The sequence below is a fragment of the Mus caroli genome, unplaced genomic scaffold, assembly GCF_978045245.1.
Source record: "Mus caroli unplaced genomic scaffold, Mus_caroli_1 scaffold_12, whole genome shotgun sequence".
NCBI classification, from domain to species: domain Eukaryota; kingdom Metazoa; phylum Chordata; class Mammalia; order Rodentia; family Muridae; genus Mus; species Mus caroli.
This window is the reverse complement of record NW_028227267.1, coordinates 57,222,696-57,511,053: the sequence shown is the minus strand read 5'-3', so window position 1 is coordinate 57,511,053 and position 288,358 is coordinate 57,222,696. Positions and strand designations below refer to the sequence as shown.

Genomic DNA, 288,358 nt, shown 5'->3' with positions numbered 1-288,358 from the left:
AAAATGAAAATGAGTTAGGTAAATTGCTTAAAAACATGAAACTAGGAAGGGGGAAACCCAGCATTTGGTCCAGCTTCCCAGCTCTCCAGACCTCCCCCCCCCCCCCCCCCCCCCCCCGTCCCTTTAGTCATCCTCCTACTCTGCCTCAGGGTTCTTGCTTGAAGAACGAGATTACTACAGGGACCATGAAAAGCAAGGATACTCTAATGAAAATCTATTCTCAGTACAGTGGACCCTTAGGGAAAGCAACTGTATAAGCTGGCCCAGGCAAGTCAATGGAGGCTTCAGAACACATATCATCAGGTGTGTCGGTTGATGCTGAGTGTTGGATGGGCCTACAAGAGGATCATAGTGCACTTAGGAAACTAAAGTAATGCAGGATTGTTTAAAGGTTTAAAGTTGTGTTTCGAAAGTTGAGTAGGATAGATAGGAGCTAGACTGTGGAAACCCTCTTTTCCTGGGTGGTAAGTAGAGACATGAAGAACTGTTCTTTTTTTTTTTTTTTTTTTTTTTTTTTTTGGTTTTTCGAGACAGGGTTTCTCTGTGTAGCCCTGGCTGTCCTGGAACTCACTTTGTAGACCAGGCTGGCCTCGAACTCAGAAATCCACCTGCCTCTGCCTCCCGAGTGCTGGGATTAAAGGTGTGCACCACCACGCAACGGAAAACATGTTGCTGAAAACAGAACAACAGGTTGGGAGTAGTATAGTTAGAAATCCCATAGATGGCCTGAAATATCATCAGCATTGGGACTTAAAAGCAGGAAAAGTTCTTAGGACCATTTGTTTGCTGTATTTTACATTGTAGAGCAGGTTGACAGGCATTTTCTGTAAAAAGCCATAATCTTTGAAGTCCAAATAATTTACATTTTGGAGAGCTATATTTCATCAGCTTGCTGTAAGCACAAAAGGAACAGTAGAAAGTTGGTAAGTAAATGGATGTGTTGCTGTGTTCTGATAAAGCTGTGCTTATGAAGTCAGGTGATTGCCAGATTTGGCTTACAAGCTGTGTGATAGTGAAACTTGAGTAAAAGCAATAAGAAAATGATGAAGATGATAATAGTGTTAGAGGCCAGAGAGAGGCCATGGTACATAGGTTTTCAACCTGTGGGTTGCGACCCATTTGGGAGTTGCATATCAGGTATCCTGCATATCAGATATTTTTATCATGATTTACAACAGTTGCAAAATTACAGTTATGAAGCAGCAATGCAGTAATTTTATGGTTAAGGGTCACCACAACACAAGGAGCTGTATTGAAGGGTTGCAACATTAGGAAGGTCAAGAACCACTGGCTTAGCAGAAAAAGGGCTTTGTTGCCAAGCCTGACAACCTGAGTTTAATTAACAGGACCTCCATGGTAAATAAATGAATGTAATTTTTTAAAAAAGATGATACTGTTGATGAGTGATAATGAAGGGTCCAGGAAAGGAAAGAGCCCCAGGATATACTATTTTAAAGACTTAAGGGAAATGTAGCTGAAGAATAGGTCTGTGGAAGCTTGGCTGCAATTTGGTGATACAGAACATTAAGGCAAGGAGTTTCCTGGAAGGGAGTAGTTGGAAGGCCGCTGCCTTGGAGGAGATGTCTGATGAGCATTGCAAGTATAAGCCATTTGTCTGGCACTTGTAGGCCAGTGAGAAATGGAAAACTGGGAGAGTAGTAGTGGCTGGATGCTGTATGATGCCAGGGAGCAAATCTAGTTTAGTTTGACTTTGATTTACATACTTGGTAGTAATGGAACGGAACAGCTACAGTAAAGAGAGAAGTAGTATTTTTCTTCTCATTTGTTTACAGTGGTAGGATTTACTACAGGCTAAACTGAAGAAATAAACAGAAAGAAGCAAGGACCTGGGCAGAAGAGCTAGGAGGAATTGTGTCTGGGCCTTACAGATCAGATTCTAAAGGGGCTTCATGTGGAAAGGACCTGAACAAATGAACATGCCCTACAACAGGGGAGTTGACAGGCTACTGAATCTGATGGCTTCTATTTTCTTTCTTTGACAAATGTATTTCTGGAGTAAGGTTTGTAAACTTTTTCCATTCTAGGTGTATATAAAATAGGTATAGAAATAAAATATTTGCTGATAGTCATAAAGAAATTTATTTTAAATCAATTCTTTGGTATACATGGAATAAACAGCATATGTTAAAGACAAAGTGATTTTGTATATTAATGAGACAGATCCTTGATGCTGAGAATAGTTCACATTAGTAAATAGCATAAAATGGTAGGAATATGTGTTTTTGGGGGAGGGGGCAGGAGTATATTTAAAGCTATTCAGAAAATGTTAGAAATTCTGTACTAATCCCAAGCCCAAAATCATTTGAAGGCTTTTTAGGAAACTCAGACCATCAGTTCTTTCAGCAATTTTTAATTTAAAGAAAAAAAATTACATTTATTTTGTATGTGTCTGTGTAGGTCAGAGAACTACTTACAGAAGTCAGTTCTGCCCTTCCATCAGAGTCCTAGGATTGGACTCTGGTCAAGCTTAGCAGTAAATGCCTTTACCTGGAGAGCTGTTTCATTGGCCTCAAACAGCAATCTTATTTTATTTTTTTTTCTTTTGGATTTTATTTTTTTCAAAACAAGGTTTCTCTTTGTAGTCTTGTCTGTCCTGTAGACCAAACTGTCCTTGAACTCAGAAATCTGCCTCCCTCTGCCTCCCGAGTACTAGGACTAAAGGTGTGTGCCACCACCACCTGACTTGGATTTACTATTTAATTCAAAGTGTTTTTATGTTTGTGAGTGTTTAACCTGCGTTTATGTTTGTGTGCCATGTGTGTGCTTGGTGCCTGTAGAGGTGAGAAGAGGCATTGGGTTCCCGGGACTGGAGGAGCAGATGTGGCGAGTTGCCATGTGGTGATGTGCTCTTAACCACCGAGCCATCTTTCTTCAGCCCCTCCCCCATTATGTTTCTTTAAAAGACATGTATAAAACTTTATAACATAAGCTATATATGTCTAGAATCTGAGCCAAATTAATTTTAAAATTAATATTTCATGGAGTGCAGTGCAAAGTGTGCATGTGTTCAGAACTAAGGCTGTAGTAAGCTTATGATTTGACATGGCTGAGCAAGCCTAGAAACACCTTGGGCTTATTAAAATGTTTTTAGTTTATTTTTTTATTGTTGGACATTTGAAAGTCTTTTATTATTGCTGTATTTCTTGTTACCTAAGAGAAATTCAGCTACAAGAACTCATATAGGGTTCCAACCCACAGTTTAAGAAGCTGGACTACATGTAAAGGACATTCTCAAAGAGGTGATGCTTAAAGATGTTTGGGCTGGAGAGATGTCTCAGCGGTTAAGAGCACTGACTGCTCTTCCAGAGGACCTGAGTTCAATTCCCAGCAACCACATGGTGGCTCACAACCATCTGTAATGGGATCCGATGCCCTCTTCTGGTGTGTCTGAAGAGAGCAACAGTGTACTCACATACATTAAATAAATAATCTTAGAAAAGAAAAAAAAGAGAAAAGATGTTTTGGAGATTGTAGCATAGGACCTTTCCAGGAATGAGAGGTTTAGCTGAACTAAATATAAAAGATGTTTCTTGACTTAGAATATTTCAGTTTTCTAACTTAGAGCTTTTCTATTTTCCCATGATTTGAAAATATAGATACTTCAAAATTTCAAGTTAATCTTCTTGAGCCGATGGTATGTGGCTGCCCTGGGCTATCTGCACTCGGCACTCCTGTTCTCCATGGAGGGTTTGCCCAGATTACTGTTACAGTTTGAGGAGCATTTGTATTATTGTGTTGCTTTGCTATGTTGTTAGCTATGGCAGTTATATTTTATTTCATTTACGTAGTTAGAATTGGTAAAACAAATTCAAAGTGTTGACCTCATCTTTATTTGAATTTTTTTAAAGGAACTAGCAGGGACATTGGTAGTTCAGTGATTCCACGTTCTTGTTTCTTTTGTCACTAAGGTGAAACTTAGGTCTTAGAGATACGCTTGTCACTGGCAGTGTTGTTCACAGTTGCAGAAAAGCAGAAGTTAATTTTGTTTTTAGAAAATTTCAAAGAAATATATAGAGAAAAACAACTTGAGTTTCTATGTACATTTAAAAACAATTATTGTTTGTAACTATATTATTTATAGCCCTCCCTATTTCATACACCTTTCCCTTATATTCTGAAACACAAACTGTTATTGAATTATATATATATAAGCAAATACATGAAATATGATTTTGTGTGTGTGTGTGCATATTCCCACATATGTATGGAGATCAAAGGTCAACTTTTGAAAGTCTGTTCTCTGGCTACCTTATGGGATCTAGGGGTTGAACTAAGGTCGTCAGACTGTGTGCTTTTATCTGCTGAGGCGTCTTTGTGTCTAGACTACATAAAAACTGCAGTACAGCAACACAGCATTAACATTAGTCAGTTAAAAAGTAACAGATTTGAATAGGATATTCCTCAAAGAAGCTATGTAAGTGGCCAATAAGTACAATCAAAGTTAATGAACATTATTACCAATTAGCAAATCAAAACAATAGTGAGGTGTACTGTTGTACACTAGGATTCCTACAGTTAAATAATAAGCCTTAGGAAGATGCACAGATTGGAACCTTCATTCACTTGTTGATAGGATTGTTACCCACTTTGGAAAAGTATTTAGTACTTCTTCAAGGTGTTAGAACGTTAGAAAGTTGATTCAAGACTTTATTCCTGTGTATGTCTAAGAGATGGAACAGCATACATAGATGCACATAAGTAGTAGCAGTATCACAATTTCAAATGTGTCTTCTACCTGAAGAATGAGTAACTAGAGTGTAGTGAATGTGTGCAGTGGAACAAGGCATGTGGAGTGCATAGATGAATTCCACAGACAGCAGGCTAGAGCTGGAGACATGGCCATGCAAGTGTGAACACCTGAGTTTGGGTCCCTAGAACTCAAGTAAAAAGCCAGGGCTATGAAGTTGTGGAGACAGGCAGATCCAAAGCTTACTGGCCAACAAGCCTAGTCAAGTTGTAAAAGATGGTTTCAGTGAGAGACCTTGTCTCATAAAACAAATATAGAGGTCGGTGAATTGACTCAATGAATACAGACACTTTCCATGCAAGTGTGGCATCCTGAAACCCATGTTCAGGTGGATTGAGAGGACCTGTTCCACCGAGTTGTCCTCTGACCTTCACATACATGTTATGGCATATCTGTCCCCTCATACACACATGCCCACACAATAAGTAACAAGTGCTAAAGTACTGAGTTTATTATATTTTATTGTATTTTAAAAGGTTGAATTTGATGTAATGAGTTACATATGAATAAAAGCCATTATTAGTAAAAGGAAAAAGATAGTTAGACCTATTTGTGCATTCTTGGCATCTCTACATTCAGATGAAAGCAAGAAGTTGGGGGCTCAAGACCAGACTGGGCAACACAGATGTACTGGCTAGTTTTATGTCAACTTGACACAAGTTACAGTCATCAGGAGAGAGCATCAAAGGAGAAAATGCCTCCATAAGACCAGGCAAGCTTATATAGAATTTTCTTAATTGATGATTGATGGAGGAAGGCCTGGCTTATTGTGGGTGGGACCATCCCTGGTCTATGGTCCTGGGTTCTATAGGCAACCAGGCTGAGCAAGCCATGGGGGACAAGCCAGTAAGCAGCAGCCCTCCATGGCCTCTGCATCAACTCCTGCCTCTAGATTCCTGACTGAGTTTCTGCCCTGACTTCTTTCAGTGATGGACTACAATGCAGAAATGTAAGACAAACCCTTACCTCTCCAACTTGTCTTTTTGGTCATGGTGTCGCAGCAATAGTAACCCTAATTTAAAATGTTCTAAAGCACTGGAGGATTAAAAAACATATTTAACTTTGGTTCCTATTCTTAAAAAACAAATGGCTATTTGGTGAAATGATAAGTTGATGGGGTTTTGTCTACAGGTTCCTTATAATCCTGTTGTTTAGGACAGAGTACACACTATTGCTGGTGTGAACTATAAAACTAGAGTTGTAGAGACAGAACAGTGGAAATCCTAGAAAAGAGGGTGATGAAAAGGGAGCAAGTCCACACATGTCTAAGATCCGTCAGATCCTGTCAATCTGTAGTGCTGGGTAAGCACCTGTGCACATACAATGCATGCCAGGGCTTCTAGTGATAGGGTATGCCAAAAAGGATTATGTTGCAGAAGGCAGTTTCTGATGAGGAAACCAAACATGAAAAGCCAGTATAGGAATTTAGTGACTACTTTAGATATTTGATTACCCTACAAGAAGACAAACACTGATACAATAGAACATAAAAAAGTGTGGCAGAATGTCTGTTTGGACTGTAATTATTTTTCATATAACTGAGGTTGTTAGACTTAAAAAACAAGTAAAGTCAGCACTTATTAGTCAGTGCTGGGGCTTGAACCCAGGGCCTCATGGATGCAAGGCAAACCACTAGCAACTGAGTTCTGTCTACAGCCAAAATCTGCATTTTTTCTTTGCTTTCTCTTTCTTTGACCCTTTTTTTTTTTTTTTTTTTTTTTTTTTTGAGACAGTTTCTCTGTATAGCCCTGGCTGGCCTCAAACTCAGAAATCCGCCTGCCTCTGCCTTCCAAGTGCTGGGATTAAAGGTGTGCGCCACCACGCCCGGCTTCTTTGACTCTTTTGAAGCACAGTCTCACTGTGGAGTCCTGGCTGACCTGGAAGTCACTATGTAGACTAAGCTAGTCTTGAACTTTTAGAGACTATACCTCATAATTGCTGGGATTAAAGGCATGCGCCACCACACTAGGTCCCCAAGCATTTTCAATAAAAGATGCAAGAGATTCGAAAGTTGAAACATTAATTTGTAGTATGTACATTGTGGACCTTCAGATTTTTGTATGTAACATATTTTATGTTGGTATTCACATTGCAATTGAGTAGAAGGATAAAGCACAAGTTGAATGGTCTGAATAGATATACCTAATATTTTTTAAAAAGATAAAAGATTAAAGAACTACTGGGCTGGAAAGATGGCAAAACATTTAAGAGTACTTACTACTCTGGGAGAGGACTGGAGTTTGGTTGACGTACATGGTGGCTCACAACTGCCTACAACTCTAGTTTCAGGGAATCCAATGCCATTTTCTGGGCTCTGTAGGCTTCTGCACCCACATGGTAAATATACATATACAATTAATACAAAGACCTACTAGGAAAAATACTTTTACTATACTGGCTCAAAGATAATGATTGTAGTATGATTGTTTCTTTGCTGAGTTCTCTGTGGTCCAAGGTTACATAGCTAGAGAATGGTAGACCTACTCATGTCTCCTTGTAGCATTGGATCACCCTTGATATTAGTACTAGAGCCATATGTGGTGAACAGTGAAAGTTGAACTAGATCTGATTATTTAAAATTGACCCCCAAAATTGTCTGAATCATAAATATAGATCTAGTCAATACCAACAAATAACAGCACTGGAAACAGATACTGAGCCAGCAAAAGTTATCAGACAAACTGGAGCAAAAGGCATTATCTTTGCTGAGCCTGGTATTGAACACCTGTCATTCATGTTTGAGAGACTGAGACAGTGAGGGTCACTGCATTTGAGGCCAGCCCAGGATTTATAATGAAACCCTGCCTCAAAAACTACCATACTGCCTCAGATTTTTTTTTTTTTTTTTTTTTAAACAAAAGACTCAAACTGACAACTACCTGGGGTCTGTAAAAGTCTGTAGGGTCAAAGAAAGCACCATGATTTCCTGAGAGCTTTTGTGTTGTAAAGGTAGAGTCGTATTAGTACATTCATTTATTACTTGAGCATGCCGCTGAACAATGATGAGTCACAGAAGATGGAGTAAGTCAGAAAGTCTTCAGAAATATACTGTGGGTTGTGGAAGGCCTCTGGGTCTGTTTTAATGAGAACATGCACTGTTTATTCTCCTCACACCAGTCCCATTAATGTCACCATCTTCCTGCTCTTCAACTCTGGCATCTGTCCATTGTCAGGACTTTAATGCCTAAGAAGACACATAGATATATAAAGCTTTCTATTGCTATGATGAAACACTGTAACCCAAAGCAAAGTTGTGGAGGAAAGAGTTTATTTGTTTGTATTTACACATTGTAGTCCATGATGAAGGAAGTCAGGGCAGTAACTCAAGCAGTGTAGTGACCAGGAGGCAGGAGCTGATGCAGAGGCCATGGAAGGGAGCTGCTTACTTGCTTGCTCCCCATGGCTTGCTCAGCCTGCCTTCTTATAGACCCCAGGACCACCAGCCCGAGGATGGCCCCACCCATAATGGCCTGGGCCCTCCCACATCAATCACTTATTAAGAAAATGCCCCACAGCAGGATCATATGGAGGGAGGCATATTTTAAAATAGAAGTTTCCTTCTTTCAAGTTGACATAAAATTAGCCTGCAAAATATGTGGGTTTTTTTTTTTTTTCAGTTTGTATCAGGTTTTATTCACTAAGCTTTATATTATTTAGCTTTACTGAAGGATAACTAACATAATGACAAACTGCATATAAGAACATACATTTTGTCATTCACGTGTATATCATGAACTGTCATCAAATCAAGATGACAGAAATAGTTATAATCCTTTAATTTTTATTTGTGTGTGTGCTGGAGGGTTTGTATTTGTTCTTTTAAAAATTTGATTAGCATTCTTCTTAAATGGAATCATTCCACAATACTGCTCTAAGATTTTAAATTCTTGAGCCATAGAGTCCTGTATGAGCCACAGAGTGCTGGTACGTGAGATGTTTAGAGGAGGGTGTTGGATCCCCTGGGACTGGAGTTGCTGATTGTTATGAAATGCCATGTTCTTAACTACTAAGTCATCCAAAGCTTACTTATTAAAGGAATTCTGTGCTCTGTCTCTCTTGGTTTTAAGTTATAGTTAGTGTTTCAGATGCAGTGAGCTATAGCAGATTGCAAGTTGACATAGTTTCAGGTTTCTTTTTTAAAAAGATTTATTTCATTTATAAGAGTACCCTGTAGCTATCTTCAGACACACCAGAAGAGGGCATCAGATCCCATTACAGATGGTTGTGAGCCACCATGTGGTTGCTGGGAATTGAACTCAGGACCTCTGGAAGAGCAAGCAGCCAGTGCTCTTAACCACTGTGCCATCTCTCCAGCCCAGTTTCAGGTTTCTGATTAGATTGCTGTTAACTGTGTTCATCACTGCTACTTTTTTTTTTTTTTTTTAATCTCTGACGAACAGATGGAAAGGACTTGATGGAAAAGGAGGTTTGACTGTTCCTATTTCTCATACTGACAGTACTTTTTAATAATTTTTTTTCTTTTTAATTGTAAAGGGATGTGTGTGTGTGTGTCTGTCTGTCTATGGGTATATTCTGCCCAAGTAGGCCAAAGACATCAGAACCCCTGGACAGTTGTGAGCTGTCCCATGTGGATGCTGAGAACTGAACCCAGGTCCTCTAGAAGAGCAGCAAGTGCTCTTGACCACTGAACCATCTCTTCAGCCCCTCTAGACAGTACTTTTTGAGTTAAAGTAAAAATGCCTATCTTCTTGACATGACACTGTAGCACCAGTTTTTTTTTTTTTAAAAAAAAGGGTATTTGGTGTTCAGGAAGCACTAAATGTAGGTGAAGAACTTACAAGACATGCAAGAAGATGGACAGCTATTTGATTATCTCATTTTAGCTCCCCCCTCCCTGAGTGTGTGTGTGCGTGCGTGCGCGTGCACTGGGGAGTAAAGGCTTACACTTCTGTATCGTAGTACTTCATTGAAGGAAATCAGGGCTGGAAGCTGGAGGCAGATGCTGATGCAGAGAGACCATGGAGGGTGCTGCTTACTGGCCTGCTCAACCTGCTTTCTTAAACATTTCAGGAGTGGCTCTACCCACAGTGGGCTGGGCCTTCTCTCCCAAGAAAATGTTCTTCAGGGTTGCCCACAGCCTGATCTTAGGGAGGCATTTTCTCAGTGAAGGTTCCCTCTTCTCTGGTGCCTCTAACTTGTGTCAGGTTGACATACATAAAGCTAGCCAGTACAGAATATTTGATGTGAGACCACTGTGAAGCTCCATGGTTTCAGACTGGCTGTTCTAGCCATGTGGAAGGTCACTGAGATGTAAAGACTGGGTGTGGTTGGTCTTGCTGTGGTTTGTTCATTTGCAAGTTCTTTACAATAAAATTTTAGTAATGAAGAAAATTTAACGTAATTAAGTTTAGTATAATGATTACTGATTATTTAGTTGGGTTGCTTAACTGCAGGAACATGTTCTGAGAAATGCATTGCTAGGTAATATTGTCATTCTAGATAGTGTGGCCAGTAAAACGGTATGACTTCTTGATAGTGTTAAGAGATAGTAGACATGAAGTATATGAGGCCATTATTGGAATGAATGGCACATCTACTACAGTAGTTTCAGTCAGGGACAGAACCAAGAAATCTTACTTACGTTAGCTTAGTGACAACCGAGAATCACATCTGAAAGGCTGAGATCCTAGTAGTTTCTCCATCCTTGAGGCGGGGGCTTCGTCAGCTGGGGTAGTCCTAAGGTAGCTAGCTGTCTCTCACTGGGAGGGAAAGGATGGGGACAGCCACTAGGTGCTCAGCCCGCAAGGCTGGGTGCCTCTGCAGTTCCAATCTGGCTTCTGAAGCTAGGAAGGTTCTTGAAGAGCCACTAATCCCTAATCCATGATGAAAGCATAGAAATATAGATGTGAAGGCAGGGACGGGAAGAGCCAGCCCTGCAGCAGCAACAGGGCAGCTCAGCTCAGCGCAAGAGGGATGGCCAGGCAAGGGGGAGGCCAGGCAAGAAGGAGGCAGATGATCTTCCTTCTGACAGATACTTTTTATCTGCTGTTACCAGAAGCTCCCATCCACTATCAGGGTGATCAGGATGGGACTTGTCACAGCAGTCGAGGCAATCTGGACAGTTCTTCAAGTGAACAGTATAAGTAAAAGGGATGGGTTAAAAAATTATAGTAAAATAAATTCATAGTCTAGTAATGTACTTGTGAGTCATCAATGAGTGCTAATGTACTTTACATAATTGAATATACTATGCTTTATCCAGCTGGTAGGATGCTAGGTTTATTTATTCTAGCTAGTATCACCACAACTGAGTATGTACTATGTTGTGTCTTAGGTTTACTGTTGCAGTAATAAAACATAGCAGCCCAAAGCAGTTTGGGGAAAGGTTTATTTCCTTCACACTTTTCATCTAACAATTAATTATTGAAAGCAGGACACGAACTCAATCAGGGCAGGAACCTGATGTAGAGGCTATGGAGGGGTGTTGCTCACTGGCTTGCTCCTCATGGCTTAAGTCTGCTTTCTTATACACCCAGGACTACTAACCCAGAGGCGGCACCAACCACAATGGTCTCGGCCCTTCACATCCATCACTAATTACGATATACCACATAGGCTTGCCTATAGCCTGATTTTAAGACATTTTCTCCCCATGAGATTTTTTTCCCCTCTCAGATGTGTTTTATCACTGCAGTAGTACCCCTAACTAAGACATAATACATACTCACTCAGTTGTGGCAAAGCTAGCTAGTGTAAATAAACTTACCACCCTGCCAGTTGGATAAAGCACAGTATATACAATTATGTAAGTACATTAATACTCACTGATTTTGAAGTAAATTTAATAATAAATAAATTTAAAATAAATATGGATTTATTTTACTAGCTTGTATCAGATTGACATTAAAAACTAGCCAGCATACATTGTGACATCAGCATTGCAGTAGCTACCTTGAGAGTAGATGATAGGAAGTTTTTGTTTCCATTATGTTATGGAGTACCAGATATGTGCTGCATTGTTGTGTATTGCATGATTATGTATTCAGACTATTGTGCATTTTGATATTTAGGTTCTACATCATTTGCTTTTGCTTTGGTCACTACTAGAAGCTAAATGTTTCAAATTTTGCATAGTCTCATTAGCACGAGCAGAGGACAGAGACTATCCCAAGCTCGTAATTCAAAATTATGAAACACAAGAAAATAAGCCTAAGTAACATGCAGACGCTGAAACTAAAATAGACCAGGCAGGTTTGCTAAAACTTAAAATAAAACTAGTAAGATTAAAAGCTTAATGAGTAGAAGAAAGGGGGTCTAAAATTGGAAATCCAAGTTGCAGACTGTGGAGAACAAAACATGGCAATAAACATTGATAAGTAGCGACTTTGTAAAGTGACAGGTGCTCATATTAATGTTTAATACTCCTCCGAAATACTTTTTAAGATAGTTGCATATCCTACTTTATTACTTACAAATAGGACAAAGTAGATGAGAGGACATGGTGAGTTCAGTTTGGAATATCATGCGATTTGTGGCCATTTCTGGGGGTGATCTGGGAGGTACTTTAATTAGCTCAGGTGAGAACTATGGGCCTAAGAATTTTAAGGTTGGTAGACTTGTGGAATACTCCCAAATCAGCTGTTTATTTAATGGAAGCTGCACTTGAAGGGATGATTCAAGTCTGGATTTCAGGAGATCTGAAACTGTCTATCCATATTTACAAATCTGTAGATCCCCAAAGTAGATTGGTGGTTCTGTGACAACAGGGACTGACTCTTAATGGACACAGGGTTTCTTTATGTGTGATGGGGATATTCTAAAATAATGATTGAGGTGGTAATTCAACTCAGTAAGGTACTGTGGGTGAATTATGTGGTATGTGAATTACATTTCAAAAGAATTAAAGTGTTTTCATATTTTAACATTGATTAAACTTTGTTAAAAAGAAAATATTTTAGTGGATCCCACAGTTAAGAGACTTTTAATTGTAAAAAGACTTTGGATTTTAAAAGATACTGGATATTTTAAAAAGATTGAACTTTTACTATGTAAAGACTGTAGGACTTTTAAAGTGGTTTAGATCTTGGGAATGAATAAGAACTAAGGGTTGAGATTTACTAGTGATGTGTTTGTGTGCCAAGTTGGCAAGTGGTCAATTGTACTGGCTGGTTTTATGTGTCAACTTGACACAGCTGGGGTTATCACAGAGAAAGGAGCTTCAGTTGGGGAAGTACCTCCATGAGATACAACTGTAAGGCATTTTCTCAATTAGTGATCAAGGGGGAAAGGCCCCTTGTGGGTGGGACCATCTTTGGGCTGGTAATCTTGGTTCTATAAGAGAGCAGGCTGAGCAAGCCAGGGGAGCAAGCCAGTGAGGAACATCCCTCCATGGCCTCTGCATCAGCTCCTGCTCCCTGACCTGCTTGAGTTTCAGTCCTGACTTCCTTTGGTGATGAACAGCAGTATGGAAGTGTAAGCCAAATAAATCCTTTCCTCCCCAACTTGTTTCTTGGTCATGATGTTTGTGCAGGAATAGAAACCCTGACTAAGACAAATTCAGTGCTGCTTCTAAGGACAGGGGCTTTCCAAAGTAAACAGTGTTCAGCAGCGTTTAGTAGAAAATTTCCCATTTCATGTCAACTGTTGCACACATCACAAATTTGTGAATGAAATTCAAAATTCATCATCATTAGAATGACACATCTGTAGGGGTGTGTGTGTGTGTGTGTGTGTGTTGTGTGTTTAAACAGTATCTCACTTGCAGCAGTCCTCCTGCCTTGGCTCTGCCTGGTATTACAGGTTGTTTAGTCTGGCTTTGAACTACTTACTGATCCTCCTGCCTCAGCTTCCCAAGTGCCAGATTCGAAGTATAAGCCACAGAGCTTTTTGTAGCTGGCTCTTTTTTTTTTTCCAGGTTGGGGTGGGTTGAGACAAGATTTTTCTACGTAACCTTGACTTGTTGCAAGAAATATTAAATAATGAACCGGCCAACTCTCAGCGGGGCCTCCACTGGCAACTCTCTTGATCTTACTCTTTCTCTCTGTCTGCCAACTCTCCACAAGGCCACATGGCTCCCACCAAGCCATCTCTGGGATGTCCCCCCCCCCCATTTCTTCTCCATTTCACACAATACCCCACTCACCCTGGCTAGCCATCTCAACACCTAATTGCCTGGTAGAATCAAGACTTTTTTTTTTTTTGGTTTTTGAGACAGGGTTTCTCTGTGTAGCCCTGGCTGTCCTGGAACTCACTCTGTAGACCAGGCTGGCCTCGAACTCAGAAATCCTCCTGCCTCTGCCTCCCAAGTGCTGGGATTAAAGGTGTGCGCCACCACGCCCGGCTTAGAATCAAGACTCTTAATGCTTAATTAGCCAATCAGATTTATATATCAATCATAACATAATTTACAAGATGCCAATGCAATAATTTCAGAGCCAAATGATAATGACAAAGCTTTAACCCAATTATTCTAACCTTTTGATAACACCACAGCAGTTTCCATTCTGGTTCATGTTCTCTCTCTCTAACTCTTCACTCCACCACCCTTCTCCTGTCCAAACACAAGCCTCCTACTGCCCTAATGTGATTGGACAGGGAAAATCCTGCAACACTGGCTGGTCTTGAACTCACATAAATCTGCCTCTGCCTCCCCAAGTGCTGGGTTAAAGGCATACCACCACCATGCTCAAACTGTAGGTGGTTTTCTTGAGGAAAAAAACATTGCCACAAAATCTTGAGTCAGTGAAATGAAAATTTCAAAGTTAAGAGTGGAAGTCTGTGTTTGGCAAGCCTCTTGAACAGGCTGTTAGAATAGTTGTTGAAGACACCAGTAATATAATCAGGATTTTGACCTGAAAGAAAAACTAAGCCAAGTCACTTGACAGTCTTTAGTGGCTATAAGAGAGACTGTCAGAAATGACACTGATCACAAGAAGATGTTGGTAAATAGTGTGGAAGTATATGAAGACAGATGAGATATTGATCATTACAGGTGGAGTGTTGGGAGTGTGAGTTGTGGCCACTATAGTGATGACTATAGTTAATATATATTGGGAGCTTTCAGCATACCACAGGCACTGCTCCTGTTAGAAGCCTTTGCTATAACCTGAATGATAGGTCTTAGGAACCTTAAAGAAAAGAGACAGACAGGAAGGGGAAGAGAGAAGGGGAGATGGAGAGGGAGACACAGAGAGAGCCAGTAGGTTTCCCCAAACAGCCGTTTGTACATGTGAGGGATCAGTAATAAAGCCCAGGCCAGCTCAGATGTGTGGTCCTCGGCAGTCTGCTAACGTGTTTGACTAGTACATGCACACGTAGTCTGCTGAATAATTCATTTGGTTTTCTTTAGGGGAAAACTGTTCGGTAGGACTTTGATGCTCTGTAATTTGGTGATGACTCTGTTGTTTATTTTGTGTGTTAACTTAGAGCAGTAGGTAAATGTGTGGTTCCATAATTAATAATATCAGTATCTTTACTTGAGATGGTTATTTTATTTTAAAATTTTTTTATTTTTAAATTTCATGAACTTAATGATTTAAAAAAAAAAACCTTTTAAATAACGTTAAGCATGGAAATTAGCCAGACGAAAGTCTATGTAACTCAATGAACAGTTATAATAGATATTTGCAATGGAAGCTGTGGAGCTTTAAATTTTATGCCTTCAGTATTGAATATATTTTATGCACTTGCCTACTTGGTTTGATTTGCTCTTGGTACTGAGATCTTTTTAAAAATATAAAGTTTTAATACTGCCCCAGACTTGGTGCTTGGGAAACACTCTGGAGTGGAGCCAGTAGTCTGTTTTAATAAACCCCAGGATTCTGGAATAGGCTAAAGTTTGAGAATTACTAACTCAAACCAAGTGTAGCATGGGAAGATGACACTAGAGAACTGTTAATACATATTATCAGTGGGATTTTGTTATTATTCATTTGTTTAGGACTACACTCTGAATTGAATTATAATGGTTATCTCTTACTATTTGTATTTTGTTGGCTGTAGCTTGTTGGCGTTTCATCAGTGAATCACAATTCTTTATGCATTTATTTTGGGAACCTTTGGGAACTGGGTGTTGAATGAACCCAGGGCAATAGCTAACTGCTGTCTCTACTGCTGAGCTTTTCTGACCCAGCCTAGAGCACAGTGTTTAACACAAGATGCATGGTAGTGTATTAGTAGTGCTGTTTTTCCCTTTAAACAAACCATGTAATATTTCATACTCAAAAATAGCATTGACCATAATTCTTGAAGCAATAATAAATCAGATTTTTATTAATCCAATACCTATTTTCAGAACTAGAACCAGTAAACTGAAAGCTAGCTATATTTTCCTCTCTGGCCCTATAGCTTCCCTCCCAGAAATAAATACCCATCACAAATTTGTTTCAGCCATTACTTTTCTGTTTTAGATTTATCATACATGCCTGTATATAGAAATTGTATATAGTAGTGACTAATTTTGCTTTTCACAAAACTAATGTGGAAAAAAATCTTTATTAACTTTCAGTGTTGAAAAATAATTGTGTTACAGTTCCTTAATTTTTTTTGGTATTACATACCAGGGATGCCCTCAGACTGTTTGTGTTTGTCTTGTGACACATATATGCAAGAATTTGAGTAGAGTTGAATGTCTTTCAGGATGATTTTTAATGTCACCAAATTTTGCCAGATTGTTTCTGGTAAGTGGTTGCACTGACATTCATCAGTTGCTCCCCGTCTTCCTGGACACTTGGGTATGTAATACTTGTTGAGCTAGAAGTCACACTGTATTTGTTTATGGAGCTTTAATGCACATACCGTTCAGTTCACCCACTGTGTGTTACTCAGCAGCTTTTGATATATTTGCAGAGTTGTGGAACTATCAAAACCAAGGTTAAAATGTTTTCACCATCACAGGCAATCCTAACATCCTTTAGCCTCACCTGCTGTTTCTGGCCCCTCCTCCTCACATTGCCCACTCCCCTGTACCTAAGAAATAGTAATCTTCCCGCCTGTAGATTGCCAATTCTGGGTATTTATAGAGGTGGGATTCTATAGTATGTGGCTTAAAGTTCTTGGGTGTTGCTTGTATGTATTTTATTCCTTTTTGTTATTACACAGTTAATGACTATATAATAAGAACATTGTTTTTGTTGATGAGTTTCAGTTTCTCCAAGACCTTCTAACACTACTTGCCCTTTTTCTAATACCACCTGCTTTTGCATGTGCTCTCCCCCTGAGCTGCAGCACTAGAACTCCTTTTCAAAAATTAGCCATCCTGTGGGCTGCATCTCAGGTGAATGTGCGTTTCTCTGCGAAGTATACTGGTCATTGTCTGCCTTCTTTGGAGAAATGACTGTTTAGCATATCTGTCATGCTTTAATGCTGTCGCTTGTCTTTTTATTACTAAAGTGGTAACTGTAAAGATCTACTGTCTTTTCTAGTTACAAGTCACTTGTTAGGTTTATATGATATGCAAACCTCCCAACAGAGGGGTGTGGGATGTAATTCGTTCATGAGGTTTATGATGTCAGATTCTGTTTGTGATGTTAGAAATCACTGATAAGCATTGTCTGGCTCCTTCAGTTTACTTAGTTGTGATGATAGTGGAATTCTGTCATTCCTTCTTTGATACAATTCTGAGTTTGAAGATAAAATGTTCTTTTAGGAGGTTGATGTCTCATTGCCCTATGTATGGCTTTCATCTCTCTTCAGAAGTAGCTTTGTAATGAATACCATGAAACATGAATGCTTGTTTTGTGGAGGTCCTTAAAGGGCACCAGCACAAAATAACACCATGCAGTTAATTCCTACCTATGGCTACTGAAGAGGGCAGTTTGTGTCCTTATACAATCCGCAAAGCCAAATTGAATTTGGAAATTCTTTTGCCTTTCACCTCCCTTTCCTCAAGTAAGATTTAAAAACTTGAGTTATAATGCTTGGGAAAAACAGTTGATCAAGGAACACGTATAATGTGACTGTTTAATTTGTTTATTGAGGTACAGTTTTTATTCCGTACTCTAGGATTGTAGTATTAGTTTGGATTTAGTTAGCTTACAGGTATGTGACTCGTGTGTGGTCTGGTACTTTTCTGAAGTGGTGGGTTTATTTTCAGTGTGGATACTTAGGCTGTGTTCATCAGAGGCTTCTGATGCCAGAACCACCTGAAAGTTTATGCTAACACTATGCTTTCAACTTTTTCTCTCTCCTTTTTTTTTTTTTCTCACCAGTTTTTGTTAAGGGCCAATAGTTTTTAAAAGATAAAATTGTTAATAGACAAGACCAATAAATATATAATAAAATTTATAAACCTCACTTACAGGCAAAAACAAAACAAAACAAAAAAAACCCAAAACAAAACAAGACAGCTTTTGGATATAGTTTGTTTCACTCCAACTCCTTTCAGGGTCCTTTTCCCTGGTACCCTGTATCCTGATGTGTGCTTGTTTTTGACTTTATACTTAGGTTGGCATCTTTCCTCTCACTCTTTTTTAAAATGCTGTATTTTGTTTGTTTGTTTTTGTTTGGTACAGGGTTTCTCTCTGCATAGCCTTGGCTGTCCTAGAACTCCCTCTGTAGACTAGGCTGGACTCCTACCTCTGCCTCCTGAGTGCTGGGTTTAAAGGTGGGTCACATCATCACACCTGGCTGTTCGTTGACTTCATAAATAAGCTTTCTCTTTTTCTTTCAGTTGTAGATAATAATTCTTAGCTGTTGTCTCTTTAAATACTGCTTCTGTTCATTGCTTTTATCTCTTTAGATCTTGAGTAAACAGGATATTAAATAATTTATTGAACCTTCTGGGTTGTTTTTTTTTTTTTTTCCTTTTTTCCTTTATTTTTATGTCTTGTATTTACTGGTCTTTGCTCCCTTCTTTTCCCTCTTCTCTTCTTTGTGTTTGTTCTTTCTCATTTCCCTTCTCTTCCCCCTCCTCTCCCTTATTCCTTCCTTCCTCCCTCCTCCCTTTCCACAGAATTTCAGTATAAAGCACATATTACACATGAAATTAGGATCCTCCTAATGCAGCCACCAGAGTGCCCGAATCCCAGGCATGTATCACTACACTGAACTCTTAATTGGTAAATTCCTTCTAACTTATCTAACTTTTTATCTGTTTGTGTGTGTGTGTTTATTGTAACCAACTTGTGAGAGTTGGTTCTCTGCTACAGTGTGGGTCTGTGGGAAGAGTCTCTCTGCAAACACCACATCCAGGAAGAAGGAAGTCTGGTTCAGTGTGACTCGGTAGCTCTTGTTGTTTCAAACTTCTAGAATCTGCTGCTAGGAAGTTTATTTTAGGCATATTTAAGTACAACTCAACTTGGAAAAGACCATTTCTTGGTGTAACATAATCTTGTGTACAGTTAAAGCTTAAGCATTAGTTAAGTTGGAACTCTTTTCAAAGTACATGTCACCTTTTCCATAAAAAACGGATTGTATAGATAGATTACATGTACCATCTTAAGGGCCCTGAGGTGAGGTGAGGACCTGGTGTAGCCTCATTCATACAGGTAGTGCACGGTTCACCAGGCTCTTAACCACATCCATTCCCAGCCTTCTGGGTGGAAAACAGTTTATGCATTTCTTCCTTTGAAGAGGCAGCCTTGTGTTTAACATTCCTAGTTTCCCTAGTGCTCCTCTGTGAACACAAAGATCTTGTGCCCTCTGCAGGTCCTAGGGATTGAACTTGGGTGGCAAATTGCTTTTACCTGCCAAGCCATCTCGTGCCCCTCCTCTGATTTATTTTAAACTTAACAAAATCTGTATTGAACCACAACAAAACTACTATAAAATTAACTATCAGTTATGTTAGTATTTTTACATTTTACAGCTTAATTCTAGTATCATAGATCCAAAAGAGATGAGGATTATTCTCTTTGTTCTTGCCATTTGTTCTGATTTTTTTTTTTTTTTTTTTTTGAGACAGGGTTTCTCTGTGTAACCCTGGCTGTCCTGAAACTCACTCTGTAGACCAGGCTGGCCTTGAACTCAGAAATCCACCTGCCTCTGCCTCTCAAGTGCTGGGATTAAAGGCTTGTGCCACCACTTCCCGGCCTGATCTTTTATTATGATTCTGTTTATTGTGGTTTATTTCCTAGCACATAGGGACATGATTGATCTTCAGAGGCTACTTCCCTTTAGTAAACGTGCAATCTGCCTGTATCAGAAACAGTCTGTTGAGACATTTTGAAGTTCTAAGTAAGCCTTAGTGTTTGTTTAGCTCTGCAGCTTTGGTCTGGGGTAGGACTTACTTTTGTTCCCAACGTGCAGTGGATAGTATCATCATAACTTCCTTCTCACATGCTCTTACAACTTATCCTCAGGCTTAACCTGATACTGCTGCTGGTCAGTATTACAGCTTTGTTTGTTTTAAACAAAATGTAGTTAAGGAAAAGCAGCCCTCTCAGAGCTTATTCCAGAAGTTACTGTTTTGTATTATTAAGAAGACGATAATTAAGAATTACTTAAGAAATTTTCTTAAAACTCTCTGCAGTAGTGTTGTCACACTTTGGTTCTTCATAATCCAAACCTCAAGCCTGCATTTTTAAGTTTGGAGAGTTTCCAAGTAAGGATTATTGTAGTGGTCTCCAGAGAAGCAGAACTGATAGATAAGGTAAGTAGGTGGTGGAGGAGATGTGCTAGTGTCAGTGGCTTCATTTTGGAAGCTGAGAAGTTCCACAATGCCCGTTTGCTGGGTAGAGAACCAGGAAAGCCAGCAGTATGCCTCAGACTGAGGCTGTAGGCCCAGGAAGGGAGGCAAGGGAGGCAAGGGTGGGCAGACTGCTGTGAGTCCAGAGGATAGGAAGTGTGCTTACAGGCAGAGAAGGAAGATGTCCCAGACTTAGGCTAAAATCTACCCATCCTTTGCCTTTCTGTTCTATGCCCACTTGTGATAGTGATAGTTTTCACTCTGCTTACCAACAGATGTTACTGTCCAGTGAAACACCCTTACAGACATACCCTAGACCATTCAGTTGATAAAAAGTGAAGCTACCTGGAGGAGAATGAATGCGGGGCCTATTGTAGCACTGAGAATAATTAGTACTTTACCAGCTATGTGGTTATACCTTCATTTAATAAATTGACAACCAGTTTTAAAATCACAAGAATTGTACATGATGTTACTTGGTAAGTATTTGAAGTCTGTTTTTAAATTCTTAATCAGTTTTTCTGTATCATCACAAAGTACCCTAGATAGTGAATTTCCAGGAGGGAAAGGTTGTTTACTTCCTTTTCTTACCTTATTTTGCCTTCTGGTACCAAGAGCTCCTGGGATTACAATGCAGAGTAATAACTGAGTGGAATCTTCTTCTTGTTCTTAATCTTAGGAGGAAAATACTCAGACTTGTGACAACTCTCAAGTATGTTAATAATAGTTTCTTTCCCCTTTTATTTGATTTGGAGTTCTTCTGCAATTTTTTTTTGAAAGATTTTATTATGAATGGGTTTAGTGTTTTGTTTGCTATGTAGCCCTGGCTGGCCTGGAACTCCACTGCAGGGAGTGGCCTGCCTCAGACTCCACTGAGTTTGGGATTGAAGGTGTGTGCCACCATGCTCAGCTGGGTATAGTTTTTTCAAATACCTTTATCGTTTTTGTTTGTTAATATGGTTCACAGTGATCAGTTTTCAAATACAGAAGCAGTCTTGGATTCTGGAATAAAGTCCATTTGCTGGTGATGTATATTTCTTTTTGTACATTTTGTCCCTCTGTACCTGCCATGATTATGTGCTGTCTTTACTGATGCCTGAAACCATGGGTAGTTGTATGCCTTGTATATAACTTACTTTCCTCCTATATAGGCATCCTGATGATTTGAGTTTAATTTAGCAATTTAGGAACAGTAAGAGATTACCAATAGTTAAAAAAACTGTTATAACAATATATTGTAATAACTTTTATGTGACATATATATCCTAACATACCTTATTATATTGTACTTCTGTGATGATTTCAGTGCCTACATGATGAGAATAGATGAAATGAGGTGAGGTTATAGAGGCCATTGGGGGTTTTAATACAGCATTGGAATACCACATAAGGCTTACCTGAACACAGAGCAGTGCCTCAGCAGTTGATGTGATAGCTAACATGGTGTTAAGTAACAGCCAGGCAGATAGTACAAAGGGATGAATTGTGTGATGGTCAAGGAGTAGCATTTAATCGTGCTGCTCAGAATGATATAGACTAGTTTATTTTTGTGATTTTGTATATTATATGCATTGTGTAAACATGTATGTGCTTCCTGGCATATGAGTAGGGACCAGAGGAGGACTTGGATTTTCTGCTCTATCACTATCTGCTTTATTTCCTTGAAGCAGAGTCTCTTATTGAACCCGAAACTTGTCATTTTAGCTAGGCTGGCTATTGAGTTGCTGGGCCAGCCTGTCTCTACCTCCTCCTAATGCTGGGTCTTCAGGCGTGTGTGTTCCTACCCAGTGTGTGTGTGTGTGTGTGTGTATAGTAAGATCTAGGGTTTTTATTTCAGGTCTTCATACTTATATGCAACCAACACTCTTAACTACTGACCTATCACCCCAGCCCCCATTTAATATTTTTAGACTGCAGTTGACAGTGGGTAACTAAAGACTTGGAAAGTAAAACTCCTGGTATGGAAGAGCTACTATATATTGAATATTATTTGGTATTTTTTTGTTAAGAGTTTTCATATCTATATGCAGAGAGGATATTGACTTGCAATACTCATCTCCTATTTTTTAGAAAGATGTGGTGTGGTGTCTTAGTCAGGGTTTGTATTCCTACACAAACATCGTGACCAAGAAGCAAGTTAGGGAGGAAAGGGTTTATTTAGCTTACACTTCCACACTGCTGTTCATCACCAAAGGAAGTCAGGACTGGAACTCAAGTAAGTCAGGAAGCAGGAGCTGATGCAGAGGCCATGGAGGGATGTTCTTTACTGGTTTGCTTCCCCTAGCTTGCTCAGCTTGCTCTCTTATAGAACCCAAGACTACCAGCCCAGAGATGGCACCACCCACAAGGGGCCTTTCCCCCTTGATCACTAATTGAGAAAATGCCTTACAGTTGGATCTCATGGAGGCATCTCCTCAACTGAAGCTCCTTTCTCTGTGATAACTCCAGCTGTGTCAAGTTGACACAAAACCAGCCAGTGCATGTGGATAACTGATGCTGTGGTTCTGCCACCCCGAACCCCCAACTTCAGAAAACTTCTCCATTTAAATCCTCTGAGCTTTGACAGGAAACAAATTTAAATTACATTTTTAGTTATAGTATTATTAACTTACTTTCTCTGTTAGGTGGTAAGATATAGTTTGTTTTTCAGAAATTCTCCCAGTTCATCTAAATTAACAAATACATGTGTGTTTCCAGTTACTCCTTATTCTTGTGATGTTATAGACTGTAGTTCTCTGTCTTGATTTGCAGTATAAGTAGTTTGTGTCCCCCTTTGTCTGTACTTTTGGTGTTTTTTCTTTCAGTATTTTGTCAGTAATGCTGATTTTACTTTCAGGGAGAAAACTTTGTTTCATTGTTCTTTTTCAGTTTTATCAATTTGTATTTTTTTTTTCCTGAAATTGGTTTTTATTTTATGTATGTTTTGTCTCTGTATCTGTCTGTGGCATACAAGCACCAACAGATGCCAGAAGAGGGCATTGGATCCCCTGGGACTGGAGTTACAGACAGTTGGGATCCCCAATATGGATGCTGGGAATCACATCTGAGTCTTTTGTAAGAGCAACCACTAGGCCATTTCTCCTGCACCTAACGGTTTCTCTTCTTTGTTACTTCCTTCTTGTTTTATTTCCCCCTTCCCTGCCAGAGTCCAGCAGCTCTAGTTTTTAAAAATAAAAAAATAAAAAAATCAAGTATTTTAACACTCATCTTTGTCTTTAAATCTGAAAGGGGTTCTTAATAGTATATAATTGAATCATTTTTAAAGTTCATTCTTCCAGTTTCCTACTTGTTTGGAAAGTAAAGAGTGGCAAACTGAATTTAGTAGTTATATGAGATTGTAGGGGACATTTCATACTCAAATTATAACATCCTGCTACTTGGCTCCTCATAGATATATGTTCAGACTCCTCATAGATGTATGTTCAGATGCATTTAGCCCACGTTTTGGAAAGCTCCATCCATAGTCTTAGAGTTCCAGCTTTGTTCAAAAGTCCAGTTGAATTTTCTGAGGCTCAAGGTAGTCTCTTAACTGTGAGTCCCTGTAAAATTAAAAAGAAATTAACTTTCAATCTACAGTGACACAGAATAAATATTCCTATTTAAAAAGGGAAGAATGGAGACAGCATGGAAAGACCAAAAGACTGAATCCCAAGGGCAAATACTACTCTCAGCAGTTCCATGTCTGCATCTGAGATGTGTGGGCCTCCCTGGACTTTGGGTGGCCCCACTCTACAGCTTTGCTCCTTGCAGCACACATGGCCTTATAGCTTCCTTTTATAGACATCCTGTATCCCTGACATTTCCAGCATGCTGGAGTCCTCATTGCAATGTAGGATTTACCTTAGCTTAATATAGTGGCCTCACAGATTCTTCTTGCAGTGAATCTGACTCTGCCACATGTTGCCTGACCTCTTCTGAAACGCTGGCGTAAGTCTGCATGACCTTGTATTTTACATGCCTGCAAAATTGGAACCATATGGATTTTGCCACCAAGTAGTACTGCTTGTCTGAGGGATAGTCAAAGACCGCTTAGACCAAGACTGCAGTGGACACGTGTCTTCATGGCTAAGCTCAGGCAGTATGTTTCTTTAGGCAGCCAGTTTCGAGCAGAGAACTCTTAACAGAGGCTTTCTTGTTTAGGCACTCTGCTTCAAATGAAAGTTTTTCAAACAGATTTTCAGTTTTACAACATGGAGCCTTTGATGGATGGGATCTTGCCATTAAGGCACCATGGGTGTGAAGGTATCTCCAGAAACCAGAAGAGAATGATGTATTTCTTGAAACTAGAGTTACAGGTAGTTGTGAGCTGTCCAGTATGTATGCTAGGAATCAAACTCTTATCCTCTTGAAAATTGGCAAACACTTGAACCATGAGCCAACTCTTAAGGACAAAAAACATTTTTACGGTTCCAATTCAATATGCAAGTTCTTCTTTATTACCCTAATCTCCTTAACATTTATAGCATCTTTGTCATATCTGTCACTTTTAAGTTCAACATTGCTTTCTTCACCAAATAACACTTTCTCCCATTATTTCTGTTCAGAATTCTTGCTGTAAGCCAGGTTAAAGGCAATAAACACCATTCATGCAATAGTCTGGAAGTTAGGGTGTCTTGAAATTTCCTTCTCCAAACAAATTAGTTCTTTACTTTTTAATTCAATTCAGCATCTGTAAAGTTTCCAGAAAATAGGCAGAATGTAGTCTTTTTTTTTTTTTTTCTTGTGCCAGAATGTAACATGAATAGCCATTTGGCCTAGCTCCTATAGAACTTTTGTTCCCCTAAGGAAATCTATGAACACAGTGTTTATTGTTGATATTTCTGCTGGCATTCTAATTTCTAATTTCCTAGGCTCCTAACAGAATAGCTGATTGCTCTATAGCACCTATTTCTAAATTCTCTTAAATTCCTCCTACAAGACCATTTCCAGCAGTCTTATCTATATCGCATGAGTTGTTAGAGTAACCGTAATCAAGTACCTCAAAGAAGTAGCTTAAGAAGGCAGAATTTATTTTGATTCATGGATTGAGGGGATAGAATCCGTCATGGTAGGGAAGGCGTGATAGCAGAAACACGAGAGGTAGCTGCTCATGCATGACAAGGCTGTAACCAGAAAGCAAATTGCATGTTACTTTAAAATATGAGTAAAGAGATAGAATTCATTGGTTATAAGCCTCATTTGGCTGACTCCAGCAAAACTATAATTTACTGGAAGAATGAGGTAGTTTATGGATGAGGATATGGGTATTGTTGATTCTGTGTCCAAATTCTCTGAGAATTTAATGGCACCTTGTTGCTTAGGTCTCGAGGTGCCACTACAGGTGACTGACTGTTCTGCTATGTATGGTATTTGCCAGGAGACAAGATAGGAGAGAGTAAGGCTATTTAGATTTCCTACATTTGATACACTACAGAGAGGGTATAACTCTACACCGGCACGTACCCACCACCACCAAAACAAAACCAAAACCGAAACCAAAACCTGGGTGCACTTTGGATAGGAGAGTGGATTACTAGTTGCCAAGCTACATCACAATTTACATGAATCAACCAATAGACATTTGATACAACACTGTCAGCTTTCTAGCTAATCACTGTTTATTGTTTAAAAAGAATTAGGTAGATGCAGTGGTGTGTGCTTGCGATCTTAGCACTTGGGAGGAAGCTGACGTAGGAAGAGTTTGATTCAAGACCAGCCTGAACTATGTAGTAAGAGCTTGTCTCAAAAACAGATTAAGTAAATGAATCAAATTTTTATTTTAAGATTAAGTTGGGGTCTGGAGAGATGGCTCAGGAGTAAGAGCACTGGCTGCTCTTCCAGAGGATCCAGATTCAATTCCTAGCACCCACATGGTGCTAGACTCTTTTGTAACTAGCTCTAGGTGATCCAGTTCCCTCTTCTGACCCTCACGGGCACTGTCTGCAGTTGTACACAGTCATATATTCAGGCAGACATAACATATAAAATAAAAAAAAAAATAGAACCTCAAAAACTGTTCAGAAAAGATTATTTTGGTTCTAAAAAGAAGACACCGGTTTACATTTTAGCAGTATTAAAATTTTGGTACTAAAGTAATCTTATTTTCCTTTTTAGACGATGCGAAGACACAGAAATGAAGTGACAGTTGAACTCCGGAAGGTAAGGGGACTATGTATTTTTAAAAAAATAAAAAACAAGACTGGCTGGGGATATATATATGTATATATAGCACTTAACTCCTGTAATCTCAGCTTTTGGGAGGTAGAGGCAGGAAGATTGAGACCGGGCCATCTAAAGTCACTAGCTGAAAAAAGACAAAGCTATTAACTCTTATGTCTGAATGTAAATGTTCAGTGAAAGTTTATGAGGATCAGCTTAAAACTTTTATTACTGGTAATAGTAATTTTCTCCACTTTGACATATTATATTAAACTTAAAATCTGTTGGCAGTGGTTGATTGATCAGGTAAGCTAAAAGTAAGGAAAAGTTAAAATCTTACTTTTAGCAACATTTCTCATTAGGCTGAGCAGATTCAGTATTTCAATTAGTTGTTTGACTTCTTAAAGTAATTCTTTAAAAAATATCCCATGTTTTGGGGCACTTAGATAGCTCAACAAGTAAGGGCACTTGCCACAAAGTTTGACAACCTGATTGTTATCCTCATGTTTATAAGGAGAAAACTAACTCCCTCAGCTTGACCTTTGACCTCCACCTGTGCACTACCACATGCACACACACCGTCTATACAAAATATTACAGGTTGAACTGGGTACGATAGCTCAAACCTGTGATCCCAATACTTAGAAGGTTGTGAGACAGAATTGCCATAAGTTTAAGGCTAGCCTGAGTTTGTGGGCTGTCTCAAAAAACCCTCCAAACAGAATAAAACAATGGTTTTAGTCAGTGTTCTATTTCTGTGAAGAAACACCATGGCCATGACACCTCTTATAAAGGAAAGCATTTAATTGCAGCTGGCTTACAGTTCAGAGGTTCAGACCATTATCATCATGGTGGGAGCATGGTTCTCTGGAAGCATACATACACAGGCAGACATGGTGCTGCAGAAGGGAAGAGTTCTACATGCAGATCTGGAGGCAGAAGAAAGAAGAGAGAACCAGTGGGCCCTCAAAACCCCCACAGTGACACCTTTCGTCTACCAAGGCCATACCTCCTAATCCTTTCAAACAGTCGCCACGCCCTAAGTGTTCAAATATATGAGCCTGTGGAAGACATTCTTATTCAAACAGCCACCACAGCCTTTCCCTGAACTTTCTTGTTAGGTATGTAAGAAAAATTGTAAGATTATATCAGTTTGGGCAGAGCATTTTACAAAAGTCTAATGCTCATTCCTGATTAAATACTGAACACATTAGGAATGAGAGGCATTATTACCACATTTTGATGAAGAATAACCACATACTTTGTATTTAATGGTGAAAGACTGAAAGCTTTCCCTAAGGTTTGGCAGCAGGTCAGGAGGATTCATTCTTTTTTTTTTTTTTTTTTTTTTTCCGAGACAGGGTCTCTCTGTATAGCCCTGGCTGTCCTGGAACTCAATCTGTAGACCAGGCTGGCCTCGAACTCCACCTGCCTCTGCCTCCCAAGTTCTGGGATTAAAGGCGTGCGCCACCACGCCTGACTTAGGGGGATTCATTCTTACTGTTGTTAATTATATTGTTGGAAGTTATAGTCAGTGCCAGAAGAATAGGAAGGAAAAGATAACTTTTGTTTATGACAAAATTGTCTATGGAAAAATCCTAAAGTATTCACTCTTAGGACTGATAATGTGGATCAGTTGGTAGTAGAATGCTTACTAACATATAAGAAGAAGCCCTTATTCTATCGCAGCACCACATAAAACAGTCATGATGCTGCATACCAGTAATCCTAGCACTTGTAGACAGGAGAATCAGGAATTCAAAGCCATCCTTAGTTATATAGTGGGTTTAAGGGCCAACCCTGGGATTATATGAGACCCATTTTTTTCCAAAAAAAAAAAAAAAGGTTAGAAGATCTAGACATCTAGCCTATAAATGAATTTTATAAGCATGAAGTTCAGTTCATAAAAATAAAAATCATAGTATACTAATAATATGCAGGAGCACAATTAAAAACAATACTATTTATAGTTGCTCTAGAGAAAAGAAGATACCTAAAATGTGGGAGATAGCAAGATGGCTTAGTGGGTAAAGGCTTTCTTTCATTGGCAAGCCTTGATGACCCAAGTTTGATTTTTCAGGATGTACAAGGTGGAAATAATCAACTCCTGTGAATTTTCCTCTGACCTCCACATATGTATTGGCACACATACAAATAAGTACATAATAACATGTATAAGATCTGTATACTGTAAGCTATGAAGTGCTAACTAGAAGGAAGATTTTATATAAACAGTTAAATATACTATATTCATAAATGGGTAACCCCAATATAGTAAAGGTGCTAGCCCATATCAATCTGTTGGTTTAATATGTTATCTATTAAATCTTAATCAAGAATTTTTGTAAACATAGAAAAGCTTATCATAAAATGTACTCTAGCCGGGCGTGGTGGCACACGCCTTTAATCCCAGCACTCGGGAGGCAGAGGCAGGCATATTTCTGAGTTCGAGGCCAGCCTGGTCTACAAAGTGAGCTCCAGGACAGCCAGGGCTATACAGAGAAACCCTGTCTCGAAAAACAAACAAATAAACAAACAAATGTACTCTAGGATAGGTAACATAGTCTTGGGGGAAAAAAAACAACCAAGAAATTGCTTTTGAGTACATAGTAAATAGTAACCAGTACTTCACTGTTATCAGACAGGTACACAGATCCATGGAACAGATACAAAACTCAGAAGTAGACCCAAATCCAGAAGCAGACCCTCAACAGATTGCTTGCTTGCTTATCTATGTATTTAATGGTTCTGTGAATTGAACCTATAGAGCACATATTAGGCCTCTACTTCCAAGCTGTAGCTTTAGCCCTCAGCTGATTTTTGGTAACAGTGCAATTTGATTTCATTGGAAGAAGCATACCCTTTTATCAAGAGGCATCAAACAATTGAACATACATACATACATATTTAAGAAGTTGGAGAGATGGCTCAATGGTTTAGAGCACTGGCTGCTCTTCTAGAGAATCTGGAGTTCCAGCCCCCACATAATGGATCACAAACCCAGTCCTTGGGTTTCTGGTGCTGCCTTCTGGCCTCTGTGGGAACCAGGCACATGCAGCATATGCAGACATGTAGGTAAGCAAAACATCTGAACACATAATAATAATAAAGTTTTAAAAACAACAAAAAGTGTACCTGAGCCCAAACCACACCATGTGCAAAAATATAGACTCAGGTGATAGGTTTAAACATGAAACACAAAAGTATAAAAGTTGTAGAAAAAAATCATGAAGAAAATGTTGAGAGTCTAGGGTAAGACATAGACTTAAGAGTAAGCCACAGAAACATAGTCTATATAATAAGACAAGCTGTGGGTGAGTCTCTCTGGCTTCCCCATACACACCTCCTCAGTCCAACATATTAGCTCATTTCCCCCATCTAGTACCAGTCGGCCTGTATCTTTTGATAGGAGAATTGAGGCCATTGATATGTAAAGTTATCATTGAAACATGTATGTTAAATATGGCTACAAGCCAAACCCAAAGAAAACACAGGGAGAATGTTTAGGGCTGAAGAGAGGAGTGAACATATCAGTCAGACTGGAAAGATACACAAAGTACTACTGAGAACAGAAACAGCACGGAAAATCAACACCACAGTGACAGGCTGGCTGAATGAATAAAGAAAAAAATTGCATCAGTATTTTATACATCTTAGCCTTAAAGACAGGCATTTCCTTAAATTAAAAGGCTAGACAAAAGTACCAGTTAGTGGACAGGTGTCTGTATCTTACTACCTGACAAAATAGACTGCAAGTGAAAACTGATTAGAAGAGATAGAGGGTACTTCAGTCTAAGCAAATAGTTAACCAAGAAGACATTGCTATCCTTACTGTATGTGTAATTTCATTTAGGGAAAAAACCAAACAAACAAACCAAAAACTACTACTGGATTTATAGGCACAGTTTCACATCAGTTTCATTAATAAATGATTTTAGTACCCCAATTTTCTCCCCATAGACAGGTCAAATGGACAAAAATAAAAAGAGAAACATCAGAATTAATTGACACCTTGCATTAGATGGATTTAATAGGTATACACAAAATAATCCATGCAGACCACAGTAGTATAATTCTATGCATCAGTCCACATATGATTCTCTAGAGTAAACCACATACTGGAACATGAAACAGGGTTTTTTTTTTTTTTGCTTTTTGTTTTTGTTTTTTTTTAAATTAAAAAAGATTGATGGGCAGTGGTGGCGCATGCCTTTAATCCCAGCACTTGGGAGGCAGAGGCAGGGGGATCTCTGAGTTCAAGGCCAGCCTGGTCTACAGAGTGAGTTCCAGGACAGCCAGGGCTACACAGAGAAACCCTGTCTTGAAAAACCAACAAAACAAAACAAAACAAAACAAATCCCCAAAAGATTGAAAATGCTCCCTGCATTCTACCTTACCACAGTGTAATAAAAATTGAAATATATACAGAGATTAAACAACTTATTATTGAATAATGAATGGGTCAAAGAAGAAATGAAGAAAGAAGAATTTCTTGGAACTAAATGAGAATGTAAACACAGCATGAACAGTCTCGGACACATCGAAAGCAGTTCTATAAAGACAAGAGCACACCAAGTCCAAGTTATTCTAAAATTCAGAGCAGAAACTAATACATGTAATAGAAACAAAGAAAACAAAACAAAGAGTCAACAAATCTAAAGAGCTGATTCTTTGAAAAGATAACAAGAGTGACAGACTCATGTCTTAATTAACCAAAGGTAATAGAGGATTACATATTAACAGATGGGAACAAGGAAACAATACAACAGACACCAAAAAAATTCAGATGTTATAGGGGAATACTTTAAAAACCCACAACATTTCCTTAAGCTGGAAAACCTCAAAGGCATGATGAAATCTCTAGATTCAGCATCAAGAGTTATAACCTAAACAGATGCATAACTAGTGAGATTGGAATAATAATAAAAATAGAAGACAACAAAACCAGATAGTCGAGGACCAGTTGGAGTCAAAGTAGAATTGGAAAAAGTATCTCTAGCCAATCCGTAAACTATTCAAGAATAGAAATGATGGTGGTTTGAATATGCTTGGCCCAGGCAGTGGCACTATTAGAAGGTGGGGCCTTGTTGGAGTAGATGTGTCAATGTGCATGTGGGCTTTAAGACCCTCATCCTAGCTATCTGGAAGCCAGTAATCTCCTAGCAGCCTTAAGATGAAGATGGAGAACTCTCAGATCCTCCTGCACCATGCCTGCCTGGATGCCACCGTGTTCCAACCTCTGAACCTGTAAGCCAGCCCCAATTAAATGTTGTCCTTAGAAGAGTTGCCTTGGTCCCAGTGCCTATTCATAGCAGTAAAACTCTTAACTAAGACAGAAATAGAAACTCCCAAACTCCTTCTCACAAGCCAGTGTCACTCTAATACCCAAACCAGGCATAACAAGAAAAGAAAACTCCAGGTCAATACTCCTGATCAACAAAGACTCAAAAATACTGAACTAAACTTTCTGTTTCCATTCTCTGGGAACTCCCCATATATTCATATCCAGCTCTTCCTTACCCCATTCCTTGTGTCAACCCCCAATACCAGAGCCATTCTCTATCTGGGAATCAGCTGACCATACTGGACTAGAATCAGGTAGGCAGTCTTTATTCTCCCTCCTATCCTCCCTTTCCAACTCCCCAGTCTCACCCTTTAGCAGACCACTTACAGAGTCCTGTACTTCCCCTCTGCCTCCATTCCTTGGGGACTCTGTAGAACTTAGCAGCAGTTTCAAACCTTGCTGCCCCACCCATCCCCTGTGCCAGCCACCAAGATCTGAAGGCACTCTCTACTATGCTCATCTGAAGATCAGTCAGGTGATTTTATTCTCCTTCCTGTCCTCCATTGAAAACTTTTCAGTCTCATCCCCAGCCCAGTAGTAGATGTCCTTCAAGGGCTAGTCATCTCTTCCTGACTCCACTCCTGGGGACCTTCACCAAACCTCGTGGCAGATCCAGCTTGCTTCCTTCCTGTGGATTCCCTTCAACTCTCTTCTCCCTTCTGTCTTGGCTTCATTTCTTCAGTTCAACCCCTGATACCTAACAGCACATTCTATCAGGATCCCAGGGACCACACCTGGTAGGGACTTCTATGTTCCTTAACAGACAACCCATAGCCACCACACGGTCCTCAGATTTAGAGAGAGAACTAGTAGTGCTGCCACACTCACCCAATAAAGACCAGACCAATGATAAATACCTAGACTCACAAGCATCCAGAACTAAGATGCCTAGACAACAGTGCAGAAACTCAAACATTAATAGTCAAGATAATATGCCTCCATCAGAACCCAGCAACCCTCTTACAGTAGGCCCTGAGAAATGCAGTCATAGCTGAAGCACAAAACAAGGGCTTCAGAATAGCATTTACGCCGGACGTGGTGGCGCACACCTTTAATCCCAGCACTTGGGAGGCAGAGGCAGGTGTATTTCTGAGTTCAGAGTCCAGCCTGGTACACAAAGTGAGTTCCAGGACAGCCAGAGCTATACAGAGAAACCCTGTCTGGAAAAACAAACAAACAAACAAACAATAGCATTTACAGATATGTTCAAGGACTTTAAAGTTGATAGTAGTAAATTCTTCAATGAAGTCTGAAAATATAAAAAGTGGAATAAATTAATGAAAATAATTGAAAACATGAAAGTAGAAATAGAAACAATAAAGAAAACAAAAACTGCAAATCAAAGTTTAGGAAATAAAAAAAACCTCAGAGGTAAGTCCCACTAACAGAATATAAGAAGTGGAAGAGATGATCTCAGGCTTTGGATAATTTAGTTGAAGAAAATGTTAAATCTAAAAACATCCAGGAAATCTCAGGCATTATAAACAGACTAAATCTACAAATAATAGGAATAGAGGAAGAAGAAACAAGCCTAGGTTAATAAAAGTAAAATATTTTCAACAAAAACATGCAGAGAATTTTCCTAATACAAAAGGTCTCTCTCTTACCTGGGTTGTATTCTGATTTTTTAAATTTTAAATTTTTATTATTATTATTAGATGCCTATTTCCTTCCCTTACCCCTCCCCTCCTCCTCCTCCTCCTCCCCTCCTCCTCCTCCCCTCCTCCTCCCCTCCTCCTCCTCCTCCCCTCCTCCTCCTCCTCCTCCCCTCTCTTCTCTTCTCTTCTCTTCTCTTCTCTTCTCTTCTCTTCTCTTCTCTTCTCTTCTCTTCTCTTCTCTTCTTTGTTTTGAGACAGTCTTTGTAAATCCCTGGGCATCCTAGAAATTATTAGAGATCTGCTTGCCTCATCCTCCAGAGTGCCAGTTACAACCTCTTAGCTACATATATAAAAAGATTACATGATTCCTTGGGAAAAATGCTTAATCAGGGGTTAGGGAGGTGGGTGTACAGAGAGAAGCCTACAGAATTAACTTGAGTGTTATATAAGGCCATTTTCTTTAATGTCAATGAAATTAAGTTAGAAATTAATGAGTAAGCTAGATTTGATGGTATATTCCTATAATCCTACTCTTTAAGGAGCAGGAAGAGCTCTACAAGTTTAAGCCTAGCCTTTTCCACTCAGTGAATTCTAGGCTAACTGGGGCAACATAGTGAGATTGTCCTAAAAGCATTATCAACAATAAAAACACAGAAAACAAAAACAACAAAAAAACCCAAACCAGTGAATAAGAAAGTAAAGCTTGATAATTGTGAAAGTCTTTTAAACTAAATCATTTGAGCATCAACATGATCTTATCTCAGTCAGAACCTATAGAATGTTGTTATATTTTAAACAGTTAAGGCAAGTTGAATTAACAAATATTAGGAATCCTAAAATTTTAATTCTCAAATTCTAAATTCTGTTAATTAAGAAAGACTTAAGAAAATGAGTGTATCAAGTGAAACTAAGTACTTCAAAACAGTAGTCATTGTATTCATTGTCTGACCTGAGAGTGGTTGCTTGTTAAGGGGTTCACTATATCTGGGGTTAGTAATTAATGATCTAGGGTCGTCTCTGTAAGTGTCTGGATGTTGGCTGAGACCTTGCTTGTTCTCCACGTTTGTTGAGGGTTTCCCTGATAGTCTGAGAAGGCGCAGTAGGAGAGGAGGACAGTCTCCGCCCTCCGAGGACTTGAAGCTCTCTAGTCGAAAGCTCCTCTGCCCAGGCAGGCAGGCACACAGCTCCACCTCTGCTCAGCACAGACTGCACTGCTGCAAGTGTGGGACAGGGAGGAGAGCTTGTGTAAGCACCTACACGTAGGGAGGTAGATGGGCAGGGTAGGTGTGGATTACCCGTGCTGAGTTCTAAAAACAAATTAATCAGGAGCTAAAAACTACTGTAATTTCTTTTTCCTTTTTTTTTTGCAAGACAAAAGTAGTATTGTAGGTGAGTACTAGCAGACATTCAAAGAAGCAAGTAATTCCAGTTTGTTAAATGATTTCAGATGTAAGAAAAGAAGACACACTTCCCAGTTCCTTATGAAACAAGAAAAAAACACCACCAGAGCATCAAATGATGCTTGTCACGCAGTTCCACTTGGGGAAAGCAAAGAACATTTAAACAAAATCTTAATAAACTGAGTCCAATAATACATAATTTAGAAAACTTTTGGAATGTTTGTCCTTGAATTAAAAGGTTAGTTTAACATTGAAAAAATGGGTTGTTTCACCCCCATTTGCAGAGGAAAGTGGGAAGTTGATAAAAGAGGAACATAATTTGGTAAAACTAAATATTCTCTCATGAATGAAAGGAAACCTAACAAGTTAGATATAGAAAGGTTCTTTCTGCTCTGTATGGTGGCACGTGCTTTTATCCTGGCACTCTGAAGGCAGAGGCAGCCACATCTCCTTGAGTTTGGGGCTAGTCTGGATGCATAGCAAGTTAAACAGGCCTATTGGGGGGTCTACTTACTCTACCTAGTGAGACACTGTCTCTCAAAATAAAATGTCAGAAATGTTCTTCCAAACTAGACAAGAGCATACTTATCTGTATACCACATGGCTGTATATAATGTCCAAGTACTGTCCTAAGAGTGGGGAATGTATGTCTATACCTGGAAGAGCAGGACAGGAGTAATGGATAAGATTCCTGAAAGGCTTTGGAAGCATAACTTTTCAGGTGCTAAGAAGCTGGACTAAACCAGCATGAAAATAGAAGGGATCAAGGTTAGAATAGTTTGGGGAAGAGGTATTCTCTTAAGGTCTCTAACCACATGACTGAAACGGCTTGAAGGAAAGAGTTTATTTCATCTCTAGCTTGCGTAGTCAATTATCTAGGGACGTCAGTAGGAACTGAAATGGAGGCCATAGAAGAGTGTTGCTTACTTACTGGTGTGTACCTTGTGGCTTGCTATCCTGCTTTCTTAGAGTACCTGAGACCACCAACCCATGGATAACATTTCTAGCAGTTACCTGGACCCTCTGAAATTAACCATTAAGCAAGACAGTGCCCCAAGGTCTTGTCTCTAGACAAATCTCATGGAGGTATTTTCTTAACTGAGAGTTCCTGTAGTTTGTATCAAGTTGACAAAAAAAAAAAAAAAAACTAGCTGGGGTTATAGTTGTACTGAAAGTTGATTTGTTTAAACTTTTAAATGGAATAAGTTGTTAGCTTTTTGGAAACAATTTCAGATTTGTAGTTTGAAAGTTAAAGTTCAAAGAATAATACAAAACCACTGTGTATATCCTTGTGGCACCTAGTTTCTTTGGATTGTTAGCATTTTCAATATTTGCTTTATTTCCTTTTTAATTTATATGTTACTCACAGTCATTTTCCTTTATGCCAGCTCTAGTAGGGTTTCCTTTAGTATATCAACTCATATTTCATAAGAAAGAGACTTATGTAATAGCACACTTACAAGATTAATGAGGATTATGTCTAATCAGTAGAGTCAACTTGGAATTTGCAAAGTCTAAGTCAAAAAGAGATAGGTCCTGCATTTTTTTATGGAGCTCTTCTCCAGTCTTTCTCATCATTAGTGACTGTATCTTTGTAGCATACAGGGTTTTTTGTTTGTTTTACCCTCGCAATGATAGATTAGGGTTAGTCTTTTTTTTTTTTTTTTTTTTTTTTTTTTGGCTTTTCGAGACAGGGTTTCTCTGTGTAGTCGTGGCTGTCCTGGAACTCACTCTGTAGCCCAGGCTGGCCTCGAACTCAGAAATCCGCCTGCCTCTGCCTCCCGAGTGCTGGGATTAAAGGCGTGCGCCACCACGCCCGGTTAGTCTGATTTTTAACGAGCAGTGCCAAAGGGATAGGGAGCACACAGAGTTAATTTGTCCTTTATTACTGGTAGTATATTTTGTCAGTTGGCCAGGAATGCCATCTGAAGGCTACATGTATGGCTTAGTAGTAGAGTGTTTGGCTAGCATTTGCAAAGCCCCAGGTTCAGTCCCTGGTAACTGTCTCATAACAAAACAAAAATCAGACAGCGCCATCTACCATTTTCTTGTCACTGTATGTTAGCATGTGAGCATTCTGTGTGAGGCCACTTGGGATTTATAACTATCAGTGGCGTTGCCATCTATGAAATATTGTAGTTTAATATATAACTAGGGTTGGTGATTTGTGTAGTTACTAAGAAAGAATGATGTTATAAAAGTGGGAATGTGCTAATGACTATATAAATATCATTCTGTTTAAATGTGCTGACTTATACACAGAACAAAAGTTGATGGTGTATGCACATGTATGTGCAGTTTTCATTTTTTTAAATCCTAGTTTTGCCATGAATATTGAAGCCTCTTTAATAACTGCTATAATCAAATACATTCACAAATATTGGGCCACAAAATTACATTCAAATTTTAAGTTGAAAGGTTACTTGCTTTTAAATAATAATTGAAACAGCATAGTTAGCATTCTGAACAATTTGAGTGTCATAAAATGGAAGATGGGATGAATTCTTGTTTGTGAAATTCATGTACCAAGAGTTTAATCTGGGCTGACAAGATGGTCAGGTAGTAAGCATACCTGCAGCTACTGGAGCACAAGCCTGACTATCTGGATCTCATAATTGGAGAAGAGAGCCAAATTCCCAAAGTTTTTCTCTGACCTCTTCCATATTTGCCTCATACCCCTAATAGTAAGGATGCTGATGATAGTAGTAGTAGTAGAAGAAGATAAATAAAAGTTTAGTCTGAAATGGTGCTAATTTAAGTGACATTTAATATATTCTTACTCCTCATACCCTCAACTTGGAGTGAGGCATTGCTATGTGTCCTTAAGCTGTTCTTATTGTCTTCTTAATAACCTCAGGCAGCTATTAGCAGTAGGTAGGTAGAAACTGCTTGATCCATGGTCCTGTACCCCAGGTAAACCCTTATAGTGTTGGTCAGAACAGGCGGTGCTTAGTGAACTGGGGGTGGGATGACACAAAAGCAGTGGGGCTAAACCAGGCCATTGTTCATTTTGGCACCAAAGGCAGCTTCATTTTAACAACAGCCTTCATGAGTTCTTAAGCTTTCATTGATTGACTTTCAGAACAAAAGAGACGAACACTTACTGAAAAAGAGAAATGTTCCCCAAGAAGAAAGCTTAGAAGATTCAGATGTTGATGCTGATTTTAAAGCAGTAAGTTGCCTGTGTGTTTATAATGTGCCTCTAAATATTTTTGTTATAAAAAGGGGAGCATTAGTTTAAATTTAAGAAAAAAAATGATAATAGTAATAACAAGGCATGTTAAATCAAGACTAATAAATAGTTTTGTTAATATTCTCTGCTGAACTATCTTTCTTTCTTTTTAAGCAAAATGTAACACTAGAAGCTATATTACAGGTATGTTATTAATTTAATACTGTCATTCTGAAATGTTTTGAAATAGTTTCTTTTTTTTTTTCTTTTAAATGTCTGAAATATACACTTGTTGTTGCAGAATGCCACAAGTGATAATCCCGTAGTCCAGTTGAGTGCTGTGCAGGCAGCAAGGTAAGAGATAGCTGCACCTCCTTGGATGGCACAGCTTGCTGCGCAGAAGTGGGGCAGTGTGCTTTGTTTACGGTCATAGTGTGGGAGACATAGCGATTAATTTTTCTTTTCTTCCTTTTTTTTTTTAAATAGGAAACTATTATCCAGTGACAGAAATCCACCAATTGATGACCTAATAAAATCTGGGATTTTACCAATTCTAGTCAAATGTCTAGAAAGAGATGATAAGTAAGTTTGAATTTGCCTACTCACTTTCTTCAGTTAACTTAAAATTTAAAATAGATAGTTTTACCAAAGGGTTTGATGATGTTTTGCATTTAGGAAGTTTGGATTTGTTTTATTTTTGAGGTGCTGTAGACCAAACTCATCCCTTGAGCATTCAAAGCAGGTTCACTGCACTGAGCTATATATCTTTAGCCCTCTGTTTTTTAAATTGTCTTATATTTCAATGCAGTTTTCTTCCCTTGTGATGGTATTTAAACATCACAAATAGTATTTGAGTCACCATTTGCCTATGAGTCTATATATAGATTAGCCTCATGGCTAGTCAGCATGAATGGTTTCCAGGACCATGTGGCTTGTCCTTACCCTGGGAATAGTCCAGCTGATCACTGACCCTTTGGCAAGTCTTGAATAGCACTCTAGCCGTGGTTAGTTGTCCCATATCAGGTGAGGGCACTCTGCTTATCCAGAAGAGAAGGGAAGTGTGGTCCTCGGCAGCTTGGAGACCTGCTGTCTATACATCCCATTGATGTATAGACATCTCTCAGGGCTGACCATTAAACTCCCTCAGTTTGAATTAACTTGGTTTGGAATCCAAAACTTTTTAAAATGAATACTATTTTTACATCTAGAACATATAGACTGAAATGAAATATTTTGTTGAATGTCCAAGGAATTTTTAGTAGAGTAAGTAAAAATAGTGGTCCATAAGGGGTTGCCAGTGAGGGCTGTGTATTTAAGAATACTTCCCTGGTAGCTGCAATCCTCCCTCTGTCTCTAGGCCTTAACTGTGTCTGTTAGTGCATTCAAGATGACCTCAGCTTTATGGGATGAAAGCAGAGACACTTCCTTTAGGTTAGTTGGACCAAGAGCGAGCCCAGTCTTGAGCTCTCTATTATTCTATCTCTGTCTTCCAGCTGTACACTATGGTCTGTACACTGGCTGGTCTGCCTGTTGTGTGTGTCTCATTTGTCCCTGCTGCCTGTCTGATCTACATGTGTCTGAATGTCTGGATCTGTCCATGTCCTTGAGTCTGTCCCTAACAAAGGGCTTTGCTCTGTATTGATTGAATAGCACAGAACACAGGCATTGGGAAGGGGATGAGGAATTGTCTACAGAAATCTTTCTGCAAAGGAAGAAGTCCCTTTACTTCACCCACCTGACCCAGGCAGACAGCACTGCAAATGCATTACCAGGCCGTAGCTGTAAGGTGTTTCCAGCATTTGTGGTGGATTTTGGTTGTATGAGGTTGTTTTCAGCCTGTGTACACACACACACACACACACACACGAGAGAGAGAGAGAGAGAGAGAGAGAGAGAGAGAGAGAGAGAGAGAGAGAGAGACAGAGACAGAGACAGAGAGAGACAGAGACAGAGAAGACAGAGGAGAGAGAGAATGGAAAGGGTATGGAAGAGTATATAACCCAAAATTAAAGCTATACTTTAGTTTTTTAGTTTAGGTTGTAAAAGCTGATTGCGTGGAAAACCAAAGACATGATAAGGTTGGTTATGTTGTTTTCTTAAAGGTAAGTTAAATTTAAATAGGTTGAGTACATAGTTAGTAGGCTAAATACATAGTCTTAAGTGATTTCAGGATATATTAACTTTGCTGTGAGAACTGGAAAATCTTAGTCTCTTTGGCATCAAGAGATATTTTCATTAAAATGCATTTAATGTTTTAAAACCTGCTATATAGTTTCCATATCAGGGAAAAGATAAATTTTATACCAGCTATTTAAAAGATTAATTCCATCTTACATCTACCACTAAGGCTCTTTTGTTTTTGGTTTCCAGTTCTGCTCCTCCCACTCCTGTCTGTTTGTTCCCATCTTTGACATAGATTTGTTGGAGTAGATTTGTCTGCGAAACAAAAAATAGGGCAAAATATAAACAACTTAACAATAATTTTAGAACCATCACCCAAGGTGTGGTATGAATAGAAAATTGCCAGTGCTTTGGGTAACAGCTTCGTGATTTCTCTTGGAAAGCTATGTTAACCGTGTAACAGATCATGTTACACTTAGAGCCGTTTAGACCCTGGTCTAATCTAGACTTGGTATTGACCAGAACACAACTATTGTTTTGAGCCTTAGGCGTTCATCTGTCAAAATTAGGTGGTTGTGAGGAAATGTACATTGTTTGTACAAAATATTCTGTGTTTATTTGCTTCTTCAGCTGTTTTTATATCTTACTTGTTCTTTTCTCACATGACTTTTGAAAGACTTACCTTGGTCCTGCAATTTTATTTTTCGTATCTTTCCATTTTCCTGTCCATGGCCCCCATTTCCAGTATTCTGTAAACACTCCTTAACTGCTTATTTACCCTTCTGACTTCCAGTTTGTGGTAGTACATATCATCTGTCACTTCCTATCTCACCATCCTTTTAATGTCCCTAGCCACCAGTCTGCCTTTCATATCTTCCATTCTCTGCCTTCTGTCAGAATTGATGGTGACAGCTCTTGTCTATTCCATTTTCTGTTTGCTCTTTCTGACGTGGAATGTGCACTTCCCATCTACACTGCTACGATGGCTGATCATTTGTTTCCCTTACTTTCTTCAGTGTTTATATGGACAGGTTTGTCTTATTCCCTGGTTTTCAGCTCACTTTACTTGTTTTGCTGGCTGTCTGCCTCCCTCCTCCAGTGCTTTTTCTGTTATTATATTCTTCCATCTCTCTGTATTACTTCTCTTTAATAGGTCTCTCCTATACCAGTCTGTAACAACCCTTTTATCCATTTTACATGACACTGACTCTTGACTGCAAACTCTACCTTCCCACCCCCCTTCTGGGTCCTCATACAGGATGGGCAGGTAGTCCACACTGGACTCTGTCGCCTGCCGTTGCTTTTGCTTTTGAGATGTGGGCTTACTCACTGACCTGGGTGGACCATTCTGAATTTGCTCTGTAGTTCAGGCCATCCTTTGCTTTCTTTGTATCAAAAAATTTTACCCTTTTTTTCCCCATTATTTTTCCTTTTTTCTGTCTGTCTTTTTCTCTTTTGTTCTACCCTACCTCCCACCCCCTCTTTTCTGGAGACAGGGTTCTTATTGTATATCCCTGGCTGACCTAGAATTCACTATTGTAGACTATACTAGCCTCCACCTCATAAAGATCCACCTGCCAAAGGCTGGGGTTAAAAGTGTGTTATTACACCTGGCTTTACTCCCCTTCTCAATAGAATAAATTCTAAGGTCTGCAGCTTAGAGTTTGAGATAGACTGTGCATCTGCCCTCCAGCACTTACGTGCACATTTCATTCTGTACACCCTTAACTTTCTTATTCTCTGTCTTACCGTACATACATCATTCCACCTCTGATAGATTTAATGTAGATTGCCATGGCCTGCCTTTTAAAATCCAATTTAGGAAAGCAAATTAAATTTGCTTTTTACTTTTTTGTGTTAGATCTTCCATGACTGACTCAAATTATGATGCTTTATCTGAGGAATTATGCAGGCCTGTAATGAAACAGTTTGTAATATATAGCCCAGATGGTGTAGTGGACTCTGGTGGGTCCCAGTTTTAAAACTAGTCTGGAGTCTGCAGCTGGGATTAAAGTGAGACTGTAAGGGCTTTGGCTCTACAGTTATAGTGGGTTACTCTGGAAGTGGAAGGAATATTCAGAACATAAGTCATCGTTTGTTCAGTAGAGGTCTATGGGCAATGACAAGTCCAGAGGTGTGTTTGTCTTATTGCTGCACCTCTCAGTGGATGTAAAGAAGGCAGTTGTAGTGACTGGCTTTGAGGAGCAGTCAGATGGGGTAGATGCGTGCAGCTGGTGGTGGGTATAGATAGCAAAGTGAAATCCAAGGACCAAGAAAGGAAGTACAGTGGTGGTTTCATGTCTGAAAAGATTCTCTTTTTTCTTTTTTTTAACAGTCCTTCATTACAGTTTGAAGCTGCTTGGGCACTAACTAATATAGCATCAGGAACTTCTGCACAGACTCAAGCTGTTGTACAGTCTAGTAAGTCAAACCTTTTTCTTAAAAATTATTACAATAGCTTTTATACTAAAAACTGAATTTTACCTTAGAATATTTTGAAGTGAGTATAAATTTTTGTGTTACTTTAATTATTTTTTAAAATCTTTTCCATATTATTAAACTGTTACAAAATAATTGTAATTTTGGATCAAAAAAGAGAATAGACTTTTTATGTTTCTGGGTAGAGACTATATCCTAGTAATAGGACTTGAAATACCTTGTTTTTAATACTTTTTAAGTATGCCGAGTAGGGTAGGCCTTTCATGTTAAAACATATAGTTGTTTTGCAGTAGGGCTTGGTGGGGGTGGAGGGGGGCGCAGGGGGAGGTCTTGCTGTGTAACCAGATCTGGTCTTAGAGCTAGCTTTCTGTGTAGTTACAACCTGACCATAAACTCAGGGTATTATACCCTTTTCAGCATCCTGAGTGCTGGCCATACAGGTGTGATTTACACCTGCCTCAGTCCTTACTTTTTAGCCTTGGCTGATCTGAAACTTTTTATATAAACCAGTCTGGCCTTAAACTCACAGAGATCAGCCTGCCTCTGCCTTCTAAGTGCTGGGATTAAAGGTGTGTGCCCCACATCTTGCTCATTTCAAGTAAGTTACTATAATTTTGTGGCTGAAGTTACTACAGCTCTTAAAAACTTTTCCAACTTGGTGTTGTAGTAGTGAACTTTTTTTTTTTTTTTTTTTTGGTTTTTCGGTTTTTTGGGGCAAGGTTTCTCTGTATAGCCCTGGCTGTCCTGGAACTCACTCTGTAGACCAGGCTGGCCTTGAACTCAGAAATCCGCCTGTCTCTGCCTCCCAAGTGGTGGGATTAAAGTTAAATATATATATATATCACTTTATTTTCATTGTTTCCATTTTAAACTGAATTTATCAGTGGTGAAAATAATGCCTTGAATATTAGTTTTTTAAAAAGTTTTGCTGGAGTTGACCCCGTGTCTCCAGTTCTATTCCTAGATGAAGTGGGAGAGAAAGCGTGTGTAAGATGTTCATAGAGTATCCAATCATAGTTTCTCAGAAGTTCACTATTAATGTGTTAATAAAATGTATGGAACTGAATTATTTAACAATCTAGAAGAATAAAGCAATAATACCTGTGAAATAGATGAACTTGAAAGTTATGAAAGTGAAGGAAGACAGATATTTAAAAAAAAAAACCCACATGCAGTGGGATTTCATTTCTCTGAAATGTCCAGACTAGACAAGTCCATGCATAGGAAAGGCAAGCTTTCTAATGATAGCCTGGGTTTGGGGAAGTGAGTAACGGAAGAGTAAATGGATGTGGATTACTAGAGGTAGGGGAGCTCTCTGCAGTTGATGACCATGGAAAGCTGGATTGTTAACAGTGACTGTCGTGACTTACAGTGATTACATTCTGGTAAAGTATGAATTACTTGTAATAAAAAGACGGAGTTAAGTATCTAGTATACAGGTAAAGCTAAATAATCAAGAGCTAACACAGAGTAGAAGTAGAAAGAGTGAACTTATGCTGAAGGGGGTATAAGGTATAACAGAGTATGAAAGTTAGAGGCTAAGGGAAATGGCTCCACAGTTAAGGCTGCTTTTCCGGGAGACACCAGTTCCATTCCCAGTATACACATGGTAGCTTGAGGCCATTTCTAACTGTAGTTTTAGGAAACTAGACACCCTCTTCTGTCTTCCACAGGCACTTGTGATGCACAGACATACACATGTAGGCAAAACATCCATACATATAAGAAAATAAAGATAGAATACTAAATACAATTGCTTTGAATTGTTTGGTAAATCTGATTTAATTGGTTCTGGTTAACCCTGTCTTAGACATTAGAATTACATTGAAAGTAAGTATTATTCTTTAAGAATACATGTTTGGGATAAGAATTTTTTAAAAATAATTACAGGGAAGATTTTATGTTCTTTTTTTTTCTTATGTTAATGGCATAGTAGCATGCTTAGGTTCTGTTTGATGCTATATTGCTCAAGTATTACCAAGTTAAAAGTACTGATACTACTTATTTTTTACATATCCATGCCAAATTTGTGCAGGGAACTGTAATTGGGCAATTGTAGTGTGTGTCTGACTCTTGGATATTTTATTAGTTTACTTGAGTTGGAATTTGTAGCTACATTAGATAACCTAGTTTTCCTTACATGCATACAGATGCAGTACCACTTTTTCTGCGACTCCTCCATTCCCCACATCAGAATGTTTGTGAACAAGCGGTGTGGGCTTTGGGAAACATTATAGGTAAGTTGAACTTAGGTTTGAAAGGCTTTAGTTGACAATCTTAACTTTTTTCCCACATTGGCATAGCCATTACACACTATGTTTCCTCTGAATTTTATGAGTTGACTGTGTTCATAAACTTCTAAGGTAGCACTTAAGTGTAAAAGGCACAAAAGGATATATCATTTGTGTCAATAGTGGTTAAATTTGTGTTCCCCAAATCAAAATCATGGGAGGCAATGCTTGATGTCTGACTGGTGAGGAAACATAGGGCATCAGTGTCCCAACATGAGCCATTGCACACATTTCAGACTTTCTCATCCTGACTGTGATTTTTTTTTTAAATACAATTTTCATTTCTGTAGGTGATGGTCCTCAATGTAGAGATTATGTCATATCACTGGGAGTTGTCAAACCTCTTCTGTCCTTCATCAATCCCTCCATTCCCATCACCTTCCTTCGGAACGTCACATGGGTCATTGTCAATCTCTGCAGGAATAAAGACCCCCCACCGCCTATGGAGACAGTTCAGGAGGTAAATGCAGAATTGTAAGGCGAGATGGTTTGTTTCCCTGTTTATGCTTTAGGTATTCTTTCTTGGGGGTGTACAGGGAGGTGGGGTGGTTCGAGACAGGGTTTCTCTGTGTAGCCCTGGCTGGCCTTGAACTCAGAAATCCACCTGCCTCTACCTCCCAAGTACTGGGACTAAAGGCTGCGCCACCACTACCCAGCTGCTTTAGGTATTCTTGTACAGGGAATATAATGAACATATTCTGATTTTGTTTAAAGTATGAAGGTACTTCTGTTTTGAAGTATAACACACCATATGTCAAAGTTGAGTGTTGTTCAGTAATAAAAGGAATGTCTGTCCATTCTAATGCTTATTTTTTAATGATGTTTCATGAAGAGAAAAAATTTCATAAAAGGGAAGAAGCCAGTTTTGTGATACTGCCTTATAGATTTCTTTTGCTAAGAAATATGCAAATAATTTGAGTAACTGCATTCAGCCCATTGATTTCTGACAAAATTGATGTTCTTGGAAATGTGGTATATGTTAAATTTTTAAAAATCCTGTAAACCCTTTCTTTACTTGTGTCTAGAGTGAGTAAATCTGTGTCCTGATCCAGTGTTTGCACCTTCTGTTACCATACTGATCATATGGGTCCCTAGGAGGCATTCTCATTTGCTGTATATTTGTGGAAGGTCTCTTAGGTCTGAGGGTCAACAAGCCTCTTACCTTGTACTGGTTGTAATTTTCTTGACTAGAGCTATTTCACTCAAGCAGCTTATTGAATACAAATTTAGATGATGATAACTCTGAATAGTAATTTCTCTGAACTATCCACAATGTGTGCTTGTCGCTGGCATCTCCATTCTCCTTACCCGACATTATGTCATAAAGGATGTTTCTGGAAGTAATTTAGTTTCTCTTAAGGAGTATTAGTCCCTGTCAGATTTATTTAGCTCTTTTAATTAGACATTTGAAATAAATATGCTTTTTGGTTTTTCAGATTGAGTTTATTAATTTTTATGCTTCTTAAAAGTATTCAGACATGTTCACATTGTGTTTTAAGTAATTCTTTCTGTGTCATAGTTTGTGTTTACAAGGACATGTCATCAACTCTAGTGTTCATCTTCTTTCCTCAGATTTTGCCAGCTCTGTGTGTGCTCATCTACCACACGGACATAAATGTGAGTAACGTGGTGTCAATGTGGGAGCTGACTCTTAAATGAGTGCTAGAGTATATTTTCTCTTTGTCTGAGTGTGTGTGTGTGTGTGTGTGTGTGTGTGTGTGTGTGTGCGCGCGCACACGTCTGTACAGGGAGGCGGGGTTGGAGAAGCAGAGTAAGTTTAAATCAGATTGGTGTAATTTCTGGTTTTAATCTTTTTGTCAGTGGAGACGCTGATTTCTTGATCCTTGGTTGATTAAGGACAGCAGTTTCTCTGTGATCTTACTTTCTCAAATTTCTATTCAAGTAATTTTTTGAGGGTTTTCTCTGCCCCACTTTTGCCCATTCTGTTCCCAAGAAAATGATAGAGCTGGACAGATTCTGAGCTATAGCAGCCCTTGCACGTTGTTCAGACCCACCCGAAAGCCCCGTTTCTTACCACATGAGTGTCAGGGCAAACTTCTCTTGGCTATGTGTTCCCTCTCTCTTTTGTTCCTTTTCCTTGTGGTCCCTACCTGACTTCCCTTACTCAATCTCAAGTCTCACCCTCCTCTCTTTTCTGTCCAGGCTCAGGCTCAAGCATATTATTAACAAATGAGCGGAGCATTCTTTTTTTTTTTTTTTTAATGTGTAAGTACACTATACCAGTGTTCAGGCACACCAGAAGAGGGCACTGGATCCCATTACAGATGGTTGTGAACCACCATGTGGTTGCTGGGAATTGAACTCAGGAAGAGTAGTCAGTGCTCTTAACTCCTGAGCCATCTCTCTAGCCTCATTGTGGGACATTCTTTACAGCACTTTGGTCAGTGCAATGCCCATGTCCAGATTACAGCCTGATCAGTATATGAATACATAGCACACAAGACCAACCCCAACAAGTTTCAGTCACCTATAGTCATCTACAGTCTTATAATATTAAATGAAAAATGTCAATAAGTTACCAATGTTTTAAATAATTTTATAGTATATGGCTCTAATTGCTCTATTTTATCAATTATTATTAATGTTTTAATCTGCCTAATTTATAAATTGAACTATCACAGATATCTGTGTATAAGAAAACACTATAGCCATGCTGGGTAGCACATGCCTTTAATCTCAGCACTTAGGAGACAGACATAGGTGGATCTCTGAGTTTGAGACCAGCTTAGTCTACAGAGGACAGCCAGGGCGACACAGAGAAACCCTGTCTTGAACCCCCCCCCCCAATACCACAAACAAACAAACACACATATATACTGTCTTAGGCATTTGTGTAGGGTCTTAGAACTTGCCCCAAGTTTGAGGGAACTGTTATAGTGTTTTTAAAAGTATTAATTTTTACAAATGATAAATTTTTATAAGCCACTATGACCAAACAATGAATAATTGCCATGATAGAATTGAAGCCAAACCCATGCCCTATGTCATGGTCTCACAAACACACAATGTGATGTGAGCATATGATAGAGAAGTAACCACAGCGCTGACCATGGAAGCACATAGAATTTTATTTGGCAAATTAAAAAAAAATTACACAGCCAGAGCTACCCAGAAAAACCCTGCCTCAAACACCACACCAAACCAATCTAACCAAACGTGCAAAATATCAACAAGGAGGTAATATTTGAAATGAATATTATAAAAGCCACGAGTGTTGGTATGCACCTGTAATCATAGCACTTGGGAGTCAGGGGAGAAAGAACAGGAGTTCAAGGCCAGCTTGAGTTATTTGAGAGTGTGTTTCAAAACAAAACGTTAATAAAACCAAACCAAACCAAAACAAAAACCAACTGTTGCATTGTAAGTAGAAGGAAAGGTGTCAGGAACAGTCAGGGTGTTGTCTGTCTTTGGTTTAAAATATGTGGGACACTCACTGTCTTATGCACATATGTCAACACTTAGTTATAAAACGTCTACAAGCCAGTATTTGTGTCTGAAGTCATAGAGCTGTTTTGAATGGTTTCCTTGCCTGTTGAGCATCATTTGAGGAACACTAGGAAGTGTATTGGAATCTTGAGTATGTGGAGGTTTTAGAGAGTACAAGTACGTAGTAACTCAAAAGCTGGATATGGACTTTATTCTGCAATCTTGTCTTCTGTGTTGAAAAACTTTGGGGTTTTGCCTGGTGATAAGTGAGGCCTATAGAAGGTTTTTGGATAGATAAGTGATTAGATACATTTATATGTGTAGCACATGAGAATTGATATTTGTAACAGACTGCTGAGAAAATGTATGACTTGTAGTGGGGAAGTTTTATATAAGCAGAGCTATTTTCTTTCTATAATAGGCTTGAAGCATGGACAGTAAGTAGTAATAAGAACAGCTAAGGAGGAGCTGGAGCAATGGCTCAGGGGTTAAGAGCACTGACTGCTCTTCCAGAGGTTCTGAGTTCAATTCCCAGCAACCACATGGTGGCTCACAACCATCTGTCATGGGATCTGATGCCCTCTTCTGGTGTGTCTGAAGACAGCTACAGTGTTCTCATATAAAACAAATAATTAAATCTTAAAAAAAAAAAAAAAAAAAGCTAAGGAAAGAGATGTGACTAGAATTTGGAACTTGTTTTGTGGCAATATTTTCCAGCATAGATTCAGGAATTACAGACTATGAGGGACTGTTGTAAACATGGACACTGTATAAGATTCCACAGGCAAAGCTGTATTTCAGAAAAAGTGCTAACATTCAGCCCTAAGGAATTTCTTGTTGCGGCTTTGGAAGCAAAGGATGCAGAATCAGCAAAGCAGTTTAAGGAGGTATAATGCAGTTAGGTCACAGACCTGCTAACTGCCAACCCCTCTCCTGAAATCTGGTCACACCCCTCTGTTGTTCTCCCTTACAACAAAGAACTAAGCGGTACCTGGTATGTCTCAAGCCTAGTCAGGGAAAGCCAGCCCTTACCTACTGCCCCAGTAGAAAGTTGATAAGAAAGCACTCTGTTGTCTTACCACCCCTTCTCTAGCAGCTGCAAGATAACTTCATGGTTCTACGTACTACCTGCCTAAGTGTAGATCCTACCACACTGACTCACATGATGGCTAATCTGCCCACCCCTCAGGCATCCTTAAAAGAATCAGAAAATCACTTTGTTCTGAGGATTTTTTTTAAGGCTCTTTGCTTTGGGACCTCTGTCATAGTTTATGTGTCCTTTAACTCTGCTCCTGAGGCTCCTATGGGAATTTAAGTGGGTGACTTCTTTGTTGAAGGTCCCACCATGCTGCTTGCCTATGCACAGTCTCTTCTAATGCTTTTCTATTTCAAGGCCAGCCCATCTCCCAGCTCCATTTGTGGTTGTGAGGCTTTCTTGCTGTCTCTTTCCTAACTAGTAAAACTTCATTCTGAAGGATATTCTTATGCCAGCTCCTCTTGAAACATAAAATTTAAATTGGATAAAATGGACATATTGTAGATCTTACAGAGCCTTGGATAAAATATTAAGAGTCACATAGCCTCTTGTTGATAGCAAAGTTAGGAATAAGTAGTTAAAATTGTATTCTGTATTCATAACTCACACTCGGTAAGGAATGTACAGATTTTAAGGGGATTGTACAGTTGAGAATGCAGGTTGATGGTAAATTTTTGGTAGGAGAAAATTAGCTAGTGTTGAGAAAATAAGAAAGTGACAAGATATGCTTAGATTGATATGTATGGTAAGAGATAATAAATCAGGACTAGCAGCTTTCTACCTTGAATTTTAGGATGCATATGGTCACACACACATCAGTAGGAAGAGGCACAAGACAGCAGTCCTAAAGATGTGTGCAATGACAACCATTGAGAATAAGGGAGGACAGACAGGGGCTTATGGGAAATAACTCCGAGGTGGTCTGTTGAGAGTCACTAAAAACCAAACTTAACCTGCTGTTGAGGATCACAGGAGAACTAGAGGGTCAGTTTGTGTGTCTTCTTTGTGGTGTTGCTGACAATTAATTTGCAAGTGTAATTTTAGAGTATCTGACTTTCTTGCCTGTTTTTAATGTGTTCATGGACTATTCAGTGTCACATAACATCTGGTACCAACCTAGCCTACTTGATCAGTTTTAGCATATAGGCTTATATGCTGAGACTTGATATTTAGTGACAAGTGACTTGGGGATGTCGAAGACCACTCACGTGATGATTAGTAGAATGACTCATGATTCAGTCTGTTTACACTTGTCTTTACTCACATCTAAGGGCACAGGTTAGAAACACCAGGGTGTACAGTTCAATTTATATTATAAGTCTATAGTTGCTGTTTCTTTTTGTTGATTTGTTCTCTTTCCTAATTGCTGAGCATTGGTTATAATACCAACACTGTAGGTAAAAGGAGGTAAAAGGAGGAGGGTCAAGAATTTACAGCCAGCCTCAGCTACATAACACCATGTCTAAAAGATAGCAATGTAACAAACTTCTTATACTGTTAGTTTTGGGGATATTTTTTTCTTGTATATTATCTATTTTATAATGGCAATTAAAGGATTGTTTGGTGAATAGATGTTTGTAACTCTTAGAGTTTTATTAATTTAATGTTATAAAGTGGCTTTTGCATCAAGTTTTAGCTAAATTCTACTGTTCTCGTAACATTTTTTTTTTAACTTACTATTTTCTACTTTCTTTGGTATAGGTAGTAGGTATACCTTTACTTTTATTTCTAGTTTTCTATTATTACTTTATTTTAGATATAGCTCATGTAAGTTGTAGGGTTTGTTTTCATTTAGAAAATTAATTGAAGACTCTGGTAGGGAAATTTTTGCACAGTGGTAAAGTGTCTGCCCTGTGTTCAACCCCTAATAAAACAAAGTGTTTTAAATTTTAACTCTGATCATTTTATATAATATTTATATGCTTTGTTCTAGTAGTCACCTGTGTGCTGATCAGTGAACTTAGTCTTTTTTGCTTGATCTCTATTTTTGCATTGGTCATTTGCACATTCAGGGGCATTTCCCACTAACTCTACTATGGTTTTTTGGTTTTTTTTGTTTTGTAGTAAATGATTAAAGTATTTTATTTGTTTGCAGCTAAGCTTGTTAATATAATGAAAATATATAAAGAATAATGTTAGGGTTTTCAGTTAGAAATAGGAATAAGGAATCTTAAAATGTGAATTCCCCAGAAATGTCTACAAGTCAACTGATCTCAACAGTTGTCTCTGAATATCACCTTGCTTTGGAAGGTATTGGCAAACATTTGAGTTAAAACTCAAGAGTTTTCCAAAATAATGCTGTAATTAATGAAAGTATTCTATATTCACACCAGAACAATTTTCATAAAACTTTTCTTTCCAAAATAATAGTAAAGGAAGCAAGGCATTTTGTTAAATGTAGTCCTGAACAAGGCACAGTAAAAATAAATGTATGCTTAACTCCCACCTCCTCAAAACAGAGGCTGCTTTCTGTTCACAGCCTTAGGACAAGGCAAAGAACAGTCAATGTGCAACTTCAGCTACAGGGTTGCCAAAACCAAGCTCTTAAAAGTTGAGCACAGACACCTTAGGGAGGCTCTAGGGAACCTGGACAGATAATCTAGGTTAAAAGTTGAGCACAGACACCTTAGGGAGGCTCTAGGGAACCTGGACAGGTAATCTAGGTTAAAAGTTGAGCACAGACACCTTAGGGAGGCTCTAGGGAACCTGGACAGATAATCTAGGTTAAAAGTTGAGCACAGACACCTTAGGGAGGCTCTAGGGAACCTGGACAGATAATCTAGGTTAAAAGTTGAGCACAGACACCTTAGGGAGGCTCTAGGGAACCTGGACAGATAATCTAGGTTCTGTTTTGGGGCTGATGAGAAGGCAGACGCTGGCAGACGCTCCTCCCAAGCCTGGGTTCTGCTCCAGGGGAGATCTTTTCCCTGTAAAAGTTCAGCGTCTAGGAAGCCCAGACTCTACTGGGTATTTTAAGTCTTGTAGTCAAAGTATTTCCTAGCACAGCTAGGCACAGTCCATGTGTTGATTGCCTGTTCCCAGTTTATTCTAATTTCTCACCATGTATTTGCAGATTCAGGACTACAGATCTTCCCTATATTATGATCACACCTAATGTCCATCCTAACTTATGGTTCAAATTCTGTGTCTGGAAACAGTCCCTATAGTTAATGACAATACCTACATGTTAAAATCCACTGTTATAACTTACATGGCCACCAAACATTAGTAATCTTCTATAGATCAAGAAAATGTTTCTAACCATAATTGTCATGCATCTAATTCACAACCAGAACGCCCAAGATTAAAAAGGTTTTCTACAATAAACTTAACAAATAACTTAACACAGACATGGGGATGCAGGCACTCACACTTCACCAAGCTATGCTTGGGGAAACTGCACATGTTGAGTGCCACTGAAGGCATTCTTTGCTAAACTGTGGTTCCTTCCAGGGTCTTGGGTGTTTTTTTAAGAAAACTTAACACAGTAGGGCATAGCTGTTTCAACTCTGCTTTTTCCTGGGACTCTTGACGACACAGATATCAGCTTTGTTGTAAGGCTGCAAGTCAGGTCCCTTGGCTCTGCTCCTTTCAGTCATTTTGTTATTGTGACTTAGTGTCTTAGTTAGTGTTCTATTGCTGTGTAGAGACACCATGACCACAGCAGTTCATACAAAGGAAACCATTTGATTGGGGCTTGGTTACAGCTTCAGAGGCCTACTTCATTGTCATCATGGCAGGGAGCATGGCAATGTGCAAACAGACATGGTGTTAGACAAATAGCTGAGAGTTCTACATCCAGATGCTCAGATAGCAAGAAGAGAGAGAGAAGAGGCCTGGTTTGGGCTTTTGAAACTCAAACCTACCCTCAATGATAACATTTCCTTTAACAAGGCCGGCCATCCCTTCTAATCCTTTGACAGTAGAGCCACTTCCTGTTGACTAAGCATCTAAATACAGGAGCTGATGGGAGCCATTCTTAGTCAGACCACCACACTTAGATTTTATTTCTAATCTTTCCTTTGATGCAGCTCTTGAGTTCCTTTGATTTTTCTCCTCTGGAATGCCCCCACTGAGAGCTTCAGTTTCAAACATGATTATAATTGTTACCCTTCCCTTCTTTCTTGTTCTTTACTCTCCACCTCATCTCACACTTGGCATAATACAGATCCAAATTAGTATTTAAGTGTTTTCTTCTTACAGATAATTTGAAATTGCTCGCATGGTTCTTAATAATGCTGAAGATGAAGATTATGTGTGTCTTGTGTCTCTGACTCACATGCTCTCCTAAGAGATACGTAATTCAGTAGCTGCTTTTACTTTTTGGCCACAAAATACAAAATTTGGACCCTTAATAGAAAGGTCTCTGGATTTCAAATAGGTTGAATGGTGCTTTTGCCTCAGAAGACACCAAGGAAGAACGCATACCAATTTTGTGTTCAGAATCAGTTTTTTAGATCCTATAAGCACTCACCCTATTGGTTTTGTTCTCATAGTTGAAAACTTCAGATGGATGAGGGTGAGGCTTAATTTGGGTTTTGGAGTCTCCTTGAGCCAGGTTGCTCATTCTCACTATGTAGCAGAGGATGGCTTTGACTCCTGCTCTCCAGGTTCCGACTCCTCAGTATTGGCGGTCACAGATGTGTGCTATCACAGGCTGCACAACGTGATGATGCTTGTTGCTTTTCATTTGAGGGTCTATGTCAAGGTCAAGGGCCAAGTCATTCCTTAATGTATTCACTTTTAGTAGTCAGAAAAATTGTACTACTGAATGAAGGAAGGGCTCTGGCAGGCCCAAGCATGGCAAACAGTACTAGCAGGCCTTCCCCTTCCCCGTCGTTTTCCCTTGTAAACCATGGATTGCACCCCTAAAGGTAGCCACCAAGGTCTATTCCTTTGGACACTTTCTTGTGCCAGACTCATTATTACAGCTGGTCACCAAAGTCCAACTGTCACAGTATTGAAGTGCAGCAATCAAAAGCCACCCTAATTAGCATGCCCAATCAAAGCAAGCCTTATTCTATCCCATTCTAACAGAGGCACCCACCATCCCTTTCTCTTAAAAGTCACGCTTGAAAGATTGTTTGCTGCCTACGTTAGAATCAGTCACTTTACTTAATAAAAGATCTCTCTGTGAAAATAGGAGTTTGCACATGATAATCCGGGCTCTGGGAGGAAGCACTCTACTGTGTGCAGATCCTTTCACTGAACATACTGAACCAGTAAAGTGGATGCGTGGATATTATTGCGATCTTCTAGACTTGAGGCAGTACAATGATTTGGCCTCACGTGAAATAGATCATAGTTATTTTAGTACCTAATTTTTGGGCCCAGGGAGAAATACTGCTTGTTTAACAATTTATTATTTACTGTTGTATAATAATAGATTATTTATTATTATTATGTCTATGTCTGAACTCTGCACCTGTGTGGAGGTCAAAAGATGACTTTGTCTGGTTGGTTCTCGCCTTCCACCTTTGTGTAGATGGAACTCAGCTTACCAGGCTAGTTTGCAAACCCGTTGCTTGTGAAGCTGTCTTGCCAGCCATTTTTTTGTTTTGTTTTGTTTTGTTTTGTTTTGTTTTGTTTTTTGTTTTTTGTTTTTTGTTTTGTTTTCTTTTGTTTTTTATCTGTCTGGTACATAAAGTCAAACTGGAAAAGAAGCATCCTAGACTTCTGTCTCATGTTTATGAAGAGTGATCTCAGGTAGACACTGAGAGAAAAATAGGGTTTTATCTACCAATACAAGGATGCCTCACCAACAAGTTAAAGTAAAAACTGTTTTTCTGTTACAAGTCCTCAAATTTCTTTTTCCTGTTTTTATATCCTGTAGATTCTTGTAGACACTGTTTGGGCGCTGTCATACTTGACAGACGGGGGAAATGAGCAAATACAGATGGTTATAGATTCGGGGGTTGTACCCTTCCTCGTACCCCTTCTGAGCCACCAGGAAGTCAAAGTTCAAGTAAGTATTGTCATTTTTTTCATATTAAATAATTCATATGATCAGCCTTCTACAACCAATATTCAGTTAAGTCCAACAGCATGAACCCAAATTTGTTTGTTTTCTTAATTCATCAGCATTTCAGTTGTGTGTATCTCAGAGTATATAGCCCTGTATGTATTCCATTGTCATTTCAACCAGACAGAAATAAAACTGCTGATGTCCACAAATTGCTTTTCTAGTATCCTGTTAGGGACAGCATGGTGCATATCTGATGCCTGCGTTCTCCTTCATCCCCTTCTGCTGGATTCCTGGGTTCCTTCTCCATCCTTGCTGCTGAATGCTTAGGCTCCTCCTTCATCTTGCTCTGTTTCAGGTCCCTTTTCTTTTCACTGAAGTCTTCAGTCTGCCTTTGGTCTAGTATCCTAACTGCATACCTTTTGCTGTGCTCTGCTTAGGGGTTGTTTTAAATTCTGCTCATCATACTTCTCTGCCAAATGTTTTACCAGCTAAAAATAAATGCTGACCCAGAATGACATTAAATATATTAAATGCAGGACTGTATATGACGTGGTAGACACAAATGCATGCTAATTCAGAACAATATTAAAGTCTATGGGACCTGTTTAGTGATGAATAAGAACTGTTTTAAAGATGGGACTTCATAATTTTTAGTTTTCGCTATTTAAAAAACTTTCCTAGGAAGTTTTCTGTGGAGTTCAATAATTTTCCACTGGGGGCTGGTGAGATGGCTCAGGGGGTAGGAGCACTGATTGTTCTTCCGAAGGAACTGAGTTCAAATCCCAGCAACCACATGGTGGCTCACAACCATCTGTAATGAGATCTGATTCCCTCTTCTGGTGTGTCTGAAGTCAGCTACAGTGCACTTATGTATAATAATAGATAAATCTTAAAAAATAATAACACAAGAAATTACTGTTTAAAAGTCATTGCTTGGTTTGCTTATGGCTTTGTTGTAGGGATGGAATAAATGTTAATTTTTTGTTCCTCACAGACTCTCAAGAATTAATGAAAAAGACGGAAACAACAATTTCATTATAAACATGTTTAAAATGTCCCTTCCTCCTTCAGACTGCAGCACTCCGAGCGGTTGGGAACATAGTGACCGGCACTGATGAGCAGACCCAGGTGGTTCTCAACTGTGACGTCCTGTCCCACTTCCCAAACCTCCTGTCACATCCAAAAGAGAAAATAAACAAGGTACAGGCATGCGCTGTTTCTTCTCCCCTCTATGACGCTTTCCTCGTTGCTATTAGGATGTTTATTCAGAATCATGACACCCCAGGGGAGAGATCTTTGTCACGGTTTTACTGTTTCATCTACTGTCTCATCACTGTCTGCTTCCTTTAGTCCCACTCTCATCATAGAATAAAAATAGTGAATATTTGGACTTTTTATGTTTAAATATGTTGAGCAATATTGGTAATTATTAAGTTATTAACCAGTATACAAAAAATACATACAAAATCTCCCACAAAAATAACTGGTATTTTTAAAAAATAAACATGAAGACCTTAGAGTATCTTGTCTTCTTTCAAAGATCATAAAATGTATTCCTTTAAAGTTTTGAATATATATATATATATATACACACACACACACACACACAAATGTATTTGTAATTGGATAGCAGACACTTAAGCAGTTTTATGTCTTGTTTTAAAGTTCATTCATTTAATAGAATGTTAGAGCTGTGTGTGTGTGTGTGTGTGTGTGTGTATGTTTATGTGTGTGAGGGGGAAGGACCAAGGTCAGCATCACTTATCTTTCTCAGTTACTCCCTACATTGTATTTTGAAAAATGACTTTTATTATTTTTAATTCTGTGTATGGGTGGGTGGGCATGTGCATATATGCAGGTGCCAGTAGAGGTCAGAAGCAGCCCCTCCCCTCCCTGAGCTGGTGGTGGTCCAGGAGGTGACTGAGCTGTCCAGGTGTTCCTAGGAGCTGGGCTCTGGTTTTGGAGAACAGACCATGTTCTCACCTTCTGTTTTGAAGCAATGTCTTTCACTGGACCTGAGCACTACATATCCTTTTGTGTCTCTGCCTCACCAGTGCTTGGGTTACAGATATGTGTCAGTGAGCCTAGGTTCTAGATGGGTGTTAGAGATCTAGTCAGGGCTCATGCTCGTATGGCAGACACTTCACCACCTCAGCCTCCTCCCAAGCAAGCCTTGACCTAATTTGCTTTTATGGCCGAATAAGTCACTCTGTTGGGTGTTATACCACATTTTTCTCATTTACCTGTTGAATGACACTGGGGTTGTTGCCACTGCTTGGCTATTGTGAATAAAGTTGCAGAAAATGCTGACATATCAGTAACTTTCAAGTCTTTGATTTAGTTTACTCTCTGATGTTGCTAGAAGTTGCTGCAGTCATGGTAATTGTGTGGTAGTTTTTTGAGGACCCTTTAAACTATTTTCCCTTATGGCTGTACTTTACAGTTTATTAGGGTTTCATTTTCTCTCAAGTGTGTGGCTATAGCTGTTGGTCACTATGTGTCTCGAGTAGGTGCTGAGTACCTGAACACAGGTCCTCATGTTCTTGTAGAAGGCACCTTATCCACTGAACCTTCTCCCCTGACCTAATGCTTTAAAATAAATATCTTGTAGTGGAAGTAGTTTTGACAAGAATTTGGAAATTCCAATCTTTGAAGGGCATGCCTTTCAAAATGAGCTAAGACAACTCTGTGGGGAAAGGTCTGGGGCTGCTTTACTTGCTGTTGTATCTACTTAGAATTATGCCTAGCTTAAAGTAGGCTTACAGATCATTAAATAAACACTGGGTTTAGTGGACATACGAGTATCACGAATGGAAGCTTCCTTCCTCTTTACTTAACTGGGAAGTCTGAATTGGCTAAATAGCAGGTAGAATGCTTGCCTTGTATAACTGACAACCTGAGTTGTATCTGTGGAACCACATGATGGAAGGAGAGAACCAAATCTCAAAAGTTAGAATTTGTCTGACCTGCACATACGCAGATGTGCACAACCTTTGCTTATATATCAAAACTAGAATTGCATACAGCAATAGTAAGTAAAATTAAAAGGGCAGTCTTGTGCAACCAATCACTTTTTAGATTTGGCCACTTTAACACTACTCAGGAGATTTTTGTTATCAAATATTTAAAATATTAAAGAGAAAAATAAAAACATTAAAAGTAGCTTTTTCAATAAAAGTGGTCCATATTTTGTTCACTACAGGAAGCAGTATGGTTCCTTTCCAATATAACAGCAGGCAATCAGCAGCAAGTTCAAGCTGTAATAGATGCTGGGTTAATCCCTATGATTATTCATCAGCTCGCTAAGGTCAGTTATATTATAAATTCATTATTTATCTTAAGTTTCTACAACCCACATGTTTTTGATAAAGAGCTTACTTTGCGAAATTGTTTTTACATTTTAGGGGGACTTCGGAACACAAAAGGAAGCTGCTTGGGCAATTAGCAACTTAACAATAAGTGGCAGAAAAGATCAAGTGAGTTTGAGAAAATTTAACTTGTCACTTTACTAATTTCAGCAAGGGCACTTCTTTCTTATTTTTATAAGTTACTAGATGTTTTCGTCTGGATACTGCAGTTGTTAGAGGAAAAAGAATTAACATATATTAAAGATATTTCTTCTCTTGTATTGTCTAGGTTGAATACCTTGTACAGCAGAATGTAATACCACCATTCTGTAACTTACTGTCAGTTAAAGATTCTCAAGTGGTGCAGGTGGTTCTAGATGGTCTTAAAAACATCCTGATAATGGCTGGTGATGAAGCAAGCACAATAGCTGAGATCATAGAAGAGTGTGGAGGTAAGGAGTCCCCCTGGAATCCAAAAACACTAGTCCTCTGAGTTCAGTTTATCTAGAGGACAACTGAGGGCACACTGTTAATAAATGGTCATTGTTGCTGGTCTTATCCATATTAGCATTACTAAAGGATTTTTTAAAAAAAGAAAACATTAGTTCATATTTTGGAAATACACAAGTTATGGAATCAACTTTCCTGGAAATTGATGGATTTTAGGAAATATTCATTAGTCATTTGTTTTCCATTGTCAAATTAAGACTGAGGTTTGAGTGCTTATGGGGAAAAATAGTTTTTTTTAGCTCAGAGTTTTGGAAAGTGACAAAGCGTCAAGGACAAAATGGTTTGAGTGTATGTGTGTGTGCCAAGCACACATGGAAGAGAATAGTGAGTCAGGGACAGATGCAGTGTTTTTCACTAACTTCCTATTGTGAGATGAAACTAAGGAAGGTCTACAAAGGTTTTACTAAGTCTTCTAAAGACCAGATCCCAGGACTGAACCATCAGAGGGCCCCACTTTTTAATGATTCTTAACGCCCTCCGAACTACTCTATACTGAAAATCAAACCACAGCCAAATCATAGTTCCACTTGATGTCACAGTGTACCAGAGTGTGTGCGTGGCCTGATGTGGACCACTAGAATAGTAAAAGCTCTGTTGAATCCAGCATTTCAACTCTGGACAAAGCAAACACATTTATTCTTGTTGCACATATTACTGTGGGACTGGGTGGACTCTGTCTACTTTGGGAGGTTGCCTGGTTGTGTTCATCTTGTTCATCTTGTTTGAATTCTGTAAGTTGAAGAGGCTTTTAGGCTTGCTACAAAAGCATGTTGAAGATAAGAGGACAGAAGTTATTAAATATTTTCATTTACCTATTCAGTATGTACTAAAGTGTCCAGACATTAAGATGTTTCTTTTACTACAATTTAGTGATTTGTGTGTTTGTATTTTTTGTTACTTATATGGATAGTTTACACCACTTATGCTTTAGAGAAAAAAATGCAATAGCCATCACAGGTCAGTAAAAGCAAAAAGGTATGTGGGAGTTTTGTCCAAATTCATATAAAGAGTGTCAGTAGAAGCAAAACTAACATGGAGGTCATCTGACTATTAATTCATATTCATACTTGTCTTAAGATAGCTATTATTTCTAAGATATTAAAAATTAGCTTCATAGTCAAGTTCATAACTTAGAAAGTTTGAATAACTTGAATTATTTCTCTTTAGTGTTTAAAACTGTATTTGTTTGTACTGCTGTAATAATCACAACATACAATCTTATTAAGCATTTTGCATTTATTATTGTTGATACCTATTTCCCTACTTTTCTGATTTGTATATTATGTTTTAAAAATGAACTATTCCAATATGTTTGAAAGAAAGATATCTCGAGGATGAATACTAAGGTTTTACGTTTACTAATGTGTGCATATCTAGTACATGAAGTACATGCTGCATTAGAAATTCAAAAGATATTCTGAAATGAGCCCGGGTGTGCACACCTATATGCAGCACTTAATAGACAAGAGGACTGCAAGTTCAAGTCCAGGCTTGACTGCCCAGGCCTTGTCTCATAAAACCAGAACAGAGATCAGTGATTAGTGTTCTCTTTATACCTGTGGATCATAATCTATTTACTTTTTTTTTTTTTTGAGTGTTTTGTGGGTTTTTTTTTTGTTTTGTTTTTTGTTTTTTTGTTTTTCAAGACAGGGTTTCTCTGTATCCCTGGCTGTCCTGGAACTCACTCTGTAGACCAGACTGGCCTCGAACTCAGAAATCTGCCTGCCTCTGCCTCCCAAGTGCTGGGATTAAAATGAAGTGTTTTTTCATGTAAAGGTTCCTTCAGTTATTAAGTTCTAAAAACTTAAATTTCACAGTCATGAAATAGCATGCAGAAAAAAATAGAAGACAAAAGATATGATATGCTATATCATGTTTAAAATGTAACATTCTGGGAGGTTTTCAGATCTTGTACTGGCACTAACTTGCCATGCAACCAAAAACAAACTCGATCAGATCTCTGTCAGATGGAATGTTTTGGTGGTTGTTTTTGTTTTTTAGTTTTGTTGTTGTTATAAAAACATTAAAGGGAAAGGACTTACTGGGCTGCTGGTTAAGTTTTTATCTGCTTTTTAAATTGTCATCTTTAAGTGGAGATAGAGCATATTCTGAGGTTCATAGAGTTTTCTATAATCAGACTGTACAGGTTAGTCTCACCTCAATTTTTATGTTCTTTGTTAGGTTTGGAGAAAATTGAAGTTTTGCAGCAACATGAAAATGAAGACATATATAAATTAGCATTTGAAATCATAGATCAATATTTCTCTGGTGATGATGTAAGTAAATATTAAAATAGAGATGTCGGGGCCTAGCAAACACAGGAGTGGATGTTCACAGTCAGCTATTGGATGTATCACAGGGCTCCCAATGGAGAAGCTAGAGAAAGTACCCAAGGAGCTAAAGGGATCTGCAACCCTATTGTTGGAACAACATGATGTACTAACCAGAATCCCGGAGCTCTTGTCTCTAGCTGCATATGTATCGAAAGATGGCCTAGTCGGCCATCAATGGAAAGAGAGGCCCATTGGACTTGCAAACTTTATATGCCCCAATATAGGGGAATGCCAGGGCCAAAAGAATGGGAATGGGTGGGTAGGGAAGGGGGGGCGCTATGGGGGACTTTTGGGATAGCATTGGAAATGTAATTGAAGAAAATATGTAATAAAAATATTAAAAATCAAAAAAAATAAAATAAAATAAAATAGAGATGTCTGGGTGTAGATTGAGGCTTTCATATATAGTGGCCATTTACCAAGAATTTCTTACTAGTGTGCATTATTTGTACCATTTTCTGTTAGATACTCCATCAATGACTTTTTAAAAAATACTTCATACTTCATCTAAAACTTCATTATCAGGTTATAAAGGAATTCTTGTTATATTTTTAACCTATTAACTGGGAAGAAATAATTCTAGAAATGTTCAGATAGGTTAAGTACTTCTGCAGATACGGGAACTTATGACAGACACTTTTTAAAAAATGCATATTCAATTGTCTATTTTTAATTTCCCAGTAAAATTGTTACTGCTTTTCCTGGGTATTTTTAGGTAGTTAAAATTCATTCAGAGTTTCTCTTTTGTTTTCATAGATTGATGAAGATCCTAGCCTCATTCCCGAAGCAACACAAGGAGGTACTTACAATTTTGACCCAACAGCCAACCTTCAAACAAAAGAATTTAATTTCTAAGGTCAATTAAGTGCAGCATCTTTGATTCAATATGAAACACCACCAGATGGCCACCAAGCGATAAGACAGCAAGCAACAGAAGGCTCCCAGCACTCTTGCCTCTTCATTTTGATGCTTCTAAAGCAAGCCATGTCTCAGTCACTTTGCAGTTGCCAAAAGTCACTCTCACATGGACTGTAAATGCATATGCATGATTTCCTAAACTGTTTTAGAATTCTCCTTAACCATCTCAACTCCCCTATATTTTCCATGTTCCCTGGTGCCACATGCTGACAACTGCAGTCTCCAGTTAGAATATTCCATAGTGGTGGTATATCAGCTGCCCACTGATACGCCTTTGGAAAAAGGTGCGCTGTGGATCAAGACACTTTGGTATGATGTATATTCATGTTGGAAGACTACAGAGGTGCAGTGTGATCTGAGCCTCCATCATTGTCCTCCACAAACATATTTTCATATTCTTATGTGGAAGAATTAAAAGTACAAGCCAAATGATTTTCATTGGTGAAACTGACACAAAAGTAACTTAAAAACAAGAAACTTGGTTGTTGATTAAAAAGATAAGTTTTTTAAAACTGTACTTCACCTACCATTAATTGATGTGTTTATTATCTGCCTCAGAAGCCAGGGTTGGAGGAAGAGCTTTAGATATCAATGGTAATGCTATCGCCATTATACCTAATTTTTGAGAACAGCAAATCCTATTTGACCACTCACTTCAGCCTGTGTGTTCCTGCTGTTTTGAATAATCAAATGCTGTGCATGGTCTCTACCTGAGCTGCAACCTGTTACAGACTTGAACTTCTGTTAAGTTGAAAGCAAGAGTCCTTGACTACAAAAATACATAAATAAATAAGTCAAAACAAGAATGGAAAAGGTCTAAATACTCATTGGTAAGGTTTGAAGACAAAGTCTTGCTTTCAGCTTCCAGGGGTTAATTTTATTTTTGTTTTAATTTGATAATTGGATATGGTTGATTTATATTGGGTTTAAACTGTGGAGCTTTCATGTTTACTGTAATTTAGTCTTAAAATATTTTTTACTTAGTAACCAGTACTTTTGATAATGTGGTGGCAACAAACCAGCAACTATCTAGAAGTGTTACAAGACTTCATTCTTGAGTATTGGAGCTCATTCAGATCTCACTCAAAGCATCTGCACACATTAAAAGATAAGCCAAGGATCTGTGTAGAGGAATGGTCTGCAGTTATTTAACTCAGCCTGATTTGCAGTGATCTTAAGCTCTGCAAAATCTGGCCTTACTATGTAAAGTCATTGCTTATGGCAAATGGTCTGACCCAGTTATTAATGAATGAATATGGATTTGAAATTTTTTAAACTAAATAATTTGTGCTGTCACAGAAATGGTTTTGTTGCTCTTGTTCACTGGGTATAATTTCCCAATGCATTGATGTGAAGGGATAGAAATCTAAACTAAGTTAGTTTTCAGATGGGGGGGTGTATTTACTGTGATGAAGAGGAGACAGATGCCATCAGAGCTTTGTGAATCAGCTGGGGTGTTTTCACTGATAAACAACACATAGCAGGTGTGCTTCATTACAAATATATGTATCTGCCAAGGTGGAGCCACTTTAAAGAGTGAGTTTTGTCTTGTATCTAAAATGGATACAAGCGTATGTTTAAACTGCAAGATTTTTACTTGCTAGAGAATCTGTTTTAATATAGTGGTTTGGCCTCTGATTATTTATAGGTTTTATAAATTTTAGAATCAATTTCTCTTTAAGGTGGCTCAGATTTTTCAACTCTTGTGCACATAAAATTGAGTTGAAGTTCATTGTGCCTTTTTTCTTTACCCAAATTTTGAGTTAAAGCTTCATATGGTAACTGCATCCTGTTCAAACACTTGTCTAAATTTTGAAACTGTGTAGTGTTCACTAAAAGTAGGAGTAACAAAGTCAGAATGAATTAAGGTCACACACTCTGGTGAAACCCTTAAAGTCAAAACCTTCTTGATAGTGTGAATTGTCCCCCTTCCAGTTACTTCCTTCTGGTCTCTCCCTACTTAACTGACAGTTACCTTTTAAATTTTGCACACATTGAGATTAAAATTGGGCTTCTACTGTGTTGATTCCTATTTCCTCTCTCGTCTTAAGTGCAAACTAACCGGTAAGTAACGTTGGCATCAAGTAGTGCAGACTCCGTGCCTCTGCTTGAGCGGTTTGCCGTGACCTGACCAGTTTTGAGTTGGAATCACACCATTTCGTAGATAAGGAAACTGAGTGTATTGCTGCACTTTTAAGTTTTCAAAACAGTGTTTTAAAATTGCATTGTTTTTTTTTTTTAAAACTCAGTTAAAAAAAGACTAAAATGTTCTTTCAAAAGAGGCATCTAAACGTGTTCCTAATTTTGTATATGGGCTTAGGTTTTGTAACCAATAAAAAAGCTGCTATCAAATATGATAAAACATTGAAAGACTTATTTCTGGAAATAATTGTTTAGCTTTGTTTTCTGTGTGGTTACATTTAAGTTTTGTTTATCTTCAAATGCCAGCCACAGTGGTGGTGAAGCATGAGTGACTGTCATTGTATTTTGATGTTTCCTTTCTACCATAACACTGACCAACCAGTAGCTACTGTAGAGAGTATGTTTTGACAAATGAGAAATACCAACATGTGTGTAATTTCCTAAGCTGCCATAACACAGAACCAGTGAACTAGGGGCTTCAAACACCAAAAACTGTGGTGCAGTTCTGGCAGCAAGAGGAGAAGTAAAGTCGAGGTGCTGGCTCTGCCGGGCTCCAGTCCCGGCTCAGCCTGGAAAGGATTCCTTCCTGGCTCCTGGTGGAGACTGGCAATCCTCAGCTCATAGTTCATCACACCGTTTTCTGCCAGTTTGTGTATTGAAATGCTGTAATTTAGAAGAAAACCCCAGTTATTTTGAAAAGATGGTGTGATTATGAAATGAACCAGACATTCAAACTTTAAAGCCTGTAATTATAACAGAAAGTAGTAATTGAAGTAACCCTGAAAGCCTTTACTCTCAAGGGAGAAGTGACTCTGAATGAAATCTTGGATTAATTAGAAGAACAAAAGAACAGCCAGAATTTTGAGTATAGAAATATTCTTCTGTATACTGCCATTTCAAAATAATTTCAAAAGAAGTCAGTGCAGTGGTGCATACCTTTAATCCCAACACTTGGGAGGCAGAGGCAGCTAAATCTCTATGGTTTCAAGGCCAGCCTGGTCTACACAGAGAAAGCCATTCTTGACAAAACAAAAAACAACAAAAAAGTCAGTGTATAAGTAAATCAATGCGATCATACAGTCTTGCTCTCATTTCCTTCAGATGTGCATCCTTTTTAGGACATTCATCGCTGCAGGTAAACCAAGAGCATCTGGCATTTGGATGGCATTGATCTTTCCATGGTAATTTTTTTTAACACTTTTTGACTATGATTAGATTTTTAACCCTCTGGAAAACTTTACTATTGGTGGGGGAATATAATTTCTATTTCTTAAACTGATTCTAAGTCAGCTGACCCAGAAAGTGCTCATGGACCCTACCTTCAAGCTTAGAAGTAAACTTCATGTAATCAAAAGCGTGGGACAGAATGATTCTCAGAAACATATGTAGAGACCAGTCATGAAGATGGCAGTTTGGGAAATCAGATGTGGGATACAGCCTGTCTCCCTGATTGATTTGCTCAGTAGATAACTTGTTTTGGCCCATTTCTTGGTGTTGGGTAACTGATTGTTCTGCAGGTGTTTTCCTGTGGACAGTGAGATGGTTAGCTCCATCTGTGAGTTCTAGTCACCAGACTAACAGCAGCTCATCCTCTTCCAGGCCAGACAGCCGGACACATGCCTATAGACATTGCTAAACATCTTCTGATGGCCTAAACTGCCATCCTTGTACACCATTGACCCGGATCCACTCTTGTAGTAAAGGCTTATTTAGCAGAGGCAGTGCACAGCTGTCTGCTGTGTGAACAGTAGGCTTTTCTCAGTGCTGTTCAGGAATTAAATTAGTGTTGGTTCCAAAAGTCGGTGTAGTTTGAAAACTTTTCATGTTCATTACTTCCTAAGGCACACAAAAGGTTTCCCTCAGAAAGCGTACAAGTTTTTTAAGCAATGCAGGAGAGAAGTAGAGAGCTTGAGCTCCAGGTCCTGAGTACAGATCCCAGAAGCATTAAATAAATAAAACAGTACCATTTGTTCTGCAGTGCCCCTCCCTCTTCACAGAAATTTCCATCTGCTACTCTCCTGAGGCTGTGTATATAAAGCTATAAGGTAAATACGGAATGTCTTTATGGGATAGCGATTTTACCAGTCTTGTGAGTGTGTTACAGAGCATACATTTACATCTATGTGGTAGCTTGAAGATTTATTATTTTTCTTTTGGGGCAGCCGTTTAAGGGACAGGATTGAGAAGTGCTGAGTCACTCACTCTAAGGGAGCATAATGGCTGCTGTTCCCTCCTGTCCTAAAAAACATTCACTTCTCTTAAATGTCCATCTTTACAGGTTTTGTGATTGGAGCTAGTTTAACTTTTCCAGAAAGCAGAAGAGACTGAACTGTTGTAGATACACACACACCCCTTCCCCCCTCAGCCTGAGCGCCTGTGCAGTGCTGCAGTCCTGGTTGTAAAGGCCTTACTGCTCCTGGTTCCTGTCCACTTAAACAGGCCACGGACCCCAATAATGAGCAAAATGACTAGTTTCTGGTTATAGTGAATGGCGGCATTCCATCCTCTACACAATTCTAGGGTGGGAAGAAAGTTCTAGTTCATTTCCAGCCTTGCCTTAGACTTAGAATTACAGCCTAAACTTTCTTTGCCCTATCTTTGCCGTCTAAAATTTAAATTTTATGCTATCTCAATCCAATTTACTCATAATATCATTTTTGTAACTCTGTGTCTTTGCTTTTTTATGAATGGTTAAGACTAAGCCTTTAGAAACACTAAAATATTTTTTGAGCATCCTGTCCCATGCCGGAACTATGCCAGGGCATAGGATAGACACATTTCAGGAGTGGCCTGGTGAGGAAGGTGATGCTGCCAGCCAGTGGTTTCTAGGGTCAGCTGCATTTGGTACAGTGTGGTCCACTTGACCTAGTGAAGAAGTTTCTATTAGGTTGGGTTTTTTTGTTTGTTTGTTTGTTTGTTTTGTTTTGTTTTGGTTTTTGGTTTTTTTGCAAACTATGAAGCTGATTGTGCTGCAAAAACAGGTTAAATGATTGGCAAGTTGGCTGGAAAACCTGGAGGTGGGAAAAGTGTGTACACAGACAGGCATTGTCAGAAGCACAGAGGCTATCAAAGGCCAGTGGAGAGAAGGATTAAGGTATGTAAATGGGTTAGATATCTGTCTGCTGCTCACAGAGGCCAGAAGAGGACACTGGATCCACCGGACATGGAGTTATGGATAGCTATGGGCTGCCACTTGAATGCTGGCAACCAAACTGGGTCTTCTGCAAAACTAGTAAATGCTCTTAACTGCTGAACTATCCATTTAATGCTTCAGCCCCAAATGCCAATCTTCTATTATCCCTCTTGTGTGCTGATTCACCATTGCTCACAGAATACTGAAATCCTACAGATGACAAGCAAGCAGTGATGTCTGCCCCTAGCTATCAGCCTCTCCCTGGCCCTGTTAGTGGAGGATAGGCTAGTTACAGGAGTGCATTGCTTTTCCTGCCACTGTGATTAAAAATAAAACACGGACAGAAGCAATCTAAGAGATTTAGCAAACTAAGAGCTTTGGCTCTTAGTCCGTGGGCAGTCAGTCATGGCAGGGGCTGAAGGCAGCTAGTGGCATGCATTCATAGTCAGGTAGAGTGAGGCTTGCTGGTGCTTACCTTGTTTCTCTTTCTAGTCAGCCCAGGACCCACCCTAAGGAACAGGTCCACAGGTAAGGCATGCCTTCCCACCTTAACTAACAACTAAACTTAATCAGAGTCTAGTCTCCCAGTTCATCTTAAGTCCTGTCAAATACACAACCATCACCAAAAGAATTGTGAGAAAATTTGATAGAGAAAATGGAGTTGAGAAATACACTGACCATATCGAAGAGTAATTGGTTTTTTTGTTACTGGACTGGCTCTGCTCTCTTAGCAGTTCTTGGATTGGACAGCTGGTATTTGTCAGATCCTGTAATAGGTGCCCAGGATCACACACCAGACACACCAGTCACAGCCTCTGCTCTGTGGAGTTTGTATTCTAGGGTAAGGCAGTCGTAATAAAGGGTAAAAAGATAATTTCTGCAGATGTTATCTGCCACCAATAAAAGAGTACAAGAAGTGGCTGGAAGAAGTTTTTTTTTTTAACTTATGCCAGCAATCTTCGACTTTGCTAAAGTACACATAACAAAGTTCACTCTCCTAGCCAGCCATTTTTAAAGGTACATAGTTCAGCAGTGCTCAGTTGGCTTCCCGCCATAGAGGCAACCTGCAGAAATGCCCTCTATTGCAAAGTTGAGATTAACTCAACTAAACAACTGCCTTCCCCTTTCCCAGAATCCACCCCACCATCCCGAATCCTAGTGGTTGCCAGGCAAGTGCTGTGCAGCTGAGGCATGGCCCCAGAGGAGGCATACAGCATTTGAGTTTTGAGGGTTAAGTATCAGAAATAGGGTCAGCCATTTGCATGGAATTTAAAAGCCTGGAGGAGTGGGAGCATGGTGATACCTGCCTGGGGTTGCTGCCCTTATGAGGTCGAGGCAGGAAGATTATAACCTTGAATTCGACCAGCCTGGGCTGCATACTGAGTAGCTAGACTGCTCAAACACAATGGTTGAAAGGCCTATAGGCCGATAATGACTTCGCTTGAGCCTCCTTGACAAGACTTGGTAAGCATCTTTAGAACCTTTTGTCTCAATATTTACCATCTCCGGACAAAAAATCCCCACCGTTTGGACTTCACTTTGTTGAGCCTCGTTAGATGTCAGACTTACTGTATCTTTTGGAGGCAGTTAATATGTAAAGCATGAACCTGGCTGGGTCCAGGAACCATCAGGACGGAATGGGCTGCACCGCCCGACGGGGCAATGGGCCGGAAGGCCGGCCCCTCGGAGGCCCGCCCACGAGAAGCTCCGCCCACGAGAGGCTAGCTCGCAGGCTCCCCGCTCGCCGTGGTGTGCTGTGGAACCATGGGGGAGCATTGGGCGCTGGGCCCGGAGGCAGGCTCCTCCTTGCTGTTGTGCTCAGTGCTGCTGGCCATAGGGTGCGCTCTGGGCCTGCGCCTGGGCCGCGGGCGGAGCGCGGTGGAGCGTTGGGTGCTCGCCTGGCTCTGCTACGACGCACTGGTTCACTTCGTGCTGGTAAGTGTCGCCCCGTCGCAGCCTGCCTCGGGGCTCCGCCCAAGAGAGGAGGGATGGGAGCCCGCAGCCCTGATGTCTCTGGCGGCCTGATGGTGCAACCTTTGGCCTAGATGGATTCCTCAGTTCAAACCGAGCGCCCTACTCCTCAGGTGTTGCCTGGTTTATCAAACGAATTGAAAATGGAGAATCAAACTGAGAATTGTTAGAGGAATTTCTCCTCCTCCCTTGAAACTTTAACTTTCGTAGGTCAGACATATCTAGAAATCCATTTCTTGTAGGTTTCCTAATTTTGCAAAATATAGGTTTTTAAAGTATGTCCATAAAATTTTCTAAATTTCTTTGATATGTTATCTTCCTTTTCATCCCTAATTTTATAAATTTGGGTCTTCTGTCTTTTGGTTAGTTAGGCAAAGGATTTGTCAAGCTTATGAATCTTTTGTAAGAATCAACTTGAGTTTTATTGATTCTTTTTTGTTATTGTTCTTATATTAATTATGCCTTGCTTTTTTTTTTTTAAAAATTATTTATTTATTATATGTAAGTACACTGTAGCTGTCTTCAGACATTCCAGAAGAGGGCATCAGATTTCATTACAGATGGTTGTGAACCACCATGTGGTTGCTGGGATTTGAACTCAGGACCTTTGGAAGAGCAGTCAGCACTCTTAACTGCTGAGCCATATCACCAGCCCCTATGCCTTGCTTTTAATTAGATCTTCCAATCTATTGTTTTGAATTTTGGATTTTTCCTGCCTTTTCAAACTCATTAAGGTGCATCATTAAGTGATTTATTCAGGGTTTCTGACTTTTTTTTTTTTTTTAAACTGTGGGCACTGAGAGCTATAACATTCCCTCATAGGAATTTTCATTTACTTCTGAGGTCTTTTTTTTTTTTTTAAGCGTCCCTTGATTTATTCAACTGCCTATTTATTCTCCAATAATCTGTTGTTCAATCTTCTTTAGTCTATGTATTTCTGGTTTAATGTTCTCAAGATACAGGCAGAATACAGTCAGATTCTGTGTTGAGTGGCCTCTAGCCCAGCTTGCAGTAGAGGTCCTCTTCTCCTCTGGAATCTCATGACGCAGGTTTCTAATGTCTTCCTATCTCTCAGTAACCTTATCTTCCAGCCTGGTACCAGACTGTCCTGTGAAGCTCTTCGTAGAACACTGTAGAGCTTTTCTAGCCCAAAGTTTCAAACTGTTCACATTCTTACAACTCAGTTCCCAAGGCCAAGAACCTCACGGTCAGGTTTACCAAGTTTAGTTACTTGTTGCTGCAACAAAATCCTGACAAAAGAAATTGAAGGAAGGAAGGCTTTGTTTTGACTGGCAAGAGCAGGCAGCAGCTGCACACTGAGGGTCCACAGTCAGGAAGCAGTAGATACTGTCTCCTGTATTTAGCCCATGCCCCAGGAATGGTACCACTCACATGTAGAGAGGGTCTTTTCACCTCAGGTAACCTAGTATAGATAACCCCTGACATGGACGGGTTTCCATGGTGATCATAGATCCCATCTAATTGATGGTTGATGGTCAAGATTAAACATAACCTGGCCATCAAATTCACCTAAAATAAGGTGACTAATTTTCTTTTTTTATTTACTTGTTGGCGGGGGTTGTAGAGGCATACAGCTGCCATACCATTGCATATGGGGAGTAGTTGACAGGGTCAGTTCTGTCTGTCTTTCCCACTGTTGGGTTTTGGGAATCAAACTCAGGTTGTTAGATTTGGCAAAGGGCCTTTATCCACTGAGCCATCTCCACGTTCCCTCACTCCACTTTAGAAATCGCCAGTGCAACTGCACATAGGCAGTTCTGGCGTCTTACTCCCTCCTGGCCTTTAAAATTATAATCTTAAATACTTTTTTATTTTTTTGGACAAAATCTGACTTACTCTCCATCTGAACAGACCTGCAGCTAATCTCCATAATCTTACAAAGAAAACACAGAGCTGGCCATCATTTAGCTCTGAGTATTACAAGCTAAATGAGTATAATGCCAAGTGTTTGCGCAAAGATGAGATTCTCTATTTCCTAAGAGTTAATGTGTACCCTTATTTTCCTCAAAGCCTGTGTGTAAAGAATTGATTTTTAAGCAACCACTTGAGTACACATAATCCCCCTGAAGAACAAAGGCAGTAAAACAGGTAGTGTGTGTGTGTGTTATCCCAGCACTCGGGAGGCAGAGGCAGGCAGATGAGAATTCCAAAGTTCTCTTTGGTTACATAGTAAATTCAAAGCCAACATGGCCTACATGAGACCCTGTGCCAAAAATAAACAAACAAAACCCAGGTCCCTCTGAACAGAAAATACATACCTAGAACAGTCCAGAAGTATAAAAGTATAAAGATTCTCAAAAAATGTATTTGTCGGGACTGAAGAGATGGCTCAGCGGTTAAGAGCACTGATTGCTCTTCCAGGACGTCCTGAGTTCAAGTCCCAGCAACCACATGGTGGCTCAACCATCTGTAATGGGATCTGATGCCCTCTTCTGGTGTGTCTGAAGACAGTGACAGTGTACTCACATATATAAAATAAATAATTAAAAAAAAAAAGTATTTGTTCACCACCCAGTTTAAGTTGACTTCTCAAGCACAGATACATGTCACATGACACAGGCCTCCTTCCATTCATAGAACCTTGAGGCCTGGCCTGATGCGTGGAATTCGTCTTCCCTGACCCTCTCAGCCCCCTTCAGATCTGGAGGAAGCCTCCTATAGAGCCTGTGGTGGTTGCCTCTGAAGGGCTCTTCTGTGATGGCCCTGCCTTAGCTTTTCCCACCTAAGTTATACCTTTCTCCACAGATGGAAGTGACCACTCACAAGCACCACAAGCTACTTGATTGACACCTTAATCTCTCTGAAACTGAGACTAATTGTTCAAAACCTAATCTAAGAACTCTACATTAATGAACATTCTTTTTTGCTGTTACTAACAATGCTTTGGGCAGTGTCTTTAGACACCAACCTCAGAGGTTCAGTGGGGAGGACCCTTGAATTAGCAGTGAGGTCTGTAAGGAACACGTACTTGGCTGGATTAGTTTTGGCTAGCAGTTTGCTGCAAGGGCAGTCAAAAATATGGGATGTGTTGGTACTATGAAGAAGAACCTTGAGCTCTGAATGCCCCCACTCTCGGCACTTGAGCTGCCTTCATTACCTCTCTAAACCTCCCAAGTTTGTTTCCTGCCACCAAACCAAGAGCTTGCCTCTGAGACAGAGGTTTTTGGTTTTCTTGGTTTTTTTTTTTGTTGTTGTTGTTGGTTTTTTTGTTTGTTTGTTTTTTGTTTTGTTTTGTTTTGGTTTGGTTTGGTTTTTCGAGACAGGGTTTCTCTGTATAGCCCTGGCTGTCCTGGAACTCACTCTGTAGACCAGGCTGGCCTCGAACTCAGAAATCCACCAGCCTCTGCCTCCCGAATGCTGGGATTAAAAATGGAGCCATCTCCCCAGCCCTGAGACAGAGGTTTAAACTGAGGGCAGTTCACCTCAAGCGTCTAACTAGAGTATGCCGAATAATTGTGAACATCAGCCTGGCTGGATTCAAAATTTCCTGGAGATGTGTAGAGCTCAACTCCGTGTGTATCTGTGAAGGCATCTCTAGAAGGGTTAACTTGGAAAGGCTGCCTTAGATAAAGTGGTACCATCCTGAAGGCTAGGGGCTGGAGTATGGGGACACAGGAGGGAGCTGGAGGCACAGTCTCTGCTGCTTGGTCACCTTGCTGTGATCTGTTCTGCTCAGCCACACCCATGGGATCTCAAAAGAGATCTTCCTAAAGTCACCTAAGATAAGTGTCACAGTTGTGAAAAGTCTTAATAGAAGTTGGTCAATATGGCCTCCAGCACTGAGCCAGCCCAGTGTGGCTAGAATGAAAGGCAGCAGGTGTCCCACGATGCACAGCTGCGTGTGAAGAAAAGAAGGTGCTTTGGTACATCGCTTTCTCCTGTCACTGAGAGCAGGTGGGTGCAGGGTTTCCTGCAGATGAGCACGGCCGCCTAGATATGGCCAGAAGCTGAGGCAGGAGGCTCATGCCTAGGTGTGGGCAAAATCCAACAGAGATCAGACAAGGAAGCTGCTAGTGGTCTGGCTGAGAAGGGAGCTGGGTTGACAGGGAATACGCATGGCTGTTATGTGGTGGGAAGGATTTGAATAAGCGCAGTGTGGCTGATGTTACAGCATTCCCTATTTTGGGGTTTTGACCATTCCTTCAGGCTTGGAATCCCCAAAGCTCTTACCGTTTCCTAATGACTGGAGCAGTCAGGTTAAAGCATTTTGGCTTTTGCCATGTTCCCAAAGCAGCTTGGGAACAACTTCAGAGCAATAAAGGTAAAGATGGTATCTTAGTTAGGGTTTTACTGCTGTGGTGACACATCATGACCAAGAATTCTTAGAAAGGCCAACATTTAATTGGGTCTGGCTTACAGGTTCTGAGGTTCAGTCCGTTATCATCAAGGCAGGAAGCTCGGCAGTGTCCAGGCAGGAGCTTGGAGTTCTACATCTTCATCCAAAGGAAGCCCAGAGCAGACTGGCTTGGAGGAGGGTCTCAAAGCCCACCCCCACAGTGACACACTCCTTCCAACAAGACCACACCTACTCCAACAAGGCCACACCTCCTAATAGTGCCACTCCCTGGACCAAGCAAATTCAAACCACCACAGATGGTAAAGAGAAGTTATAATGGTGGGGTCCCGAGGCCCCAGAAGCCAAGTCTTTCTCTGAACTTCTGCCTTCCTTGCACAGGCTCCTTTTACTCTTAAAGGCAGGCATTAGAGACTTGAAATTCTCTTCTCCAAGGTGGGTCATAGAAGCAGAGCGAACACACATACCCTTGCCCTTGCCCTGCCTCTCTTTCCTGAAGCTGACCATTATACTGGTCTGGCCTCCATCTCTGGAAGAAGCCAGGAAGAATCTGAAAACAGGCCTTGCTGGGTGTTCCCCACTGTAGCCACTGATTTTCTGTGTTTTGTTTGCACCAGGGCCAGGAAATCCCAGTGAACTAGAGACTTGGTAGAGTAATTGACTATCATGCTTGAAGTCCTGATTTCATCCCCAGCACCCCATAAAAAACAGATGTGGTAGTATATGCCTGGGATACCAGCACTGGGGAGTCAGACGCAGGATGATTGCCACAAGTTCAAAGCCAGAGTGGTCTACATAGTGAGTTCAAGGCCAGCCAAGGATAGGTAAAGACTGTTAGGATGAATGTTCACCATCACAAAGCCTAAAATCACATGGAAGATGACCTTCTGGGTATGCATGTATGGAATTGTCCTGATTGTGCGAGTTGATTCGGGAAGGTTAATGGGTGCTGGTGGACATAAAAAAGCCACATCACCCACAGTGACACACCTACTCCAACAAGGCCACACACACTCGAAGAGGGCCACACCTTCTAAGAGTGCCACTCCCTGGGCCGAACATATACAAACCCTCACAAGGGGTGAGTGTGAGAAGCAGCAAAAGGAAAAGCAGGCTGGTGGAGAAAAGCAGTGGAGTTGTGGTAGGAGGAGGGGGGGAGTGTGGGAGAGCAAGAAGCAGGTTCAGACAGGAAGGGGCTGAGCTTGGTGAAGTTGGGAAGTGTGAGCAGGAAGGGAAGGGCGGGATGAGGAAGTGTCACCTAGCAACAATAGCTGTCTGCTGGTTGAGAGTCAGAATTCGGTCCTTTTATGTGTCCCTTGCTACCCTGGCGATGGACTGGAATCTGCTATCTCATCCTTTGATCAGCCTTTGAGGGTTTTGTTCCTAGCATACATGTTCCTGCAGCGCTCTGTTTAGACTTGATCTTCGGGATAGAGGGCAGCTGTCTCAGGGAGCCTGGGTTTCGTTTGCAGCGTGCATGCTCCTTAAAGTTTGTCTGTGTGTCAGGTGTTAACCTTTTGCCAGTTACCGACACCAGCTGTCTCTCACCTGATGCTGCTAGAATGTTGATCACTGACTCTCCCGCCTAAAGTGTCTGTCTTTACTGACTGATAAACCATTGGCTTCCTAGGCTGCCTGCAGTTTCCTGGCACTGCCACCTTTGCCTCATTTGATACAAGGTCTAGTCAATGAGTAGGTATGGGGCTTTGGCTGTGAAGCCCAGTAGCTAAGTTTCCAGCCCTGGGTTGAGCACTCAGTGATTCTGTCCATTTTGATTGTCTGGATCGGCAGCCCTTTGACTGAGTAGAATTCAGTTGTCTCTAACATCATGAACTATGTCACCTATGGACAGCAATGGTTGTCTGGGGCTGAGTGTCAGAATCCTGTCCTTTTATGTGTACAGATATTTGAAAGACACTTCAGATGCCAAGAGAATCTAAGTTTCTCCTTCCAAAATAGCTTACACTTTCTCCTGACAGCAGAAACAACATGCATGTGTCTGTTTCGCCCTGGCTACCATGAAACTTAGACCCACACAGCAGAGGTTGTCTGCACGGATGGCTCCCTCCAACCCCTGAGCTAGATTTTCTTCCCCCCTTTGACTAAAAATTATAAATTCATTTAAATGTTTTTGCTGCCGTTGACATAAAATCTTTTCCGTTTTTTTTTTTTTTTTTTTTTTTAAATGTGACAGGGTTTTACTATGTAGTCCTGGCTGACCTAGAACTTGCTATGTAGAGCAGGCTGGCCTTGAACTCACAGGGATCTGCCTGCCTCTGCCCCTGAGTGCTGGAACTAAATGCTTATACCCCATATCCAGTGTTTTGTTTTTTAAAAAGGAATTTGGAGCCTTCAGAAACGCTGCTTATTCTTCTGGGCATGGTGATGTCTGTGAACTTGGGAGGTGGAAGCAGGAGAATCAGGGGTTCAAGGACATCCTCAGCTGCAGAGCAAGTTTGAGGTCACTCTAGACTGCATGAAACCCTGTCTCTGTAAAAACAAACAGGCTAGAAAGATGGCACAGCAGTTAAAAGCACTGGCTGCTTTTGCAAAAGACCCAGGTTTGATTCCAGGCACCCACACAGCAGCTCACAACCATTTTTAACTCCAGTTTTAAAGGATTTGATGCCCTCTTTTGGCCATTCTGTATACCAGGCACGTGGTATACAGACGCAGATGCAGGCAAAACACCATGCACATAAAAGATAAAATAATAATAACCATGTTTTGTTTATCATTTCTTTTGTTTTTGAAGTTCTGATTACATCATCTCCAAATTCTTTCCTCCCAGAAAGCCATCCCTTATATCCCTCCTCCCTTCCTTCCAAATTCATGATCTCTTTTTACATTAGCAGTTGTTACATGCATATCTGTATACATGTATCTGTAAATACATTTACTTGTGTGTATGGCTTTAGGGCTGAGCATTTGGTATTAGATAATCAATTGGTTTGTTCTTCCCTGAGGAAGATGATTTCGCTCCCTCTCAGCATTCTTTAGTCGCCTGTGTTTTGTGTAGGGTTGAGGTCTTGTGGCCTTTCCCTCATCCACTTCAGCATGCCCTTGTTGTCGTATTTATTCAGCTTGTGTTCAGGCAGTCGTGTTGGTGAGACTTTATAGGTGTAGCTTCAGACATTCCTAGGAAACCCAGCCTCAAACCAAAAATCAATCAACCAATAAATTAAGCCACAAAGCAAGCACAATGGAATCCCTGTGGTTTTGCTTCTAGACATGGTGTCTGCCTCTGCAGACCAGCTGTGTAGCCCAGGTTAGTTTCAGACTCACATTGCTAGCTGCTGTTCTTCTTGCCACCCTCCCGCCTCCTACCTGCTGTAGGTTCTCTTTAACCACGGGTCAGCCGGGTGTGGTGGCACACACCTTTAGATCCAGCACTTGGAAGGCAGAGAGAGGCAGGTGGATCTCTGAGAGTTCAAGACCAGCCTGGTTTACAGAGTGAGTGCAGGACAGCCAGAGCTACGTAGTAAGAACCTGTCTTGAAGGAAGGAAGGAAGGAAGGAAGGAAGGAAGGAAGGAAGGAAACCCAGGGTTAGTTACTAACCATTCCTTCACCATTTGAGTAGGCAGGCTCTGGGGCATGGGGGTGAAAAGAAGAATATGAGATGTGGGTACAACAGGTGCACACTTGAATCACTGTGTTACCCTCTGCCTACTAGGAAGCTTCAGGCAGGACCCTTCCTGTAATGAAGAGGATAAGGGAGGATAGAAACTCCTGTTCTCTGTTTCCTCATCCACGGGCTGCCTCACTTGCTTTCTGTTGCTGTTGTACTCTAACCAAAAGCCGGAGGGAAGGAAAGGGTTTATGTCACCTTCTACCCCCAGGCCACAGTCCATCCTGGAGGGAAGTCAGACAGGAACTCCAGGTGGCAACCATGTGGAAGGCTGCCCTGCTACCCCACATGCCAGCATAACACATCGTGGGCTAGCTAGCTATCTTTCTTTCTTTTTTTTCTTTCCAATTTTTTATTAGGTATTTTCTTCATTTACATTTCAAATGCTATCCCGAAATTCCCCTATACCCTTCCCCCACTTCCCCTACCCACGCACTCCCACTTCTTGGCCCTGGTGTTCCCCTGTACTGGGGCATATAAAGTTTGCAAGACCAAGGGGCCTCTCTTCCCAATGATGGCCGACTAGGCCATCTTCTGCTACATATGCAGCTAGAGACACAAGCTATGGGGGTACTTGTTAGTTCATATTGTTGTTCCACCTAGAGGGTTGCAGATCAGCTCCTTGGGTACTTTCTCTGGCTCCTCCATTGGGGGCCCTGTGGGCTAGCTTTCTTATACATATCTCCACCTGCTTGGCAGGACAGTGCTTCCTGCAGTAAGCTGGGCTCTCCCAGATCATCAGTCCAGACGATCCCTTAGAGTCATGGCTACAGGCCAATCTGATATGGGCAGTTCCTCAATTGAAACTCCTTCACTACTGGCTTTATCATGGAGACAGCTGAAGCTAACTAGCACATCCATAAAACCCTGGAACTAGCTGTTCTCCTCAGAGGGTTACTGGAAACCCAGGAGTCATGGGGCTCATGCTTAAAATCTTAGTGCATGACTGAGACTGGAGGATTTTGAGATGGAGGCTAGCTCCAGCCACAAATCGAAACCCTGTCTCTAAACAACCACAAATGGTTAAAAGGATTAAATTCCAGTGATTTCAAGGCGTGTTTTTCAAACCTGACCGTGCACATAAGTCACCCTGGGATTGGCTGAGATTCTGTACTTGTGCAAGCTCCCAGATGTTTCCCAGATCCAGGGTTCTTGCTGCAAGGACATAGGGTACCTGGCACTTCCTTAGCCGTAGACATTGCAGTCCCCTCTGTCTGCATCCCCCATCAGCTGGCCTCTGCCCTTTGCATTATGTTCCTGCATCAGACAGCCTTAAGCTCTGTGTCCTGTTCCAGCGAGCTCCCAGGCTTGCCCTCCAGTCCTTAACAGCAGAACAGCTGTCTCAGCAGAAATGAGGATTGTCTCAGACAGGACAGATGTTCTCACGTCCTAAATCCAACACTAAGCTGAGTGTCTCGGGGACAGCAGAACTGGTGTGACTGACTCCGTAGGAACCATCACTATCCACTGGTTAATGTCCGGTGACATCTGTCTGCTGGGACTGGGAAAGACTCCATCAGAGCAGAGTGGTCATGTCAGCAGAGAGTGGCAGCTTGTAGTGGGCTTACATTAAGCCATAAAGCCAGGGGGAGGGGCTGCAGCAGTTGGTCCTTCTTCCAGCAAATAGTGGTGCAGACTATAGCCATGACAGGGGAAAACCCAGTGTGATTAGGCTGAGACCCGTTGGTGGGATTGATGAAGAACTAGTGCATGTCACGTATGGTCACTTGAGGGTCCACTCTCACCCCACCTCAATCTCCAGTAAGTTTTCAGTGCTACATTGTTTGTGGTTGGGCCGAGTATGTGTACATTAGTATAGCCTCTGCAGTGAGCCTGGGTTTATCATTTGTGTTTGTCCCAAGTTCTTTCATGGTCAGAGCAGGCCAGGCTCAAGTCACAGAACCTTCCAGAGATACCATCTGGAAGAGGTAACATCTAATGGGAAGTTCTTGGGTCATCGTGGAGTATGGTATCCCTCATGACAGCTCACACAAGAGTCTTGCTGTAAAAAGACCAGGCCTGGTTTGAGATGCGATTTTCTGTCCACCATTCTCCTCCATCCACCCGTAGCCAAGCCATCCAGACTCTCAACCACTGAGATGCTGAGTTGAAGAACATCTTTTTTCCTCTGAAATTAGCCCCTCTCAGATGTTCTGCTGGGATAATGAAAAGCTGACTGACGGGTTGGGAAGCAGGTGTGTGGTTGCAGGGAAGGGTTGCCAGTCCTTAGCCTTGCTATTTGGCTTCAAGACATTCAGTGGCACGACCACTGTTTAGAAGGATCTAGTGCTCTCAGGTATAAAGTAGTCCTACCAAGAATAGTTGCTTTAAAAGAGCACCCTGGCTCCTGCCTCACCTGGCTTCCTCTCTTACCATGTGATCTCCCCACTTCATGCACACTCCCACCAGAAAGCCAACCACTGGGCTGAGCTGCAGCCAGAGGGCTGTGGTGTCTTGGACCTTCAGAGCCGATTGTGAGCTAAATAAATCTCTTCTATACAATACCCAGCTTATTTTGTTATAGGAACAGAAAGCTGAGTACCAAGCAGTGATATGTGTATTTTTAAGCTTTTACATTCTTAGCAAAAAGTTGAAAAGATTCAAGATGGGCAAAGGATAGACATCTCGGTGAAGAAGATACCCAGATGGTCAACCTGCACATGCAGAGGGGCTCAACATTACCAGTCATTAAGGAATTACAAGTCAAAATCCACAAGATACCACTTCCCACCCACAAAATGACTATTCTAAAACAGCAGCAGCAATAAACACAACAGATGTTCCCTAGCAAGTAGAGAAATTGCTGGTAGAAGCAGTCACCTCAGGTGTTTCCCTTGGTCTTGGTGGCAACTTGGAGAGATGACAGTGTGTTATCACAACTTGGGTGTAGGTGTTGATGCAGTCTGCTAATCTTGGGTTATTCAAGATAAGATCGCAGGGTATCCCAGGGTAGCCTAAAGGGTTATCTGACTTCCAAACGAGTCATGCCCCACAGGTGGAGAACCACTGCCCTAGTACATTCACTACCTCACTCAGCTAGCCCACTAATCATAGGATTCTCAGCTTTACGTGCGTACGTGTGTGTGTGTGTGTGTGTGTGTGTGTGTGTGTGTGTGTGGTGTCTGGCCTTTAATTCACAGTATAGCCCACACTGGCATTGAACTTGTGTACAAGTATTTGCGGCTACCATGCCTGGGCTAAATCTCCTGTGAAGAAAATGCATTTTGGATTGACTTGAACAAAGCACACTTACTAGTTACGTGACCCAAGAAGAATGTTGAAAAAAAACAAAAAAGCATGAAGCTTCCTTCCAAGCCCATGTTAACAGACATGAGAGTAGAAAAAGAGCTGAATGACACCAAGAGATAAGCATGAAAGTCAGAGAAAGACAGTCCCTGTGGGATGAACTGAGACGCCCCTCACTGGCAAGGCCCACATACAAAGCAAACTAATGCAGCCTGATCTAGAGGCACTCAAGAAGGGAAGGACCTTCCACCTATAACTTGAGCACTCAGTGACACACAGCTGGATCAGTAAAGAAAAACCATCTGTCATCCACCTCCTTGAACACTGCCGCTCCAAGCACAGTGGCAATGGCTTTTGAGTGGCCTTTCCGAGTTTAGAATCCAGATCCAGGATGAGAATGTAATCTGTCTGCATCGTCGTCCATGTTAGCAAGCAAAATGGGCAGAAGTTGGCCGTGGGAAGCTGGGATGAGAGTATGGGAACATGGGGACTGAGGGGCTCTTGTGCTCTTAGAAGGGCCTACACTACACAGATGAATGGGTGGGCAGACGCTTCCAGTCCATTACTGAAGTCACACATTTGGTTAATAAATGGAAAAATGCTATACCTATGTCTCATAAATGATTTTTTTTCAACAACTAGCATTAGAAAATCAGAGATGTGTTCTTATATAGAAAAAAAAAAGTGAGGTTTCTGCACAAGAAGAGCTCCATTGTTGTATGAAATAGAGTAAGCCGAGCCGGGCGTGGTGGGGCACACCTTTAATCCCAGCACTCGGGAGGCAGAGGCAGGTGGATTTCTGAGTTTGAGGCCAACCTGGTCTACAAAGTGAGTTCCAGGACAGCCAGGGCTATACAGAGAAACCCTGTCTTGAAAAAACAACAACAACAAAAAAAAAAAAAAAAAAAAAAACAAAAAAGAAATAGAGTAAGCCCGGATTTACTGCTGGGAGACCTAAGATGGGGTATGCATGAGAAACGTTACAGTGTGAACAGGGTGAAGAAGTAGGTACCTCCAGAAGTGATGAAACAGGGTACCAAAAGAAGGTAGAGGGGATGCAGAGAGCTTAAATGTCTTATGAGGAAAAGCTATCAACCTGCAGTAAAAATTGTCCAGAGAACCAACATCCCATCAGATATACCAGTGCGTTCTAGCTGTTTGGCTTCTGGAAACGTGGGCAAAGAATCCCTTCCATGATGAGGGAATACTAAGATGCCTGCAGACATGCTGATCGCTAAATGTCCAAAGAAAGCCTGTACACGTTTTAAGGCCTCCCTAAATTTGCCCTTACGTAGCATAGGAAGGGCCTCAACTCTGCCAGAGACATTTGCTGGCCACATCATGTGTTTTATTTTTAAGGTTAAAAGAATAAACTGCTAGGAGATCCTTCTCCAAGATTTAAGATTTTTAGAATAACCTAGAACTGATTTTTTTTTTCTGTACAATAGTCAAGCACTCTCTGTGTAAAATTTTGACTTGTTTTTCCTACATAAGAACATACCTCTCATTTTATAATGCTAGTCATTACAAAGTACATTTATTATAAGGTTTGGATATGTTCATTTCCCAATCTGGGTAGCCTCCAGAAATGATGTGGTCCTCCAGGATGCTGGCCAAACTATGGACGGCTTCCAGAGGGGAGGAGGGCTACTGCCATGCTTTGCTGTGTCTGCTGTGCCACCCTGTGGTGGCGAGACTAAACAGAGCCTGTCTCCCTTTTCTTCTCTCTAGGAAGGCGCTTTTGTCTACTTGTCTATAGTAGGAAATGTTGCAGATTCCCAAGGCTTGATTGCATCTTTATGTAAGTAATTAAAAACATTTGCATTTGAAATGTCTGAGGAAATTAATGGCAAGAATGGCTGTCAATTAACCGAATGTCTGCATCACATATTGTGTGATTCCATTTACACGTCCTGTCCAGAAGAGGTGAATCTTTAGAGACGGATAACAAATTAGTGGTTGCCTGGGACTGGGGATGAGGGTGGGGATGAGGGGGACAGGGGATGACTGCTGGTGGGCGTGGCTTTCTCTTTGAAATGTTCTCCCTTAGATTGTGTCTATTCAAATCTGTGAATGTTCTAAAATTGGGATTGTATGCCTTGTGAATTACATCTCGGCAAAGCTATATATTAAACAGTGTGTATACAGCTGGGTGTGGCTCAGTGGCAAAGTACTTGCCTGCCATGTGTGGACCCCTGTGCAACACTAAAACAAAGAAGATCGAAAGGCCTGCAGTGTTTAAACTAGGTGCTTCCCCTATAGATTGTCTATATAAATTTACTTTTAAGAAATTTGTTCTTGCCAGGCAGTGGTGGCTCACGCCTTTAATCCCGGCACTTGGGAAGCAGAGGCGGGCGGATTTCTGAGTTCGAGGCCAGCCTGGTCTACAGAATGAGTTCCAGGTCAGCCAGGGCTATACAGAGAAACCCTGTTTTGAAAAACAAACAAAAAACAAACAACCCCCCCCCCAAAAAAAAAGAAGAAGAAGAAAGAAATCAATTCTTATTCAGTATCCTCAGAGGCCAGACGACGGCGTCAGCTCTGCTGGAGTTGAATTACAGGTAGTGTGAGACGCCCGTGTGGAGCTGCCCGTGTCGAGATGCTGGGAGCAGAACTCAGGTCTGAGAAAAGCACATACACTCTTAACTACTGAGCCATTTCTCCGGCCCACAGTTTACTTTTGATTGTATGCTTATACCTGTCTTCTTCTAGATAATTCTCCAAAAGTCCTCCTGCCCTGTAGAGCTGTCAAGTGGTTTTCCCAGTTTCTTAACACTCAATGTAAATCAACCAACATTTACTCAACTAATTACCGATACGGTTAAGTCAGTGAGCCAGACACCAGCATCTCTGTTACTTGCCTTCGGGTCTTTCTTTTTCCTTATTTTATTATTTTACTCTGCTTTTATTTTATCTTGATTTATTTATAGAGTGTCTAGGTGTGTGGTATATGCAAGTATATGTGGGTGTGTGCTTTATGTTCTTATTTTATTTCTTTTATGACTTTAATTTTTTATTTATTTATTCTCTGTGTGTGTGTGCATGCATGCGTGTGCATGTGTGCATGCCCATGAAGGACAGGGGACATGTTTTGTGAGTTGGTTCTCTCCTTCCAACACATGGTCCCCTGGAATCAGACTCAGGTTGCCTGCCAGACTTGGTGACAGGGGCCCTTAAAGGCTGAGCCATCTCGCCAGTCCTAATTTATGATTTTATTTTATTATCTTATCCTTTAGTACTGAAGATGGAGCTTCCTGATCACTTGTGTTGTTAAGTGTGTACTGAGTTCCTGATCACTTGTGTTAAGTGCGTACTGAGTTCCTGATTGCTTGTGTTGTTAAGTGTGTTCTGAGTTCCTGACTGCTTGTGTCCTTAAGTGTGAACTGGGTTCCTGATCGCTTGGGTTGTTACTCGTGAGCTGCATTCCTTTGCCATGTCACCCAGCCCTGTTGTGTTTTCATCATGCCCTGAAATCACGTGCTCACACAAAGGTCTGGGTGGACACTCTTTTTTTTTTTTTTTAAGATTTATTTATTTATTATATATAAGTACACTGTAGCTGTCTTCAGACACTCCAGAAGAGGGTGCCAGATCTTGTTACGGATGGTTGTGAGCCACCATGTGGTTGCTGGGATTTGAACTCTGGACCTTCGGAAGAGCAGTCGGGTGCTCTTACCCACTGAGCCATCTCGCCAGCCCCTGGGTGGACACTCTTATTCACTATCAGCGTTAGAAAATGTCTAAAGAATCGAACTGTCTCAGTTCAGCCATTACTTCAGAACACAAAATGTGTCCTCTTTGGTCCCTTCAGGCCTGTGCTGCGGACAGGCAGGGATCTGAGCCCCTTTGGCCAGAGTCTTGCTCCAAAGCTTCTGGGGGAAATGTCTGTATTAAACTTCGCTTCAGGTTGGCTGAAAAGTATTGAGGCTTGAGGACCCCGCCTGAGCCACTGCCCTCCTCATGTGTGTTCAATGGTCCCCTTTCTGAGAAGCCAGGCTGCAGCTCCCTCCCTGGCTACCCTGCTTTGGGCATCACTGAAAGGGAACAGCCCAGGTGTGGCCCAAGTCCATGAAAAGATGATTGACAGGCCCTTCTTACATCACTGCCTTTAGGTGAACTGCCCTTTATTATGAAATCGAATGCTAGGCTGGCCACCTCCTGGCCTTGGCTCCGGCTGTGGGACACCTTCCTCCCTCCTGGATGGCAGACCAAGCAGGCAGCAGAGGCGGGGCTAAGGAAGCCTCCTCCTACCATGACCTTGCCTCCTTTCCCTCTGAACCTCTGCCTCCTGCAGTTGTGAGTCACAAAATAAATGGAATTGATGGGAGCCCCCATTCTTAACCCAGTCACCCCCTGTGATGAACTGAAGATTCGTTATTTTGTTTGTCAGCAATCCTGCTGGTACACACCTCTAACCCCAGCACTGGGGAGGGTAAGGCAGGAGGATTGCTAGTTGGAGATCAGGCTGGGCTACATAATAACACTATCTGAAAAAACACAAAGGGCTGGGCATATAGCTTGGCTGCCAGGCGAGTGCTTGACTAGCCTTCAGAAAACAGTAGGTTTGGTCCCCAGATCAAACCACAGCAGTGGCACTAAAAACAATAAGTAAATTTAAAACTTACTCGCCCTGACATGCAGTAAACCTGGAGGGCGCCCAGTATTTCCATAGAGAAGAGTTTCTAGCCATCAGCCTCTTGATTATGGAGATCAGACACCGTGCTTGTTCCTGTGGAGTGGGCTGTAGAGTTGTCTGATGAGTCCGAGTCCTTCGAGTTCTCTTAGGGGATCAACCTCACCCCACCCTGTTCCTACCAAGCCCACCGGTAGGTACGGTGCTGGGGTTTACTGTCTTCCCAGATGCAGTCTTCATGGGTCCCTGCTTAGTGCAGTGGCCTCCTCCCTGAGCTGGGGTAGATGTCACAGTGGCAGGTCCAGAGTCAGGCACCTTCCTGACAGCAGGGTGAGGAGGGTGAAGAATCATCAGGGCGTCTTCCTGGGTCTCATTTTTTAATCTAAGCATCACTTTTGTCCTTCCTAGTGTGAGCCTCTTTCAGACAGCCCTTATGGCCTCTGTGGCTACATTCTCAAGGCCCAGCAGAGACAGCCCCCATAAGACCAAAAAAATACTTGTTAGATAAGGGGCTGGACCCATGCTTCAGTGATTAAGGGTACTGGCTGCTCTTCCAGAGGATCTGGGTCAATTCTTAGCCCCCTTGTAGTGACTCACAACCATCTATAATCCAGTCCTGTGAGATCCGCACCATCTTCTGGCCACCACCAGGTACCAGGCATGCACAGGGTGTACACACATACATGCAGGCCCAACACCCAGACACATAAAATATATATATAATAATCAAAAAGAATGGATAGAGATGGTGGTTTGAGGTTTCTGTTTTTAATGTCTAAGCCTTCACGAATCTCTTCCCTCCTAAAGCATTGACATTTTATGAAAATGATCTTCCTAGATTTTGGATACCTCAATTGGTTTGTTTTACCTCTTATTTATACATTTATATTTAGGGATTTTTTTTTCTTTTCTTTTCAATACTGCCTTGCTTTCTACTTACTACAGTTATTTCTGAACATGGCAGATGGCTTGCCAAAATCTAATGGTGTGTGTGGCCTTACATGGTGACTCCTCACCTGTGTGGCCCTTCCCTTAAAATAGCCTTTCTTGAGAGACCTTAGTCACTAGTCCCAAGGCATCCTGTCTCTGGCCACGATTAGATGAGAGCTCCCAACTGCTCTGATCACTCAGACATCAGAGCTCATGTCTAACCAGTTATACCTTCTCAGTGTCACATGCGGGCATGCCTGAAGGGAGAGAGGTGGAGACATCCACTCTTTTACTTTCAACATTTGAGTTCCAGATCAGCTTCTACAACTTTTATCATTTAAAAATTAATCAGGCTCACTTTGGCAGCACATACACTAAAATAGGAGCCATGCAGAGATTAGCCTGGCCACTGTTCAAGGATCATGTGCAAATTCAAGAAGCATTCCATGAAAATTAACAAAATAAATAGGGGTTGAAGTGGCAACTCATGGTTAAGGGCACTTGGTCTTCTTACAGAAAACCTGAGTTCAGTTCCCAGCAGTCATACTGGGCAGTTCACAATCACCTGTAACTCAGCTCCAGTGTACCGAGCGCCTTGTATAAACTCCAAATGGAGCAAGAACCTTACCTAAGTCCTGAAATGCTAAACTGCCAGAGAGAGCTGTAGGGAAAACAAGTCAGGATAAAGACACGGGCAAGGGTTTTCTGAACAGACATCCAACAACACAGGAAATAATAGCGAGAACTGGCAAATGGGATTGTGTGAAGTTTAAATATTTCTACTGTGAGAGAGTGAGGAGAGGAGAGAAGGAAAGAAGGAAAAGGTGCTTCATGAATTTGCACCAGCCATACCTCCCATACAGATTAATAACTAGAATCTATAAAGAACTCAAAAGAGTAGGCATCAGAATCAAAGCACCCAATCAATCAATCAATGGGCAAATACCGTGTCTCTGTAAATCTAGATGACAAGCTAGATATTGCCGGAACGCAGAACGTTGCTGCTTAGAGGAGGAAAGAGAGCCACAGAAAGGGGGACCAGAGAGGGCGGTGGGGCGGTGAGCGTGGACAGAGCCACTCATGTGCTTGTCTGCAACTGTCATGATGCAGACCATTAGTCTGCACACTGCCTAAAAACCTAACAAGAAACGTTTGCCAGTTGAGAGACTAAGCGTGGGTGTCTTTCTGTCTTCAGGGAAAGAGTATGGCAAGGCTGACACAAGATGGCTGTATTCTGATCCGACCGTTGTGTCTTTGGAAATCCTGACTGTTGTCCTGGATGGGCTCCTGGCATTGGTCCTCATTTATGCCATAGTCAAGGAGAAATATTACAGGTAAGTCCGATCCCGTCCAGCAAGAAGGGGGACATTAGCTGCCCAAGTGACATTTGGATGAAGTTGCAAGCACATTTGTCCACAAGACAAAGCTTTACATAAGACTTAAGACAAGATTTATCGTGAAATCTCAGCTAGGAAAGAGTGCTCCCAGCTTCTGAGCCCTTTTCTCCACCACTTTTAAGAGGATTGGCAGTAACAGTGAACTTTTCTTGGTTCCTTTGCTGTTATTTTGGCCCCATGACTACAATTGCAGACACGTTACAAATTTACGTATGTGTTGTCTCAAACAATGGTTGACTGTGAGTCGGGCACAGGAAATGAAGCCCCTTTATCAGCAAATTTCATTTACTCTCCATGGTCCCTTTTGAGGAAGGATTGTTGTCACCTTTTGCAACAGGTGAAACTGACTGGTGACAAGAGTCATACCCAGGTCTCTTGGAAGGTCCGAGGTGACCTCACTAGGTCCTCTTGAGAACAGTGCAGGGGACAGAGCAGTGTTGCTTCCCCAAGGAAAGATAGTGCCTTCACGGTCTAGGCTGACATGGCCCATCAAAGAAGCACCACACCGGAGCCTACAAACTGCTGTGGTGAGACTTGGTGCTGCTCTAGAGAAAAGCTGCTGTAATTCCGAGTTCCAAGCTGTGCCTGTTTCATCTCATGTTTCCTCCCCGCAGGCACTTTGTACAGATTGTCCTGTGCGTGTGTGAACTCTATGGCTGCTGGATGACTTTCTTCCCCGAGTGGCTCGTCGGAAGCCCCAGCCTCAACACCAGCAGCTGGCTCTACCTCTGGGTCTATTTGGTGTTTTTTAATGGCCTGTGGGTTCTGATCCCAGGCCTGCTGCTGTGGCAGTCATGGGTAGAACTGAAGAAGAGAGATTCCCAAGAGGCTAATTTAGCAAAGAAGCATAAATAAATTCTCAGAGCAACCCATTCTGACGATCTGCTTTCCGAGTCAGAATCGACCAGACATTCCGATCTGTGCTTCCTTTTCTACAGTGTTTTGAAGCAGCCATTACAGATGGGCTGGAAGGAGGCAAACTTAGCTGTTTGTTTTGGTTCTTTGATTAAATGATGATATGAAGAGAACTTGGGGTGTGACTTAGTAGTGTTGTGCTTGTCTAGCGTCACAAGGCCCTGAGTTGTTCCCTTAACACGACTAGGGGCTGCTGAGTACATTCTCACAAGATCATATTTAATGAGACGCTCAATCATGGCTGGCAGGCTAGTTATGCCGTGTTAATAAGTGAGTGTCACAGATACTGTAAGGAGTAGTACCAAAAAAACGAAAACCAAAAGACAAAAATCAAAACCCTTTTTGCTTCAGCGTTTATTCTTCTCCGTGGTCTCTTGGGGTTAGTGATGGAAACCAAAAGCAAAGGGAGTTGGTTCTGTGCTATGCTCGTATTGTTTCAAATTTGTGTGCCCAACAGAGAACAATAGTGGTAATCTGGAGTAGTGGCGTCCAGGTGTACTTGGGAAGCTGAGGCTGGTGGGGGGCTTGAGGCTACTCGGGTCGATATTGTAATATTCATTTGAAAGAAGCAGAGGAGGGAGAATCCATGTAAAGGGCAGAGGGTGGGACTATGGCAACACACAAGAACCAAAAAATGTGGTAAATCTTAACAGTACAACTATAAGATAAATTCCAGAAGATTCCATGAAGTGCAGTTTGTGCCTTAACAGTCTGGGTGGCTGGGGGGTGGGGGGGCGCAAGCTTGCTGTCTGACCTGTACCAAGATGGGGCAGGATCATGCTGGGTTTCAAACCCGGGTTCCAGGAAGTGACTGCCATGGTTCTCTTACAGGTGGGAGAGGGTACTCACAATACTACCCACCCCTCTGCTCAGGAGAGCACCCACACCTGGATCCACGCCCGCTTCGTGGTAGTGGGCACTGGAGCCGGGCCACTCACTCTCTTGCCAGTCTGGCTGCTGGTCCAATTTAGGTCTCTCCTCCCCTTCATCTCTTATTCTTCTTGGTCGTTTTCTTAAACGTATGAAAGCCAGTGTCTCCAGCATGCTAGGCAACCACTCCAGACTTGCTACCCACAATCCTCCTGCCTCTACCTTCCAGGTGCTGAGATTGAGGCAAATGCCCAAGCTGCAGTCCTAAGTTTGGGTCTTGAACGTGTTGCTCATCAGCCAGTGTTGCTGAAGCAGGAGAGGCGGCCTTAGGTGGGGCCTGTGAGGAAGTTGACACACTGGGATATGCGCTTGAAGGGATGTCAAGCCCCGCCCCTCTGTTCTTTAACTTTCCTGCTGCCATGAAGTAAATAGCTTTACAAAAAAAAATTGTTTTTGAGACAGACTTACTCAGTGGCTCAGGATGGCCTCAGGTATGAGACAGTAACCCTCTTAAGTGCTGCGATCACAAGAGGCCATGCCTGGCTGAGTGAGCAGCTCTGCTCTGTCACTGTGCCTACCATGACTTCCTGTGCCACCACAGGTCTGTCCACAGCAACAGGGCCAAGCCACTGTAATCCAAAACTACATAAACCATGAGCCAAATTAAACCTCTCCTTCTAAGTTGCTACCTTGGGTGTTTATCTCAGCGACAGAAAGCTTCCACACAACAAAAAACTTCCACAGATCATCTGATTTAGACTGGGACTGTGAAAGCAACACCCACCCCACCCCACCCCCGATGGTTTTTATGATCAGTGTTCTGTGGGCACATGTGTGGGCCTTGTGCTGAGGCTTGGTGGCAGGAACCTTTACCCTCCGGGCCATTTCACTGACTCCTCAAATGTGGCTTTACTTTATGTTCCATGAGCTTCCCTGGTTTGGGGGGGCAGTTGGCGAGGCGGCAGCCAGAAGACAGACTGAGGTGGGAGGGGCTCCAGTGGTGGTCGTTGGTCAGGCCACCCCTCCTTTGGCCGAGTCCACCCTGTGGTTTGGAAGACATCCCTTGTAACTGAGAGACACCTCACTTCCAGGTCCAGACGTCACAGAGTGTCTGAAATTTCTAGTACACTAGAAATAGCGGTTATGGCTGGGCGCTGGTGGCACACGCCTTTAATCCCAGCACTTGGGAGGCAGAGGCAGGCGGATTTCTGAGTTCGAGGCCAGCCTGGTCTACAGAGTGAGTTCCAGGACAGCCAGGGCTATACAGAGAAACCCTGTCTCGAAAACAAACAGCCGGGCATGGTGGTGCATGCCTTTAATCCCAGCACTCGGGAGGCAGAGGCAGGCAGATTTCTGAGTTCGAGGACAGCCAGGGCTACACAGAGAAACCCTGTCTCGAAAAACCAAAAATAAATAAATAAATTTTAAAAAGAAAACAAGCAAATAAACAAACAAAAAAGAAATGGCGGTTATTTTTCACCACAAATGTTAGGAAACAAAGATTCACACTCATGCTGAATTAAAACAAAATGAACCTGCTACTAATAGCATCACAGAAGACCATGCCGCGAGAATGCAGGCTATATGATTTTATGTCTGTAAATTTCCCAAACTCGTAAGTTGAGTATCCCTGACTGGGAATGCCTAGGGGCAGAACTGCTTCCTGACTGTTGTATATGTGCGTGTTACATGGGCTGCACGGTGCACATCCTAATCTGGAAATCCAGGAGGAACCGCCTTGGAGCTGTTACATTAAGGCTTCTCAGACTGAACTGCTGGGTGGTGTTTGGAATCCAGTCCGAGCTGCCTTTGGGGAGAGCGATGCTGAAACGGTCATCTCCACGTGAGTGCTAGTCACAGTGTGACAGTCCTTTGGGATGCACACTTAGGAATTCTGCACTTCTCACTACATGTGTCGTAGTAAAATTAGAAAAGCTGATTTGATCTTCTAATTTGTCTTTTAAGAAAGTGTCACATGGGCTGGAGAGATGGCTTAGTGGTTAAGAGCACTGACTGCTCTTCCGAAGGTCCTGAGTTCAAATCCCAGCAATCACATGGTGGCTCACAACTATCTGTACAGCTACAGTGTGCTCATACACATAAAATAAATAAGTAAATCTTAAAAAAAAAAAAAAGATGGTATAACCCAGGCTGGTCTGCAGGACACAGGACAGGCTGCAGTCCCCAGAGTACCTGGCCTCTTCTCCCTGATGGGTGATTGCTGAGTGCTGAATGGAAGGGAAACGGGGGCTTAGACTCCCACTAGTGTCTGAGGACAGACATGTCCCACTGCCAGGTGTGGGGTGCTCTAGTTCTCACAGAAGTGACTTGGTGTCTTGACCTCCAGATCCCTGGCACAGAGGACAGCAGAGAGCTGACAGGGGACATGCATGTTTAGGGTGCATTTTTCATTTGATGCATTGTAACTTAGCCTTTCTTTTCCTTTTGGAAGTTCAGTACACTCTGCTGGCTTCTTACTATCAGTGTGGGGCAATCCCTGCAAAATGCCCCTCTACCACAGTCCCATCATCTCAAGAATCTAAATTGGGCCGGGGAGGTGGCTCAGTTGGCAGTGTCTGCCCTGCAAGCATGGGGGCTTGAAGTCCTGACCCCCCCAACAACCACGTGAAAAAACAGATGTGGCAGTATGCTGTGTAGGCCTAGGGGTGGAAGGACAGAAACAGGAGGGTTTGCTGGGTAGCCAGACTGGTGGGATTGGTGAGCACTGGGTTTAGTGAGAAGCCCTATGTCTTAGGGTTTTACTGCTGTGAACAGACACCAGGATCACGGCAAGTCTTCTAAAGGACCACATGTAATTGGGGCTGGCTTACAGGGTCAGAGGTTCAGTCCATTAGCATCAAGGTGTGAGTGGGGCAGCATCCAGGCAGGCATGGTGCAGGCAGAGCTGAGAGTTCTACATCTTCATCCAAAGGCTGCGAGTGGAAGACTGACTTCCAGGCAGCTAAGGTGAGGATCCTAAGCCCATGCCCACAGTGACACACCTAGTCCATTGAGGCTACACCTCCAAATAGTGCCACTTCCTGAGCCAAGCATATACAAACCATCACACCCTACCTCAAAAAAAAAAAATCATGCTAGAGCAATTGAAGGCACTAAACATCAATGTTTGGCTTGCACACAGATGTACTTGCATATGTACTGCTGAACATGCTATGTATATACAAAAATAAAATTAAGATCTACAGCTGGAGAGTTGACTCAGTGATTAAGAAGAACATGTGCTCTTGCAGAGGACCTGGGTTTGATTCCCACCACCACACAGTAGCTCACAACAGTCTGCAACCCCAGTCTCAGGGAAACCCAGTGCCCTGTTCTGACACACACGTGTTACATAGACACACGTGCAGGCTTTCAACATTCATACACATAAAATGAACAAAAAATATTTTAAGTCTAAATTTTGCTCAGAACCTTAGGAATCAGTTGTCTTAACTTCTCCCTATCGTATCTGTTATATGGATGCCTAAGGAACTAGGAACGGTGAGATCGGCAGAAGCAATCTTCTTCAGGATGTAGAGGGATGGGTAATTAGAATACATGTGACATGAAGGCTACTGAGGGAGGGAAGAGGAGCAGCAGGAGGAGGACAAGCAAGGGAGAAGTGGGTGAAAGTCAGAAGGAAACCACCACTTGGTATATATAATTTCTAACAACGACAACAACGACAACAACAACAACAACAACAAAAGTCCTGGGCTGGAGATGTAGCTAAATTGTCAAGTGTTCACCTAGTGTGGGGATAGTTTTATGTTAACTTGACATAAGCCTAAGTAAGTCATTTGGAAGTAAGAAACCTCAATTGAGAAAAATGCCTCCATATGATGGGGGGTGGGGACTATAGGCAAGCATGTTGGACATTTTCTTTTCTTTTTTGTTTTTTGGTTTGTTTGTTTGTTTGTTTGTTTGTTTGTTTGTTTGTTTGAGACAGGGTTTCTCTGTGTAGCCCTGGCTGTCCTGGAACTCACTTTGTAGACCAGGCTGGCCTCAAACTCAGAAATCTGCCTGCCTCTGCCTCCCAAATGCTGGGATCAAAGGCGTGCGCCACCACCCCAAATGCTGGGATCAAAGGCGTGCGCCACCACCGCCCAGCATGTAGGGCATTTTCTTAATTAGTAACCGATGCAGGAGGGCCCAGAACATTGTGGGTGGTACCACCCTGGGGCTGGGGGTTAGGATTGTATAAGAAGGCAAGCTGAGCAAGCCACAGGGAGCAAGCCAGTAAGCAGCACCCCTCCATGGCTTCTGCATCAACTTCCTCCAGATTCCTGACTTGTTTGGGTTGCTGCCCTGACTTCCTTTGGTGATGGACTATGATGTGGAAGTGGAAGCCAAAGAAACCCCTTCCTTCCCTCTTGCCTTTGGCCATGGTGTTTCACCTAGAGCATTGAAAGTCCTGGATTTGATCCTCCTTGACACACACCTCTCAGGAGGTTGAGGCAGGAAGATCAGAAAGTCACTCTCAGCTGCATAGACAGTTTGGGGCCAGACTGGGATACACAAGACAGGAAGAAGGAGGAAGCAAGAAGGCTTGGCTTTTCCACCCCCACCTGCTATTATTAATACTCTAAACTTCTCTTGTAAACCCCTCCCATCCAGAAAGCACTGAGCAGATGTCTTCATACTTCATCTGAGAAGAGTCTGGGTGGTACCGTGACCTTGTATCTGTCTTGGCTGCTCTAATCCTCAGTGGTAATAATTAATACCTGGGCTATAAAAACAGTCTGCATGTTGAGGTGTGAGAATTATAAAACCTCGCTGAGAGACTAAAATGCAAACAAAAGGTTTAAGATAACTGGTTGAATGTCGGCTTGCCACAGATTAGAGTCGCCCGAGTCTGGAACTGTCCTGGTTGCCTTACTGATATGGGAAGGCCCATCTCTAAATATGGGCATCACTTCCTGGCACAAGGAAGGTCACTGGCCTGGCTTGGCCTTCCACACATGCTGGATGATAGACCCTACTGCTGTTGCTGAGTCTTCACGGATACCAGAACCAGCAGTTCCCGGCTTCTATCATCGACTGAGCACCAGCGGCTCTCCAGGAATCCTGTAGGTGTGCAGGACCAGGTTGGATCTGCCAAGGCACCCAGCCTCAGGGACCGAGCTTCACTATTGTAATACTAGCTGATTGACTAAATCATTTAATTCATGTAGACGATAGATGAACAGATTCACTGATTCATTTGCTTGGTCGATTCTTTTCCTCTAGAGAGAGCCCTAATACAAGGCTTGAAAAATAATCCCATGTTTTTTCTTATAACTTACAATTATAACTGTGGTATAGTGGCACATGCCTGCAGTTTCAGCTTCCTGGACGCAGACAGGAGTATCTCCAGAAGTTTGGGGTCAGCCTGTGCAACAGTGTGGAACATAGTTTCAAAAACAATGACAAAAATTATCATTAAAATACATGTACCTGCTTTGTTTTTTTTTTTTAATAAAAACTCAAATTTGTTTCTAATGAGAAATAATGAATTAAAGAGAACAATTGTGCAAGGCTTCAAATAAGCATGCTAACTGCCGTACTTCCCAAACTTTGAATGCCCTGAAGTACTAGGCCTACCAGACATAGGTGGAAGAGGGCACTAGCATCTTCCATTCACTCTTACGTGGAGAGTCTGCATCTCACCTGGACATCCCTGCAGACCCCAGACTTAGTACCTTTCCCAGAATCATCATCTTTCCCCATAGGAAGCAGTCACACCCATTGGTTAATCCTTAGAAGTTAATATTCTGATATATTATGCTTTGCTGATGAATTTCCTTTAAAACTTGCTTTATTACAAGGACTTGGCTGTAGTGGTAGGGTGCTGCCCTAGCGTGCCTGAAACCCTGGATCCAGCCCTAACCCCAAACTAAAATAGACAGAAGTATAATGCTGAGAGGGGAAACTGGAAGAGCAAGAAGAAAACAATCTGGGTACTGGCGACCCATATCTGTGGTTTTAGCCACTCAAGAGGCTGAGGCAGCAGGGTCGTTGGAGCCCAGTAGTTTGAGACCAGTTGGATAACATGGTAAGACCCTGTCTCAATGGAAGAAAGAAGGGGAGAGGCTGTAGAGAGGGTTCAACTGGTCAGAGAGGACCAGTATGACAAACTTGCTTTCAGCTTCCTAAAGATTTTTCTCTGTGTATATTAACTTTACGAGTCTCTCTCCTTTTTCATTAGTTTTCCATTTTGCAAGTCACAGCTCTCCATGTCCCACACAATATAACAGTGGGTATTTTGAAAAAGGCCTTCACTTTTGAGGAATCTGTGCCCATAGCAGAAGCTGGTTGGTTGTGGGGCAAGTGAACTGTGTGCCACCCGACACAAGAAGTGGTAAGGTTGAGTGACCACAAACCCCATGAAGCTCAGAACTGAGGTGTGGAGCCAGGTCCTGCCAAACTCTACCTGCTTTGGAACATGTAACCGTGTCACCCCACTGAGAGTACCATGGCAGTCAGCCGCGTAGCATAAAAACCTGACGTTCTCCATGCTAATGAAGTCTCTAGATAGGCCCCTAGTGTTCAGCCAATGAGCTTCCCTTCCTGGACATTCCTTCCTGCAAAAGATTTTTAATCCTTGGTTCACCCTGAGTAAGGCATATGCATTCATATTCACCATCAAATAAAGCAGTTTGAACAAGCAAGGTCTGTCCCTCATCAAAGATCACCATGGGGGGAGGCCTTTGGCATAAAGAGCTGTGTTTAAATCTCCCAGAGAAGGCTTTCTCTACTCTTCTAGCCCCTCCACACTCTGGGCACTCACTCGGAACCAAACCAGGTTCAGTCCCCATACAGGGCTCTGCCTTCCTCTTCCTGCTTGGTTCATGGAGGTCCTGAGGGGAAGTATGGACTGGGGATCCCCATTCCAGACTCCCAGTGGTACAGCAATGATGCCTGTGTACACAGGAGACGGGGAACCACAGCAGCCATCCCAGACTCCTCTGTTTCCCACCCAGGAAAACATGGCTCCCCCTATTGCAAACTGTTTTGCCTCCCCTAAGTGGCATGCTGGCCGCTCTAGGCATCCCAGCAGTGAGGCAGGATGCAGCCCAACAGTTGGTAGCAGTCATCCTTGACTTGCGAAGCCAGTTTCCTCAGATGTCTGTGTGATTGGAGGAAGTAGACTGTTACTTGAAAGTATTAAATGGCCTCTTTTCAACTCTGGAAGAGAGGCTGCAGTGTGGCCATTGTGCTGCAGTTAGGTCCTGGTTCAATCCCTTCTCTCCCTGAAGCCGAACCTTGGCCACTTCTTGGAGCCCGTGTCTCTGTTACTTAAATGGCCCTGAGTGGGGTCAATACTAATTTTTGTACACCCACCTTTCCAAGGGCGTACATGGAATTCTAGATTTGTGTGTAAAAGTCCAGTTTACCCAGAAGAAATCCGAGGGACACAGGGGTGAGAGAGCACCCATGAATTAGGTCAAAGTCAACTTAAAAGTGTACCTCCCAGCAAGGTGGTAACTAAGGCCGAGGCAGAGGAAGCTCCAGTCCAGAGCCAACTGGGCTACCATAACAGGACCATGCCTCCAAAACAGGAACATCAACAAAAATGTGGTCTTTCTACTCCAACAGCAAGCATTACACACAATATTAGATGCATCCCCAGGAACATAAAAGGTCTGAAAATCACTCAGTTGAAGGTGAGCTATACACAAATAATAATAATAATGATCTGTGTTTCTTAGTCACTTTTCTCCTGGCATGACAGAACACCATGACCAAGGTAACTTAGAAAGGAAGCATTTAGTTGGAGGCTCATGGTTCATGATCATCATGGCGGGAAACATAGTGGGAGACAGGCAGGCAGGCAGGCAGGCAGGCAGGCAGGCAGGCAGGCAGGCAGGGATGGTGCTGGGGCAGTAGCTGAGAGCTTGCACCGTGGTCTATGTGAGGCAGAGAGAAGAGAGAACACACTGAGACTAGCCTGGACTTTTGAAACCTTAAAGGCAGTCAGTCCTCTTCCAACAAGCCCACATTCCCAGTCCTTCCCAAACAGTCCCACCAACTGGGAACCAAGCATGAGCCTAAAGGGGCCACTCTCATTCAAGCCACCACAAAGTACTTTCCAATCACGTGGATCTACTCATTACACTTGAGTAGCCCTTAATGTCATCACTTGTAGCTTATGCACTGCCCTGTTTTTATATTTTACTGATTGGACCATGCAGTTGATTGACAGCAGTTTCTTGTCTTTTTATTGTTGTTTTTGGTTGGTTGGTTGGTTGGTTGGTTGGTTTGGTTTGGTTTTCCAGACAGGGCTTCTCTGTGTAGTCTTGGCTGTCCTGGAACCTACTCTATAGACCGGACTGGCCTTGAACTCAGGTATCTGCCTGTTTTTGCCTTCGGTGTGCTGGGAGTAATGGTATGTGCCGCCACTGACTGGTGTGATAGCAGTTACCTGTAATAACATAGCTTTCTAGAAAACACTCAGGGATCCCCACACTTCCAAATATAATCTGCACTTGTCCCCACAACTGTCTTTGTTGATGAAACCTTTGCTGAAAAGTCCATTAAAATTTAATTTGCCTCTCATTTCTTGCCTGTGGTCCTGTGTTAAGAATGAAAGTGAATTGACCTTTGACATTCTTGCCTGTGATTTGGTTTAGAGGTGTGTGTGTGTGTGTGTGTGTGTGTGTGTCCTGTGTTAAGAATGAAAGTGAATTGACCTTTGACATTCTTGCCTGTGTTTTGGTTTAGAGGTGTGTGTGTGTGTGTGTGTGTGTGTGTGTAAGCAGTTAGCAAATTTCTCCCATGTGCCACTGTGTGCCCAGGTCAAGCAAGAGCTGTCTCCAGTAATTCTCTTCCCATCCAGGGAATAGCACACACCACAGATACATGTGTTCCGTGTTAACAGCGACATCTGGTGGCCTCAGAATAACAAGACAGCGCGGTCTGGCAACTTGTGGTTGTGCAGACGGTATTCTAATACAGTTAAGCAGTTGCTTCTTGTGGCCTCATCAGCTCCCTTTCCCTGGAGCCTCCTTCCCCAGCAGCCCTTTCCCAGAGTGCCCCTCACCCATTCGACACGTTGGCTCCAGAAAGTTCAAGCTGGTCCCGCTGGCTCTGGGCATTGCCCTTCTGCCTGTAGCCTCCTGGTCAGTAGGGAAAGCTGCTAGTAGCAGTCTGGGTGGAGAAATGTGAACTTAACCTCGTGGGTTTGTGCCCAGGGCCACCTTGAACCAGGCCTGGCTGGGATTCTAGTGCTAGAAGGCCCGTGATTTACTGTCTCCCTGGGCAGCAGGTGGCCAGGGTATTTTTAGCATCTGGAGTTTTTAGGGCAAGGCTGGGGGAGGGTAGAACAGTGAGCTCCGAGGGCATCGGTTCTTTCAAGGTCTGAGTTCAAAAATCTCCAGACAATGGGCCCTTCCCCTAACACTCTTGGGTTTGGGTGTAGGGTGTCCATGATAAAAGCCACGCATGCCGCCGTTCATTTGCCTTTTCCATTTGTTAGGCAGTAAGTGGAAGAGAGAAAGGGGTGGATTTGGGATGCCAACTTGGCAGGCATTCAAGGAGAGCCTGACTGTTGTTAGTGCCGGCGCAGATCTGTCCCTCTTCAAAGCACTTCTGTTCGCTGTATTGTCCAGCCCTCATTAATCCCATGAACCCCAAAGACGATTATCATATTCTACCGAAGAACTTGGCAAGGAAAGCTGAGAGGTCTGCCTGGTGCCGTGGGTACGGGAGGGAGGATCGCGGCTACACTGCCACAGAGCTGGATCCTAGCTGTGTGCTCAGCCGGACTGGATTGGAACCGCTTGCTCTGCAAGAGGCATGCTCCCCTGCCTCTTAGCTTCCTCCGGAATGGTTGGTACAGCGCTTAACATGTGCTCCTGTGAGACTGAGCGTGTTAAAAACCCTCCTTACACTGGCTTTCCTGCTTCAGCTCAAGCAGTTATTTATGGAACAGGCCCTGGGTGTATTCTATCATCATTGTCTTCCAGAGAGGGGGACACCTCAGAACAACCATAAAGGGGTGAGGGGTCAGCGACTCTCTGTTCCAGCCAGGAGAGGACCAGGGGATATCCCTAAATCCAGGAGAGAGAATCCTCAAGTATGTGAGCCCCCTTCCCCTTGCCTGACCCTGGGTCCCCTGCATTGCCCCCAGCTGGGTTTCCCCAACATAACCATACCTGAAGAATAATCACAGGTGACATCATTCATGGAAACTGGTGGTGATGGGACCAAGAGGGGGACCCACCTCCCAGAGACTTTAAGGGGTTCTGGCCCAGGGGAGTCACCTTCATCATCACTTCTGTGGGCACCAAGAGCTAGGCCCAGGCAGGCACTTCCCACTCCTGCTGTGTAGCCCTGAAGTATAGACGCATCAGCAAGACTGAGGGACTTCTGTGTCCTCCAAGGCACTCAAAGCTGGATGCACAGAACCCAGAGTCGAACACAGATGGGTCGGACATATTTGTCAAGTTAAGAATTGAAACCCAGAGCCAGGTGTGGTGGCACACGCCTTTAATCCCAGCACTCGGGAGGCAGAGGCAGGCGGATTTCTGAGTTCGAGGCCAGGGCTATACATAGAAACCCTGTCTCGGAAAAAAAAAAAAAAAAAAAAAAAAAAAAAAAAAAAAAAAAAGAAAGAAAGAAAGAAAGAGAGAATTGAAACCCAGGACTCAGTGGTAATCAAGAGGGACTCCAGAAAGCCCTGCAGGTTACAGACACGTATTTGACACCCTCTCTTCAGCCCAGGGCTGAAGACAAGGGCATTTCTCAAAGAAATTCCAGATGACAACCAACGTATCCCTGTTGGCAAAATGCCACATAGTATAGGCAGTGCTTATGAAACAGTGGGCCTTATCCTGGAAGAGTTTGCCTCTTCTTGTTCAGACCATAGGGAGAAAGCGCGAGCCTGTGATCATGTGTTGAAGGCCCTGAAGGGTCCTATTGACTACCTTGCTCACTTTGTGTTCTCTACAAAATACCTGGGTGGCTTCTACATTTCTATCCAATGGATACACTCTAAAATAGCCAATGGACAAAGATCTTGGGTTCTTATGCCAGGGTAGGAAAATAAGGTTGAGGGGAAATATAAGAGACGAGGATAAGGTTTTTTTTTGTTTGTTTGTTTGTTTTTTTGTTTTTCGAGACAGGGTTTCTCTGTGTAGCCTTGGCTGTCCTGGAACTCACTCTGTAGACCAGGCTTGGCCTCGAACTCAGAAATCTACCTGCCTCTGCCTCCCAAGTGCTGGGATTAAAGGCGTTCGCCACCACTGCCTGGCCAAGATAAGGTTTTAATTGTGGGATAATCAATAGGACAGTGAATTTTAGTAACATGGAGTGAAAGCATGCTGAGTTCACAGGGCTAGGACAGAAGTTGCTGGAACCCATTGGTGGAAAGCCAGCAGCACTTCAGAGAGGGCCACGTTAGAGAGCAGAAAGTGTGAACAGGGAAATCTGGGGGTCAGGCTGAGAGATGCTCGGCCATTAGGAGAACATGCGGCTTTGGTTAAGCATGCCGCTTTTCTGTGGGTGTGCTGGGGATCCACGCACACGTTCCCATGCTTCTGGGACAGGCACTTTACCCACTGAGCCGTCTTGCCAGCCTCCTTTGATAGCTTCTTTGAGGAGTCAGACAAGTGGGATTTCCCACAACTGGATGGAGAAGTGTCAGTCCCAGGAAACCCCACTAGAGGCCCACAGAACCTGAAGGGAAAGCCCTGAAGGGAGGGAGTGGGAGACAGGCGCTTCATACCCCACACCGTCTCCTTTACAGTCATCCCCATCATTTCCAGGCTGGTGGAGGGCTCTGTGGGTTTAATCTTGGTTTGGGGTGGGTCTGTGAGCATCACAGTTCAGTGAGGTCTCTGGATCCCACCTCCCTGCTGGATGGCTGTGAATTTCACAGCCAGCTGTCTCTGTTTGTAGTCCTATACGATTCCCCTCATCTTGTCTCAAACCTCACAGTATTTGTTGGCGTTGAAGCCCGACTTAGACCCCACCAGCTGGAGAGAGTGTTCGTGATTGGTGGTGAAGGCATCAGAATACAGATCTGGGGATGCAGCACTGAGGCTGGCAGAGCGCTTGCTCAGCACCGGAACAAAACAGTACTGATTCCTTTCCTGCTAATGCCAGTCACCATGCCTCCGCTAGACAGTGCTGTCAGTTCTCTGGTGCAGTGTTCTGCTCGCTATGGAGTCTTGTGCGCATGCTCAACACTGCATCCTGTCCACCCCTGACTGCCATGTCTTTCGGTGTCTATTTCCATCCTCCTATCAAAGGCTCTGATGGGTCCTGCAGTGGGGAAAAAAAAATCTTGCTGGAGCCTGGAACCTGCTTCCCAGTCACCCACATCCGTCAGGGCTGCTTTACAGGTTACACGGAACCAGGACACTGCTACTTCATGAGGGTGTCACCTGCTTTGACTTGTGGCTGCCCTCTACCCCAGATGGCTTGGAGCTGGACTGACTCCTGCTGACATGGAACTTGAGCCCATCTCTTCCTGAGCCAGCCCAGTCTGGCCCGTCTACTCACGCCTGTACCCTCTCCACACCCCACACAGGCTGCCATTCAGTCCCCACTGGTTTGCTATGGCTGCAGGGAATCAGAGTCCCTTAAATGTCCACATTTACAGCCATCATCACTGTCACTCCACAGAGGGACCTCCGAGGCCCTGCTCACCTTACAGCTGAGGATTCCCCCTCCCCCTCCCCCACCCATTCCCCACCCCCACCCCCACACCATGGCTCCTAGCTTGTTACTTGGAAGAACAAGAGTTAACTCTCACTCCTCCTGTAACAGACACTTCCTTTTTCCCCTTCTCCCAAAATAGGCATCTGGTTAAATGAGTACTTAGTGTTTATGTTCTTAGGACGATGCAAATGTTGTTTACAACTGAGCTATTTAGGGTAGCGAGTGGGGTTACACTTCTCTTTAGTACAGTCCCCTCCCCCCAGGTTATAATTTCTCTCTCTCTTTTTTTCCTGCTTAGTTTTCTACCTACTTATCAATAATGCCACTCCAAACTCTGTTAAAACTGAAACCTTGGGGCTGGTGCGATGGCTCAGCGGGTAAATCCTAGCAACCGCATGGTGACTCACAACCACTCATAAGCTGACGCCCTCTTCTGGTGCATCTGAAGACAGCTACAGTGATAATAATGAGGAGCGAGTGGGGCCAACCTGAGCGAGCAGAGGTCCTAAATTCAATTCCCAACAACCAGATGAAGGCTCACAACTATCTGTACAGCTACAGTGTGTACTCATATACATAAAATAAATAAATCTTAAAAAAACTAAAAACCTGAAACCTTGGACTGAGGGAGGAGGCACTTTGGGGAAATGTCACCTGAGTTAGTGGCTCCCTCTGACTTCCAACCCCATCTCTTGGGATACTGAGGCGGCAGGTGCAATAGAATGAGGAGGGCTGGGGAGACAGCTGGCTCTGTGGTTAAGAGCCCTGGTTACTCATCTCACTCAGTATCCAGGTTCGGTTCCCAGCACCCACATGACAGCTCACAACTCCAGTCCCAGGGGGCCTGGTGCTCTCTTGTAGCCTCTGTGGGTACAAGTCATGTGTGTATAAATCCATACATTCAAGCAAATACACATTTTAAGATACTTTTCTTTTTAAGCCAAACTGAAAAATTTACAGGTATAAGTAAATAAGTCGGTGTTTGATAGGCTAGAAGCCTTTGAGGAGACATTAGTCCTCCTGTTTGCATCCACACTGTGCTCCGGGGCTCCAAGTAGGACTGTTCTGGAGATGCATTGGCTTCTCTAGTGTTGACGTCCGTGTTACTTGACCGCTAAATCCACCTCGGCTTATTCTTTTGAGGAAGTACGAAAGCCTGTGACTGTTAATCTCAAAGATGGGAGGAGAAAGATCACTGACCAAATTAATTGGCCAAATTAATTAAAGCAAACAATTAATTAAATTAAGGTTCTTTCTTTTTTGTTTATTATTATTATTATTATTATTATTATTATTATTTTAATTTGGGCTGCCTCTCCTGTAAGGCAGAGTTTAAGAGGTCAGCTTTGGACATGAGGAAGACAAAGTTTTTATAGCTCAAGGGTAGGAGGTTTCCAAATGGGGTATTTAGAAATAGGCGGGGTTACAGGGGCAGAACATGAGCATAACACAGCAGTCATAATAACCTCCTGAAACAAAGATGCGATTCCAAGGTGGGCATAAGGTCATGGCAGCCTTTTGAAACAAAGATTGGGTTGTAAGATGGCTGCACTTTTTTGAAACAAAGATATGGTTATCATTTTCTGGAACAGGCAGTACAGAACCATTTGTAATTAAGGTTGGGCATAGCCCAATCCTCGAGAAACAGAGATTTAATCATAAACTGGAATAAACCTAGTTTGTCTTTACTATAAGATAGCTTTTAAGCCTAAGATGGAGGCAGGCTGGGGCACGTTCGTTATCGTATTCCTTTCTGCTCTTTGACGCTGCCGAGGAAGCATGGCTGAAGGCTCTCGTAACTCTGCTGTCAGTCCGAGTCTCCCAAGGAGCCCGAACAGCTCGGAAGCTCTTCATCGGAGGGCTGAGCTTCGAAACAACCGACGAGAGTCAGAGGAGCCATTTTGAGCAATGGGGAACACTAACCGACTGTGTGGTAAAGAGAGATCCAAACACCAAGAGATCCAGGGGCTTTGGGTTTGTCACATACACCACTGTGGAAGAAGTGGATGCTGCCATGAATGCAAGACCACACAAGGTGGATGGAAGAGTTGTGGAAACTAAGAGAGCTGTCTCAAGAGAAGATTCTCAGCGACCAGGTGCCCACTTCACTGTGAAAAAGATCTTTGTTGGTGGTATTAAAGAAGACACTGAAGAACATCACCTACGAGATTATTTTGAGCACTATGGGAAGATTGAAGTGATAGACATTATGACTGACAGAGGCAGTGGGAAAAAGAGGGGCTTTGCTTTTGTTACCTTTGATGACCATGACTCTGTGGATAAGATTGTTATTCAGAAATACCATACTGTGAATGGCCACAACTGTGAAGTAAGAAAGGCTCTGTCAAAGCAAGAGGTGGCTAGTGCTTCATCCAGCCAGAGAGGTCGCAGTGGATCTGAAAACTTTGGTGGTGGTCGTGGAGGCGGTTTTGGTGGCAATGACAATTTTGGTTGAGGAGGGAACTTTAGTGGTCGTGGTGGCTTTGGTGGCAGCCGTGGTGGTGGTGGAAATGGCGGCAGTGGGGATGGCTATAATGGATTTGGCAATGATGGAAGCAATTTTGGAGGTGGTGGAAGCTACAATGATTTTGGCAATTACAACAATCAGTCTTCAAATTTTGGACCAATGAGGGGAGGAAACTTTGGAGGCAGGCACTCTGGCCCGTATGGTGGTGGAGGCCAGAACTTTGCTAAACCACAGAACCAAGGTGGCTATGGTGGTTCCAGCAGCAGCAGTAGCTATGGCAGTGGCAGGAGGTTCCACTTACAGCCAGGAAACAAAGCTTAGCAGGAGAGGAGAGCCAGAGAAGTGACAGGGAAGCTACAGGGCACAACAGATTTGTGAACTCAGCCAAGCACAGTGGTGACAGGGCCTAGCTGCTACAAAGAAGACATGTTTTAGACCGCACTCATGTGTGTGGGCAAAAACTCCAGGACTGTATTTGTGACTAGTTGTATAGCAGATTATTTTAGTTTTTGTTCTGTGGAAAGTGTAAAGCATTCCAACAAAAGATTTTACTGTAGACCTTTTTCATCCATGCAGCTGACTGCTAAATGTAATGGTCTGATCATGATCAGACTAAATGAATAAATGTGTCTTTAAAAAAAAAAGATGGAGGCAGGCTGACCGTTCACATCCGAAAAGATCACTGTTCTGTCACCAAAGTGGGTTTATAGTTTGATTGGATATAAGATTGTTGTTTGGAAATAATTTTCCTTAGGCTGTGTATATGTGTTCTTGGGTGTGTTCTTATTTTGAAATGATTTTAGACTCACAGAGGAGGAGTCAAGCCATATAGAGTTCTACCCTATGGCTTTACCCTTTTCTGCTCCATGTTGGCATCTCATATAGGCACATATTGTCCAAAGGAGGAAATTAACTTTCATGTGCTGTGCTTTTCTGCACTGCAAACTAGGTTTCACCAGCGTCTCCAAAAAAATGTCATCCTGTTTTTCCAGGATTCTACACTGCATGTTGGGTGTTCTAATCTGGGCTGGGTCCTGGGTCTTTCTTGGTTTCTCATGATGTTGATATTCTGCAGAATGTTGTTGAGTTTGGATTTGTCTGAGGCTTTCCTTATGATCACAGCAAGTCAGATTTAGGGAAAGGACATTGCCAAAGCCTTTGTCTGTGCATCAAACCAGGGAGATATGAAGCCTATAAGACTTGTTACTGGAGTGAATGAAAATTCCTAGATAGTTGCTGTGTCTACAAAGTGCAGTTGACTGCGAACTTCAGGATGTGGGGAGGTTGAAACGTTACAGGTCTAGAACCCAAACTACAGTTTCTCTTGGGCCATCTCTAGTTGAATAGCCATTCCTTACCCTGCTTCGTATTAGATTTATCATCTCATGACTAACAGATAAAGCTAGACCTAATGTTCTGACCAAAAGATAAAAAACTTTTAGAATGTATTATCAAATCTTAGTTTCCCACCAACTGAAGGGCTAAGAATGTTGTCACACAGAATCCAAGGGCCTATAACAGTTTTCCTAGCTTCTATAACCCTGGCCTGGAACATGTGACTACAACTCCCCACATAAGAAACTGTGACCTGTGGTCATGAGCACAGAACAGAGTTCTCCATGCTAATGAGGTATCTAGAGACCCTGAGGGTTTAGCCAATAAGCTTCCCTTTCCAGACATTCCTCCTGCAAAAGGCATTTAATCTCTGGACCATCCCGAGGAAGTCGTATGCACTCATTTTCCACGATGAACAGTGAATTAAAAGTATGGACAAGCAAGGATGTCTCTCTCATCAGGAACCACCATGGGGGGGGGCGCTGTGGGGAAGCCTTCATTGTACAGAGCTTCAGCCTAAGTCTCAATCATAAGCCCAACACCTGATGGCAGAATAGGGTGGAGGGTAGTCAGGCTTTCTGAGGAACCACACTTAATCACATGGCAAAAGTGGCTTCTGCATTTTCCTACGATAACATGTGACAGGGCAAGATAGTGAGGAGGTTTCTTCATTATGTATTCTTGCTGAGGGAACTTTAGGTTTTAAGTAGATTTTATTTTCTTGTTAGAGAATCCTGTGGGAAATTACTCAACTATTCTAGGAACCCAAGGTCAAGCTACCCCAGCTAACTGCTTATCTTAGCTTCTGTTAAACTGCCTGCTTGAGCAAACTGTCCTCCTGCAGCTGTAGAGTGAGATACCGGGATGTCATTTTCGCCTTTATAAATCCTTTACTCTAAACACCCAGAACTGCACTTAGGTTCTGAATACCTGAGTGTAGATAGTCCAGCTGGCTGGAATGAAGACTTTCATTTGGCTATAGACTGTGTGTGTCTGCGCAGCCATGTCTGGTGGATTTCCCATAACCACATTTTTTGTTGTTGTTTTATTTGTTTGTTTGCTTGCTTGTTTTGAAACATAGCCCAAGCTAGCCTCAGACTTGCTATGTAGCCAAGGATGACCTTGAACTCCTCATCTTCATACCCCCTCTTCCCAAATGGTGAGCCTGTGGGTGTGTACCACTGTACCTGGCTAAGATTATTTCTGCAACAGCAAGTGTTGCTGAGCAGACTTTGAGATTGTACAAATACTCAGCGTATCTAAAGTTTTCACTATGTAATTTTAAGCATCCGTGGATGAATCTTACCTGCAACAGTTATTACTAGAATATTCTAGGGTGAGTTTCTGTTCCTTTCATTCCTTTTACACTTATGTATTGACATTTTCTTGTAAGGTAGAGCCATCCCTTTTTCTTCAAACTTAGCCATCTGACTATTAACATAGCAGCATAGACTTGGACTCTATCTGTATCTTAGCTTGTGGATTCTAATACAGGCTTACTGTTTACATTGTCCATAGAATTTTGAAGGCCTTCTTATATCATCCTTTGGAGTTCTGTGTTATTGTCATTAAGGAGTTTGATGCCATTTTAATTCTTACATATTTTTCTAATTTTTCTGTATTTAAAAATGAAGGGGGGAATGCGGAAATGCTGTGGACATGGGGAAGGCTTGTCATCTGGAGACCTTTAAATCCCAATGTTGATGTTCAGCTGATCTGGATCTTGGTCCTGGTAAAGGGTACATGTGTTCTCTGTCAGTCATGAGAGCTAAGCGGGAAAGGTCCCGACAGCCTCTGATCAGCTCATGGTCTTCCTCTCACTTCTCCAGTTTCTGATGCTAAGCTTCCTCCATGCTCCCTCTGAGCATGGCCACCAGAGAAGAAACCAATAGCGTTCTGCTCAGTGACAGAGGGGCAATGGCTGCGGGAATGAAGTGAGAGGGTGGCCTGAGGGTCATGCTCCCTCTCCACTTCCTACCAGTTCCTGTGACATGTCCTGAGAGCTCTAAATTTTGGAGCCTAACCTCTGTGTCATTCGAGAGTGTGGTCTCTGGAGATGTGCCCCTAAAGCTCAAACGCTGGGTGTGAATCACTCAAGTGGCTGAATGTCTCTGTGCTTTGTCTCCAAAACCAGGGTAGAAGCTTTTTGTACTTAGGCACCTCAGATAGGTTAATGCTGCCTCCCCTTACACGTGTGTGTGGCAGAGAGGAAGTCCCGGAGCTGCACAGACACAGTGTCCATACCTACGGCACCGAGCCTTGGCCTTTTTGTCCTGTGAACTGTTTGCACATGCTATGATTTCATTGTTTATCTCAAAACTGCCCCCCCCCAACCAGCTTTTATGGAATTTTTCTTTTCTTTTTCTTTCTTCTTTTGCTGTCTTTCTTTGAATTCCCGTATTGCCTGTCTGACGAGGTTCCAAGATAGAGTACAGTCAAATGTGTGTATGTATGTTAGTACTTAGGCTAAGAACTCAGTGATTTTCTCTCCTCGACTTCCCTATAGACACTCTACCTCCACCCCAAATTAGGGGTTACTCATTAATGACCATGTGCTTGTCTTCCCAGAGCCAAGGCAGCCTCAGAGTCAGGCCTGGCCTTGTTTCTGGTGTTATCTAGATGCTGATTGCACGGGGCCAGAGGTGGACCTGCAGGAGAGTGTCCCTGAGGTCCTCCCAGAGCTGCTGAATCATCCTGGCTTATAGGAAACCAGGCCTAAGTTGAGGCCACATACTTGTGTAAGAGCCTTGTGACCCAGCTGTGGCTGAACAAACAGCCATCAGACTCCGTCCAGCCACCATCAGAATTTGACCCCATCTTGCCTAATAGGAAGGGTCTGTAGTGTGCTCATTCTTCTGCCTGAGACATGGGAGGAAGGCAGAAAGGACAGGGAAATTAGGAAGGTCTGAGAAGGCAGACTTTCTTTCAGGTTGACTGAAAGTCTAGAAACTTCTACTCAACTGATAGAGCTGAAATTGCCTTCAGAGACAGTATGTCATTCAGTCCCTAAAGACACCCCAAGCAACGATGCTAGAATGAGAAATGCTGGCTGCACATCAAGTTTGAGGCCAGCCTGAGCTACATGAGACTCTAGAAAACAAAACAAAACCCCCTCTGCTTACACAGGGCTAAAATGTCTGTAATCTGTTGCAGGCAAAGGTGCTGCCCCTGAGAGGAGCCATTCTACAAGTCTAGGACACAGTCAGGGAAGTGTGGCTTCCCCACTGAAGGCCGCAGCTCCTTCCGGCTACCTGGGCACCAATGCTCTCCCTTTTAACTTCACATTTGTGCTGAGTCTTTCCTAAGCCTTACCCTACCCTAGCCTGATCTTTCTCAAAAGCTGTCTTCCGGGGCTGGAGAGATGGCTCAGTGGTTAAGAGCACTGACTATTCTTCCAGATGGTCCTGAGTTCAATTCCCAACAACCGCATGATGGCTCACAACCATCTATAATCGGATCCGATGCCCTCTTCTGGTGTGTCTGAAGACAGCTGCAATGTACTCAATAAATAAAATAAATAAATCTTAAAAAAAAAAAAAAAAAAAAGCTGTCTTCCTGGCTTTGGGTCCAGGAGGCCAGTCACTATTGGAGAGACTCTGCCGAGCTGTGAAATGGAGCTAGGCTGAGTTAGGAGATCCCCATGAAATCCCAGCCTGAAGAGGTGCTCAGAGCCAGCCAGTTAGTCTGTGTGGCTTCTTCAGTTTGTTCTTGGCCCCTCCATCAGCCTGGGGAGGTGACACCTCCATCCCCCTCGGTGCGGGATGATAACTCAGATTCATTATCTCCCCACAAGGGTTCCTTCCTCCCTCTGGTACCCTGCATCCACACTTTGTCTCGTCTCGACTTAGAGCTTTGACTACCTAGAGCTCCTCCCCACATCTTGAAGATCCATAGGCATTAGAGTATACATGGCTTTCCAAACATGGTTTCCTGGGCCTGGATTTCAGGATGAGGCAAACTGAAGCTTGTTCCGTGAGTTTTTAAGATCAAAGAGGGATTTCAGTGTGTGGAGAGGGAGTTGGGAGGGGGAGGGAGGGAAAGGGGCAGAAGAGGGAGAGAGAGAGGGGAGGGCAGTGTGAGGCGTAGAGGTAGAGAGATTATAGTACCTATAATCAGGAGACTAAGGCTCGCAGAACACAATTTGAAGGCTAGCCTGGGCTATAACATAGGATCCTGTGAAGGGGGTTAAGTGATCTTCCTGGGGTACCTAGTTGGTGGGAGGGGAGGGGATGTTGGTCAATTCTAATGGACTTCAGGCCCAGAGCAGTGCCCTTACCTGCATTGAGACAGCAGGGATGTGAATAGAAAGTGAGTTGTGGCTTCCTTTTGGTGGCAATTTTCTCCTAGAAGAATTTTCACGGACCACAGACATTGCTACTTTGTTTCTTTATGTCACTCACACCCTTGGGAAGTCAGCAACACAGCACCTGGCACTGAACTTCGTGGAATTCCAAGAAAGGACGGGTTAAAAACTGCAAAGGGTGGTGCGAGGCGTTGTCCACTTAACAAACAAGAAGCTGTCTATAAACCACCTTTTATTTGAACAATGAAAGGGCTTCTATGAGACCTGGCTTGTTGGGTTTACAATTTCACACCTGGAATAGACTACAGAAATGTCTATGTGCCCAGGCTGGGAGATGGGAGGGCTTGCTAGCTTGAGATATGGGGCAGAATTTAAAAGACTTTTTTTTCCTCTCCTTTTTTTCCCTTTTTATAATATAAGGGTTTTTTTAAAATTTTATAAGTAACGTATTTGTTACAAAGATAGTTTACCCAGCTAAATCACAAAACCATCAAGTCAAGATATCCAAATTACGTTTTATTAATAAAACAAGTAAAAACTGATTTACCACTCTTCACATAGAACTGCAGAGGAAGCTGAAAAGCAAGGCCTACTTTTAAAACACAGTGCACCAAATGTCTGAGTTTTGGGGTCCGTTGACCAATGACCTATGGTTGCCGTATATCTTTCCATACTTACGGTGCAAAGCCGGGAGGGCAAGGCTCTGACCTTTTAAACACTCATCTGTAATAATCCTGTTTATTTAAAACTTGTGAACATTTACAGTGGGACAATCTACATTTTTTCCTATTTTTTTTGTTATATTTCAGCACTTCCCTTAGTCCCACTCTAAGCAATAATAATTTCATAACTTTTAAAATGCATACTGTTATTTTTTCTTGATTTCATCTAGTTATATGCATTCCTGATCATATGATTATTTATTTTCCTTACAAAAATATGTCGTCAAAATAAAGAGATGTTGGAGGTTGCTTCAGTGTTCAAGTCTGCTTGTTTTCTTTCTTTTTTCCAGTTTTCTTTCAGTTGTCCTAAAGAAGACTATGTTTTAGAATACTCATGACTATCCTGACAGCAGGGCAGCTAAGCTTCTTCCCGGGAAGAAGAGGCTGTGGGAACCGCTGCTGTGGCTGCTTCTCAAACCGCACTTTCCCAACAAGAACCTTCCATGGAGTTCTATGGGATATCACACAGATGGGGCAAGATGGCAGTGGGTTTAAAGACTTTCCGCTTTAAGCTGCTGGAGAAGACTAAACAACATGTTTGGTTACCCACTGCTGAAGTCAGTGTACAGTGCGACCGTCTGACATGCCTGCAGTGTTTCCTGCAACTCACAGGCGGCAGCACCTGCATGTCTTCTCAGAGCACTGGCACCAAGGGACAAAGGACAGGAGGTCTTTTTTCTTTTTAAAGATGTGTTTATTTTTGTTTATGTATATGAGTGTTTGTCTGCATGTATGTATATGGATCATCTGTGTGCCTGCTGCCCGCAGAGGCCAGAAGAGAGCATCCTTGGAGCTGGAGTTACCAATGAGTGGGAGCCTGCCAATGTGAGCGCAGAACAGCAAACCTGGGTCCTCACAGCAATGCGTACTCTCTGCTGCCTGCCCAGCCGGCAGGGAGAGCCTTAAACTCCACAGTCTGTTGCTTCAGAGCACATGTTCCTCAACGGGGAATATGTTAGAGTGATGAAAATCAAGACAGCCAGGAATACTCTCTGCCCCCTGAAGTGGTTGTGTTTTTCTCTGAGCATCCACATTTATGAGTCGGGTCAGCCCATACTGCCTGTGAACGCCTTCCTTGGCTGAGCTCAGGGGCAGTCATGGAATTCAGCGTTCGTTCGTTGCAGGCTTGCTGATCACACGGAACCTAGAACATACTTAGTCTCCCTAATGCAGAGTCCTTCAAAACCTCCCTGCGTTCCCTAGGACACACAGTGGTGGCCTTGTGCTCTTTTGACACGAGTGAGTGAAAGGAAAAGCTCCCAGATCCAGGGATCTGCGCCTGCAGGGGAATGACAATAAGATTACACTGAGCAAGGCAATTTGTTAGTTGGAGCAAGCTTTCAGTTAGGCCTGGGCACTCTGCAGGCAGGCCCTCTAGAGTTAGCCATGGTGGGCAGGAAGACCCAGTGTCCTCAAGCCAGTGATGTCAGTTCCCAAGCTCTGTCACTCAGGTTCACCCTGGACTTACCTGGAAACTGAAGTCACCACCAGAGGGAGCTGACTGTCTTTACTCAAAGGAAAACACACTTCTTCAGGACAGGGATGGTTTGCAGCTGAAACCTGAGCCAGGCTCCGCCTCCTCGGAACAGGGAGTCCCAGTTTTCTCTTGATTTCATCCCTACAGTCTAAAGCTACACAGAGGCACACCTAGGTAGCTTTTAAAAAAGATTCAAATATACAAAGAAGATTAGCATGGCCCCTGCGCAAGGATGACACACAAATTCGTGAAGCGTTCCATATTTTTTCATCTGGAATAACAAAAAACCTAGGATAGCAAAAACTCTTCTCAAGGATAAAAGAACCTCTGGTGGAATCACCATGCCTGACCTAAAGCTTTACTACAGAGCAATTGTGATAAAAACGGCATGGTACTGGTATAGCGACAGACAAGTAGACCAATGGAATAGAATTGAAGACCCAGAAATGAATCCACACACCTACGGTCACTTGATCGACAAGGGAGCAAAAACCATCCAGTGGAAAAAAGACAGCATTTCAACAAATGATGCTGGCATAACTGGCGGTTATCATGTAGAAGAATGCAAATTGATCCATTCCTATCTCCTTGTACTAAGGTCAAATCTAAGTGGATCAAGGAACTCCACATAAAACCAGAGACACTGAAACTTATAGAGGAGAAAGTAGGGAAAACCCTCGAAGATATGGATACAGGGGAAAAATTCCTGAATAGAACAGCAATGGCTTGTGCTGTAAGGTCGAGAATCGACAAATGGGACCTCATAAAATTGCAAAGCTTCTGCAAGGCAAAAGACACTGTCAATAAGACAAAAAGGCCACCAACAGATTGGGAAAGGATCCTTACCTATCCTAAATCAGATAGGGGACTAATATCCAATATATATAAAGAACTCAAGAAGGTGGACTCCAGAAAATCAAATAACCCCGTTAAAAAATGGGGCTCAGAACTGAACAAAGAATTCTCACCTGAGGAATACCGAATGGCAGAGAAGCACCTGAAAAAATGTTCAACATCCTTAATCATCAGGGAAATGCAAGTCAAGACAACCCTGAGATTCCACCTCACACCAGTCAGAATGGCTAAGATCAAAAATTCAGGTGATAGCAGATGCTGGCGAGGATGTGGAGAAAGAGGAACACTCCTCCATTGTTGGTGGGATTGCAAGCTTGTACAACCACTCTGGAAATCAGGCTGGCAGTTCCTCAGAAAATTGGACATAGTACTACCAGAGGATCCTGCAATACCTCTCCTGGGCATATATCCAGAAGATGTTCCAACTGGTAAGAAGGACTCATGTTCCACTATGTTCATAGCAGCCTTATTTATAATAGCCAGAAGCTGGAAAGAACCCAGATGCCCCTCAACAGAGGAATGGATACAGAAAATGTGGTACATTTACACAATGGAGTACTACTCAGCTATTAAAAAGAATGAATTTATGAAATTCCTAGGCAAATGGATGGACCTGGAGGACATCATTCCTGAGTGAGGTAACCCAATCACAAAAGAACTCACACAATATGTACTCACAGATAAGTGGATATTAGCCCAGAAACTTAGAATACCCAAGATATAAGATACAATTTGCTAAACGCATGAAACTCAAGAAGAACGAAGACCAAAGTGTGGACACTTTGCCTCTTCTTAGAATTGGGAACAAAGCACCCATGGAAGGAGTTACAGAGACACAGTTTGGAGCTGAGACGAAAGGATGGACCATCTAGAGACTGCCATACCCAGGGATCCATCCTATAATCAGCCTCCAAACGCTGACACCATTGCATACACTAGCAAGATTTTGCTGAAAGGACCCAGATATAGTTGTCTCTTGTGAGACTATGCCGGGGCCTAGCAAACACAGAAGTGGGTCATCAGCTCTCCTTTATTTTACATATTAAGGTGGGAAGCAGGTTTATAGGAAATCACCTGAGTGCTGACTCATTCCTTGTTCACAACCCCTCACTGAAGAAGGAATTAACATCAAATATAATTAGCTCCAGGGCTATCCACAACACTCTCACTCTCTACATATTTTCCATTAAAACCAACTCATCTAATCTATTTTATTATTGTTGTTGTTTTAACTTGCAGCTCCTCGAATCTCTGACTCCCAAATGCTGGGATTGTAGGCAGGCACTGCTTTTCCTTACACTTCCTGCACCCTCAATCCAGTGTTAGAGATTGAATCCAAAACTTCGTGCATTCACTCGCTGAGCTATATCCCAGGCTTGATCTGATGGAAGACATTGTTTAAAATATTTATTCATTTGAGGATGGAAGAGATATATTTGCTGCTCCCCACACACACATACACACACACACATACACACACACACATTCACACACATACACACACATATACACATACACACATACACACACATACACACACACATACACACACACACTCATGCAGAAAAGGAGATTATAAGTGGAGTTTTATTTTACTTTTTTACAACATATGATGTAGGGCAGAGAAAAGTTAGTCGGAGTTGGAGAACAGGGGGAATTCTGGGAGGATTCCTGCAGCATCCTGGGAGCAGACCTGCCCCTCAGCTGTCAGCCCAGCTAAGTATACAAAAGTGACAGTGGCTCCTGCCCAGAGCCCAGCAGGAAGAGTTGCTCCTGATGACAGTACTAGGCCCAGTGACACTCAGATGACAGGGATAGGCCAGGTGACACTCAGATGCAGTTTTGGAACCTCTTTTCATTTGTGAACTTGGTCAATTACTATGTCACCACCTTTGTTACATTGACACTTGGTAGTGGGCTGTCACCCGGGGTATTGTGAGAATTTTTATATTCCCTCTGACTATTGTTACTTGAAGAACAGTTGATTTTCAGCATAACTGCCACTGAGAAGAAAATATTCTGTCCAAGAGAATCGTGGTTTCTCATGTGGTAAACTGAGCTTCACTTTCTCAAGGTTCAACTGGCCCCCTCTGTTCATAGAAGCCAGGATAAGCTGTTCTGCCCACTCACGGGGTCCGCCTGACCCTGCTCCCTGTCCTGCTCCAGCCTGGAGTCAGAGGTTACTGCATTTTAGCGGGACTTCAGCAAATGCAGCAGGCTCTGCAGGGCTTCCCGCAGCCCCTGTCCTGTGAGAGCGCTGCAAGCCCGTAGCTCCCAGCAATGCTTTTGGAACCCTTCCAGGCCTAGCCTGTTTCTGATTTCAAGCAACGGCAGAGCACCAGGAGCCTCCTGCTTGTTGGCCAGTACCAAGAAGGGGACACCGGCCATGTTGGGGTCTTCCAGGACTTCCTTGAGCTCAGCCACTGCCTCAGGCAAGCGGGCTTCATCTGTGCTGTCCAGCACATACACAAGGAGGTCGATGCCTTCCAGGTAGTCCTTCCAGGTAGCTCTGAGCTGGGCCTGTCCCCCAATGTCCCAGAGAGTCAGTGACACATGTCCAGGAGCCTCAAGAGGCTCTACATTAAAACCAACAGTGGGTAGGGTATCCACCAGCTGGTTTCCTTTCAGTTTGTACAGGATTGTGGTCTTGCCAGCAGAGTCGAGGCCCATCATTACCACCTGGGCCTCTGCCTTGTGACCTCTGGAATTCACAGAGCCCATGATAGCCCCTGGTAAATCCTTCTGCAGAAAGGCTGGCGATGCACATCAGCTACTCTTTTCTGAAGAAATGCAAATCCATGCATGCATGCACTGAGCTCCTACCCTAGAACAAAACAAGTCATTTTAGGGAAGGGTTTCAGAACCAGGCTGGACCCTGAAAAGTCCAGAAAGTGAGGAAGTGTGAGTCAACAGCAGCTGACTGGCCTCTGGTGCTGGCGGAGAACTGCCTGAAGATGCAGAACTCCAGCGTCCTTCCTAAGTAGTTAAAGTAGAGGTGAAGGAAGCCACAGCCGACCGACCGTGTTCAGGAGAGGCGTTTTCTCAGTCTGTGGTCTCTGACCCTCCTGTTTCCTTCTTGGGGCCGAAACTCAGAAGTGGCAGCACGCTGCATTCCAAAGAGTGGAGAAGCCAGGTCAGGGTAGGCTAACTTCTTAGAACTCCTCCTAGGACCTGCGCATTGGTCTCTCCAGTACCTATTGACAACCACTGCTGATTCAGGCAAATTTGAGTCAGAGCCAAGAAGTTTTCCACACCATATAAAAGCCTCTAGAATACTGTGTGCATGTGTGTGTGTGTTGTGTGTGTGTGTGTGTGTGTGTGTGTTGTGTGTGTTTTAAAGAATTTTAACCATGAAGGCCTAAGAAGTATCTACAACTTAGGAGAAAGTTATTGAGGCAGAAGGAGGACCATAGCCCTCTTAGGAGTGTGTGCATCAGATACCACTGAAGGAAAGGGAGGGACCTCATTCACTTCTGCCCTGAGAAAAAGAGCAAGAGTTAGAGTTACCTCTGCGGTTGCCTGGACTGTGGCAGACATCCCTCCGCTAGGGCACCTCTCCACAGTCAAGCTTCATTCTGCTGGTCGCCGTGTCCCAAGAGCAGGATATGAAGGAAGTGTAGTGGCTGTTGCAATCTGTCCTGTTTTTGCTTCCTCTCTCGAGTGGTTAGGACAGACATCCTCCCATATTGGGGGTGTGTCTCAAGACATCTCAGCTCTCAGTTGTTAGTGGAGCCCCGCCCAGCACCAATTCCCCCAGTCTGAGGGGACTTCACAAGTTCAGAGTTGTGCCACCCTTCCTTGCTTTCCTTGACTCCTGTGATCTCCCTGGGAATTCTGAAGCACCGGCCACCCAGCACAGGCAGTAGTGGTTTTCTGGTGCTGGGAGGCTCTTTGATTTGCAAAACTGTGAAGCTTGTCAGAATCAAAATGGAGTGACTTGTCAAGCCCAAACAAAAAAGGAGGAGGAAATAATGAATTAATCAATAATTAATAAGTACAGAAAGGAGCGGATCTTGTGCGTGCATGACTGATAAGTATTCATTAGACTCTGCTAGAACCACAACCTTACACACACACACACACACACACACACACACACACACACACACACATGCACGCTGGTTCTACAGAGATATCTGTCCAACAACTGTTTAATTTTGGAATAGTACGACCCTTGTTATTTTCCTTTGCAGCTTAAGATGGTTTCATATAGTTATGTAATGCTCATGTGTGTGTTCATGTGCATGTGTACATGTGGTGCATGAACATGTTTGCGTGGGTGTATATTCACATGCATGTACATGTGCATGCATATGGAGGCCATAGGTCAATTTCTGGCATGGTCTTCAGTTACTCTCCACTCTATTTTCTGAGACAGGGTCTCTCGGTGTCCCTCACGGCCCTGTGCATGTCTGTGTACCTGGACCTCAGCCTTTTCCTCTGCATAGGGAGAGGCTCTTCTAAGACACCTCTGTGGAGCTCATTCATTTGTCTAGACTGGGGTCCTCTGGCCTCCCAGTGCTGGGGTTACAGGTGACGACACTGTGCCCAGCTTCCACAAGGTGCTATGCTCCTTCTGTTGTACGACAGGCACCTGGTTCTCAGAGCCATCTCTGCAGTTCATGGCTCCTCATTTCTTCCTTCAAAACCTTTCATCTGCCTCAATCCACCTTGAATAAACACAGTTTCCTCTGCTGCATGTATCCGCATTGCAGTGTACGGCTATTCCCAAGTAAATGGCATTAGACTTCAGAGAGTCCCTCTGGTTAGACAGAACCACATGTGTGTTAAATTGTAGAGTATGATTCTAAATTAAAAAAAAAACACTCTAAAGGGGTGTGCATGCATATGTGCATGTATATGTATATACACAAACACATATATATGTATATGTGTAGAACAGGGATTATGCTGAGCCTGGGTCAAAAGCTCATGCAGTTGGGCCTATTGGCTGTTTACCATTCTTCACAGGAGGAGAGGACAGGGAAGGAAGGTCCAGCCACACACATCCCCAACCAGCTGTATGCAATTCTTCCCTAGCTGCATGTGGCTGTGGGGTCTTTTGGGATGAGCTAGAGGATGTAGGTTGGGAAGGATAAGGGGAGGAGGCTCCATCTACTCAGCTATGGGGAAGCAACCATCCCTCCTGGGTGCAGACCTTCTAGAGTGGCTGGTTAAGATCACCTATGCCCCTGTCTGTAACATCCCCCTTTGACCTGATACACTCCTGGTCTCCCAGTGAGTGCTGGAGGACTTGCTCCGTGGTTTGTCACTGGGACCTGAGGAGGAGGGTACATGCTATTTTTGCCTCTCCCGAGAAAGGGGATTTGATAACACAGTGTTACTTACAGTTCCATTCTTTGATCTTCAAAATGGTTATTGTACAATATAGTACATAAAAATATGTTATGTAAAAAAAAATGGAGGGGCCTCCCTTCATTTTAGGGCTCCATTGTAGAGATAAACATAGCCAGATGGAGGACAGCCATGACAGTAAGGGTCTGAAGTTGAAAGAAGGTATTGGGGGGACCTTGAATCAGAAGTCATCTGAGGTGACCTGTGCTGAGTGAGTGGGCTGCTTCGTCAAGGTAGGACATGGACTTATTCCTTTGGAGAGCAGGCTTCCGCCTAGATCCTGTGGGCCAGGTGGGAACACGGGTGTCAGTGTGAGTGTTGTGGCAGAGAAGTCAGATAGTGAGACTTTCATGAAAAAGCATGGTTCATAATCTGCATGGTAACAAGTCATTACTTAATATTTGGGAGGTGGAGGCAGGAAAACCAGAAGTCCAAAGTCACCCTTGGCTACATAGTGAGTATGGACTGGGTTACTGGCTCGAGACCTTGTTTCAAAAATAAAGAATATTGACGAATGAAGATAGAAAGGCTAAGTCTGCTACAGGACACAGTGGACAGAAAGTGCAAAGAAACCTCCTTACATTTACAGTATGTAACAAACAGTATGTAACAGTGTGTAACAGTATGTAGCAATGTGTAACAGCATGTAACAGTATATAACAGTATGTAACAAACAGTATGTAACAGTGTGTAACAAACAGTATGTAACAGTGTGTAACAGCATATAACAGCATGTAACAGTATGTAACAATACCTATGTATTTATTTTCACATACTGTTTAAATTTTTAAAAATATTTATTTATAGGGGACATGTGGATTCTGGGGATGGAATACAAGTCGTCAGACTCAGAGGCAAGCTCCTTTACAGGACTCACCGTCTCATGGGTCCTTTCACGTGCTCGGAAACATGCACTTGTGAGTGCCCTTCTGCAGGTTTCCTAGATGGTCAGCGTCACTGGGACATGGCTGCTCTCTTGTTCCTGCTTTCTCGCACTGACCACAAACACAGCTTTCACAGAAGCCACACACCTGTAGTGAACACGCTGGAAGAAATATTTATCAAGCCAGCAGTACCTGGTAGCTGCCCAGTTTTCCCCCATGGCCAGGCCTCCACTGCTCCTTAAATTGCTGGCCTTGTCCTGGTTTAGGCTACTGCTCTGGGTACTTACTGTGTGGAATAGGGAGATGGCCTACACCTTTGAAGCTCTGGGCACATTCAGCTCTGCTCTTGGCTGCCTGGGCCATTTTGAAATCCATCTGATGATCTTGGTGGAGAAGAGCCATGCCTTCTATAGCAGTCATGGTTATCACTGTGGTCTTTTCTTTCTTTGCCTTCTTGCCTGAGCAGCTTGGTGAATTGACAACACCCTCCTTCTCCAAGTTCAGCTGGGTGCATATTTAACAACCTGTTTGTCAATTACAGCCCAGGCTAATTATAGCTATGTTCCCCATGGTGGTAATCAGAGTATATAGACACTCTTGGGTTCTGATTTTTTTCATTTAAGATTGTATTGAAAAATATGTGATTTTACTCCAGTCTCCAGCAAAAACAGTGTAATGTCTTCATAATTATACTGTTGAGGAGTGCGTAGACTATTGTCCTCTGAGCTCAATAACGATTACATTCTTGGTCTGAGCAGCCTCCCTCAGAATGGGATTTGTTGACATTCCTTCATGCTAGGGGCTGGGGAGACCCACTAGACTCTCACTTGTGATTCTAACCGCTGTGTCCTATGCCTCCTGGTTTCTACCCCAGCTGTCCACGGCCAGGACAATGCTAGAGCATACTGTGGTGGTTTGAATATGCTTGGCCCCTGGGAAGTGCCACCATTAAGAGGTGTAGCCTTGTTGGAATAGGCGTAGCCTTGTTGGAAGAAGTGCATCACTGTATTGGAGAGCTTTGAGGGCTCCTAGTCCTCAAGCTCTGCCCAGTATGGAAGAGAGAGCCTCCTCCTGGCTGTCTTCAGATCAGGATGTAGAAATATCAGCACCAAGGCAGCCTGCATGATGCTTCCCACAATGATGCTAATGGACTGAATCTCTGACCCTGTAAGCCAGCCTCTATTAAATGTTGTCCTTTATAAGAATTGCCTTGGTCATGGTGTCTCTTCACAGCCATAACATATACCAAGTATAGAAGGTTGACTAAAAGGAGGACTCTATCAATCAATGCCTCTATGGGGAAGTCTCCATCCACGCTGAGGTGAGACTTGTGGTGGTGCTACTGCCCTTTTGGGACCACTCACCCTCCTGTTAGTGATCTTTATGCATGCATCTGTAAGATAAATTCTGGTGCACCAAGCCACACTTGAATGGAACTGTTACTTGGCCTGTGTTGATAACCTGAGGCGGAGACATCTGCTCATTTACACTGAAAAACTCCACCTAGCAATGTGATTTATTGCTGAAGTCTACAACAGCCAACAAAACAAAATGTCCCATTCCCCCCTCCACAAAGAAGCTAAATTAAATAATTACTTCATCGGATAGATCGAAGGGTTGAGGTTCTGGGACAGAACAGAACATTACCTGTTGCTTAGAACTTTGACATATAGGGTGCTGCTGTACCACTCCTGCTTTGATTTTAGATGTTACTTACTGCCCCCCCCCATTTATGTTATACATTAGACCTTTTAGTGCCCAGTTCTGTGACACCATGATTGAGTTGCTGTTGTTTTTTAGCAGTGACTAGAGACATCGAAGAAAATGTTGTCCATCATGGTTGTCATGGTTACTCATCTATCAGCTGTTAGTCATGGACTCCTTTGTGTCATCAGAATGGGCAGGTGAAGCCTGAAGCCACGGCGCACTCTGTTGCATGTGTGGAGCAGCTCAGTGGAATGTGGTGCTGAATTCCAGGTTGGCCTCCAGCCCAGGTTTATGAAGGAATCCATTTTTCCGCGTTTCTGATCATCATTAGATGGGTGCTGTGTCCTTACACAATGTGAATTATCTTCCCCCGAGTGAAGTTAAAAGCAGGAAGAAAGAATGGTGGCTGTCCTCTCCTGTCACTGTGTGTGTGTTCACACATTTTGTCACTGTTATCTCGCTGGCCAGAGCAAGAAATGTCTTCTCTTATCTTGGCTATGCTCATGTTCTCTAAGAACATTGTTCCGGTCTCTCAGTATCTGAATAAAACAGTGCCACTCTTTGCAAGAAGAAAGCAGGAACGGTGTCAGGTAGAAAACACCATTGCTGCATGTGAAGGCCCAGGTAACTGTTGCCTGTCTGGCCAGCCACTTTGTGCTGTTACAAATGTTATAAAGAAAATGTTTCATGTGCTGTCATAGGAAACTTTCTCATGCCTGAGTTGATTGCATATTCTGTTATGCTCTGTGCTTTAGTGTTCTTGGAAACAAATCACAACAGAAGTCCATTAGAACTGCTTTGAATGGTTAGCCACAGTAAGCTTGGACCTGAACCAACTAGCCAGCAGCACTTCCTGTACCTCTGTATGAGCTTTTATGGTTTCTTGCTTTTATAATTTGCCCCTGGTGTGGACCCCAGCATAAGAAAGACACCTGCACCAATGTAAGAAGTTGTTTGGACTAAAACTTCCATTTTGAGTAGGGGTCAAATAAAGTTTACGTTTCCAAGACCTCCGTGGGAACTGACATCCTACTTGACAGAGGGAGACATGTACATCCTGGTGGGCAAGTTAAGACATGAATGTTAGGCAAGACAAGTCTCCTGCCACAGCTGAATACCCCCAACCAATGAGAACAGGCTAAAGGAACAACAAAGACTTGCTCCTAAGGAAACCCCATATCCTAAATCTTGATTGGTGAAATAACTTGTCACAGATGTTTGTGAATTTCAGACTTAAAAAGCTCTATAGGAGTCTAGCTGGACTTTACAGTTCAGCTCCCAAATCCGGACTGCATCCCTGATCAGTCAGTGTTAGGGAGCACATTCAACCAATCACCCCTGTTTGATTGAGATGGGTGTCTGAGTGGTTTGTGTGATGGTTTCCAGACCCCCAACACTACATCTTCCCCTCTACCATGTTCCATGTTAGTGCACCCTCTCCCTCTCCTCCCTCTCCCTCTCCCCCTCCCTCTCCCCCCTCTCCCCCTCCCCCCTCCTCCTCCCTCTCCCCCTCCCCCCTCCTCCTCCCTCTCCCTCTCCCCCCTCCTCCTCCCTCTCCCTCTCCCCCTCCTCCCCTCCCCCTCCCTCTTTCTCTCTCCCTTTCTTTTTGTTTGTTGCTTTTGTTGTTCAACCTTGGCTGTCCTGGACCTCACTCTGTAGACTAGGTTGGGCCTTAAACTCCAGATCTGAGTGCTGGGATTAAAGGTGTGTACCACCACCACCAAGCCCATGTTAGCTTTTCTTTACACAAGGCAATACTGTTTTCCAAAACCATTAGCCTTTGGCCCATGTTAACAGTGTGAATGTGTATATATACATATATGTGTGCCCATGTGTCTATGACACTGTGTCTTAGGTGCTTGTTCCTGGAGTAGCATCATGATCAAATGAAAAAAAAATCAACAAAAGCATTCCTATGAAGATCCTCTACAGAGACCTACATAAGGTCTCATTGTGTAGTCCTGGCCGGCTTGGAATGTACTATGTAGACAAGGCTCATCTTGAACTTACATAGACTACCTGTTTCTGCCTCCTGAGTGCTGGGTTAAAAGTGTATACGACTCACAGAATTTGTGGGAGTGGCCAACCAATGCTTGGTTTAACTTGAAGCACACACCACGAGATGGACCCCATGCCCCACACTGCCTCTATGGCTAGGAACTGGACTGAACTTGGAGAAACTTAGCTGGTGCCTAAGTTTCACCCCTACTGATGAGTAGTGTTCATGATGCTGCAAGGTACTCGGATGCTGCTGCTGCAAGGTACTCTGCACCTTACCGGAGGCGAAAGGTAATCATCAAAATCACCCGGCTGTGCATCCTGAGACCTACAGTGGTGGCTGGCCTGCGGGATATAGCGGTGTAGTTCTCTCCAGTGGAGTGACCCTGGGTATATCACCCACCGACCAGGAGTAGTTGGCCAACATAAAGCAAACTATATAGTTTGTTTGTTTGTTTTGATTTTTTTTTTCTTTTGAGAGAAACTACATGAAGTCAGGTAGGGGAGATCAAGAATGAGTTGAGGGAGGGCAAATAATATGATCAAAACATATTGTATGAGAGAAAATTAGAAAAAAAAAAAAAAAAAAGGTCCAGAAAAGAAAAACATTCCACTTGTGATGAACCTAGTTCGATAAGATGATACTCATTCCTAAGAAAGTCTTGAAGTCCTTCCAGGATTCTTTTTATTGTTTACACAGGCGGTTTTCTGTGTGTACTATGACTTCATGACTGTACAGAAGTAGAGATTCCCCAGAATAGTAAACCAGACGATTTTCTCTACAGTTAACTCTTCTCTGTGGACAAGCCTTAAGTTTTTGGCTTGTGAGTAGGTTTTAGGTGAGGCTTTCTGTTGTCCACACACTATGTAGCCAGAATTATGCAGCACTGTCTGTGTATTGTCTGACTCATAATGGCCAACAACTGGGTTCCCTCCATAAACGGGGATGGTTTATGTGAGATTGCTCTCAGACCATGATGCTTGACGTGTGCCTGAGGAAATGTCCAGGGAACTTAATATTTTGCCTCTTTTTCCTTGCAACACATATTCAGCTGTCATCGGCTTAGTGAGGAAATCAAAAGCTACGTATCACCCATGGCTCTGTATAATACTCAGCTCCAGCAGTGGATAATCTTAACATCTCTTCTCTGCATGGCACAGCTTTAAAAGACAGAGATGGAAAGCTTAAAGCGGAAAGCAAACAATCTGTGCAGATTAATTTTAATTGTCAACGGCACAGAATTTAGACTTGCCAGGGAAGGGAGTTGAAATGAATTATTGTCTAGATCAAGTTGTCCTGTGAGCATGCCTTTGAGTGATTATCATGAGTTAATCAATTATATTACTAATGTAACATGCATAACATGAGTTAATACTGTTGGTGACACCATTCCCTAGGCAGGGGAATCCTCAGCTGTGTGGAGAGGGTGAGCTGAGCACAGTGGCATGAGCGCATCCTCTCTGCTCTTTACTACTGGAGGTGATATGACTTAGCTGTTTCAGGTTTTTCCTGAGATGATGAACTGTAACCTGTAATTGGGAGCAAAATGACCCTTTCTCCTCTAGGTTGCTTTTGTTAGGGCATTTTGTCACAGTGAGTGGAAGGAAAGTGAGATGCCATCTGTCCATTTTCCCTTGAGGGATAGGCAAAGGACAGACAAGTCAACCCCAGTTCATATGCTACTTGAACATGGTTTGCCTGGATGGTTAGGGTACCAGCAGGGAAACAACTGGAAATATAGATGACAAGGCAGTTTGAGGAAACATTCCTACACGATTGTCCCATCTGGATGCTTACCTAGATTCTAGGTCCTAGAAAATCAACCAAGGAGAACTGAATGTAAACAACTGGGGGGAATGAGTAACTCAGTTTGTGTTGGCACATTTTTTAAAAGCTATTTCATTGGGTTCTTTTATCTACCTCCCTTCCAACCTTTATTCTATCCTAATCCATTCCAACCCCCAACACTAGGTAGGAGAGAAAGAAGGTTAGAGGGGGAAGGGGGGTGTAGACCTCATTAGACTACTTCCTGCTGATTAGGGGCATTGGGTTCCTTGAGGGCAAGTTTAATGTTCATTGTCAGAATATCCCCAACTTCCTCTTCTCATCAGTTTTTCTCATGATCACTTGACAAATCTCAACAAAAGGAACCCGCAGCAGCAGGGGGAGCAGCAGCCCTGGCAGGCCCTCTCAGGACTCTCCCATTTGTACCCTCTCAAGAGTCCCCAGAATTCTATACATGAACTACCTGCAGCTGGCAAAAATCACACCCCTGGTAGTGTATGAGACAAATCATAATCACCTGCTGTGAAGCAGCCTCTTATCCCACACCTGTGGATCGAAACAAAAACATATTCATGGGGCTGGTGAGATGGCTCAGTGGTTAAGAGCACCTGACTGCTCTTCCAAAGGTCCAGAGTTCAAATCCCAGCAACCACATGGTGGCTCACAACCATCTGTAACAAGATCTGACTCCCTCTTCTGGAGTGTCTGAAGACAGCTACAGTGTACTTACATATAATAAATAAATAAATCTTTAAAAAAAACATATTCATATAAGATAACATAACTGGGCTTATAAAGAAACCAAAACTCTCACTACAAGTCTGTGCATACCAGCCAGGCTCTTCAGCAAAGCCACAACCTATTAGAAACACACTTCTTCCTGTGCTTGTGATTTCTGTGTTTTATGAGTCTGGATGTCTGAGCTGTAATGTGAGAAATATTTCACCTGGAGAGACTGTGGTATTAAAGCGGGACTTAGAGGGCCCGATGGACAGACACATCACTCTCTTCATGCTTCAGACCCTCTTTTCTTATCAGTGTGGGTTCCAGTTTAGTTTCTGATACTTCATCAGCTTAAAATGTGAGTTCCATTTTTAACTTTATGAAGATGGGTTTTGTGATCACGAATGTGGTCTAACTTGTAGCACTCCAACAAGAGTAGACACCCGAGGTCAGCCACATCAATCAGGTATTTCCTGGTCCTTTTACATTGAAATGTGGGCTTACTGACTTTCACTATGTTTGCCCTGGCCATTTCTAATAAAAAGCCACTGAAATTTACAACTAAAATAGTTTTGGATGGGTGGACAAAACCAATTCTCATTTCCTCTTTAAATACTGACATTTTAAAGTATACAATACCTTGTTTTTTATTTTTGTGTCTGACACATTTCCTTGCTTTGAAACCTCTTCAGCTTGCTCCCATTGTTTATTACAAATGAAATGTTTATGTCTTTGCAGCGTCTATGCTTTGTGTGTTTAGTGCAGAGATGGCCTTCTCTACCACATGCTGGTTATGAAGGTCTTCTACATGCTGCTTGTGAGGATGACTCCCCACCCATAGGTCTGCTTCATAAACCATGGTATCATGGTCATGTGGGCTCACTGAGAAATGAGACAAAAATGCAGGGTGAGAAGGAAGTCTGTAGGAAGGAAGCAAGATCTGTGCTGAATAATTTGGACCTGGGCTGAAATCATGCCCCAGCCGATTGTTTTCTGATGAATCCTTGCTCGTGATTTGGAGACGACAAGATCAAATAGCGTCCAAAGCACAATGATATTGAAGAAGAATACGAGGCACACCTCTGCTTTCATAATGGTAGGTCTGAGCTTTCTCTTCGAGGAGGCACCCTCTGTCATTGTATGGACAACATGCCACAAGGGCAGCTCAGGTTCTTCCCTGAGTGTGTCGCCATTGTTTATCGTATGGTGGCCAGAAGCACAGAGCTTAGCTTGAAGCAGTGTGGCTCTAAGCCTGTCGTCATGACCTGCAGCTGTGAAGGCCCATCATCACCAAATACAGCAGGGCACACACCCTTCAGAGCAGCACTGCCTGCTGGACACCATTCTGCCTACACTTTGAGGCAGATGTGTCCCCAGATCTATGTGTGGCACACCCCCATGCTGTGGTTATGTGTTGCTACGTGTCACGTACCTGACATTTCTATGAGTCTTGGATCCAAGCTCCACTTTTCATTCTTGTGCCCCAAGGACTTGACCCACTGACCTGTCACCCAAGAGCCAGCATTAGCAATAGTCCCCCCCTCCAGTCACATGACCCCAACCTAATTATCGTCTTATGTTTTTAAGCATTGCTTTTGGGAAGCTTTAATATAACATCTCTAGATACCATTTCTGTCATTGATCCTGCCCTGGGCCCTCTGATCTCCATGACTGCTGTCTGTGGTCTAACTTTAGTATGGAGGAGATTCTCAGTCATCGTCGCCACACTCTCATGCTTGCCTCTCCTTCTCCTCCCGCTCCCACACACAGGTTACAGTTGTCTAGTTGCTTGAGTTCTTCACTATTCTGCTTGGATTTCATCCTTTTCCCTCTTTCATCTAGTGGCAACTTGGAGATTTCTCGCAAATTCAGAGATTCTGTTTTAGCTATGCTCTATTTGCTCACAAGTCCTCAGAAGTTCCCATTCTTTCTGGTATGATGCTTGCAAGTTACATGTAATGGTTTGTATTGTTAAACGGAAAGTACCAAAAGTCCCCCAAGACCCCAGTCTCTGGACACACCTGTGAGTGGTTGTCTAGATTAGGTTAGCCTCTGGACACACTTGTGAGGGGTTGTCTAGATTAGCTTGCATGCATAAGCAGATGCCTGGCAGCTATTTAGTGACTAGTCGTGTGGTCCATTGCTGATGTGAGCAGTCCATCCATTGACTGAGTCAGCTCAGTCAACAGGTTCTCCAGGGCAGGAGCGAGGATTAAAAAGAAAAAAGACAACACTGTAGCATGGCCCCAGCCAGTTCTGAGTCTGAAGCAGGTTTATGTTTTTCCAGTCTGCTGTTATATTACTTTAAGTACATGTAAAATAATAAGATCAGTTCTGGGTCAAGGAACAAGCAAGGCAATAAACTAAATCCCGCAAACACCTTTCTAGGGGCTAGTCAGGATGACCAAGACAAAAGGAATGCCACAGGTGCCTCAGCTGAGCCCGCTCTGAGCTGTGCATTAACTCAAGTGTAAATATTCCTAATCTGGGCCTGTTTCCTGAGTCCTAGCCCAAAGTCAGATCCCCTACTTCTTTGTCCCCGCCTGATGTCAAATTGCCACCAAGTTTCTAGAAGCTGCCCCAAAGCTCTCCACAATCCACCCGGGTGCTGCTTCTGACCACAGCATGTGTTTTATGGCCTCTTCCCAGTTCCTCCTAGGGAGGTCAGTTAATGCTCCCTTACTAAGGTCTCCGGGCATTATTTTCTTGGAGGCAAGAACCTAACTAGTGTGGTGTGATAGAAAGACACAATAGAAAGTTGTGAGTATAGACAGAGAGAGGGGAAGACTTTTCTATTATAACTGCAAACAAGGTCTTGTATAACCCAATACATTGTTGTTAATCTTTTTCTATAAATTCTTCTTTATTAGCTCTAGTAACAATTTTTATTGAATTTATAATATATGTTTACAAATGTTATCCACTTATCTCTTTCTTCATAGTTTCGAGACTATGATTTAATTACATTGCTTTCACTTTCTCTTTCCTTGCTCCAACCCTCCCATACATTCCTCCTTGTTCTCTTCCAAATTCATGGCCTCTTATTTCATTAATTCTCTCTCCCCCACCTCACACACACACACACACACACACACACACACACACACACATTCCTAAACACATAAATATAACCGTTTTAGTCTATATAGTGTTACTTATATGTGTGTTTTCAGAGCTGACCATTTGGTATTGGAAAACCCATTAGTGTGTTAATTGCGGGGACATCTACTTTTCCTGCCCTCAGCATCCTTAGTTGCCTGCAGGTCTTCGTGTGGGGCTGAGGCCTTGTGGGTTTTCCTTCATCTGTGTCTACTGGTGTTGTCTTTGTTCAGATCATGTTCAGGTGGTCACATTCTTTGGAAAATTCCCGCATGCATACCACGTTCTTGTTTGTAACCACCCGCACTCGTCCTTTCTAATCACCCCAACGCAGCCCATCACATCTCTTTCCCAGCTGTATGTTCTTATTTTATATTTATTTAGATCCAGAGTCCAATTAGTGCTGCACATGTATACACGGGTGTGGGTTCACGCACTAGGGCATAGCAACCTGCCAGTGGCCATGCTCCCGTAGAAACACAGTCCTCCCTCCTCCAGCACCCACACTGCCGGCAGATCCATGCTGGAGCCTGTGTGTGTGTGTGCACGAGGAGGCTTCACATTCTCTGCAGCTGGAGTTACCAGCTGTTGTGATCTGCCAGATGAGAGTGCTGGGGACTGAAACGCAGGTTCAGAGTTCTGTTCTCTCTTCTTGTGTCCACTGCGTTGTACTGGCATCCTATTTTAGTTGCCCACAGGGCTCGGCTGTGCTGTTCTGGTTCTCTGTGTCCACTATCCTTTCCTTCTTTCCTTTTTGGCATCTTCCTTCTTCTCTGTCTGTCTCTCTCTCTCTCTGTCTCTCTTTTCTTTTTCCTGCTTACTTCTACTTCATCAGTTTCTTCTGAGATCTTCAGGCCAGTGATCTACCAGGTCCTGATTATGAAGCCTGTCTTTCTTAGGGTTTCTATTGCTGTGAACAGACACCATGACCAAGGCCACTCTTGTAAAGGACAACATTTCATTGGGGCTGGTTTACAGGTTCAGAGGTCCGTTATCATCAAGGTGGGAACATGGCAGTATCCAGGCAGGCATGGTGCTGGAAGAGGAGCTGAGAGTTCTGCATCTTGATCAGAAGGCAGCCAGGAGGAAACTATATTTCAGACAGCTAGAAGGAGGGTCTCAAAGTCCACTCCCACAGTGACACATTTACTTCAACAAGGCCACTCCCTGGGCCAAGCACACTCAGATCACCACTAACTGCCTATCAAAGACATTTGTCTTGCCTGCTACAATGTTTTGAAGAATAACATCCCCTATCTTAGAGTGCCTTTCTGTCTTGGGACTTCCCCTGCTTGTCCTACTTACTTCTCTATTGCCATAAGAAAACATCATTCTAGGCAGTTTTTAAAACAAAGTGTTTATTTGGGCTTATGGTTTTGGAGGGTTAGAGTCCTTGATGGCCGAACAAAGACATGGGGTCAGGAACAGCTGGGAGCTCACACTGTGAACCACAAGCTTGAGGCAGAGAGATTAGCCATCTGGGAATTACATGAATTTTTAGAAACCTCAAAGCCTACCCCAAGGCCACACTTCCTAATCCTTCCAAAACAGTTTCACCAACTGGGACGGATCTTCACATCTTTGAGCTTCTGGAGTCATTATCACTCAAACCATCATCACACTTCTGCTGCTCACTGGCAACCTCTGTCTTTACTGGTAATTACAAGAATTTACAAGAAGTTCTGGGTTGGTTTGTTGTTCTGGATTGTAACAAACACCTGTTCTGGTAATGTAATTCTGGTAATTCTTACATCTGATGCTTATTTTTGCTATTTATTTTCTTCAAATTAGCCCCCCCCAAGACATAGTTTCTATATGCAGGAACTTGATCTGTAGACCAGGCTGGCATCAAACTCATAGAAACTCACCTACCTCTGCCTCCCAAATATTGAGATTAAAGGCACACACCACCATCTCCTGGCTACTATGGCAACTCTTATAAAGGAAGACTTTTAATTGGGGCTGGCTTACAGGGGGTGGGGGGATTTTGGAAGTGTTATCACCACCCCCAGTAACCTAGTTCCACCAGCCAGAGCCCGGATCTTGAAAGCTCTAGAGTCTTTATAATGACACCTCCACCCAGAGAAAGTGTTTACATCATTAGCCTGTGGGAGAATATTTTAGATTCAATCAGCAGCAACAAAATACCAACTAGAAGTACTCAGAAGCCCGCCTCGTGAAGCCACAGTTAGACTACACAGGGAAGAAAGAAAACACCCAAAGAGAACTAGATTTAAGGAAAGCTTACGCATGGGGCGAAAAGAACGGCAATTACATTGAATTTCTCATTAACAGCGTGCAGATGAAACTCCCAGAACTGGGTCCTCATTCTCTGCAGAAACACAGGCTTAAAAACAAGACACGGGTAAAAGTGCATGGAAGTTTTAAAAACCCAGAAACCTGTCATGCAGTGCCCAAGGTGAGCTCAGGCACTACACTGCCGCACGGAAAACTGAAGAATTGTTTAACGTTGTCAGGGGTCACCTCTCCCCACCTGGCACTGTTCTGCTGCGGGAGGCCACAGAGAGCAAAGGAGAGTGGGGCAGTCTGCGGTGGCCCAGAGGGTACAAGGAGGCCAACTCAGCTTGGGGCAAATGAGAGGAGGAGTCTGGTCCTTTCTTCTTGGGGAGTCCCTCTCTCCCTCTCCTCCCTCTCCCTCTCTCCCTCTCCCTCTCCCTCTCCCTCTCCCTCTCCCTCTCCCTCTCCCTCTCCCTCTCCCTCTCCCTCTCCCTCTCCCTCTCCCTCTCCCTCTCCCTCTCCCTCTCCCTCTCCCTCTCCCTCTCCCTCTCCCTCTCCCTCTCCCTCTCCCTCTCCCTCTCCCTCTCCCTCTCCCTCTCCCTCTCCCTCTCCCTCTCCCTCTCCCTCTCCCTCTCCCTCTCCCTCTCCCTCGACGCTGAGGTTTCTTCTAATAAAACATTCAGTATCATGCAAGCTCCTAATCAGAACACATTCTGGCTTGAAGGGGCTCTTGAAGGACTGGTATTTGCCATCTTGTGGGGCATTCCCTGAATACCTCTAGCAAGAGAAGAACCTGCAGAGCCACACAGAGACACCAGAGGGCAGCAGAGTCTCTAAACTGAAAAAAAAAGAAAGAAAGAAAGAAAGAAAGAAAGAAAGAAAGAAAGAAAGAAGAAAGAAAGAAAGAAATGGACAGGCCTCTGGCTGGGACGTGAACTGCACAAACCACAGAAACGGAGACGTTCCAAAGGGCTTCAAGGAACCCGAGAATGGCCTCTGTGCTGACCTGTAGAGATTTTCAATTAGTATAAGATCGCTGAAAAAAAAAAAAAAACTCTCAGCCAGAACTTTCTAGAGTTACTTTCATAGCTGCCGAAAAAGCAAAACCCAACATGACAGCAAACAATCTAACAGACAAATGATTTTCTAAATCGGTATTTAACTGTGCTTATGCCAGGTGTGTGCAGGTCCCTTGAAAGCCAGAAGAGGGCGCCAGATGCTTTCGAACTTGGGTTATAGGTGGCTGTGAGCTGTCCTCTGGTATGGCAGCAAGCTCTCTTAACCTCTTAGCTCTCCAGCCCAAGAAATGTGATTTTAAAAACAGCTACCCATAACTTCTAGTCCTTTAGAAACTAGACGGTAAAGAAATGTCTTTATCAGCCTTTAAAAACTAGCTATTAGTGTGCTGCTCTAGAGCTCTGCACGTCAGTAGAGGTCAGTAGAGACCCGTGAGCACCCAGAAGCCCTGTGACAGGCCACACGCCACTTTCTCTTTTCCAAACTAATTGGGCTCTCTTAATTACAAAGACAACTGGCATTTGCAAAACATCTAATGATAATTAAGCTACTTGCAACCAACTTCTTACAGTCAGGCACAGTAGGTGCAAGCTGCGTTTCTTCTGTCTATTATTGTAAAGGTTGAGAATCTGTAATCCCCAAATCCGAAACCTGGAGCATGCTAACACCAATGTAACACCAGTGACAAATGGGAAATCCCACACAGGCCTGTGTGACCGAGCACAGTCTAACCCGCAGCACAGGGAGGACACTGCATATGAGCACCCTCGGGCTAAGGGTAGAAGCTGTGGACAAAACAAATGCAATTTCTGTTTAGATGTAGGCACCATTCCCAGAGTTTTCATTTGTCTATGCAAATACTCCCCACCCCACTCCAGTCTTAAACATGTATGGTTCCAATCATGTCGGGTAAAGGAGACGTACCTCTGCCGTTTGCTGATTCATTATCTCCTACGGCCCCATCTGCCCCAGTTATTTCCAATCTCTCTTCCTGACTTACCGTCTTCTAACATTGAAAGGTAGACTCTAAGCTTCTACTAAGCTTCAAGTCAGTACTAATGCTACTATCTAGAATATGACCCTTTCACTCCAACCATAGTTTTAATGCTGACAGTGAACGATGGCTAAAAATGGATATTTACTGGTGTCTTAGTCCGTGTTCTATTGCTATGAAGAGACACCATGACCACAGCAACTCCTGTAAAGGGAAGCCCATAACTGGGATTGGTTTATGGTTTCAGAGGTTTAGTTCATTGTCAGTATGTCAGGGAGCATGGTACTGTGCAGGCGGACATGGTGCTGGAGGAGCTGAGAGTTCTACATTCTGATCCACAGGAAGGCAGCAGGAAGGAGAGACACTGGACCTGCCTTGGCTTGGGCCTTTGGAACCTCAAAGGCCACCCCCAGTGACACACTTCCTTCAACAAGACCACACCTAACCCAATAAAGACATAACTCCTAACAGTGCCAACCTCTAATGACCAAGCACTCAAATCTATGAACCTATGGGGGCCATTTTTATTCAAACCACCACAACTGGATATCCAGGCCTTTTCTTAAACATTTACGAGGACTTTGGTTAGCACAGCTAACTATTATTATCGTCTTTATCTTACAGATTCATACGCTGAGGACCTGGGAGGTGAAGAACACAGCCTGTTGAAGATGCCTTTCCTTGTTAAGACAGCAGAAGGGATCTACCTGCTCGGACATCTGGCTCCAGACCCTGAAGTCTGGCTTGAACAACCTAGCCACTTTCTGTGTATTCAAGTCCTGTCCACATAATAAATGGGGAGGTTGGGTGCTTTCCCCAATGCCAAACCATGGGGAATCCCTAGAGCCGGGGTACAGTCTCCCTTGTAAAGCACGCAGGTTACCTGATCCAACCTCACTGCCCTTGCTCCTTTGATTATGGCGAACGGGGGTGATTTCTTCATACGCAAAGCAGAAAAATCTTCATTTCCTGTTGCTTGCTTTAAGATGGAAAAAGAAAATCAGAAGCTAATTATTGAGACTCTGAGAACAAGCCTGGGCTACACAGCAAACCACCCTTCACCACCACCCCCAAAAAGGGAAAGAAAAGAAGATTGCAAAGCCACAAGGCCCTTCAGATGAGTTACAAACGTATCCTCCACCCCTGCCACTGCCTCCCTGCCACTGCCTCCCGTGTTCGCTGCTTCTCCTCTGAGGGTCAGGCAACTCTCACACCACCCAGGGAAGAGGTGGCTCCTTTTGAAGCACCATCCTCCCCAATCCCTAACTTATTTGACCTTGAAAATGGCGAGTTGAGTAGTTTTCATCCACGCCAGGTAAAAACTAGATAATATGATAACGGGAATGATTTCAGTGGATTACTGAGAAACAGGGCTGGCCCCAGATGAAGAACTGCACAGGAGGGAACCACAGCCCCCATCTTGTAAGAGACGGAGGGGAAAAGTAGCTTGGTACCATCTGAAAGCTGAAGGAACAGATCAGAGGCCAGAGAACAAGCACCCCATACTTACACGATTAAATGCTTCCATGCCAAAGGCTAATGAGTGGGAAAAAACGGACTGATAAGATCCTTTGTCTAGGGCTGGTGAGATGGCTCAGTGGGTAAGAGCACTGACTGCTCTTCCATAGGTCCTGAGTTCAAATCCCAGTAACCACCCTCTTCTGGAGTGTCAGCAGACGGCAACAGTGTATTATAAGTAACTACAGTGTACTTACTTATGATAATAAATAAATCTTTGGCCTGAGTGAGCGAGGTTGACCAGAGTGAGCAGACATCCTGAATTCAATTCCCAACAACCAGATGAAGGCTCACAACCATCTGTACAGCTATAGTGTACCCCATATACATAAAATAAATAAGCAAATCTTTTAAAAAAGACCTTTTGTCTGATGGAAAAAAGCACTCAGGGGAGAGGGCAGCCAGAAGGTCCGAGCTGTGTGAAGCCATCCTCACCCTGAGCAGGTTGTGGGGTGGCCCTGGGCTGAGGTCATTTCCACCCAGAGACACATTTTTTTCCTGTTAACCCTCAGGGCTTGAGAAATACTCATTAATTTTAGTGGCTTGTACTGGTAGTTTTGACATGATGTGAATTTTAAATGAAGCATTCTGAAAGAACTGCCGGAGTTGGTAGAAGGAGGCTGCTTGCTTTCCTGCGCAGAGGAGAAAAGAGGAGAAAAGAGCTACTAACAGTTACTGCCAGTTAGAGTTCCTAGTATTTTGGGTTTGATGTTTTGCTTGTAGGGTACATCCATAAACAGTTTTAGTACCTGTTTCATGTAGTCCTATCCCATTACTGCTGTTGTGTATGGCTTTTGTGAGTATTGCCTTTTTACTTTACTTTGATTAATTGTTAAGGGACAGCTGATTCCATTTTCTTTTCAGTTAAACTATGTTAGATTTTGATTCCTTCCTTCCTTCCTTCCTTTCTTCCTTCCTTCCTTCCTTCCTTCCTTCCTTCCTTCCTTCCTTCCTTCCTTCCTCCTTCCTTCCTCCATTCCTTCCTCCCTTCCTCCTTCCTTCCTCCATTCCTTCCTCCCTTCCTCCTTCCTTCCTTAAAGATTTATTTATTGTATATATGTGAGTACACTGTTGTTGTCTTCAGACACACCAGAAGAGGGCATCAGATTTCACTACAGATGGTTGTGAGCCACCATGCGGTTGTTGGGAATTGAACTCAGGACCTCTGTAAGAGCAGTCAGTGCTCTTAACCACTGAGCCATCTCTCCAGCCCCATTTATTTCTTCTCCACTCTAACCATGCCCATGTCAATTTGGTTTTTAATTTGTACTTTCTCAATAATCTTGTGAGTTACACATCATAAATTGTTTCCATTGTTCTGGGAATTGACTAACCATAAAATGTTTCATGATCTGTTAACTGTCTGGCCCATAACATGTACCTTTCCCATGAGCATAAAAAAATAACTGCAGGATTTCACTTTTGTAACCACCTGCTTGTTTCTGATGTGGCTGAGTTGCTTTGGACTATTTCTAAGAACAGCCTGGGCACACGGAGAGTCTGTGACAACAGCTCCAACCTCTACTTCATGATACTGGAAACAAAGTCCTGCTTGGCAAAAAGCCAAAGGCGAGCCTTGGCTTGGCTCCCAGGGGTTCGAGGTTATGCCACAGGCTCCCATTTTACTGAGGAACTTTACGGTTACACGGGGGGTTGTTTTCAAATATGCAGACTTAGCAGAAACCCAGCCCATGGTGGGCACAGCCCACAATGAACACCAAGTTTTTGTCTCTCATTATGCTTTGATTTATAGTTAATGCTTGGCATCTTTGTTCACACACTCCCTCCTGGCCTCTCCTCAAATCTGGCTCCTGAGCAGGTCACCTTAAATCCTACCTAGCCAAGTGCAGTGGCTATCTCCTGCCCCAGTTCACTCCACCTCCAACCCCACACTAGCACTTAGCCAAATAGGCCTCCCTAATATTTTAATCACCACAAACAGAAAAAGAAAATCTGCCATGTCAGTGTCTTTGTATGAAAGGCATCCTTTCATGTAGATCCTTAAATCACGAAAACCAAGATGATGGGATCTAGGGAGATCCCTCTTTTTTTTTTTTTTTTTTTTTGGTTGACAGTTTATTAAATACACTACATTTATACCTTATTTTTAGGTTTTTAAATCATTCACACATGGACTTGGTAAAAACATACTTGATAGAAAACTAAGATGAAAGTCAAAACAACATATTGCACACAGATAAACTGCTGAACTGTTAGGAGTTTTTAAACTCCCTCCGCCTGCACAGCTGATGAAGAAGAGTTAGGTGGTTTGACTTGAGTCCTGTACAACACTGTGACTTAAAAAGCATCACTGCTGAGATGTAGATACAAAAAGCATCTATCAAAGAAACTGCTTAATCATCTGAAAAACAGGACAAAACACTTTTCTTTCACAGACAATTTTCTAAACTCACTCTTTATGTCTGCCATTTCTGTTTAGAGAATTAGCTGTACAGACTGATGAGGCCACAAAAATTATTTTCTTTAAAAATAAACAAACCTAGAGCCTATTTACAAGACATGCAAAAGAAGAGTGTATAGGTGCCACTGCAGAACTGGCTGAATGCCCATCAGCAACACAACAGGCCTTCACTCTACAGATACAGGTCCTTCCCTGCATTCTGGAGAAATACATTTTCAGGGCTTGGACTAGAAAGCCGGCATACGATGATGGTGAATCATTTGGTTCTGGTCTAATTCTTTTTTTAACCTTATATGCTGTTGAGTTCGTTTTTTCAGATATATAAACATATTGTTTCTAGGTGTGTTTGTAACTTTTCTCAATGCTATGACTAATTACCTCAGCGACAGGAGCTTTAAGGGGAAGCATTTCTCTGGGCTCATGGTTTGGGACGGGAAGGCGGGGCAGAGGGTGGAGCCTCTGTGGTAGCAGTCTGGCATGAGGGCTTGCTTACCTCTAGGAGGTAGAGAGGTCAGGCCAGGCTGGGGCCTGTCCTAGCAGTGGCCTTCCTCCAGCTGGGCCCTAGCACCTAACAGTTCCACCCACACCCAAACAGCTCTGCCAGCTGGGAACCAAGCTGAAGCACGGGAGCCCATCTAGGACACTGCATGATTCATTTGACACTTACACCGTGACATTAGTGTGCACACTCAGCCGTGCATGCATCTTTCGCCCTCGCCGAGTTGAGTGATTACTGTGTGGGTTGAGCGAATTCTTTGCATTTTTATTTTCTCTTGTTGTTTAACTTGGTTAGCTATGAAACTGTATATCTCCATAGAAAGAATAAGAAGAACAAGATTAAATAAAACCTATAAGTTTTCATAACCATAAAAGGGTTTAGTTGGAAGTACTCAGCAACTAGAGACTGGCTACATTATTATTATTATTATTAATTTATTTATTTATTTTATTTTTAAGATAGGGTCTCAATTTGTATGTTAGACTGGTTGGAATTCAAAGCAGTCTCTGTCCTGGAAGCAGGTTACAGGACACCATCACCATACCCAATCTTAGTGGGGTAGTAAAGAGGAATTCACCAAGTCCTTCTTGTCTGTAAGAAAAGAAAACATAAACAGTGAGGGTACTAAAGTGGTTCCTTTGTCTTGTGTAAAAAGCACCACGTTTGGCCGAAAAGCTCAGGAGTGCTGCAGTCTGATTGTCAGTCCACCAGCAAGGGGAAGTTGAAAAACCTCCTTCTTTCTGAGTCTGTGATTAGAGATGTTCCAGGAGATGCTGCAAGCACTGTAGGTGGGATTAGACAGAGCATGTCGCTCTAGTGAGTATTTCTGTGTGACTATTGAAACAGTCGTGGAAAGTCTCTGCCCAGCGAGTATTTCTGTATGACTATTGAAACAGTCGTGGAAAGTCTCTGCCCAGCGCATCCACTGTGGCTTGCCCTAACCCCAGAGGAAAAGGCTGTAAGGATCACTAATTGTTTTCCCTGCCAGGTGAATCTTCTCTCACATACAAACGTGAGTCAAAGCAGACAAGCGGATGGATGGTTGTCTGCTGTGCTGTCCACAGTGGCAGGTGGGGTGTCTCTTTCTGGAGGCCACCAAATCCATTCTCACCTGCTGCCTCACCAAGGACTCCAGCGCTACATTGCTGTGGGCTGACATGGAAGTTTATGCGACCCTTTACCCTGTTGGATTTTCTTCTTTGCATTTATGACTGTAAGACGTTTGTTTTGTGCTTGTTCAGTTGTCTGTCTCCATCACCTAGGAAGCACATCCAGGGGAACATGGAGGGCCATACTCTCTGGTTCCTTAAGGTATCTTTAAAACCATTCCCGATGCTAGCTAGGTCTCATTCCCTTTGCCTGTAAGTGCTGTAATCAAACACGAGACTCTATGGCTGTTGATGATAAAGACAAAGACTGTCTCAGTTACAGAAATGCTATTGGTTTATGTAAGATCAAAAGTCAGCTTCTAAACCCCCCTGTAGGCCATAAATCTTTAACTACACAGAGAGGATTTGTTTACTAGATTCTCAGCACCAGCAATTCCTTCACCAAACTCTAGCAGATAGCTCCCACCCCAAGTAGGGGCTGCACTATCCTGGCTTGAGTATATATGCTTGTTCTGGAGTTGATGCTGCATGCCTCCCTCTTCACATCCTAAATGTTTTTGGGAAAATCACCAAGACTTGTTCGTGCTCTCACAACACAAAGTCTACACATCATCTCTGTCTAATGCATCTTCCATCTCTCTCTGTATGATGCAGGGTTGTGTGGGTATGAACCCAAGATATAAGGCACGTGGGATTGGAGAGATCGCTCAGGGGCTAAGAGCACTGACTGCTCTTCCAAAGGTCCTGAGTTCAAATCCCAGCAACCACACGGTGGCTCACAACCATCCATAACAAGATCTGACTCCTTCTTCTGGAGTGTCTGAAGACAGCTACAGTGTACTTACATAAAATAAATAAACAAATAAATCTTTAAAAAAAAGATATAGGGCATGTGATCATTGGGTAACTAACTGAAGCCTGTCTCTTAAGGAGTATCTGCTGCTGCAGACCCTGACATCCCTTGTTAGAGGCACCATGGCATCGACAGTCACAGGCACACATGAATGAAGGGAGAACAGGACACATAGACATCTCTCAGGGTCAAATCACCTGTGGTGGTTTAAATAAGAATGGCCCCCATAGGTTCATATAGAACGATTAGTCTCCAGTTGGTAGAACTGTTTAGGGAGAATTAGGAGGTGTGGCCTTGCTAGAGGAGAGGTGTCACTGGGGTGGGGCTGGGGGCTTTGAGCGTTCAAAAGCTCATTCCAGGCTCACTCTCAATATTTTTCTGTCTCAGCCTTGTGGAACAGGATGTAGGCTCTCTGCTATTGCTCCAGTTCTATGCCTGCCTGCCTACCTGTGGTCACACTCTCCTCCATGATGATCATGGACTCAACCTCTGAAACCATAAGCAAGCCCCAATTAAATGCTTTCTTCTATAAGCTGCCTTGGGCATGGTGCCTCATCACAGCAATAGAAGAATAACTAAGACACCATCTCTTGCTAGAATGATCTTGTGGCTTTTCTTCATCTGAAAGAACGATAGTAACGAGGCTGAAATAAAAGGCGTCACTAATTAATTGTCACTAATTGGTGCCTAGTTGAAATATTTTCTTTTCTTTAACCTGCCTTTGTGAAAAGGTCCTAAGTATGGATCGAGGCACACAATGCACAGTGTGTGCTCTTGGAGCCTTTCCAGAGGCAATTCTCCCGATGTCTGTTGCTGACAAAGACACACTCATAAAGTTTCCGTGCAGCATCGGTGGCATGGATGAGGTGCCAGCACCTAGCAGGGACAGCTATCCCAATATGGGGGCAGCTACCTTGTTGCATCAGTCCCAGGTATCTTCCTGGACAGAGCTGCAGGCTGGTCAATGTGTGTTGACAAGACAGTTCCCTGACCTGTCCGGTCATGACTCCCAATCTGGGGCTTGACCACTCACAACACTCACTTTCTGGATTGGCCTGTGGCTTTTCCACTCCTGAAGTGCCTCTCTGTGGAAGAAGAGACATATCATGAAAAAGAATGATTATGAGAAAAATTGGATCTTCTTAGTGATGCCAACATGGTAGACTTAGCTCTGGCTATATGCAAAAACGGTTCTATGGTATCCCTTATGCTTTGAGAGGAAAAACAACTCCACTTGTCGAACAACTCAAATGGCTTCCCGCAGTGACAGAACTATTTGTGAGCATGTTTGAGGATCTAGAAACTACTAGGCAGATGCAGTCAACCAGGATAGTTGGACGCTACCTTGCAGGCAAGCATGGCTTTAGGCAGGAGTGTTAGATGTACTCTACAGATCTGAATGATGAGACTGGAAATTACTCATGAGAGCAAGAAATCTTCACTTTTTTTAGAGTTTTGGTTCCAGGCATAGATAAATGCTGTAGTTCACTCTGGGGAAAACTGGCCTCTGAAATCTTCATGCAGAACTGGGTGTAGCCGTGGAAGACTTTACAAGGCTAGGAGACCATGGGCAATAATTCTGTGAGTTCTCCACTCCAGCGTCCTCAGCAGAGGACATGGCTCATTCATTGGCCTGTGTTCATTTTTTCAATCATCTCAAAGGCTGGGATAATATTATCCATCTCCTCCTTTACCAGCTATAGTACCTTAGTGCAATTCGGACAATGTCTCAACATAATTTTCACTCTTGGACCACTGCTGTCATAACAAAGAAGTCAGGGATTGCCTGTGGGTATGGAAGAGCTAGTAAAAGTTACAAAGCAGGTGTCTTACAGATGTAAAGACCCAGTTACAGAACTTGTTGGTATGCTTGTATGATAACCTTGTATGGTAACCCTGATTTTGATGGGGCTCAGGAAAAGCCAGAAGTGTGTCAGTGCTTGTGAGAGACCTGACTTCATAGAAAATGGCCATCTTGTCGTATCTGAGACTCTTTTCTGTATCCACCAGCATGTCAGCATTCATGTGTTATCAGCAGATAAACTGGAAAATAAATTTCTGGTTTCTTTAATAACTCAGTTGTGACATATGATGCTTTTCTGGATGCATTCTTGTGAGAAAGAATGTGATGTTTCTGAAAACAGACACTTGAGAGGGCATGTGATGTTTAGAAAGAATATAAATAGAACCCCACAAAGAGAGAGAGGACATTGTTATGCCGTGCAACACTTCCTGGTCTTTGGTCTTCACTTTGTAGAGAGAAAGAACTTCTCGTGGTGTTCTGGCTGATTCTGGCTACTTCCCCTGACTCCTGCCGATTCAGTGGAGTCTTGCTGTTTCTGCTGGATCATGTTGCCACTACTGACTCATGTTTGGCGTTTGCTATTGCGCTGCACTGCTGGTATCCTGATAAGGAGGAGTGGAATCTCCCCAAGTAACTCCTTTTTTTTTTTCTTTCGAGACAGGGTTTCTCTGTGTAGCCCTGGCTGTCCTGGAACTCACTCTGTAGACCAGGCTGGCCTCGAACTCAGAAATCCGCCTGCCTCTGCCTCCTGAGTGCTGGGATTAAAGGCATGCACTGCCATTTCCTGGCCACACTCTTCCTAATTACCCCAACACAGCCCATCACATCTCTTTCCCAAGTAACAACTTCTAAACAGGCCTACAACTCCCTTTTCCTATTAATCTTCTCCCCCCCCCCACCTCCCTATCTCTGGTTGGTGTGTTAGAAAGAAGGTTGAAGTGTTTAAGAATCCTAACTAAAGCCAGGCAGTGATGGCATTGTAACAGCCATGCTCACTCAAGCAAGTGGCTGAGAACACTAACTTTTTTTGTTTTTTTTTTAAAGAAGCTAGTGCTGGTCATGAATATTAAGAAGAAATTTAATCAGAAGAGCAGGTAAGAAAGAGGCTCTTAACTGGGAAACTCAATATTAAAGAACTATAATGAAAAGCAAGGATCCAGCAATACCTCTCCTGGGCATATATCCAGAAGATGTCCCAACCGGTAAAAAGGACACATGCTCCACTATGTTCATAGCAGCCCTATTTATAATAGCCAGAAGCTGGAAAGAACCCAGATGTCCCTCAACAGAGGAATGGATACAGAAATTATGGTACATTTACACAATGGAGTACTACTCAGCTATTAAAAAGAATGAATTTATGAAATTCCTAGCCAAATGGATGGACCTGGAGGGCATCATCTTGAGTGAGGTAACACAATCACAAAAGAACTCACACAATATGTATTCACTGATAAGTGGATATTAGCCCAAAACTTAGGATACCCAAGATATAAGATACAATTTGCTAAACGCATGAAACTCAAGAAGAATGAAGACCAAAGTGTGGACACTGTGCCCCTTCTTAGAATTGGGAACAAAACACCCAGGGAAGGAGTTACAGAGACAAAGTTCGTAGCTGTGATGAAAGGATGGACCATTTAGAGACTGCCGTATCCAGGGATCCATCTCATAAGCAGCTTCTAAACGCTGACACCATTGCATACACTAGCAAGATTTTACTGAAAGGACCCAAATATAGCTGTCTCTTGTGAGACGATGCCAGGGCCTAGCAAACACAGGAGTGGATGTTCACAGTCAGCTATTGGATGTATCACAGGGCTCCCAATGGAGAAGCTAGAGAAAGTACCCAAGGAGCTAAAGGGATCTGCAACCCTATTGTTGGAACAACATGATGTACTAACCAGAACCCCGGAGCTCTTGTCTCTAGCTGCATATGTATCGAAAGATGGCCTAGTCGGCCATCACTGGAAAGAGAGGCCCATTGGACTTGCAAACTTTATATGCCCCAATATAGGGGAATGCCAGGGCCAAAAGAATGGGAATGGGTGGGTAGGGAAGTGGGGGGGCGCTATGGGGGACTTTTGGGATAGCATTGGAAATGTAATTGAGGAAAATATGTAATAAAAATATTAAAAATTTAAAAAAAAAAGAAAAGCAAGAGTAAAAGGAATAAAGATGTAATTATCATCATAAAAGGGTGGCATGAGTTTTAGATGCAATTAACTTAACATGTTAGCTATTCTTCTTCTTCTTCTTCTTCTTCTTCTTCTTCTTCTTCTTCTTCTTCTTCTTCTTCTTCTTCTTCTTCTTCTCTTCCTTCTCTTCCTCCTCCTCCTCCTCTTTCTCCTCCTCCTTCTTTTTTTTTTGTTGTTTTGTATTTTGTTTTTTCGAGACAGGGTTTCTCTGTATAGCCTTGGCTGTCCTGGAACTCACTTTGTAGACCAGGCTGGCCTTGAACTCAGAAATCCACCTGCCTCTGCCTCCCGAGTGCTGGGATTAAAGGTGTGTGCCACCACGCCCGGCTTCTCCTCCTCCTTCTTTTCATTAAACTTAATTTCCTTTTATCAGAGGTTTGGTCTTCAACTCTCAGTAATCATATGAGAATAATAGGAAATAAACGACATGCTCAGTGCAGGGAGGCTTGGGAATGGGGGTCTCAGAGAAGATCTGCCACCATTCTGTGAGAAGCACCTGGACACCCCTGAATTCCATCAGAAAGTGCAAAGAAGCTGTGTTTCAAGTTGAGAAACCTGCTGGAGAGATGAATGAGAAAGGCAGACATGGTGTCTTAGTAGGGTCTCCATTGCTATGAAGAGACAACATGACCATGGCAACTCTTATAAAGGACAACATTTAACTGGGGCTGGCTTATAGTTTCAGAGGTTCAGTCCATTATCACCGTGGCAGGAAGCATGGCATCAGTGCAGGCAGACCTGGTGCTATTGGACCTGAGAGTTCTACATCTTGACTTGAAAGGAACAGATTGGGTCTGTCTTCAGCCGACAGCCAGGAGGAGACTATCTTTAACATTGGGCAGAAATTGAGCATATATACATACATATATATATATATATATATATATATATATATATCCTCAAAGGCCACCTCCACAGTGACATATTTCCTCCAACAAAGCCATGCCTACTCCAATAAGGCCACACCTACTACTAGTGCACTTCCTGTGGGCCAAGCATTCAAACGTACGAGCCTATGGGAGCCAACCTATTCAAGCCATCAGATGTGGATAGCTTCGGGTAGCCTTTGACATTGATAGATAGTTATTTCTGAATGTCTCCTCTGAACTTTCACCTTGACCTCTAAAGGCCTCTCCTCTCAGTCAACTACATTGTGAGGGGGGACAATTTATATGTTTATAAGTTGTAGGGCACTCAGAGAATGAAGACTTTGTGAGGATACTTTCTGAGGTTGGTCTGTAGACAGGTGAACACAGAGGAGGCCACACTGGGAAAGGTTTCAGAGTCAAGAACATTAAAATATGTAGACTGAAAGTTCTCATGAAATTTGATTGGGAGTAGACTTCATTTCCAATAACTGTAGCTAGGTTAAAAACTAGATATCACAAGACAGTAACTGTTATGGATCATGTTGACATACAATATTAAGCTACTGTGTCACTTTGGGAGGCAGCCTCATCTGTCCTCCATGATGTAGCTGTCTGGAGGCAGCATTTCCAATATGTCCCTGGTAGGAGCAAGGAGTAGGCTGGTGACCACTTTTTGGTGCATTTCCTTTTGTGCAAACATTGTTTTTGTGCTCTTGAGACTATGTGTGGGTACATGAAGGGATCTTCAGTAAATGGAGAGCATGTGCAGTCAACACAGGAGATCAGGAAGTACCCCTGGCCTCCAGTTTCATGTTTGAGCTTGGCCATGGTTGAAGAAGAAAGCCTCACTCATCCACTGGGGCAGGTCCTCAGGAACTGGCATTAGATCTTCTCTTAAGTCTATTGTAAACCTGGAGCTTAGTCTCTGGCCTAAATTACAAGTTCATGAAGATAAGATTCGTGGTTATCTATTTCTGTATCTTGGATTCTGACACATGGTTGTTCTTCAACTGAGATTTGCAAACAAGTAAATTATACACATGACTCTTCTCAATTTGATAATTGAATAATCTCATTTCAATGTTTCATAGCATAATTGTACAGGCAGAAGGAAGAGAGAAGTTGAGGATCCTAGGTAACCAATGAGAACTAGGAAGGATGCTCCTGGCCTATTCTGGTAACATTCTACAGAAACCAGTACTGACTTCTGTGATGGCTACTGTCCATGAATCTTTCTCTTTGGAAATGAAAATGCCTCTTTGAGATTTAGACGTCCTATTATAAATATAAGTGGAATTTCAAATACAACAAACTTCAAATGCTTCTCTATTCTATTTGATAAGATATGGGAGCTTCTAAGTTCAGAATTTTCAAAGGCAAGTTTTCATACGTCTTAGTGTTGTAACATTTTATTAGGGCAAGAAATCTCTTTGGTATATTTGAGCTCACCCCCTACAGTCTGTAGAGAGCTGTTCCCAGGAGTTGTTTTTAAAGGACCTTTATTAATCAATATTTTCATGGTACCTGCTCAAGTTCATTTTAGTTTTGCTTTATAACATTCAAATCTGCTGACTCATGGTTAGAGCACTGACTACGATTCCCCCCTTCCTCTGCGATGTTTTGATGACTCCTTAGTGTCAAGATGAAAATCAAATTCTCTTTTCCTTCTCCAGTGTCAGCAATTGTGGCTGATTATAGTCTTCTGAAATTTTATTATCATTTCAGGTACAATTAAGTACCCAATCTACTCACATTTTTATCCCTGGGACAGCAGTTTGAAAATATGCAAGACATCACATGGTAAAGACCTGGTATGGAGGTTAAATAACGTATTCAAGGTCAACTAGTGATCAAGGAGGGAGGACCCAGCCCACTGTGGGTGGTGCCATCCTTGGGCTGGTAGTTCTGGGTTCTATAAGAAGCAAGCTGAGCAAGCCAAGGGAAGCAATCCAGTAAGCAGCACCCCTCCACAGCCTCTGTATCAATTTCTGCCTCCAAGTTTCTGCCCCATGTGAGTTCCTGTCCTGACTTCCTTTGGTGATGAACAGTAATGTGGAAATGTTAGTTAAATAAACCCTTTCCTCCCCGACTTGCTTCTTGGTTATGATGCTTTGTTCGGGAATAGAAACCCTGACTAAGACACCCAGCAAGGTGAAAGAAACTCATGGCTGTTTCCAAAGATGTGCTGCTGTTGGGATAGTAACCATTTCACACTGCGTCTGGTCTGAACCAACAAGAGACTTCCTCTTTCTCTTCATCATAAACATACTGTCTGCACTCTCTGGCTGCTGACTTTGCATTGCTTCTCAGAATCCATTATTATTATTATTTCTTGTCTCTTTCTCCTGTGCTCAGGACATGCTGAAGTCAGCACATTTGGTTTCATAAATTTAGACCTCAAGGGCTTTTTCCACGAAAGCACGAGGTTTATTGAAGTGACAGTCTAAATAGCAATACTGCACATGGTTAGAAACATTGCATTAAAGAGACACTGATTGACTGCCATGCCACTCCGGGATGGCAGAGTTTCAATCAATTCTTACTACAAATCCATGAGTCACTAGCGATATCCTAAGTCTTATGTCAACACTGTTTCCTTAACAAAATCTGCATGTTTTTCTTTCAAATATACTGTTAACGTGCAAACATTAAGAATTTTACATAGCAGCATGGTTATCATCTCAAGGGTGCTAATGATTCCTGCCTGGCCACATCTGCCTTTTCTCATATTTGTCCACTTGAACACAGTCATTGGGCCTGGTTCGTATAAAAAGGGACCAGGAAGGGACAAACCTGTAATGTGACATCATCTAGCAGTCTCTGTAGCAAAAGTCTGTAAAGGACATTCCTCAAGAGGACTACTCATAGGTCCTGAGTAATTCTCCAAAATGAGTGTAACAGACTTATACTGAGCATATGGGCTCTGGAGTTCAAACCCCGGCTCTCTCATTTACTAGCTACAAGCCTTGCAAAGATACTGTATTCCTCTGCAAAGTGGGGTGACAATTGTGTTGGTTGTCCTGCACATGAACCTGTTCCCACAGGGCTCTGTTTATTCCCCTGGGAAGAAGGCCTCTGTAGTGAGAATTTTGGTTTCTTAAAAAACCCAGTTATGTGTTTTAATCCCAGGTGTGGAACATAGGGCTGCCTCAGACTGTCAACAGCTGCTGACTACAATGCGTCTCTTGCTCTAGAAGGGGTGTAATTTTTGTCAGCTGTAGATAGTTTATGTTTGGTATTCTGGGGACTCTTGAGAGGGTGCAATGTGAGAGCCTGGAGGGGGCCTGTGGGGGTGGGGTGGGGTGGGGCTGCTCCCCCTGCTGCTGCTTCTCCCCTGCTGCTGCTTCTCCCCTGCTGCTGCTTCTCCCCTGCCTCTCCCCCTGCTGCTGCTTCTCCCCTGCTGCTGCTTCTCCCTCTGCTGCTGCTTCTCCCTCTGCTGCTGCTTCTCCCCTGCTGCTGCTTCTCCCCCTGCTGCTGCTTCTCCCCTGCTGCTGCTTCTCCCTCTGCTGCTGCTTCTCCCTCTGCTGCTGCTTCTCCCCTGCTGCTGCTTCTCCCCCCTGCTGTTGCCTCTCTCCCTGCTGCTCCTCTGCTGCTCCCCCTGCTGCTGCTTCTCCCCATGCTGCTTCTCCCCCTGCTGCTGCTTCTCCCCCTGCTGCTGCCTCTCCCCCTGCTGCTGCTTCTCCCCCTGCTGCTGCCTCTCCCCCTGCTGCTCCTCTGCTGCTGCTTCTCCCCCTGCTGCTGCCTCTCCCCCTGCTGCTGCTTCTCCCCCTGCTGCTGCCTCTCCCCTTGCTGCTGCCTCTGCTGCTCCCCCTGCTGCTTTTCCCCTGCTGCTGGGGAACTGCTGCTGTTACTGCAGCTTCTCAGGTGGTTGTGAGCAAAGTGATGAGAAGAAACTTGTTATCCTGACAGTGAAGATCAAACTTGCCCCAAGGAACTCAAAGCCCCAGTCAGCAGGAAGTTGTCTGAAAAGGTCTGCGCTCCCTTTCTCCTCTAACCCTCTTTCTCGTCTACGCTCCCTTTCTCCTCTAACCCTCTTTCTCGTCTACCCAGAGCTGGGGCATGGAGAAGGGTGTTAGATATAACAACCCAATGAAGGAGCCAAAAAGTACTGTTACAGGCCTCTCCCGGCCAAGGTATGCTGTTGGCAAGATGTCCACCCTCCATACCTCACAGTCTAGCTTAGTGCAACTCAAGGCCATTATGTGGACAGCCTCACATGATCGCCTCACTTCAGATTCTTGCTTGCTCCCATTGAGCCTGACTTTGAAATCAAAGCCCATCAACTTGGAGCATAAAATCCATATTTAAATGTGACAGTTCCTGCTACCTTTCCTTGACCACTCAGCACAGGTCTCTTCTTTCCCAACCTGCCTGACTCCCCCACAGTGCCATAGCACCTCCCCCCACCTCCATGCCCCACCCCCACAGTACCATAGCAACTCCTCCCACCTCCATGCCCCACCCCCACAGTACCATAGCAACTCCTCCCACCTCCATGCCCCACCCCCACAGTACCATAGCAACTCCTCCCACCTCCATGCCCCACCCCCACAGTGCCATAGCACCTCCCCCCACCTCCATGCCCCACCCCCACAGTACCATAGCAACTCCTCCCACCTCCATGCCCCACCCCCACAGTACCATAGTATCTCTTCTCACTTCCATGAGTAACATACCTGTCCCTGTCACCCACTGCAGCTGAGTTGGAAAGCAAATTACTTTCTGATATAGGAATAATCCCACCAACATCCATCCAGCTCATGGTCCTTCTACCCTACAGTTCTGCCTCAGATGTCAGACATAGACAACCTGATGACGTTGGAATGAATTGTAAACGCCTGTGGGGTGGGGGTGTCCTTTGTTTCTGGATCCCATCCCCCTAACTGGGCTGTCTTAACTAGCCTCAATAGGAGAAGATGCAGCTACTTTTACAAGAACTTGATATGGTAAGGCGGGTTGATGTCTATGGAAGGATTTACCTTCTCTGAAGAGAGAGGAGGGAGGATTGAGGGGGGGGGTGAGAGGAAGGGACTAGGAGGAGGCGAGGGAGGTGTAGGCGAGGGAGGTGAAGGCGAGGGAGAGAGTTGTAAAGTAAACAAAACAAAACAAAACAAAATAAACCCAAAACCAAACAGAACCGTTATGGCGACCATGTGTTTTGCACAGTTGTAACAGTGCAGCTGTTCACTGGACGTTTCCAGCAAACTGACTGGATTTCTTAAACTGTGATCTAAAAGTTGTAAACATTTGAGCTGCAAACCGTAGACATTTCCACTTTACTACAAGAGAAACATTCCAAATGCCACCAGAAGCTTTGGAAAGAGCATTTCTAGAGAACATTTTTTTTTTCTCGTTTGAAATCATAAACCTCTCTAGCTTGCCCCTTCCCGTGATGATCAGTATCTGAGGCCCATTCCTGGAGCAGCTTCCAACTTCAGGCTAGTTCCAGGGAACTGCTAAGAGCACACGGCTGTCCTGTGATGCCCCTGTGATGTGTGTCACGAATAAATAAACAACACAGTCAGGCGCTAATCACAGCTCACAGCATCCCTTCCTGCCTTGAGAAAATTACAATAAAGTAACTTCTTCCAACTATTGGATGAGCAATCAAGCCTTGCCACTGTCACTTCTCATGCCCAAGGGCGGCTTCAGGTGGCTGGTCAGAAGGAGCACTGAAGAAGGAGCGTAAACCTATCTAAGCTGATGCAGGATGTTCTGGAGAGAGCAGCTTGGGAAAGACTCGCAAGAGAAAACCTTCTGCACCCGGGTCCCTTAAAGCCCAGATAATCTGGGGGTTTGTGCAACCGGACATTGAACCTAGCTGAGATGGGACCCCCTGATGGCTCCAGGTCCTCCTCGCTGCAAACTCTCAAGTTGAGTCATCCGCCACAGCAGGGACTTAAGCTAAGTCTCGGGCAGTGGGAAGCCTGATGTCCCCAGAATAGGAACTGAGGAGCCAGGCTGCATAATCTAGAGAGAAGAGACAGTGCACGGATGCAGAAACTCGTCAGGGGCGTGGCGGGAGTAGAGGGGGTGTAGGGTGATGCTGGGGTCCCTGGGCCCGGTAGCAAAGGATGTAGAGTTGTTGGAGGGGAGCGGAGTGATAGACGTGGAGGAGGCTCTTGGACTCTTAGGGTAGAGGCAGCGCTGAAAACATCTGCACGGGCCACACGCAGCATCCACGTGGAGGGGTCGTCGAGGGCGGGGCGCGGGCGGGCCGTGAGCACTGCAGGGACTTAGAGGAGCGTGGAGGTCAGAAAAAGAGTGATGGGTCCCGCTACCTACTCGTGACGACTGTGGATTCCCAGGTGTGCAGTGATCCCCTTCTCCCTGCCCTGGGGAAGCTGTGACCAGAATCCCCGGGATGTGTGCGCCCGCGTCAGAGACCGCTCCACCTGGAGCAGAGTTGTCAACTCCGATGTTGAACAAGGAGGAGCCAGCCAAAGTCCAGGTTGTTCCGGAGCAAGAAAGAGTCTGGAACGCAGGGGAATCCGGGGCTGTTTGCACCCCAGACCCCCAAAGCACAACAGCGTAAAGCGGACGGCTCAGCACACACCGCTCCCTTCTTTAACCTCCTAATCAAGGTCACCAAGGTAAGGCTCCTGGTCCAGCTTTAGCCTTCCCAAGACCTCTAGCCCACCTCTGACTCCGCCCCACGCCTCCTCCTCTCTGGGCTGCACAGCCCGCTCCTCAACCGAGAACTGGGAGGGATGCATGAAATTTAGACGTGGTTGCTTTGCCTAACAGACTGCTGTCTGTACACACAGAGACAAGACTTAACTCCGTGTGAGTGCTGTATAGTATGAGAGGGAATCTGTTCTCTGTGTGAATTTGCAGAGGAGCCCGCAGATAACTTTGGGTAAGCAGACAGTTTGCACTAAGCACAAAGGTCCTGGAGGTTTGCTTTGGAGTCTTGGAAAGAAACCAATGTCCCCAAAACGCTGGTGGCTAGTGTTATATCTCAGGCTTAATAAAGGTCTTCCAGCCAGGTTCAGTGAGCTCGGAAGTTTGGTGTTTGTGTGTTTGCATGCTGCACTAGGAATGTCTGCTGCTTCTAAAGTCCGATTGGATAGACACCCCGATAACCATAACAGCTAACGTTAGTGTGATCTCAGTTTATCAGAGAAACAACCACTCCTCAAGTGATATGGTAAGGTAGATTCCATAGTGTCCTGCCTTGGTGTTTCTGAAAGGAGACAAATCCGTAAAGCGGCAGAGCTGTATTTCTGGCAGGCTGTGTGGGTGATTCTTCCTGGACAAGCTGTAGTGAAACTGTCAACAATACTGTACAACGTTAGCCCAAAGACACATACTCGAGAGATGGGAGAGCTTACCAAATGCTCAGCCTGGCATGGGGCTTCCTTTTTTTTTTTTTTTTTTTTTCTTTCTTTTGGTTTTTTTCAAGACAGGGTTTCTCTGTATAGCCCTGGCTGTCCTGGAACTCACTTTGTAGAGAAAGGTATATTGTTAAAAAAGGAAACTCCCCTTTTAAACAATGTACCTTTCTCTAAATGTTGAGACTGCCTGAGAGGCATGCCCCCCCCCCCCGAGGGAAAGCCTGTCAACTTTGAAAATCACATAGTTGACATTGGGAATTTTGAACTCCCTGAGTCCCGGATTCTCTTTGCTTTAAACGATTGTGTTGCAGAAGAAGACATTAGACATTAGTGGATGCTACACACAAATCCTAACCTGTGTGGCACTTACATGAAGCTTACACACACACACACACACAGGGTTCTGAATCACCTTTGTCATCTATGAGATAAACTGTAGTCCCAGAGGAGGGGGGGAGACATTCATGATGATCCACTGAGTTAAATATCAGAAATCCACAGTCAACTGTAGTGGAAAAAAGCAAACTCTTGTTTTTACAAAAAAAAAAAAAAAAAAAAAAAAAACCTTTGCTTTTTAATAAAACTATCAAAATACCACTCAGATCACGAAGGGATGGTAAAATAATTTTTTTAAAAAAGAAAAATTTAGATAATTATGGTTAGGAGAATATTTAAAACCACTTAGATCACACATGTAGGGTCACTATACATACAAACACTTTACATTTGAATCAGCAGTGTTTAGCTGTCTTGGGAATTCGTTAATTTACCAGGCATCATTTAGATCTCAACCATGCCAGGCTGTCCCACAGGGGTTGAAGTCCTGTACTGTGGGGTAAGTATGGCAGATACAGTTCCACTGAAACAAAAAAGGTAAACATAATTTTGTTGCTTTTTCTGGAATTGTGTTGTAGAATGTGAACTGACTAGACATGGTAACGTTGGCATAGCGATGTTAACAGCCTGCGATCTGAGATGGGTGCAAACGCTGTATCCTAAAATGTCCATTTTCTTAGCTCCTCCTGTAGCTGAATTTATGGAGTATGTACCCAACAGGACATGTCTTAGTGATGGTATGTTTTCTCTTCCAGTATCCCTGGTTTGAGGTACTTTCAAGCGTCACTTTCCTGGATGTGACACTTAATTAGGAAATGAAGTCACTGCATTCCAACTTGTGCTTTGTGATGTTATTCTGTTGTGCATGAGGGAAATGTCCCACTGAAGTAGGAGACAGAGGGAAAGCAGGCAAATCAACTCAGTGCTTCTTAACTGCTTATGGCCATAGGTCCCCTTTCAAATCCGTGGCTCTCATAGATTTGCTATAAGCCCCTGAAAAGAAAAAGCCACCACACCTGGCTGAGGCCCCTTTCTAAGATTAATAATTCACTTACTGTAATCAGTGACCTGAGAAGAGAGAAAATAGCAAATATGAAGTATGCAAAACCCGTGCCTATCCACATGCTAGGGTTTAAACTGGGGTGTTTCAGTCCTGAGCATCCTTTCTGGGACAGCTGAAAGGACTGCTAAGCCCTGCCACCCTCCTGCCAGGCTCTCCTGCCCAGTGCTGGGCACACTTTAGTTCTTTCCTTAGGGCTCCTGTAAAACTCCTGATCCAGTTTATTTAAAAATATTTATCATCACCATCACCACCACCACCACCATCATAAGTATGGTATGTATGCGGCATACATATAGGGAAGGGGAGCGTGTATGCCCTGGTGCATGTGTGGAAGTTAGAGAACAACCTTCAGGAGTCAGTTCTGTATTTCACCTTTGCTTGGGTTCTGGGAATCAACTGCAGGCACAGCAAGCACTTTATCTACAGCGCCATCTCACTGGCCTTTTGACTGTTTCTTTACAAACTTCCCTTGGTCTGAATGACCCAATGTAAATATCCAATCAGTTAATTCCCAGATGACTTCTCCTGTACGTGCAGGGAGAAGATGCTGTGTAGCTCACATTGCCTCAGCTTCTCCCTGAAGCTAGGTAATGGGGCTGTTGCATTTCACCCACCTGCCACTGCACCCTGGGCTTTGGACTCACGCATAATACATAGGAGGCTGTACCAGAGCTCTTGTTCAGTTTCAGAGCTGGTACCAGACCATCCTCCTGTTATGTGACAGTGTCCCAGACAAGTGACATTCTTCCTGTGTAAATATGTGCTAGTAACCCACCTGAATCAGGAGAAAAGAAGGCCTCAATCCAGGAATACAAGGTGAAAGAAATAAGAGGAGGAAAGTGCTTGCAGACAATGTGATGACCAGTGTTTGATCCCCCGATCCACATTTGTCATGGTAAATATTATTTGGGGTTTTCTATTTCACATAGACCATGTAGTTTATAAATAAAAGATATAAAAATCTTTACATTTACAATAAACTTTAAAGCATTAGAGCTGGGCAGATATCAGCCCTCTAGGCTATTTTGTCTACTTCCCTATCAATAACCTAAGATACCACTTGCCACATTCTGCCTGGGCTGCTCCTACTTCACCAGGCCGTCCCTCATGGCCATGCATTCACCATCCACATACCCCAAGGTGACTTCTTTCTTCTTTCTCTCTTCTCCTTCATGGTCCCTGCCTGAGATCCCAAGCCCAGGAACCTTTGCTCTGCCCACTCTCTTCTGCCCATCCCAGACTGTAGGCATCTCTATTAACCAATCAAGGATAACTTGGGAGAAAGGTTTACACAACAAAAGCTGGTATACGTGAGGGTATCCTGGTCTTGAAGCAAACAGATCTTGGGGTATAGAATTTAGCATTTGAGCACAAGCTGCCCCAGACCAGCCCGAGACACACTCACAAATGGAAGGAAAAAACTTACTCCTGCAAGGTCCACACCCCTGAGGGTTAGAGTCTATCTCATAGGTGACAAAGGTGATTCAGAGCCCTTCCCGCATGTGAAAGCCTCATGTAACTGCCACACAGGGGTTAGGATTTGTGTGTAGCATCCACTGACCATTGAGTCTAATGTCTTCTTCTGTAACACAATCATCTAAGGTAAAAAGAATGCAGGGCTCAGGGAGTTCAAAATACTAAACAACAGGATGTCTGGTGGCATTGCAGGCAGGGGTTTGGCGCATCCCTCTGGGTAAGTCTTCATGACTCAGCTTCCAGCTCCCTCCGCCCACCTCTGCCTGCCCCTCTCCACGGTACAATCTGTATGAGAGGATATTGAGACCCCAAAGCACCTATTTATGAGTTTGTTCAGGATAAAAACTGCATTTTTTCTAGACAAGTGACTAACTTAAAGGAGACAGAAAATGGAAAGATTGCTGCAGATTGAATATCCCTTCTCCCAGGGAGTGGGACTAGAATAGTTTGAGGGTCTTTTTAGGGGATATGATTGGAATATTTGCATATACATGGAGAGGTCTTGAGGACCAGACCCAAGTCTTGATGTGAAATTCACTAGACCGAGTCTACAGGTAACTTCATACAACGTTTTAAGTTACTTTGTCCCTGAAAGCAAGTTTGTGTGCTGTGGTGCTCAGCTTCGCATCACTGTAACAAGATCCTTGAGGTAACTTACAGTGAAGAAAGGTTTATTTAGGACCAGAGTTTCAGACCTTGCTCTGGCAGGGAGCTGCTCAGTTTGTGGTAGCTGGGAAGCAAAACGGGGAGTGGGCGGGTAGTGGCTGGGGTTCTAATATTGCTTTCGGGGGTATGTCCGCAAATGACCCAACTTCCCTCTCACAAGCTTCATCGCCTAAACATGCTACCATCTCCCCATAGCATCAAATGAAGAACCAAGCTTTTAACCTGTGGATCTCAGGAGACACTCAAGATGCAGCCTATAACAGGAACAATGTCCACAAAGCACCAGACCTATGGCTATGCATTGACACTAAAAAGCTTTTGATTTTAGAGCATTACAGGTTTCAGACATTTGCATTACAGGTGTCTAACCTGCATCAACCCAACGATGGGAAGATTAAGTCAGTCTCTTTGAGACCATCTCGATGTGTAAACTTTTAAAAATAATAATCAACATATTTTAGTATAACACGGAAGAATTTCAGCAAGAACATTTTAAGCCAATTTTGACAAGTAAAAGGGCGTAAACAAAGGGATGTCGCGTCATTGTCCGCAAGCTAGTTCTTGAGAAAAATATCAAGATGGAAGACAGAACCAAACTAAGACTTTTGATGAATGTTGAATTTTTAAAGCAAAAAAAAAAAAAAGACTTTTCTTTTTAAAAACATACCTTTCAATAACAGGCAGATTTGACTTTTAATTATGACATAAACAAAAAAAAATACTCAGAATGATATTCCTCCTGGTGTATATTTTGGATCCCAATAACTGACTGCTTTCTGGAAGTTTACTGCCAAGTCTAAAATATCTTCTTAGAAACCAGCCATATAGTCCGGTATGTTCCAGGGATGCTTAGAAGCAGTTTGACCTTAACATAGCTGAGCAGCAACACTCGTACCCTGATGTCCCACAGAACACAAACATTATTCATGGTACCACTTATGTCCTTAATGCCAAGAATATATCAGAACACATCACACTTGAATTTGGCCCAGAGAATAAGAACTCTTTTCTGGCAAACACAGCTGATCTGAGGCCAAAGAAAGAAAACGTATGGAGTCCTGGGGAGAGGAGACAGACACACAGGAACTTTTCCCCCACCTCCCCAAAAGAAAAATTGAACCTGAATTATTTTAAACCACCAGTGACAGTGTGCTTGCCCAGCCCAGCCTGGATGTGGTTTTTAAAAATAATCACCTCATTGAAAGATGGCCTCAAAGGTGTCACCTTGGGAAGGTAGAACAAACACTATATTCTGTTGGTTGAAACCAAGGTTGAAATTGACAAAGCCTTCAGCCACACTTCTGGGCATAAAGGGGGAGCTGAAGAGAACGGTATCCCCAAGAGAGCAATCCGTTACCCAGTGTCAAAGGCAGGGGACAGAGAGGACCCAGCACCCTGAAGGTCTGGTGCACAGGGTGTGTCTAATGGTCACCACCATTTCACTCCAACTCTATGCTATACTTAGGCTTTCCTAGAGGTGAGATATTTGTGTCTGCACTGAGGCCAATGCTTATGCTCCCCAAATGCATATGCTGAAACCCCATTCCTTCCACCGTGTGGTACCGCTAGATGGTTTGACCTTTATCTGGCAGGGAGGCCATGAGGATAGACCCCTCTGGAATAAGTGTGCTTTGATTAAAGGGACCAGAGGAAACCCCTTTGACTTTCTGTTCTGTCTCAAGAAGCAATGAGAACTACCTTTCTAACCCAGAACCCGATCACGTGGACATCTTGTTCTTAGCTACGAGGACCATGAGAAGGAACCTTTGGTTGTTTATAGATCACTCAGCCTTAGGCATCTAAAACTGTGTGAAAACCCATTATTCCTACAGGAGGAAGGATACAGAAAAGCACAGAGAATGGCTATTAAGTAGCTTAGGCAAACACCCAGCGGCCCCATTCACCTGAGATGAAACATGGGAGGCAGGCTTACAGCAAGGACCCACAGTGTGAAATTATTTACACATTGGCTTCAAGAAACCATTCAAAAGCAACAGGAGAAACAAATTCAAAGAAGTAAAGCTAACAAAATACTGGTGTTTGAGTGGGTATGTGGCCAAGGAGCCAAGGAGCCAAAGGACCTACAGCAGGTTCCAAAGATGGCAGCCGATGCCCTTCACAGGGAAAGGACATGTCTTGCTCAGCGTGGAGTCTCAATGGCTATTTATGCCACAGAACTGAGCCGTGGCAGCAGCATGCGGAGGAGGTGGCAAATGAGGAGCCACACTGAGAATCCATCTGTCTCTAGGGCATGCTGGCTGCAACAGGGAGACACCGTCAAAGAAGGGGATGGTCAATAGAGAAGTAAAAGTCGGCACATGCAACGAGTCAGGTCATGAAGAAGATTCCAGCCAGACCATAATATATTCCTCCCTGGTACAAGGTTAAAAATAGCTGATGGCAGGGAGCCACCCTGGAGGAAAGGGAGTTGCAGGAAAGATGAACAATGTTTCCTGACAGGGGTGAACCTTTTACTTTGTGACTGGGATGAACCTGCTCTTTCGCATGGGCAGCAGTGTTTCACAGCAGTGGCTGATGACCCTGGCTGTCCCTTAGAGCATCTAGAAGACTTTTAAGAATGGGACTTCATCAATAGGAAACAGCAGAATGCCTGGTGGGATTGCAGGCAGGCACTTTAATGCACCTCTGAGGGTGGTCCAGCATTCTTCCTGCCCCAGTGTCCAGCTCCCTCTGCCCCTAACTGCCTGCCCCATCTCTATGTTATGATCTGCATTAGTGGGAGAGCCTTCTTGCTCCTGAACTGTTGCCTTTTGCCTAAACTACACCCTGCTTGTCCAACTCTTTCCTCAAAACTGTGCATTTTAGAGTACCTTGGGGGTCCATAGCAGAACTGACCAGAGGCACAGTACTATACACTGCCTTCTTTAAACATGCACAGCGTCCCTTATTGTCCACATCTCCAACAGAGTGTCACATGCGTCTCAATCCTTGACCCTACATTGACAAATCACCCACAGTCTGCGGTGCTCACTGGAGTCCCTTCCCTTCTGCTACACGTGCTGTGGATTCTGAAAAACACAAAGTAATATGTGTAACTTAAACAGTTTCATGGCCCCACAGTCTTCTGGTCTTTCTGTCCCAGCCCCACTCCCCCAACAATAAAGTTTTGTTAATCAGAGTGATAGGACTGGAATTTCACATCACGAAGCCTCTTCTGATCATCTTCTTTCCCTTGGTAAAGTGAGCTAATGTCTTCCACCCTTGTCACTTCTGTGATGGATACTCTTCATTGTCAGTTTGGCTGGATCTAAAATGTACGAAGACATAGTAGTGAGGATCCTTGTCTGCTGTGTCTGTAAGGATGTTTCCAGACAGTCTTAATGGGGAAGGAGGCCTGCCATGAATATGAGATTTGATATCCCATGGCTGTGGTTCCCAGCCTGAATAAAAAGAAAAATGAAAAATCCAGCAAAACACTAGAATCCCCATTTTCTGCTCTGTCCAGATGTGGGCAAGCTCCCTTCACCCCAACCTCTCTCCACCTGCCAGCATACCTTCCTGGATAGAACGGACTGTATCCCCTCAAACTGCGAGCCACAATAAATTTTATTCTCCTAGATGCTTTCAGCCAGGCATTTTTGTCATAAGAAATGTAAGTAATATAGCTTCATAGCTCCTGTCTTTTTAGTGCTAAGTAATATTCCATTGTCCGTACATGTCACAGTTTGTATATCCACCCGTAAAGGAACAGCAATTGATTCCAAGTTTTGGTGATCACGAATAGATATCCATGTGCAAGTTTTAATGTAGATATGCTTTCAACTATCAAGGAAAATACTAAGGATCACAGTTGTTAGGTTGTATCACACGAGGCGATGTTTAATTTATAGGAATCTGGTAAACTGTCTTCCAAGGTGGCTGCACTATTCTGCATTTCCACTACAGGAATTGCTGCTCCTATTGCTGTGCACCCTGTCCAGCATCTGGTGCTGTCCATGTTCTGACCTTGTTCTTCCTAATGGATTGCCGACACTATTGCTCTAATTTGCACTAAGATGTGATGTAGTGTATCCTTTTGTGTGCTTATTCATTTTCTGTTTGTCTTATTTCTAGAGATGCCTGCTACAGTCTTTGACCCAGTTCCCAATGAGTGCCTGTTTCTTATTGTTGAGTATTTAGAGTGGCGCGCGTGCTTTGTGTGCATTCTTACAGTCATCTACAGATATTTTCTCCATGTTCACTCACTTATGTTTTTCTTCCTCTCAACCACCTTTTGTGGAGGCAAAAATCTTAGTTTTAATAATGTCCTGCTTATTGTAGAGACTCTTCATCCTAATGAGACTTTGATATTATGACCAAAAACTCATCATCATACCCAAGATTGTCTAGATTTTCTCCAGTTTTATCTTTTAGGAGTTTTATAGCATTGCATCTTAAATTATATTTAATGTCTATTTTGAGATAATTTTGTGAAGAACCTAAAGTCTGTAACTAAATTCTTTTTTTCCCCATGCAGATGTTCAGCTGTCCCAGTGTCATTTGCTGGGAAGACAAACTTAGCTCTATTGTGTTGTCTCCACTCCTTTGTAAAAGTTCCACTAGCTAGGCATATGTGGGTCTGTTTCTGGTCTTTCTATTCTCTCCTCCACTCCCCCTCTCTGTCGGCTTTGGAGATTTCTATTAAGATGTACTCAAAGTCAAAGATTCTTTCCTTGGTCATGTCCTTCCTGTCTACAACAACAACTCTCTCTCTCTCTCTCTCTTTCTCTCTCTCTCTCTTACACACACACACACACACACACACACACACACACACACACACACTTTATTATAGTGGCTTACAGACTTTGGTCCATCTACTCCAACAATGGCAGATTGCTAACAGAATATCCAAGAATACAATATTTGGTCCACAAGGCTGGATATCTCAGGTGAGGCCATCTTCAAACTTGTAGCAATCCTCCTGATACAGTGGTCCTGGCCATTGTCTATTCTTACCTCTTGAGGGTGTTTTCTTTCACATCAGTCTCTGTGACTGTCAGCTTCAATTGTCAACTTGACACAACCTAGAGTCACTTGGGATAAGGATCTTACTTATCCCAAGAACATGTTTGTGTTCTTTGTGAACATGTTTGTGAGTATGAATTAATATGGGAAGATCCAGCCCACTCTGGGAGGTACCATCCCCCAGGCCAGGATTCCTGAATCTTATAAGAGTAAAGAAAATTAGGTGAGCCCAAGTAAGTGAGCATATATGTGTTTATTTCTCTCTGTCCTTGACTGTAGTTATACTGTGACTGGATGCTTCAAGCTCCTGTTTCTTTGACTGCTCCACAATAATGGATAGTAAACTGAAACTGAGCTAAAATAAACTCTTGCTCACCTAAATTGATTTTTTCAGGATATCTTATTAAAGCCACAGAGACGAAATGGGGATAATCCCTTTGGTCACTGTCCATTCTTACCCTGGAGACTGCCTCAAGGCCTGACTCCTCTTGTCTTCCTCACTACACTCTATGCTTCATATAATCTCATTTAACAGAGATCAATGGACCAGTGAGCTAAGGAAAAAATCAGCACGAGATCCAGGTAACACTGAGGAATTCATGTGTCTTCAAAAGTTGGTACTGCATCTTCAAGTCTCTTTGAGGACTTTAAGAATATAAATGGTTTGGAGTGAATTGCTGGTTCAGTGAGAAACCCTGTCAGCTTTTGGGACCTGGAAGAACAGAGCTGATAAGCGAGGTAGACTGAAGTCTCATGCAATAGCAAAACTCATTCAGAGCATCAGACACTTTATACTCTGAGGGCTAAGAAGAATCACATGAGTATAAGGACAAGCTGCACAGAGCAAAGAATACTTTCCCATAGAGCCATCAGCATTTAACTGAGTAACACCAGTAAGCAATAATGAATAGTCTGAAGTAAATTCATCCACCCCCTACATCATGACAATATATTCCAAGAACAATTCTGTGTTTTGAAGAAACCGAGGTCACAAGATTCTTGTTTTCTTGAAGTTTTCTCACAAGAACTCAGGATTCTCACATGGCTCAATTCTTGAACCATGCTCCTACAAAAGCTGTGTGTGTGTGTGTGTGTGTGTGTGTGTGTGTGTGAGAGAGAGAGAGAGAGAGAGAGAGAGAGACAGAGACAGAGACAGAGACAGAGAGAGAGACAGAGAGAGACAGAGACAGAGACAGAGAGAGAGACAGAGAGAGACAGAGACAGAGAGAGACAGAGACACAGAGAGATAAAGAGAGGAGGCAAACAGAGACAGACAAACACAGAGAGACAGAGACTAAGAAAGATCCCCTCAGGTCAACCACCTCTGGCTTCCACATGCATGTGCATATATGTGCATGAAAATCCATTGGCACACATGTGTACACATAGGCACACATGTATATGTACATAACACACACATACACACACAAACATACATTGCATGCTGTGATATTTTCAACCTATGATAGGTGGTGCATCCACAATGGGGCAGCATCTCCTCTACAGTCTATTGCATAATCAGGCTATAGGGTCAGGGTAGACCTGTAGACCTGAGTTCAGTTATTGAAGAGAAAGGGCAGAACTGGGTCCAGGTGAACCAACATTTGGTGGGTGAACAGCTGGTTAGACAGGAAAACAAACAGAAGACAATTCAAATTGGCCACATCAGAAGTGGGAACTAAACCAAGATGACCCTGAACAGTTGGGTGTGCTGTGCGAGTTGGTCATTAATGCACACACCTAGTGACACAACAACAGGTCAGTGGGATCATCACAGTGATGATGCTAGATGTTGTGGGCTCTGGCATCTCCAGCACTTTGTGGTCTCCAAGGTAATCCAGGCTTCACCTCCACAGTGGCCTCTCTAGGCCTCCATGCAGAGACACCCCTGACATGTGCCTGGTCTTAGAGGCTTTCCTTAGTTGTGGAGGGAGATTCTATAACCCCTTTCTTCTATCCTTGACTTTATTTTATTTATTTATTTTGGTTTTTCGGTTTTTCGAGACAGGGTTTCTCTATATAGCCCTGGCTGTCCTGGAACTCACTTTGTAGACCAGGCTGGCCTTGAACTCAGAAATCCGCCTGCCTCTGCCTCCCAAGTGCTGGGATTAAAGGCGTGTGCCACCACGCCCCGCTGTCCTTGACTTTAAAGACAGAACCATGTAGCCAAAATTGCCAAGTTCTGCTGCTTGCTGGGCCGGGAACATGCCTCCCTTGTTCAATTACATCTTCATCGGGTTTCTGTTTTCAATAGTTTCCTTCACAGCCTAAGCTTAGCTGTTCTGAACCTCACTCTGCAGACTGGCCTAGAATTTAGAGCTCTGTCCTGCCCTCTGCAGAGTTCTGGGATTAATGGAGCACACCACCAGGCCTGGCCCTAAGCTTTAATTCCCGTTTACTTTTGTCTTAGTTAAGATTTCTATTTCTGTGAAGAGACACCATGACCAGGGAAAGTCTAATAACGGAAAGCATTTAACTGGGGCTGGCTTGTAGTTTCAGAGGTTCAGTCCATTATCATCACGGCAGGAAGCATAGCAGTGTGCAGGCAGACATGATGCTGGAGAAAGAGCTGAGGTCTACATCTTGATCCACAGTCAGCAGGAAAGAGATTGAGCTTCTGCAATCTCAACGCCCACCCCCAGTGACATGCCACACCTCCTCCAACAAGGCCACACCTCCTCCAACAAGGCCACACCTCCTCCAACAAGGCCACACCTCCTCCAACAAGGCCACACCTCCTCCAACAAGGCCACACCTCCTCCAACAAGGCCACACCTCCTCCACCAAGGCCACACCTCCTCCAACAAGGCCACACCTCCTCCAACAAGGCCACACCTCCTAATAGTGCTTCTCCTAGCCGATCTCTGGGGCCATTTTATTCAAACTACCAAAGATGTCTTCCTCCTTATGGAGTCAGGATGAGAGAACTGGACCCTTTTCCCAGCCTGTTGTGCTAAATCCTCAGGCCTGTTTTTCTTGATAAGATTTTGTTATGGCACGTGCTCTTGTAGTCACCATGGTAGTTGATAAGTGGCACTCTCTCTACCTCTAGAAACCAGCGTTTGATCAGTCTGGGCTGCATGGGTGTGCTAGGAGGATGGTGCTGCTTATGTGTCCATCAAGATGTGGGGTCGTCCTCTATCCTCAAAACAGACCCAAAGCTGCTCTTGAGGCAGGAGTCTCTCAGGACAAGTCCCAGTCTTAAAACAAACAAACCAACCAACAAACAAACCATCATTGTACGCAATATGCTCTCAACACCACCCCCAGCCTCATTTGTCCAATTTGTAAAATAGACAGATGTTACTTTCCTGAAGGTTAAAAGATAGTACCTGATATAGTTAGCAGTTCCAGTTGGGACTGCAGAGCCCTATACATTTATCGAGATGACTTGGGGCTCTGTGTGTACTTGGACATATTAAAACCCTATCAGGAAAACAGACCCAAGAACTTGTTGAACACTGAGAGTAGAACATCTTTCCTGGACCCCACAAGCAGAGAACCTGTAACACTGTGATGGCGATGGCCCCCGTGGCCTGTCACCTGACCACCTGGTGTGAGCATCAAGAGACCAACAGGCAAAGAACTTTCTACTGCTCCAGGAACTTCCGAGAAACGGAGTGCCTACAGTTAAGCTGTTGACACAGCCTACTTGAATTGCCATTTGTGTGTCAGTCCATCTGTTCATTTGGATCTAGACTTGTCCTTCGCCTCTTTAGCTACACACACACACACACCCATAAACACACACACACACACACACACACACACACACAGAGCTTCTGTTTGCTATAATCAACTCTTGAGTCTGGGCTTAACTCTTCCCCAGCTGCATCAGTGTCCAGCAGGCTTCCAGGATAGTTAGTTATCTGACTGCTGTAACGCCTACTTCCTCATCTCCATCATCTCCCTGGTTCTGCCTCTCAGTCTTCTTGGAAGCTCCTTAAACTCTGTGGTGGCCTTTCTAACACTTTGTAGCGGTTCTGTGGTGTGGGGGGTGGGGTGAGAGAAGTGCGGCTGTGTTTTTTTCTTATTGTGTGGTACATCAAGTGTGGTCCGAGAATAACATTAGTGGTCAAGAGTGGACAAAAGAAGCTCTTGCACTGCCCTGGCTCAGCTGGCTGTCAAGGAAATTGAGATGATTTGGCAAATTGAAGCCTTACCTTCCAAAATTATTGGATAACAATAAATTGTGACATTGTGGAAGGACACAGACATGTTTGCCTGTTTCTGACACAGCACACTCATGAGATAAGCCCGTTTTCATTGATCAGTTTATACCTTGACTTCTTTTAGATGTATTGAGTGTTGGAATCTAAGTCTTCCCTGTGACATCACCCCCCAAACCTCTGATTTTCACTAGGGTTAGCCACACTGAGAAAACTTTTTTTTTTTTTTTTTGGTTTTTCGAGACAGGGTTTCTCTGTATAGCCCTGGCTGTCCTGGAACTCACTCTGTGGACCAGGTTGGCCTCGAACTCAGAAATCCGCCTGCCTCTGCCTCCCGAGTACTGGGATTAAAGGCGTGTGACACTACCGCCTGGCCACACTGAGAAAACTTGAAAGAGGGGGACCCAGATAGAGACTGTAGACCTCTAGGCACAGCAGTGTAGTGCAGGAATGGGGAAAATGAGATGACTCCAGGCTAGACCACGGAAGTATGATGTCCATCAAACACTTGGGTGTATGGAATACTAAATAGACATGGAAGCCTAGCAGGCTCTCTAGACGTTTTAAACCATGCTTCATTAGCCATGGAACCTTGACCATATTACTTGGCCTTAGACTAGAGTTATCTTAAGATCATTTCCATGTTTAAAATGCTTTGATTCCATTAAAAACAATATCATATGTGAGTTTCAGACTTGAGCTACACCTACATTTGAAACACTGAAAATCTTGTCATAATTACTTCAATTAACCCATAAAAGTAGAGACATGCTTGAGTCAAGTCTTACGTGGTATACTGGATTTAGCACTGATGGTATGAGATCATGTGAGTGAGAAACTGATAATGCTTGACTGGTATGAAAATGTACAAATAACAAGAGCGTGCTTACAAATTCAACTTACCTACCAGTGAAAAGAGCAAAGTCAAAACCTTTAAGAGTGTCACACTGCAATCAGAATACTGAATTGGGACTTTCAAACTTGTGTTTTTCCATCAGTCTGGAAGGTCAAGGTGGCATCACTGACAAAGAGGTTAAGTATTTTTAATTAAGAGCTGATTATTATACTCTGATTCTCAGTTTGAATTGTCACAGTGGACAAAATTGTGTGCAGAGGATCCATGCAAGAGTTCTAAGTGCCCTATAAATATAAGATTAGTTGAAACTGCCCTGGTTTAATTTAAGGCCTGCAGCTGTTCCTGTAAGAGACGAGTCAGGTTTCAAACAGTTACAAAGTCGCAGTGCAAATAAACAGAATGGGGCGAGTCTCCTGAGGAGAAAGTTAAAATTCACCATGTGCATCCTTGTGCAAGGTTTGATGCTAAGCCATCAATCCCTAGGTATGTAATTTAGTCCATCTTAATTCATGCCGCCAGGCAGCATGAAAATAACTCAAAAGATTAATATGATTCAAAAAGTTGATACATTGGGCCTGATAAAAAATAAATGATCTAATTGTTTTAAAAACAAAGACACGTCAGCCTCAGACGGTTACATTCCCATAATTTGTTAAACTGATGTTATCATCCTTGGGGGAAAAAAAGCTGTCATTTTAATATGTAATGTTTATGTGCCCTCTGTTTCTTGTTAGTCACCATAATGCAAGTTTCTTCTCAAATAACAGTTTCTTCCTTACAATGGGGCTGAAGGAAAGTGTTTCAAAGACAGAGCTTTTGTGACTAGATACTTTTCTGCTTCTGGGTAAGGAAAGGGCCACACAAAGCAATGACGTCCTAGTGCTGAGTGCTGCGTGCGAGTTCTAAGTGACTGCGTGAGGTTTGACATTAGGGCTCACCAAAGATGGCCAGAGCTTCTCAGGAAGTGGCTCAGGGTTTATATGTCAGGGTGCTGGCTTTGCCCCAATGGTTGGGATTCTGTCTGGCTCTGGCTTGTGTTTGGCACACCCGAGGGTGCCCGGCTGGAATTGGTTCCCAGTTTTAGGAGAGTCTGAGCAATTGAAGTCACTGGGTAAATTTAGATTCACTTGTTGCTACAGGAGGGGCGGAAACCTGAGCCAAGGGGCTGAGACGGGGAACTCATTGTCTGTCTCGCCCTACACTACACGAAATGAGAGTTTAAATCTTTCCACCACCGCAGAGCTTGGGCCCTCATCGGCAATCAAGTCATCGGTGTGGTTCCTGAGTGGCTAAGGTAAATAATCAGTTTTCACTTGGATTTTATAGAATTATATGTAACTTGTAAATCAGATAGGTACAGAGTTTCTTATTTTTTTTTCTTCACTGATGGCATAATGGTTAATGATCTAAAATAACGCTGAATAAGTTGATGATCTCAATTATATTTTAATTATTAGCAAAATCCAGTCTCCCTCTCATTTTACCTGTGCAAGTTGTCCCAGAGACTTCTGTGCTATGCATTTAGTACGACTTGTTGCTGGCATTCACACACTTGTCAGACAAACTCGATTGTATTATGGGATGCTGACTGATAATTAATCAGAGAAGGCACACTCTTGAAAATCATGTTCAACTCCACTCAGACGTTTCTGATAGACTCAGGCTATTGCTTCAGACTTTGGATAGTTTCTTGGAGACACTAATAGATTGAAAACAAGAACAGAGGTCGAGGTGTTTTGTAATTGGGAATAAACAACACAAGAGCCAACTTTCAAGCCAGCTTCCCAACTGTCCTGGGACTGCTTCCCTCCCAGGATTTGAAGGAAAGAAAGAGGTAAGCCCAGACCACAGCCGTCCTGGGGGGTAACTGTAAAGAGGAACTGTTGCTTGTGATTGCTCAAATGGGGGCTGTTTCTTTGTGTTACTAAGTTACTGTGTGGTGATTGGAAAATCCGAGTTACTTTTAAAGGACCTAAGAAAGGCCAGGGAAAGACCAATTGGACTGGCCAAAAGATTCACCCCCAGGATGAAGTGAGTCTGGGTTCCCAGGAACTACAAAAACCTATTTGCTCTTTGTCTCTTTTCTGGGAAACATCTAGATACAAGGAAGTCCACTTTGAGAATTTCAAAACTAGTGGTTCTAGTGGAATTAATTTAGTAGATTCGAGAATGGTTTGAGATTTTCTTTCAAAGCCAAAGGGAAAGTAGTTTCTCAGACTGGTTACATCTGTGATTCTGAGGACTGACAAGTCCAAGTTCCCAAGTGACCTTGACAAAGACGGCAGTTAAATGCCGAAAATAATACCTTTCCATCTTGTCCTATAAAATGACTTCCTGTGGCTTGAGGTATGGTTCTGTGATACAGTGCTTGCCTAGCACGAGTGGAGTCCTGGGTTCACAGATAAGTAGGTGGTGGTAGTGAATGGAAAAAAAAAAAAAGAAAGAAAGAAAAAGGAAAGGAAAGAATGTGACTGCTCCTGGGTGTGGTGGAAGAAAAAGTTCATTGTAGAGAAAAGGGAGAGCCTAGCCAGAGGCAAACACATCTTCGAGAGTCCAGAGTGGTCATGGCCCTGAACCGTGTGGGAGAGGGGTACGGGGAGAGAGGGAAACCAGATGCATCAACCAGGAGGCCAAAGGTACAAAAGGGGCAGGTAACCAAAGTGTCTGGATTATATAGAGAAGCATTTCTGGGGGAGGAGCAGCCTAGACCTGGGATGGAGAGTTGAGGGTAGGGGGTGGGTATGCCAGCTATACCCTAGGGACTGAGGGGTGTTGGAAGACCTTGGCAAGTAGGTCCAATTTGATATTTTAAATAGACACTTCAGCCTTTTGCCTAGGTTTAAATCTTGGATGGCTGGATAGATAGATAGACAGACAGACAGACAGATAAATGATATATGGATTTAGAGGGATACCTGATCTTCAGATCATTAAGCTAAACTCCTTACAAAGTACAGAATATTCCTGTACAGTCTTTCCAAGAAAATTCTGTACATCACAATGTGCCAAAGTTAAAGAGGCATCTGTAGGGGAAGAAATGACAAAGGTGGGACCAGAGAACTATAGGGCCTTGCCACTGGGTCAGAGAGGATACAGCCACATAGATGCTGGTCCAGAAAACAGAGGGAGTGGAAGATGGGGGATGGGAGGTGGGGATGAGTAAAGTCCTGAGTGCAAGTGCACTGTCTGATAAGGGCCCAGCCAGGTCAAGGCCCTGGAAGTCTTAGACCTATGGGAAATGGTCAGAGCTCTCCAGGGCTGGGCCCAGAATGATGGCAAAGCTTTCACTCTGGTGCAGGTATTGATGCCGAATGAAGAAAATAGCCACCATACCTTCTTCTGTCTGCCCCCTGACTGTTCCTGTTGAGATTAGCTAGGCCTGAATCCTTTTCAGCTGTGTATAACAACTTGTTTGTCTGGATGTCATCACCCCACCTCACTGTTGAGCTGGATTCGATAACCCTGCCCCTTGTTCAAATGTACATAGTAAACACACTGGGTTTCTGGAGCCTCTCCATCAGACCACCCAGTCCCAGCTTTTATGTGTGTCTTTCTTTCATTCCCTCATTGCCCCAATCCAGGGTTCTGGGACCCAAGCTATTCAAGGACACAGCAGTATTTGGAGACTTTATAAAGCACGCCAGACTTCTCTCAATCTCCCTCAAAACATTTAAGTCAGCTGGCTTGTACACTGACTGGTATAAACAGATGTATGTGCAGGGAGAACACAAATGCACTTTAAAAATAAATTAATAACTTTAGTTAATTGGATTTGGAAAGTCTTTTTGTTTGATTAACACATTGTACATCATTATAGGGTCAGGTATAATACTTTAATGTGTCTATAAATGAAATCAGGGCAATTAAGATATCCATTATATTTGTAATGACACACTCTTTGTAGTGATAGCACTCCAAACTTTAGCTTCAGGTTATTTCAAAACATATGATGCATTTTTAAAGCTACAGGTAATAATATGTTTGTTGCTATGAGAAAATATCAGACCAAAGGTAACTCAAGGAAGGAAAGGCTTCTTTTAGCTCATGGCTTGAAGCAATATAGATCATCATTGTGGAGAAGGCATGGCTATAGAACAGAGACAGCTGGTCAACCTCTGTGGAGAAGGCATGGCTACAGAAAAGAGACAGCTGGTCAACCTCTGTCTTTGCAGTTATGAATCAGGGAAGGTGAGAGATGAATATTAGCACTTAGTTGGTCCCTCCCTTTACTCAACCCAAGATCCAAGGTCATGGGAGGCTGCCGTCTACATGCAGTATGAATATCCTCCCAGTTAAACTTCTCTAGAAACACCCTCCCTCAAAGGTGTGTCTCCTAGGTGATTCTAAATCCAGTCAACCTGACAAGGAACATTATTTTTAATCTACTGTGAAATAGACCACAAAGTGCTGTTTCTCCCAAATGTAACTTAGCACCTGTTGATTGGCCTCTCTTCATCCTCCCCTGCCTTGACATTCCCAAACTGTGGAAACCAACAATTCACTCTCAACCTCTATGAAATATGCCCCCACAGTCCCCCAGACAGTGTCTCACTATGTATTTCCACCTGTCCTAGAACTCACTATGTAGACCAGGCTGGCCTTGAACTCACAGAAATCTGCCCTCCTCTGCCTCCTGAGTGCTGGACCACCATGCCCTGCTCTTTATATTCTGTATAAGTGAAGTCGTGTGGCACCTGGCTTTCTGTGCCTGGCTTGTGTCACTCAAAATTGCCATGCCCAATGTCATCTGTGTTGTTACAAGCAACAGAATTTTGTCGTTTTTGTGGCTGAAGAACATTACATTGTATTTGCATGTGCTTCATGTTCTCTGTCCTCTCTCCTGAAACAGCAAACGGGCTGTAGATCCGGTACCTTGTTTTTTGTGCCTAACACTCAGTAGACATGGGATGCTGGTGTCTTCTCAGTACACAGATCTTAGTTCTCATGCACATGGACACTGTAATGGGGGTCACATGGATGCTCGAACTTTCTGAAGAAACTCCATATTTTTAAGCATAATGTCTACACTAATTTACATTCTACCATACTACAAAAGAACTCTAGCTTCTCTACACTTTCACCAAACATTTATGATCTTTCTTCTTCTTCTTCTTCTTTTTTTTTTTTTATTATTTTTTGTTTGTTTGTTTGTTTTCGAGACAGGGTTTCTCTGTGTAGCCCTGGCTGTCCTGCCACTCACTTTGTAGACCAGGCTGGCCTCGAACTCAGAAATATGCCTGCCTCTGCCTCCCAAGTGCTGGGATTAAAGGCGTGTGCCACCACGCCCAGCCCTTCTTTTTTTTTTAATAACCACTGTTCTAATAGATATGATGATATCACTATAGGTTTGAATAGTAATTGTAGTTTTTGTCAACTTGACAAACCACTGTGACCTGGGAAAAAGACTCCTCTATTTGGGGATTGCTTTTATTAGATTAGCCTGTGGGTGTGCCTGAGGGACATTTTCTTTATTGATGGTTTGTATGGAAGGGCCCAGCACTGTGTGTGATGCCACCCCTGGGATGGTGGTCCTGGATGGTATAAGAAAGCAGACTTAACAAGCCAGGAGGAGGCAGCCAGTAGGCAGCTTTCTTTCATGGCCTCTTTTTGAGTTCCTGCCTCTGGGCTTCTGCTTCAGCTCCTGCCATTATTTCCTTTGATGATGAAGTGTGATTAGTATGTGTAGGGGTCGGGTGATCCATTGGTTTTTCTTTGGGTGTTAATATCAATTTTGGAATATTTGAGACAGTGGCTTCTTGGATGTCATGCCTTCTCAGTTGTAGTCTCTATGTCTAGACAATTGATCACCCTGTGTTACCCAACAGTGATACTGGAGATGGGCTCACATGGCAGATAGTAGGACCACATGACAAAGAGCTGAGGTAGAGAGTCTTCAAAGTGTAGACAAGAGAACAGTAGTTGCCCAAGTATCCAAGTAGTGGATACAGAAGTAGACATTCACAGACTATAGTAGGCACTGGGTATATAATACAATACAGAGGAAAACCTGGGAGTCTCCTGAGTTAGGAAGGAGGAGTAGGCGCTTACTCTGATATCACACAGAAGAAAACCTTGGTCATCTAGCTTACATTCACAGAAAGAACCACAAAAGTGTCAAGTCTTGCAGCTACCACATTCAGACTCCCACAATAACACAGAGAAGAAAACAGAAGGTACCCACGGTCACCTGACACAGGAAAGTTAACAACTTAGACAAAACCAACCAAACAGTAGGCATTCACTATCACTTGACAGAAGGAAGCACTAAGCTGTAGACTCTCACCATTGCCTGATGAAGAGGTGCTGTGTTTAAGTTCTCAGCAGTTTGTCACCAGCCGTTATAGCCACTTACAACGTTCCTGTCCTCACCTGATGTGTGTGCAGTAAGTTGATGGCCGACCCTTATTATAACCCATGATAGGAATGGGAGTCAAGTTGGGATCAAGTGATGCTGGTTGTGTTTAAGGCTCAGGAGAGAGCCAGGCGTGGTGGTGCATGCCTTTAATCCCAGCACTCGGGAGGCAGAGGCAGGCGTATTTCTGAGTTTAAGACCAGCCTGGTCTACAAAGTGAGTTCCAGGACAGACAGCCAGGGCTACAGAGAAACCCTATCTCGAAAAACCAAAAAAAAAAAAAAAACCAAAAAAAAAAAAAAAAAGGCTCAGAAGGGCCGCATGCCACTGTTATTACAGCCCTTTAACACACGCACTCTGCAGTGACTTAAGTTCTGTTCTTATCTGTTGGCTGTGCTGTGTTGTTTCCACCAGCTCAGCCTCTTGGTGCCGATGATGCCCCTTGGCCAAGCACTGCGTGCTTGCACAATAAAAGCCTCAGGTGTCTGACTGTGCCAGATAAAAGACGAGACAAAACACAGAAAGAAGCAGAGTCTTTGAATCACTTGCTTCTGTAAACATACCACTGTGTTTTAGAATGAGCCTGTAGCCAAAGAGAACAAAGCCAGAAGGAACGTGTTGTAAGCTGAAGATGGTAGGTCAGTCAGCTGGGTCTCTTGCTCTTCCATTCCGTCCCTTCTAAAGAGACTCCTGCTCAAGTTTGTCAGGGACTGGGTGCTGGGTTCTGCTGGATTGGTATACTTCTCAAGAAACAAACCTCCATTTTATTTTAAAAGTCAATATCACTATAAAAAAGCAAGAACAGTTGTATGACCTTTTAATGTGGATGTCTGTGAGCATGCATGCATGGTTCCCTGTGTCACCTATGTGTGTGTATAACAAGGGGCTTTATTTTATAATCAGACTGCTTGGATAGAGTCCAGAGATTACCCAGCAGCCTTGCTGTATTTAGGTGTACCAGGCAGAGTCACTAATGTAAAAATGGAACAGAGATATCTCTATAACTATTTGGTCATTGAAATATGGTCATGAATTTGGGTCAGTGATAAAAATAAATTTATATTTATTTCACTATGAAAAGCACTACATATATGTACATGTGCATGTACGTGCATATTTATGGCTCAGTCCTATAAATTCATGTAGGGAGGATGGTAGCTGCCCCAAGACAGGAGTCACACTTGGGGTACATAGGCATGCTTCAGCCTTGTCCAGATGGAGCCACAGGGATAGGGAAGAAGTGACAGATATCTTTAGACAAGCTCACAGACTTACTTCATACCTGCCATTCTCCTGCCTCAGCTACCACTCTCTGCTTCTGTGCTGATTTTTAAAGATATACCTTCCAGTATATAAATTGACCTAGTTTGTTGTCTGTAGTGGTCTGAATGAGAATGGCCCCAAGGGAACATATAATTGAGTGTTTGGTCCACAGTTGGTGAAGCTTTTGGGGAGAATGATAAGGTATGGCCTCTCTCTCTCTCTCTCTCTCTCTCTCTCTCTCTCTCTCTCTATCTCTCTCCCCCTCCCTCCCTTCTTTCTCTACCTAGTGGTATTGTTTCAAGCTGTAAGCTCTCTATTACTGCCTCAGTGCCCTGGCTACCTGCCTGCTGCCATGCTCCCAGCCATCTTGGCCAAGGACTCTAGTCCTCTGAAACTGCTAGCCCCCAAATAAACTCTTTCTTCTATACGTCGCCTTGGTCAAAGTGTGTTCAGCAATAGAAAAGTAGTAAGACACTGGCTATTGCTGTGATACAGCAAAAATATTTCTTTGGCATAGAGGTCCTAATCACACTCCCTCACTGGGGGGTCAGTGGTGGAACTTAAGGCAGGAACCTGGAGACAAGAACTGAAGCAGAAGCCATGGAGAAGTTCTGATTATTGACTTGCTCTCCAGCCTCAGGTTCAGCTTATGTATGCATTCAAACCCATCACGAATCAAGAAGTACACACCCCACAAGCTAAGATCATCTCACAGAACTGCTTCATCAGAGAAAGCCTGTACCTAAAAGAGCTGTAACACTAAGACTCTTGGAGAAGATCTTCTTCCTCCCCCACAACGCCCCCCACCCCTGCACTTACTCCAAACTGGACTAAAATCCTGCCTGTTCCAGACTCTACTTCATCCGTTCAGCCTGGTGTGAGTGATGTCTGAGAGAGTGTCACTCTGAGAGAGGGAAAGCAGAAGACCTGGAACCACATCATTCCTCCCGGTTCCGATTCCCCCTTCCAACCTGTCTGACACTCAGGAGGGAAGAGGCAGGTTGTGGACCCCACCCGCTCCGAACTTCACCTTGTCCTCTCCAAGCTGATGTACCGGCAGCATTTAGACATTCTGGGAGGAGAGGCAGAGCTGGGAACCACAACAAACAACAAACCTTTACCAGCTGTGATGGTTTGAATAAAAATGGCCGCTACAGACCCATCACCAGTGGCACTATTAGGAGGTGGACTTGTTGGAGGAAGTGTGTCACTACGGGGTAGGCTTTGAGGGCTCAGGTGCTCAAGCCAGGTCAGTGACTCATGGTCTCTTCCAGCTGCCTGCAAATCCAGACATAGAACTCTCAGTTCCTTCTCCAGCACCATGTCTGCCTGCATAGTGCCATGCTTCCTGCCATGGTGATAATGGATTAAACCTTTGACACTGTAAACCAGCCTCAATTAAATGCTTTCCTTTATAAGAGTTGTTGTGGCTATGGTGTCTCTTCACAGCATAGAAACCATAACTAATATAAGAGTTGGTACCAGGGACTGGGGCATTGCTCTGATAGGCCTGGCTGTGCTTTGGATGAGTATGGACTTTGGAACTTTGGGCTAGAAAAGCAGTTGAATGCTTTAAATGGGGCTTAATTGGTGATCCTAGTTGGAACGTGACTGTGGTGCTGAGGATGATTTGAACTGTGGGAGCCTAACTCAAGAGGTTTCAGAGGAGGGAAACATTAGTGCACGGCCAAGAGACCGTTCTTGTGATAGTTTGGCAAAGAATGTGGCTGCTTTCTGCCCTTCTCCAAAAAGTCTGCTTTGAGACTGAATTGAAGAATTTGGGATTAATTTCATTGGCAGAGGAAATCTCAAAAACAGCTTAGCGTTGACTCTCTTATGTGGTTCTTAGTGGTCACTCTTATCCAGATCTCTAGTGAAAAGGAGCAAACTGAGCAAGAAAAAATAAAAAATGTACACTCTGAGGAGACAAAGGGGGTACCAGGAAGTGGAATGGAGCTAAATCCTGTGCTCAAGGAGGTAAACAGATTAAAGAAAAGCCTGATGCTAAGTGGAATAGTGACCTCAAGGCAAGATCCCACCCAGTTAAGCTTCCAATTTGTGAAGAGGAATTAAAGAAAAGCTTAATCCTGAGTGTGGTGGCTCACACCCTTAATCCTAGCACTGTGTAGGCAGAGGCAGGTGCATCTCTGAGTTCAAGATCAACTGGATCTATAGAGTGAGTTCCATGACAGTCAAGCTTAGGCAGTGAAGGGAGCCATCAAACCCAGAAAGCTGGTAAAGATGTAATCAAATGAGGGGGCTATGTTCCAGCCCAGCAAGCAGCAGAGCTTGGCAGTTTGGCCACATGGTCTGGCTTTAGAGTTAAAGAGAGAAGAAAGGGGTTATGGAATCTCCTTCTGCAACTAAGGGAAGCTGTTGAGCTCAGGGAGGCCATTGTGTGAAGCTGTGCAGGTCAAGCCTAGATTGCCTTGGAGACACCAAAATGTTGGAGATGCCAGAGTCAGGGGATACCTGCTGCTGACAGGGAGAGGAACCAGCTCAAGAGAGAGAAGTGTGTTGCAGTCAACAAAGCTGGAAATACTTGGGGGTCTGAAGAGCGCTTTGACATCAGACATGGAGAGGCAGAGTTCTGAGTCTGTCCAGCTGGTTTTTGGTCTTGCTTTGGTCCAGTATTTCCTTATCATGTTCTCTTTCCTTGCTTCTGGAATGGTAATTTATATCCTATGCAATTATACATCGGAGGCCTGTGAGCTGCTTTTTCATTTTGATTTTACAGGGAATTACAGTTAAGAGATTGCATGAGTCTCAAGAGACTGGACTTTTACAGGGTTGAGACTTATAGATTCTGGAACCTTTTAAAGTTGTACCTAATGCATTTCTGCATTGCGATATGGCTACAAGCCTGTGGGGGCTAGGAAGTGACATGGATTGACTAAAAAAGGCCCCCATTGACCCATAGGGAGTGGTACTATTAGGAGGTGGCCTTGTTGGAGTGGATGTGGCTTTATTGGAGGAACACCAATGCACAGCTATGTATAGTCACCATTTGAGTTCTTAGATATAATTGAATTTGTAATTTTTCAAGAATCTGATTAGCTTTTAAAAAAATACCTCCTTGAAGTAGAAGCTTCTGGTTTCTTTGGAAAGTCAATTATGTCCAGTGATGTTTTGCTGGGGAACACAGGTTTTCACCTATGCTCTATATGTTGTTCTGTAGCAGACACATGAAAGGTCACATGATGAAGGAATATAAATATGACCCCACAGACAGTGGGAGCTGGAGCATCAGTTCACTTTTCTCCACCTCGCTATTCTTCACTAACGTATTGGTTAGTATTGGTTCGCCTTACATTGCATTGCTGAGCTAAGCTTGTGGTGACACCATAGAGAGAAACTCACTAAAGAACTTCTCATGAGGTTCCTGTGGCTTCCTGTTGCCTCTATAGACCCTGTCCGGTTGGTGAGCCTTGGGGTTTCTTCTGGGTTGAACCATCTTTGCTAGTTCATGTGTGGTGACCGCTGAGAGGACTGGACAAATCCAGCTGCTGATTTGTATTTAGTGTTTGCTACTGCATTGAACTGCTGATATCCTGACAATGAAGATTGGACCTGCCCCCAAAGAACTATTTCTTAACAGGTCTCTCTCGCCCGTGCCTTAATAACTTTTCTCTTCCAGTACTTCTGGTGGGTGGTGGGCTAGAGGGGAGGTGGAACAGTTGTTAAAGTACGTTGAGTGACCAAGTCTGCTCAGTCAGTCAACAGGGTCTTGAGGGAGGGAGGGAGGATTGAAGAAAAAAAAAAGACAATTAGACAACATTATAGTATGACTCCAGCCACTGCAGAAGTGGCTTTAATTTTCCCCAATCTGCTTTCATATCATTCTAGGTACATGAAAAGAATAGGGTTAGTCCCAGGTCAAGGAAAAGTAGTCAAGGAACAAGCAAGGCATAAACGAAAGTCCCAGGTTGTTCAGGGACTTATCAAGATGATCCAGATCTTGAGCCTACTTTCTTGTCCTAGCCCAATGTTAAATCCTTGCCAATATCTTAGAAGCAGCACCAAGAGCTCTCCACAGTTGAGAGAAAATCATGCCTACACTCCCCCCTTATGAAAGTTTGGTGTTTTGTTTTGCTTTTGTTTGTTTCTTTGAAAGACTGGTCATGTATCCCAATCTGACCTTGAACTCAACTCACTACTATCTGAGGGGCTAGGTGATAGAATTGTGAGTGTACACCCCCACACCTGGTTCCTTTTAAGATTATGTGATATTAACTCTTGTGGAACATGACTCATATGTTAGTCATCTTGTTTGCCTAGCTCCTGAAAGTGTCCTATCTTGAGCAGACAAGTTAAGTAAGGGCTGGTTGAAATAAAGAATGTCATTGGCCAGCCTATATTTATCAAGACCGAATGGGCAATACTTTCAATCATTTGCCTGTATAACAAGAGTCAAAGATGAGGCTGGAGTGATAGCTCAATGGTTAAGAGCATTTGCTGCTCTTCCAGAGGATCTGGGTTTAATTCACAGCACACACAGCATCTGTATCTCAAGTTCTAGAGCATCCAACACCCTCTTCTGGCCTCCCTGGGCACTGAGTGCACATGGTACACAGACATGCATGCAAGCAAGACCTGCATACACATAAAATAAGTAACTTCTTAAAAGTGGATCAGAGAATGTATAAAAGATTGTTTTGCTTAAATAGCAAATAGAGAACTCTGAATCTAAAAATGTAGGACATCAATGTTTATGTAAAAACACTAATGATTTATATCTAATGTTCAAGTTATAAAAATACTGATATTTAGGGCAGGGGGTGGTGGCCCATGCCTTTAATCTCAGCACTTGGGAGGCAGAGACAGGCAGATCTCTGTGAGTTTGAGGCCAACCTGGTCTACAGAGTAAGTTCCAGGACAGCCAAACCTCTACAAAACAAACAAACAAACAAACAAACAAAACAAAACAAAAAAAACTGTCTTGAAAAACCAAACCAAAACAGAACAAAAACAAAAACAAAAAATGACCCCCAACCTGATATTAATATCTAAGCAATGCATTTAAAGTCAATAACAGTTAAAGTATAACATCAACACACTTGAAGTGAACAGGGAGTATAATTTTTAATGCTGACATAAATTACAACTAGTTTATAAAGTTAAATTCTGTTTAATGTATACATATTAAACGCAGAATTATTTCCATGTCATTGACTTTAAGTCTGAATTCCAGAATAGTCACTCCCTCTGTTACCGTTGTATAATGTTGTGTCCGGCCAGCAGATCACAGCCTGGGTTCTAGCCTGGAAAGGCATTTTGGAAACCTGGAAGAGAAGAGGGGCTAGGCGGCGAGAGAAGGGAATGAAGCTAAGACAAGATTCTGATCAAAGCTCAATTTTACTATTTCTAGACACTCAGTTATAAAGGAAGGGGGAGGGAACCCGATTTCCCGCCAAGTAACTCAGGGTCCAGTAGCAGGACGAACACGTGTGTGCCTCCAGGCAGCAAAGGCAGGGTCCAGCAGTAGGCGTGGCAGGATGAATGAGCAGGAAGCTCCACCCTTGAGCAAGCAGGTTCAAGCAGATGGGGGAAGGGAGACCACAGTATAAGGCTATAAACAGATCACAGAGTGCTCTGTGTTTTCAGGTCAGCATGATCTCTTGCCAACAGGAGTTCCACTTTGTGTGACCCCAAAGCCCTGGGTACCTGGCATTCTGCCCAGTGGTGCTCATTATCTGAACTTCTAGGGTCCTTTTTCACAGGCATTTGGTGTCAGTACAAACAACAAAATCAGCTCTTTAGTAAAACTATTTATATTGTATGTTACCTGGTCATTTAAATCGTGCTTCTCTGGAGGAAGCTCTTTTCCTTCTTTTTCTCCTGTTTTCTCCTGTTTTCTCCTGTTTTCTCCTGTTTTCTCCTGTTTTCTCCTCTCCTCTCCTCTCCTCTCCTCTCCTCTCCTCTCCTCTCCTCTCCTCTCCTCTCCCCTCCCCTCCCCTCCCTTCCCCTCCCCTCCCCTCCCCTCCCCTCCCCTCCCCTCCCCTCCCCTCTCCTCTATCCCCTCCCTTCCCCTCCCCTCCTCCTCCTCCTTCTTCCCCCCCTCTCTCTCTCTCTCTCTCGCTCGCTCGCTCATTTGTTCTTCCTTTGAGATAGAGACTTATGCAGCTGACCTTGAGTTCACTATGAAACCAAGAATTCCCTTGAACCTTCTGCTCCCTTCCCCTCCCCGCTCTGAGCTCTGCGATTACAGGTGTACACACCATACCTGGCTTCTGGTCTGGATTAAAATTGTTTTCTAGACTCATGATATATCGGTACTGACCACTAAGTTCTCTGCCCTCCCTCCTCCCCTCTCTAGAAGATGGTTCGAGAACAGTACACCACGGTCACCGAGGGCACTCACATAGAGAGGCCCGAGAACCAGAACATCTACAAGATTGGCATTTACGGATGGAGGAAGCGCTGCCTATACTTATTCGTCCTTCTCCTGCTCGCCATCCTCGTTGTGAATCTCGCTCTCACTATCTGGATTCTGAAAGTGATGTGGTTTTCTCCAGTGAGTATTGCTTTCTCTGACTCATTGTAAATTATTGTACTGTTTTTTTTTAATTTATTGCATAGTATTTTTCATTAGTCATTATCTCTATGGGTTGGAAAATTCTAATCTTGAATTTGTGGTTGATTCTCTCAAGATTCCTTGGTGGCCATTTACCCATTACCATCTATAGAATTGGATTTTCCTCATGTCGTCAGTGCTATAGTTTAGTGTTTGCATGCCTGCTCTCATCTAAATTAAATTACTGTAATGAAATACCTGAGGCAAGCATTTGTTTGTTTTTAAAGAAGATGATTTTCGTTTGTTTTTCATTTAGTTTTTCTTTATTCTTGATAATGTATATGTTAAATATGTATACATTAAAATATGATCATATTTATCCCTCTCCCCTCCTATGGTTCTCTCCATATCTCTCTAACAGATCTAAGTCCCAATTTCAGGCCATTGTTTTTATAACTCAGTAAATCCAATTAGTGCTGCCCATAAGTGCAGGGGTGTGGATCCATCCACTGGAGCATCATGGGACATCTACCTTCCAGTGGCCACACCCTCTGAGAAGAGTGATTCTTCTCCAGCAGTTATCCATGATTAGCTCCACAGTAAGGGTTGTGGCCCGGAGATGATCTACCCATCTATGTCAGAGTTTGGCTGACTTGATGTTGTGCAGGTAACCACAGCTACCGTGAGTTCCAGAGTGCACCCAGTATGCCAGACCCAAAAGGTTTCCCGGAGCTCCTCCCCTCCTTCAGCTCTTACACGCTCTCTGCCTCCTCCCTGCTGATGTTCCCCGAGCCTTTGGGGTAGGGAGCTTGTAGAGATGTCCTGTTTAAAGCTGACGACTTCATCTAAAGAGGCTTGTTCATTCAGCTCATAATTCTGGAGGTTTAAGGACTTAGGTTCAGCTCTGAGGGGGACCTCAGGATGCCTGGTGGAAGTGTGAACCTGAACATACAGAAGAATCCAATTGACAGACAAAAAGCCAGACTGGGTGGGACCCAGCTGGGGATTTTATCACAACCCTCCCATGAAAGCTAACTAGGACCCCCTCCCAGACAAATATCTCAGACTCTCTCATGTGCAAGTTGCCATTGACCCGAGGGCCTTCCATGAGGACTTACCTCTCAAAAGTCCAGAAAGCTGCCACCCCAGCGACCAACCTTCCTAATACTGCAACTCTTTAATACAGTTCCTCATGCTGTGGTGACCCCCAACCATAAAATTATTTTTGTTGCTACTTCATAATAGTAATTTTAACACTGTTATGAATCTGACATTCCCAATGGTTTTAGGTGACTCCTGTGAAAGGATCATTTGACCCACATGGGGTCTCGACCCATAGGTTGAGAACCACTGCCTTGGAAGACACACTTAGACCACGCCCAAGCCAGAGCAATGCAACATTGGCGTGTTTTCAACACTCTGTCTGACACACATAAGGGTATATGCAACGACTTCAATATTCACAACAGATTTAGTAAATAAAATGCCAGAAGTCTTAAAGAAGTTATTCTATTCTAAATATTCCCATATGTTAAAAATAATTGCACAGCCTTATTTGCCTTGATGTTTTGTGTACATTTTGTTTATTTCATGGTGCTGGGAATTGAACACAAGACCTTTTGCATATTAGGCAAGTGCTCTACCACTAAGCTATGTCACAAGAAGCCCTTGTTCTGTGCATTCTGGGATGGGGTTCTCATTTAATATAGAATACATTGATTTGGCAAGATAGATCCACTGAGATAAAAGTGCTACTGTGAGGAACATCACAGTTTAGTCAGTATGTTTTCCCCAGGCAGCCGAGGGTGTGATGTGTGCCCAGACTCTTCCCAAGAATGATAGCTACAGTTGAGGTTTAGTGCGAAGTGCACTTAACGAACCCTACATTATCTATGCCTTTGTTCCTGCTATGTCATGGTACAAGCCAATAGCTACCATCAACTGTCTCCCCATAGTAAACATCTGCATTTCTACACATTCTGGTAATATACTCATAAAATTAAAATATAGCTTGAGAAACATTATTGAATATATTTATTATATTTGTATACAATTATTATATATTTGTATTATATCTGCATATAACTGTACTTACTATACATACATTAGAATCTATTATAAATTTTTTTTAAGTAAAGGTTAGAGTTATGAGTGTATTTAACATTAGACAATATAGGGTGTGATTTCCGGGTTAGAATTTATCCTGACAATATTCTGCAGTGTCATGATGGTACTGAATACTGAATCCCAGCATTTCTGCACAAAGGCTGGGCGTCTGTGTATATTTTAGTTATTTTTCTGTGTCTGTGATAAACCCAGGCATCTTGTAGAAGGAAAGGTTTCCTTGGGTTTATAGTTCTGGAAGGATATGACTCCACCATCATGGTGGGAAAGCGTGGCTGCAGGCAGGTGTGGTGACCAGAGCAGGAAACTAGAAGCTCACATCTTCAAGGGCAAGAGAGGAAGGCTATAGCATCTCAAAGCCCACCCCTAGTGACAGACTCTTCTGCAAAGCTGCACTTCCCTAAACCTCTTCAAACAGCGCCACCTACTGGATGAGAACCAAGGCTCCAACTTCCTGAGCCTGTTGGGCAGGCTCAGTCAAATCACCACAACTTTCTTCTATGGCTCTTGATATAACAAATGATGCTGCGGTGCCTCCTTGTAGAAAACTGATGCTTTTATGCCCATATACTTTGCTCGTGGGTTTTAATTAAGTATTAGTTTCTTATTTTAGTGGACCCAGATTCTTAATCACATAAAACATTTGTTGTTTTATGACTGTACAAATTCTGTATTGAATCCCAACTTCTCTGTACAGAACTATAAAATCAATTAAATGGTTATCATAATAGCCACAGAATGCCTTTCCTTATCAATATCCCAGTGTATTGGGTGCAATTATGTACTCAAGAAGTATTTTTTGATTCTGGAGCACGAAAAGAAATGAAAGGTCAGATGACCTTTGCAGGAGCGTGTGTGTATATAGTCATGAACATTAAGAAGTGACACACATTTAATGTTAGGTTGATACCACAAAATTACTTTGGGTTTTTCAGACATGCTGTCTAATCCAGGATGTTACAAGAAGTCTTTGATCTGTATTCTATTAAATAATAGGATACTGACTGGACTATAACACATCCTCACAAACTCCTGGGTCTCTCTGCAAATGCACTGGGTTAATTGCTCTACTTTTATACCGTTTGGGAGGAGTTGTCACAATTCTTTAAGTAAAATAATGGATTAACGTCTTCTGTGAGAACATGAAGTTGGGAAGGAAAAGTAGAGGAGAAGAGAGGCGTGGGAGAGAAAGGGATAGGATTTTACCAAAATGCAGTATGCATGTGTGAAATTCTCAAACATTAAAGACTATAAGGAGAAGTTGCATTCATACCATGGGGTAGTGTGCAACAGCTAAAAAGCAGAGGTGGACACCTATAAACTGACATATAACTTTTTCTAACACTAGAGAAGCCCCAGACTGTATTCTCTAAGGAGTTTCTTCTGAAATCTATGGAGAGGCGTTCACTCCATAACACGATTTGTGTCTTTATCAAGTGTTCAGGGGGATGAGGAGGACGGAGTCTCGGGTCATAAAGCCGTACTAAACATGGATTCTCCTAGACTTTCCCTATCAGATCTCAACAGCAAGGCTGCTGCCTCCTCTGCTCTGAGCCTCTTCACGATGTGGGAAATAAATTGATAGTTCACGTTCAGTCAATGTGGAGGCCTTTTTGGAATTCTTGGGTGGAAGGCATGACAGGATGGCAGGGGTGAGGATGACTTGGGGATGACCATCGCCCAGCTGTGCTTCAGAACATGGAAATCAGTGCTGTACATGGGCCTGTAATGTGGTCCTTCCAAGGCTACCCACACTGAAGGAAGAAGTGGTCCAGTGTGGCCAGGTGGTCTCCATGATCTCCGTGGCTTTGTCTTTGATTTACTGGCCCTTTTGTGACTGTAGACTTGAGGAACGCAGCCCCTGGAACACAGACTTCTCTCTCCCTGAAAGTGCTTCTCAGTTAAAGTTCTCCAATAAGTATTTATTTCATCAAGAACACAGTGAACATGCAGCCTTAAAAGGATGTTTAGGATGTCTTAAGGGATAATGAATTCTAATTGTGCTTGTGGTTTGTGTACGTATATACATTTGTGGGCTGAAACTTCAAGAATTGTATGCCTCAGAAGAGTCCATTTTATTATCTCTTTATTTAGAATTTAAAAAGCAGGGTCAAGGTATCAGGTCCAGCACAGCTTGGTCCTGGGAGCCTGACTAGGGTGATGAGGGAATGAAGACTGATAGACACGTGTCCAGAAAAGGTGGGGTGCATGGGCCACCCCATCTATCTGCTGGAGCAGCACCGATTACACCATGCTCTACTCGGCAGGCTCCTTATGCACTGCTCTGGGCAGTCTCCCTCCCTGTAGGAGGTCTCGGTAAGGTAGAAGTCTCAGGTTGCAATTCTTTGGCTGGGGAAGCTGCAGTTTCTGGGCTTTGTACACTGTCAATATCTGAATGTGAACCAGAGAGGGTGGCTCACCAATTTCATCAGATCCTTGCCTGGAGGAAAGCTTTGACCCTCCCATAAGTCTGTCTGTGGCACTGGTTTCTTGAAGTGGCTACCGAACATGCACATTCACTCAGGACTTCCTGTTCTTTACATATCCTCGCAAAACCTCCGCTGTGCTCCACATTGGGGGGCGGGGGGGGGGGGGGCGGGGATGCTCAGTAGGCAAAGGGACGGGCCTAGCCTGACAACCTGAGTTTGATTCCTGGGACCCACATGGCCAAGAGAAAGAGCCAACCTCTGCAAGTTGTCCTCTACACAGATGCCATGGCATGTATGTGGTCACAATCAATCAATCAATCAATCAATCATCAATGTCCTTAAAATTAAACCATTACAGGAAGGTTTTATTTTTTAATATGGTCATGGGTCTTAGGTGTTTATTATAAAATGATTTGTTAAATCTTATACGCATCTCTCAAATAGACCTTTGTACTTACAAAAAGGTTTTTTAAAAATAGATATTGAATATAAACAACTAAAGCTTCAAATATTTAGGAGAAATACAGACAAATGGAAGGAATTTATGAAGATGCATGAGTAATTTTAGTTAATTGAAAAGAAGCAAAAAAATAAATCAATGGAAACTTCCTGTCTCTTTTCTTTACCAGATAGGAATGGGTCACTTGCACGTTACAGCAGATGGACTTCGCCTGGAAGGGGAGTCGGAATTTTTATTTCCGCTGTACGCCAAAGAAATACGCTCCAGAGTGGTAAGAAGGTCGTGTTTCACATAACCTGTGGAAATAAGTAACGGTCACACACAGAAATTCTGTTTTTCGGAGGGGATTTTTAGCAAGTAGGTGTGTACACAAGTTCATGGTATGTTATGTCTAATAATGTGCTATTGGACAGTAGACCTTACAGAATACGTACTATAAAGATTTTGTTCTTAAATGTGTCTGCTCTGAGTTTTGTAGCCTCAGCAATTTAGCCCGTAAAAAAAAATAATGTGATTTAGGATTAAAACATCTTTTTTTAAAAAAAGATTTATTTATTTATTTATTTATTTATTTAATGTATGTGAGTACACTGTCACTATCTTCAGACACACCAGAAGAGGGCATAGGATCTCATTGCAGATGTTTGTGAGCCACCATGTGAGTGCTGGGATTTGAACTCAGGACCTCTGGAAGAGCAGTCAGTCCTCTTAACCACAGAGCCATCTCTCCAGCCTGGATTAAAACATCTTTACCCAGAACAATTGAACATCCCTTCACTGGGACAAGCAGCCAAACAGCCTTGATTTGGGGCACTCCGGGCTCTCTGAGGACCTTGGGAGAAACTCCAGTCATACAGACATTCTGCGTGAGTTGTGCTGCTCAAAGGATTGTGAGCCTGAGACTCACCATAAGCAGCTCCACGCCAGTCACTATGAAATAATTATAAAAAAGGATCACAGAGCCTGAAGCATAGCTATTCCCACAGAGCTGGTAGGGTGTCTTACCGATGGCAGAATGAGCGTTGTAAGGACTGGTGTCAGCACCATGCACCCCAAGACCAAGTTCTCAGCAAAAAGAAAATTAGTCGTCCCAGAAGGACAAGAGAACAGGGAGAAAGATACAAAGAGAGGAGATAGAGGACAAGGGAGAAGGGAAAAGGAACAAGGGAGAGGGGGGAAGGATATTTGACCTGGAGGGACAAAGGACTACTTCTAGATAGAGAGAAGACAGACATGCATGACCCATGGGCAAATGACAATTTATGATGGGGAAAGGAGACTCCCATCTGGTTAAGCTGAGTTGGTTTGTTTTGATTGGGTATGCTAATTAGGTGAGCCAACAGGGTCTTTTGATTGCTAGACTTCAATGCTTTGATAGCTGGAACCTGGTGGTCAGCCTCAGGGGAAGAAGTGGCCACATAAGGGAATAGGCCTCGGTGGCACTAGAATGGCACTGGAAATCGGTATTGAATGGTAAACTCTTGAGATTGATAGAAAGCCGCTCCCTAGAAACTCGTAACTAACACATTGGATTCCGCAGGTTTCTGAGGGGCACATCCACTCGGTGGTTCTAGAATGTAACCTAACAGTTTAGCAAGGCAGAGGGACTGGGGGAAGGGCAAGGACTGCCAGAGCCATGCTTGCCATGCTCTTCTCTATTAGAGCACAAGGGTCGTAGTCAGTACTGACACAAAGGGGAGGTTCTGGGGCGGGCAGAACTCGTATTTGTAGGTGAAGTCGTATTACTTCTAGGGCTCTTGCTGGCTGAAGGAGCGTGTGCAGATGCTCTGTAACTGTGGCTGATTCATGCATGAGTCAGATCTGAGCAGATCGCTGTAGTGCACTTACATTAACCATAGTAGGAAATGTTAAACTTCTTGAAATACACACTTGGAGATGTTAAGAACACTGCTGTCTGAGGACAAGAAAAATCAGCCCACGTTTTCGTTAGTAAGTCAGGTCTGAATAAAGTAAAATATGACAGCCCATTCTCCCTGCATTCCCAAGTCATCCCTCAGGACCTGGTGACCAGAGTCAGGTAAATAGAGCATAGCGAGTGGAACCTTCTAGAATGAACGACTTCAGTTGTGTTTTATCAGGCTGCCATTTCCACAATGCTTTAAGAAGAGCGGGGACTACAGTTAGCAAGTAAGTCAGAAAACCAACCCCATATCAAGGGCTCACAATGTGTCAGCAATGTCATCAATGTCAGCCAGGTCATAAAACACAGAAGCAAATGACCATGACCGAGCTGTGCAGCAGTTTGTAACAACACTAATGAGTGCAGAGCAGATGTGCCCCTCAGAAACCTGCGGAATCCAATGTGTTAGTTACGAGTTTCTAGGGAGCGGCTTTCTATCAATCTCAAGAGTTTACCATTCAATACCGATTTCCAGTGCTGAGCTGAAAGAATGTCTTCTTCGTGAACGTTGCTCTGGCTTCTAACGATGCTGGCTTCACGGCACTCTCTAAATCAGTGTGTGGGGCTGGGGAGATGGCTCAGTTGGTAATGAGCCTACTTGACAAGCATGAGGACCTGAGTTTGCACAGTCACGGTGGCCCTTCTCTCAAGCACACTCTCATGAAGCACCAAGAAACACACATTACATATTTCTCAAAATTTTTATTTACTTTATGCGTGTGTGTGTGTGTGTGTGTGTGTGTGTGTGTGTGTGTGTGTCTCTGTGTGTGCAGCAGGGGACAACTTTTTTTTTTTTTTTTTTTTTGGTTTTTCGAGACAGGGTTTCTCTGTATAGCCCTGGCTGTCCTGGAACTCACTTTGTAGACCAGGCTGGCCTCGAACTCAGAAATCCGCCTGCCTCTGCCTCCCGAGTGCTGGGATTACCCCTGGCAAGGGGACAACTTTTAAAAGTTGTTGCTCTGCCTCCATTAGGGGATGTGGGGATGGATGTCAGGTGTTCAGTCACGCACAAGAAGCTTTGTAATCTACCGAGACATCTGACCTTCCCAAAACTTCCATTTTAAAGAGTACCCTGGGATGTTCTCAACACATACATACATTGTGTAATGTTGGAACTAGGTCAAACATATTTCCTCCAAAATTGATCATTTCTTTATAGTGGAGGCATTAAAAGTGATGTCTTCTAGCTTTTTGAAATGTGCAGTGCATCACTGTTACAGTGTGAACGAAACCTTCGTGCTTTGACAGTAAGCAGCGTGGTATTTCTCGTAGACTATCTTAACCATTCTCTGATCTCTTCCTTCCAAATGTCTTGAACATAAGTAACCCTGACAACAAACACTGTGGCTGCCTTGGCAAAGATACAACACTCATTAGACCCTGTTTGCCTGGAGAACTAATTAACATGTTAGGAGCAGCATCTTCAAACTCGAAGGGTTATTATAACCTATTCTTAAAAGTTAATATATTTGTACACTGAAAATAATATAAGTCTGAGATTTAAAATTTTGTTTAGTTCAAATGTATAGGATAAATATATATGTGTGTGTGTGTGTCACTGGGATCCTATACATTTGTAGTAAAAAATAAATATATATGTGTGTGTGTATAGTGATATAGAAAGTATAAATATAGACTATATGCATACATAGAGGTGTATTTTGTTAATTTTGTAAATCCTTTCCAGGACTCATCTCTGCTTCTGCAGTCAACCCAGAACGTGACAGTCAGTGCTCGCAACTCAGAAGGGGAGGTCACAGGCCGGGTGAAAGTGGGTGAGTCCGCCGTCCTCACAGCAGCTCACTTGCTCCGGGTCAGTGGGTGATGCTGAACAGATGGCGGTTTCTTCCAAAGAATTGCAAACTTAGTTAGAAATAATAAAGCACGAGCCTTCTAGCTTTTGTGTTGTTCATAGAGAACAGTTAGTTAGCACCAAGAGGCAGAGGGTGTGTGTGTGTGTGTGTGTGTGTGCGTGTGTGTGCGTGCTGCTGTCTTCCTCAGCTGAGGACAAGGTTTGTCACTGAGTCTGGAGCTCACCGGTTTGGTTAGACTGGAGGGCCAGTGAGTTCCGGAATCTCCCTGTCTCTGTACAGGTTGGGGTTACGTGTGTGAATTGCTGCACCCAGCTTTTACATGCATCCTAGTTGGGGATTTGGGTTCTCATTGAGTGCATGGCAAACAGTTTACCCACTGAGAACCTCCCCAGCCCCTGATATTTTGATCAAAACGATTTCAGCTCCAGGCAATAGAGGCCTGTGAAGGTTAGCTCTAGAAGAGAATGTCATATTCAAAAGACCAAGTTAGCTAGGCCCAAGAGAACAGAGGCCTTGGCCCAGAGCCAGAGGCATATCCACACTCTCTCCATCCCTTCTCATCTCTTTCCCTCTTTCTCTCTTATTCTCCCTCCTCTCCCTCCCCTCCCCCATGCCCTCTCTCCTCCCCTACTCCCCTTGGTCCATGCCCCCACCCCCTTTTCGAGTGTATCTCCTCCCATCATTTGCACAGGGCGCAGTGACTGCAGCTTACAGAGTGTCCAGCTTTCCCCAGCTCCCATCTACCTGGCTATAGTTTTCAAAAGCAGTCAGTTGGTCTCCAATTAGGCAAATGCTAGGTCCCTGATGCAGCCTCTTAGCACCATTCTTTAAATTCCCTAATCAGCTGCTGGCTTCAGATGTTTAAGGGGCATTGTTCACTTTTCTCACTCACTCAGTGAGCATTTATTGAATGTGTCAATCCTGGATTCCATATATAGTTGAATAACAACACACGGGAAATATATAATAACACATAAGGGGTAGGAAAATCTTTCCTGACCTTAAAAATTGCTTATTTGTTTGTTCTTATTTTTTTAATGTGATTTATCAGGGAGTTTGGATATTGATAAAGTACCTGTGCTTTATAGGTGGGAAAATGGATGTTCAGAAGGGGAACTTTTTCTTTTTTTAAAGATTTATTTATTTATTATATGTAAGTACACTGTCGCTGTCTTCAGACACTCCAGAAGAGGGCATCAGATTTTGTTACAGATAGTTGTGAGCCACCATGTGGTTGCTGGTATTTGAACTCAGGACCTTGGGAAGAGCAGTCGGCACTCTTAACCACTGAGCCATCTCACCAGCTCCCAAAAGTTTCTTAATTACATGTTTTAAAAGATTATTTCTTGGAGAATAGCATAAAATATATTTTGTTCACATTCATCTCCTTCCCCCAAGGAGGGAAAATTGCATTTGTATATGTGTGGGCTGTGCATGCATATGTGGGTGGGTTTCCACACATGTGCTGGAGGACATGTGTATTCATGTCTTCCATGCACACTATGTGAGAGACCACAGGTTAACTTTGGATGTCTTCTTCTATCACCTTCCATCTTAAACATGGAGGCATGGTCTCTCACTTGAACCTAGAGCCCAGCGATTTGGCTAGCCAAGCCTCCAGCTTGCTGCAGGATTCCCTCATCTCTGCCTGCTGAGTGCTAAGACCACAGGTGGGCTGTTGTGCCCTCTAGCATTCACATGGGTGCTGGGGGTCTCTGGTCCTTACTTTTTGCCCACTGAGCAGTCTCCCAAACCACAACACAATAGTTTCTATATTTATAGCTGAAAGGGGAATTCTTTTCAAATTCTGGGAGCTAAAGAACAGTCAACTAGGATGGACCCAGACTAGCTCCTCTCTGTCTCTGTGTCTGCCCTGGCCCTCCATCCTCTGTGTCCTGCAATGGTGGCACTCTGTCTTTGTCACACATGTGATTCCCATTCCCACCTCCACGAAACTGTCACTAGTTATGCAGGTTTAAACAGAAAGTTTCTCATTGAAAGTGTACAGGCAACAGCTTTTGGGATAGTCATAGTCTCTAGTCCAGTTGTTCAGGACCCACATGAAGGTCAAACTGCACATCTGCTACATATGAGTGGGGAGGCCTAGGTACTGCCTGTGTATGCTCTTTGGTTGGTAGTTCAGACTCTGAGAGCCCCAAGGACCCAGGTTAGTTGACACTGTTGGTCTCCCTGTGGAGTTCCTATCCCCTTCAGGGCCTGAAGTCCTTCCTCCTAGAAAGTATTTTTATCTCAGCTGCTAATGGTTATCAGTGAAAACACCTAACTAGACCACTCCTTGGCTGGAAAGAGTTTCTGGGGAATCAAACTGCTGGACAGCCTCTTATGGGCTGGAGGACAGAAAGCAGCCTGGGAAAAGGAGGGGACAGTACGGCCTTGTCAGTTTTATGGGGTTAGGAAGAGGTGCAAGCCATGGGGAGTCATGACAGGAGGAATCAGCACTATGAAGAGGTATTGCTGTGTTGTGGAGGAGATGAGAGATCTACATCTTGATCTGCAGGCAACTGTGTTCCACGCTGGGCATAGCTTGAGCATAGGAGACTTCAATGCCTGCCCCCACAGTGACACACTTCCTCCAACAAGGCCACACATCCTAATAGTGCCACTCTCTATGGGCCAAGCATTCAAACATATGAGTCTATGGGGTGGGGGTGGGGCAAACCTATTCAAACCACAATTATCAAAAGTAAAACCAGATTTTCTTAAGAAAAAGAAAATTGAGCAAATTGTGAGCTTTAATTCCTAACTAAATCTGTCATCTAAGCCTTTTTGGGGTTTATGTATTATTATCGTTGCAGGGATGTTGTGGTGTGAGTGCATTGTTTTGTAGTGGTTGACACAAAAGTTGTAGAAACAGGGAATCAATGTGGCTTAAAGTAAACACGTCTAATATGCTGTGCTGATTTGTCTTTCAGGTGCCCAGATGGTAGAAGTCCAGAGCCAGCACTTTCAGATCAATTCTGAAGATGGCAAGCCACTGTTCTCTGTGGAGGAGCAGGGCGCTGTGGTTGGCACAGGCAGACTGCGGGTAACAGGTCCGTGGAGCCAGCCAGGGGCAGCTAGGCATTCCCAGCTCTGCTCTGCACTCTGCTAAGGAAAGGCAGTTGGCTGTGTTAACGGTCTTCCCGGCATTTCTTTTGACATTCTGTTTGTATCTGAAGGATGAGGCCTTCCTCAGAGCTTCACCCACTTTCTTTCTTCTTCATCTCTTTCCAGTCACTGTAGCCAACGGCTGGCAGATCTCTCTGTACAATCCACATCTGGCATTATTCCCATTACGCCCGGTACTTAGTGGAATTAAATGCTCACTGGGTTCGCCTTCAGCAGAAAAACAATTCTATGAAAACCATTTTCAGAACCTGTTGTAAACTCACTTGCTGTGTTTCTGGAAGACTAGAGCTACAAGCGGACAGCTGTGATTAAGCCGCTTCCTGAATTTTTCTACACGAATAGGCAAGCCTGCAGGAGCAATATTCTCTCATAGTGTTAGCAGGAGGTGGACTCAACCCCTGATATACAATTTTATGCAACATATGCATCATTCCCAAACACATGCAAAGTGATGATCTAGTGTTGCAGCCTTTGTGACAGAAGCAGTGTTCTGGCTTCCTTTTTATTCCTAAAAAATACTAGGAAACCAAAGATAATAGATTAAAGCAGGTGCAGGGAGGGGCATGCGCCTGTGGTCCCAACACTCAGTAGTAGAAGATCATGAATTTGAGACTTGGGCTACACAAAAAGTAAGTAGAAAGTAACTGGAAGTTTTAATGCAGATATTTTCCTGGCCTGGCACTATGTGGTCCCATTCTTATGGCTGGACAGCTACAGTGGCCAATGCTACACCTGCTAGTCAGCCCTTGGATCACATATGATTGAACCACCTCAGTAGCTACGCTACTGAGATGGCATGGGTGTTATGTTGGGTAGATTCAATGTATCTTCCACTTGGGATATTATCAGTTTATGACATAGCACTTTAAAAGTTCAGGGCCACCTGTATAGGAAACAATGGCTTTCTTTACTTTGTGACCATTTTCATACTAGTTGCATGTAAGTTGTCATTAGGTCTGTCTGTCTCCTGATGTGTCAGAGTGTGTTGGTACCACCAATCTACTCTTGCTGGTTGATCAAGATGAATGTGTGCCAAGTCAGCAAAGCTCTTGGGGAACGCACTACAGGGTGTTAATATTAAAATGTAGAGAAAGGGGTATAAAGAGAAACATGGATTCCATCAAATGCAGACATCCTTTACAGAGAATGAGCCTCTCCCTAGCCCAGAGCTTCTGTTAGGCTATAGCATCATCAGTGAAGCAGATGAGGAAGCACCCTGCCTGGACCTCATTTCTAATCAGACCCTACCCTCGGTTTAGGCCGAACCTCTGCATAGGCCACACCCTGCCTGGGCCACACCCTTGTATCAATTTCTGCCCTAGTTTGTTTTCTATTATTTGATAAATACAGTCACCAAAAGCAGCATGGGAGGAAAAGGGTTACTTTAGCAGATGAGGCCACCCAGGGGCCTGATGTGTCTGGACTTATTGTGCTTATCCCTGGAATCTCTGTCTCAGTAATGTCTCCGTTGCTTTTCTTGTCACTGTAACAAAGCATCTTCCAGAAACAGCTCGAGGGGCAAAGCCTTGTCCTGGCTCACAGTTCAGGAGAGACAGTCCCTTGTGGGAGAGAAGGCATGGAGGCTGAACCTGCTTGCTCTGTGGCTGAGGGAGCTGATGGCCCAGCACAGCTTTACACATCTCAGAGGTTCAGAAAACGGAGAGAGTTCAGACCAGAAATAAGAAGAGCGATGAGCTTAAAGGCCTGCCCCTAGCAACCTGCCTCCTCCAGCTAGGCCAGCCTCCTGAAGGTTCCACAACCTCACTATTACTAGAGACCTAGTAATGAAACACATGAGCCTGGAGGACTATTTCACATCTAAATCATAAACAAGAAGGTTTGGTATAGGATTCAAGATTGCATTTCTGGCCACTTCCTAAGCAGCCATCAGTGATAAGACCTGAACCTGTAAACTAAAGTAACCCTTTTCCTCCCATGTTGCTTTTGGTGACTGTATTTATCAAATAATAGAAAACAAACTAGGGCAGAAATTGATACAAGGGTGTGGCCCAGGCAGGGGTGTGGCCTAGGCAGGGTGTGGTCTATACAGGTGATCAGCCTAAACCGAGGGTAGGGTCTGATTAGAGGTGAGGTCCAGGCAGGGTGTGTTCTAAATCTGGGAAGGGACCCAGTTAACTATGGAATCTAGGTATGAGTGAGATTTAGGGAGGAGCTGAGTTTTGGCCTGGCAGAAGCTAGTGGATAAATAACCTACTGGATAACCCGTTGTGGGTGTACCCAGATGAAACACGGCTGCTTAAATCTGTGCATATGCCCATGATAGTCACGGTAAGAAGTACTTTAAACATAACCTGAGCAGTAGATCAGCATTGCCCTGAGGAGCCTCTGGGCCCAGCACAGTGTTCACTCATTCTCCTGTACTCAGCTCCGTCTGCCCTGCTGCTTTGTGTGAGTCCTAACCCACACACTTCCTAGGTCACATGTGACAGTTTATCTCAGTTTATCACTGAGAGCCCTGGGCCACAGTCTGCCCTGCTGCCTTAGAGTTGGTAAGTAGCTGTGCTCTAACCACAGCATGGCTTTCCAGCCAGCATTGCTTGTTACTTAGGTAAGGAAGCTCTACAGCCTACAGACTTAAAATGTGAACTCTGGCTTCCAACAATAGCTAAACGTAGGCTATGGGTTGGGATTTTCCACGCTTGATGGTTAAGCCAATTCTCAAAACGTCTGGATTCTGGGATCAGGGATGCTCAGCCTCCTGGCTGGACTGTCTGTTAGTTTGGCTGAGGCTACTTCTTGTACTTTTGTCTCTGACACATCTCTGGTCTTCTTTTAGGGCCAGAAGGAGCTCTTTTTGAACACTCAGTGGAGACACCCCTTGTCAGAGCTGACCCATTTCAAGACCTTAGGTAAGAATTTACTCAATACAAACAAACGTTCTCATAGCAAACAATGAGTTGTGCCTGCAGACAGACGCTCACAATGTGCCCACCTCACTCCTACTGCATTGGTCGTCTTTACTTTCAGGGCTTCCTGCATATAACTATCTGATTAGTGCCTATTAGAACCCATGGCAAGTCCAAAGTCTTGTTGGATCTGAACTTCGATGTGGTTTCATGCTCTTCCTCTCTTGTCCCCACTGCCTCTGTTCAGGGTCCAGAGGACAGTAGGAATCTGCTCCTCAGACTCCTGTCAGAGGAACACTGCTCGGCGGACACTGTTTTAAATACTTGGTTGCTTCTGCATCTGCCATGGTTATGATGGCTGCACGCAGGGCCCTACAGGGCTAGGGCTGGGCCTGGACATCCTCATCTCCCTCACATGCCTCCCAGATGTGAGCGTTTACTACCCCTTCCCACCCCAGGCTTTTGAACAAATTCTTCCCTCTGAGGGGGTCCCTTCTGTCTGCTGTCCATCCCTACTCAACCTTAAAAAAAAATCCAAAGCCTCACAGAAGAGTACAGTGTCCCACATAGATCTGGAAATTTGAAATAATCATTTTTGAAATGTTAATTCCAATGGTAGGTGCATGCCTGGGTGTGTAAGTATATACGGGTGTCTCTGTGTGTGCACATACATACATACACGCATATACACATATATTACTAAGGAAATGATGTTATAAAAGCAACTACAGGATAAATTCATATTTGCAAAATTTTAGAAAGCTTTAGTATGTATGGTAAAATGCACATCATCTACAATTTACCCATTGAGCCATGTTTAGTGGGTAGTTTAGTGGCATTACGTCATCCCAGCTGGTTTTGAACCATGGCCGTAGTCCATCTCCAGAGCTGTCTTCTCTTTGAACTGAGATTCCAGCCCCTTAAACAGTTCTTCACCCCCCTCTCCCCACCCCAGCCCTGGAATCCACAACACTCCTTTCCTTCAGTGGACTTGACTATTCTATGCACTTCATGTGAGAGGAACATACAGTGTTTCTCCTTTTGGGATGGCCCTCAGCCATTGATGTATTTGTGTGTGATGACTGAGTAGTTTTGTACATAAGCTTGATCTTACAGAGTAGATCTGCCATTCTAGGCTCCTAGATCCACTGTTAATTCTGCTAATATATTTTTGTGTCAAAGGCCAAATAATATTTTTAAATAAATGATCTATCATAGTAAGAATGTAGACCACCCTCCCCCGATTTATGTATCTGGGCAGTTGCTCCCCAGCTGGTGGCACGGTTTGGGGGAGGTTTAAAGCCTTCAGGAGGTGGGAGATGCTTATAAGTCATGGGTAGGGCTATGTGGGCTATAACCAGGTTCTTGACCTGCCCGGATGTGAGCAAACCATTGCAAGCTCCAGCATCACAGAGTGCTGGCCTCCATGCTGACCCCACCATGAGGGGCTGCACTGCCCCAAACCACGAGCCAAAACAAAGCCTTCCTCTTTTAAGTTGCTTCTCCTAAGTATTTTATCAGGGAGTAACAGAAAATCGAAACCACCACATGAGGTCACTGTGGTAGCAACCTGACCATGGGGTTGGAGCCCTTTGGCACCAGTTAGTAAATATGGAAGAGAAATGTTTCTACAAGCTAATGATGCCCTAAAATGCTGTACACAGAGTTTAGTGAGTGATTCTGTTGGGTGTTCAGAACTACCCAGAACACTATAGAAATGGAGACAGTAAATATGAGGTTTTAGACAGGCTCAGGGATTCTATCAGAGGCCATTTGTGTTATGTTCTGATAAAGTATCTGACTGCATTCTTCACTGTACATGGATAATCCTACTTCCTTAGCCAGACTAACCTTTCAATACTAGCTCAGCATTTTATCCATCTAGAGACATTTGTAACAAAAATCAATAATGATGATTATTGGACTATAATAATGTTCATTAATTTTAGAAAGGGCTATAAGATCAATGCTGAAGAATTATATCACCAAGGATGAGGAATATTTTCTTCAGGCATAAGATTATTTAACATCTTGTAAAACTAATTATTAAAAACATCTTGAAGTAAGATAGAAACTTTAGAGATTTGCTTTAAAGTGAATGAAACCATTTTAAAAGCTATGTCTCAGAATTAGAGATACACCTGTTGGCTAACTGACTCAGTTTGTTTCTGTTTCTGTGATAAAAATATCCCAACAAAAGCAACTTTAGGAAGAAAAGGTTTATTTAGCTCACAGTTCTAGGTCACAGTCCATCATTTCGAGAAAGTCAAGGTGTCTCTGTCTATCTGTGTATCTCGTGCCTTTTCAGCTCATTTTGACCTATTTTGTTCTATTCAGTTTGTTTTGTTATTATTCTTTAGTTGCCCTTTTTTCCTAGTGAGTGAGTGAGTGAGGGTGTGTGGATTCCAATGGCAGGAAGGTGGGGGTATTCCTGGAAGACTTGGGAGGGAACCATAATCAGAATCTATTGTATAACAATCTATTTTCAATAAAAGAAAAGGAAGAAAACAAAATATAATGAGTTTAACTGTGACATTTAACATCTTTTAGTCCCCAGCTGCTGGCAGCTGGGAGGGAGATACTCAGCTTCACCCTGACACAGCGGCCCACCTAGAAGGCACCAGGACAGGGGGATCACATGGAGCTGTGATGTTATTTTAATTTGCATTTCTCTATGAGTGTTGCCTTAGTTTCTTGTCTTGTTTCTGTGATCAATTATCCTGACAAAATCAAGAAAAGGGTTATTTCAGCTCCTAGTCTGGGAAGTCAGGACCACAGGATCTTGAAGCAGTTGGTCTGATTACACTGACCCACACTTAGGACGTGGAGAAGGATGGATGCCTACGCCCAGCTAACTTAAGCCTTTCTGTACAACCTTGGCCCCAACCCAGGTATCTTAGGGTTGGCATTGCTGTGAAGAGACGCTATGACCAAGGCAACTCTTATAAAGGAAGACATTTAGTTGGGTCTGGCTGACAGGTTCAGAGGTTCAGTCCATTATCAGCATGGCAGGAAGTATGACATTGGCGCAGGCAGACCTGGTAGTAGAGGAGCTGAGAGTTCTAAATCTTGAGCTGAAGGCAGCCAGGGGAAGACTCCTCTGCAGGCAGCTAGGAGTCTCTTCTGCATTCGGTGGAGCTTGAGCATACCAGCCTCAAAGCCCACCCCACAGTGACACACTTCCTCCAACAAGGCCACACCCATTCCAACAAGGCCACACCCACTCCAAGGCAACACCTACTCCAACAAGGCCACACCTCCTAATAATGCCACTTCCTGGGCCAAGCATATTTAAACCACCATACCAGGGAATGGTTGTGACTAGTAAGTAGGTCTCGCCTCCTCAGTTAGGTTAAATCAGGATAAGCCCACAGGCATGCTCAGAGTCCTACCTCCCACATGATTGTGGATCTCAGGTTGTCAGTTGAGACCAGCCATCACAGGAATAGTCATGGGTTAATGGGTGAATTCAGCCGTACTTACTGTTCTTGCTGTAATGGCTGATACTCCATCAGCCACCCTGTGTTTCATTTGCTCTGCTGGTCCTTTCTCCTCTTTCTCACCTTTGTTGGGTGAGCGGCCTTTCCTGGTCTCCCACCCATATTTCTTCCCATGATTTTACTTCTAGCGATTGTGCTGGGTATTTTCATATGCGTGAAGAAAATTAGTTTCTAACCAAGTTTAAGTCAACACACTTCTTCACAAATATAAAAATCTACACGGCCCCTTCCATCCAAGCTTCCATTTTGCTTCAATGTTGCTTTTACATTTTTCTCCTTTATTGTGTCCTTGGAAATATTTATTTAATTTTACCAACATGCTTAGTTGGCTTATTTTTTTAAATAGGGTCTTCCTATGTAGCCCAGGCTGACCTCAAACTCATGATCTTCCTGCTTCAGCCTCCAAAATGCTGACACACCTGCCTGTTTTGTGGATTTTTCTTTTTAGGTTTATTTCTATTTTATGTACATGAGCGTTTGACCTGCATGTTTGTCTCCGAGCCACAGGCATGCAGTTCTGGATCCCCTAGAACTTCAGATACAGAGAACCGTGAGCCGCCATGTAGGTGCTGGAAATTGAACCTGGTCCTCTGGAAGAGCAGCCTGTGCTCTTAACCATTGAACCATTTATCCAGTCCCCATTTTGTTGATTTTTGCAAAGTACCTTTCCCTCCTCTATGGCTTTAAGTTCCAAATGTAAAGACACCTTCATTTTTTTTTTCTCATTTCAGGTTAGAATCTCCAACTCGGAGTCTAAGCATGGATGCCCCAAGGGGGGTTCACGTTAAAGCTCACGCTGGGAAATTGGAGGCCCTCTCTCAGATGGACATCATCTTGCAGAGTAGTGAAGGAGTGGTGAGTTCTACGATGGGGCTCCTATTGCACTCTGATGAGGCATCTGCGTGCGACCCCACTAGGATGTCAGTGTGCTGATCTTCCGCTGATTTGTAGTGAGTGAGCCATGATGAAAGGCATAGCACGGACAATGTGGTGAGGGAGAAGGCTGTGCAAGGTTACATTCCTTCCCTAGTGGGCTCACTCTCCTACACTGGCATCTGCATTACCAAGACACTCCTCATTCTCACTTGTGAAAAAGCACCACAGACAACATCAATTTTCCATTTCCTAGTGAGTCGGTGTTTCACAGCATGGGCATCACAGGGGTCATCTGCAGATGACAGCTGTCCTCTGTTGTTGCCAGGAGCACTGTGTTTGCTTGCACAGAATTTAGTGCAAAATAAAATGAAGTAGGAAAAATGAATTTCTTTCAAAGGTCAACTATAGTAAGGTTTAAATCCAGAATATCTGTTGTAGTATAATAGATATACCCTACACCATGATTTGCAGAACTTTATTAATAGGAGTCGAAAGCTTGACTTCAGTCAGTGGGAAACCAGACATTCCAGGCTGTCTACAATAAATCCACAGGCTGCAGTATTAATGCTGGTTGCCTTTGTGCAGTGCAAGTGCACACTGCACAGATCAGGACCTTGTTTCTCTGTTCAAATAAGGCAATGGTTCACAAAGCCTTTTTAAGCCGCTCCATCACAATGTCATTTTGGAGTCTGGATGTAGCTATGTACACTTATGCTCCTGTTCCCTGTGTGTAACTTTAATTTTTTCAAATCCTATTTTTAATGATTAAATGCTTTAACTTCCTTTTTAGCCCAGCACCCACCAGAGGTGGTGGGAAAGAAAGGACATGGGGGAAGTGAACCTGTTTAGAAAGGTTTTTTGGAGCAACTTCCATCTGTGTTGTCTGCAGTTCAGTTCACAGGTTAGCAGGCAGTGGCAGGTCGATCCCTCGCAAACACTAGCAGCCCAGTTCAGTAGTCAGGATAGCAAACACGAATCAGCAGCAGTGACACGATCTGGCAGAGACAGCCAGGCTTCAGCCTCAGCTTAAGTCAGCAGGAGGGACCAGGGGGAACACCAGGAGAAGTTCTTGGCTGTTCCTTTTTCAGGGAAGTGAAGATCAGCAAAGACATGAGACCCACAAGCGTTGCACAGCTGGTTGTACCAGCAAGCCAAGCTCTGTCTCTGCCCCTCTGTCGTGTCCTATTTATACCCTGCAAGCATCATGAATCCTCCCACGTGCCTTGCCTCACTCAGCACGTCTGGCCTCAGCACGTGCATTCAATCAGCCAGAGTCCCAGAGTCCTAACAAATGCAGCTCAGCTACGAAATGTAAGGCAGACTGATACACATGTGTTGTTAGTAAAGACTCCTTCATCACATGTCCTTTCATGTGTGTGTGTGTGTTTAAAGCAGAACATCCTCCCTCCTGTGTCTGCTTCAGTGAAGTGTTCCTTCACGAGTCTGCCTTAGCCTTTCACCTGTGTCCATCTCAGGAAATGTTCCTTCACGTGTTTGCCCCAGCAAAACACCGACCAACAAAACTGACTCTCCAAAGAGCCCTTAAGTTGCCACTTCACCTGTGTGTGTGTGTGTGTGTGTGTGTGTGTGTGTGTGTGTGTGGTGTTGTCCTATGTCACCAGCACAGTGGAAGTGCATGGTTACCCGCTCCCTCCTCAGCTATGCCCCAGGCTTGCACCAGGGACAGTTAGCAGAGACTACTGCAAAGCCCAATGCTGGGAGAGCAGGGCCCAGGGAAGTTGCAAATCGGGAAGCCTGGGCCCCTGTGGTTTATCAGTCCTATGCTGTAAATATATATGTGAGTTCTGGAAGGTTTGCTGGCTCTCTGTGGCCGTCTCCTCATTAAACCAATGGGGGAAATGTTTGCTCAATCATGCTTTGTGGACTTGAGACACTAGCATAATATTTTGAATTGACTTTCACTTAACATAAATAGGACAATGTAGTTAGGATGGACTGTGATGTATTAAAGGTCATGAGGAGTCACTTCAGGTGACAGAATCCAGGCAAGGACAGCTGACAGGGAAGACATGAACATCAACTACAAACTGAAACTTGAGGAACTTATATGATCTGGAGAGAACTTATATGATGATCTCGGAAGATCAAAGAGGGAGATCAAGGGTTGTGTGATCTTATTGTGGAGACACAGTATTATCACACAGTGCATGAAGCTTCAGTTTTTAAATGGCCGTATTTCCATCTGTTTAACCATGCAGTGTTTTTGCATGCAGCCCACAGTGGGACCTATAATCCCAGTTGCCATCCCCCATGACTAGGAGCTGAACTAAGGGAGGATAGAGAAGTCTGGACTCCTGCCTAACACGGGGAGCAGCAAAACACAGTGGGCTGTCAGCAGAGGAAAAGAAACAGGTGGACACAATTAATCTACTAACCTATGAGCCACAAGACAGGAGAGGCAGGGATGCCGAGTTAACAGCCTACCAGGGAAAAGCAAGCACTCAAAGATCCATCCCCTGGCCCTGCACGGGGCCCACTGGGTTGCCTCTGCCCTGGCCAAGGCCACACAGAGTAAGCTGTCTATCCAGCAGCAATGCTGACAGCTCATTAAGAGATGGGATTTAGGGTTGAAAGCTAAAGGAATGAGAGAGAGAGAGAGAGAGAGAGAGAGAGAGAGAGAGAGAGAGAGAGAGAGAGAGAGAGAGAGCTAAGCTGTGAACAATGAAGACACTGTGCCAACCTACAAAGTACCCATTTCTTTTCAACCAGTGCATCCTGGGAGGAAGAGGATGTCTGCTCAAGGACACTGTTCTCAAATCCTTAGCAGAATGGCTTCTGCTAGGAAAGAGGCCCATCAGTGGCTCTTTGCTAACGTTCCTATTTAACCAAACCTGATGCTTGCTTTAGTCTTCAGGTCTAGTCCATTCAGCACTTAAGAGAAGACAGAAGTGTTTCAAATAATATTAAGAGTTTACTGTAAATACTGTAAAACAATGGGTCAGTTTTCCCAGCTAGGGGTAAAAGAAAGTATGGCCTCTCTCCACACGGGAGAAGGATGCTCAGCCTGACCTGCACAAAGAATAGAATTCCCCATTAAAGGACATTCTGATAGGATGCGAGCACAGGCAGGTACCCAGCTCAGCCATTCTGATAAAATGCGAGCACAGGCAGGTACCCAGCTCAGCCATTCTGATAGGATGCGAGCACAGACAGATACCCAGCTTGGCCATTCTGATAGGATGCGAGCACAGACAGATACCCAGCTTGGCCATTCTGATAGGATGCGAGCACAGGCAGGTACCCAGCTCAGAACCCAGCTGGTTTTCGATGGCAGGAAACTACCTTTCTTGGAATATGCTGGGAATATGAATTTCCCTTGGTGCGGTTCATTCCTCCTTCCTCACCGGTCACTTTCTCCCAAACAGCTGGTGCTCGATGCTGAAACTGTGGGTTTGACCAAGTTGAAGCAGGGGACACAGGGTCCTGCTGGCAGCTCTAATGGATTCTATGAGATCTGTGCGTGTCCTGATGGGAAGCTGTACCTGTCTATGGCTGGTGAAGTCACCACCTGCGAGGAACACAGCCACGTCTGTCTTTGACCACTGCCTCTTTGGCAGCACACCTACGATGTCTTGGTGAGACGACAGCTGTGGCCTCAGCCTTCACGTCCAGCAGCTGGATTGGAGCTGAAGGGCTCATTGCTAAAACACTTAGAAGCATGCCAGGGGAACATGCCTATGGAACTGTTGGGCCAACACTACCTGGCTTCAGAACGACACAAAAGAAACACCAGGATCATATTCACTGTATTCATCTTTCAGCCTCTCTCCAGATCTCTCAAGCTGAATTGCCACCCAGAAACAATTTATAGCACTCAATGGCAGACATCTATCTCCTCCCAAACATGGCTGTCTGGCTGATTCTAAAATGCCCTAACTGTGTACACCCTTTCCTTTAGATTAAACCTCAAGTGCTCCCTTCACATGAGTGCAATGTGTCAGATTTCACCAAGAGATCTCCAAGATTTGTAGGTAATTTGAGGTTAATATGATTTTCAGTATGTAATTAAGGAAAGAAATTACACAAATTTAGTCATACTTTTTATATACATACTTATGAGCAATAAAAATGACACTTTTTCTGGACCAAGGTGTAAAAAGGGTCTTACTTTCTTTGGTGCTCACAACTCTTTGGGTAGGTATTAATTTTCCTCAAATTCTTGGTGACAAAGACTCAGGCTAGCCAGTCATGAGGCCCAAGGTCCCAGGTAACTACTGAGATTAACTTGAAATGTGACCCTAAATCGGTCTGATCATTTTCCCTTGGAGAGAGCTCTGCAGCCAAAACACCAACTACAGCAGCTGAATGCATAGATACCTGGTGCTAATTAGACATCTTTAGCTGGTGCCCCAGGGCCTTCATCTCCCAGCATCTTAGGAAGCGCCGAGCCTCTGCCTGGCAGGCCTAGTGCTGGCTTCCACATACAGGGAAGAAGGGGTGAAGCTGTTTGGAACCAGCCATGCAACTTCTACAAACACGAGAGGCTGGGTGCAACTGCAGAGAGGCAGCTATGCATGCAGTGTGTGGATGCGTGCAGTGTGTGGACAGCAAGCCAGTAAGCAGCACTCCTCCATGGCCTCTGCTTCAGTCCTTACCTCCATGTTCCTGCCTTGAGTTCCTGCCCTGATTTCCCTTCACAACAGATTGTGTCGGGGACATGTAAGCTAAAATAAACTCTTTCCTCCCTGGGTTGCTTTTGATCATGGTGTTTCATCACAGCATTAGAAACTGTGAGACAGAAATTGGTAGAGAGAGTGGGCTATTTCTATGACAGACCAGACTGTGTGACTAGGGATCTTTCCAGGATTTTGGAACTTTGGGCTAGAAAAGCCACTGAGTGCTCAAAGCTTAGTGCACTCTTGTGGGGACTTAGAAGATGAAGCTGAGAGCTCACAGTTGATGGAAGTTTGAATTGTAAAGTTTCAGAAGGACCTTTGAATCCTTCAAAAACACATGATCAGGTCTGGCTATATGATTTTGAATTAAGAAGTGCTAAAGTAAAAACCCTACTTTGCTGGGAAAATCAATACTAGTCATCGGAGGCTGAAGAATCAGCTGTGATTAAGAAAGGGCCAGTATCACTGAGGCAAAATGTCCCAAAGTGCCTTGCACCACTCTGGACCTCAGCTTCCCTGTGTGTTGACACTGAGGAAACAGTCCATAGATTTTATTTCAGTTATGCTGGCTTAATTAGTTTTTAAATCAAGTTCCGCACATCGAGGCTGTAATCCAGAGGGGTCAGACTGTATCTTGTGCTGGCTGATGAACTTGGTAATGTGTAAGAGTCTCCCATCCCAGGTCTCTGCTCCAAACCACGAAGGGGTCATGGAGAACAGCTGAGGCTGGGTGCCATGAGAGGCCAGGAGAGGCTGTTGGCGAAGAAGACACAGCCTCAGTTGCAGTAGAAGCCCCAGTATTAAAGGACTCATACAGGCATCATGTGGCAGGGTCAGGGTTCCTGAACAGAACCCATCCAAAGTTTCTAGTGAAGGTGCCATCCAGATGCAGCAGAGACCCCAGCATTTTGGAGGTGCCAGTACCACGAGACAACCACCAAGGACAGCTGTATCTGTGGAGTGAAGCTAGCCTGAGTCTAGAAGATAAGTCCCATGTGCTGTGGATGGTAGAGCCAGGGAAGAAGGCTGCACTGATACTGGTTTTATAGCTCAGGGAAAACAGCAAACTGGAGGCTCCACCTCCCACAGCAGCCTGTAGAATGGACACTGGAGGTCTGAATGAAAATGGACCCCACAGGCTCATATATTTTAATTCTTGGTATCGGGAGGTGGCAATACTTGAGAGGGATTGGGGATATGGCCTTGTTGGAGGAAGTGTGTTATGGCTGTTTTATCTTTACTGTAAACACTACCTGGTTCCTGTCAGTCCTTTGAAGCCATTCCTCTGTTTTGTGTCAGATATTTCAATGTATATTGCCTGCAGTGACACCTTACTCCATTGTTTTCTGTATTATATAAGACTGGTGTTTGCTTTGTGAAAAAATTACATTCAGATTTAGCACTCCCTTGGATCTGTATCCGTTTGTCATTTCTCGCCAACTCCATGCCCACCTGTCTGGAACCTTGATTCCACACGTATTGAGAGAGGCCAACTGAACCTGGTCCATAGCAAGGATGGAATGCCCTCACCATATCCTCAGACTTAACACAGGGGACACCTTCAGTGTACTCAGGGGGACTGTTTGATGGCTAACCTTGGTTGTCAACTCAATTACATTTGGAAGGCTCTAATGACCAAACAGCTGGGCACACCTGTGGGGGATTTTTATTGGATTATTGAGGTAGAAGATCCATCCTAAATCCAGGCCACATCTTCTGGTGGCAGCCCACATAAAAGGACACAGAAAAAAGCTTGTGCTTTTTGTCTGGTGACCCTCACACACTTACTGGACCACTCATCTATCCTGACCCACTCCTTTGTTGGTGTGAACTCCAATGTGGACTACAAACTGGCAGCTCTCTCGGACTTCTCTGGACTCTAGCATCAGATTGGGACTGCTAAGACACCCAGTCTCATGGACTGAACAAATATTGGGTCACTGGCTGTCTTAGTTAGGGTTTTACTGTTGTGAACAGACACTATGACCAAGGCAAGTCTTATAAAAAAAACATTTAATTGGGGCTAGCTTACAGGTTCAGAGGTTCAGTCCATTATCATCAAGGTGGGAGCGTGGCAGCATCCAGGCTGTCATGGCGCAGGCAGAGCTGGGAGTTCTATGTCTTCATCCAAAGGCTGCTAGTGGAAGACTGACTTCCAGGCAACTGGGGTTAGAGTCTTAAGCCCACACCCACAGTGACACACCTACTCCAACCAGCTCACACCTATTCCAACAAGGCCACACCTCCAAATGGTGCCACTCCCTAGTCCAAGATATACAAGCCATCACACTGGCTTTTCTATCACTAGGCAGCCATTGTTAGGCTACTTAACCCACAGCTTATAAACCACTCTGATAAAATCTCTTGCTAATATATAGATATATATTAGTTCATTCTATCAGTTCTGTCTCTTGGAGAACCTTAATACAGTTTTTTTTTTAAGTACATGAAGTATAACACCTTAAGTCATACCTACTAAGACAAATGGGCAACACATTCAGGAACCAAAGCACTGAGAAATTCCCTTTGCAGAATGTGTCTCAGCTTCTACTCAGTAGTTGGGCCAGTGAATTCTATACTTTTGTGCAGTTCCCAGGCAATGCCAGGCAGTGAATCTCCTCACATACATGCTACTGGTTCTGACTGATGCATGGTAACTGAAACCTACTGTCTTAGTCAGGGTTTGTATTTCTGCACAAAAACATCATGACCAAGAAGCAAGTTGAGGAGGAAAGGGTTTATTCAGCTTACACTTCCATGTTTCTGTTCATCTCTAAAGGAAGTCTGGACAGGAACACACACAGGGCAGGAATTTGGAGGCAGGAGCTGACGCAGAGGCCATGGAGGGTGCTGCTTACTGGCTTGCTTCCCCAGGCTTTCTTAGCTTGCTTTCTTATAGAACCCAAGACTACCAGCCCAGGGATGGTACCACCCTTGATCACTAATTGAGAAAATGCCTTACAACTGTATCTCATGGAGGTATTTCCTCAAGAGAGGCTCCTTTCTTTGTTATAACTCCAGCTTGTGTCAAGTTGATACACAAAACCAGCCAGTACACTTACCATGACTGCCAATTTCTGCTGGGACTATAGATGTACCATAGGGTTTGTATATGACATTTATAGAGCACAGCTTACCAGCAGCATTGACTGTCATCCATCCTCAAGCCATCCTCAAGCTGTGAGCAGCTGAACTGGGGACCTTTGGAAGAGCATCCAGGGCAATTAACCACTGCTGTAAACATTTCACTGGAATAACTCTTGGGCTCAACATCCTTGCCTACCACACCACTTGCACTGTGCACAGGCTTGCCAGATTCAGCCAGGACACCCATCCTTGCTGGGTTCAAGGATGCCTTCACTTCATCCCCAGGGAAGGCTTTAGTCCTATCGCATCTTAACTGAGAGCTACAGGAGCCCCTGCTTCAGGCATCTAGTTTTCATTACCACTAAATATATATGTTTTGAAAGGCTTGAGAGAGTAAAACATACAAATTTACTCGGGGCAGAAATTCTTTATTCTCAATTTCAAACTCTAAAAATACCTGGGGGGGGGGGACCTTTCAAACATATCTGTTGCTGTTTCTGCTGTTGTCAAATTAGCGATGAAATCTGACCTCAATTCTGCAAGGCTATTTATGAAAATTTTGTAACTAACATGGATATTCACAGGTTTACTGCAGAGAATTGCAGGGCATTGTCAAACCCCATGAAGGTATTTTGTTAAAGGCATACATGATCTCACAGGCCTAGAGAGATGGCTCCGCAAGTAAAAGAGAGGTGGATGCAGAGGACCCCAGTTCAGTTCCCAGAACCTACATGACGGACGGCTCAGAACCACCTGTAACTTCAGTTCCATGGGATCTGATTCTTCTGGCCCCCTTGGACACTGCATATATGCACATGCAGGCAAAACACCCATACACATAATAAAAATAAAAATAAAATCTCAAAATAAAAGTTTTAAAAATAACCAGTCAAAAATGATTTTCTATATACATTTTTTATTAAAATCATGGCACTTAATATTAACAGCAGAAATATTCATGATTCACATCCAGAAGCAATTAACATTCCCTTTTACAAATAAAATAAAAAAAATCTAACATGTTCTGTATGTAAGCCCTTAACTGCATAAAATATATTTAGCATCATTTACAGCCAGTGCACTTACATAAGCTATTATTTCCTTTCTTTGACTTTATGCAAAAGAATATGTTAAATTATGTATGTTAGATCTTTTGAACATTATGAAAATTAAATGTCAGTTCTCAATCATTCGTGGGGGACAGTGCAAGCTGATAATTCCCTTTGTAAACTTCTGCCTATCACCTCAACAATTTGAGCAGTTTTAATGTGCATAAGGTAAAAATGTTTAAATTCCCACTAAGTGCCATATTGAAAGACAGTTGGGTTTTTTTTCCCTGCAGCACCTTTAGACAAAAGATTGCATCCTGTTCAGCCACACTATACAAATTATGTCATCTGTGGAAAATATGTACACAAACTCCAATGCTCTTTTGCTAAATCTCATGTTGGGAAGCATTTTTAGAAGCAATATCTGGTAGTGTGAGGCAGCACTCTGAGACTTCCATCGGTTATCTTCACGAGTCAGGAAGCCCACAAATACAAGGTCTAAAAACTCAAAACAAGGATGGAAAGTGCGTCCAGCGCGCTCCAAGGCCCATCTTCACACTCATAGTCAAGTAATAGTCAGGGTTAATAATGTACCATGTTAAATGTCCAACGAAAGATGGGAAACTGAACAAATCCATAATCAGATCCAGCTGATAAGAAAATAACGTATCTAAAAGTGTCCACTTAGAAAGTGATAAGCACCCCCAAACCCAATTCCCCTCACATGTCCAAATAAATCAGGCTGTCCAGTGTTTCTTTAACTACTTCAAAAACATGTTTAAAAACATAAAATTAACTCCCTCCTAAGCAGAGACAGGTGCAGACTCTTATCTAACAAACTGCTAAGCTTTGGTTACATAAAGTGCAGTTCAATAATGTGCCACCCAATTGTTTAAGCACACCTAGGAACTCTGCAGCTCACTGTTAATTTCAAAATCAGGTTTCATTTGTGTTACGGTTTCTGTTAAGAGTCATACAGCTTCAAAATGCTTCCAGAACACTCTGCTGTGTGCTTCACAATTCCTAGATACTGGGAATGAAGCTGAATGAAGTGTAGCGATTCATGTTTGTGCTATAACAGATTCAAGAGCTGGCTCTGCTTTTTTCTTTACGTTCATACCTTCTGTTGTATAAAATTTTCAAGTTTTATGATGATACAGGCAGTACATTCCATCACCCTCATGGCAACCTCAGATGTGAACCTGTCATTGGGGATCTGCGGAAAAGGAAGCAAATCAGGGTATCTTGTTTTCAAGCTGTCTACACCATAAGCTTCCAATGTGTGCACATCATTTGTCAGTCCTTCCAGCTGCTGACTGTACTCCTCTATCTTTTGTGCAAGTGCAGTTGGCTTTACATCTTTATCAGATTTCCCCCTGACAGCATAGTCGGCTGCAATCAAAGCCAGCTTGGTGGAAAGGTAACACTTGAAGCACACCCATTCATTGGCATTTTTGTGAAGGTCATTCCTGGCAGCTGAGAAGTTTGCTCTGGCTTGTCTTAGCCATCTCCGGGCTTCCACTGGATTGCCCACTGACTTGAAGGTGGGAGGAACAAAGAACCTTTGAGAGTATGTCTGTCCAGCAGAAGGAGCGCATTTCTCTTTACTTTGCTGTTGCCTTTCAGATTTATGACTTGTGGCTTCTTGATTCCACGAAGTGTAAAATCTTTGAAATGAGTACTTGTCTGACTGAAATCGAGATGCAGAGGTTGAAAATGTTCTTCTTGAAGCTCTGTCTGCATTTTGATCCAGAAAAGCCTGTTTTTCTAATCTGTTGATTTCATTCTGCAGATGCTTGAACACTTCATTAGCAATATCATGATTTTCTGGATTTTTGTCAGGGTGCCACTTCAAATACAAGCGTCTAATGATCTTTTTCCGCTCTGATTCTGGAAGCTTCCAAGCTTGCTCCACCACTGATGTCACTTCTTTTAAGATTTCTGGTAAAGCATTCACCTTGAGCTTTCTGGGGGAATGGTGTTTGGTGGAGGGAGACTTGTGGCTCTCCTTGCCAGAGAAAAGAGGAGGGATGCTTCTCAGACCGGGAGTCAGGAATTCGGTGGGGCTTGTTGGTGTGGTGGGAGCACTGTCTCTGTTTTGGGAGCTTTCATCAGGCCTTGAGAACTTGTACAGATCAAGAGAGCTGACTATCTTATATTCGCTGTAGCCAATATCGATCTGATAGATCTTTCCTAAGAAACTAGTATTGTCAGCATCTTCTCTTTCAACTTCTTGCACAATAATTGCGTATGTGTATGTTGGCTGGTATGACCCATAGATATCACCACCTTCAGCATCCACAAGGTAACCAACATATTCCCCAGGATAAAAAACATTCATCGGATCCATAAGTAGCGTGTAATGGATCTCAGCGGGTATTGGTGTGCCAGGCATGGGCAGTTCCAGTTTTGATGGCTCAGAGGAGTCGTATTTCACCCCTAAACTGTCAAGCTTCTCACTGATCCTGTAAATGTCGTTGCATCCCAGCATAGCAATTAAGTATGACGTGTCAGAAATCAAATTGTCAGTTGCTGATTTAAGTGTCATCGCTAAGGCTAGCAGAAAGTTAATGTCTTTGCTGTCTGAATGTTGGATGTAGAGCAAGATGACTGCATTGCCAAATCGCTTTAGAAAAGCGAAAGTTTCACTCCTGCTATGGGGAATAGGATTAAAACCTTTAACCCTTAATGTTGTCTGAAGCTTCTCAAAGCAGGAAACTTTCAGCCCTTCTCTTAGAGCTTTGCAAAGTCTTATGGCTTTTTCTTCATTGGCCAGGAAAGCATTATCATTTTCATGCTTCATGATTCTAATGAGTCCTGTGATGAACTGCTCTGAAGACAAGAGAAGCTGCAGTCTTCCCTGAAGAGAGCACAATGCACCAAACTGGCACACTTTAGGGGTCTCCTCATCAAGCTGCTCTTCAAGTATACTGCTCAGCAGACGAGGCCGAAGCTTTTGAGGAAAGAGCATTATCAGCTTGGTGTGAAATCCATGGTCTTTCCCTAAGTAGCACTGGCTAAGATCAACTAGCATCTGCACGCCAATATTCCCCTGGATTCTACTTTTATAATGTGGCGCATCATCAAACACCAAGATGCTTGACTTCACCAACTTACCATCCTGGCTTGGAAGGTAGAGTGCGAGGTCCCGGGCATTCTCCAGATCACTCCTCACCTTGACTGAATCATTTTGTAGACTCTTGAATAGGCCAGAAACCACTCTCTTAACTGTACGCATTTCATTAGGATCTAACTGCTTTCCTTCAGAGCTTTTGAATATTCGGCTTAACACTTCAACATATTGCTTAGTGGAAATGATATCTTCAGTACCTAAATGTTTGAACAGCTGATGAAAAGTGCCAAGCTCTAAAGGCAGCTTGTACAGATAAGGTTTAAAATCAGCCTCATACTCCAGGTTTATCACTACTTCCTCAGGCTTCAGCAGTTTCCATCCATCTTCTACCATTACAAAGGCCACACCCCGAAGCTGAAAACGGAACTCTCGTTTTTCTGCACTGAGAAATTCATATATGCTCCTTAGGACCTTTGCTCTAGTTTTTACCATTTCCTCATCCAAAGTTGTTATGTTGCATATGTTTCTGCAATTATTAATGACCTTATCAAGAGGGGGGTCCAGGTTAACATTAAGCATATTTAAAACTTGTTCAAGCTGTTCCTGTGGAGCGAGGTCACTGCCTTCTTGTTCTTTAATGCTCAACGGTGTGGCTTTCTCTGGAAGAATGGGGCAAGATGTCCACAGCAGCTGGAGTACATCACATTGCTTGAACTTTGGATTCACTTGTGCTCCATTGAACTTTATAAGAGGAAGTGTTCCGTTTACCTCCTGGTACTGAGGGTGAAACCGAATGTACTCAGCGGGGGCCCGTTCAGGACACAAGAATGGTATTAAGGACAGTTCTTTCAGAAAGTTTCCAGATAACAAATCCATTCGTTCTTGGAATATGTGATGGAGAAGGATGTCAACTGTACTTTGCAGGGTTTCTTTAGACCAGTTTTCTGTATTTGCCCTCACACTGATTTCCTTGGCAAACTGTAACAACTGCTGCTGGGAAAGCGCGTACTTCAGTCCAATATTTCTCAAGAATTCCACCCAGGATGTCATAAATGCAGCTTGATTTTTAGGTTTGATTACTTGCTCCAATTTTTTAAAGAATTCCTTAGGAATAAACAGTTTTTCAGGAAGCATAACTTCAAAAACTCTCACAGTTCTATCATAGAAATGTTTTGCTTGCTTTAGTCGATTGTTGGCATCGTGGATAATCAATACGCTTTCCAGTTTTTCAAAAAGTTGCTCCTTAATCTCTGACGGTTCCTCGATGCTTGCCAGTCTATTCTTCAGATAAATCAAGTGCTCTAATTTTGCATCATAAGAGAGATTTTCAATTTTTGGCAGAAGATGTTTTAAATACACCTCCAGATCATCTACTGGCACACAGCCAAGCACCTCATAGAGTTCTTTTAAATGTACCTTTTCTTCAAGAAACGCGGAAGAGGATGACTGTGTCCATTTTTCCACTTCAGCTGAAGGAATACTTTTGGTAAGCACATAGCACGTTCCAAATTTTGCAATGCTCATATACCGGCCACTGATGGATTTGTAGCATGGGAGGGACTTTAAAATTTTTATGTCATCTTGGGACATCAAGTGACTCAAATTACAGTTGAAATACATCAAAAGTGCTTCAAAGTCATTTTCCATTAGTTTTTCAGTTCTAAATGTTGAAGTCTGAACCATATAATGTACAGCCTTCAAGATGCTTGCAGGGCTATCTATGTTTGCTGTGTGGCATGACAACAGAGGAACTAATGCACTGTCTTTAGAGCAAATTTTGTTCAAAGCCAGCTGAATACAGCCAGCTTTCATCAGAGCATGAAAAACCTTATCACTCTGAGCATTTGGGAACACAGCAATGTGCATGAGGCTCAGGGGAATCAACACATCTCCCTCAGGAACCACAAGCTGACTGGTTGACACAGTGAACTTTGTTCCTGGTAGCAATGCCCAGTCTTTAAGGATGTCAACAATGACATCAAATGCTGGCTTTGGTTCTTCCTGATCATCCGTTACACTTACTGATTCACTGATAAAATGCCATGCATTCTTAAGCCAAGATTCACTGGCAAAATTGTCTTTCCACTTTGTACAGTTTTTGGTCTTGTACTCACGAGGCAACACAGAAGAAAGTAAGTCAGCAAAGCTGGAAATGTCAAACACTTTTGCAACTTTGCAGTTCAACAAAACACTACTGTATTTCAAGTATAAGGTGTTCATGAACAAGTCTTTACGCGATGGAATCAATTCATGGTATGTTGTTAGAAACTTGGGTCGTTTACCATCAAAAATCTGCAAGACACTGTCCAGTGTAATGAGTAGGGGCAGTCCCTCAACTTCAAACTCACTTTCTTCAGCATCTTTAAAACAGTAATCAACTAAAAGTTTTAAACTGTGGAAAAGTTTTAGGTTAGTTTGCTGAAGACGACAAGGCAGCTTCCCAATATGGCAATTAGTGTCAGGAGAAGAGAAAGTCATTAAGAAGGACCTGACATCAGCAGGAGTCACATAGCTGACAGGGATATCTGCATCTACAAGGCAGTGGAAAAGGTTAGCAGTCTCATCACAGTTATAAACCAAGTTGAAACCAATTTCTAAGAGCAGGTGCTTCAGTCTGTAGACATTCTCTGAGACTGTTTTTCGGGTTGTGATGTTATAATCTGCATTTTTAAGGTGCTGTAATTCATCCTGTAGCAAGTTATCAAAAAATGGTCTAGTTTTATTTGAAGTAGACATATTGATCCAAGTAATTATGACTGCAGAGTGCAAATCAGAGCCATCAATATTTGGAGCCCGAACAACAGGCAAAAGACGCTTCATGTCTTCATGAATGCAACTGTAAAGTGCTTTTACTAAGCAATATAAATCCGGCTGCAGATCCAGCCTGTTAACTGGAAAGAAGGACAGAAACTTCTTTAATGTGTCCTTTACGACATGAATGGGTGTGTTCTGTAAAACCGATAATGTTGGGTCAGAACCAGGGAAATACCGCTTTTTTAACTGGATTAGTAACTCAACATATGCAGGTGCTATTAAGGCTGTCATTAAACTATTATTCCAGTCACTTCGAACACCAACCCCATTATCATCACGCCACAAGTTTCTTCTGGCTGAATCTAGAGCAAAGTGGCCATTCACATGAAATGGCAGCCCTGTCTCCAAAGAGAGAGGCAGAAAGCAGAAGGCTCTGTGGGGCTTTTTATAATTGTGAGTGATGCAGGCTGCTACTCCACCACGTGGGAAGAGGGTGATATCTTGGTTCTTGTGAGCTGATATAACACTCTTGGATACTTTTTCCATACTTGAAAATCCTGATCTATTACAGATGAGCCATGTGGTCAGATTTCCTTCAGAATCCTCAGTATCCATAGTGTAGGTTATTTGTTGAACTGGTATGTCCTTGAGCTGTCTCTTTTTAGTAACACTGTCAATTACAGAGGCGTGGAATTGCTTCCTTTTTAATCGGTCTCCATCAGTGATCTTGCCTTTTACTGAATAGAGCACATTCAGACCTCCTGTGGCCTTATCTATTTCACAAATAGATATTTTCTCCATGTGGTTGAGAAACATTAGAAGTTCTGCCCCATCAGATCGTAACTTGTCCAAAAGATTCTGGACCATTCTATCTGATGATGGAACGGAAGAAATTTCTGAAACTTGTGCCATCTCTGCATTACGCAGAGGAAATCTAAACATTGTACAATTGTCCAGTTTAAAGTGGTTTCCCAAGTACAGATCTAGAACATCTGAGAACTGGGTTCTAAAGTCTGCATCCAAATCTCTAAACATGCGTCCAGGGCTAACTGATGTGGCTCCTGGTGCATATCTGGCATGGGGATCAAAAATACACAGGATGTCATTGCCAGAAATAAAAGAAGGGCAGTCTGTGATGTGATAAACGGAATTGAACCCGATTCCATATTGTCCTGTTTTGCAAGGATTTCCTTCTTTGGTGCCTTTCCCAAGATTCTGAATTCCTCTAACATCATCTTCTGTAAATGGCTGGTTGTTGTAGACACACAGTGCTGGCCCTTGCAGTGGGGCCCACTTATCATCAAATATTCGGTCAACAGGATGCTGTCTAGGATCAAACACAAAGCAGATCTCTGTGGCCTTTGCATCGTCAGCATTTTGAAGAAGCTCTTTCAGCATTTCCTTTTCTGAAGGATAGGCATTGAGAATGCTCTTAATTCTGCTGGTCAGTTTTTCTTTCTGCCCAAATTCTGTACCTAGAGCTGTGAAACAGATGTTGGATGCATATCTTTCTAATGCTTTATGTCTCTTTGGTATTGCACCAAGTTTTACAGCTACTTCCCGGGGTATGTCGGCATGGCAATACTTGACAGTGGAGTCCTTTACTTTTATCCAGGGACAGTCATTGTAGCATAATGACTTAGCAGGGAGCAGCAGCAGGTTAGTGTCTGGCAGTAATATTTTGCCATAATTTTTCTCACAGAATTCTTGTCTCTTTTCTCTAATGAGACTCCAGATTCCTTCACTGATTATTCGTCGGCAAAGCTGAAAATTCTCTTCTGTTATTTGTTTTTTTCCTCTTTCTTGATCAATAGACTCCAAAACTAGGGCAAAATCTTCAACAGTAAATGACTGTCGCACACCCACACTTTCAAAAAGCTCACGGAAATTATTTTTATACTTATTAGGTAACTGATAAAGGTATGGTGCTGCTTCAAAGTTCAAGTGAAAAGAAACCTTTTCTGACTCAACATATACATTCTCAACTAGGATGAAACAAAACGGTTTTAGCTTCTCAATAATTGTTGCCTTGGCCATTTCATTCTGCAATACTGCTTCATGGAGGTATTTGTAGCAAGCATTGGTGATATTTTCCTGGTACAATGTAATGCCATCATCAACTGATTTTGCAACCTGCTTCAACTGGTTTATTACCAGATCAACTGTTGGCTTCTTTAGTAAACCCAAAAACTCTTTAACAGCCAAAGACACTGAGCCACAGCCTCTAAAGGAATGGGAATTTTCATTAAGAATTGGTTGCAAAAGACAGACTATATCTTGATATTCAGCTGTGTAAATGTCAGTTGCTGCAAACATGGTTTCAGGCTTAAAACTGTTCCCTTTCCATTCTAAAGAAAAACCTGCTGGCTTTGTTAGAAATGGGAGGAAGGGAATTGTTTGATATTTTGCAGCAAAATCCTTTGCTCTAGGATCCTTTATTTTTAGCTTCTCATCAATAAGGCTTAGGAGAATACTACTCCTTAAGCAGGCAGCAGCATGGTCACTTTTATTAATCTCAGCTACAGACTCTGCACGCTCTAGCATGTCATCCCACAAAATATCATCCTTTGCCATGCCTAACTGAACGAGCTTAATCAAGATAATAGGATTGAGGTAATCCTGTGTGGAACCATAAGGGAATCTCCCATCTTTAGTATCAAATAACTTTGCAACTCGTCCTTCAGGATGGATCAATCTTGAAGGCAAAACCAAAGGATGGCCCTCCAAGGAGCAAGGAACACAAGGGGTAACACGAAGAATTCCTGAGAACTCATCAAGTTTTTCATTTAGGACAAAATTCATCAGAGGATCTCTAAGTTCTGCTTCAATTTCCTGGATATTAGGAAAGAAGACTTCTGAAAAGAACTGTTTCTCTGAAAATGTATTTTCCAGCAGTATCTGTTTACAGCCAGCCTCTTCAAATCCTGCTTTTACTGAAGAAGGAAGCTCAACAGCACAGAGGTTTTTGGATCCTGTTTTCTTGAGGTACTTCAGAAATATCTTGAAGGCTGCTGAACCAACATCTTTCCTTTGAAGTATAGAGTCATCCAGAAACCTCACATTCTTCATGGAAACCCACATAGACCCATCAGAGAAGACTCTGGTCAACTCCTTCCCCTTCCCATGAGCAATGTCTTCATAAAATCCTTTACAGATCACAGAGAAGTCATCATGAACTAGATCAGGATCAGGCCACACAGCATAGTAAGTATAATCAGTCAGCTCACCACCAATGGCTAGGTCCCGTAAGACACTGAGGGCTTGTAAGTAAGCTTTCACAATGACATGCCTCATGAATGTGGTATTCCATCGACCTTTTGTATCTGTCTTCCAGATTTCTTTCCTATTTGAAGTAACAGCAAAGCACCCATTGATGTGAATTGGCAACCCTGTTTTGATTCGTAGAGGTAAATAGCAAAACACTTCTCCTATGTGTGGTTTCACGGTCCACTTCTGTTCCTGGGTTTCATGCAAAAGAACCCCTACTGCCCCACAAGGAACCAGCCCTAATCTTCTTCCACTTTCATTCAAGGAAAACTTGAGAGCTTCTCCTGTATCCATGCATGTGCATATAAGCCATGTGGTACAATCTACTGTCTTTTGTGGCAACTCATCTGATGGCTTTTTTGATTGGCCAGATTTAGCCATTTCAAAGAGAGTAGCTGGGTCATCATCTGGACCTCGAAATAGTGGTGACTGTAAGTCAGCAATCCTCCTAAACACATGGTGAAATTCTTCGACTGTGATCTGAAGAATGCAAGATGACTTTGGCACATCCGTGGGAAGCTTCTTGTTGCTGCTGCTACAAGTCTTCATGAGTTTAGCAGCTTCTTTTAAAACACTTAAAACTGGTGCATTCAATGCTTTGGAGGGGCAAACTTTTTTCTTAATTATGATTGTATCTTGTGCTAAGCTAGGATTGGTTTCTTCAATTTTCAAGTATTTCAAATACATTGAGTTTACACTCTGAGTAAAGATGATAAGTCTGTGCCCACAAAGACTAAATTCATCCACCAGGGAGTAAATATCCGCAGTATTATAACAAGTACTGCTAACTTCACTCACTTTTGCTTCCTGCTGTGTTCTAAAGGACAGTCGGAAAAGAGTTCCATTGTAGCTGTAAGGAGCTTCAACAGCCAAAGGTAACTGACAGCCAAATACATCTATAAATGGTTTGAACTGATTGGGGAACTTCCTAAGTCTTTTCTGCTGCTTACTCCAATTAATTTTGATTCCAGGATTAGATCTATCTTTAATGTGTTTGCTGATATGATTTATGTTTGGATCAAACATTATCATAAATTCTCTGCTCATAATGATGGGAATGTCAGTAATGTGGTACACAGAATTAAAACCAAGACCAAATTTCCCAACCTTGTCAACTTCTCCCCTTTTTAGAGACTCTCCTAACCTCGTTATGTTTAAGAAATCTGAATCTGAGAATTCAGAATTGTTGAATGACCACAGAGCAGGTCCATGACAAGCTGCCATCCCTGGGTCCAGGAGATTTTCCCTTATGTCCATATTCCTTCTCATATCAATCATGAAGCTGCATTCTGTGGCATTTGCATCATCAGCATTTTGAAGTAGCTCTTTAAAAATATCTGACACGGAAGGGTATTCTTCCAAAATATTTTTAATCCTTACAGTAAGAGGCTCTCTTTGCCCTGACTGCTCAAACCCCATGTTTTCAGGATTGATCAGTCTTGTACTAAGGCACGGAACTTTTAGCCATTCTGCAGTTTTCATGGGTATATCTTCATGTACCAAGATAATTGGTTCCACTGAATCTTCAAGCAAGTCATTGAGGTCATCTACTTTGATGTCACAATAACAGCATTCATGAATTGGCTTCATGACAAGTTTGGAAGGATTTCTGCTGTGGTAAATAGGAACTGGTGTATTAGGGCTTGCTGGAATCTGATTGCTATAGAGCCATCTCATAATATTCAACATGAGATGAAGATTTTGTTTACTTTCTTCTTCACTCAACTCCTGGTCACTTTTGAGATAAACTTTCTGAATGACCATGGAAATATGATCTGATGTCAACTCTTCTATTGAGCCACAAGCCTTGAACAGCTGGTGGAATTTTGCCATGGTTTTAGGCACATTATATAAATAAGGCTGAAGATCCAGATCATGGGTTGGCTTTATCACAGCCTGGGCAAGAGGACAAAAGTTTTTGCCAGTCCAAACCCATGGAAATTTCAAGGCTTTAAAAGAATCCTTCCCTTCACTCAGATGATCATGCATGAACCCATAAATTTCAAGCAAAATATGTTGGAACTGATAGTAATCTTCATCACTAAAGGTTTTTGAAGTATACCAGTCAACAACAGTTTTAAAGTGTTTTAAGACAGCATTGATAGTAGGCTTTGTGAAGATGCCGAGCGCCTGCTCCAGGTTCACATGGACACTTTCAACAAGAGGAAGTGAGGAGCCCACTAGAACTGCATGTGCCGCATCACACATATCTGGAGGTGCACAAAGATTACAGAGATCCCCTTTCCAGACTAAGGAACCAGGATAATTTGGAGGTCTTTCCTTGCAGGCTGGAACCCATTTGATTTTCTTCAATGCCATCTTCCCTTCAGAAGACTGCAAGAGTGTCTGGTTTTTATTCAAGACCAGTAAGAGTGTTTTGGCTTTCTTCATGAGAGCATCCTGATTCTGACAGGAACTGACCTGTAAAGCTTCAATTTTTCTTGCCACTTGTACAACATCTTTTTCTTTTAGGCTGGCTTCATTTTTTAAGCCAATCTGTCTCAAAGAGTGAAGGATATCTGGTGAGGTAAAAATTATAGGTGGGAAACAGGTTTCTTCTTCATTATAAAAGAGATCCCTCAGTACTTCTATATCAGGATCAAAGAGATCACCAGCTGCTACCACATGTCCCTGGGACATATGAATGAATTTTAGTGGCATTAACCAATCAAGCACATTTGAATTCTCATTTTTAAGAGAGGATAGATTCTCAAGGATCCAAAGCATAAGGTGTGTTACCTCTTCCTGTGTATAAAATGCATTTCCAATGTCTTTTAAAACAAACTTTAAACAGCTTGTAGTCTTCAATTTTTCAATTTTCAACATGTTTGCCAAACGAATGGTGGCTTCATCACTACTATCTATTACTGAAACTGATAGCCGTAGATCTGTTGGAAGCTTGGCGGTATGATCCAAAACTTTACATCCTTTTAATTTTGTGTAAGAGGAAATCCCTTGATCTGATGAGTGATTAATTCTTTTGAATATTGTCAATTCTTGAATTATTCTTTTCTCTTTTTCACTGGTATCAGTTAAGCTGGCCAAAAACTTCCTTAGAGCATCTTTGTGGGTTGGAAGTAATGAGGCTATTTGATTACACAACTTCTGTAGAGGTATCTTCTCCATTATCTGCAAAATAGCACTCGGAAGTGGGGAATGAATGTATTTTTTAACAAGTGGATGCTGAATAGAGGTATCTAGTCTTTTCAGGACAATCCCTCCAAGTTTTTGTACAATATCTGCTAAGAATTCTGGAAGCTGAGCTTCAGTTTCATCATCTAAAATGACTACTGATGGGATCCTGAGTCTAATGAGTTCCACACACGTCTGGTCCTCATTCAGTATAGTTCTAGGGATAAGTGGCATCTCATCAAATAAAGTCAAATCTTCCGAGAAATGTATATAGAGATTCTTCCAAACCATCTTAAGCCATGAAAGGGATGGGTGATGTTTGTCTTCACTAAATGGATACCACTGAACCACCAACTCTCGACCAGGCCAGAATGTATTCATGACTTCTTTAATAAGACGTGCAAATCGCTCTGGATTTAGAAGCTGCAGCTGAGTACATGGTCTTCCTGTAGATCACACACAGAAATGTTATGCACAGTTCTACTTTAAACTCTTCTAGTTTCAAACTTAAGATGCCACTGGAAAGCTGCTTAAAAATGTAAATATCCAGTATGAGTAGACTAAAATAATTTTAAAATAATGATAGCCTATACAGAAACTCATACTTATAATAACCTCTAAGAGAAGTCATTCTCTCCACAAAGAGCTTATCCTAAATAAATATAAAAAGGTCATAAAATATGTACTCAAAAGTACCTAGTGTTCTACAGATGGAATCCATAACAACAACAACAACAACAAAATGTTTAATGTTTAGTTGTCCACAAGTAAAACTATCAAAAATGCAGATAAAATTGACATATTTTTTTCACTTAACAGGTAAACATTGATAAGTAGATCCAACACAAATATGTTTAGGGTTGTTTTACACTTTCAGCACCTCACTTGCTCAAAGTCAGTACAGAAGCTGGAGTCTCCATTTCAGAAGCTAACACTTTCTGAAATGCGGTAGCAGTGAGTCGTGGAATTTCCTTTAAGTCTCTAACAGATATGCAACCGGGTGTCAGTTACTGTCTTAGAGACTTGAACTCACCATTCTGGAAAAGCAGACAGTCTATACAGGGCACAGGCACAGCAGTTTCTCCAAGGTTGCTATTTATTAAAGTGTGCTCTGCAGAAGTTGGGGATTTCATAGAAGTGCTTCAGGGAAACCTAACTGACCATGTGGGTGTTGTTTTGGTGTCTTCTCACCAAAACAACTCACTTCTGCATGTTTGTAAACTAGGAGACAAATTATATTTTTCCTCTTAGGGGAACAGTTGCATATCTTTTTTTGTTTGTTTGTTTGTTTTTCGAGACAGGGTTTCTCTGTATAGCCCTGGCTGTCCTAGAACTCACTTTGTAGACCAGGCTGGCCTCGAACTCAGAAATCCACCTGTCTCTGCCTCCCAAGTGCTGGGATTAAAGGCGTGCGCCACTACGCCCGGCTTACAGTTGCATATCTTAATAGACTGCCTAGAAGTTAACATTTATTTAAAATGTATTTTGTATGTCAAAGTATTTGTGATATTTAACATCAGTAACAACAGAATAGAAAAGCAACCATGTAGCTTTAGGTTTGAATTTGTCCATACAGGAAAATAAAACATCTCAAAATCAGTTATGTGGAAACTAACATTTATCTTTCCCCTATGTGCAAAAAACTTCTAGCTCCCTAGGAGTGAATTTGGGAAACACTATAACAGTATACCTCTGACGGGTATACTTCAGGCTCTTGGAACTTTTGTATGTAACTTTTTTTTCTTGAGAATGTCACATGTGAGGTGCTGTACAGGCCTTCTAATGGAGGGCCTGGAGATTCCTTAAAAGCTAACTGTCTTCAGTACAAAGTAGCTAGAACTTGGACTTGCGATTGAAGATACTGTTTGTTCTCATGTCATCCCCATGTTTCCCTCGCCCCACTCTAGCATGTTTTAGTCAAGGGAGGACATCTTTGTTTCAAAGGCTCTACTTTCGACCCCAACATTATGTGTCATGCTATTTTCAAACCACTGTCATAGAAATCTCAGCAAGATAGACAATTGAAACTTCAGGAGAGTGATAACACACAGACTCAGGAACATTTTCAGTCTCCTTGTCATGTAACAGAATAACTCAAGCAATATTTTTAAAATGAAAATGTTAGTAATATAATCAATATAGTTTCTTTGGGCTATGGGGTGAGTTAAATTTAATTTATAATAATGTTTCCTCAAGTGCTTACTGAATAGAACTACTACCTATACTAAATATCTAAGTCATAAGTGAAGATATATTTTAAAGATATAAAAATGTTAAAAATTAAAATTCAGAAAGCAAAATCATAAATATGTATCATGTATGTTCCATGTAAATTGCCACATCACATGAGCCTTATAGATAATCCTGCCCAACAGCCTTACATAGAATGTGGCAATTTATAAAACATGTACTTACCTTTAGGAAAATTACTTGGTATGAATATGTAAATAAAATGTCAAAACACACACACCTCACACATAGCATGCAACTAACACGTCAGTCATGCTCAACTGGAAAAACACTAGGAAGTAAAGGAGAGAGAAAATGAGGAGCCGCACAAACCTAAGAACATTAAGTTCATTCAGGCTTTAGTCTAGCTACTGCGTTTAACCCTGAACTATAAATGCTCACATAGGCGTCTCCATGTCCCCATCAGAAGGCCTCTGAAGCACCTCCACTAGGATGAGCAAAACAGTTTTTAGGCATCTTAGTAAATGACTTGTGGGTTTATGGCTTTTACAACTAACAGCAAAGTCAAAACATATTTAACTATGCTTCTGAAAAAACTGTTCCCAAGGACAGCAAACTATTACCAGGTATGATACTGAAAACAACATGAATACAACCAGTCTCTACTCAGAGACTGTGCTGTTTTTGTTTCTATTTATTCCCGTGTCTATGATCCTTGCTAACCTTGAGAATAAATGCAACGTGGTCAGAAAGTAGAAACATCAGTTGGTGTAAAAATTCATTTAACAATTACATTTTAGTTCTAAATGCTTCAAGGGAACTCCTTCAGAGATGCACCCCACTAGAGAATGCTAAATCAAGGTGCTGAGTACACAGACGTTCTTTTGCTTTTCAGAGACACAGTGGCAATGGCGGCTTTGATGGCTGCTGAGTTCTAATAATGTACCATCATATAGAAAATTCAAGACTTTGTAAATACACATCAACGAGAAAAGTCCAATTAAATGATGTACTATATATGAGTCACATCTTTTTCTTTTTGTTTTGTAATTACTATTATTATTTGTACATCCCAAACACAGTATCCCATCCCTCCTCTCCTCCTAGTCCCTTCTCAGTCACATCTTTAAAAACAAAACAAAAAAAGAATGAAGAAAGAGAAAAAAAACCAATGTAGAGGCTTGGGGGGAGTAAAGGAAAAGGGGGCCCAGTGCCTGCCAGTCAGGACTCCACCCACACTCACGCCTAGACATGGTGCTGCTGGTCTCTGGCCTTTCAGAAGCATCCTATTCCAGCTCTAAAGGCCCAACTGCTTCCCAGAAAGTCTGCACTGATACCCTGCCACGGACATCTTGGCTTTGGTCTTTGGTTGTTACTTTTCTTGTAATACTGGGCACTGACTAGTAGGTCTCATGCAAGTTAGGCAAAAGCCCTACTACTGAGCGATTGCCCAACCTCCTTTTACTTTTCTCTTCATAGACTCTAAGTTGTCCAGGCTGGCCTCGAATTCACCTTGTAGTTCAGGTTGGTCTGGAACTTACAATCTTACAATCTTCCTACCTTAGCCTCTAAGCAGCTGGTATTACAGACATACACTATCAGGCTTGGCTTGGGCTTGAATAGATCTCCTATAGCAACAGATTCAGTAACCAAAATGGGACAGTCCCTAGGGCAGGCGTTAACAGGGTAACTACTTACATTACCACTCTGTTGTCTCTTTTCCTACACTGTCCCAATATAAGAGCTATTGATAAAGCATTAGATACTTTTAATATAAAGTAGAAGCCAAATTTAATATTTATAGAAATTATCACTCTAGTAATGACTTAGTTCTTAATTTTATATATGCATAAATGTATAATCTTCTTCAAAGTATATGTATAAAAATAATTTCTATAAAGCAAATCTTGCATCCTTTAAATTTCCAAGTAAAACATGAACTTTGGAAAATAATAACAAAGGTATTTATTAAGACAAAACAAAAAGGATGGGCAATCACTAAACTGACCCACTTGGCACTGTAAGATCAGCTGACTATCCCTAATAGGAGATTGGCTGCTGTAGTGTTCCTTGTAGCTTGGACAGGGGCTTTCTACTCACACTGGTCTCAGCGCTGGGCTACAATCCTAACAGTTTCCAGAATTTTCTCCTCTCCTTCATTTCTCCTCTGAGCATTTGTGTGCATAACAGAAATGCAGTCATGCCACTCTCTCCCATTTAGGCAGTCTAACATGCAAATTTCACAAGTGTCTTTTATTTGAAACTAAATAAAGTTTTCAAGTCATTTAAGTGTGTTTTGTAAAAATCAGTGTTTGCAATAAGAAAAGCCTGTACAGTAGTCTCCTCTCTCCTTTAACAGTTGTTATTTCCAGCACGGAAAAAAAAGATTGACAGAATTTCTAGCTAGTTAGGTTAAAAACAAAACAACACAGGATTCAGCACACCAACAAATGACAATAAATAAATATAAATAAATAAATAAATAAATCAGGTTTCAAATGAACACAACATTCAGTCAGTGATCCTACCTGAGTATCCCCAGAGAAGCTGCTGTGCTAGAATATAATTAAAGCCATGCTTAGAGAGGCCAGAATAATCAATATTTCACAAGCTCACTACAGAAATTACTCTGCATTTTACAGCAATGCTGTCTGCAAAATCTCCACACAGCATTATGCAAAAGAAAAGGTATATACAAAGCTCCAAACAGTATATACATTTAAGATTTAAAGATCTATTTTGATGCAAATTAACCCTAAACTATGTGAGAACTGAGACTTAGTTCGGAAAATAGCAAAGAAGGTGAGTGCATGTTTATAAGCACAAATTACACTGTGTTCACAGCAACCTGGAAGCTAACTATGGGCATTTTCACAGCTAGTAGCATAAAACAGTCAGAGGGCCTAGAGACGAACTGAGAAAGGAGGAAATAGAATTCTTATAAGTACTTTAACATTTACACAAAGTCAAATTACACTAAATTCTCAGTATGATAAGAAAAAGGAGAATTTATCAAACATTCCTATTGTTTGTTTATGACAATCAATAATCATAAAGTTCTAAGAATGACCCCCATGGACAACTAACCTTTCTACGAAGGTCATTTATTTTATTATGTATACCACTGCATCTCTGTGGAATATGCTTGTGCACTGGGGTACATTGGACTCAATTTCAGGGCTAAGACAGAGACTGTAAGTCTCACTGGAATAACCTCCTCACCAGCAGTATTTGTCAGTCAGGCAATACTAGGTGCTAGAGCGCTGGAAATAAACACCCAGACATGAACTCAGACCTGGTCTGTACCTAACAAGGATGGCAGATTAGAGAAAGGATTACAAGTAACTACACAAGTGCAGGTTTGTGGTGCTTTGTTATAAAAGCATGCATAGGTTGCATGTAACAAGGTGTGCACGGAGTGGGGGGGGGGATCAGATGTCTGTGCCTAGTGGAGAAAAATAAGTGTTCTTTAAATATGGCAGTGATCAGGGGGAAACAAAACCAAGGAAGGAGCTGGGTAACAGCAAACACCCACTTAGCTTTCCCGTGCGCTTAGCTTTCCCGTGCACCAGGACTCTTTTTAATGCCCAGAAAAAAATAGAACGAGGATATGGAAAAAGCCTGGTGGACAATGTCAAGGACTTTGTACTTTTTTATATGAAAAAAACAAGAAGCCTTTCAAAGATATTTGATAAAAGGTGGAAAAGCAATGTTTTAGAAAGGTAAGTTCTCTCAGTGCTGGGCTAACTGGAGAAGTAAGAATGGCTGTGAGAGATACCAAGGTTATGCCTGCATTTCAGGTTATGCACGGCAGCGGCCTGAATAAGGCAGAAGGTAGGCTTCGAACAGACTCTTCCTAGCACATGGTTCTTTTCTGAAACATGTAATTATGGGTATGGCAGTCTCAAATATCTCCACAAACCTGTGTCAGTTATAGCTATCTGTATGCCAGAGGCTGGCAATGAAAAATGCAAGATTTTCTGAAGATTTGGAAACATGCATGTGTGGTCATCATCTCTTCAATAGTATTCATCATAATAAAGTTGTGTCAGAGTCATCACTGAAAACATGCTGTCCCCCTGAGACATGAAGGCTAGAGGCCAGGCAGAATACACAACACCATCCCTGCTGTGCTACCCAACACAGGCCCAGTCCATGCTCAGCATCTGACCAAGTACCCATTGCATGAGTGACAGTGTTGATTCCTATCCATATCCTATGCAGCTGTGGGTTTTATCATCTATTTATTAACTTCACCTGGCACAATGCTTGGTATATACAGGAAAATGAATCATTTAAGGACTTTTGAGTTACTAATTGTAACAGAGAATGTAATCCTACCTAATTTTTTTTAAAAAGCTTAATTTTTAAATTAAGAAACATGTATGTAGGACCCTGATGCCACTCCATTAGGAATTTGTCTCACTTAACTGCTTATTTTTTCTAGTCGCTTAATTTAAAACTCATTTAGTGGCAGAATTATTTAACTAGTCATTTGTCACCTAACTTCAGCTATTCATCCATTTACTCATGTAATTTAAACCACAAATAATCTAACTCACAAATTTTTTTAAAAAATGAGAAAACAAAACCAGAATTGTGGCTACAACTGCATCTCAAGTTATTGAAAACCTTCTACTTCCTTGAGCTTGACAGAGGCTCTGATACCTACGGGTTGTGGAGAGCAAACAACAGAAGGTGCTCATCACAAACAATGTCTCCTACCTGTAGAAGGGAGAAGGAACCAAGAGAAGGTCTTGAACTTGAAGCCCACTACCAAATCCACCAAAATAGCATGTAAAACCAGATAGAGCTCCAAGACCATTCCCTCACACTGTGACCTATATACTTCTCAGGGCCTGTGCAGAATCACATTTACTGTGTGGCTCAAGAGCTGCCTCCAGAACCCCTCTCCCATACTTGGGCAAAAGAGAAGACAAAGACTCCATCTACTAGGAAGCATTCCAGGAAAGCTAGGCCAGAACTTCACTCTGGAGTTCAGGGCCAGGTCTGCTATAGTAAGATCCAGACTCAGCAGAAAACAGAAGCCTTAAGAGTCTTCCCAACACAGGACAGAGATCTGCGCAGCAGGAGGACAGACTCATGTTCCAGCATGCTTCACTGTCAGCCTTAGAGCAGGACTTCTTCCCCAGCTGTCTTTTTCTTGTATGTTAATATCAAGCTCATGAGTGCTTCCCAAGCTTTCTCTGTGGTTACCACATGCTGGGAGAGCCGTCATGGAATGTGTGGGACACATAGATAGAGGCTGCTCAGTTGGAATTATTAAAGGTCAGGTTAAAAAGTTCTGGGTACTATTGCATAGTAGGGTAACTATGGATAAAAATCATATATTCTATGTTTCAAAAAGCTTGAAGATTCTCCGTCAAGAAGTGGAAAATATTTTAAAAGACAGGTGTGGTTAACTTGATTTGAATATTATATAATGTGTATATCACATACCATATAATCATGCAATTTTTCCTTTTTCTGTATCACTTAAAAGATGGATTCAAAGTGAGTTAGGAGCTGTAAATGTAGCTCAGTGGTAAAGCACTTGCCTAGCTGCATGAAGCCTTGAGTTCAATCACCAAGAACAGACAAAGAAATTAACGAACAAAGCACAGGATGGAAATAAGTCTTCCCAGCAAAATAAATGCTGGGTAGATAAGTACAGATATGAGAAAGTGTTCACGTAGGTTTAAAACAATGACTGAGCATGAACCTTAAAGTGTTATATAGTGTGTTCTACAGTGTGTGATACAGTAGAGACAAGTCTGACCAGTCTCACTGCTCTCCTGAAACTAGGAAGCGACCAGGTTCACAAGTTTGTGCTCTTCCAAGACTAGAACAGAGAGGGGCCCTAAATGGATGGAAGCCACTGAAACAGCAGTTCACAATCACACATGTTCGGAATCACAGCTGACCACTATCATGGCAAGTTCAGTCATGGAAAGCCATCTAACTCTTACTACAAGCCCACAGCAGCTAAGTGTCACAGTCATATGAAGAGTGAGTGCCACAGCAATGGTTAATTCCACAAGTGAAGTAACATCACAAGAAAGTACAACAGTAGCAGATCCATAGACAGAAGAACAAACAGAAACGAATTGTTGGACAGAACCTACAGTTGCAGAACAAAGATGATAACCCAATGGTTCACTGTGGAGTAAGCTTCAAGGAGAGAAACAGCATTTTTAAAGGGGTCACACAAGAGGGAAACAAGAGAAAAGGAGAGGTCTGTGGCTGACATTCCGATTTTAAAATACCTATGAATCTCCAATTAAAGTGATCACAACAGCTTCCACATGCAGGAAGTTATGTGTTAGGCACTAGGCTGGACTATCACTTCTGTCAATATGATCTGGTCCTCATAGGAATGCCTACAATATGTTATTACAGTGATACTTTTAAGTAGCCTGCCTTGGTGTAACTATGCAAATTAGAACCAAACTCAATGGATATACAGTGAATGCTGCCAAGTTCTTCCCAAGCCTGATCAACATAAAGTAACAAAACTTGACATAAAAAGGAAAAGAAAAGAGGGGGCTGGGTAGAAGGCTCAGCGGGAATGCATATCTAAATCCTTCAACAGCTTTCTTGAAAAGAACAGTTTACAACACGTGAGCCATCAGAATGCGGGAAACCCGCATCACTGCAGGTCTCACAGGCACAAATCCTGTGACAAGAAACATTTACAGGCTCACTCTTGGTCTCACTTTTAACTCCAACCTCATTGCCCTGGCAAGTTCAAAATCCTTTCATGCATATTTTAATGAATAAAAATAGAAATGATGAACAATTTTTCCTTGAAAGAAAAAGGTCATGTGTTGTCTACGACATATCACAAAGAATAAGCTCCTTGGTAAGACAAATTCTGAAATCTGGGGGCAAATGTCTAACTTAGGAAAAGTCCAGACAGCAGTTTCATAGGTGATAGAATATTTGCAGAAGTTGGGAGATGGAATTAGAGTCAGAACCATGGTAACTTTCCCTCCAAGTTACTGTCATTTCCCAAAACTCATTCCCAATGAAGGGTGTTTATAGCTTTCCTAGGTCTTCTCAGTCCCCTTCCCAGGCAGTGTCTTGGATTTGGATTGGAACACATTTCCTGGAAGTTGATCCTATCTGGTAGCTGACCACTTATAGCTGCGCTGGGGTGTGGGATAGCAGACAAGGGAGACAAGGCAGAAGACCTAGCCTCCTGCACTCATCTGAAAACTCTGAACCTAGCTTTTCCTCTCATCTGTGAAATTTAACAATCACTTTCAGTGTTATCACACGTGCTGCAAGATCTGAGGACAGGAGGGTCTGAAAAGAACTAGCAGGCATTGGGAAAAAAACCAAAAGCACTGTGCAGGTTAAGATACACTTCCTGCAAATGCCAAGAGCGATGACATGAGGTTCTCAATGACATTGCCATTGGGTTCTTGTTAGATGCTAGAATGGCTCCTGACACATCTTAAAGTGAACAATTGTCCCAGGCTGAGCCATATGGACTCAGACTTATAGGTCTAAAATGGACAGTTATTAGAAGAAACCTTATAAAAGCTGTTTGTATTTTTAGAATGAGGGTTGTTTAAGAAAAGCACGGAGAGCTGGAGAGATGGCTCAGTCATTAATGGTTAGGCTCACAACCAAAAATATAAGAACAACTCTGGATAGTTATAATACCTCGGGTCTGCGCAGCTTCTTTTAAAGCAGCTAGAAGGTGAGGCTTCAAGTTCTCCAAAATAAGTCTTGCTTCAAGACCTGGGAAAAGGGACCTAGAATTTGAGAAGTACACAGCAGTTATAATTCCAACAATTCTTCTGTTAAAAACAGCCACCATATAATTTCAAGCCAGTTAAACCTACTGTTTTATTTTATGTGAATTATAGTGCACATCAAAGTTTGCTTTAGGCGTCATACACCATGGAAATTCAAAACCAGTCGAAGTAGTTAACAATACATACCCTCAGCTATTAAAACAACAGCAACAACAACAAAAAACCTTAGTTACTGAAGCCAAGTATGATGACAGATACATGGAACCCTAGCAAAGCATGATGACGACACATGTAACTCCAGCAAAGCATAATGACAGACACATGTAACCCCAGTAAAGCATGATGTTGGACACATGTAACCCCAGCAAAGCATGATGTTGGACACATGTAGCCCCAGCAAAGCATGATGTTGGGCACATGTAACCCCAGGAAAGCATGATGATGGACACATGTAACCCCAGCAAAGCATGATGACGGACAACACATGTAGCCCCAGCAAAGCATGATGTTGGACACATGTAACCCCAGGAAAGCATGATGATGGACACATGTAACCCCAGCAAAGCATGATGACGGACAACACATGTAGCCCCAGCAAAGCATGATGTTGGACACATGTAGCCCCAGCAAAGCATGATGTTGGGCACATGTAACCCCAGCAAAGCATGATGATGGACACATGTAACCCCAGCAAAGCATGATGACGGACAACACATGTAGCCCCAGCAAAGCATGATGTTGGACACATGTAACCCCAGGAAAGCATGATGATGGACACATGTAACCCCAGCAAAGCATGATGTTGGACACATGTAACCCCAGCAAAGCATGATGACGGACACATGTAACCCCAGCAAAGCATGATGATGGACACATGTAGCCCCAGCAAAGCATGATGACGGACACATGTAGCCCCAGAACTTGGGTGGCTGAAGCAAGAAAACTGCTTTCCAGGCTAGTCTGGGATACATCGTGACACTGTCTTAAAAATACAAAGAAATAGTTATTTAATATACTAATTTAAATTTCATCAAAGTAATTCTAACTAAACTTACCTCTATTAGCGATTTATAATAACTGTTTTTAGTGCTGTGTATGACAAATAGCTACTAGAATAATTGGGGTTTTTTTTAAGACAAGCTATTACTACTATGTTGTCTTGGAATTCCCAGGTCCAAGTGGTCCTCCGACCTAAGCCTCCCAAACAGCTGGAACTGTCAATATAAGGCAATAACCCAGATTTTCTACAATGCCTTTTCACTTTAAAATATAAAATGTATCTTTTCACATTTCATGACTCACCCGCCCACAAAATCCACACAGACGCCTGGCAGTAAAGAACTCTGTAGAAAAGCCCGCCCCCTACTGCCCAGATCAACAGTGTCTGAGCCCCACAGCACCCACCTTGGGAATTCTTCTGAGGTGATGTAAACAACATCTTGATCAGAGACAGACGAGGAGAAGGGGACAAAAGCCCCGCTCTGTAAAGGCAGCAGCTCAAGCCCGAGCAGCTCACTGTAGGCTTGGTCGGAAAGCACGAATTCCAGAAGATGCAGCTTTTCTTCCGCACTGCCCAGGTGAGCACACTTCCTCAGTACCTGCCGCACCCACGCAGGCGTCACCTTCCTCACGGGAGATGCACTGGAGGTGGCAGAGGCTGTACTGAGCTGAACAGCAGCAGCCAAGTTCCCTGGTACCTTGGCAATCTGCTTCCCTGAGCTCTGGAGGTAGTTGAGCACAGATCGTGTGGATTCTAAACTTCCGTCAAGTTCTGAGAAGTGCACCTGCTCCAGCTTCACCCACTCGCCACCAATTGAGTAAATGACAGCATGCTGGAACAGTTCACTAAACAGTGGACCCAACACTGGATGCCAGTGTGCCTTGACCTTGCTGGCCTCAGGCCAAAGTTTGTAGATGGTGTCAACTGATAAGGGGAAATCAGAGCTCTTCTCTGTCTCCAGGCGTTTTATTGAATCTAGGATGAGAGTAGCATAAGTTTTGGGAACAACATTCACAATAAGAAATTCATTCCACAAGGCCGCAGGGTCTCTCCATTGGTCCAACTCTCTCCATTTTATGCTCCTGCGGTTGTCAGTCAGGCCAAAGAAGCCACTGATATGAACTGGAAGCCCTGTTCTGCTTTCTTCACCAGGTGGCAAAGGAAGAAAACAAAATGCTTTTCCTGAGAAATCAGATATTGCTCCATTTTCTTCATCCTTGCCTGATAAAGGCATGGCTAGTCCAATGATTGGAACAAATTTCAGTTCATCAGCCAAAGAATCCAGTTTACTACTAATGCCCCGCCCACCCACACTGTTACATACCAACCAAGACGTCTTCTGGGCATCTTTCGTGCTCTCATCCTCTAGAACTATGTTTATATGATATGTTACACAGGTGACACTGTTGCTTGGGATCTTTTTACAATAGTTACTTATAGCCGTTCCCAGAATCTTGATAGAATTTGGCCGTTCATGTTTCAGGGCCTTATTCTCACTAGCAGTCACTCTAAATATCAGTTTTTCTGTCCCATCAGCCTCCCGGACATGTAAAGACACCGCCTGCACACTCTTCAGGAAGAGTAGCACTGTGTCTGCATCCGCCCGGAAAGAGTCAAACAACTCCAGAACCTTCTGCTTAGTGTAGAGATTGCTGCTAAGCTGGGAAGGCTGTAAGCGAAGAGGGAAACGGAAAAATGTCCCGGGGAAGCTGCCATTTGTAAAGGTTTCCTTGGTGCTTCCAAACACACCAATGAAGGGGGCAAACTGATCCGGAAGCTCATTTATTTCTTTGATATCATCTTTGAGATTCCAACACTGGCCTGATTCATGGGGGCCAAAAAGTGTTTGATGAGGATCTAGCATTCCTATCTGGTCACCACTAAAGATACAAGGAACATCTGTAGAATTGAAAACCAAGGTATGACCAACTCAGAAGACCAAAGAACAACTGTAATTGCAGCCATAATGAAATGACAACTACCATCAAAATACATAAGAAATAGTCTGACATATAAAATTCAACCAAGTAATTTCATACTTTGAAAGTGATACAGAATGGTTTCTGGTTTGAGGCAATCTAATAAGAGTCAATAATAGAAACTTCCATGTTCTTGTGAAAATCTGTGCTATCTCTTTAAATACTCATTAAGTGTAAGAGATAAACACTATTTAGACATTTATACTCAGTGCTCACTGCCACATAAGCCCAGTTAGAAAGAAAAGAGTTACAACTTATGTTCCAAATTAAAGATTTAGCTTTCTGCTACGATGATGCAGGTTGCTCCACTGCCACCTAACTGAGCAAGTACAGAGCCCACAGTGAGTGAGCCATGAATTTTCCTGGGAAAGGACACACATGTGCACAGCTACAGTTCTTAAAGATCCACATCTTACCACATGGCCTCTAGACTAATGTCAACTGCTTCTTTTGTTCTTCAACTGAAGACAGTGATATTTCAACACTGGCAGAAGTGGCTTTGTCAGATTTCTCATACTGAAAGGAACGTTTATCCATGGTGCTGCTCAAAGGGCTTCTTCCCAGGGGTAATTCTGGTGTGTCTTGTCTCCCATGCAGACCTTAGCCCCTAGTCTTCATGCACAATGTAACTCTAGTAAAGTCTGCCACCCCTTTAAGATGTGTACTTGTCAAATGCAAGTACTGTTGTGACAATCACCTAAATTCTTACTCATCTTAAGTAGCAAATCTTATGCCCACTAAATCCACCAACAGTATAATGTAGGCTCTATATGTCTCTAGGCCTTACACAATGCCACATACCCATACTGAAATCAAGCCAGAGAGACTGCTGACATTGTAAACGCATAACCTGTGGCTTTCTCAAATCTCCAGGTTGCAAAACAACCTTCTAGCAAATGGCCTGCATCAATGTGTTCACTGTCATGTAGGAAAGAAAATAATACTGAGCTGCACAGATGGGGCAACTGACCTGCTCTACACTCCTGCATAATAGTCTTTACATTTGTGCAGTCCGCAGGTGTGCTTCAACACGCACAAACAAACCATCACTCAGAGCCCGGAAGGTGATCTTCCAAAAAATGAATACATAATACATTAAGACTTACGTGTAACAACTACATTTTTGTGTATAACAATATAATTTCAATATGTCACACAGTCAATATAAAACAAAATATCAATGTTAATATAAACACAGTAGATGTACTAACATTTATCTATAGTCTGGCTGACTCTCCTCCCCACTTGCCCACATCCAGTACTGCACCTGTTATATGGTAGACAGAATTAAACCCAATTCCAAATCTTCCAACCTTCAGGGGATCATCTTTTTTCCTGCTTCTTGCTATTTCCTGAATGCCATGCCAGTCCTCTGGGGTGAAAACCGCATTGTTGTACACATAAAGAGCTGAGCCTGGGTGTTGAAATGCACAAGCAGTTAGTTAGCAAGGAGTACACCAGAATGGATGGCTCTGTTTCAGGAGACTCATCCATACCAAACCAAACCAAACCAAACCAAACCAAACCAAACCAAACCAAAACAACAAAAACCAAAAAAAAAAAAAAAACAACAAACAAAACAAAAACCAAACCAAAACAACAACAACAAAACTCAAAAAAAAACAAAACCCTGATTTGATGAGAAAATAGAGACCCATGAGTACAGCGACTAAATTTTGCATTATTATTTCAGTTGTCTTCAAAATAAATATAAAAACAAATTTGGTAAAAGCTAACAGCCAGAGAAATATATTATTTGTCAAAAGTCCTGAAAGAAGAAATTAAGAGAATATAGAACTTAAATACCAAGAAACCCAGAGCAAACAAGGATATTCCCACAGTGGGCCATGCTCTGTGAAAACTCTTTTGAGTCCCATATTTAAATCACTCATTGTAAGTGGAATTTCTTGGAAGCGTGTGCAGTCCACATCAGACCGATAAAACAATCTGTGCTGTTTAGCTCATCAAGGAGCTAGCTCTGGGATCAGTGCTGCCCACTTCCATGTCAGACCCAAGTGTGCTCGTGCCAGTGTCCTCTCTAGGGCCTCTTGTGAGGATGATCTGGGGTCCCCTAACCCTGTGACAGGGAGGAATAAGAAGAGCAAAACACTACATGGGTAAAAGCATTGTGTCCTAGCAAATAGCTAGAAGGGAAAGTGTTTCTAGCCAACATCATTGCCGATTATCCCATGATATAAAAGTTCTGCAATGCAAAAGAGAAGCCAGTTCCACTGTGGGAAGCTCATCCAGGGGAGAAAGCTCAGTGGGGAATTCCAGTCTGATTGTCGCAGCTCCCCTAGTCAGTTCTGTTGTATTCTGTATCCAATCTGATGATGTCAGCTCTAGTCGTTGCTATTTGTTCTTTTACTTGGACACCATTCTGAGGGGAGACTCTGTTCTGCCCCAGACTCTCTATTGGAAACTCCAGCTGGCTGTCTTAAAGGGGCTTTCTCAGTAAATTCCTGCTGGCTGCTTTCAGCAAGTGACCTGGTGCTTTACTATCTATCTACCTATCTATCTACCTATCTATCTATCTATCTATCTATCTATCTATCTATCTATCTATTATCCATCCATCCATTTGTTGCTATTTATTCTTTTACTTTTTTCTGTATACTGTACAAGGTCATCCATTCAAAACTGAAAGTATAGCAACCACAGATCATTCTCTAGATGTATAGAACAATCTATTAAGAAAGCCTACAACCTAAACAACTTTGTCACTGTATTTTTCATATAGTAGAAATCAATTACTTACTAATGTAGTAATCACCTTGTGAATATTTGGGTTGTGTGGTTTTGATTTTGCTTTACTTAATTTCTATAGAAGGCATTGATGGTGTAATTTAAATAGTCCTGAATTTGGTAAATAGTTAAATAAATTATTTGAAATTGTAATGCTATCTCCAAAGTAGTTTCTTTAACAATATATTGTATTTATAATTCTGAGCAAATACACTCTTTCGAGACTGTTTTTCAGAAATCCTAACATTATCTCTATATAAGCAACTATGTCAACTTTAAATATGACAATGTTTTCCTTTGGAAAGTTGCTTAAGAATAACACAGACACAATAAAGCACAGAGACAATCCTCAGACCTGTGCAACCTCCATGCTAATGAACTACACAGAGATTCCCAACACCCAAAGAACATCTCTCCATAAGCTTCTTTAAATATGGAATGTTGGCCTGGTCTGGTTTTGGTTGTTGTTGTTTTAATCAGTGCAGCAGCTATCTTTAAAACAAAGTCAGGACATGAAATTGATCAAGGCTGCAAAGGCTATTTTTTTTTCCTTTGGTTTTTCAAGACAGGGTTTCTCTGTGTAGCCCTGGCTGTCCTGGAACTCACTCTGACCAGGCTGGCCTCGAACTCAGAAATCTGCCTGCCTCTGCCTCCTGAGTGCTGGGATTAAAGGCGTGCACCACCACGCCCAGCTGCAAAGACTATTTTGAAAAGGACAAGCACACAGCTGTGAAAAGGCACTCAGGCAGAAAGGGGGTCAGGTGTCACCAGAGTCACTGTTACCAATTACAGCCACAGACTCAGCTTCTTCATCTATGCCCACATAAGAGCTTTACCTCCCCAGACAGGAGTGTTAAGAATCCACGGTGGTATAAATAAATGCTCACCACATTGAGAAGAGCTCTTAAACTGTCAGCTATTTCTATTATGATACAGTAAGTCTTCAATATAATATTAATCTTTATATTAATAATATATAATTTTACATAATATGAAAAAATAGTAATAGATGACTTGTTAATAACCAATAGCTAACTACAGCTAATATAAAATGGCATCAGTCAAATACTATATGTTTCTGCCTACTCCCTTTTTACTAAAAATATCAGATACAAAAGGAAATATCACAGAACAGGCCCAGGAGTGAATTTCTTGCCAGAATCTAGAAAACCAACAGTACAACTTTAAGCTCTCTAGAAGGGAATTAGGAAGCCCAGCAGAGTCACCAGTACTGCAGCAGACCACCACTAGGGGAGGGGCAGTCCTCATCCCTCCTAGAGTCACCAGGAGAGCTGAGTGCTCAGATCCTCAGCTGGGGCAGGACTCCCTACCTCTGCATTCTATCACGGATTACCAGGCTTGAGCTTGTGCATGGAGTCATGGCTGCCACCAGTTTATATAAGAATGCCTGTCGTGTCCAGAAAACACTTGTATGCCTCTGGCTCGTACAATCTTCTCACTTCTCTAGAAGGCACAGATTAAGAAAAAATTGGGAGAACCACACTTATTAAACAAGTCTTCAAAGGAAGAAGCATGGCTGATCCCTGGTCACCCAGAAAGCTGGTGTAGGTGCTGTCTAACAACCTAGTGATCTTTTTGCTGTTCTGTGGAGCCAGCCTTCCTGATCCCTTAGTATCATGAGCATTGTTTAGGCCCTAATCCTAAACTTAGTCTCTCAGTAAAGAGAGCCCATCCTTCTGAAAGAGGTGCCAGGTACTGTGCATTCTCCATCAACAGAATCTGTCCTGTGCTTATTACAAATCCTTCCTCCGTAGGCCCTTGCCCTGAGCACTGTTTATCAGTCAGGTTACAGGTGCTTTGCTACTTTGCAGTTTATAAGTTTCTACGCAGCTGTGACTAAAGCTTTGTTGTGCTAACAGTCACATGGAAACATCTTCATTCCCAAAGTTCTACTGGGCTTAAATGTGTAAGGAAAGTACACCCTGAGGTCAAGAGTTCATGCCCAGAGCTTGTCAAGATGGTGCTGACTCCAGTTTCTTTCTTTACCTCCCCCCTCCCTGCTGGCTGTGAGGCGTACAGGGGCCCCAACACCACCTCCTCTTGTAAGGTGATCCCTGAGCCAGGCGAGAACGATTCAATGACCATTTCAATCTTTTGGTGGTGGTTGTACTGGTGGGATGTTGAAATGCTATGTGAAAGTCTGGTTGGCCTTGAACTCACTATACAGATCAGGTTGGCTTTGAACTCACAGAATCCACCAGCCTGAGTTCTGGTACTAAAAGTATGTACTACTATACCCAGCTGTTTCAATGTTTTCTTTAATGAAGACTGGAAGCAAAAAACAAAAACAAAAAAACAAAACAAAACAAAAAACAACCTTAAGAAATGCTTCTAGGAGGTCTATATCCTCACCGGCACAGCGCATCAGAGCAATGAGCACAGAATTCCTGGGGCATAAGGACAGCCCATCACACCAAGGCCCCCATTTGCTCCTAAGAGTAAATGGGAAAAACAATTTCCCTTTCTGTCACTAGTTTTTCAGCAGGAGAACATAGAGATCAGAGGGAGTGCCCGGTGTGTCACCACCTGTGGAGTTGTGCAGTGGGTAGGGCTGTGCAGGACCAGGATACAGTCTGGTGTGTCACTGCCTATGGAGCTGTGTAGTAGGTAGGGCTGTGCAGTGGGTAGGGCTGTGTAGTGGGTAGGGCTGTGCAGTGGGTAGGGCTGGGTAGGACCAGGATACAGTCTGAATGCAAACTGAGCATCATTGCTGAGCTACATTAAATAATAAAATTAGAGCCAAGAAACAACAGGCTAATCATCTCTCTACTGAATGGCTGGTCTCTAGAGGACGGCACTAGAGTCAGCAAGGTGGCAGGTCTCAGAACCAGGGTGCAAACCTCCTGATATTACCACAATATACACATCTCTTTTTCCAGATCAAAGTTCCATGGCCAAGTCTTAAAACTAATGTCAGAATGACAGTAACCATGGCAATAAGTGCTAAATATCCAATAATAATGGTGACACCTTCACAAAACACCATTTTGTCACTTAAACTTCTCTTGGTGATATCTAAGAAAATGAGCTAAGACTTCTTTTTCAGTTACTGTCCATCATATGCAAGTATTCACAATCATCCACCAATTTCAGAGCTGAGCTAAGTTATATTCACATTTTCCCACACTTCAGAGTGCGAGCAAGCTGGCAAGCATCTACAGGTATCGGCTCCCTTATGACTTCCCTCTCACCACCCTTCTTCCCTCCCCCTGGCGAGTCTATGCTCTCACCCCCAGCAGAAGGGCAGCCCTAAAGCAGGAGACAAGATACAAAAGCACAGCCGTAAGACTGGGCTTCTCTCCAAATGCAAAAGAAATGATATTTATATATAGAGGCACTGTCCTTTATCTTATTCATAATATAAAGTACAGGTTGACTGACAAGAATGGGAGGCTATGTGATTGCACTGCTAGCCATTTAATTTTAATCTTTTTTTCTCTAAGGATACTACCAACTGGCAGAAACATCTTCCCACCAAAAGCAGAGGAGAAGAAGCCCAACACCTGAATTAAACATGCCAAGAAGTACAAACTATAACTACACTGTTTATTAAGTAAATAACTGTAAATCATTAAAAATTACCATTAGTTAGGGAGAGGGAACTTATAGAGCCCACCTCCAGCACATGGACAGGGCATCAAGTGAGGGATGGGGTTGCCATTCCACAGTCACATCTCTGACTCATAATTGTTCCTGTCTGAAAGAATTACAGGGATGGAAATGGAGAGGAGCCTGAGGAAAAGAAGGTCCAGCGACAGGCCCAAAGTGGGATCCAGCTCAAGGAGAGGTTGATCCAAGGCCTCACACTAGTACTGAGGCTATGGAGCGCTCACAAAAAGGGATCTATCATGATTGCCCTCTGAAAGGCTCAACAAGCAGCTGAAAGAGTCAGAAACAGACATTTGTACCCAACCAATGGACAGAAGCAGCTGACCCCTGTTGTTGAATTAGGAAAGGTGGAAAGAAGATGAGGAGAAGGGTGATCCTGTAGGAGGACCAGCAGTCTCAATTAATCTGGACCCCTGAGATCTCTCAAACACCAAACAGACAGCATACACCAGCTGATATGAGGCCCCCAACACACGTAACAGTAAAGGACTTTTGGGTCTGTGTTCATTCAGAGATGATGTACGTAACCCTCAAGAGAATGGAGGCTCCAGGGAGTTTAGAGGTCAGGTGGGGTGTGGGGGTGGGGGTATCCATGTGGAGACAGGGGAAGGAGGTGTAGGATATGAAGCAGTTGGAGGGTGGATGGGGGGGGGATGGAAGATGGAGTGTAAAAAATAAATTAATTTTAAAAACATCACCATTAGTATAAAAAATAAACTTTACTCCAATTTATTCTTACCCTGATATTGTGCCATATCTTTCGACCAAAGAGTCTCCGTTCCATATTGTGTTTCATCATATAAAAATTTAACCTCTGTGGCCCCAGCATCTTCTGCATTCTGAATTAATTCCTAGCCATAAAATACACCAAAAATGACATTAATGTAGTAATCTACTGTTCAACTTTGTTTTACCTAAAATATCTAAAAAGTATGCATATTAAAGAGAAGAAAACCTTAGTCTCTCCATGAGTAAAGTTAAGCCCTAGTTAGGTTCCTATTGAAAGTAGCTCCTACATACACGGGAGTTGGGAAGTCTTTCCCAGCAACACATCTGCAAATCGCCTTTGAAACTGCTATCGTTTAGCCTCTATCTACAAATCCTGGAAGTTTGAAATATCCACCCACAGCTTTTGTTCAAAGGTGACTACTCTAATTCAAAGTTCTATACAGATTACTTTGAGATAGCTTATGCTTAAACAGCTTCCAAAAATAGACCACTAGTCCTCAATTGTTTACCAAACTTTAAAAAGAATCTTAGAATCCTTTTATCTCCTAGAAAAAAGGATATTCAATAGTATGAGTCTACATGCACCCTTAATAGGCAATACTCTTGACAGCCTGACACTCCTGAAGCAGAAAGTATCTTAGTACTGAGAACCATTCATACAGTAGTATTGATCACTTGTTGGATATGGGTGAATGAGTGGGTGCCTAGACATATGTGACCTAGAAAGGAAAGGGCAAGAATATCAACAAAATTCTCAGTCCTAACCACCCAAATACTTCTACACAAAATATTCTTGTCAACTAGAAGCAAGCTATGGCTGAAATAAGTTCAAGCCAGAGATACACCTACAATCATGAAAACTTGAATGGAACTCTGGAGAGTCACCCCTACTTTGTTCTCCAGAGCCTGTCTACAGGCTCTGGAGGGAAAAATCATCACATGGTAAATTCCCGAATAGCCTCCTACTTAGAATAAAGCAAACTGAGAGCTACCACCTTAAATGGATATGTGGGTGTCTAGAAAAGTCCACACATCCCCCCCAAAATATCCCCTCATATTATCAAACTCATCAACATCTGACTTTAGGGAAAGTCCTTTTTATTTTCCTGGACCCTTGCAATCACTAAATTAAAGAGCACTTTAGCTGATATCAAACCAATGCCAATGGTAAAGCCTCTAGAAGAGTACAAATGTCAAAGAACTCAGGAAGAAGAGACTTAAACAGCCAGCCTGGGACTGGGCTTATCAGGTTCACCAAGTACATCCACAGGCCTTGTGGGTACTTCAGCATAGCTCGAGGGCACAGTGCTCAGCTAGCATATGAGAGGCTCTGGGTTTGAGTCTCAGAAGATGGAGGGCTGGAGTGTTTGGGCCAGCCAGCAGCCATATGTCTAACCCTGAATATAATCACCTGAACTGTCTCTAACTACCCACACATCCACTGGTGCTATGGCTGCTATTTACACAGCTGCCATTTCTCATAGGTGTTTTAATGGCTTAGATCCCTTTCCTTTTCATTCAGTCCAAGGAAGTCTTTAAAAAATGAACAAGGTGTTAATACGATGGGTGGACAATAAGAACTAAATGATTGGTAGAATACTATGTTAGCTTACAAACAATGAAAGGAGTTCATAGAGTTTGTCTTCATGCATTATGTGCATTATAGGAAGCAGGGTTTAAGAAATCTGAAGATAAAACATTAAGTTCCAGGCCCCAACCACCAATCACAGGCTATACAACAAGTAGAGATATCTCTATATAATGAGCTCCTCCAAGGTGTAACCCTTAGGGGTCATGTCTATGGATTCCAGGAAGCAGCAAGTCCCTGAAAATCTGGACCCACTTTAGCAAACACCATAGAAGGTGGAGGCTAAGCTACAGGCAATTCTGAGAAATGCCACTGAGCCTAGCACTAAATACCCAAGGAATAGAGATGCTACAGAACTGGCTACAATAAAAACATCACAAAAAGAGCAAAGGAGGCCAACCCCAGGAGTCCTGGCACATCACTCACTCACTTCTGACCCAACTCCTGTAGCCAACAACTGAATCCTCACTCTGAATCCATGTGGATCATCCCACACGATCCTCCCCAGCCCCATGACAACTCCATAATCATACCCTTCATTTCTCTAGCAACCAATATAAAAAAAATAGCTTTCAAACTAGCCTTCTACAAACACTAACCTGAAAGTCACTGGCTGCTATTTGGAAAGTCCCACTGAAGAAGCTAGTCCAGTATCCCTTAAGTCAGTCCCCACCACACAGCCTTTGTGCCTATCTCAGCATGACAACATGAGCTACTAGACCTTGAAACACTGCTAAGCTGGAAGAGAAATAAGGGTTAAAACACTGAAGATGAGCATAACAAGGAGGGTACAGAATAACTGATCTACTGCCCCAGCTCATAAAGGAGGGTTCTTACTGAACACCAAACCTAATTTCCACAAAATCTTCTTTCATTGCCTTTTTTGTGGATGTTTAATGTTTTCCTATTAATAAGTATATTCATATTTAAAGAATATATCCCGAGCCATGTCCATAACCCCAGCACTGAGACTGAAGCAGAAGCATTATGAATTTGAGGTCAACCGGGACCACAAAGAGAATTCCACTCCATCTTGGAGGAAAAATATTATGATCATATGTAATATAGACATAAATAAATAATTACCCTATTAAAGTAAACTCTCTCACAAAACAGCCTCTAAATCCAGAGACGAAGCAAGCATATGTTCCTGACCTCTCCATGGACTGGTACTAGGCTGCTGAACTATTGGTTGGTTATTTGATTGACGGCTGGTGCATGCCCAGGGCTCACTCCTCTACAAGAGTATTCCTAGAGGACACTGTGTTTAAAGGGAGTGAGTATGCAGCAGCCTAGTGTGGCCCTGTACTCACAAACCCTCCTCCCTTCACACCAACTGTATTCTCAAATCTACCCCCCTCAGCTATGCACTGTGGCCATGCAGGCAAGGTAATACAATCAGGTCTAGACCAGATGCAAACTCTAAGTGCTTCGCTCTGAAGGTAAAGCCCACAGGACTCTATCAGATCGCCTACCTTAAGGATCTGTCCTCCTTCTGGATATCTTCTTAAAATATCCTTGAGAAAATCAACAAGTGGTGGAGTTGTTTGACCAAATCGACCTAAAATGCAGGATATATTTTACAAGACTTAGAAAAATAGGATTTCCTGGCATTCCTCCTGTGTGTGATTTGGTTCTGCCGCATGGTTTCAGGCACGGCACTGCAGAAGCCTAGGACCAACTCAATGGAGAGTAAAGCCGACTCAGTGGTCTTGAATCCCACAACATTAACTGCTGACACATTAGGTTCCTAAAGCTTTTTCCAAGGCACACCTTCACACATGGGTAATTCAACAGCAAGCACCGGGTCAGAGGGATAAAGGTGCTGCTATTTTTTAAGGTGATTAAATAACTGGTGCTGTATATTGCTCCTGTGACGAAAAACAAGTCAGGAATAATGTCACTTATTATCACATTCTTATTACTCTCAAATGTAACCGATACTCTGATGGCTCTGCAGTCCAATGACTGACCAGGTTAAGAACTAAGTCCTGTCTGCACTGTTCTACCCTGGCTGGCCAGGCCGTCCTCAGAGAGGTGGCAGGAAGATGTAAAGAGGAGGAGAAAATATTCCTTAAGAACAAGAAAAATGTAAGATCTGCCTATAAATAAAAAGTAATAAAGTGCTTAGGCAAAGTAACCATCACCATAGGCTGGACCAGAGGATCCCATCCTTTAGGATTCAGAATATTTGTACTAGTTAATAAAATATCTTATGGATGTAATCCAAGGCCAAAGAAGAAATCCATGTATATTTAATATATATATTTAGATCCATTGCCTGAGGGTAATCTATATAAAATTTTTAGTGTGCCTGTGTTTTTACTATAAACTGTCATATGAGGTCACGCAGTGAACTTTCCATTGTTGGCATTAGATGCCTTTGGCCTATTTTTAGATTTCTGCATTAGGAATTCTCAACCTGTACAACTTTGTATAATTTTGACATAATCATCACCGAGACCAAGACTGAGCAAGACTATGTCAACAGATTTCTCTCATCACAAAGCTAGCTCCATCCACCATTTCCTTCTGGCTTGGGCAGCCCCTTCCTGCATTCTGTCATATGCTCTCATTTCAGGTTTAAAATAAAACCTTTAGTCCAGGCTACTTTATTGAAGTGTCTACAAAAAGGTACAAATACTTAATGCATGAACTTGGAGGTCACTATACATCCACGAAGCTATCAAGCGTCATTATCCTCACCACCATACCTTATCAATCACCCCCAAATGTTTCTCCCAACTCCCTTTAGTTTTGACTTCATTCCTTTTGTGGAAAAGCATTTAAGATGTTCCTTCTTCACAATTAATTACTTTGTTTGCTTGATTGTTTTGAAATAGGATCTTGCTAGGTAGCCTAGTCTGGCCTCAAAAGATGCCTCTGCCTCCTATGTACTGAGATTACAAGCATGCGCACCATGCTCTGCTCTTCTTAGCAAGCTCTTCAGTACACATTACAGCACTAACACTCATCATAACTGGGCCCTCCACTGTGCAGCAGATCTCCAGATCTCATCTGGTTTACATAGCTGAAATTTCATCTTCTCGGACCAACACCTCTAAATTTCACCCTCCTCCCAGTTCTTGGCGGCGACTATCCTCGCCTCTGCTTCTGCATTAAAATAAAATCTTTAATGGACTAAATTGTGGCATATGCTTCAGGTAAAATCAATATTATACCTCCCCCCTTTAAGCCTTTTGATTGAAGGTTTACAAAAAGATGACAGGTTTTAGAAGTCAGGCCTCCAATCTTGATCCAATCAGGTATCTGAAAAAGAGAACAGAAAATGTGTAAGAAGCAACATAATGTAGTGTTTGTGAGCCACAGAAGACCAACCAGGAGCCGATCCGATGCCATCACACAGGGTCTTTACTTAAAAGCTCCAGCTTGGGCTTAACTCACTGCTGACCCACAGGATGGTTCTGGTGAAGAAAAGCCCTGAACACTCATTGGAACAAGGCTTTATAGACAGTGGCAAGCGAGGGGTGAGTGTTTCTAGAGTGGCAAGCATCTAATTGGGGTGCTACTGTGGCCTTTAGCATAACTGGCTGGTGCTGGGAGCCAAACCATAAACTTAACTTCTGCTTTGCTCCTGACTGGTGGCTGTTAGGCAGGAGTGGGGCGGTGGGGGCTGTAACCTGGAGGTGCAGACTTGTTGGCGAATAACCTGGAAACTGGTGCTAGATGCTGGGTTTGTTGGGGGAATAACCTGGAGACGCAGGTCTTGTTGAGGGGTAACCTGGAAACTTGAGCTAGGCTCAGGTTTTAGTGGGGGGTGGGGGGTAACCTGGAAACTGAAGCTAGGTACTGGCCTGTTAGTTTACTTGAGTTTAAACTTAGGTCAGGTTTTCTAAGATGGAGTCTGAACCCAAAAATTTGGTCTCTCAATAACATTAATACTGTCACTTCAAAACTTTCTCAAATGTTTTTCATTCAAGTAATATTAACTATCCTTACCAAGAAATAAGCCGCTCTCATGGGAGCATTACAGAGGGCAGAACAGAATGCTAGCTAAAATCTTTATGGAATAATTAAGTTAGAATTTTTCTTTAAAGAATTACAAATAAAAACAAGCCTATTTCTCTTCTATCATATAATTCACCCCTTCCTTTCTTCCCACCCTTTCTTTCACATGCTAGGCAAGTATTCTACCATTGATCTACATCCCCAGCCCAAATCATCCCAAATTCTCATTTTCAAATATGTAAAAGATGTTAACACAAACATCTTTTTAATCAATGATACCAATGTGTATTTGGTGTGCAGCATTGCTCCAGGAAACTGCAACAGATCAGAGGATAAAATTTTGGCATATTAATATGCATGGCAATTTACTTGGGGTTAATCTATATGGCATTTTCCTAAAATAGCAATACATTTTTTCATTTATTTTCAGAGATATCCCATAGAATTGTGTTCCTAGACATTCTCTTTGGAAATCATTACCATATATGCCCCTAAAAGGATGGGAGTAAGCTGTAAACATGCCTGAAACATGCCTCAGCGCTTGTCTTCCTGTCCCCTATAAAGGTGGGTACTTTTAAAACTTGACCTGGAAAAGGTGAGCTCACAGCTTTCAAAACCTCTAGCACCCTCATCTTTATTGCACACTTCAACCAATAGTGTCACCACCTCAGAGGACCATCTCTCTCCAACCAATAGTGTCACCACCTACAGGCACCTCAGGGGACCATCTCTCCCCAGAGCGCCTCTGCAGCTACTTCTAGCCCACGCGCATACCCTCCAGTCTCTGCAGTCTAACCTGCGTTTCTCCACTGCCAGCATCAGCTGCTCCGCGGCTCCCACTTGGTCTCCTTACTTTCTGTATGTCCTTGGTTATACAGCATGGTCACATCATACACCTGCTGGCCCTGAGAACTATCCTGTGAAAACTCGTGCATGCCTTACACGAATGCGCAAAGAAACATCGGTGAGAACACTGACTGCCACTAACAAAACCACCACCACAACAACGACAAACAAAACAAAAGCCAACTTAGAAATAAACCAAATGTTGTGATATATTTGCATGGCAAAATATCACACAACAATGAATACTGAACAGCCAGGCTATATACACTTTAGATGGATACTAATAAAGAAATATTGAGTGAAAGAAAGTTACCCAGCTTATTACCTGAAGAAAGATAAGCTCCTTATAACAGGCATAACCAAAAAAAAGTAAATGGAACATTGTCTGGGTTATATACTTAGGTTACACATACGTATTAAATGCAAACATAAAGATATCCATTACGTCATCATGGGTGATCATTCCACTGGTCAATTAACCATCTAATTACACAGGAAGTAATACATAAACCAGTGCTCATTAGTCCAATTTGGGATCACTAAGATGTGCTGGGAGAAAAAATGGCAGGAAATACAAAAGAAGGAAACCTATGACGTCTTTCAGGTTTTAAAGAGAATCAACTACAAGAAACTAGATACCTAATATAAGTGTATTAACTGAGGTCAAACACTTAACAAGCTGGTAGACTATAATCTCTGTTGCTATATATCACAGGGCAGTGAGATGCCTAAAAAGCAAGCTGGCTGTAAGACATCCTCAGCAGTGCTAGCTCCTATGGAGTGTGCCAAGATTTGGGGGTTTGTATAGGCCCTCTTCCCTTCTCTTCTGGATACTGCAACCAAGGAAAGAAAATGTGCCTATTCTCCCCAGATGCAATGTACCTTCTATTCAAAGTGCCCGTCTCAATGTTTTGAAAATGAGTATCAAATCATTAGAAGCTTCGTCTCACCAGCCTCATTCTCCCTTACAAACCTCGGAGATAGGCATTTCAATTACTACCAAACAGTGACTCTACCAAATTATTAAACAGAAGATCACCCAACACCTCTTTTTTTAAAAAAATATCAATGACACAGGGAGATGCTCAAGAGTCAAAATCTGGGGGGTAGGGGAGGGACATGACACACTTGTGATGAATTAAAAGAGAAAAGCTAAATCTCCATCTACTATCTATTATCATCTGCCTCTCACACTAAACTATTCAGAATTTAATAATGTCAATCTAAAAAGTCCTAAGCAGCATGGGACTAAGAGGTAAAGAGGGGAAAGTCCGCCTGTGGAGAGAATGCTGACACACTGTTTCTTCAGAGCATTAAATGAGGTGGTAGGTGGAGAGGCCACAGAGAACAGCGGCTGGAGCTCAGCAGGGTGTGGAGGTCATAGAACAGGGCCCAGGAGCTCAGTGATGCTCTTCCCACACACTCCCCAGATACAGAAAAGGAGAACTGCTAAGCATCAGCCACGACCTATCTCCAGCCCTGGCCTCTCTTTCTGAATCCATCTGCAGTTGTGAGCTGACTTTCAGTCCTTACAGTCACAGACCTTAGCAGTGACCAGACTTTCAAATGGGAAAGCAATTCTGACACATGAATTTGGCCCCAGTTACATATACATGGTGGTGGCAAGCAGGATCTGGGTCACCCACTTCTCCGTTATGTGCATTTTCCTAATTCCTTCTGTGTCTCACCATCAGCTGAACCACATCTAAAAGCAAACTGACTGCCACACTTGTTCCAGAAGGAGCTGCCTCTGTCACCTGCTAAGAAACCCTTGCTCTCCTGGCCTGCTTCCAGGCTTGCAAACATGCCCATAAAGCCTTACTTTACTTCCTCTCTCCTTCCTTTAGGCCCATGTGGCACCAACTGCCACAATTCTGTCCTTTACAAAGTGTCCTGTATATCCCTTCATTTGCTTATTTGTAGTGTCTGGTGTTTGTGGTGGTGGTAGTGGTGGTGGTGGTGGTGGTGGTGTGTGTGTGTGTGTGTGTGTGTGTGTATGGTGTAGTATGTGTGTGCATGCATGGTGTGTATGTATGGTATATGTATAGTGTGTGTGGTATGTGTTTGTATGTATATGTGTGTGTTGTGTCTGATATGTGTGTGTGGTGTGTGTATGTGTGTGTGGTGTGTGTATGTGTATGTGTATGGTGTGTGTGCATGTATGGTGTATATGTGTGGTATGTGTGTAGTGTGTGTGATATGTGTATATGGATATGTGTGTTGTATCTGGTATGTGTGCGTATGTGTGGTGTGTGCATGGTATGTGTATGTGTGTATCTGGTGTGTGTATGTGTGTAGTGTGTGTGTTATATATGTATGTATATGTGTGGTGTACGTGTGTATCGTGTCTGATATGTGTGTGTGTGTGTGTGTGTGTGTGTGTGTGTGGTGTGTATGCTGTGTTATGAGTATATGATGAGGGCACACCTGTGAAGGTCAGAGAACAGTCTTAGAGACAGCTTTCTCCTTCCACTGTCACCTGGGCTCCAGCATTAAGTTCAGTTGCCAGGCTGGCACAGCACTGAGCCTTCTCACATCCCCATGCTTTCAATTTCACCTTCACCGCCATAGTCTCATAACCTCAGACCAGATCGGTGATGGGCCTGGATCTCTTTCACCTCCCAACCACCCAATCCAAACAATATGACCACTTCAACCACCCCAAATCTGAGTCCTGCACAGGCACCTGTAAGAAACTATTCCAGTGTCAAGAGCTACAACTGAGTCATGTTACCATATGTATTTAGGGAACACAACGACAAAGTGGACCCAGGAGTAAAGTGGGAATAGACGCAGAAGAGCAAACCCATAAAGGCAGGTAAGAATGAAGGTGTCACAGACAAAGAAAACAATAACAGTGTGTTCCTCTGCAGTTCTGCCTCAACTCCTGGGGCAAGCCAATGTCTGCGCATCAGCAAGCACCCCTGGGGAATATTATAAGAAATGACCCGTCTGTAGAGATGCCCGAGAGCAGGTCACCAGAGATCTATGTCTAATGTGCAGGAAACCAGAAAAGCTACCCAGTGGATAAAAAGCCAGGACCACCCTGGAGGGCTCTGAATTAAGCAGTATGGAAACCCAACTAGAAACGCCATCCATGACACTCAAGTAACTCCTGTGATTTTATTCGACTTTTTAAGGCCTGGAAATGGTGATGTTTATCACATAAAAAAGGAAAGATACTAGAATTAGAGAACAAGATCATTTCCAATAAAACTTAAGCTTCCCTTTCAAGAAAACTGTAGCGGTTACCCCATCATTTAAGAATACAATTGAACATGTAAAATGTTCTCATTTTCCTAAGTATTGGTGGACTAAGCCATTCATTAGCACTTCAGAAGTTTCAGGTTTTCTCCTCAAAATAACATTTTGGGGATTAAGTTATGTCTGAAGACCCTTTTCAGCTGTAAATTTCTGTGATTCAAAGAAATTAGTGTAGAGTATTTGCTTAGCACATGCAAAGCCATAGGTCTCAGTCCCAGGACCACAAAGAGAGTGGGAAGGGCTCCAGAATTGGCCGTTTTAAAAACACTATTCTTGTTAAACTTAGAAACTGAAAAATATAAATGATGATCCCGTTCTATCAATGGCGATGTCTGTGAATTTTAAAAACTCCCTGGTTCACAGTGCCCATCAAAATACGTGTCTAAGTTTTAGGCAGTGAAGATTCACAAATGTGGAGACTGTAAATGCAAAAGAAAAAAAAAGTCAAAAAAAAACAAAAACAAAAACAAAAACACCGACAACCCACAACCACGCTCCTGCCATTCTGCTCCAGCTCTTTACAAAGCTCTATTGACTCATCTGAGCACCAGTCTTCCGTGACAGACAGGAGCCGGTGAATTTCCTGCCGCCAGTAGGCGACTGCGCCCATCTAAGAGGGCAGGCCTGGCGCTGACCTACCTCCCTGTCTCCGCGCCACAGTCGCTGCTCCGCCACCGGAAAGCCGGTCTCAGCGAAGATGCGCTCCTTGAGGTCCCGCCCGGTTGCGGTCGCCGGCACCGCCACGGTCCTGCAGCCCACGCAGCCGCGGAGCACGGTCACGCGGACCCACCTGCGGCAGGCAAAGGGACGGACGGTCAGCGGGGTTCGCGCGCGGCCGGCCGGCACCACCCTCCCGCCCGGGGTCTCCTCACCTGTCCCCCATGGCGGGCTCCCCAGGCCTCCTCCTCACGCCCAGCCCTGCCGCTCCGAGAGGTCCGCCACTGGCCCTGAGGCGGGGATCCTCATGGCAGAGGCCTGTACCGCCGCAGCGCTCTGCCGCAGCCCGCAGAAGCGCAGAGGAAGGCGCCGCTGCGGAGGAGGAGCGAGCCCTAGCGCGCCGCGCGCTCCGGGCTGCAAAGGGCCATGAAGGCGTCGCCCGCAGGCATGCGCAGCCCTGGGACCGTTATCTGCGGAGCGGCCCTTCCGCGTAGCCACGCCTTCCTAGACGCGCCCTAAGGACCGCTACTGTTCTTGGAGGAGTCTCAGGCCCCGCCTCGGCTCCGCCCCTCTCGTGGATGGCAAAGGACGGACCCGCCCCCTTCTCAGGCCACGCCTTCCTCTGACACACCCCGCACACTGCGGTTGTTCTGAGGAGACTCACGTTCCGCCTCGACCCCGCCCCGTTCCCCCCCCCGAGCAGCTAAGGACCGCCCTGCGCCGGTCTCCAAGCCACGCCCCTCCCAGGAGCGCCCTTCGATTGCAAGGATGCTTGGGACCGGCTTTTGCCACCCCTTCTCTCCCAGGCTATTCACTAAGGAGCAGCTCCAGTGGCTCTCTCCAGGCCACACCTCTCCTGAGCCCTCCACACAGAAGTGACAGCTGAAGAGCAGCCTGGCCCTAACCTAACCCAGCTATACTAAGCAGCCACACAACCCCAAAAGCTACACCCAGGTACCTCCTTCCACTTAACTTCTCACAGATCCTGATGAAAATAGCAAAACCAAACCCCTCATCTATTACAGCCACACAAAAGCTACTTGGTGTAATAGTAAACGCCTGATTGTTATTTGAAATATTCTCATGTACTAAAAACTCCCATTTTAAAGTTAACCCTTTTAAAATGATATTAATTACCACTCCTCTTGGCTCCCCTCCATATAGTCAGATTCATCATTAGGAGTAAAAACTACCCTGAGAGCTCCTTAGGAGACCATAATGTTAGTCAAGCTTTCCTTTCGCTGTTGGAAGGGGTCAGTTTCATCAATTAGAGAAAAATGCTGAAACTCAGTATAACGATCCTGCCTAGAAACCCCAAAAGACAAATACTTGATTTTTAAATTAAATAACCCTATACAAGTGAATGCATTGGAATATCAACAAATAGGAAAAAATACTGATTTTTGTCTATCAAGTGAGATTCCCCCCATTCCAAGCCCCTCCCAAACACCATGCTCAGCACCTGTAATGTGACATGTGCCACCTAGACCCCAAAACAAATCTTCAGGTTAAATGTCTTCAGAGTTCAGAATGCATCCCTCTTCCTCTGTCTTCCTATAAGAAACTTTCTCTGGGCACCAAGCAGGATGTTGTAACAATAGAACCTAGGCATGAAGTGGAAGCCCTGACAGGAAGGACTGACCTCAGCCATCAGGCATGCCACAAGAGAAGCAGAGTCAGCCCACAAGGAGGCTGATCAGAGGCGGCTTTGAACCTCTAGAGCAGAATGCCTTTGGGATACATCACACGATGTCATTACTCATGGGAAATGCAGATCAGAACTCAGGAGAGATGCCAGAGCTAGTGGCATCCTAGGCCGAGGAGTCACTAGCTTCTTCAGATAATAGTCATAAAGTCTACTGAAGCTACTGTATCCCAACTGGATACACCCCTGAATGACAAGGACACCCAAGGAGTGAGACAATGTACCCTAAGCAACTGTTTGCAATTTTACCAGCTAGAGTTCTGAACATGTACGTGCTGGTGGTTACACAATATCATATCATGACTGTGATGCCATGGAACTGCAGGATTCAAAAGGACTCAGAAAGTAAATGTTATCCTATGTGTGCCACCATATTAAAATATGTTTTCCATTTTGTTTGCTGAGACAAAGCACAAGGCAGTTCTGAAGTGTCAGGATTTTCTGCCTCTTTAAGGAGGCAGAGGCAAGAAAAAGGGGAAAGCTCAGGAAGGAAGGAAAGACGAGAATGGGAAGGAGAAGAAAAGGGAAAGAAGATAGGATGGAAAGGGGAGGAAGGTGGGGAAGGGAGAGGAAGGAAAAGGGAAGGAATGAGAGAGGAAGGAGCAAAGGAAATGTATACAAAGAAGGGAACGGAAGAAGTGAGAGAAGAGGAGGAAAGAAGGGATGGAAAGGTACAGCGGCCATGAAAAAGCTTAGGCCCTGGCAAGTTGGGACACGCCTGTAAACAGCTTAGGTGTTTGTCCTCTGGAAACACCTTTAATCTGGGCTAAACTTTCTGCTGGAGGCCTACATAAGGACAATGGAAGAAGGAAGACTTCCTTCTTCTTTGCCTGCTTGCACTTGCTTGCCAGCCCATCTGTTGGAACCTACTTCTTCAGGATTCTGGCTTATACAGAAGACCAGCTGAAACACCCAGTCTCATGGGACCAGCAACTACTATATTCTTGGACTTCCCACTCACAGCTTCCCATTGTACAGACAACAGACTGTAAGTCATTTCAATAAATTCCCTTAATATATAAAGACACTCCATAAGTTCTGTGAGTCTAGAGATCCTGACTAATACACACAGAATATCAAATTTTCTGTATGCCTCAAGTTTCTTTCTGGAATATTAAGTTTCATATTCACTACAAATCTCTGTGTGGAAAATGTCTCCAGTGTTAAACTACCTACTTAATTGAGGAGTTCTTCAAACTGGTGTCTATTCCTGTGTCATATTAGTTTTTGTTTTTAAGTATGGATTTTTTGACAAAACGCCAGACAAGGGCAACTTAAAGAGGGAAGAACTTGTTTTGGGTCACAGTGTGAAGTTACAGTCTGTCACAGGTGGAAAGGCATGGCGGCAGCTGGTCACATTGCATCCACAAGCAGGAAGCAGAGACAAATGAATGCTGGCGTTCCGCTGGCTTCCCCCTTTCCGTCTTTTTATTCAGTCCGGGACTCTGGCCCACGGGAAGGGGCCACCCACACTCATGGTGGGTCAGATGCCTGTATACCAGGCAATTCCATGTCCATTCAAGTTGACAATGAAGAAAACCACCACCCAGCACGATGTCTCTTTCAGAGGAACAATGTCACATGTACTTGTCCCTACAAGACAGCTTGTGTGCACAAGGTTGTATGTATACAAGTGTGTGCATGCGATGCTGGCGAGGATGTGGAGAAAGAGGAACACTCCTCCATTGTTGGTGGGATTGCAAGCTTGTACAACCACTCTGGAAATCAGTCTGGCGGATCCTCAGAAAATTGGACATAGTACTACCGGAGGATCCAGCAATACCTCTCCTGGGCATATATCCAGAAGATGTCCCAACCGGTAAAAAGGACACATGCTCCACTATGTTCATAGCAGCCCTATTTATAATAGCCAGAAGCTGGAAAGAACCCAGATGTCCCTCAACAGAGGAACGGATACAGAAATTATGGTACATTTACACAATGGAGTACTACTCAGCTATTAAAAAGAATGAATTTATGAAATTCCTAGCCAAATGGATGGACCTGGAGGGCATCATCTTGAGTGAAGTAACACAATCACAAAAGAACTCACACAATATGTATTCATTGATAAGTGGATATTAGCCCAAAACTTAGGATACCCAAGATATAAGATACAATTTGCTAAACGCATGAAACTCAAGAAGAATGAAGACCAAAGTGTGGACACTGTGCACCTTCTTAGAATTGGGAACAAAACACCCAGGGAAGGAGTTACAGAGACAAAGTTCATAGCTGTGATGAAAGGATGGACCATTTAGAGACTGCCGTATCCAGGGATCCATCCCATAATCAGCTTCTAAACGCTGACACCATTGCATACACTAGCAAGATTTTGCTGAAAGGACCCAAATATAGCTGTCTCTTGTGAGACTATGCCGGGGCCTAGCAAACACAGGAGTGGATGCTCAGAGTCAGCTATTGGATGTATCACAGGGCTCCCAATGGAGGAGCTAGAGAAAGTACCCAAGGAGCTAAAGGGATCTGCAACCCTATTGTTGGAACAACATGATGTACTAACCAGAACCCCGGAGCTCTTGTCTCTAGCTGCATATGTATCGAAAGATGGCCTAGTCGGCCATCAATGGAAAGAGAGGCCCATTGGACTTGCAAACTTTATATGCCCCAATATAGGGGAATGCCAGGGCCAAAAGAATGGGAATGGGTGGGTAGGGAAGTGGGGGGCGCTATGGGGGACTTTTGGGATAGCATTGGAAATGTAATTGAGGAAAATATGTAATAAAAATATTAAAAATCAAAAAAAAACAAGTGTGTGCATGCTTTGGCATGTAGTATATGGTAATTCTCTCTCTTTTTAACACACTGTAAATCTTTTGGACTCTAGGCCATTGTGAACTGTTAAAGCTGATAGAAGCCAAATTCTGGCCCAATAACTAGACTTTAAACCATCAGTACCAGATGCAGTTGATATATGTGGATGAGAAGAGGCCATGTGGATGTCCCCACTGGTCCCAGGCATAGAATGCAGGCAGTACCCAGACCCATGACAGCAAGGCAGGGCCCGGTGCTACCCAGTTTCCCTAGTGACATTTTCACCTTGGCCAGTGTGAAGTTATGCATCTGACTTCTTAGCCTTCTTCATTTCTTCCTCCCAGGTTCTACTGTCATTGTTTGACCAATCTCCATTACAGTTTTCCATCAGTCTCCTGCTCTTCAAAGAACCAAGAAGGGCTCGCTTCTCTCAGGCAGGCTGGGCCTCTGGTGGGTTTTTCTCTGCACTGGCCTGTGGCATGCCCACACCTTCCCTCTGCCTTCCCACAGGCCTACCATTCCCCATCTGTGCCATGATCAGCATTGTCAGCATCCTTTTCTGTCCACAGCACTTTCTAGGTGAATATCCAGATATAAATGCCCACCCAGACAAACAATTTTGAGTTCATGTGACTCCATGCAAAACCGTCTGGCAATCCGATGGCCACACAAAAGCATGACTGAGACCTGCAGGTGGTGGCAGCTGGGGTCTTTAGGAAGATGTGGTTTCAGAGAAAAGCCAGTGTGGACTGTCACACAGAACCAGAATCAGCAACCTGACTCATCCTACAGTCTTGGTCCATCATTGCTTCCCATCGGATTCCTCTTCCCAGACTGAGCACGTCCACAGCTTTCTGATCTCAGTCTACTATAGTCACCACATTTGGCACCTTAAGTCTCTGATACCAAAGCCCATTCCCTCTGCCAGGGCCTTCACATGGGCTCCTCCCCCTTTTGTGCCTTTCCCACTCTCTCACCAACTTCTGTCTACACTTAGGCACCGTTCTTTGACTGACAGTCTGAATGCTGCCTCTACCGCCCTATACAAACAGCAACACCCCCAATGTGACCCCACTTCCCTCCAAAGTTGCCTTACCCTCTCTCATCATAGCTACCCTCAGTTGTGTGTGCATCTTTTTTGTCTACATCATCCACAAGGTGGCTCAGTGCTCCCCAGAGCGAGGCTGGCATGTTATTCAAATCTAAGTGATCCCTTGCCAAGCACTGGAGGGAGAGGGGACAGGTGGCAGGGCCTGATGTCTCAGTCTGCTTGGGGTTGCCAACCACAAAACACCACAGACAGAATGGATTGAACTATGCACCCCTCACAGTTCTGAGGACTGGGAGTTCAATGTCAAAGTGCATGTAAGGAAGGTCACATCCCTGCATCTCTTCCCAGCTTAGCCACATAGCCTCTTTGCCATGTCTATGACCTGCTTATGAGGGTCATAATACCATCATGGATCCCCACCCTACAAACTCATCTGACCCTAATTACCCTGTTCAAATACCTTGCCTTTGAATACTACTGAGGCTGGCAAATATTAAGAAAAGCTTAGTTACCTGGGACCCACACACACACCTGTATCAAGCCACATGCTTGACTTCAGTAATGGAAATAGGTAAACCGCCCCCCCTTATCAATCTCTTGGTAATGCTCATTTCTATTCAAACATGCTTCTGGATATATCTGGGATTAGGAGACATGGGGCAGGTCTGACCTAAACTAGTTTGGAATTGTGGTGGTTTGAGTATTCTTGGGCCAGGGAGCAGCACTATTTGGGGGTGTGGCCTTGTTGGAGTAGGTGTGTCACTGTGGGTGTGGGCTTTAAGACCCTCGTCATAGCTGTCCAGAAGCCAGTTTTCTGTCTGCCTTTGGATGAAGATGTAGAATTTTCAGTTCCTCCAGTCCCACATCTCCCTGGACACTGCCATGGATAATGGACTGAATCTGTAAGTTAGCCCCAATTAAATGTTGTCCTTTATAAGAGTTGCCTTGATCATGGCATCTCTTCATAGTAGTAAAACCCTAATTAAGACAGGGATACATATTCAGAAAGGAAAACTATGTCTTCTGAATGAATCTCTGGAAAACCTTCTATTTTGCCATCGTATGCCTATGACAGGTGTACACAAATACTTAAAATCAGATGCATCATGGGAAGGGATATGCACAGTAGAGAAAAATGCTATATAACCCAAACCTGCCAATCAAAACAGAACCACCACAGCTATAATCCTAGCAGTCAACCCCTTCTTGTCTTGGACCCTGAAAAAAAATTCTCACTAATATCCAAGGCCCCTGAGTGTTCTCCCAGGCTCAGTGCTTTTCCTGACAGTGTGTCTAAGTTTATGTTTTCATGTCATTCTTAATAAAATTTCTTGCTGCCTCTCTGTATCTCTGCCCCACTCTCTCTCTCTCTCTCTCTCTCTCTCTCTCTCTCTCTCTCTCTCTCTCTCTGTGTGTGTGTGTGTGTGTGTGTGTCCCTGTCTCTCTGTGTCTGTGTCTCTGTCTGTCTGTCTCTCCCAACACCCACTGTGTGTGTTTCAATTCTCTAAACAAGGCGCCAAGATTCTGGAAACACCAGATCCAGCCAGTGCCCTCCAATAACCTTGAAGGTTCAGGCGTGAAACATGAATTTTAAGGAGACACATTAAGTCAATCCATAGCCCCAGAAATGCTCAGTAAGCATGACTGTACAGCTATCTGAATTTCTACCTCTGAATTTCATGCCTCTGCACACAGCATGCTGGGGAGTCTGTGTCGCTGGATCCTTCCTCCCCTTGAGGCCCTGGGTAGAAGATCATAAGCTGGAAGAGTTGTGTGAATCATTGAGCCCACAAAGATGACTTCGCAAACATTTCACCAAATGAAAATCGCAGTCGTGAATGAACACCTACTGTCGGGCTGCATTTGTTTGCCTGTCCAGAACTGGTAGATCCATATAAACCAAAAGCAGAGGGGTGATTGCCAGAGACTATGGGGAGTGGAACTGACATGTGGGTGCTCATTAGCTTGGGACTCCTTTGCAAGGTGGCAAATGTATCCTACAGTTAGGGTGGCAATAGTTTTTGCAATATTGTGACTAGTCTAAAACACACACACACACACATACACACACAAACCTATATTCATTAAAATGGTATGTTCCATAGTGTGAATAATGTCTGAAAGAATTAAAACCCATTGCTGTTGTGAAAGAAATGTCTGCCCCATTCCACTCCCAGGCCCTCATGGCCAGGATCACTCTGTGAACAAAAAACATTCTAACTTAGTTGCACTGGCTTCTCTAGGGGACTCAGTGGTTGTTGTGGTTGTTGTTGTTTTGGTGGGTTTTTTGTTTGTTTGCTTGCTTGCTTACTTGCTTGTTTTAGCTGTCTTTCAATATCCTCAGTCCACTCCAGAGTAGTCAAACACAGATGTTTTTGCTCTCTCGTGCACACAAAGCAAGCCCCAGCAAAAGCTTCCATCTTCCATCAGCACACCGGGTCTGTTCACTCCTGTGTCCTGCTACTCCACAGCTTCCTCTCCTTGTTCTGTGCTGGGCCCAGGACATCTAGTTGCCAAGTTTTTCTACATAAGCTTTGCAAACACTCCTTCCTCTCTCTCATTCCTTCCAGGTGAATGCAAGTGTCCTTGCTGGGGACACCTGATGCTGCAGGAGGCCTTGCCCAGCACATCTCTCTGTCTTTTCGGACACATGCATCACCAGCCCCAAGCCCAGAGCACCTGGGTAGAGGCCACACTCACTCCCCAGGAAGTCAGACAAGGGCTGGACTTCCCTTGCCCTTGCGCTCATGCAGGCAGAGTCAGTTAAGGTTTATTTTTAGTGTCATTAAGCATGCCTGGAGAAATGAGGTCATGTTTCTGAGTTAGCATTCCTGCCTTTTCTACTTCCAAAGAGGGGCATTATGAATTCCCTGGAGTGCTGTAAAGTCACCTCAAAATAGGATGGTACAGACTTCATATGAGGCTTCTGACTATACCATTAATTTTAATGAGAGCTAGGTGTTTGGATGCCAAAAATCCTGAAAGGCAGCTCTGCCAAAGTAACACTAACTAGTAAGGGCCGTATGTACACAGGGCAGCAAGTGAGTGATGCAGAGTACTTTGCATTAGAAAGGAAAGCCATGACTCAAGCCCCCACACTTCGTGAGCTGACACATCTTATCCTGGATGGGAACATTAAGCCCACGTGTGGTTTTTGAATTTATGATGGATGCTGATTAAACATCCTTCTTTGCAATTATTATAGGAAATGCAGGACCATGGTGAGCTGGCTACACAGGAATAGAATGAGCTCGCTGTAGCAGGAATGTGTTCAAATGAACAGTGTACAATAAGAGAGTCTCAGACCAAGGCCCCATCACAGAAAAGTCTTTCCATTCATTATAAAACTGACGAGACAGCACACTGTAGAAACCGTGGACGATGAGCTAAGGAGCCCACAGCTGCCCTCCTGCAACCCTTTCTCGGTCATGACCACACTGCTTCCCAAGGAACGTGACCAAGTGGGTGGCAGGCTCCCTGTTCTTCCCCCTCTGGGCCTCTTCCTTCTCTCCTCTCTGGCTTGATCATGGAGCAGTTGAGACTAATATAAAAGTAGACAAGAGGGTCTTGAGAGCTTTACACCCATCATCATCTCAGCTTGGCATCTTTCCCAGTGCTGGCCCTTTGCTGGGGGCTGGGAAATCTAAGATGGCGGTGATCCTAGCATGGGAAATAGACAAATACGACAAACAGAATTGCCCCACAAAGGCAAGTGTTGTTGTCATGGAAACTGGTGTAATCAGCAGCAGCTGTTCAGTGTTCAGTGTGTGTCTTCCATTGACTTGGCTGCCCTGAGCCAACAGTGACTGTCCTAGAGGTCAGTTTGTATCTGAAGTGCTATCTTTTTTCTTCTTCTTCTCTCACTATGTTTCTTCCCAAGCACACTTCAGAGCAACATCTGTGTGTCACATTGTGTCATTGGTTCTGCAGTGTCCCCACCAAGACCAGGCTCCAGTTCCTCTATTTCCCTCCTGCTCAGGGGCAAAGTATCCCTTCAGAATGGCTATTGCATCCCCTTCTAGATTGTGTGTGTGTGTGTGTGTATGTGTACGTGTATGTGTATGCGTTTGAGTGTGTGTGTATGAGTGTATGTGCACAAGCACTCACATATGCATTTATAATTGGAATTGATTCCCAACCACCCCCACTTCTCTGAACTATTGGGCTAGATGGGTGCCTGCCAGCAACGCTGGTCATTCTCAGTGGCCATGATAGTGCCCTTCAATCACTGTACATGGGAAAACAGCAGTCACCTCTTCCAAAAATGTTTGCACATTAATGGGGGAATTTTAATTTCTGCTACTGTGTGGAACATGGGGCTCATATTTTGGAAGGTTTTCTGCCCAGTTGCCTCTGAAACTGCACCGCAGAGGGCTTTATTTTCAGCAGCAGTTGAAGGAAGAGACTGAAAAGAAGGCCCAGTGAGAGCATACAGTACCCACTGTCAATCTGAGCGTTAGTGTGCACCAGACCTTCCCTATTCAGTCTCAGAATGCTCTATAAACACCTTATCAAGCCACTCGAGACCCATGCAACCACATACTCACATTTATAGCCGACAAAAGAGAAAGTCACAAATTTTGGGCTCAGTGTAAAGAGAAGTGTGGCAACAATCAGACCCATTCTCATTTTTAGTCACTGATCACCCAATACATTCCAAATCCTCCACACGCACACTGTCATATTTAATAACCAGAAAGCCCTGCACAGAGGCTTTATCATCCACAGTCATAGCTAAGGCTTGGCATCAGGGAGACTGAGTGTGAGGAAACCTGGAGCCTGGGGTTGGTCAGTGTCTCCTGCGCCATTGTGCTTCCTCTACTTTGAAGTGACACTCTGCTTAGGTTGGTGGGGACCATTGTCATTGTTCTCTAGGGACAGCTTTCTCTAGAAACAGTGCTCTCCAGGGACAGCAGTGTCCAAAGTTCTCACCTAAGGGCTATAAGGACAATTTACATTTCCAAGAACATGGCACTTTTAGAGTCTGGCTGGCTGTAGATAGCATGAAGCCCTCACACATGCAATAGAAAATACATCTTCAGTTTGTGTTGAGGTTTGGTGGCCAGTTGCTATGTACTGTAAAGCTAAGTGTGGGGTGGACAGAGCGAATTAAAAAGCTACCACTTCACACATTCTTGAGGAATGGCCAATTGGAGTTAAGCACAGCCCAGATGAAACATAGTAGGTAATAACTCGGAGTTATCCATAGGAGAGAAATATTAATAGCTTAGACGGTAGATTCTGCCCAGTGTTAGTGTTGATAGAGGCTTGTTATAAGTATAAAGACTGTGTGTGTCTTTTACCCAGGAACTGAATGATCAAAGGTGAGCTAGAAGCCCCTGGTTGAGATTAAATACTTTCTGCAACAGTTTATGTCTTAAAAGAAATTCTTGGAACTAGAACTGTTCGGGATCTGGCTTTTTTCCAATTTTGTAATATTTGTGCACATATAATGAGTTACTTTGGGATGAGACCTGAGTTTAGACAGGAAGTTTGGGATTCGAATACATCTTATACACATAGCCTAAAAGTAATTTACGCAATGATTTTTAACGCACCTTCCTCTGACTATGACCTGGAATGCTCCATTGAAGACCTTGAAAAGAAAGGAATTTTGTGCATTTTACTTAGGACTTTATAGCTTTATGATTTGATTTCATCAACTTATACTAAATATGTAGGATAAATATAAAAATAGAAATTACAAAATAGAGATAGATATTCAGCAAAAATCTTGTAATCATCTGCTTACCTAAAAGATCTTACAACCGCCCATTTGTACTCAGCTAAGCTACTTGTCTGAAAATACACCCGCTTCTACTTTGCTTTAAAATATCAGAGAGAATCTCAAGAGTATAATTTGATTAAATATTCTCTGATCAGAAATCACTGAGAAATGTAAATTATTTATACAAAATGAAAGGGACTAGTTTTTGTCATCTTTTTAAATTTCTTGCTTATGAGATTTTTACTATTGGTGTTGGGCGGGGGGGGGGGCTTGTTTTTATTGCTGGGGATCAAGCCAAGGGCCTTTTGGTAGACAAATCCCTGCTGCTAAGCCACACCCTCATCCCAGATACAGGCTTTTCAAAATAATACACCAGTGTGTGATTTATACCATTCCTAAAAATCTGGGGTTGTCAAGAAGCAGATCATGGGTTCCTATCCCGTGTCTTCCTATCCCATTGTCACAGTAACTTGGAACAGGAAATTGTGGAAACCACACACCTGGAAATACAGACCAGAGAAATAACAGATCTGGAGAAGAGGGGAGCACACAGCTGAGGGTTTAGACGATGCATTCTTGTGCTGCCTCAGAGCAGTTATAGCCATTGGCCGCATCCACTAGAGAAGAAGCCAGGTAGAAATAGGTCAAGGAGGGATTGTTTTTTTTTTTTTTTTTTTCTTTTAAGGAAAAACTGGGGATGAATCCATCAAAACCTGAATGGCTGGGCTTTTCATTCTCACTCAACTCAAACAGAAGCACCCACCATTTACTCGCTTCCAAAGTCATTTCTCTGCAGGCTCTAAATGCTCACATGATACAGTTATAGGATGGAACGTTATCTATTGTCTCACTAGTGATTAAAAGTATATTGTATTCATAACTCACTCAAAAAGAAATCTATCACTGTCCACTATTTTTTAAATTATTATAAATATGATTGACTAATTTACACAAAGAACCCATCAACAAAAGTTATCCATAGAAAGAGAATGTAGCTCAGATTTTGTTTATTTGTTTAATTCATAGAATTCCTCAGAAACACCCTAAACACTTCTTTCTGCTTTTTGCATATAGCTGGTGTTAAGCTATTTATCTGTGATTGACTGGGTAGGTGATGGTTTGGTTCAGTGATACAACTTGTGAGTAGGGTCCCTGCAGTCCATTTGGTAACAGCAGGGTCCAGAAAATGCTGTCTGTGAGCATGAAGTGCAACTTGACCTTAATGATCAACTATATAGCTGATGTTCTAACATATCTATATAAGCAACATTTGCAATGACACAACTCTTTAGAAAGGTTTTTTTAAAACATGATGTTAGTCACTTTGTTTTCAATATTTAAAACTAAGAAGAAAAAATTAGCAACTGGACATAGTTTAATCAACCAGATGACTAGCCCAGACTGTCTCATTTGTCATTGGAGAATCTACGTCATAATCCCGGTGGGCTAAGAAACTATAGCTCCACATCCTTCAGGCTTCCCTAAGGGATTGTCAGGAAACACCTGGGACTTGCTTTAAAAATGCCTAGTAAAAGCTACCTCTTCTGAGCCAGGGAAGAGAGGAAGGAAGGATGTTAAGAACAATGGAAGAGCTAGAGAAAGCACTCAAGGAGCTAAAGGGATCTGCAACCCTATAGGTGGAACAACATTATGAACTAACCAGTACCCTGGAGCTCTTGACTCTAGCTGCATATGTATCAAAAGATGGCCTAGTTGGCCATCACTGGAAAGAGAGGCCCATTGGTCTTGCAAACTTATATGCCTCAGTACAGGGGAACGCCAGGGCCAAGAAGTGGGAGTGGGTGGGTAGGGGAGTGGGGGGGGAGGGTATGGGGGACTTTTGGGATAGCATTGGAAATGTAAATGAAGAAAATACCTAGTTAAAAATTAAAAAATAAAAAATAAATAAAAGAAAGTATTTAATTGGAAAAAAAAAAAAGAACTGGAGGAGGGGAAGGAGTGAACGGGTGGAGTGCAGTGGTCATGACATCATGGCTTCACTCAGGAACTCACTGTGGCTACCTGCACAAGGTCAGACCAACAAAGTCATATTCCAAAAGGAAGCACTGAGCCTGGGGTGGTGGCCCAGGCCTTTAATCCCACCACTCAGGAGGAAAGGACAGTCAGAGCTCTATTTCTAGCTACCACGATCTATTTGAGTTCCAAGCCAGCCAAGGCTGCACAGTGAGATGCTGTGTCAAAAAAACAAAAACAAAAACAAAGGAAAGCAAAAGAAAGAAAAATAGAAGTACTTACTGGACTCAGTGGGTTTTCAAAAACTGTAAAGGAGGACAGGAAGGTGAGGAGAGGACATGCTGGAGTAGGATTGTCCAGGGGGAAGGAGAGGGGGAGCTGGGAGTGGCTATGACCAAGATACATTGTATACATTGCATACATCATATACATTGTATACACTGTACACATCATACACACTGTATACATGTGTGAAACTATCAAAGCAAAGTTTAACTAGATGATTCTTCTAGTGACCCTGGTCAATAGGCTGAAGAAAGGACCGTTGCTGTCTTTCTGAGTTTAGAAAGCAGCACCCTGGAGAGTTGGTAGGCACCAGGAAAGCTTGTGTGAGCAAGGAAGAGGTAACTGTCCACTCAACATCCAAGGGAGAAGGCAAAACAAACTCACTGTCACTCATGATGACAGAATACTTGACAGAAACTACTGAAGGGCGGGTCTGTTCTGGTTCATGGTTTCTGACAGGCAAGGTTGGAGTGTGTGGTAGCTGCTCACATGGCACCAGACCAAGAAGCAGGAAACTCAGGAAGTGGGAACCATCAACCGATAAAGCTTTCAGTGCTTAACTGTAGCACCCCACTTCTTGCTGGGCCACCCACCCAAGAGGTTCCATACCTTCCCTGAACAGCGCCACTCGCTGAGGCCAGGTATGCAAACACATGATATAATGGTGTCTGCTGTGCATTTACACTGCAATTCACTGTTCTGACAAGGATCCATGAGGCAGGTGGACAGACACTCAACTGGAATCACGGGTCCAGCTCAACAGAATTGTCAGGATGGTTTTTCTCACAATGAGGAAAGTCACGATCCATGTCTTCAGCATGACAAATGGCAAAGCTGAGACTGAAAGCAAGCAGGGCCAGGTTGACTTACACCATTCCACAACGCTCTGTTTCCCCTTACAGAGGTGGAAGGGTACTTACAGGGAGTTTCTTTTGCAATGTTTGGATGTGGCTGTTTCTAAGGCAAAGAGGAGACACGGGGACAGGGCAGGTCCCACATTCCTCTTTCCTGGCCACATTCAAAGCAATGGCTCTGAGCCTGGGACAATACAAGGTGAAGCCACAGTGCCCAGGCAATAAGGGACAGAGACTTAGAAAAACAAATGTCACATGTGTTCTCTTACCTGAAGAACGTAGATTTAAGAATTATACACATGGAAACAGAAAAGGACCAGAGAGGAAGAGGGACAAGAAAAGATATGGCAGAAGTGTCTATGATGAGCTTTCATGGAAAATGCCATGACGAAACATTATTTTCTATAATAAATCTACAGTAATAAAATTATTTGATAAAAAATAAATAGAGGGCAAGACTGACTTCACACAGTGCTACTACAAGGGTCCTTTCTGCCACCCCATCCACACACTACAAGTAGCTTTGGGTTCAAGGGTTCCCCTGGGAACACAGGGATGACATCTTGCCCAGAACACCAGCTGCAGAGGCATGGCACAGACTCCAGGGCCAAGAGACTCAAGTGGAAAGAACAGGAACAGACTTATCCCTGAGCCCTTGTGAGTTATCCCTGCCCCAAACATGCCCAGAAATAGCTGGGGGGTGGGGGGACTGAAGCAGATGACAAAGGAAGAGAGTTGGGGTCCTGTCACACAAGAGGTTCGGAGCCAAAAAAACATGTGGTGCACATTAATTGCCTTTACTTTTACTCATGAGCTTCTGAGACCTAGGAGGTGTGGAATAATCTCAAAGCCACTGGCCCAGCCTTGCCCCCAGCACTGGGCACTGCTACTTGATCATGGCTTGAAGCCTGAATGACCTCTATGCCTGTCCTTCATCGGGCATGCTGGCTTGGCATGTTGTCTTGGCGCTCACCCGCCCACCTGCTTCTCCCTGTCTGTACCTGATTTTTGGCTACTCGGACTGCAGATCTGCCTGCCATCCTGAAGACTCTGCCCTTCCATCTGCAGATTTGTTTCTTCCATTTTGGGAGCACACACGCATGTATTTGGTTTTAGTATCTGGTTCCTGGCACAGAACACCTGAAACCCTTGAATCTTGCTGAGTAATAGGAGAGCGTATTTAGTTATTCATAGGGCGCCTTTGGACCTTGAGTGTAAGTACAGAGGCGACTCTCAGCGACCTCAAGATGGGGGCTTGTGGCCAGAGGAACAAGTGATGCATTTAAGCCCCTCTTTCCTCCCCATCCATAAGAAATCCCAAAGAGAAAAAAATGAGATGGAGATTGAATTCAATCACCAATGGCCAATGACTATGTTATTTCAATGTAATAGAAGTTTAATACAAACTCCAAGGCGATGGAGCTGAGGGAGCTTGTAATTAGTGAATGCATCAAGTGCTGGAAGGGGGATGCTCGGAGAGGGGCAGGGAAGACTTGGGCCACCACCCTCACCACACTATAGCCTCTGTGATTGTTTCAGTTTAGTGTTCCTGGAATAAATAGAACATATGGAATCCTTATAATAGTAAGAGAAAATCTTAGGAAGAGAGCTTTCCTCAAGGCTAAGTTGTTTCAACAGATTAATGAAACTCAGGTTTAGGGACCATCTTAGGCATTCTCTGATTTGCAGTTGGTTAGGCAGACGTGTAGGTGGTCTGAGCATCCCATCCGTTGATAGCTGACATCTCGGGTAGGTACAGTCTCATTTGGGCTAGGGCTTTAATGTTCAGGGTTTGGGCTAACTCTGGGTAACGAGTATCAAAATTGAAATGTGGGCCACCCAATGGATATGCAAAATTACTATGGTTTCTGGGAAAACGACTACAACTTTTACAATAACCCGGTGCTAACATTCTTTTGTGATGTAGTCAGCATTCTGATGTAGCCAGGAGATACAGTCCCTTTGGAGAGCCTAACAGTGGGCTGGCCCACAGCCATTAGGTCAGCATCTCCAACATCCTATCTGTTGGCCAGAGCTACCATCACTTCTACCTGGAGTGTTGCATCTTGTGATTGGCTTTCCAACATCTACCTCTGCCCCTCAACAGATCGGCTACAGGGACACTTTGAGAATGGTTCCCTTCTCTATTTCAGGGACCCAGGGCCTGGTCACTGGAATATTCTTCTCCACACAGGTTATGACTGAATGTCCCCTTGCCTTCAATGCCTGCTCAGCTGTCACCTCCACTGTTGACCAGTGTGTCCTTGCCCTGACCATGCTATTTAAAACTGGCTCTTGGTCCCACTGAGCTGCAGCAGGTATCCCCGTTTCCCTGCCTTGCTTTGGTCCCATCACACCATACACTGTATAATGCATTACCTTTTCTTCTGCTGTTTCGCTCAATGTCTTTCTTTGCTTTCTATCAATGTGACAAACACCATGACAAAAGGCAACTTAGGAAGGTAAGGATTTATATGACTTACATGTCCCAATCACAGTCCATCGCTGAAGGAAGACAGGGCAGGAACTCAAGCAGAAGCAAAGGTAGCAACTATGAGAAATGCTGCCTAGTTGCTTGCTCCCATGGCTTGTCTAGCCTACTTTCTTATACAACCTATTACATTTGCTCAGTTGTATCACCACCCACAGTCATCCGGGTCCTCCCACATCAATCAATCAATCAATCAATCAATCAATCAATCAATCAAAGAAAAGGCCCCACAGATAAGCTCCCAAGTCAGTCTGGTGGGAGCAATTCTTCAATGAAGGTTTCCTCTTCTCAAGGCTCTCTTGTTTGTGTCAAACTGATAAAAAAAAAAAACAAAAACCAACCAGCACACCCTGCTAATATGTAAGATTCATATAAGCGGGTGCCTATATCAGTTGTATTCCTGGGTCTAATCCAGAGCCTTGGTGCATAACAGATCCTTAATCTGTGAATGTGTGGTTCTGAGGACAAAGCTGTTAGGAGAATTTGCAGCATGCAGAGGTCCTGGGATCAGTGTAGGTGTCACTCAAAGAAAGACAGGAGAGGAGGCTGGGAATGCCTCCATGTGAGTTTGAAGAGGGACTCTTCTTAGCCAAATCCAGTAGGGTTTTTTTTTTTCCAACTACAGATAGACCCTTATTAAACAGGCCCCATCAGTAGGCTCTTTGTCTTGTCTAAGGTCAGTCATGGTCAGAACTGTTAGTTCAGGAAGAATCCCCTGGTCTAGACACTCACCACTCTGCTTCCTGCCTCAGGAATCCTGTGTAGCGTGTTTAACAAGGATCCCTTCATGGTTTTCCATCCATCCCTCCCACTGCCCATTGGCTGGGACACAGCTGCTGTGATGCCTTAGAAGTTGAGCTTACATTCCATCCCCATTTTCAAAGTCTTGGTACTTGTCACTACAGTCCTAGTCTTCCTCACTGTTGTAACAAGGGTCAGAAATAATACACTCTTTAACAGTCATGGTACCATGCCTTGTACAAGATCAACTTCATCACTGGGCTCTCAGAGCCCTCACCCAGGACCCCAGATGCACACGTTTGAAGCCTTCAGCCATGTTTTCTGACTGACTGATCAGCAGCCAATGGGAGATTGCCCTCCTGAACCATTGCTCCCATGACACCCGCTGGAAGTAGAATGAGAGGTGAGTCTACTTCCCACAGTCCTGAGTGGAACACTCTAGAGACTGTGCAGAGTTTAGGGTAGATAGAAGATCCATCAGAGTCCCAAGGTCATGGAGGCTGGGTTTGTGCAGAGACAGCTGGGTTGCTGTCCCAAGTAGCCATTTGCAGAGTCCCCTTAATTAAGTGTACAGGAAGCTCTCTGGGAACTGAATACCTGCCACCACCACCACCCCCCATGTGACTGTGCACACCATCCTTCTACCACTCCCACTAAAGTTTGTTCTTGTAACTGATGTTACTAAGGATGAGTCTGACCACCAATGACTTCCTCAAACTGGCTCCTTCACCAGCTGGATCCCCGTTCTCCTCCCATCAGCCAGCTTAGCATTTTCTTCCAGTTCTCTTCGATTCCGCCTCCCATTTCCTCAGCCCACCCAAAGACCCCTTCCCTCCTATGCCAGCCCCTTCATTCCCCGCAGCCATTTGAATTTGAGACTACTGCCATCGGAGTTCTCAAAAGGACTCATAGAGCCCCAAAGCTGAGTATCAGGACAAACAGCATCTGGAAACACCCTCCATACGTAACAGCAAAAAATCAATGAAGGGTAAGATGAAGATGAGAGTCAACTGTCTCACAAGATCTAGTGACTGTCAACTGTTCTGCTTGCCACCTGTGATAAAATCTCAGAGCAGCTGTTGTGGGCTTACACGTGTTCGTATGTATGATTATCTACTTCACCAAGGCATCACCAGATTAACTTAGGAAACCCCTTAACGAGGTGCTGTCAAAACTGGCTTGATAACAACAAAACACTTCCATGAGGGAAATTCCCAACTTCCTAAAACATTAGAAAAGAATTACAAAGTTTTCCAGGTTCAAATGACTTAACTCTTTAATAAACAAGGTTTGTTTGGAATTACTGCTTTTGTAAAAAAAAAGAAATGAGTATGTTTTCAATTGTTTGTATTAAGTTTAACAAAGAATTGTGCTTGAATTTACTAGTCAATAATACTATAGCAGTGTTGAAATTATTTTTAAGGAGTTGAAGAGATGGCCCAGTGGTTAAGAGACATCTTAACCTTTCAGAGGACCTGAGTTCAGTTCCCAGCATCTACGTGCTACGGCTCACAACCAGCAGTAATTCAGGGAACCCAACATCCTCTTCTGAATTCTGTGGGTACCTGTACTCACATGTGCACACACACATATATACGCAATTAAGAAATAAAATAAACCTTTAAAATTAATTTATGAACTTAACCTAGAACAGATGTATAAGTAAAAGATGAATTGCTGGGTAACAGCTAACTACACAGACATCAAGAACAGCAAAGAAAAAAACCAAAGTTGATGTATTTGTCATTTTCAGGATTTATGCTTTTACCCCTTTCTCTTTCTTAATATTTGTCTGGTATACATATGCTGTATACAGTTAACAGAGTAGTTACTTGAGACGGTAGCTAGGCTTCTTAGTGTTAGAACATGCCTGCTGAAAAGGTTCCAAAATCTCTTTGGAACTTGCAACCTTAGAGTTGTGCTATGTAATCTCTAAATAAAACATATTGCTGACATAGTAATTATAGTTTATAATACAGGTTTATATGGCATTGGCTTATTTTTATATAGAGATGTCAGCTATATCTTAGTCTATTGAGAAATAGGAAACCTTGTACTACAAATCAGCATGCCTATAAAAACTGTGAGATAGTGTCAGAAGAAAAATGTCTCTACAATGCTGGCTAATATCAGACAACCCACAATGTGTTCATCTTATCTTGTTAAAAAAAAAACATAATAAAGGCTTACCAGGGAGCTATGACTACCTCGGTCCATAAGGTGCTTGCCATGCAAACATAAGGACCTGAGTTTGATCTTCAGAACCCATGTAAAAAGTTAGACACAGCAGTGCCCATCTATTATCCCAGTGATGGGAAGCCAGCATTGCCTACTCAGCACACAATGGACCAATGAGAGACCATGTCTCAAAAGCCATCAAGGCAGATGACTCCTGAAGAGTAATGACTGCGGTTCACATCTAGCATGTGCTCATGCATGCATGCATGCACACACACAAAACATACGTGTATGCGCATACACACACTAAAAGGATTACCAGTTGTTAAATGTTATAATTTGAGGCTGAAGAGATGGACCAGCAGTAAAGAGCATGCACTGCTCTTTCAGACGACCTGAGTTCCGTTCCCAGCAGCCCCGTAGGACAGCTCACAACTGGGCCTAGAGTTAGAAATGAGTGTTAGCCACTACGTGGATGCTGGGAACGGAACTCAGGTCTTCTGAAAGAAAAGCGTGGGCTCTTAAGCGCTGAGCCTTCTCTCCAGCCTCTGGAGTCTGTTTGGTTTTTGTATATAGCTGTTTTCTCCTTTTGAATCTTTGTTATTTTGGTTCAGTAGACAGGTAAGAATGTTCATTACAATAAACTAAGATCCTATTTAGTCAAATGTTCAAACCTTTTGATACTTTTGACATTTTTTTTTTTGCCTTCTCCAAATAGATTCTAAATGAATCTAGATCTCAAATTGACCTTGAGATTTCCCAGGAGCCAAAGCAATCCTCCAAATTTGTTCTCTGCCTAATGAAATGAGTGTTCATTATTATAAGACTAATAAAGTTATTTTAATGACTAATAAAGTCATCATTATAAGACTAATAAAGGTTTATTTAGCATATTGAATAGAGTACAGCACAGTACCAAATCTTCTAAAAGCTCCTACCTTTCTCTAGACTATGTTCATACAGAGAGGTCATACTGGTTTTACATCTACTGCAGAAGTTCCACCATACACGGAGAGGATTTCTTTTCCACGACCCATCCTGGCATCGTGCTATTTTTCACAATTCTGGTTCTTTTGTGCAAATCTTAGGATCTGCAGAAATCACATCATCCTCTTGTTATGTGATCTCTGCTCTTTAACCACAGCAGCCCAAGTCTCCTGCCACTAACTCATGGTTGCTCGTGCGCGCCGATTATTCCTTAAAAACCACCCTCAGTCCCTCAGCCTCCTCCTGCATCCCTGCCCTCTGTTCCAGGCAGGGACCTTGACTGGCACTGGTGTCCACTCCATCTCTAGAGATATTTGAACAGGAAGTCCACAGGATCCATGGTGCCCGCCCTGAATCCATCACCTGAAGAAGCATCTAATTCATCTAGAAATTTAAGCTGAGTTAGATGCAAGCATCCCACTAAGTCAGCTTAGAATCCACCCTTGTCACCCAAACCATGTGGTCATTCTGTCAGATCCAGCTTAGCAAGAATTGTCCTGAATGGGAATGGGTGGGTAGGGAAGTGGGGGGGGGGTATGGGGGACTTTTGGGATAGCATTGGAAATGTAATTGAGGAAAATACGTAATAAAAAATATTAAAAATTAAAAAAAAAGAATTGTCCTTCCTTCCGCCCACATCTCTTCTTAGTAGTTTCCCCTACAGCCTCTGTTAGTATTCATTCAGATCAGCTCAAGCCTGAACTCCAGCAGAGACATGGGGGGATCTATAGTCAGCAGGCTGAGTGAGGCTGTCAGTGGATGTACTATTGTGTGTATAGACGTATGTATGTGCTCACCTGCATGTGTGTGTTGCCAGTTACATTTAGTAAAGTAAGAATTCAAAAGTACCTACAGCCCAGCCGATATAATGCCATCCTCAGAAAAAGTACATTCAAATTTAATTCATATTTCCTTTTTATAAATATATAGATGTAATATAGATATAAATAGAATTTGCCAACCGTGATAGTAATGGCAAAAGAAACTACATTGTTGGGCTTCATCTTGATGATTGATAAAGTCAGTGTCAAGACCAGCGAGTGGTTGTATATAATTACTGCAAATGAAATTTCTTAAAACAAATGGGCTAACTGTTGAGTTAAACAAAAGTGTTCACTTTTTATTTGTAAGAGTATCTACTTCCAAAATTAAGGGAGTGCGTACCACTACAGAAGTACTTGAGAACGTTTTTGTTGTTGTTTGCTGTTAATCTACAGGATGCTGCAAACATGTCTCTCGTGTTTAACGACAGCATCAGTAATAATAAAGGACTTAATTTCAGGTTACTTTTCTTTTCTTTCTTTCTTTTTTTTTTTTTCCGAGACAGGGTTTCTCTGTATAGCCCTGGCTGTCCTGGAACTCACTCTGTAGACCAGGCTGGCCTCAAACTCAGAAATCCACCTGCCTCTGCCTCCCAAGTGCTGGGATTAAAGGCATTCGCCACCACGCTTCACTGGTTACTTTTCATAGTTGTAGCCAATACAGAAGACAATTGACTATGCCAGCTGCTTGATGGCAGCCACGTGCATTCATGCACTGTAACAATAATTAAATGTGATGGCTCAACACATAATCCCAGCACTACAGAAGGGGACAAGCTCAAGGTCAGCCTGGAGTGCAAAGGAAGAATCAGTCCCAGGAATACTCCTGACGATGCTAGGGAGCAGCTACTCCCCAAAATGTAACGGTGTTCCTATTTAATGTGCAGTTCCCAAAAACTAGTACAGAAGAACTAGGTTGTTTTCTTTAAAAAAAAATAATAATTCAAGTCAGGCAGTGGTGGCACATGCCTTTAATCCCAGCACTTGGGAGGCAGAGGCAGGCAGATTTCTGAGTTCGAGGTCAGCCTGGTCTACAGAGTGAATTCCAGGACAGCCAGAGCCACACAAAGAAATCCTGTCTCAAAAAAACAAAACAAAACAAAACAAAAACAAAAACAAAAATAAATAAATTATTAATAATAATAATTTAGCATTTCAAGTTTGGAAAATAAAAATTGAAAAGTCTTTTAATCTGCTGATATCACTAGGCTAAGATGTGAAGCCTTCCTTGTTTTTATGGTACTGAAAATTCAATTTTTGAACATGTCACTTTAGTACACCATTCGAATACAAGTGGCACTCTGATCCAGTTGTGGTATTGCATGCCTTAAATCCCAGCACCCAGGAGGCAGAACAGGCAGATTTCTGAGTTTGGGTCCAGCCTGGTCTACAGAGCAAGTACCAATACAGCCAGGGCTACACAGAGAAATCTGATTCAAAAAATTCCCAAGAAACAGAAACAAAGAAACATAAGAGTACCACTCTGCTATTTGACTACGGAAAAAGCACACACGCAACAATATTCATTAAAGAAAAGAAACTATTAACTATTAACATGAGAAGAGGGACATGGGAGGGGTTGGAGGGAGGGTAGCTGGAAGGGTCTGGAGGGAGAGAAAGGAGGGAAAAGTGATGTGACTCTATTTCAATTTAAAACATTCAAAACGAAGAAGGGCACATATAAATTTCAATAGCAATAAATAAGCATACTTTTGAATAAGTCCTAAGTTTGTAAGATCAGGAATATACTCTAATAAAACCACAACCGTGGGGCAGCAAGGAGGCTCAGAGAACAAAGGTGCCCTTTACCCTCTACCAAGCTGATAGCCTGAATGAGCTTCCTGGAACCCACATGGGAGAGAGAGAGACTTCTGAAGCTAGTCCCTTGCCCTCCACACTCACAAGTGCACACACACATAAATAAATGAGTAAATTCCACTTAAATCGGTAACTATTCACCTCGTCTCCTCGGTCTCCATGGTCACCGGAGCAGCTGTCCTTGAAGACCATAGACGGCGCCTGCTTCCTTCTGCTTAAGGCTCCTATGTGTTTCCTGTGTTTCTTGTCAATGTGCACTCTGAGCGAAGCTCTTTCTGGCTGATGAAAAGCCAGTCTTCCCCAGCATCTGTCATCATCTGACATCAGAAAACATTGTGTTTTGTTCCTGTGTTCTGTATGCCTGATAAGGTTGATCTGATAAGGTTGTCTTTTTAAAGCAAACCAGTATCAGCTGGCTGGGAGTTTTCGGCTTTTCCCAGAGGCAACCTTAATGTCTCCTCCTCGCTGGCTCTTCTATGGTCCTTGTTGGAACTGCAGAGGGAAGATGCTGCGGAGCTGCTTGGGTAGGACACTGCCCACCCTCATCTCAGGAGTTATAAGATGCGTGCCCTTTAGAATACTTCTCCCAGGTCTGGAGCCACTGGCATCTTGGCTTTACCTCAAGGACCCTAAAAGAAAAAACAAGGTAAAGAAAAGAGTAATGTGTGTGCCGAGAACGCAGTCTGCACAGAAGACAGCCAGGACCTTAGCTTGAGTGACCTATTAAATATAAAGTATCATTGCGCTGCACCTCTGCCAACCGGCATGACATTCCTCTCTGTCCCCAGCCTCCCAACAAAACACACATCAACAAACACACTTGTGTTACCGGATATGGAGGCCTCTGAAATAATAAACGTTATCTATCAACCTACCACGTGAGCTCTGTTTCCCTGATTTCTTCCTACTGGAAATCCTACTTCCCACACAATATACCTTCTTAGAGAAACAATATTTGCCAGTCCAGCCTCGGCATGAGGAGGGTCCAGAGAAAGGCAGGAATGAGAGCAAAGCTGATTCAATAATGGCTCGGAGTACTGGATACAAGCTGTCAATTCAGGAGCTCTCTGTTCCCTGGGGATTCTCATCATCCAGTCTCCTATTTTTTAAAATTACATCAACAAGGCTTCGATCATTGTTAATATTTTTTTGCTTGTTTGTTTTAACTGTATAGCCCTGGTTGACCTGGAACTCACTTTGTAGACCAGGCTGGCCTCGAACTCAGAAATCCGCCTGCCTCTGCCTCCCGAGAGCTGGGATTAAAGGCGTGTGCCCCACCCCCAGCAATGTTTTAAAATCCTTAAATTCACATAAATTCTATGAGTCTTGGATCAATTGTCCCGATCCCCGCTTCCTTAGAGCAGACACTAAACACAAAGTGAAATCACATTTCCTTATAGCTTTTACACAGTCTATTTATTCACAGGTGGCTGGGCACAGCTCTTGTGGTTTCCAACTATAGCTATTTCATGTAAAAACAGAAGATGACAGACTACTAAAATTAAAATCATTCCTTACAAAGTTTTAAAATTTGTGTAAGTAAAGTGTGTGTCTTAGAGAGAGAAACTCTTGTCTTAGAGAGAGAAAGTGTGCCTGTTGGAAGATCTTTAAAAAACCACTAATCTTTGAAATAGCCTCGACTTTTAAGAAATAAAATGGGAGAATGACAGCTTTCGCAATGATAAGTCAGGAGACTGAATTTTCTATTTATACACTTATAATGCAATGGTTACAAAATACATTATAATTTCAAAGTTTTCTTAGACATGATCACATATGAGAGTTGTTTGAAGGGGGTGGGATTGGTACTACACTAAGGAAATATGGAAAATAAGTGATTTTGTTTAAACACATTCTGGGAGGAAGGAGAAGGGCTGAAGATCTGAAGATCTGAAGATTCAGTTCCTGAGCCTTCTGTCCATGTGTCCAGTGTCCTCATGCGTTTATGTATTGCGGTGATGCTGATAATGGAACCCAGGGCCTCAGACATGCTCACAGGCACTCTACCTCTCAGCTACATCCCAAGCTGTCCACGCTTCACTGGATGACATGTCTGCAGAAGTAATCATTCAAGCTCTAGTGAATCATCATTTCTGGATGATCAATAACATCTAGAAAGAGAGCTCAAAAGTCAGTGTAGACTGCTGTGGATTGGTTCTAATGCGACTTGCGTTAATTTGGTTCCCCAAATTGCACAGGAACCTACACATCTGCAGGTAAGATGCTGAGGGTCCCTGTTCCCAGCTGGCTTTTATTGGTAAATAAAGTTGCCAACAGTCAGTGGCTGGACAGGGGAACAGGGGTGTGACTTTAAGGTTCCTGGACAAGGAACTCAGGAGAGAGAGAAAAAGGAGAAACTCCATGCCAGGGAAGGAATAAGATCCAGGCTTGAGAGCTGCAGGAAGAGAAGCATACCAATTGTGTAAGAGCTGGGGAAGAGTGACCCAGGGTCCCCCAAACTGGGTCTGGGGTAGCAAAGATGGAATATAGATTTTAGTAAGTAATAATTCAGGAGTATCGGAGGAGAGGCGTTAGCAACGTGAAGTTTGGGAGTGGCCCAGCCATTGAGCTCATTAAGGCATATTAAATATAAGGCTGTGTGTGTGTGTTTGTGTGTGTGTGTCTTTCATTCAGGAATCCAGAGCATTGGGGCAGGTAGTGAGGAACTTGCACCATTGTTACTGGGGAGATTAGAGCAGATTAATCACCAAATGCTACAGCAGACCCATCCCTGAAGACAATTTCTCAGTGGCTTAGTATAGTTTAATTTTTCACAGGACATTTTGATTGGCATTCATCAAAGCCAATCAGTGCAGTTTTCTAAAGCTAGCAGGGAAACAGTGAAGGTTTTTTTTCCTTAAATATAAATGGTTTTGTTCCTTAAATGTTTATTTTAAAAGCAACCACAGAATAGAGCAGATACAGATTTATAACACGTGCTGAAATTTCATCCCTACTGCAAAGCCCCTGGAAGGCACAGACTTAATGCAGCTATGAGTTCAGAGGGGCTTTTGGAAGCTCATGTGGTATAGGGCAAGAGTGATGCGCCCACGATTGACTGCTAGAGCTTTTATCAGAAGAGACCAAGAGCAGAGAAGACACACACACTCCTTGTTCCTGCCACATGATGGCCTGCTCAGCCTGGGGACTCTGCCAGCAAGAAGCAACAAGGACACACCAAAAATGCCACTTGACTTTCAACCAGATCTGTGATGCTCGATAAACCTCTTTTCTTTATAATTTACCCAGCCTGTGGTGTTTTAGTAGCAACAGATAATATAAAACACTCTCAGCTCCAACAAATGTATTGTGAACAGAAACAATCCATCCCTTTATACATAAACGCAGTACCAGGTGGCATAAACAGACCACCTAAAGCTAAAATAAAAGCACGTAAACCTATGGATTCAGATTGGATACACGTGTCCTCTGACGACGCTCCTCGCCTAAGGGTTCTTTCTTTATTAGAATTGGAAGCAGGACATTTATGAGGAAAGTATCGTCTTCGATGATTTCATTCAGCAGGAAGAATGGTTGAAGACTGGGTTCTGTTTTAATTCCAGAGCTGAGAAATAAGGTTATAGGATTAACCCCAATGGAAATATGAGCGAAGATGGGAAAATAATGGCAGTGGGGGGGTGTGTGCAGAGTTGGTTCTAGAAAGATGCTACTGAAGTTGGCAAACTGAGAACTGATCATAAGGAAGTGGGGGGAAGTTAGACCCAACACTGAGAATGAAAACTGGGCCAGCGCACCAAAGATCCGTCACAGAAGAGCCTGCCGGTTCCCCGGGAACACCAAGGCCTCTAATGCTCAAAGGAGAGGGAAGCTGCTGGTTCCCATCGTTTGGGGAAGAACAAATCATTATACAACTTTCTGGAGCCTTCTCACCATTTGCCAATCTGCAAGTTCTTTGTGCCTAAGTTTCAACATCTGTAAAACATGGCTATGTGCCTGCCATCCAGGAACAACGTCTCCATAAAAAACTATTGAACTGTGTCTAAAGGCACTTCGCACAGTGTGGGCAGTAGGTGCAACCTCTAGATGGCGCTGTCTGTGCTTATGTGCACTGCATCCCATGTACCTATGAAATGGCATGGGATGGTTTCTGTCCACCAATTCACACACTTCCTTTGGGTGTAAACAATGGGGTGCCCTGCGGTGTCTGCGAGGGAATGAGGGTGGACACTCGTCCCGGCCAACTGCTGAATCGGTCATTCATTTGTCTCTGAAATCTGGAGCTTCTGTCCCCTGTTGACATTAGCATCGTGTCTGTGCCGCGCGCGCCCTTGGTGCCTTCTCAGCAGAAATATCCTATTTTGGCAACCTGAGCTTCACAGCAAGGTTTGGCACTGTGTGGCTTCATTTGGGGAGTAGGAAGACACGCCAGTTTCATTCACTAACTGATGCAAAAGTGTCTGTGAATTACACCGGTTGAGACAAACAGCCAGGGGTCCGGGTGTCAGGCACGCGAAGTAAACAGTGGGCCAGGATCCCTGGATCCAAGGCTGTGCTTCAGTAGAGGTAAGCAGTGTGCAGAGGGGAGAAGACAAAAGGGGTCTAGGCTGCAATAAAGTGAACTGAAGCAGCGAGGTCAGCTAGGTCAAAGCCAACCTCCTAGAAGCTACAACACAGACACCTGGCCGTTACCAAGGAAATGAGACAGGGCTTGGCATAGAAACATAACTAGAGCCACCTTATTGCTTTATCCTATATAGGGTTTCTTTTACATTGCAGAGCCTCTTGAATAGACTTGAAACACTTGGGACCCAGTGAAGCAAAGGTTGTATGGAGAGGACTTAGATGGGATGCTGGGGTAGCCTCTCCTGAAGCCCTTCACAACGCTGCCGTGCTTCTGGACAGCCACAGCTCTCTGCAGCGTAACCTATCAAAATAGTCTCTGTGTCCCCAGAAATAGTCAGTTAAGACATTTATAGCAAATAGGCATAGCACCTGCCCCCAGCCTGAGAGCAGGATACACATTTATCTGTGGATTAAACAAAAATCCATACCGCCAAACAAATTCTCAAGCAGTAAACACTGCTGGACATGGTAAAAACTTACCTTTGGATGTTTTCCACGTAGTAGGAAGAAGCCAAAGGCAGACAGACTTCTAGCCCTTAGCCTCCACTGATCAACCGAGAAAGACTATATATACCCTATCCTCTCAGAGCAAAGCATGAGTCAGCAAAGATGAACAGGTTGAAACAGAATCTTTGCAAAATGGAAAAGTCAGATGAATTCACCTTGTGAATCAACAGAGCAAGATCTAGCACAGTAGGCCCTGCCTGTGTCACCAGGGTCAGTACTGTGGGCCGTATGGACAGGTCATGGTCACCACAGCCAGATTTGGCCTCATATACCTGGGCAATCAAACGCAAAAATAAAATGTATTTACATCACCACGAGAAGCTAAAGGTGAAGTGTACTCAGTGTACACACAAGCACATAGAGATATCCACAGGACAGCCATGAAAACACCTAAGAGTTTCCCCTGGTGTTCTGAAGCCCTTTGTGAGACCCAGGCCTTTCTCGTTTCTTTTGCAATCAGTTCCTCAAAGCTGTCTGACTCCTCTTTGGCTCTGTTTCAGGCTCTTGATCACAGATACAGGAGGCACTCAACAGTGTGAACAATTTAGTGACTTGATGTACAAATTTCACCAGTGTGCATAAACTCTCATTCCCAGATCATAAGAACAAACATCTAGGTTTATACCTTGAATCAAGTTCAAGTTGATTCTATGATACGTAGAGATGACTGTGGTAGGCAGGGTCTTACGCTGGCAAAAAAAAAAAAAAAAAGTTCTGCCTATGTTCACAGATAAAAATTTATAAACATAACACACAAGCAAACTGTATGGCATGTGGATAATATCTTGGTAAAGCTGCTAAAAAGAACATTAAAATAAATATGGCTAAAATCTCCTAAATTTGTCAAGATTGATGCATATCATGTAGCTTTTAGAAGACACAAGAATTCGCTCATTATTTTAAAAAGAGACCTTGCTGGAGAAGCCTACCACGCGTCACCCACGTCACCATGCCAGGGGTTTGTGTGCTGATCACTGCGGAGAGGTTGCTGATCTGTTCTCAGTCTCGTTTCAAAAGTAGGAAGCTGGAAGCTCCGAGAGGTTAAATGTCAGAATCACTGTGATGAGACTCCACCTTTCTAACCCGAGTCTGTCTCAGAATAAGTCTATTCAGAGTCTTGGGCTGTTCTTAGATGGGTCTCTGAGGCATTTAATGATTTGTTGAACAAGTATGTTCTCCAGGACTAGACTTTTTCTAAAGCAGTCACCCAGTACAAGCGCTGTAACAAAAACACTGATAAATAAAAATAAGCGTGTGGGGGTGGGTTTGATGGGAAGCTGACATAGACTGAATAAAATTTACACACCGAGCTTCAAAATATAACAATTTAATATCTTTATGTGCAAAGCAGATTAACTATTGTTTAATCCAACAATTAAATGGTTGCTTCTGTATATATATATATATAAATATATATATATATATATATATATATATATATATTAGTTAAGTGTCAATTCCAGACAGTGAATAATAGTTTAGTATGTCTGTGTTTTATCCAATATTCCCTTTGTCTTACTGGGGATTTCTAACAGTTAAATGTATCATCATGTTAAACAAGGGGAAACGCTGAACCTGCTATTGTGTAGAAATGTCCACAAATCCCAGAGACCAATAATATTCACACGTGCGCTCCTTTCCAGTGCTCAGCAGTTTAATGAAATAAAGATATGCATGAAATTTAAACTGCCATTCACTAGGTGCCTGGCTGACTTCAAGCTTTTATCTTTTTGGAAGAAGTGAAAGGCAGAGCCTTGGTCTTCTGGCCTAGGTAAGAGACATGCAATACTATCAGAAGCAGGGTTTTAAAAACACTGTCTGTCCGGATGCTACATTGCTATAAAAGAACTAAAGATGGCTCTGCACAAAACGGGTGATCTGTGTGAGCTCTCAGGCTTCCAGTCACCCAAAATCCAAAGTGCAGTGGGAAGAACACGACAGCAAGAACCAGAACTTGGGGCGTGGGGTCTGAGAACGTGGTGATCTTCAGCAAGAAAAGCTACAATGAGTAGACCTCTCCTTTTTCAAATAAGAACACACTGAGCTTCTACTCCCTGAACCTTGCATCTTGTAACCTACAGAGCGGGGCTATTGAATCATTTCTAATCTTGACCACACGAGTGAAAAGTAATTTTTGATTGACTATTCTGAGGCAGTGAGCAGAGTCCAAAGAGAGCTGTCGAGATCTTATGCTCAGGACTCTAAGGAAAGTCAAAGAGTCTCTCCCCAAACCTCTTATCTTAGCTACGAGGATAAATGGTTTTCTGTTATGCACAAATAAAAGCCAACAGAGCTAAAGTCACATTTTTCTGTTTCCCAATCCAGTGCTTTTTCCCAGTTTCTCTGTTTTCCTTCTCCCTCTGGGAAGGGTACAACATCTCCATCATAGACACTGAAGTCCAGTCCATGTTAAGTGTAGAGTTTAAGGGAAAATAGCAAAGAGAAAGGAGAAAGACAAAGTAGAGATTAAAAATAGTCACAGGATTGGCAATGTCTATAAAGAGTGAGTGGGCCGCCTGACTGTCCAAGATCAAAATAGTAACGGAACTTGTTCTGATTTCCAATTTGGCACATTTAAGCACATTTAACTGTCCTGACTTGGACTCCTGGGGGACATGGCCAGTATAGTCATTGTTACTGCTACCATGATGTGTTTAGGGGAAGGTATGCAAGAGGAATCAGTCACCCTTCCCCTCAGAGAACAGCCCTATGGCAACGAGAAAGTTCTAGCTCTGCTTTCATAGGCCAAAGGTATAAGAACAGCTTGGGGAAACAGTGAAGAGCATTTAGCCCAAAGCAAAGGCTGTTTAAGAGGCACTCAGCCCAAAGTCCATTTATAAATTCAGTTTTTGAGGGAACACTAATAAATGAAGCTATTTGGTGTGTTTCATAGATTGAGTGAGTAGATGTATGTGTGGTTGGATGGATGGATGGATGGATGGATGGATGGATGGATGGATGGATGGATGGATGCGATGGGTTGGAAATGAATCAAATACTCACTAGCAACACACTGCTTAGTCCAAGCTAGCTATCTTCACAAACATTTGATGTCTCAATGGTACCACCATCATCTGAGCAATGACCATCAGTGTCTTGGACAGAAGAGAAACTGAGGCACCAATTGTTAGCGACTTTTAGGGGGCTGTGGCAGGAAGGTCCAGTTGAGCTGACATTTGAGCACAGGGCTGCTGAGGGCCAGTCCAGCACAAAGCAAAGGACTCCTGTAAACTGTCCTTGTTCTTCAAAAGCTGTGACTGAGCTTTTCTTCTGACAGGAAGAACAGGAAACACCAGAACAGCGGTCAACAGTTCATACTGCTGTTCTCACAGGATGAGCACAACAGCAGGGATGCAGGAAGATGGTGTAAGCTAGCTTGCTTCCTTTGAAAGGGACTTAGACAGAGTCTTAAGGATCATGGGTGCCGGAGGGAGCAGCTTGGGCAGCCAAAAGCCAAAAGCCAAGGATAAAGAAGACAAGGGACCACACAGAATGGAGCTAACTGTCAAGGCAAAGGAAAGAGAGCTGGTTAGTCTTCCGCAACACTCAGGGGACATGAACATGAGAACCTCACACTGTCCTAGTTCTTACCTGGCTGCCAGTGGGTGCTTGTAAAACTCGTCATAAGATAAATAAATGGGGGCTGATCCTGAATTACTTCTGTACTGGTGGGTGCAGGAGTAAAGAGACCAATATGGGGTTGTGGCAGCTTATGCTTGGAAGACACCTGGAACCAGCCCCCATCCTGTCTTTGGCTCAAATGGAAGAGACTTTTTCCCGTTTTCAGAGACACAGGGAGTAAGATTAAAGCTAAAATTATCAGCATATCAGCCTCGAAGGCAACACTCCCCACTGACCTTGTTTTAAGAAAAACGCAGGATCTGTTGTTATGTCTCCTTTTTCATTTCTGATTTTGTTAATTAGGATGCTTTCCCTGTGCCCTCTAGTGAGTCTGGCTAAGGGTTTATCTATCTTGTTGATTTTCTCAAAGAACCAGCTCCTTGATTGGTTGATTCTTTGAATAGTTTTTCTTGTTTCCACTTGGTTGATTTCACCCCTGAGTTTGATTATTTCCTGCCGTCTACTCCTCTTGGGTGAATTTGCTTCCTTTTGTTCTAGTGCTTTTAGGTGTGTTGTCAAGCTGCTAATGTGTGCTCTCTCTAGTTTCCTTTTGGAGGCACTCAGAGCTATGAGTTTTCCTCTTAAAAATGCCTTCATTGCGTCCCATAAGTTTGGGTACGTTGTGGCTTCATTTTCATTGAACTCTAAAAAGTCCTTAATTTCTTTCTTTATTCCTTCCTTGACCAAGGTATCATTGAGAAGAGTGTTGTTCAGTTTCCACGTGAAGGTTGGCTTTCTATTATTTATTTTGTTATTGAAGATCAGCCTTAGATGTATTCATTGATAAGTGGATATTAGCCCAAAACTTAGGATACCCAAGATATAAGATACAATTTGATAAACGCATGAAACTCAAGAAGAATGAAGACCAAAGTGTGGACATTGTGCACCTTCTTAGAATTGGGAACAAAACACCCAGGGAAGGAGTTACAGAGACAAAGTTCGTAGCTGTGATGAAAGGATGGACCATTTAGAGACTGCTGTATCCAGGGATCCGTCCCATAATCAGCTTCTAAACGCTGACACCATTGCATACACTAGTAAGATCTTGCTGAAAGGACCCAAATATAGCTGTCTCTTGTGAGACGATGCCGGGGCCTAGCAAACACAGGAGTGGATGTTCACAGTCAGCTATTGGATGTATCACAGGGCTCCCAATGGAGAAGCTAGAGAAAGTACCCAAGGAGCTAAAGGGATCTGCAACCCTATTGTTGGAACAACATGATGTACTAACCAGAACCCCGGAGCTCTTGTCTCTAGCTGCATATGTATCGAAAGATGGCCTAGTCAGCCATCAATGGAAAGAGAGGCCCATTGGACTTGCAAACTTTATATGCCCCAATATAGGGGAATGCCAGGGCCAAAAGAATGGGAATGGGTGGGTAGGGAAGTGGGGGGCGCTATGGGGGACTTTTGGGATAGTATTGGAAATGTAATTGAGGAAAATATGTAATAAAAAAAATATTAAAAATTAAAAAAAAAAAAAAAAAAGAAAAACGCAGGCAAGCAAAAAAGGACAGCAGAGTAGGAGAGAACTTTGCTAAAATTACAGAACTCTTTCTAAGAATTTAATTATTTCCTGGAATGAAATGAAATAAGGAGAATGTTTTTTTGCCATAAGGCTTCGAGTATTATTAAATAAGGCAACTGAGAACTGGCTGGTTAAGAACATGAGGTTAAAATTAGGGCGATTGCAGATTAAGTAACAAACTATTCTGAGAATGCCACTGTATAAATACCAATAGTCCGGACCCCACTCTGCATAACAGCGGCGAACCCTTATGACCACTCTTTGCAACTTGGAGTGGAAATTAAAAAGACAAAGCCTGCAGTCAGAGCCCCTCTGAAACTAAGATGAGGAAGTAGAGCGGGACCCACCCTACCGAAGGATGCCAAGGTAGCAACTCCTCACCCGTGCGCTGTGGCACTACACGCCAGAGCTGCTCTGTCTTCCTTGGGGGAGAAGATGCAGAGGACAGTGGTCCACGGCCCAGCTGGAGCAGCAGCAGCTGTAGCGGCGACCGCACCACCCGGCTCCAGCGGGGCGCAACGCCCGATATAGCTGTTCCTAGACTAGACGCAGTCCGCAGTCCGAGGGACCCTCAGAGTCTCACGGTGGCCATCATCAACCTGGTTGCCCGGCCTTTGTGTGCCTTTTGTACCAACAACAAACAAGTCCCAGTGTGACTGCCACTGCATTCAGCGCAGGGCCGGGAGAGTGCGGCAGTCACAGCTCCCCCTACCTAGCTCACGCTCTCTTTTTTTTTAAAATTAAAGAGATAGGAGCATATCAGCGTCAAAGAATGCCATAATGCCACACACCCAGTGTTGTGGATCACTGAGGTCAAAAGTCACGATGGAAGCTTTACTATTACTTTTGTTGTTTTCCAGAGATTAATTTTATGGAAGGCATATGGCTTAAAACAAAGTCATTCCCCATAGAAGGTTGGTGCTAGGGGCTTGGTATGGGCCTCCTCAGCCCTATAAAGAGTTCTGAATAGACACTGCCCAGTCTGAAGACAGGAGGAAAAGCGCTCAAGATCAGCCGCCTTTACATAGTGAGTTCAAGGATAGCTGGTCTCAAAATGGATGAATGGATGGATGGATAGGTGGATGGATAGATGGGTGACTGACAGATGATAGTGATATGATAGTAACAGCAGCACATGCCCAGATAAAACAGCATGTTCTGTGGTACACCAGCTAGAGCTTCAGAAGATTGGAGGCTCCTGTTTGCTGCGCCCTTGGGGAAATTACCTAATTCAGCTCAGCCATACAGGCTCGAATGATGTCCCTGGGGAGAGGCACCGACTTCAGAAAGGGCAGTCCACTTTGCTGTAGTCTGCTTTGCTGTAGTCTCGCCCTTCCCAGGGGACCACTGAAGATACCAAATCTGATAGCATTTCTTCCACACCACAGACTCCTGATAGTCATCCCTCGATATCCATGGGAATTGCTTTCTTGAAGCTGCCAAAACCCAAAGATGCTCAAGGTCCTGATCTTAAAGGGGACAGTAGAGAGCTGTGTTTGGAATGGCACAGTGGGCAAGGCCACTTTTTGCACAAGCATGAGTACCTTAGTTCAAATGCCTAGTACCTACAACAAGTGTTGTGGGGCATGTGCCATAGCTCAATAATGTTAAGACAGGTAGAGTTTTCTGTCTCCTGAAGTCTCCCAGATCAGTGAGAGACCCTGTCTCAAGGAGATAAGACAGAGGTGTCCCACTGGCTTTGGAGTATACTCCTGTGTGTGTATATATATATATATATATATATATATATATATATATATATATACACACACAGTGGTGGTGGAGTATGTGTAAATAAATAAATAAATAAATAAATAAATAAATAAATAAATAAATACTGAGGTTGCTATGCTAAACTGCAGCCAGGAAGAGAACTGGGTCCTTTGTACAAGATGGCTACCCCGCTACAGGCAACTCTAAGCTCAGAGAGGGCTATCCTCGGAACAGTGAAATCCAGGTGGCTGGGAGGGGTACCGAAGGTTGGAAAGAGAAAGGAATGATGGGACAAGAGCTAAAGTGTTACCTTGAGAGGTAATTTGTAAGAGACACAGAAGGTAATTTTTTAAAAAAAATATGCGGGTGAGAAGGCTCAGCAAGTAAAGGTGCTTGTGGCCAAGCCTGGCCGTCTGAGTTCAATTCCCAGGACACACAGAATGGAAGAAGAAGCTAGAACCAATTGCTCAAAGTTGTCCTCTGACCTTTGCATATGCACTGTAGTACACACACACACACACACACACATATGTACACACAATCAGCCAATCAACCAATTAGCACATAAATGTAAAAGAAAATCTATTTAAAAAAAAAACAAATGTTTAAAGAAATTCTGCCACAGATTATGCAGTGTGACTCTTTTCAATTTAAAACTCTGATTTCTCCTTTATACATTTGAAGTTAGGGTTCAGGATCATTCGGAATACGACACAATACTAATTATATTTAGGTTACATCTTGATTTTTTTGTTTTGTTTTGTTTTCTTTCTTTTTTTATTAGATATTTTCTTTATTTATATTTTAAATGTTATCCCCTTTCCTAGTTTCCCCTCTGAAAATCCCCTATCCTCTCCCCCCTCCTCCTACTCCCTAACCCACCCACTCCTGCTTCCTGACCCAGGCATTCCCCTCTACTGGGGCATAGAACCTTCACAGGACCAAGGGCCTCTCCTCCCATTGATGACTGAGTAGGCCATCTTCTGCTACATATGCAGCTAGAGCCACGAGTCCCTCCATGTGTTTTCTTTGATTGGTGGTTTAGTCCCAGGGAGTTCTGGGGTTACTGGTTAGTTCATATTGTTGTTTCTCCTAGGGAGCTGCAAAACCCTTCAGCTTCTTGGGTCCTTTCTCTAGCTCCTTCATTGAGGACCCTGTGCTCCATCTAGTGAATGACTGTGAGCATCCACTTCTGTATTAGTCAGGCACTGGCAGAGCCTCTCAGGAGATAGCTTGTACAACCACTCTGGAAATCAGTCTGGCGGTTCCTCAGAAAATTGGACATAGTTCTACTGGAAGATCCCGCAATACCATTCCTGGGCATATACCCAGAAGATGGTCCAACTTGTAATAAGGACACATGCTTCACTATGCTCATAGCAGCCTTATTTATAATAGCCAGAAGCTGGAAAGAACCCAGATGTCCCTCCACAGAGGAATGGATACAGAAAATGTGGTACATTTATACAATGGAGTACTACTCAGCTATTAAAAACAATGAATTCATGAAATTCTTAGACAAATGGATGGATCTGGAAGATATCAACCTGAGTGGCGTAACCCAATCACAAAAGATTTCACATGATATGCACTCACTGATAAGTGGATATTAGCCCAGAAGCTCAGAATCCCCAACATCTTGATGTCTTTCTGTCGCTGTAACAGAATATCCAAGAGTGAGTCATTTATAAAAGAAGCAATTACTTGGCTAGTTTCCAAGGCTGTAAAGAACATCACTCCGTGGTCCACCTGGCAAGGCTCTCTGCCGCTCTGGCTGGGGGTGGGGTGCACGGACCCCAGATGGCTCAAGCACAAAGGGGCAGAGCTCTCCGCCAAGAGGGAAACTTAACTGACCAACAGAATTCTGCCTCCACGACCCAACGCCTCCACTAGGCGCCACTCCCAAGCTTCTTCATTGAGAACTGGAGGCTTGGTTTCCTTGGGGACAAAGCTTTCAAATCAGAGCAGCTTACAAAGCTTCAGTTCTTCCTGGTTGCTATCCTAAAACGCCCTCCCGAAAGCAGCTTGAGGGAGAAAGGGTTTATCCTGGCTCACAGTTTCAGGCTGCAGTTTGTTGGGTCTCAAAGAAGACTGCACAAGACTCCCTTGGACCAGGTGACTCCTCCCTCAGTCCAGGTGGCTCCTCCCAGCACTTCTCCCCCTCCCCATACTCAAACCCTCCCCAGCCCAGGAACCGGGCTTCCACTTCTCTTGCCTGAATACCTCAGCCATTTTGGCTATGTGCTGTCTTGGCTCTTGGCTAGCTCCACTCCTAAGTCTCTCTTGGCCCATGTGTTCTCCCTTTCTCTTCCTCTTCCTCTTCACTCGTCCCGTCCCCCCTCTCATGGCCCAGTTCAGCCTGGACCCTTCCAGATGCCTCTGGCTGCTCATATCTACAACAGACCTCCTCCTCAACCCTATCCAGGAACAGTGATGTTCTCCTTTTCGTCCCCAGTGAATCATAAAGGGGACGCTCTGGTGGTAGGGGATTGAGGCAGCTGCTCACATGGAATCTGCTGTCAGGAAGCTGAAAACAATGGATGAACAGTGATACGCTTTCCCCTCTTAATGCAGTCTAGGACCCAAACCCAGGGAATGGTACCACCCCCTTAATTAACCTAAGCCACCTATCCCACCTCCTGCATAGGCATGACAAAAGGCTTGTGGCCTAGGCGATTCACAGTCTTGTCCGTTTGAGGGTAAACGCAACTGGGTGAGTATGGATAGGACTTTGTGCAGAATGCCCTCGTGACCGCTACCCTAATGGGCATCCCTGCACACATCATCTATCCCATGTTGGCTATCAATGTCCTGGGACAGGTGGCCTAACCGCAGAAGCACGGGTGATTCCAAATGCTTCTCCACTGCCTTTAATATACACCGTAACCACCAGAGGTCTGTTCAATGGACAGATCTCCCAAGAACTCTGGGGACAGACAGGAAGGACAATCCCAGGCTTAGCCCACATCTACCCTTACAGGTACTGGCAATCATTCACCCTTGGGACATGGGCCATCCTTTATCTAGGTGTGCTGTTGGCAATC

The 288,358-nt window shown here is 43.0% G+C and overlaps 5 protein-coding genes, 2 non-coding genes and 2 pseudogenes across 13 annotated transcripts in view; 7 read left to right on the top strand and 2 right to left on the bottom strand.

The window, feature by feature from the left end:
- Kpna3 (karyopherin subunit alpha 3) overlaps window positions 1-64,767 on the top strand; it is a 91,206-nt gene extending 26,439 nt beyond the window's left edge. For both annotated transcript variants that reach the window (XM_029469010.2, XM_021181469.3), the window contains exons 2-17: window positions 26,448-26,492; window positions 37,917-38,006; window positions 38,181-38,210; window positions 38,308-38,360; window positions 38,493-38,588; window positions 42,463-42,548; window positions 44,717-44,803; window positions 45,148-45,317; window positions 46,430-46,474; window positions 55,174-55,305; window positions 56,377-56,505; window positions 58,508-58,612; window positions 58,710-58,781; window positions 58,942-59,104; window positions 61,344-61,438; window positions 62,252-64,767. In XM_029469010.2, the coding sequence (XP_029324870.1) occupies window positions 26,451-26,492; window positions 37,917-38,006; window positions 38,181-38,210; window positions 38,308-38,360; window positions 38,493-38,588; window positions 42,463-42,548; window positions 44,717-44,803; window positions 45,148-45,317; window positions 46,430-46,474; window positions 55,174-55,305; window positions 56,377-56,505; window positions 58,508-58,612; window positions 58,710-58,781; window positions 58,942-59,104; window positions 61,344-61,438; window positions 62,252-62,350 (1,494 nt within the window). In that variant the 5' untranslated portion in view covers window positions 26,448-26,450 and the 3' untranslated portion in view covers window positions 62,351-64,767. The remainder of the gene's footprint in view (window positions 1-26,447; window positions 26,493-37,916; window positions 38,007-38,180; window positions 38,211-38,307; window positions 38,361-38,492; window positions 38,589-42,462; window positions 42,549-44,716; window positions 44,804-45,147; window positions 45,318-46,429; window positions 46,475-55,173; window positions 55,306-56,376; window positions 56,506-58,507; window positions 58,613-58,709; window positions 58,782-58,941; window positions 59,105-61,343; window positions 61,439-62,251) is intronic.
- Window positions 64,768-69,380: 4,613 nt separating this feature from the next.
- Ebpl (EBP like) lies at window positions 69,381-88,837 on the top strand. The gene is made up of 4 exons (XM_021182117.3): window positions 69,381-69,623; window positions 82,581-82,650; window positions 87,608-87,746; window positions 88,424-88,837. Exons 1-4 carry the CDS (start codon window positions 69,453-69,455, stop codon window positions 88,662-88,664), a joined length of 621 nt encoding a protein of 206 aa, XP_021037776.1. The 5' UTR covers window positions 69,381-69,452; the 3' UTR covers window positions 88,665-88,837.
- On the top strand, window positions 86,763-86,866 carry LOC147001896 (U6 spliceosomal RNA). Its single transcript, XR_015044776.1, has one exon. It is a non-coding gene; the product is annotated as a U6 spliceosomal RNA (small nuclear RNA).
- A 13,767-nt stretch (window positions 88,838-102,604) lies between the features above and the next one.
- LOC110308963 (heterogeneous nuclear ribonucleoprotein A1-like) lies at window positions 102,605-105,027 on the top strand (annotated as a pseudogene).
- A 7,679-nt stretch (window positions 105,028-112,706) lies between these two features.
- LOC115029375 (U6 spliceosomal RNA) lies at window positions 112,707-112,810 on the top strand. Its single transcript, XR_003834927.2, has one exon. It is a non-coding gene; the product is annotated as a U6 spliceosomal RNA (small nuclear RNA).
- A 2,227-nt stretch (window positions 112,811-115,037) lies between these two features.
- On the bottom strand, window positions 115,038-117,031 carry Arl11 (ARF like GTPase 11). Of its 2 annotated transcripts, none has more exons than XM_021181218.2 (2): window positions 116,906-116,986; window positions 115,038-116,222 (listed from the first exon to the last, which is right to left on the bottom strand). In XM_021181218.2, exon 2 carries the CDS (start codon window positions 116,117-116,119, stop codon window positions 115,589-115,591), a length of 531 nt encoding a protein of 176 aa, XP_021036877.1. In that variant the 5' UTR covers window positions 116,120-116,222; window positions 116,906-116,986; the 3' UTR covers window positions 115,038-115,588. The 2 variants fall into 2 exon arrangements, 1 of the variants encoding a protein (XP_021036877.1); XR_015044739.1 differs by lacking the exon at window positions 115,038-116,222 and adding an exon at window positions 116,393-116,504 and having other exon boundaries at window positions 116,906-117,031.
- A 23,614-nt stretch (window positions 117,032-140,645) lies between these two features.
- Window positions 140,646-141,685, top strand: LOC110308962 (eukaryotic translation initiation factor 3 subunit E pseudogene; annotated as a pseudogene).
- A 9,249-nt stretch (window positions 141,686-150,934) lies between these two features.
- Window positions 150,935-204,629, top strand: Sgcg (sarcoglycan gamma). Of its 2 annotated transcripts, XM_021181532.3 has the most exons (9): window positions 150,935-151,064; window positions 166,482-166,636; window positions 179,274-179,471; window positions 184,654-184,755; window positions 188,093-188,180; window positions 191,153-191,272; window positions 194,146-194,218; window positions 198,447-198,570; window positions 201,978-204,629. In XM_021181532.3, the coding sequence occupies exons 3-9, from the start codon at window positions 179,277-179,279 to the stop codon at window positions 202,149-202,151; spliced, it is 876 nt and encodes a 291-aa protein (XP_021037191.1). In that variant the 5' UTR covers window positions 150,935-151,064; window positions 166,482-166,636; window positions 179,274-179,276; the 3' UTR covers window positions 202,152-204,629. The 2 variants fall into 2 exon arrangements, with proteins under 2 accessions (XP_021037191.1, XP_029324710.1); XM_029468850.2 differs by lacking the exons at window positions 150,935-151,064; window positions 166,482-166,636 and adding an exon at window positions 167,082-167,176.
- Window positions 204,630-207,248: 2,619 nt separating this feature from the next.
- On the bottom strand, window positions 207,249-284,268 carry Sacs (sacsin molecular chaperone). 4 transcript variants are annotated; one of them, XM_029468843.2, is made up of 11 exons: window positions 283,983-284,268; window positions 273,500-273,987; window positions 249,936-250,086; window positions 244,400-244,487; window positions 242,693-242,778; window positions 239,640-239,751; window positions 233,793-233,939; window positions 230,951-232,445; window positions 229,452-229,543; window positions 224,309-224,335; window positions 207,249-220,036 (listed from the first exon to the last, which is right to left on the bottom strand). In XM_029468843.2, exons 2-11 carry the CDS (start codon window positions 273,517-273,519, stop codon window positions 208,479-208,481), a joined length of 13,776 nt encoding a protein of 4,591 aa, XP_029324703.1. In that variant the 5' UTR covers window positions 273,520-273,987; window positions 283,983-284,268; the 3' UTR covers window positions 207,249-208,478. The 4 variants fall into 4 exon arrangements, with proteins under 4 accessions (XP_029324703.1, XP_029324707.1, XP_029324706.1 ...); XM_029468847.2 differs by lacking the exon at window positions 224,309-224,335; XM_029468846.2 differs by lacking the exons at window positions 273,500-273,987; window positions 283,983-284,268 and adding an exon at window positions 250,169-250,507.
- Window positions 284,269-288,358: the final 4,090 nt, after the last annotated feature.

Excerpts from the sequence above, each read along its gene's own strand:
- Sgcg (XM_021181532.3), top strand. The coding sequence starts at position 179,277 with ATGGTTCGAGAACAGTACACCACGGTCACCGAGGGCACTCACATAGAG. Across the intron at positions 188,181-191,152 it reads CACAGGCCGGGTGAAAGTGG|GTGCCCAGATGGTAGAAGTC; the intron begins GTGAGTCCGCCG and ends TTTGTCTTTCAG. Across the intron at positions 194,219-198,446 it reads GACCCATTTCAAGACCTTAG|GTTAGAATCTCCAACTCGGA; the intron begins GTAAGAATTTAC and ends TTCTCATTTCAG.
- Sacs (XM_029468843.2), bottom strand. The coding sequence starts at position 273,519 with ATGGAGACCGAGGAGACGAG. Across the intron at positions 232,446-233,792 it reads TTCTGTCTACCATATAACAG|ATGTTCCTTGTATCTTTAGT; the intron begins GTGCAGTACTGG and ends TCAATTCTACAG. Across the intron at positions 229,544-230,950 it reads ACCTCAGAAGAATTCCCAAG|GTCCCTTTTCCCAGGTCTTG; the intron begins GTGGGTGCTGTG and ends CTCAAATTCTAG.
- Arl11 (XM_021181218.2), bottom strand. The coding sequence starts at position 116,119 with ATGGGCTCTGTGAATTCCAGAGGTCACAAGGCAGAGGCCCAGGTGGTA.
- Ebpl (XM_021182117.3), top strand. The coding sequence starts at position 69,453 with ATGGGGGAGCATTGGGCGCTGGGCCCGGAGGCAGGCTCCTCCTTGCTG. Across the intron at positions 82,651-87,607 it reads AGGCTTGATTGCATCTTTAT|GGAAAGAGTATGGCAAGGCT; the intron begins GTAAGTAATTAA and ends TTCTGTCTTCAG. Across the intron at positions 87,747-88,423 it reads GTCAAGGAGAAATATTACAG|GCACTTTGTACAGATTGTCC; the intron begins GTAAGTCCGATC and ends TCCTCCCCGCAG.